This window comes from Nomascus leucogenys, chromosome 1a (genome assembly GCF_006542625.1).
Source record: "Nomascus leucogenys isolate Asia chromosome 1a, Asia_NLE_v1, whole genome shotgun sequence".
NCBI classification, from domain to species: domain Eukaryota; kingdom Metazoa; phylum Chordata; class Mammalia; order Primates; family Hylobatidae; genus Nomascus; species Nomascus leucogenys.
Genome location: NC_044381.1, coordinates 80,519,053 through 80,762,542, shown reverse-complemented (window position 1 = coordinate 80,762,542; position 243,490 = coordinate 80,519,053). Strand labels below are relative to the sequence as shown.

General features: G+C 41.9%; 2 protein-coding genes, 1 long non-coding RNA gene, 2 other non-coding genes and 5 pseudogenes across 8 annotated transcripts; 4 read left to right on the top strand and 6 right to left on the bottom strand.

The window, feature by feature from the left end:
- Positions 1-75,889: 75,889 nt before the first annotated feature.
- Positions 75,890-83,563, bottom strand: LOC100591765 (annotated as a pseudogene).
- Positions 83,410-128,991, top strand: SGPP1 (sphingosine-1-phosphate phosphatase 1). Its single transcript, XM_030811972.1, has 3 exons — positions 83,410-84,245; positions 114,620-114,709; positions 126,547-128,991. The coding sequence occupies exons 1-3, from the start codon at positions 83,562-83,564 to the stop codon at positions 127,096-127,098; spliced, it is 1,326 nt and encodes a 441-aa protein (XP_030667832.1). The 5' UTR covers positions 83,410-83,561; the 3' UTR covers positions 127,099-128,991.
- A 27,460-nt stretch (positions 128,992-156,451) lies between these two features.
- LOC115836180 lies at positions 156,452-156,525 on the bottom strand (annotated as a pseudogene).
- Positions 156,526-166,656: 10,131 nt separating this feature from the next.
- LOC115836147 lies at positions 166,657-166,864 on the top strand. Its single transcript, XR_004031144.1, has one exon. It is a non-coding gene; the product is annotated as a small nucleolar RNA U3 (small nucleolar RNA).
- On the bottom strand, positions 166,666-168,860 carry LOC115834801. The gene is made up of 2 exons (XR_004029767.1): positions 168,824-168,860; positions 166,666-166,824 (listed from the first exon to the last, which is right to left on the bottom strand). It is a non-coding gene; the product is annotated as an uncharacterized LOC115834801 (long non-coding RNA).
- A 7,603-nt stretch (positions 168,861-176,463) lies between these two features.
- Positions 176,464-242,664, top strand: WDR89 (WD repeat domain 89). Of its 4 annotated transcripts, none has more exons than XM_030811928.1 (4): positions 176,464-176,629; positions 193,396-193,501; positions 220,110-221,333; positions 241,787-242,664. In XM_030811928.1, the coding sequence occupies exon 3, from the start codon at positions 220,141-220,143 to the stop codon at positions 221,308-221,310; it is 1,170 nt and encodes a 389-aa protein (XP_030667788.1). In that variant the 5' UTR covers positions 176,464-176,629; positions 193,396-193,501; positions 220,110-220,140; the 3' UTR covers positions 221,311-221,333; positions 241,787-242,664. The 4 variants fall into 4 exon arrangements, with proteins under 4 accessions (XP_030667788.1, XP_030667796.1, XP_003267838.1 ...); XM_030811936.1 differs by lacking the exon at positions 241,787-242,664 and adding an exon at positions 224,242-224,415; XM_003267790.4 differs by lacking the exon at positions 241,787-242,664 and having other exon boundaries at positions 176,465-176,629; positions 220,110-221,642.
- On the bottom strand, positions 187,660-187,763 carry LOC115836029. Its single transcript, XR_004031033.1, has one exon. It is a non-coding gene; the product is annotated as a U6 spliceosomal RNA (small nuclear RNA).
- Positions 200,211-200,309, bottom strand: LOC115836026 (annotated as a pseudogene).
- On the bottom strand, positions 217,986-218,734 carry LOC100594830 (annotated as a pseudogene).
- LOC100593457 lies at positions 224,918-226,332 on the top strand (annotated as a pseudogene).
- Positions 242,665-243,490: the final 826 nt, after the last annotated feature.

Sequence of the window (243,490 nt, the reverse complement as noted above, 5' to 3'; positions counted from 1 at the left end):
GTTTTGCCATTTTGGCCAGGCTGGTCTTGAACTCCTGACCTTAGGTGATCCACCCATCTCGGCCTCCCAAAGTGCTGGTATTACAGGTGTGAGCCACTGCGCCCAGCCTAGTTATGCATTTTTTAAAATCTCACTCTGTTGCCCAGGCTGGAGTGCAATGGCACAGTCACAGCTCACTGTAGACTTGACCCCTGGAGCTCAAGTAGAGCTTGAGCCTCCTGCCTCAGCCTCCCAAGTAGCTGGGACTACAGATGCACACTACCATGCCCGGCTAACTTTGGTATTTTTTGTAGAGATGGGGTTTGATCATGTTGCCCAGGCTGATCTGTAACTTCTGAGCTCAAGTGATCTGCCTGCCTTGGCCTCACAAGGTGTTGGGATTACAGGCATGAGTCACTGCACTCTTCTCTCTTTTAGTTATTTTTAAATGGACAATTAAATTAATTTTTTACCATAATCACCCTGTTGTGGTAGCAAATAGTAGGTCTTATTTACTCTTTCTATTTTTTTGTATCCACTAACCATTAACCTGGGCCAGGTGTGGTGGCTCATGCCTGTAATCTCAGCACTTTGGGAAGCCAAGGAGGGAGTATTGCTTGAGCCCAGGAATTTGAGACCAGCCTGGACAACACAGGGAGACTCTGTTTCTACGAAGAATAAAAAACATTAGCTGGCTATGGTGACAAGCATCTGTAGTACCAGCTACTGGGTAGGCTGAGGTGGGAGGATTGCTTGAGTCTGGTATGTTGAAGCTGCATTGAGTTGAGATAGGGCCATTGCACTCTAGCCTGGGTGACAGAGTGAGAACCTGTCTGAGAAAAAAAAAAATGTTCTTTCCGTGCGGTGTTTTTATCTGGTCTTGATAACAGTATAATACTGGCAAAGAATGTTTTAGGGAGTGTTCCCTCCTCTTCTATTTTTTGAGAGTTTGTGAAGTATAGGTGTTAATTCTTCTTCAAAGATTTGGTAGACTTGGGCTGGGTGTGGTGGCTCACACTTGTAATCCCAGCACTTTGGGAGGCTGAGGTGGGTGAATCACCTGAGGTCAGGAGTTCGAGACCAGCCTGGCCAACATGATGAAAACCTGTCTCTACTAAAAATACAAATGCGCTGGGCATGGTGGTGCATGTGTGTAGTCCCAGCTACTTGGGAGGCTGAGACAGGAGAATCACTTGAACCTGGGAGGTGGAGGTGGCAGTGAGCCAAGATTGCACCACTGCACTCCAGCCTGGACCACAAAAATGAAACTCCATCTCAAAAAAAAAAAAAAGATTTGGTAGACTTCAGCTGAGAAGTCAAGTGGGCCTGGATTTTCAATTATGAGAAGATTTCTTTTTTTTTTTTTTTTTGCAGAGACAGGATCTTGCTCTGCCTCCCTGGCTGGAGTGCACTAGCATGGTCATAGCTCACTGCAACCTCAAACTGCTAGGCCCAAGGGATCTTCCTGCCTCAGCCTCCTAAGTAGCTGGGACTATGGGTGCATGCCACCATGTCCAGCTAATTTTTAAAAATTTTATAGAGATGGGGTCTCACTACGTTGCCCAGGCTGGTCTCAAACTCCTGGCATCAAGTGATCCCTCTGCTTTGGCCTCTCAATGTTCTAGGATTACAGGTGTGAGCCACTGTACCCAGCCCTTTCTTCTTTTTAAATATAGGTGTCTACTGTTATAAATTTCAAATTAAGCACTGCTCTGTGCGTGTGTTGGAATGTTTTCAAAGCTCCAGCCCTGTGCCTTAGCCTTCACTTCCTGCTTATGCAGAACCCTCAAGGTTCATTTTAGACATGAGCAGAGCATTGCACTTGCACATGGCCTTTTAGGTTTCCAGTAAAATGTTTAACCTTTGCAAAGTTTCACATGAACATCTCATTCCACAGTTTTCCTTTTTAATTGTTTTTTGGTGGGTAACAAGGTGGGTCACCTTGTTAGCTCTAACTGGTATCACTGCCTCAGGCATCTGCAGTGTTAAATGATTGCCACTGATTGTTTTCAACAAATGCCCTAGGGATAAAGCTAGTCACACATAGTGAGCCTACTCAGGTCAAATAAAGACAGGCCTTGGGAATGGAGATTTTCAGGGAGCTGCAACAGGTTAAATAGTGACAATTCTCTGGGGATAAAAGTTAAGCCTACCCTGAAACTAAAGAGCGTAGAATGGAAACAGTGTAAGTTAAAAGCTACAAAACTCACTGTTCTTTCTGATATTCAGCAGGGGTTTTTTTGGTTTGTTTTTTGCTTTTTTTTGTTTTTGCTTTGTTTTGTTTTGAGACAGAGTCTCCCTCTGTCACCCAGGCTGGAGTGAAGTGGTGTGATCTTGGCTCACAGCAACCTCTGCCTCCCAGGTTCAAGCAACTCTCCTGCCTCAGCCTCCCAAGTAGCTGGGAATACAGGCATGTGCCACAATGCCCAGCTAATTTTTGGATTTTTAGTAGAGACAGGGTTTCACCATGTTGGCCAGGCTGGTCTTGAGCTCCTGACCTCAAGTGAATGCACCTGCCTCAGCCTCCCAAAGTGCTGGGATTACAGGCATGAGCCACTGTGCCCAGTCCAGCAGTTTTTCTTGAATAAATGCTTCTAAGATAGTGCAAGCTTTTGGTTAATTTCTAATGTTTTGAACAATTTGATTTGGACAATTTTTAGACAAGTTCCTTTTATGAATGAACAGATTTACACAGGTCCTTACTCCATTATTATTATTATTATTATTTTTCAAGATGGAGTCTTGCTCTGTCGCCTAGGCTGGAGTGCAGTGGCACGATCTCGGCTCACTGCAACCTCTGCCTCCCAGGTTCAAGTGAGTCTCCTGCCTCAGCCTCCCGAGTAGCTGGGACTACAGGCGTGCACCACCATGCCCAGCTAATTTTTTTTTTTTTAATAGAGATGGGATTTCACCATGTTGGCCAGGCTGGTCTCGAACTCCTAACCTCAAGTGATCCATCCACCGCAACCTCCCAAAACGCTGGGATTACAGGCATGAGCCACTGTGCCCAGCCTCAATTAATCCATTATTCTAGAAGTGCTTCTACACAAGTACATTTTGAAGTTTCCTTATTTATATAGGATGTTTGGGGTGCATATTTTATTATTGATTTCACACTTAACTGCAGTTTGCTTATGTACCAAATTTTAAATCGTAGAAGCTAGATTAGTAACTTGAAAAGAAGCAGGTGAAATTAACTTTAATAGATCCAAAATGTTATTTCAGGCTGTAATTGGTATAAAAATTATTGGGAAGATTTTTTATAATATTGTCTTTGAAATGTAGTAAGCTTTTATATTTTTATGTTTTACTGAGTTTACCTGGTATACAATAAACCGTATATAATATAAAGTATACAATTTAATACGTTTTATATATCCATGAAACCACATCAGTACAATCAAGTAATGAAAATATCCTATATTTACCTCAAAAGTTCTCCTGGCCAGGTGCAGTGGCTCACGCCTGTAATCCCAGCATTTTGGGAGGCTGAGGTGGGTGTATCACCTGAGGTTAGAAGTTCGAAACCACCCTGGCCAACATGGTGAAACCCCGTCTCTACTAAAAATACAAAAAATTAGCTGGGTGTGGTGGTGCTCGCCTGTAATGCCAGCTGCTCAGAAGGCCGAGGCATGAGAATCACTTGAACCCAGGAGGCAGAGGTTGCAGTAAGAGGAGACTGTGCTGCTGCACTACAGCCTGGGCGACAGAGTGAGACTCCATCTCAGAAAAAAAGAAAAAAAGTTCTTCTGTGCTCCTTTGCAATTCCCCGCCTAGCTCATCCATCCCAAAACAAGCACTGATTTCTTTTCTGAAATAATTTCCTTTCTGGATATAACTGCTTTATCAGATATGTGATTAGCAAGTACATTTCCCAGTGTCTGGCTAGTCTTTTCATTCCTTAGCAGTGTTTTTTGAAGAGAAAGAGTTCTAAATTTTTTGAAAAAATCAAATTTTAAAAATTCTCTGTATGAATTGTTTATATCATATGTAAGAACTATGCCTAGTCCAAGACTACAATATTTTTCCTATGTTTTCTTCTAAATGTTTATAGTTTTAGGTTTAAATTTATGTCTCTGATCCATTCTTAATTAATGTTTGTACATGGCACCAAGTATGCATTGCAAGTGTTTTTTTGCACATGGATATTCAATTTTTCTAGCTCCATTTGTTAAAAAGACACTGACTTGTACTTGACCTTTTGTTCACAATCAAGTGACCATATGTGTATGGGTTTATTTCTACTTGCCCTATTTGCCTATATTGATGCTGTCTATAATCACATTATCTTGACTTCCATGAATTTGCAATAAATCTTAAGTCAGATAGTATCAGTTCTCCAACTTTGCTCTTTTTCAGAGTCATTTTCGCTAATCTAGGTTATTTGCATTTCCATATAAATGTTATGTCTTCAGTTATTTAGATCTTTTTTTGGCTCATGATTTTACAATGAAAAAATAAATTAAAAAAAGACTTTTAATTCCTTTTATCAATGTTTTGTAGTATTTTACTAGATATGTCTTGAAAATCTTTTACCAGAATATTCCCTAAGCATTTTATATGTTTTGATGTATTTTTAAAATATATTATTGTAACTGGATTTCTAATTGAAGTTTTTGATTGTTTATTACTAGCATAAAGAAATAAAACTGGGGCCGGGCGCAGTGGCTCACGCCTGTAATCCCAGCACTTTGGGAGGCCGAGGCCGGCGGATCACGAAGTCAGGAGATTGAGACCATCCTGGCTAACATGGTGAAACCCCGTCTCTACTAAAAATACAAAAAATTAGCCGGGCATGGTGGCGGGTGCCTGTAGCCCCAGCTGCTTGGGAGGCTGAGGCAGGAGAATGGCGTGAACCTGGGAGGCAGAGCTTGCAGTGAGCTGAGATCGAGCCACTGCACTCCAGCCTGGGCGACAGAGCAAGACTCCGTCTCAAAAAAAAAAAAAGAAAGAAAAAAAAATTTATGAGAATAGATATCTTTGCCTTGTTCCTATACTTAGGGAAAAACCTTTAATCTTTTACTATTCATGATATTATCTGTATGTTTTATGTAGCTGCTTTATATCACATTGAGAAAATCCATTTTATTTCTAATTCACTGACATACATTTGCTTATTTATATATTTCGAGACAGGGTCTTGTTCTGTTGCCCAGCTGGAGTGCAGGGGAGCAATCATAGCTCACCGCAGCCTTTAACTCCTGGCCTCAAAGGATCCTCCCACCTCAGCCTCTCGAGTAGCTGGGACTACAGACTTGTGTCACCATGCCCAACTAATTTTTTTTTTTTTTTTGAGACGGAGTCTTGATGGAGTCTCACTCTGTCACCAGGCTGGAGTGTAGTGGTGCAATCTCAGCTCACTGCAACCTCCACATCCCAGGTTCAAACAATTCTCCTGCCTCAGACTCCCGAGTAGCTGGGACTACAGGCACGTGCCACCATGTCCAGCTAATTTTTGTATTTTTAGTAGAGACAGGGTTTTACCATGTTGGCCAAGATCTCCTGACCTTGTGATGTGCCCATTTCGGCCTCCCAAAGTGCTGGGATTACAGGCGTGAGCCACTTTGCCTGGCCTAATTTTTATTTATTTGTTTTTATTTATTTATTTTTTTTGAGAAAGGGTCTCACTTGGTAGCCCAGGCTGCAGTGCAGTGGTGCTATCATGGCTCACTGTAGCCTCAGCCTTTTGGCTCTAGTGATCCTCCCACCTTAGCCTCTCAACTAGCTGGGACCACAGGTATGCACCACCATGCTCGACTAATGTTTTAATTTGTTTCTAGAGACAGGGTCTCCCTGTGTTGCCCAAGCTGGTCTTGAACTCCTGGGCTCAAGCAATCCTCCTGCCTTGGCCTCCCAAAGTGCTGGGATCATAGACATGAGCCACCACGCCTGGCCTGACATTTGTTTTAGGTCTGAAATGGATATTGGACTTTGTTATATGCTTTTTCTGCATGTATTGAGAGATTACCATACAGTTTTTCTTTTTTAGTCTTGTTAATATGTTACATTGGTTTATTGATTATAATTTAAAGGATACCTCAACTTGAACTAGCTTCATTTTAAGTGCTCAGTATCTCATGCAAGATGAGGCTGGAAAAAGAAGTGGGTGGAGAATGATGACCTACGTCTTTTTTTGTTTGTTTGTTTTTGTTTTTTATGTTTTTTGAGACAGGGTCTGGCTCTGTCACCCAGGCTGGAGTACAGTGGAGTGATCACGGGTTACTGCAACCTCTGCCTCCCAGGCTCAAGCTATCCTCCCATCACAGCCTCCTGAGTAGCCAGGACTACAGGCACATGCCACCACGCCCAGCTAATTTTTTGTGTGTGTTTTTTTGTAGAGACAGGATTTTTCCACGTTGCCCAGGTTGGTCTCCAAACTCCTGAGCTCAAGCAATCCACCTGTCTCGGACTCCTAAAGTGCTGGGATTACAAGCATGAGTCACCTCACCCAGCTGACCTGTGTTGTATGGACATAGGAACAATCAGGAACCAGAGTCTAAGGCTTTGCAAGAGAACTGGGATGGTCTGGAATTGTCGAATCCAAGGGCAGAAAGAAAAGGCAGGATCTGAAATAAAGAATCATCAAGTCAGGCATGGTGGTGTGCACTTGTAGTCCCAGCTATTCAGGAGGCTGAGGCAGCAGGGTTGCTTGAGGTCAGGAGTTCAAGGCTGAAGTACACTATGATCATGCCTGTGATTAGCCTAGCCAATATAGCAAGACCCTGTTTCTTAAAATAATAATAAAGAATAGCCAGGCATGGTAGTGAGTCACTTGTGGTCTCAGCTACCCAGGACGCTGAGACAGGAGGATCTCTTGAGCTCAGGAGTTCAAGGCTGCAGTGAGCTATGATCATGCCACTGTACTCTAGCCTGAGTGATATAGCAAGATCTCATCTCTAAAAATAAAAATAAAAATAAAAAAGACCTGTTTGTTCAGATTTTTCTCTGTCACACTTCATCTTCAGAGAGAAGAATATTCCTTCCCTAAAGCTACAGAAAAGACACCTCTTATATGAGGGTCTTATGACCAGCTTCAGGGGGAGGTCAGAAAATTCTTCCTAGATTTTATGACCTGCTTCAGGGAAGAAGGGTGGGAGGAGGGTGAGAGTGACCTTTCTGCTCCTGCTGTTATTCAGTATACCAAGGTAGCATATTTTGGGTAGCATGTCTTAAACCCCAGCATTCCCTCTTATGACACTTCTCCAAGAAATTTCACAGTCAAAAGCTGAGTTGATAGATTGTTCCATAATCCATTGAACTAGTCTCTCAGTTTGGGGAATAGTTCAGTCCACTTAAATGACTCTGTCCATTTGAATGTGGCAGGTGGACTCCCACCAAAATTAGGCCTCTACATGGTAATAATAATAATTTAGGCCAAGCATAGTGGCTCATGCCTGTAATCCCAGCACTTTAGGAGGCCGAGGCAGGCGTATCATGAGGTCAGGAGACCAAGACTATCCTGGCCAACATGGTGAAACCCCGTATCTACTAAAAATACAAAAATTAGCTGGGCGTGGTGGCACCTGCCTGTAATCCCAGCTACTCGGGAGTCTGAGGCAGAATTGCTGGAACCCAGGAGACAGAGGTTGCAGTGAGCCGAAATTGCACCACTGCACTTCAGCCTTGACAGAGCAAGACTCCATATCAAAATAAAAAAAAAATTTAATAAGAACATTTCTATGGAAACAAAAGAAAAACAAAGGTTAATGGTTGGACAAATTATAAAATCAGTTTCTGAGTCTGGAGAGCAGCCAGTGGAGATTTATAGATTCGAGGCTCGAAGCATATCTTGTAATTTGAGTGTTGTAGTGGTATGGTAGTGAATTTTCTGAGCGGCCCATACAGCATTAGGCATGAAGGTTGTCCGTACCTGAGTTGTTATGGTGATGTCTCTAAAGTTTGTATCAAGTTTTCCACCTTTAACTTGCAGAGCTTTGGGAAAAGGGCGGTGTGATGGTTAATACTGAGTGTCAACCTGATTGGATTGAAGGATGCAAAGTATTGATCCTGGGTGTGTCTGTGAGGGTGTTGCCAAAGGAGATTAACATTGGAGTCAGTGGGCTGTGAAAGGCAGACTCACTCTTAATCTGGGTGGGTACCATCTAATCAGCTGGCAGCACAACTAGCATATAAAGCAGGCAGAAAAACATGAAAACACTAAACTGGCCTGGTCTCCCAGCCTGTATCTTTCTTTCATGCTGGATACTTCCTGCCCTCAAACATTGTACTTCAAGGTCTTCAGCTTTGGAACTCGGACTGGCTTCCTTGCTCCTCAGCTTGCAGACGGCCTATTATGGGATCTTGTGATCCTGTGAGTTAAATACACCTTAATAAACTCCCATATATATATATATATATTTATATATATATATATTTTTTTTTTTTTTTTTTTTTTTTTTTTTTTTTTTTTTTTTTTTTTTTTTTTTTTTTTTTTTTTTTATATATATATATAGAGAGAGAGATAGATATATATAAGGATATATATATTATATATGGATATATATAAGTATATTTTATATATATGGATATGTATATGGATATATATATAATATATATATCCTATTAGTTCTTTCTCTCTAGAGAACCCTAATATGGGCAGTTTTTTGTTTTGTTTTGTTTTGTTCTGTTCTGTTTTTTGGTTTGTTTGTTTTTGTTTTTTTTTTTTTTTTGAGACGGAGTCTTGCTCTGTCGCCCAGACTGGAGTGTAGTGGCATAATCTCAGCTCACTGCAACCTCTGCTGCCTGGGTTCAAGTGATTCTCCTGCCTCAGCCTCCCGAGTAGCTGGGATTACAGGTGCCTGCCACCGTGCCTGGCTAATTTTTTTAGTTTGTTGTTGTTGTTGTTGTTTTTGAGACAGAGTCTCGCTCTGTTGCCCAGGCTGGAGTGCAGTGGTGTGATCTCGGCTTACTGCAACCTCAGCCTCCTGGGTTCAAGCAATTCTTCTGCCTCAGCCTCCTGAGTAGTTGGGACTACTACAGGTGCGTGCCACCACACCTGGCTAATATTTTTTGTATTTTTAGTAGAGGTGGGGTTTCACCATATTGGCCAGGCTGGTCTCAAACTCCTGACCTCATGATCCACCTGCCTTGGCCTCCCAAAGTACTGAGATTACAGGCATGAGCCACCACACCCGGTCTAATATTTTTTTAGTAGAGACGGGGTTTCACCATCTTGTCCAGGCTGGTCTTGAGCTCCTGACCTTGTGATCCACACCCCTGGGCCTCCCAAAGTGTTGGGATTACAGGCGTGAGCCACCGTGCCCGGCCAATACAGGCAGTTATTGTTCTTAGTGATTTCAAGTCACAAGGGTGGAAAATTGGACATGTTTGTTTGGAGAATCATAGCTAGACATTGGAGGAAAGTAGATTAATTCAGGTTTACACATCCAATTTACAAGTAGATAATAAAACCTCAAAGGCAATGAACAGGGCTAGTATTTGATATCCACATGCACTATAGTTTTCTACTGAAACACAATTTTTCTCTCTACATTCACTCTCATTTCTGCCAAAGACAATCACAATAAGACTAATTTCTTTCCAAAATAATTCTAGTCTCATTAAACTTGCTTGATTGTTTACATAAGTGCAGCAAGAATAGTGATTGATTATATAGGCTTTCCTTAGGTCTGCTTTGTTGAGACTCTAAAAATTTTACACTTTTAAAAACCTCTGAAGGCTAGGAAGCCAAGCAAATGGCTGGCCATCAGAATTTGACTGCAGTACTTATATATTTGGGTGAATTCCTCTCTTCTTGAGGTCCCCAAAGTATCTCTAGTTTCCTGGGCCTACCAGGAAGTGACCATTTTTACTCACCTCTAAGGCCGGAAACCATTTAAAGCCATGTATCAGGCTGGTTTTTCTTTTTTTAATTTTTTTTAAATTTACATTAAGTTCCAGGATACATGTGCAGAATGTGCAGGTTTGTTACATAGGTATCCATGTGCCATGATGGTTTGCTGCACCTAGAGGCTAGTTTTTCTAAGTGGCTTTATAAGCATTAGTTCCTTAAAGTCAACTGTTGCGGGAAGTCAGGGATCTCAAATGGAGGGACCGGCTGGAGCCGCGGCAGAGGAACATAAATTGTGAAAATTTCATGGACATTTATCAGTTCCCAAAATTAATACTTTTATAATTTCTTACACCTGTCTTTACTGCAATCCCTGAACATAAATTGTGAAGATTTCATTTTTTTTTTTTTGAGGCAGAGTCTCGCTGTCGCCCAGGCTGGAGTGCAGTGGTGCAATCTCGGCTCACTGCAGGCTCCGCCCCCCGGGGTTCACGCCATTCTCCTGCCTCAGCCTCCCGAGTAGCTGGGACTACAGGCGCCCGCCATCTCGCCCGGCTAATTTTTTGTATTTTTAGTAGAGACGGGGTTTCACTGTGTTAGCCAGGATGGTCTCAATCGCCTGACCTTGTGATCCACCCGCCTCTGCCTCCCAAAGTGCTGGGATTACAGGCGTGAGCCACTGCGCCCGGCCAAAGATTTCATTTTAATATGGACATTTATCAGTTCCCAAAATTAATACTTTTATAATTTATTATGCTTGTCTTTAATCTCTTAATCCTGTTATCTTCATAAGCCGAGAATGTACGTCACCTCAGGACCACTATTGTGTTAAACTGTACAAATTGATTGTAAAACGTGTGTTTGAACAATATGAAATCAGTGCACCTTGAAAAAGAACAGAATAACTGATTTTCAGGGCAAAAGGGAAGACAACCATAAGGTCTGACTGCCTGCAGGGTCGGGCAGAATACAGCCATATTTTTCTTCTTGAAGAGAGCCTATAAATGGATGTGCAAGTAGAGAAGATATCACTGAATTCTTTTCCTAGCAAGGAGTATTAATAATTAAGACCCTGGGAAAGGAATGCATTCCTGGGGGAAGGTCTATAAACAGCCGCTCTGGGAGTGTCTGTCTTATGAGGTTGAGATAAGGACTGAAATACACCCTGGTCTCCTGCAGTACCCTCAGGCTTATTAGGGAAGAAACCCCACCCTGATAAATTTGAGGTCAGACTGGTTCTCTGCTCTCGAACCCTGTTTTCTGTTGTTTAAGATGTTTATCAAGACAATACATGCACAGCTGAACATAGACCCTCATCAGGAGTTTTTGATTTCGCCCTTTGCCTTGTGATCTTGCTTTGCCCTTTGACTTGTGATCTTTATTGGCCTTAGAAGCATATGATCTTTGTTCTCCTTTTTGCCCTTTGACGCATGTGATCTTTGTGACCTACTCCCTGTTAGTACACCCCCTCCCCTTTTAAAATCCTTAATAAAACCTGCTGGTTTTGCGGCTCAGGGGGACATCATGGTCCTACTGATATGTGATGTCACCCCCGGAAGCCCAGCTGTAAAATTCCTCTCTTTGTACTCTTTCTATTTCTCAGCTGGCCAATGCTTAGGGAAAATAGAAAGAACCTACATTGAAATATTGGGGGTGGGTTCCCCCAATAGTCAACTTTAGTTCTTTAAAACTGGTCATATCTGAAAATATAATATTCCAGTCAAGGCCAGGTGCAGTGGCTCATTCCTGTAATTCCAGCACTTTGGGAGGCCAAGGCTGGAGGATTACTTGAGCCTAGGAATTTGAGAACAGCCTGGGCAATGCGGCAAAACACCATCTCTACAAAAGAAGAACACAGAAAAAATTTAGCCGGGCATGGTGATGCACACCTGTGGGCCAGCTACTCAGGAGGCTTAGGCAGAGGGATCACTTGAGCCCAGGTTGTCAAGGCTGCAGTGAGCAAAGATCACACCACTGCACTCCAGCCTGGGTGACAGAGCAAGACCCTGAATCAAAAAAAAAAATAATAATATAGTCAAAGCCTTGGTAAGATAACTAATGTTTCCAATTTTGTCTTGTTACAAGGAGAACAGATTCTTATTAAACTCATGCAAGTAAGTATATTGCCATGAAAATAAGAATATTCACTATGGGCCAGGCATGGTGGCTCACGTCTGTAATCCCAGCACTTTGGGAGGCCGAGGTGGGCGGATCACGAGGTCAGGAGATCAAGACCATTCTGTCTAACACGGTGAAACCCCATCTCTACTAAAAATACCAAAAAATTAGCTGGGGGTGGTGGCGGACAACTGTAGTCCCAGCTACTCAGGAGGCTGAGGCAGGAGAATCGCTTGAACCCGGGAGGCAGAGGTTGCAGTGAGCCGAGATTGTGCCACTGCACTCTAGCATGGGTGACAGAGCAAGACTCTGTCTTAAATTAAAAAAGGATACTCATTAATACTTTCTGAATTCTGGAGGGATCAGTCAGAGAGAAAAGCAAGTATTTCAATTCAAGGGTGGGATGGGGGTGAGGGATAATAAAGCTACACACTGGGCATGGTACACTGTTCAGGTGATGGGTGCACCAAAATCTCAGAAATCACCACAGAAGAACTTACCTGTGTAACCAAACACCACTTGTTCCCAAAAACTATTGAATTAAAAAAAAAATAGCCTGGAGTGGTGGTTCATGCCTGTAGTCCTAGCTACTCAGAAGGCTGAGGCTTGTGGATCCATTGAGCCCAGGAGGTGGAGGCCATGATCCTGCCACTGCACTCCAGCCTGGAAAACAGAGTGAGACCTTGTTCAAAAAAAAAAAAAAAAAAAAAGTAAGGAAAAACCTTTCACAACCACTTACCAAGAGCAGACCAACTCTCTAAGAAAACTTTGTCATTGCACAGAGAGAGAAAACCAATTTCTAGTTTTGTACAAGTGTACTATTAATAACAAAGCTGATTTTAATAAATCCTTATAAGTAAATCCATCTAATCTCAGACAGCTTTGACCACACAAGATATCCTTTTCCAAGACTCCTTTTCTGCAAACCTTACATAATTTTTATAATGTATTCAGTTTTTGTCCTTTACTTTCCTTTTTCATTCTGAAACAACCTGTCATTCTACTTTAGTACGGAACTACTTTTTTTTTTTTTTTGAGACAGGGTCTTGTTCTGTCATCCAGGCTGAAATGTAGTGGCACGATCACAGCTTACTGCAACCTTTACTTCCTGTGCTCAATCTATCTACCTGCTTCAGCCTTCTGAGTAGCTAGCTGGGACTATGGGCACATGCCACCATGCCCAGCTAATCTTTACTTTTTTATTTTTTGGTATTTTTTGTAAAGACTGCATTTCACCATGTTGCCCAGGCTGGTCTTGGATCCTGGGCTCAAGCAATTGCCCACCTCGGACTCCCAAAGTGCTGGGATTACAGGCATGAGCCACTGTGCCTGGCCCAGAGTTACATTAAAAAGAAAAATGTGGTTGGGCATCAGTGGCTCACACCTGTAATCCTAGCAGTTTGAGAGGCCAAGGCAAGAGGATCACTTGAGGCCAGGAGTTTGGAACCAGCCTGGGCAACATAGCGATATGTTCTCTCTATTCTTTTTTGAAAAATAAAAAAAAAAATTTAAGTTTAAAAAGAAAAAATAGGACTGATAGATCACTAGTTAGACTAATAAAAAAAAGAGAGAAGATCCAAATAAACACAGAAATGACAATGGAGACATTAACATTTTCCCTGCGAAAAACAAAAAAACTTTCAGGAACAGCCAGATTTGTTAAATTTTAAAAAAAGAAATACAAAAAGCCCTCAAAAACTATTATGAACGACTTTGCACACAAACTAGAAAACCTAGAAGAAATGGATACATTCCTTGAAACATACAATTTCCCAAGATTGAACTAGGAAGAAACTGAAACCCTTAACAAACCAACAAAGAAGAGCTGGTACCTATCCTACTGAAACTATCCCAAAAAAGAGAGGGGGGGACTCCTCTCTAACTCATTCTTTGAGACCAGCATCATTCTGATACCAAAACTTGGCAGAGACACAGCAAAAAAAGAAAACTTTAGGCCAAAATCACTGATGAACATAGTTGCAAAAATCCTCAACAAAATACTAGCAAACTGAATCCAGCAGCACATCAAAAAGTTAATCCACCATAATCAAGTAGGCTTTATTCCTGAAATGCAAAGTTGTTTCAACATACAGAAATCAACAGATGTAATTTGTGACGTAAACAGAACTAAATACGAAAACCACACGGTCATCTCAACAGACACAGAAAAGGTTTTCAATAAAATTCAATGTCTTTTCATGTTAAAAATCCTCAACGAACTTGGCATTAGAGGAACATACATCAAAATAATAAGAGCCATCTACGACAAACCCACAGCCAACATCATACTGAACTGGCAAAAGCTGGAAGCATTCCCCTTGAGAACTGGAACAAGCAAAAGATGCCCACTCTCATCATCCTATTCAGCATAGTACTGGAAGTCCTAGAGAGAGCAATTAGACAAGAGAAAGAAATAAAAGGTATCCAAATAGGAAGAGAGGAAGTCAAACTATTTCTCTTCACAGATGATATGATTTTATACTTAGAAAACCCCATGGCCTCTGCCCAAAAGTTTCTAGATCTGATCAACAACTTCAACAAAGTTTCAGGATACAAAATCAATGTACAAAAATCAGTAGCATTTCTATATACAAACAACGTCCAAGCTGAGAGCCAAATCAATAATGCAATCCCATTCACAATAGCCACACAGACATGTACAAAATACCTAGGAATACAGCTAACTGGGCAGTGAAAGATCTCTACAATGAGAATTACAAAACACTGCTGAAAGAAATCAGAGGCGACACAAACAAGTGAAAAAAATATTCCATGCTCATGGATAGGAAGAATCAATATTGTTAAAGTGGTCATACTGCCCAAAGTAATTTACAGATTCAATGCTATTGCTATCAAACTACCAGATTTTTCACAGAACTAGAAAACCTATTCTAAAATTCAAAAAAGAACACAAATAGCCAAAGCAATTCTAAGCAAAAAGAAGAAACCAGAGGCATCACACTACACAACTTCAAAGTATCCTACAAGGCTAGTATGGTATCGGTACAAAAAGAGACACACAGACCAATGAAACAGGTTTGAGAACCCAGAAATAAAGCTGCACACCTACAGTCATCTGATCTTTGACGAAGTTGACAAGAACAAGCAACAGGAAAAGGACTCCTTATTCAATAAATGGTGCAGGGATAACTGGCTAGCCTTATACAGAAGATTGAACCTGGATCCCTTCCTTTTATCATACACAAAAATCAACTCAAGATAGATTAAAGGCTTAAATGTAAAACCATTCAAAGTAATGGCAAAACCACAATTACTTCTGCACCAACCTAATGAAACTATAAAAACCCTAGAAGAAAACCTAGGAAGGCCAGGCACAGTGGCTCACCCTTGTAATCCCAGCACTTTGGGAGGCCAAGGCCGGCAGATCACCTGAGGTTGAGAGTTCGAGATCAGCCTGATCAACATGGAGAAATGCCCATCTCTACTAAAAATACAAAGTTAGCTGGGCATGGTGGCACATGCCTGTAACCACAGCTATTCAGGAGGCTGAGGCAGGAGAATTGCTTGCACCCGGGAGGCAAAGTTTGTGGTGAGCCAAGATCACGCCATTGCACTCCAGCCTGGGCAACAAGAGCGAAATTTCGTCTCAAAAAAAAAAAAGAGAAAAGAAAAGAAAACCTAGGAAATACCATTCTGGATATAGGTCATGGCAGATTTCAAGACAAAGACTCCAAAAGCAATTGCAATAGAAACAGAAATGGACAAATGGGACTTAATTAAACTAAAGAGCTTCTGCACAGCAAAAGAAACTATCAACAGAGTAAAGGGACAACCTACAGAATGGGAGAAAAATGCAAACCATGCATCTGACAAAGTTCTAATATCCAGAACCTATAGGGAACTTAATTCAAAAAACAAAAGCCAAATTAAACTGATTTAAAAATCGGTGTATTAGTTCATTCTCACACTGCTGTAAAGAACTACCTGAAACTGGGTAATTTATGAAGAAAAGAGGTTTAATTGACTCACAGTTCCACAGGCTGTACAGGAAGCATGGCTGGGATGCCTCAGGAAACTTATAATCATGGCAGAAGGTGAATGGGAAGCAAGAACAAGTTACCATGGCGGAGCAGGAGACAGAGAGTGAAGGGGGAAGTGCTACACATTTTCAAACAACTTGATCTTGTGAGAACTTACTCACCATCATGAAAACAGCAAGGAGGAAATCTGCCCTGATGATCGAATTACCTCCTACCAGATCTCTCCCTCAACACAAAGGATTACGATTCAACATGAGATTTTGGTAGGGACATAGAACCAAACCATATCATTCCACTCATGGCCTCTTCCAAATATCATGTTCTTCTCACATTTTAAAACATAATCATGCCTTCCCAACAGTCAACCAAAGCCTTAGCTAATTTTATCATTAACTCAAAAGTACAAGTCCAATGTCTCATCTGAGATAAGACAAGTTCTTTCAGCCTATGAGCCTATAAAGTCAAAAACAAGTTTGTGGCCGGACGCAGTGGCTCATGCCTGTAATCCCAGAACTTGGGGAGGCTGAGGCGAGCAGATCACCTGAGATCAGGAGTTCAAGACAAGCCTGGCCAACATAGTGAAACCCTATCTCTACTAAAAATACAAAAATTAGCTGGATGTGGTGTTACATGCCTGTAATCCCAGCTACTCAGGAGGCTGAGGCAGGAGAATCGCTTGAACCCGAGACGCAGAGGTTGCAGTGAGCCAAGATCGCGCCACGTCACTCCAGCCTGGGCGACAGAACAAAACCCCATCTCAAAAAAACCAAACCAAAACAAAACAAGTTTGTTACTTCTTAGATACAGTGGAGGTACAGGCATTGGGTAAATGCATCTGTTCTGAAAGAGAGAGATTGACCAAAACAAAGGCATGACAGGCCCCATGCAAGTCTGAAGCTCAGCAGAGCTGTTATTAAATTTTAAAGCTCCAAAATAATCTCCTACGACTCCAAACAGGGAAAGACTCACTTCCAGGGCATGCTGATGCAGAGTGGGCTCACAAAGCCTTGGGCAGCTCCTCCCCTCTGGCTCTGCAGGGTAAAGCCCCTGCAGCTGCTTTCATAGGTTAAAATTGAGTGCTTGTGGCTTTTCTAGGTGCACAGTGGAAGCTGTCAGTGAATCTACCATTCTGAGGTCTAGAGGATGGTGGCTCTCTTCACACAACTCCACTAGGCAATGCCCCAGTGGGGACACTGTGGGAGCTACAACCCCACCTTTCCCATCCACACTGCCCTAGCAGAGGTTCTCCATGCGGGCTCTGCCCCTCCAGCAGACTCCTGTCTGGACATCCAGGCATTTCCATACATTCTCTGAAATCTAGGCGGAGGCTTCCAAATCTCAGCTCTTGCCTTCTGTGCACCCACAGGCCCAACACTACATGGAAGCATGGCTGGGAGGCCTCAGGAAATTTATTAATCATGGTGCAAGGCAACGGGGAAGCAAGCACATCTTACCATGGTGGAGCAGGAGAGAAAGAGTGAAGGGAGAAGTGCTACATACTCTCAAACAACCAGATCTCGTGAGAACTCACTTATCGTCATGAGAACAGCAAGGGGGAAATCTGCCTGTGCGATCCAATCACCTCCCATCAGGTACTTCCTCCAACACAGGGGATTACAATTCAACATGAGATTTTGGTGGGAACACAGATCCAAACCATATTAATGGGCAAAGAACATGACCAGACACTTCTCAAAAGAAGACATACACATGGCCAACAAGCATAAGAAAAAATGCTCATCATCACTGATCGTTAGATAAATGCAAATTGGCTGGGCATGGTGGCTCACACCTGTAATCCAGCACTTCGGGAGGCTGAGGTGGGAGGATCACTTGAACCCAGGAGTTCAAGACCAGCCTGGGCAAGATAGTGAGACCCCATCTCTAAAAGACAAAAACAAAAATAAGAAATGCAAGTCAAAACCACAAAGAGATACCACCAGTCAGAATGGCTATTATTAAAAAGTCAAAAAATAACAGATGCTGATGAGATTGCAGAGAAAAGGGAACACTGATTCACTGCTAGTGGGAATGTAAGTTAGCTTAACCACTGTGGAAAGTAGTTTGGAGATTTCTCAAAGAACTTAAAGCAGAACTACCAGCTGGATGCAGTGGCTCACACTTGTAATCCCATCACTTTGGGAGGCTGAAGTGGGAGAATCATTTGAGGCCAGGAGTTGGAGAGAAGCCTGGGTAACATACTAAGACTCCATCTCTACAGACATAAAAAATTAGCCAGGCATGTGGCATGCGTCTGTGGTCCCAGCTGTTGGGGAAGCTCAGGTAGAGGATCCCTTGAGCCTGGGAGGTTGAGCCTGCAGTGAGCTATGATCGTGCCACTGTACTCTAGCCTGGGCAACAGAGCAAGACCCTGTCTCAGAAAAAAACAAAGAACAAAACAATAAAAAAAAATGAGGCTGGGCACAGTGGCTCATGCCTGTAATCCCAGCACTTTGGCAGGCTGAGGCGGGCGGATCACGAGGTCAGGAGATCGAGACCATCCTGGCTAACATGGTGAAACCCCGTCTCTACTAAAAATACAAAAAATCAGCCGGGCGTGGTGGCGGGTGCCAGTAGTTCCAGCTACTTGGGAGGCTGAGGCAGGAGAATGGCGTGAACCTGGGAGGCGGAGCTTGCAGTAAGCCAAGATTGCACCACTGCACTCCAGCCTGGGCAATAGAGAGAGACTCCATCTCAAAAAAAATAATAATAATAAAGAAAGAAAAAACCCCAGAACTATCATTTGACCCAGCAATCCTATTACTGTGTAAATACCCAAAGGAATATAAATTATTCTATCATAAAGACACATGCACGTGTATGTTCATCACAGCACTATCAAAATAGCAAAGACATGAAATCAACCTAATGCCTATTGATGGTCACTGGATAAAGAAAACATGGCAGATATACACCATGGAATACTACACAGCCATAAAAAAGAATGAAATAATGGTCTTTGCAGCAACATGGACAGAGCTGGAGGCCATTATTCTAAACGAATTAATACAGGAACAGAAAACCAAATACTGCAAGTTCTCACTTATAAGTGGGAGCTAAACACTGAGTACACATGGACACAAAGAATGGAACAATAGACAAGGGGGCCTACTTGAAGGTGAAAGGTGGGAGGAAGGTGAGGATGGAGAAGCTATCTATCAGGAACTATGCTTATTACCTGGGTAATGAAATAATTTATAAACCAAACCCCTGTGACACGCAATTTACCCATGTAACAAACCTGCACATGTATCCCTTGAACCTAAAATAAAATTTGGAAGCAAAAAAAATTTTCAATGGAAACAAAGAAAGAGGGTGTGGGAAAGCCTGATTATGAGGAGGTGATCAGGAAAAGCATGGTAAATCAGGGTCATGTTTGTTATGCAGATTTACATTGGTGCCTTCTCCGTTGATAAGAGTCTGTAGTGACTTAGAGTCATCTTTCTCTTTCTGGTATAAAGTGGGAGGAGAGACATGCTTACAAATGGAGACATGCTTGTGAATGGAAATTTCCTCTATAGATGTAAATTTTTCTTAGAAAAGTGTGACTTCTGGGCCTTCATGGAGAAATACATAAAAAAGAAAGAAAAGTGTAACTTCTAGGCCTTCAAGGAGAAATAAATAAATACATAAGAAAGAAAAGTATGACTTCTGCTCTTGTTTTCTAAGCTTCTCCTGTAGTTGCAGTCTCTCAAAATAATGAGCTCAAAATAATCCTTATGCCAAAGTCTTCTGCCATTTTTCAATATGCCAAGGTGACATATTTTGGGGTAGCATGTCCTGAACCCCATCACCTTGAAACTCCCTCAACGTACAATAAAATAAGTATGCATTATTTTCACTTTATTCTAACTTCATGTTAAATTAAGTTTAGCCTAAAACTACCTTCTTACATATTTTAAGCTCAGCTTAAAGATTTCTCTGTACACAGTGAACTGTAACTGAACTGGATGTGTAAACAGACTAATCTACTCTTGTGCCAATCACAGAGTTTTGGCTAGTCACAGACAGCTAACTGTTCAAACCATGTTCAAATAAGGCAAACACCAAGCTGTAACCAATCCAGCTGTTTCTATACCTCACGTTTTTCTGTACCTCATTTTCCTTTTTCTGTCCATAAATATTATCTGGCCATGTGGCAGCCCTGAAGTTGCCCTGAACCTATTCGGTTCAGAGACCTGACCAATACTCCAATCATTCTTTGCTCAGTTAAACTCTGTTAAATTTAATTTTCTACAGTTTTTCTTTTAACATTCATCACACAGCTAGAGCTAATTCACTCCCATTGAAAAACCTAGCCCCAGATCAGGACCGGAGACCAATCTTGTCCTTTGTTGTGAGGAATTGAAGGCAATATAATTCAGTAGCTCAGGTGACACTTTAGCTGCTAGTCTGGCTTTGCCCTTTTCTTTCAGGACTTGGGTTACTCTGCTTTATTCTCACTATTAATGGTAACCCCGCAGTTCAAAGTACCTAAATCTCAGGTCCTGTTTTCAGACCTGTCGTACATTGACTGTCTGCTTGCCTAAACAGCTCTCTCAACAATGCCTTCACTCGTATTTCTTTTCTCTGTCTATGCTATACACACGGTGGAAAGGTGTCAAATGTTAAATTCTGTTTTTCTTATGTATTTAGAACTATTCAGCTTTTAAATTTCTTCTTTCATCAGTCTTAGTAATTTTTAAAATCAAGTAATTTGTCCTTCTGATCTAATTGTCACATTTTATTGGGATGCAGTTATTCATAATATTTTATTTTTTAAAGGCATGTAGGATATATAGTGTGAAAATAAAATTTAGAAGCTGCTGGAACTCCAAAAACACTTCAAGACTTGAGAGAGACATGGCCGATCCGAGTCAGGTGGCATGTAGTTGTAACTTCTGCTTCTTATAGATTAGGCCAGGTGTGGTGCTCACTCCTGTAATCCCAGCATTTTGGGAGGCCGAGGTGGGCGGACCACCCGAGGTCAGGAGTTCAAGACTAGCCTGGCCAACATGGTGAAACCCTGTCTCTAATAAAAATACAAAAATTAATGGGGCATGATCATGGGCACCTGTAATCCCAGCTACTCGGGAAGCTGAGGCAGCAGAATCGCTTGAACCTGGGAGGTAGAGGTTGCAGTGAGCCGAGATCGTGCCATTGCACTCCAGTCTGGGCAACAGCATGAGACTCTGTCTCAATAAAATAAAATAATATTATATTATAGATTGAGTCTCTTTCTCATGCTTCTTGTTCTGTAAATGACTAGGAAAGACCAGAGACCAGACAACTTCCCCTTCGAATCAATGACCTTCGTCATAGGTTAACCGCCTCCTTTATTGTCCTGTACCTAATTCAGAACAGATGGCACAAAAGACCCCATGACTGTTTCATCTTCTGCGTGGAATGTTAAACATACTTTTCTTGAAAGAAAAAGACCACTTCGATCAATCAAATTATTGTAACTATGCATTAACCCTTACATAAAAGATGTTGAAATTCTATTAAGCTTCCCTAAAACTTGTCTATATAAATAACCCCAAACTTCTACACTTTGGAACAGTGTCTTCCATTATTTGGAATCTGTGCTTCCCGGATGTCTATTCTCAAACTCTACATTTAATCATATTTTCTGAATCTTGTTATTTAAAGTTGACAATATCAATGTTCACTTTTTATTTCAGTTATTGATAATTTTTGCTTTTGAGAAAGAAAAGTGGCTCAGCATAGTCTAAGGAATGTGAAATATTCAAAGTTTATCAGGCCCACAGAGACATGAACACCAGGCTTCAATCATATCCCCTGCAGCCATGCCTGGAAGTAATTGTTTTATTTCCCTAAAATGTTACCACAAATGGTACAATGTAACCCCAACTTATTATGTTCATGTTCCTGGGTTTCCTGATACAAGAACAATATCATAAGCCAATCAATAGCTTACTTATTTTAGGGAACCAATGTTAATTCTTGGTAAACACTTTAGGGACTGCCCTCTAACTTCTCTTTTTTCCTGTATAAACCCACTCGTAACTGCTGCTAATTGAAGCATATATTCAGGGTAACTTTAATCTCGGATTCTCTGGCTGTAGTCCTCAACGTTAGCCAAAATAAACTCTCTAGTTATATTAATTTTGGCTTCAGTTTCTTTAAAAAAAAAAATACATGGAGACTCAGATAACTGCTGATTAATCTTTTTTTTTTCTTTCTTTGTCTTTTCTTTTTTTTTTTTTCTTTTGAGTCAAGGTCTCACCCGATCAGCCAGGCTGGAGGGCAGTGGCGTGATCTCTGCTTACTGCAGCCTTGAGCTCCTGGGCTCAAGCCACCCTCCCACCTAAGCCACCATCCCACCTCAGCCACCCGAGTAGCTGGGACTACAGGTGCATGCCACCGTGGCTAATTATTATTATAATTTTTTGTAAAGACAGGGCCCATATGTTGCCCAGACTAACCTTTGATTTTTAATATTATATTGAAAGCTATATTTTCCCTCTGAGGGAAATATTTGACAAATTTTGTTATGTTATATTTTTGTCACGTTTCATCCAAAATAGTTTAAAATTTCCACTGTGTTTTCTTTTTTAATCTACCTGTTTTTTGAATGTATTTTGCTCAATTTCCAAACATTTGGGGATTTTTGATTCATCTAATTTCTCCTCAAAACAGTTTGGTAATCTACATGGTGCAAGTTAGCAAAGATCAGAACTATGACTATTATCTTTCCCTTGTTTGTTGGTAAAAGCATGAATAGCTTTTTTTTTTTTTTTGATGGAGTCTTGCTCTGTCACCCAGGCTGGAGTTCAGTGGCGTGATCTTGATTCACTGCAACCTCTGCCTCCCGGGTTCAAGCGATTCTCCTGCCTCAGCCTCCCAAGTAGCTGGGATTACAGGTGCACACCACCACACTCAGCTAATTTTTGTATTTTTAGTAGAGATGGGGTTGGCCAGGATGGTCTCGATCTCCTGACCTTGTGATCTGCACACCTCGGCCTCCCAAAGTACTGGGATTACAGGGGTAAGCCACCACACCTGGCCAAATAGCCTTTTTTTTTTTTAAATGCTTTATATTTAGATGAATTAAATTTTTTTCAGTCTTTTATTGCTTTTGTCTTTCATATATTGTTTAAAAAGACCTTCTTAAGGAGAATAAATTAAGGTTAACCTAAATTTAAAATAGAATTATCGGCTGAGTGCAGTGGCTCACACCTGTAATCCCAGCACTTTGGGAGGCAGAGGCCGGCAGATTACCTGAGGTCAGGAGTTCGAGACCATCCTGGCCAACATGGTGAAACCCCGCCTCTACTAAGAATTCACAAGTTAGCCAGGTGTGGTGGTGTGTGCCTGTAATCCCAGCTACTTGGGAGGCTGAGGCAGGAGAATCACTTGAACACGAGAGGCCGAGGTAGCAGTGAGCCGAGATTATGCTACTGCATTGCAGCCTGGGTGACAGAGCAAGACTACATCTCAAATAATAATAATAGTAACAACAACATAGAATTATCCTTTCCTTCTATTTCTAGGGTATTATTTCTTTATACTTATAAAAACTTAAATGTTTTTAAGTTTTTATATGTAGATGAATTAAAATTTTTCAGTCTTTTATTGCTTTTGCCTTTAATGTATTGTTTAAAAAGACCTTCTTAAGACGAATAAATTAAGGTTAACCTAAATTTTAAATAGAATTATCCTTTTCTTCTATTTCTAGGGTTTTATTTCTTTATACTACTTTTTTTTTTTTTTTTTTTTGAGTTGGAGTTTCACTGTTGTTGCCCAGGTTGGAGTGCAATGGCGCGATCTCACCACAACCTCTGCCTCCCGGGTTCAAGTGATTCTTCTGGCTCAGCCTCCTGAGTAGCTGGGATTACAGGCATGTGCCACCATGCCCAGCTAATTTTGTATTTTTAGTGGAGATGGGGTTTCTCCATGTTGGTCAGGCTGGTCTCGAACTCCCAACATCAGGTGATCCGCCTGCCTCAGCCTCCCAAAGTGCTGGGATTACAGGCGGAGCCACCGCGCCCAGCTTATCTTTTTTTTAAATTTTATATCTCCGTAAGTTATTGGGGTACAGGTGGTATTTGGTTACACGAGTAAGTTCTTTGGTGGAGATTTGTGAGAATCTGGTGCACCCGTCACCCGAGCAGTATACACTGCACCATATTTGTTGTCTTTTTTATGAGTAGCCTTTTGACTCTGCATTAAGAAACACTTTCTGCTCTCTGTGTAGTATGTGTCATATCTGGCAGGCACTCTGCAAGAATCCCACTGTGCTCCCATCTGTTATACTTCCATATAACTTCAGACATAGAGCTCAAAAACAATTTTCTAAAGAGATTTTTGTTTCTATTTTGTTAATAAATACAACAAGAAAAAGAATATGCTTACTTATCTTCATAATTCCTTGAATAGAGAAATGTTTAACATTATCATTTATTTTTTAACTTTTTAGGTTTGGGGGTCCCTGTGAAGGTTTGTTACATAGGTAAACTCATGCCATGGGGGTTTGTTATACAGACTGTTTCATCACTCAGGTATTAAGCCCAGTACCCAATGCTTATCTTTTCTGCTCCTCTCCCTCCTCCAAGATTCCACCCTCAAGTAGACCATAGTGTCTGTTTCTTTCTTTGTGTTCATAAGTTTTCATCATTTAGCTCCCACTTACAAGAGAGAAAATGTGGTATTTGGTTTTCTGTTCCTGCATTAGTTTGCTAGGGATAATGGCCTCCAGCTCCATCCATGTTCCAGCAAAATACATGATCTTGTTCTTTTTTATGGCTACAAAACATTCTAGTTTTTGAACTGAAATATTATTATGGCTGGGTGCAGTGGCTCATGCTATAATCCCAGCACTTTCAGAGGCCAAGGTGGGCTGATCAGTTGAGGTCTGGAGTTTGAGACTAGCCTGGCAGACATGGTGAAACCTAGTCTCTACTAAAATACAAAACTAGAGAGAAATCCCATCTGTACTAAAAATACAAAAGATCCCAGCTCTTTGGGAGTCTCACACCTGTGATCCCACCACTTTGGGTGGCAGATGCCTGTAATCCCAGCTACTCAGGAGGCTGAGGCTGAAGAATCACTTGAATGTGGGAGGCAGAGGTTGCAGTGAACTGAAATTGCACCACTGTACTCCAGCCTAGGCAACAGAAGGAGACTCTCTCTCAAAAAAAAAAAAAAAAAAAAAAACCAAAAAACCTATTATTATACTTTTTGTAAGAAAATCAGAGACGAATTGCCTTTCATCCTCAGAAGAAAGCTTGTCCTAGGATGGAAACACAACACAGGTCACAAAGTTAAAGGACTCACCAAAAGAACCTCAAATGAACAGGCTAACAGGAAAATTAAGAGTTTTTTTGTTTGTTTGTTTGTTTTTTAACTAGAGTGCTTATTTTAAAATTGTCATTCTCGAGGAGACTTTGGATGCTTCTAGATCTTCTTGCCAAATCTTCAATTCTGTACAACAAATTCCTTCCTGATGTCCCATCGAAGGAAATTATCTGAGGATAAGATCAGTTTGGATCATCTGGCAATATCTTCTATTAGAGCGAAAGAAAGAAAGATGCCATCCCAGGGCTAAAAGAATTTAACTTTCATACTATAAAAGTGAAAGTTCATTTTTCAAGTGCGACACTGACATCTACTGGAAGAAATACTTGAGTAATTTACCAAATAAACGAAACATTTTTGTTTCTGTCAATTAGAAAAACAAAAAGTCTTTTTTGTTTGTTTGTTTGTTTTTGAGACGGAGTCTCTATCGCGCAGGCTGGAGTGCAGTGGCTCACTGCCAGCTCTGCCTCCCGGGTTCATGCCATTCTCCTGCCTCAGCCTCCAGGGTAGCTGGGACCACAGGCTGGAGTGCAGTGGCTCACTGCCAGCTCCGCCTCGCGGGTTCACGCCGTTCTCCTGCCTCAGCCTCCAGGGTAGCTGGGACTACAGGTGCCCGCCACCACGCCTGGCTAAATTTTTTTGTTTTGTTTTGTTTTGTTTTGTTTTGTTTTTTTAGTAGAGACGGGGTTTCACTGTGTGAAACCAGGATGCCCAGGATGGTCTCGATCTCCTGACCTCATGATCCACTTGCCTCGGCCTCCCAAAGTGCTGGGATTACAGGTGTGAGCCATCGCACCCAGCCAAAAAAAAAAAAAAAATAAGTTTTAAAACATTTGTCGGTAGGGTGCTGTGGCTCATGCCTGTAATCCCAGCACTTTGAGAGGCTTAGGCGGGCAGATCACTTGAGGTCAGGAGTTCAAGATCAGCCTGGCCAACATGGCAAAACCCCGTCTCTACTAAAAGTACAAAAATTAGCCAGGCATGGTGGTGCGTGCCTGTAATCCCAGCTATTCGGGAGGCTGAGACAGAAGAATTGCTTGAACCTGGGAGGTGGAGGTTGCAGTGAGCAGAGATTGCGCCACTGCACTCCAGGCTGGATGAGAGAGCGAGAGTCTGTCTCATAAAAACAAAACAAAACAAAGCACATTTGTCCTTTAAGTGTTTGTTTCCTAAATACACGTCAGTGCCATTGATATAAAAGGTTTCCAACATTTATATTTAGAAAATGTTCTTGGTGACTTGTGTGAGCAGGACCCTGGGACCCATGAAGAGTTGTTCAGCAGGATATCAGGTCATCTCTGGCATCCACAGAACTCATTTGGACAAGTGAACAAGGCCTGTTCCTACCCAACTTTTTTCCCTCCATTAGAACTCTCATGAATTATTTTGACAGCAGCCATACAGACTATGGGTGTTGCTCTAATCATACCCCTTAAACATGCTTGGCGATAATATTGAAATAATATCTCTTAGACCCCAGGGTAGAGTCCAGAGAATAGGAGAAGATTATTAAAGTAAGGTTTTTAGGCCAGGCACAGTGGCTCATGCTTGTAATCTCAGCACTTTGGGAGGCCAAGGCAGGTGGATCACTTGAGGTCAGGAGTTTGAGATTAGCCTGGCCAACATGGTGAAACCCCGTGTCTACTAAAAATACAAAAATTAACCAGGTATGGTGGTACATGCCTGTAGTCCTAGCTACTCGAGAGGCTGAGGCAGGAGGGTTGCTTGAGCCCAGGAGGTGGAGGTTTTAGTGAGCTGAGACCACACCACTGCATTCCAGCCTGGCAGACAGGAGAGAAACACTGTCTCAAAAAAAAAAAAAAAAAGTTAAGGTTTCTAGATAAGATGTATGCAAGAAAGCTAGATGCAGAGGGTCACACCTGTAATTCTTGCACTTTGGGAGGACAGGGTGGGAAGATTGTTTGAGTTCAGGAGTTTGAGAAGATCCTGGGTAACATAGTGAGACCTTATCTCTAGTTGAAAAAACAAAAAAAACAAAAAAAACAGCTGAGCGTGGTGGTGTGCACCCATAGTCACAGATACTTAGGAGGCTGAGATGGGATGACTGCTTGAGCCCAGGAGATGGAGTCTGCAGTGAGCTATGATCCTACCACTGCACTTTATCCTGGGTGACAGAGCAAGACTTTGCCTCAAAAAATATATATGCAAGAAAAAGAGGTGTTTAATATGCTAACCTAGATCAAATAAAACAAATATATTGAATATATCTAGCCACTGAATAAGTTCTGAATTGTTCTTTGTTCTTTTTCAAGTTTAGTTTTGCTAAGAAGTCCTAGCAAATTGCCCTGCCCCTCTGTGGAAGACACGACTGGTTCTAATGTTTAAAAGAATCCTGATGGCTAGAAAAATCTCTCACTTCTTCAGTGTCTACTATGAGCAAGGTATTGTGCTAAGATTTTGCATGCATTAATTCATACTGTGTTTCATACATACAATCCCGATGTGTAGAAATTATTACATCTGGCTGGGCATGGTGTAATAAAAATCTCTACTAAAGATTTTTTGTATCTTTAGTAGAGACGGGGTTTCACCATATTGGCCACGCTGGTCTCCAACTCCTGACCTCGTGATCTGCCTGCCTCGGCCTCCCAAAGTACCTATTTCTTTTTTTAAATGGGTCTTGCTATGTTGCCCAGGCTGGAGCATAATGCCAATTTACAGCTGTAATCATAGTGCTCTGCAGCCTTGAAATCTGAGTTATATCTTTTCTAAGGCACATTATCTTTTCTGTATATATATTGCCTCCTGCCATACAACTAGAAGAAAAAAACAAAGGCAAGCTATTCTTCCTTATTTGTGTCAAGAAGACTGATAAAGCATTTTTATTATTTTCTTAAAACTGGAAAACATATCTTCCCATGCTTTGTACTGCCAAATTTAATACATTATATATTTTCAACTTCAGGAGAGATTCTGAATGATTCTTCTTTATCAAACCTTTTAAAATCTCATCAGAACAAAAATGTTTTTTTGAGGCAGAGTCTTGCTCTGTCGCCCAGGCTGGAGTGCAGTGGCGAGATCTCGGCTCACTGCAACTTCTGCTTCCCCAGTTCAAGCAATTCTCCTGCCTCAGCCTCCCGAGTAACTGGGAACAGGCGTGTGCCACCATGCCCAGCTAATATTTGTATTTTTAGTAGAGATGGGGTTTCACCGTGTTGACCAGGCTGGTCTCAAATTCTTGACCTTGTGATCCGCCTGCAGTGGCCTCCCAAAGTGCTCAGATTACAGGTGTGAGCAACTGTGCCTGGCCAAATATCATCAAAATTTGATTTATATTAGCAGAGAGGTAAGAGAATGGCCACTGGAACCAAATGCCTGGATTTGAATCCTGGCTTGCTATTATTAGCTGCACAATCTTGGACAAATTTTAACATTTACTAAAATGTTTAGAACATTTCCATCATTCTAACAATTTCCCCTGTACTCATTTATGGTTAATCCCCACCCCTCTCCTCACCCTAGACTGCCACAGATCTGCTTTCTGTTTCTATAAATTTGCCTTTTCTAAACATTTAATGTAATGGAATTATAAAATAAGTAGTCTTTCTGTTTGATTTCTTCCACAGAGCATGAGGTGTTTGAGGTTCATCCACATGGTATTAATAGTTTGTTCTCTTTAATTGTATTCTGTAGATATGCAGTATTGTATTACCCATTCACCGTCGGATGGATTTTTGGGTTGTTCCACTTCTTGGCTATTATGAATCACACTGCTCTGAACATTCACATTGCTGGGCACAGTGGCTCATGCTTGTAATCTCAGCACTTTGGGAGGCTGAAGTGAGAGGATTACTTAAGCCCAGGAGTTTGAGACACCCTGGGCAACAAAGTGAGACCCCCCATCTGTATTAGTCAGGGTTCTCTAGAGAGACAGAACAGGGTGTGTATGTATGTGTATATATGTATATATATAAAGGGGAGTTTATTAAGTATTAACTCACACGACCACAAGGTCCCACAATAGGCCATCTGCAAGCTGAGGAGCAAGGAAGCCAGTCTGAGTCCCAAAACGGAAGAACCTGGAGTCTGATGTTTGAGGGCAGGAAACATCTACCACAGGAGAAAGATGTTGGCTGGGAGGCGAGGCCAGTCTAGGCTTTTCACATTTTTCTGCCTGCTTTATATTCTAGCCACACTGGCAGCTGATTAGATGGTGCCCACCCAGATTAAGGGTGGGTCTGCCTTCCCCAGCCTACTGAGTCAAATGTTAATCTCCTTTGGCAACACCCTCACAGACGCACCCAGGATCAATACTTTGCATCCTTCAATCCAATCAAGTTGACACTCAGTATTAACCATCACACCATCTTTGCAAAAAAATAAAATAAATAAAAATTAGGCAGGTGTGGTGGCACATGGTTGTGATTCCAGCTACTCGGGAGGCTGAGGTAGGAGGATCACCTGAACCTGGGAGGCAGAGTGAGACCCTGTCACAAACAAATAAAAAACATTCACATACAAGTCTTTGTGTAGGCAGATGTTTTCAGTTCTCTTGGGTAGTATCTAGGAGTAGAATTATTGGGTCATATGATAAACTTACATTTAACTTTTTAAGTAACTGCCAAATTGTTTTCCAAAATGGCTGTTCCATTTTACATTCCACCAGCAATGTATGGGTTCCCTTTCTTTATATTCTCACTTATACTTGGTATGTGCTGTCTCTTTGATCATAGCACATTTCAGTGAGTGTGTAGTTATATTTTTATTGTAGTTGTAATTTGCATTTCTCTAATAGTTCATGATATTAATTGAGCACATTTTCATGAGTTTATTAAACATTTATATATTTTCTTTAGTGAAATGTCTATTCTATTCATTTTATAGCTGATTGTTTATATTCTTTTTAATGAGTTGTAAGATTTTCTGTGTAGTTGTTATTTCTGTTTTTGAGAATAGGATATTTAAAGTTTCTATAACATGGCTGGGCACGGTGGCTCACGCCTTTAATCCTAGCACTTTAGGAGGCCGAGGCAGGCAGATCACGAGGCCAGGAGTTTAAGACCAGCCTGGCCAACATGGTGAAACCCTGTCTCTACTAAAAATATAAAAATTAGCCAGGCGTGGTGGCACGTGCCTGTAATCCCAGCTACTCAGGAGGCGGAGGTTCCAGTGAGCCAAGATCACACCATTGCACTCCAGCCTGGGGGACAAGAATGAAACTCCATCTCAAAAAAAAAAAAAAAAAAAAAGTAAAAATAAAGTTTCCATAACAACAACAAAAATAAATAAAGTTTCCAGTTATTGTTGAATTGTATTTCTCCCTTAAATTCTGTCAAGTTTTGCTTCATATATTTGGGGCTCTGTTGTTAGAAGGATATATGTTTATAACTTTTTTTCCAAGCAAATCTGTATCCAGCTTTATTAAAGATACTTTCCACAAACAACCCTGGTACCATGGTATTTCAGGCAGGACATGTGCAGATAATTGTTAACAATATACAACAACTTTCTTTTTTTGCTTTTCTTTTTTTTTTTTTTAAAGACAGTGTCTCATTCTGTTGCCCAGGCTGGAGTGCAGTGGCATGATCATGGCTCACTGCAGCTTTGAACTCCTGGCTCAAGTGATCCTCCCAACCTCAGCCTCTCAAGTAGCTGAGACAGCAGGCATGTGCCACCATGCCTGCCTAATTTTTTAATTTTTTAATAGAGGCGGGGGCCTCATTTTGTTGCCCAGGCTGGTCTTGAATTCCTGGGCTCAAACGATCCTCCTGCTCTGGCCTCTGGAAGCCCTGGGATTATAGGCGTGAGCCAACTGTGCCCAGCCCAACAACTTTCAAACTCCCCTCTTCAATGGACTACCCAAATCAGAAAGCCCCTAAAAAACTCAATGAAGTCTTTGTTTGATGCTCTGAATAGGGAAAGTTTAGAGAGTTGACATTTCATGTTTAGCATGTTGCTTGAAAACTTTTCAAGAGCCGACTCGACTTTCAAGAAGTAAAATGAAAATGGCAGAATTTATCTGAAGATTCATAATGTAGAAATGGAACTGCTGCTCTTTTGAGGTGCACCTTTTCAGTGGCATCACTGGAAAGTTCAGATTGCCTGACACACAGGTAATCAATTATTGGAGGTCAGGTCTCAAAAGGTGTCTGGGCTTAAGGGAGTTAAGTCTGTTCAGAAGGTGGAAAAGGAGAAGCGGACATAAAGATGAATTTGTTTTTCCATACCTCAAGACATTTGTGCCAAGGCGGCTATGTGTGTCAACATCAGGAAATTCCTTCTCCTGGGAGCCAAGAGGAAGTCTCTCAGATCTAAAAGAGAAAGCTGTTTTGCCCACATCAATCCAGCTTTGGGGACATAATGTGCCTCTTCTCCCAAAAACAACAATGAAGTGTTCTGTATGCTAATAATATAGCTTTAAAAAAAGTATGACAATATTCTGCATTTTTGTGAAACTTGACAAAAAATAATATTTCAGGCTAGTGCAGTGGCTCAGCCTGTAATCCAGCACTTGGGAGGTGGAGGTGAGAGGATCTCTTGAGCCCAGGAGTTCAAGACCAGCCTGGGCAACATAGTGAGACCCCATCTCTACAAAAAATAAAAAATTATCTGGGCATGGTAGCACGCACTTGTAGTCCTAGCTACCTGGGAGGCTGAGGTGGGACAATCAGGTGATCACGATCCCTTGAGCCTGGGAGGTTGAGGCTGTGGTGAGCTGTGATTGTGCCACTCATCCAACCTGGGCGAGAGCAAGACCCTGTCTCAAACAAACAAACAAATAAATAAATAAATAAAATGTCCCTCTCTTTTGTAGTAACTTCTAAAAAAAACTTAAAGTCTATTTTATCTGATATAAATATAGTCATTCCAGCTTTTTTTTTTTTTTTTTTTTTGGAGACAGAGTCTTGCTCTGTCACCGAGGCTGGAGTGCAGTGGCACAATGTCAGCTCACTGCAACCTCCACCTCCTGGGTTCAAGTGATTCTTATGCCTCAGTGTCCCGAGTAGCTGGGACTACAGGTGCACATCACCACCCAGCCTAATGTTTTGTATTTTTAGTAGAGACGGGGTTTCGCCATGTTCATCATGTTGGCCAAGCTTGTCTCAAACTCCTGACCCCAAGTGATCCGCCTGTCTCAGCATCCTAAAGTGCTGGGATTACAGGTGACTCCAGCTCTTATGGTGATTTTTTCCATAATTTTACATTTACATTATATCTTTGAATCTAAAGTGTATCTCTTATGGACAGCATGTAATTGAACCGTATTTATTTATCTGATAATCTCTGCTTTTAATTGGAGTGTTTAATTCTTGTTCATTTAATGTAATTACTCGTATGGTTGGATTTACGCCTGTCATTTTCCTATTTGTTTCTATTGTGTTTCATGTCATTTTTGTTCCTCTATTCCAATGTTACTGCCTTCTTTTGCATTAAACAAATATTTTCCAATGTATTCTTTTAATTCCTTTGTTCATTTTTAAGATTTGTTTTTGTTTTTGTTTTTGTTTTTTTGAGACGGAGTCTCACTCTGTCACCCAGGCTGGAGTGCAGTGGCGCGATCTCGGCTCACTGCAAGCTCCATCTCCCGGGTTCACACTATTCTCCTGCCTCAGCCTCCTGAGTAGCTGGGACTACAGGCACCCGCCACCATGCCCGGCTAATTTTTTTGTATTTTTTAGTAGAGACGGGGTTTCACCATGTTAGCCAGGATGGTCTCCATCTCCTGACCTCGTGATCCTCCCACCTCAGCCTCCTAAAGTGCTGGGATTACAGGCATGAGCCACTGCGCCCAGCCTTAAGTTTTTATTTGAGTAATTTTCTTACCATTTGCTATAGGGATTGCAGTATGCTTCTTTATCACAGTTACTTCAGGCTAATACTAACTAGTTCTGGTAAAAATATAGCAAATTTGCTATGATATACTTCCATTTTCTCATCTCTCCTAAAATAAAGAGACAAATTGAGATATTTATTGGCATAAAATGTAATAGGGAAGTGACAGAAGAGACAACAAGCACCGGATCATAAAGGACTTTATATACCATGCTAAGTCAATGGAGGAGGGGGTTGACAGGACAGTAAATTATTTTAAATTATAAGGAAATATTGTTATATTTGCATTTCAGTTAGATCTCTCTAACAGTAATGAGGAGGATCAATTTCAAGAAGGCGGGATTGGACCAATCAGAATCTCTCTGGCTGGACACTGTGGCTCATGCCTGTAATCCTAACATTTTGGGAGGCCGAGGCAGGCAGATCACCTGAGGTCAGGAGTTCAAGACCAGCCTGGCCAACATGGTGAAACCTGACTTTACTAAAAATACAAAAACTAGCTGGGTGTGGTGGCAGGCATTTGTAATCCCAGCTACTCGGGAGGCTGAGGCATGAGAATCACTTGAACCTGGGAGGCAGAGTTTGCAGTGAGCCCAGATCATGCCACTACACTCCAGCCTGGGCGACAGAGCAAGACACTGCCTCAAAAAAAAAAAAAAATTCTTCTCATAGCTATAATCTTCAGACATAGGAATCAGGGGTAGTTATTATTTCTGTTCTGTACCATGTTTCTAGACATGATTTTCTCCTGTCTCTAGACAGGAGAGTTTGCAAAGAACCCAGTGAGAATGAAGTTTCCATTAGGAGGAAAATAAGTGGCATAATAAAGTTATTATATCTTTGTGTTGTTCTTTGAAAAATTGTGGCAATTCTTTCTGCACAGAGCCAGACACCTCTTCAAAATGCTGAATAATATTCAATAGAACTGTGTGATCCTTCTACTGACCTTTCATTAATCCGACAGCCTCTCCTATTCACACCGCTCTGTCATCACTCATTGATAAGAAACTACTGTATACCTTGGAAATGCTCCTCTACACGGTGTTCTTTAGTTTCTCTCAAACTTTGCCACAAAATGGAGACAGCTGTATTGTTTTTTCTGATTACAAAAGTAAAAGATATTCTTTATGGAAAAAAACAGTAATGGAAGTCAGAAATGTACATGGTGGAGGGGTAAACTTTGAGCACACAACAAACTCAGATATACAAAACACATAGCACTCCTTTTTTCTTTCTTTTTCTTTCTTTCCTTCCTTCCTTCTTTACTTCCTTCTTTTCTTCTTTCCTTCCTTTTTCTTTTTTTGAGACAGGGTCTTGCTCTGTCACCCAGGCTGCATTGCAGTGGTACAATCACAGGTCCCTGTAGCTTCCTCCGCCTCCCCAGCCTCAGGTGATCCCCCCACCTGAACCTCCTGAGTAGCTGGGACTACAGGTGCATGCCACCATACCCAGCTGTTTTGTAATTTTTTTGTAGGGATGGGGGTTTTGCCATGTTGCCCATGGCTGGTCTCAAACTCCTGGGCTCAATTAATCGGCCCACCTTGGGCTCCCAAATTGCTGAGCAATTTCCGGCCAATCCCTTAATTTATACAACTGACTTAAACTTCCTCTTGAGCTTTCATTCTACAGAGGGTGGAAGTGGAATAGGAATGTAATGCTGCCAATTAAAGGTATCTCAGTTTCTTTCTGGTTCAACGTCTCATTTCAGGTGAATGTATTCAGGCAGTCCTCCAGGATCCACTCCTGAATTTTCAAACTCTCCTACAATTTTTTCATCTCTACACTCACTTTCTATATTCCCAATCTGTCTTTGGTGAGGTCTCCTTAGTTTAGGTTCTACTTACTCTTCTTTTTTTTTTTTTTTTTTTGAGACGAGTCTCACTCTGTCGCCCGTGCAGTGGCACGATCTCGGCTCATTGCAACCTCCACTTCCCTGGTTCAAGCGATTCTCCTGCCTTGGCCTCCCGAGTAGCTGGGATTACAGGCACGTGCCACCAACCTGGCTAATTTTTGTATTTTTAGTAGAGACAGGATTTCACCTTGTTGATAAGGCTAGTCTTGAACTTCTGACCTCAGGTGATCTGCCCGCCTCGGCCTCCCGAAGTGGTAGGATGGCAGGTCTGAGCCACTGCGCCCAGCCAGATTCTACTTCTGATAAATCAAATACAAGATGGGAAATGGGAATATTTTCAGGCATGCAAAGAATGAAAAAGCAAACAAAATGAAACAAAATTCCTTTGTACCTTTATTGGGAATTTACTAGAGATATGTTCCTCTGAAACAAAAATATAACCAAAAAATGAAAATGACATAGGACACAGGAAACAGGAGATCTAGGATAAGCACCAGGATGATAGTGAAGGGAGACCCCCAGTTGACAGTTATCACCAGGCACTGAGAGCAAACTCGTTCAGTTGGAGCAGATCATAGGCAACAAGAGGGATTTCTTTACATGATGAAACCAGTGAAATATTTGATGCATCAGAACCTCTTGAAAGGAGATTTAGACAAACTGGCAGAGTTTGGGGTAATGAAAACTAAGAAAATTAACATAATGTTCTCTAGTTTTATCCATGTTGCTGCAAATAACAGAAATCCATTCTTTCTTATAGCTAAATAATATTCCATTGTGTAGATATACACCACATTTTCTTTATCTGTTGATGGACACTTGGGTTGACTACACATCTTGGCTACTGTGAATAGTGCTGCAATAAACATGGGAGTGCAGATATCTCTTTGATACACTGATTTCCTTTCTTTTGGGTATATACGCAGCAGTGGAATTGCTGGATCATATGCTAGTTCTATTTTTAGTTTTGGGGGAAACTCCATATTGTTTTACATAGTGGCTGTACTAATTTACATTCCTCATCAGTGTACGAGCATTATGTTGAATGAAATAAGCCAGGCAGTGGGGAGGTGAGGCTGGGGCTGCATGCTCCGGGGAGCCGGCGGGACCCCGGGACAGGCAGGAACCCCCCTCCTTCTGAGTTAAGGCGGGAGCTTCCTGGGTGCCTCTGTAGCCGTCCGAACTGTGCCTGTAGACCTGGGCCTCCTGCTCCATGGAGCAGGCAGGAGCCCCGCTCTCCTGGACAGGCTGCAGCCACCCAAGTTGTGGCTGCAGATCCGAGCCTCCCCGTGCTCCTGTGGGGGCCGGGAGCAGGCAGGATCCCTGCCCTGCCCTCCTGGGTGCAGCTGCAGCTGCCTGATCCAATGCTGCAGACCCAGGCCTCCTGCTCCAAGGAGCCGGTGATAAGCAGAAGCTCTGCCCCTTCTGAGTTGGCAGGGCGGGAACTCCCTGGTGCAGCTGCAGCTGCCCTCCCAGGTGCAGGACCCAGGCAGCTGTCTCTGCAGTCGGCACTCTTGGGGACCCTGGAAGGCTTCCTCAACCCTGTCCCAGCAGGCTTGGGGGATTCTTCTCCTTCCACCTGGCCTCTCTCCTCTCCCACAGCACGGCTCCAATATCAGAGCAGGAGTTGGGGATGAGCAGGGATGCTGTCACAGTCCAGCCGGGTGTGCTCAAGCTCAAGGCAGTGCTGATACGCCAGCCCTCTGCCACCTCTGCTGCCTCCGGAATTTGGGCACGCACGAGTGTGAGAGGGGAAGCCAAGGGGGTGATAAGAGTGGAAGCCAAGTAGGGGCTGAGGGCAGCTTGGCGCTGGCCTGCAGGAGCCCCTTGATGAGAACAGCCTGGGTGCCACGGATGCTGGTGGCACAGTGGGAGGCAGACAGACTACTGGGCAAAGGGAGCAGTCCCCGTAAGACCCCACCTTCAGGGCAGGGAGGGCCTGAAGGCTGCAGGTCAGGTGCCAGTCCCTGTGGGTCCGAGTGGGCACTTGTGGTGCCTTTTCCAGCCAGCCCATGGCTGCCTATGGACCCAGACCACTTTGTCCTCTCCGAGGTCCATAAAAGCCCCCGACTCAGCCAGAGCAGGGCAGAGGATGGAGAGACCATGGGACTACAGTTGTAGAGAGGAGCCACCCACTCCAGGGCCTGCTGGGACAACCTGGCTACAGAGAGGAGCTGCCCACTGCAGGTCTCCTCTGAGCTGTTCTAACACTCGATGAAGTTCCTCTTCATCTTGCTCACCCTCCACTTGTCTGCATACCTCATTCTTCCTGGATGCAGGATAAGAACTCAGGCAAAGGCATCACCGGCCACAGAGGTTTCTGGCCAGAAGAGTGACAACACATGTTTTCACTCCTATGTGAAACTAACTCCTATGTGGGAACTAAAAAAATTTATTTCATGGAGGTATAGAGTTGATTGGGGTTACCAGAGACTGGAAAGAGTTGTGGGGAGGTGGGGAAGAAGATGAGTCAGTTAATGGGTACAAAAATTTTGTTACATAGAAGGAATAAGATCTAGTTTTCAATAGCCCAATGAGGTGACTATAGTTAACAATAATTAATCATATATTTCAAATTAGCTAGAAGAGAAGATTTGGAATGTTGCCAACACAAAGAAATGATAAATATTTGAGATTGTCGATATCCCAATTACCCAGCTTTGATCATCATATATTGTATGCATGTATGTATACCCGAGATCAAAAATAACAGAAAGAAAGAAAAAAAGAAGGCTGGGCACAGTAGCTCATGCCTGTAATCCTAGCACTTTGGGAGGCCAAGGCAGGTAGATTGCTTGAGCCCAGGAGTTCAAGACCAAGCTGGGCAACATGGTGAAACCCTGTCTCTACAAAAAATACAAAAGTTAGACAGGCATGGTGGCACATGCCTGTAGTCCCACTACTTGGAAGGCTGAGGTGGGAGGATCACTTGAGCCCAGGATGTCTAGGCTGCAGTGAGCCATGTTTGCACCACTGCACTCCAGCCTGGGTAACAGAGTGAGACCCGGTCTAAAAAAATTTTTTTAAAAAGAGAGAAAAAGCACAATTATTAAATCTAGGCAAAATAAAGATTTATCCAGGATAAGAAGATAATCATAGTATATACTACTTCTCTCAGCTATGAATAATGTTTACATAGTCATAATTATGTACTTAATATTGGTGAAGGAAAAGCAAATAGAGTTGGGTCCTCATCTGCAATAGGAAACCAACAGATAGTTTACAAAACTGAAGACCCAAGAAATAACAATTAAGCATGTTGTTTAAAGACATGGCAGTAAACATCAAAACTATCAGTTATAAATGATGAAAGCAGTTATGTCTGAAGAGAAGGGAAAATAATGGGTGGAAGAAAGGAAGGGCAGTGCTGTTTTTCCTTTTTCTTTTTTTTTTTTCTTTTTGAGACAATCTCACTCTATCACCCAGACTGGAGTGCAGTGGCATGATCACTGCTGACTGCAGCCTAGACCTCTTGGGCTCAAGTGACCCTCCTGCCTCAGCCTCCTGAGTAGCTGGGACCACAGGCTCATGCCACCATGACTGGCTAATTTTTTTTTTTTTTTTTTTGAGACAGTCTTGCTGTGTTGCCCAGGCTGGAGTGCAGTGGTGTGATCACAGTTCACTGCAAACTCCACCGCCTGGGTTCAAGACATTCTCCTGCCTCAGCCTTCCTAGTAGCTGGGGTTACAGGCACACACCACCATGCCCGGCTAATTTTTTTATTTTTAGTAGACACGGGATTCTCCATGTTGGCCAGGCTGGTCTTGAACTCCTGACCTCAGGTGATCTACCCATCTTAGCCTCCCAAAGTGCTGGGATTACAGGCATGAGCCACTGCACCCGGCCACCCAGCTAATTTTTAAATTTTGGTTGTATAGATGGGGTCTGGCTATGATGCCCAGGCTGGTCTTGAACTCCTGGCTCGATTGGTCTTCTTGCCTTGGCCTCCCAAAATGCTGGACCTATAGGCGTGAGCCACCATGCCTGTGCTGTTTTTCTTAACAAAACTTGTTGAATCACTTGAGTCTTTAAACCAAGTGTGTGTATAATGTCAATAATGATTTAAAAAATGCTTCACTAAAGCTTCATATTTCTTTGGTTTTATGAGACATAGCCACATATCAAAAGATAGTACAGAATCTTGTACATTTTGTGGACAGATATTCACACTTGTCACACATGGTCCTTTTTTGGATCATGCCAATTCCTTCAAGTAATTCATCCCTAGAAGCAGGTAAATAGGCCATAATTACTTCAACAACAGGTTTGAAATTGTAACTGGGAGTTAATCCTAATAGATTCTGGATATGAAGTTTGCCGGGTGTTTTTTTGTTTGTTTGTTTGTTTTGTTTTGTTTTTGAGATGGGGTCTCACTCTGTCACCCAGACTGGAGTGCAGTGGCGCAATCATGGTTCACTGCAGCCTCGACTTCCCAGGTTCCAGCAATCCTCCCACCTCAGCCTCCCAAGTAGCTAGGACCACAGGTGTGCACCACCTACCTAACTACATTTTGTATTTTTGGTAGAGACGGGGTTTTGCCATGTTTCTCAGGCTGGTCTCGAACTCCTGAGCTCAGGTGATCTTCCCGCCTTGACCTCCCAAAGTGCTGGGATTACAGGTGTGAGCCACCGTTCCCGGCCTGAAGTGTGCCAATTCCGATTAAGGGTGAAAGTAAGGTGGCATATATTTTCCCAACTCTTCAATATTTCCAAAACAAAAATAAAACATTTGAGGATAGTGAACAGTGGGACTTATCAATACAAGAGGGTTTGTTTTCCTTAAGAATGAGGATCACCACTTCAAACTTAACACAAAGAGCTTGTGTTTTTCCTACATTCACAAATATAACACCCCTCAGCCCCCCAAAAACTATAACAGTCCACCACTGAATTTAGTAGATGTACACACATAAACAAACACATATGTGTGCAGGTACACTTATACATATGATATATAGGTGGTGCAAATAACTTTTAAAACTATACTTATTTATTTATATATTTTTATTTTTATAGAGACAGGGTCTCTGTTTCCCAGGCTGGTCTCGAACTCCTGGGTATAAGTGATACTCCTGCCTCGGCCTCCCAAAATGCTGGGATTGCAGGCGTGAGCCACTTCACTCAGCCTAAACTATTTTTATATAATTACAAATTTATAGCTGGGCTCCATGGCTCATGCCTGTAATCCCAGCACTTTGGGAGGCCCAGGCGGGAAGATTACTTGAGCCCAGGACTTTAAGACCAGTCTGGACAACATAGAGAGACCCCGTCTCTACAAACAAACGTTGTTTGTTTGTTTTTGAGATGGAGTCTCACTCTGTTGCCCAGGCTGGAGCTCAGTGGCACGATCTCGGCTCACTGCAACCTCTGCCTCCCAGGTTCAAGAGATTTTCCTGCCTCAGCCTCCTGACCAGCTGGGACTATAGGCGTGCACCACCATGCCCAACTAATTTTTGTATTTTTATTTAGTAGAGACAGGGTTTCACCATATTGGACACGCTGGTCTCGAACTCCTGACCTCGTGATCCACCCGCCTCAGCCTCCCAAAGTGCTGGGATTACAGGCATGAGCCACCGTGCCTGGCCCAAAAAATTACAAATTTACCAAAAAAACTTGCAAGAATAGTATAAGGAATTCCTATCTACCCACTAGACCCACAAATGGTTTCTGTCTTGCACCACTTGCTTCATCATTCTCTATGATGCACATTTATTTGTATGCATGCATGCACATATATGTACATATATATTTTTTTAACCACTTAAAGTTAAGTTGTTACCAGGTATAGAGGGCAACTGTGTTCTTTACCCCTTGATACATTTGCGTGTATTTTCTAAATACAAGGACATTCTCTTATATAACCAGTACAATGACCTAAATCAGAAAGTTTAGCATTGATACCATACTATTGAATCTACAGTCCCTGTTCAAATTTCATAAATTGTTCAAATAGAGTCCTCCACAGCTATTTCTTTTCTCCTTGTCCAGGATCCAAGCCAGGGTTACATATTTACACTTAGTTGTAATTAGTCTTTGATCTCTCTTTTTCTTTTCTGGCAGTTATAAAGGCAATCTTTGGTCTCTTTTAGTCTGGAACTGCTCCTCTGGCCAGATATTTTGTGGACTGTTATTCAATTTGGACGGGTCTTATGTTTCATCATAATTAGATTTAGGTTATGCATTTTTGGCAGGAATACCACAAAAGTGATACTATATCTGTTTAGTCCGTTTTAACACTGCTATAAAGAAGTGCCCGAGACCGTGGTGACGCACGCCTGTAGTCCTGTAGTCCTTCAGGAGGCTGAAGCAGGAGAATTCCTTGAACTCGGGAGGCAGACGTTGCAGTGAGCCGAGATCGCACCACTGCACTCCGGCCTGGGCAACAGAGAGCAAGACTCGGTCTCGGAAAAAAAAAAAAAAGAAGAAGTACCCGAGACTGGGTAATTTATAAAGGGATTGACTCACAGTTTCCCATGGCTGCAGATACCTCAGAAAACTTACAATCATGGCGGAAGGCAAAGGGAAAGCAAGATATCCTCTTCACAAAGCCGCAAGAAGGAGAATTAGCGCAGGAGGAACTACCAAACACTTATAAAACCATCAGATCTCGTGAGAACTCATTTACTGTCATGAGAATAGCATGGGAGACCTGCTCCCATGATTCGATTACCTCCACCTGGTCTCTCCCTTGACACATGAGGATTATGGGGATTACAATTCAAGATGAGATTTTGAGTGGTGACACAGCCAAACCATATCGATATCCTTCTTAGAACATTGTATCAGGAGGCATATGTCAGATTGTCCCAATATTGCTAATGTTAACTATAATCACCAGGTGAAGATGGCCACCAGACTTCTCCATTTTAAAATTAATATTTTATAATATTAATTAATTAATACTCGATATCAATTAAACAAAATTTAATTATTTCAATTTAATTTAAAAAATTGATTTTATATATTTGTAATTTTAATATTAAGTAATTCGTGGGGAAGTACTTTTATACTATGTGAATATTCTGTCATGTTTTACCCACTAGTTTTGGCATCTGCTAATAATATTTCACTTTACCATTTCTTCTACATTTTGCAGTTGGCATTCTCTTACTAGTAAAGTTTTCTCTTCTTATTTATTTATTCATTAATTCTTATCAATATGGGCTCATGGAATCTTATTTTATTCAATGGGTAATACTCCATTTCTATCATTATTTATTTTGATGATCAAATTGTCCGGAATTTGCCGGGTAAGAGACTTTCAAGTTAGATCCTTTGTCCCTTTTGATGTGTTCCAATCATTCTTTTTTTTTTTTTTTGAGACGGAGTTTCACTCTTGTTGGCAGGCTGGTGTACAATGGCGTGATCTCAGCTCACTGCAACCTGTGCCTCCTGGGTTCAAGTGATTCTCCAGCCTCAACCTCCTGAGTAGCTGGGATTACAGCCCCATGCAATCATGCCCAGCTAATTTTTGTATTTTTAACAGGGTTTCACCATTTTAGCCAAGCTGGTCTCGAAGTCCTGACCTCAGGTGATTCGCCCACTTCGGCCTCCCAAAGTGCTGGGATTACAGGCGTAAGCCACTGCACCCGGTGTCCACAAATCTTAAGGGTATCATTTAACAACTAAATATACCCATTGAACCTCCAGATAAACATTCCCATCACCCCAGAAAGCTCTTTCATACTTCTTTCTCAGTTGATCCCTATCCCAATGCCATCCACAAACTCTGTCCTGATTTTTTCACTACAGATAAGTGTTCCCTGTTCTAGAACAACATGCAAATTAAGCATACATTATGTATTCTTTTTTTTGTCTAGCTTCTTTGATTCAATGTAACTAGATTCAGGCAAGTTGATGTAGGTTTCAGTAGTTTGTTCATTTTTTTAAATACTTCTCAAACAGTTTTATATTTTAGTTATGAAGGTCAGTTACCAGAGCCAGACTTGTTCTTAACAAGCAGAATTTTTATGTCCATTCAGAGTCCCTTACAATTTTCTCAGCCTATTCACTTGCAGAGAGTAGAAACTGTATAGTTTTTTCCTATTTATTTATTTAGAGACGGGGTCTTGCTCTGTTGCCCAGGCTGGAGTACAGTGGCATGACCTTGGCTCACCACAATCTCTACCTCCCTAGTTCAAGCAATTCTCCTGGCTCAGCTTCCCAAGCAGCTGGGATTACAGGCACCTGCCACCACGCCCAGCTAAGTTTTGTATTTTTAGTAGAGACAGGGTTTCGCCATGTTTGCCAGGCTGGTCTTGAACTCCTGACCTCAAATGGTCTGCCCGCTTCAGCCTCCCAAAGTGCTGGGATTACAGGCATGAGCCACCATGCCTGGCCCCTTTTTATTACTGAGTAGTATTCCGTTGTATAAATATAGTACAGTTTGTTTTGTAGTGTTCAGGGTGGAAGTCTTGCACAGTTTTTGTGAGATTTATTCCTAAGTATTTTTATGATATTGTAAATAGAATTGTTTTCATTTCATTTTCCAGTTGTATTTCCAATGTCATTGATTTTAAAATATTGACCATGTGTCCTATGATCTTGGGATTATTAGTTCTAGAGTTGTTGTATAGATTCCTGGATTTCCAAAATTAATGATCATGATATGTGTGAACACTGAAAGTTTTCCTTATTCGTTTCCCATCTGTATTCCGTTTATTTATTTTATTATTTTTATTTATTTATTTTTTGAGACGGAGTCTTGCTGTCTTACTGCAAACTCCGCCCATCCCCCCACCCCTGCTCACCCCACCCCCTGCTCACCCCACCCCAGTTCAAGCGATTCTCCTGCCTCAGCCTCCTGAGTGGCTGGGATTACAGGCACGTGGCACCACCTGTGGCTAATTTTGTATTTGCAATAGAGATGGGGTTTTGCCATGTTGGCCAGGTTGTTCTTGAACTCCTGACCTCAAGTGATCCACTCACCTCAGCCTCCCAAAGTGCTGGGATTACACGTGTGGGCCGCTGTTTCTGGTTCCTTTTATTTATTTACTTTTTTGCATTCGCTAAGATTTCCAATACAATGTTGAGTTGAAATGTTGAGAGGGAACATCTTGGCTTGTTCCTGATCTTACAAAAAATAATTCAATGTTTTACTAATTGTGTGAGGTTAGCTCTAAGATTTTTGCAGCTGATCCTCATTTTCTAGCCTTTTTTTTTTTTTTTTTTTTTTTTAAGACCAGTCAAGCGCAGTAGTGAGAAGGGGAACAGAGTATTTTCCTAGCTTCTTAAAGTGGAAATTTAGATTACTGATTTTATTTATTTATTTATTTGAGACAGAGTTTTGCTCTTGTTGCCCAGGTTGTCGTGTAATGGCTTGATCTCAGCTCACTGCAACCTTCGCCTCCCAGGTTCAAGCAATGCTCCTGCCTTAGCCTCCCGAGTAGCTGGGATTACAGGCACGTGCCACCACACCAGGCTGCTTTTTTTTTTTTTTTTTTTTTTTTTTTTTTTTTGTATTTTTAGTAGAAATGGGATTTCATCATGTTTGCCAGGCTGATCTCGAACTCTTGACCTCAGGTGATCCACCCACCTAGACCTCTCAATGTGCTAGGATTACAGGAGTGAGCCCCTGCATCCAGCCTGTTGATGAATTTCTTTCTTTCTTTCCCTCCCGGCTTTATTGAGGTGACATTGACAAATTAAAATTGTATGTGTTTATAGGCTGGACACAGTGGCTCATGCCTGTAATCCCAACACTTTAGGAGACTGAGGCAGGAGGATCACTAAGGCCAGGAGTTCAACACTAGCCTGGGCCACATGGTGAGAGAGACCCCATTCCAAAAAAATAATAATGGGCCAGGTGCGGTGGCTCAAACCTGTAATTTTGGCACTTTGGAAGGCCAATGTGGGTGGGTTACTCGAGGCCAGCAGTTTGAGATCAGCCTGCGCAACATAGTGAAACCCTGTCTCTACAAAAATGACAAAAATTAGCTTGGCATGGTGGTGCACGTCTGTAGTCCCAGCTCCTCAGGAGTCTGATGTGGGAGATCACTTAAACCCAGGAAGCTGAAGCTGCAGTGAGCTATAATCATGCCACGGCACTACAGGCTGGGTGACAGAGCAAGACCCGGTCTCAGGAAAAATTTTAAGAATAATAAATAAATAAAATAATAAAATTAAAAGTTTTACATATTTATGGTGTACAACATCATGTTTTCACATGTGCATATAGTGTTAAATGAATACCACAATCAAGCTAATTAGCATGTATTCATCCATTTTCACACTGCTGTAAAGACAAACCCAAGACTGGGTCATTTATTTAAAAAAAGAGGTTTAATTGACCCACAGTTCCGCAAGGCTGGGGAGGTCTCAGGAAACTTACAATGGCAGAGGAAGGGGAAGCAGGCACATCTTACAACGGGGCAGGTGAGAGAGCGTGAGCAACAGCAGGGAAAACTGCCTTATAAACCCACCAGATCTTGTGAGAACTCACTCACTATCAGGAGAACAGGATGCGGGGAAATGCCCCCATGATCCAATCACCACCCACCAGCCTCCTCCTTCAACACCTGGGGATTACAATACAAGATGAGATTTGGGTGGTGACATAAAGCCTAACCATATCATATCATATATCCATTGCCTCGCATAGTTACCGTTTTTTCATGTGTGGTTAGAACATTCAAGATCTGCTCTTGGTCAGGCGTGGTGACTCATGCCTGTAATCCCAGCACTTGGGAGGCTGAGATGGGAGGATCAATTGAGGCCAGGAGTTTGAGACCAGCCTGAGCAACATAGCAAGACCCTGCCTCTACCAAAAATTTAAAAACTAGCCAGGCATGATGGCCTGCACCTGTTGTCCTAGCTACTTGGGAGGCTGAGGCTGGAGGATCCCTTAGGCCCAGGAGTTCCAGGTTACAGTGAGCTATGACTGAGCCACTGCACTCCAGCCTGGGTGACAGAGGGAGACCCTGTCTTTAAAAAATGTATTATTATTGTATGTGGGAAGGTTGATCCAATACAAACTACTCCACTATTACAGAACTGTAACATGGAAAATTTTAAATTATAATAATTATCTTCTGTGAGTCTTCAAAGCTGAAGTTCTCAGACTGGTTACATACACCAATTTGTTTTTGTTTTGTTTTGTTAGAGGCAGGGTCTTGCTCTGTCACCTAGGCTGCTCACTGCAGCCTTGAACTCCTGAGCACAAGCAATCCTCCCACCTCAGCCTCCCAAAGTTATGGGATTACAGACATGAGGCACTGCACCTGGCCCATATACCAGTTTGTATGAGAAGTGTAAGTAGAAGATATTAACCATATTTGGACATATTTCCATTCATAATAATTTATTTTCTGGGAATGGAATAGAAAATATGGTTTCCCACTGTTCTTGCTCTGAATTGCAAGACTGTCCTCTGTTTTGACAAAGTATTCTCTCATAGCAGTCAAGGGCAAATTCTTTCAGCTGTGAGTCATCTTACTCATCAAAGCCTCATAATATAGCTTACTGATTTTCCCCATTTGTTAGATAAAGAATTTCCTACCTCCTCCCAGACAGTAGTTTTATATGTTGGGCTGCTGTATGTAATTTTGTTTAAAGGTAGTGCACCACTGTTTTTTAAAAACAATTGTAAATCCTAGTTTAGAAAATCTCTGGGAGTCTCTAAAGTTAAATAACAATGTATTTTAGTTTGTTTGCCTATAGAGGAATGGTGAATGTGTACAAAAATAATCTTTGGCTTAGAAATTTCCAGTTCTGGCTGGACATGGTGGCTCACACCTGTAATCCCAAGCACTTTGGGAAGCCAAGGTGGGCAGATCACTTGAGGTCAGGAGTTTGAGACCAGCCTGGCCAAGATGGTGAAACCCCATCTCTACGAAAAATACAAAAATTAGCTGGGTGGTGGTGGCACGCACTTGTAGTCTCAGCTACCTGGGAGGCTGAGGCAGGAGAATCACTTGAACCCAGGAAGCAGAGGTTGCAGTGAGCTGAGATCATACCACTGCACTCCAGCCTGGGCAACAGAGTGAGACTCTGTCTCAAAAAAAAAAAAGAAAGAAAGAAAAAAAGAAATTCCCAGTCTTGGGTGATCTTCAAAGCCCTGTCCACTTGACAGCAGGTGGGATCATTTGTCAGTAAAATACTCCTCCGATTTCTTTCTATTTGAATTCATCCAAGGATCTATAATGCAAAACTCTCTTACTATTTTTGACATAAATATTATTATTCTGTACTATTTAATATTTCCATTATGGTAGTAAAACTAAAAGACAAAGAGATTTGTGCTGAGAAATGTGTGCTATTCACAGCAGATGTTACTTAAGTTCAAAGGCACGTGTGCAGCTGCATTGGACTAAGACCCTCTCAATAGTCCAAAGCTATAATTGTGTGAACCTCCTAGAATCAGACATATTTGCAAAAGATTGTCATTGCTTAAGGGTTCATGCAATAATTTATCTGATTTGTTGCAAGTTTCAGACTTGCCATCATCTGGACCTTCCTGTTCATCAGAGCGGTAGGAATTTTCATTTTAATTGTGACATGGAACTCACTAATCATCTGCTACCATGGTAATCAATAGGAGTAAATATTCTAATAAACATTCACTTAAAGTCTCCAGTGAATTAAGATGCTATTTAAATGAAAAACAACACACTGATATAGGTCAGTGTGTTGCCTCCTCCTTGGTGTGCTTGCTAATTTACCAGATGCACTGTGAATTCTTCTAATGGTAAAGGAAAAGTGCTAAGGGCTCTTTTTAATGTGTTAACTGAGAAGAAGCCTAGTTTTTTTTAGCCCATTAACAAAAGCTATTACTATATCTCCTCTAAAATACTGGCAGATCAGCCAAGGCAACATAGTGGGACCCCATGTCTACAAAAAAAAAAAAAAAAAAGCCAGGTGTGGTGGCACGCACCTGTAGTCCCAGCTACTTTCAGAGGCTGAGGTGGGAGGATCACTTGAGGCAAGGAGGTTGAGGCTGCAGTGAGCCATGGTGGCATCACTACATTCCAGCCTGCATAACAGAGTGAGACCCTGTCTCAAAAAATAATAATAAATAAAATAGGTCTGGCATAGTGGCTCACGCCTGTAATCCCAACACTTTGGGAGGCTGAGGCAGGTGGATCACCTGATGACAGGAGTTCAAGACCAGCTTGGCCAACATGGCAAAACACAGTCTCTACTAAAAATACAAAAATTAGCTGGGCACTGTGGCAGGCACCTGTAATCCCAGATACTTGGAATGCTGAGGCAGGATAATCACTTGAACCTGGGAGGCAGGGGTTGCAGTGAGCTGAGATCACACCACTGCATTCCACCCTGGGCAAAAGAGTGAGACTCCATCTCAAAAAATAAGTAAATAAAGGCCAAGCGTGGTGGCTCGTGTCTGTAATCCCAGCATTTTGGGAGGCCGAGGCAGTGGATCACCCAAGGTCAGGAGTTCGAGTCCAACCAGACCAACATGGCGAAACCCCATCTCTACTAAAAATACAAAATTAGCTGGGCATGGTGGCAGGCGCCTGTAATCCCAGCTACTTGGGAGGTTGAGGCAGGAGAATCACTTGAACCCAGGAGGTGGAGGTTGCAGAGAGCCAAGATCATGCCATTGCACTCCAGCTTGGGCAACAAGAGCAAAACTCCATCTCAAAATAATAAATAAATAAATAAAATAAAATAAAAATACCGGCAGATTGCCCTTCCTACACTGTAAGCTTCTTGGAGACACAGATCATGTCATATTATTAGTGCTGTAATTCTGTCAGTGCCTAACATGCTGCCTTGTATTTCATTAAATGGCTTAAACTGTTGTTTAAACTATGCAATTTATGGCATTTTGTTATAGAATATGAAGACAATTATTAATACAATAATTTAAATTCTACCTACCAAATTATAGCTATTTTATTTATTAAAACCTCTGTTTAGCCAGGTGTAGTAATGCACATCTGTAGTCCCAGCTACGTGGGAGGCTGAAGCAGGAGGATTGCTTGATCCTGGGATGTCGGGGCTGCAGTGAGCCGTGATCACGCCACTGCACTACATCCTGGGTGACAGAGCAAGACCCTGTCTCAAAAAAGAAGAAAACTTCTCTCTTGTCTTCAGTTTTCTTTTTTTGTTTCTTTTTTTCTTTTTCTTTTTTTTTTTTTTTTGAGACGGAGTCTCACTCTGTCACCCAGGCTGGAGTGCAGTGGCTCGATCTTGGCTCATTGCAGCCTCCACCTCCCGGGTTCAAGCAATTCTCTTGCCACAGCCTCCCAAGTAGCTGGGATTACAGGCACCCACCACTACATCTGGCTAATTTTTGTATCTTTAGTAGACATGGGGTTTCACCATGTTGGCCAGGCTCGTCTCAAACTCCTGACCTCAGGTGCTCCGCCCGCCTTGGCCTCCCAAAGTGCTGGGATTACAGGTGTGAGCCACTGCACCTGGCCAATGTTTTGTATTTTTAGTAGAGATGGGATTTTACCATGTTGGCCAGGCTGGTCTCGGCCTCCTGACCTCGTGATCTGACCGCCTTGGCCTCCCAAAGTGCCGGGATTACAGTCTTGAGCCACCGCGCCCAGCCTCTTGTCTTCAGTTTTCTAAACTGTACAATGAGGGAAATGTCTTCTAGTGACACTTGAAAATCCATGAAATGCCTTACAAATGCAGAGATTAATAATTTTATTATAGGTGTAAAAGTCCTATGAGAGGTCAGGATTGCTAAATATATAATCATATTTCAAACAAGATGTGATTAGCTCAAACAAGAGATTATTCTGTCAGAAGGATAATCACAGATCATCAGAGGCAAATGCATTGGTATCTGCACTTTTCATGTAAAACTGAAGTCTGTTGCTTTAGACATGACAATCTTGCTCATAATAAACATATTAAAAATAGCTTATTTTTGCAGGGCATGTTGGTGCATGCCTGTAGTCCCAGTTACTCAGGAGGCTGAGGCAGGAAGATTGTTTGAAGCCAGGAGTTTCAGTCCATAGCATGGTATTATTGCACTTGTAAATAATCAGTATATTCTAGCACGGGCAGCATCTCTAAAAAAAGTAAAAACGAACAAACAAAAAACTTATTTTAAAAATAGGCTTTAAAAAATATAGCATATTGGCCAGGAGCAGTGGCTCACACCTGTAATCCCAGCACTTTAGGAGGGTGAGGTGGGTGGACTGCTTGAGCCCAGGAGTTTGAGACTAGCCTGGGCAACATGGCAAGACCCCTGTCTCTACAAAATATACAAAAATTCTCAGGGTATGGTCGTGTGCACCTGTGGTACCAGCTACTTAGGGGCCTGAGGTGGGAGGATTGCTTGAGCCCGGGTGGTTGAGACTGCAGTGAGCCATAACTGAGCCACTGCAGTCCAGCCTGGGTGACAGAGTGAGACCTTGTCTAAAAAAAATTTTTTTTAAGCAATAAAATAAATAGCATTTAAATGAATTTATAATAACAAATAAAATGGAGTTTAAACAGTAAAATTTATTATATGAATAATAAACAATAATAAAATAGAAAATAACTTCTTTTAAAATGTAATATAGGCTGGGCGCGGTGGCTCACACCTGTAATCCCAGCACTTTGGGAGGCTGAGGCGTGCAGATCATCTGAGGTCAGGAGTTCGAGACCAGCCTGGCTAAAATGGTGAAACCCTGTTTTACTAAAAATACAAAAAATTAGCCAGGTGTGGTGGTGCACACCTGTAATCCCAGCTACTCAGGAGGCTGAGGCAGGAGGATCACTTGAACCTGGGAGGTGGAGGTTGCAGTGAGTACAGATCGCTTCATTGCACTACGGCTTGGGCAACAAGAGCAAAACTCCGTCTCCAAAAAAAAAAAAAAAAAAAAAATATAGCTTAGATTTTGTTTCGTTTTGTTTTGTTTTTGAGACAGAGTCTTGCTCTGCCGCCCAGGCTAGAGTACAGTGGAATGGTCTCGGCTCCCTGCAACCTCCGTCTCCCAGGTTCAAGTGATTCTCCTGCCTCAGCCTCCAGAATAGCTGGGATTACAGGTGCACACCACTGCACTCAGATAATTTTTGTATTTTTTAGTGGAGATGGGGTTTCACCGTGTTGGCCAGGCTGGTCTCAAACTCCTGCTCAAGTGATCCATCCACCTTTGCCTCCCAAAATGCTGGGATTACAGGTGTGAGTCACTGCGCCTGACTTATAGCTTAGATTTCTTAAAAGTAAAAGATGTATTGCTAATAGGTAGCTTGATGGAGATAAGAAGTACTGTTTGCTGAGGTTTTTTGTTTGTTTGTTTTTTTGTTTTTGAGATGGGGTCTCATTCTGCCACCCAGGCTGGAGTACAGTGGCATGACCACAGCTCACTGCAGCCTCAACCTCCTGGCCTCAAGCAATCCTCCCACCTCAGCCCCCCAAGTAGCTGGTACCACAGGTGCACACCACCACACCCTGCTAATTTTTGTATTTTTTGTAGAGACAGGGTTTCGCCATGCTGCCCACACTTGGTCTCAGATGCCTGGGCTCAAGGGATACGTGCGTCTTGGCCTCCCAAAGTGCTGGCATTACAGCATGAGCCACTGCAGCCAGCTTGTCTTTGACCTTTACATAATGGAATCATACTCTATATATTTTTCTGTGATAGTTTTTTCCCCATTTAGCATTTTTGAGGTTCTCATCCATATTCGTGTCTACAGCTATAGTTTACCCATTTCCACTGCTGTATAGTGTTTCAGTTTTAGTTTTTGTTTTGTTTTTGTTTTTTTTTTTTTGAGACAGAGTCTCACTCTGTCACCCAGGCTGAAGTGCAGTGGCTTGATCTCGGCTCACTGCAACCTCTGCCTCTTGGGTTCAAGTGATTCTCATGCCTCAGCCTCTTGAGTAGCTGGGATTACAGGCACACACCACCACACCCAGCTAATTTTCATATCTTTTTAGTAGAGACGGGGTTTCACCCTGTTGGCCAGCTGGTCTCGAACTCCTGACCTCAGGTGATCCACCTGCCTCAGCCTACCAAAATACTGGGATTACAGGCGTGAGCCACCGTGCCCGGCCTGTGTTTCGTGTTTTTAATACACTACAGTTTTATCCTTCTATGACCTTTCCAGGTTTTGCTATTATGAACACTTTAGCCAAGAAATTCCCGCATACATCTGTTGGTGTTTGTGGCAAATTTTCTCTAAGGTAAATACTTAGGGGTGAAATTGCTGAATTAGAAATGACATTTTCAATTTTTAAGACAATACCAAATTTTTATCCAAAGTCATTAGCAAAATTTCAGTCACATCAAGAGTGTATAAGGGTTTCTGTGACTCTTTCCTCACCAACATCAAAAATTGACTGATTTTAGGTTGGTCATGAGGACTTATCCCTGTAATCCCAGCATTTTGGGAGGCCCAGGCAGGAGGAACACTTGAGGCCAGGAGTTGAAGACCAACCTGGGCAATATAGTGAGACCCTGTCTCTCTATTTTTTTTAAATTGACTTCTGTAAGCCAGTGTTGATGAATTTAAAAATTTTTTTTATTGAAAAATGTTTGGTTGGGCACAGTGGCTCACACAGTGGATATGGGGTCTTGCTCTGTCACCCAGGCTGGAGTGCAGTGGCACAATCACAGCTCACTGCAGGCTCAATCTCCTGAGCTCAAATGATCCTCCCACCTCAGCCTCCTGAATAGCCGGGACCACAGGCATGTGCCACCCCTTTTTTTTTATTTCTGTAGAAACAGTGTCTCACTATATTGCCCAGGCTGGTCCCAAACTCCCTGGCTCAAGTGGTCCTCCTGCTTTAGCCTCCCAAAGTGCTGGGATTACAGACATAAGCCACTGTGCCCAGCCATCATTTTATACGTATTTGAATATTTGTGACTTGTTAGCTAAAAAACTATTCAATGAAGCTTCCATCCACAGGAATTTACAAGAAGTTCTCCAAAATACTCAGTTATCACTGAGGACTAATGGGCCACCAGAGGGAGCCCAAAGAGGTCGATGAATGTGGCATAATAGCATTCAAGTCCACACAGGATAGGGGAATTTAGCTTTACTTAACATTTTTATGGGTATTTTTCACTATTGCTTACATCAAGATCTTGGAGTTTTAATGTATTTTTGCAGTGTGTCACATCTTTCCCCTGGTATTTCATTATTTTAATTTTGTTTTTCCATATGACTATGTACAATAAGACATCATGAGATGAAATAGCTAGTTCAATATTATACATAAGCCTGGGCAACATGATAAGACCTTGTCTCTACAAAAGATAAAAATAAAAAATAATTAGCCAGGCATGATGGCACACACCTGTGGTCCCAGCTACTTGGGAGGCTGAGGCAGGAGGATTGCTTGTCCCCAGAGGTCAAGGCTGCAGTGAGCTGTGATTGTGCCACTGCACTCCAGTCAGGACAACAGAGCAAGACCCCATCTCAAATATATATATGTTGCCCCTAGAATTTTTTTTTAGACAGGATCTGGCTCTGTTGCCCAGGCTAGAGTGCAGTGACACAATCTTGGCTCACTGCAACCTCCACCTCCTGGGCTTAAGTGATCCTCCCACCTCAGCCTCCTGAGTAGCTGGGACCACAGGTGCATGCCACCACACTCAGCTGATTTTTCTTTTTCTTTCTTTTTTTTTTTTTTTTAGAGACAGGGTTTCACCTTGTTGCCCAGGTGAGTCTTGAACTCCTGAGCTCAACAATCTGCCTGCCTTGGCCTCCCAAAGTGCTGGGATTACAGGCATGAGCCAACATGCCTGGCCTACCCCTATAATATTTAATGGCCTTCCTGATTCTCTATTCTTAGATTGTTCCCCAGGCACCACAGTCTTGACCTATCTCTAGATGCTGGAACCAATTCTGAAAGTGGAAGTTTACTTCATCAGCTCTGGTTACTTCCTACAAGTTAAGCTTGTTTTATTCTAATCTTTTTTAAAACATTTTTTTAGAGATGAGATCTCACTGTACTGCCCAGGCTGGTCTCAAACTCCTGGGTTCAAGCCATCCTCGTGCCCTGGCTTCCCAAAGTGCTGGGCTTAAAGGTGTAAGCCACCATGCTCAACCTGCCCTCTTCTAATCTTATTGGGTAGACCTAGTAATAGGATTCTGCCACCTCCTAAATCCTTGTTGCAATTAATATGTCTTGTGTTTTGTTCTTCATTGTCTAGGTGCCTGTCTGAAAACCAGTTCCCCTATGACTGTGATCTCCAAGTGATCAAAGTCCTGTCCTGGACGCCAGACTAGTGATATGCACCTTGTACCTTGCTCCTCAAGGCACCAACAACTAGGAATCCAGAGCAACTTTCTTAGCTGGAGGTTTAGTTTGTTTGTTTGTTTTATCCACACTGCTTTCTGGGACAGGGGCTAATCCTACAATATGGACAGGCTATAGGCCAAGACCTTTGGCTGCTTCTTTCTTTGTCCTGGCTGCTAAGAGTCTGAAAAACAATTTTATGTTTGATTGCTGTAGCTTTTCTTTAGCAGCAACTGAGCAAAAAAGTTTCCTGATACATTTTCATCTATTTATTGAACTAATGAGGCTCTATGCTATGCACTTTGGAATATGGCAATATATAAGATTGACAAAGCCCTTACCGTTAAGAGTTTATAGTCTATCGGGGGTTTAAGGCATCAAACAAGTTTTAACTTGGTAAGTACTACAAAAGGGAATGACCCAAAGGAGGCTTACAACATGAAGGCTTAACCTCAGCTGATTGACATTTTTTACTGGATTTTTGCCTTTAATTGTGGGGTGGTTTGTCACTCGTTTGGTTGTTATATTATAGTTTAATTTTACTTCAAGTCAACTCAAATTCTTTCAGTTGTAGGCAGAGATGTGTTTGTGCATGTAATCATACAATTTTTTTTTTTTTGAGACATGGTCTCACTTCATCACCCAGGCTGGAGTGCAGTGGCATGATCATGGCTACTGCAGTCTCGACCTCCTGGGCTTAAGCGATCCCACCTCAGCCTCCCAAGTAGCTGAGACTACAGAGATGCCACCAAAGCCCAGCTGATTTTTTGTATTTTTTGTTAAGACGGGGTTTCACCATGCTGCCTAGGCTGGTCCTGAACTCCTGTGCTCAGACAATCTGCCCACCTTGACTTCCCAAAGTGCTGGGATTACAGGCGTGAGCTACTGTGCCCAGCTTACACAATGGCTTTCATATACCCCTCCTCTCACAAACAAATTTGAAATGATGTATCATGGGGGATATTCATTGCAATTTCTGAGATGAGTTTTCATTAATTCAAGTAGTGGCTTAACAAATGGACACTAATCATTACAGAAGCTGATTCAATACAAAAAGATAGAATATGAGGGTGAGAGTGCAAACCCTTAGGCCATTTAGAATGCAGGGAGAAGAAAGGAAAGATTACTTGCATACAGGGGCCAGGCAGTAACATACATGACTGAACCAGGTAAGGCTGGGACATGGTGGACTGGAGAGGGTTCAAGTGACTGCTATGTAGGAATCAGGGCCCAGTGTGGCCACAGCATCCCAATCTATAAGAGAAGCTAGAATTTCAATTTTTATATGAAATTCTCTATTTTTAATGTCAAATAATTTATATGATTGTGCATAAGATGAGATACATGCACAATTTTAAAAAAACTAAGAAAAATTTAAAAAATTAAAAATTGGCTGGGTGCGGTGGCTCATGCCTGCAATCCCAGCACTTTGGGAGGCTGAGGTGGGTGGATTACTTGAGGTCAGGAGTTCAAGACCAGCCTAGCCAACATGGTGAAACCCCATCCCTCCTAAAAAAAAATACAAAAATTAACTGGGCATGTTGGCTGGCACCTGAAATCCCAGCTACTTGGGAGGCTAAGGCAGGAGAATTGCTTGAACCGGGAGATGGAGATTGCAGTGAGCTGAGATTGCGCCACTGCACTCCAGCCTGGGCGACAGAGCCAGACTCCATCTCAAAAAAAAGAAAAAAGATTAAAAAAAAAAATAGATTGTGCAAGCTGAACAAAACACCCCTGCCATTTTGGCATATTTAATTTATTTTCTTATTTTTATTTTTTATTTTATTGACTGCTTGATAAGGTGTATTTAATTTAGAGTCTAAATTTTATGATGACTTTCTAATCATGGACTCACCAACTTCTGCCCACTGCATCTTGTTTCCTCTGGTGTTTTACTCATCCCTGTCTCCTCTGTACTACCTACCTTCAATCCCAACCCCATTCACTGGCTTCCAGTATCATTAAGTGATTCCGCTAACAAAGAAGGAGATCTAAGGCCTTTTGTCCGTCTCTCCCCAGAGAGGTTTTCTTTAGAGGGAAGGAGAGTGAGTGGGAGAGGTGAAATACAAGGTTTTCTTTCCCTCCCCTGAAGTGGTCTACAGACTGAAAAGTTTAAACAACATTGTCCCAGAATTTCCTTCCTATCTGGAGAACAGTACACCTAGAAGAATAATTAATGGAGCTCTTTGCCACTGCTAAACTTGCACTTCTGGAATCTTGTCACATTGCACAGCTCCCTGCCACTGGATAACTGTATATGGTACAATACTTAACCACACAACAACAAAGAAACTGCTCCCCAGTTGACACCAGCTGTTCCAGGAGCTTTTTTAGTATCACAGGGATGATGCTTTATTTTCAGACAACCAAGTATTCAAAATTTAGCATTATACATTCTCCTGGAAAAAGAATTCCACTATTGGCTGGGCGCAGTGGCTCATGCCTGTAATCCCAGCACTTTGGGAGGCTGAGGCGGGCGGATCACTTGAGGTCAGGAGTTCAAGACCAGCCTGGCCAACATGGTGAAACCCTGTCTCTACTAAAAATACAAAAAATTAGCCAGGTGTGGTGGCAGGCACCTGTAATCCCACCTACTCGGGAGGCTGAGGCAGGAGAATCGCCTGAGCCCGGGAGGCAGAGGTTGCAGTGAGCCGAGATTATGCCACTGCACTCCAGCCTGGACGACAGAGCAAGACTCTCTAAAAAAAAAAAAAAAATCCACTCTTAAGAGATTTTTACCCATGCAAGAGTAGTTAGCTGGTACCAATGGCAGATATATATGTTTACTTATTTATTGAGACAGGGTCTTGCTCTGTCACCCAGGTGGCAGTGCAGTGGCACAATCATGGTTCACTGCAGCCTCCACCTCTTGGCTCAAGCAATCCTCCTGCCTTAGCCTCTCGAGTAGCTGGGACTATAGGCATGCACCAACACACCTGGCCAGGGCAGATATAATTTTTTTTTAAATAGATTATTTATTGAAGATGCAAAATGAAACTTAATGTTTTGCAGCAATCCTATGTAAGTCCAGATATGGTCAGAAGACATTATTTTTCAAATCCTCTCTTTTCATTAGTCTTAAATCAACTCAACCATTATTACTAGAGTTTCATATTTCTTGTTGTTTTTTAAAAGTCGATGACATATGGGCTGGGTGTGGTGGCTCACGCCTGTAATCCCAGCATTCTGAGAGGCCAAGGCAGGTGGATCACGAGGTCAGGAGATCGAGACAATCCTGGTTAACACAGTGAAACCCTGTCTCTACTAAAAAATACAAAAACAAAATTAGCTGCGTGTGGTGGTGGGCACCTGTAGTCTCAGCTACTTGGGAGGCTGAGGTGGGAGAATGGTGTGAGCCCAGGAGGCAGAGCTTGCAGTGAGCCGAGGTCACGCCACTGCACTCCAGCCTGGGTGAGAGTGAGGCTCCATCTCAAAAAAACAAAACAAAAAAAAAAGTCTATCACATATGAGTATGAATTTGAGAAATCTTAGCAAAAAGCAAAAAAGATAGAATAGTGTATATGCCTCTTCTCTAGCTACTTGTTTTCAGATCCATCCCTTGCCCTTCTGCTACTCTGCTCTTTATCACAAGAAACTATTTTCCCCAAACTCCCTTGCCCTTGACCTACCCCTGGGCTTAGTCATGGTGAAAAGTTAGAGGATGGAAGGAAGAGGAAAGGTGGGATTTCTCCCCCTCTCTCCTGTACCCTTAGAACGGCCCCTTCCCCAGGGGCTCCTGCTCCTCCTTGACCCCCTGGCTGCAGCTCCTGAGGATGATGACACGTAGGGGTGGTCGTGGCTTTGTGCTGATGTTAACTCTGAGTTGCTTCACTGTCCACTTTGTTTTGTTTTGTTTTGTTTTAAGACAAGGTCTCACTCTGTTGCCCACTCTGGAATGCAGTGGCACAATCACAGCTCACTGCAACCTCGATCTCTCCAGCTCAAGCAGTCTGCCCACCTCAGCCTCCCAAGCAACTGGGGCCACAGGTGTGCGCCACCACACCCAGCTAATTTTTAAATTTTTTGGACATAGAGAGGGGAACATCACACATTGGGGCCTGTTGTGGGGTGGGGGACAAAGGGAAGGAGAGCATTAGGACAAATACCTAATGCATGCAGTGCTTAAAACCTAGATGACAGGTTGATGGGTGCAGCCAACCACCATGGCATATGTATACCTATGTAACAAACCTGCACGTTCTGCACATGTATCCCAGAACTTAAACTAAAATAAAATTAAAAAAAAGAGTCAAAAGAACAGATTTTTTTTTTTTTAGAGATAGTGGGGGGGTCCCACTATGTTGCCCAGCCTGGTCTCGAACTCCTGGGCCCAAGCAGTCCTCCCACCATGGCCTCTCAAAGTGCTGGGATTATAGTCACGAGCCATTGCACCTGGCCCTCACTGTCCACTTTGAACTTCTTAGCCTCAGCTGTTCATCCTTCGTGTAAACAATTTCCTGAACTAGTTTCTTTCTTTTAAACAGTGGCTTCTATTTTTCTGACTGGACTTTCACGGATACAAACAGTGGGGCTCTTTGCAAAACACTCTTCTAAGCTTTCAGGTATATGTCATTAATCCAGTCTGTAGACTCACATGTATGTCAGTTTTATCTGTGACCAGACATTCCCAGATTAAGTCATATTTTCTACTTATGCCTAACAGCTAGCCCCCGAATTTTAATTCTCCTGGTCTGATGCCAATGAATTCCATTTTACAAATTTGTTTTGAGTTATCTATATTGCCTTCCTTTTAAAATTTCTTGGGAAGACAAAAGTTTAGAACTCACTTGTAAATTAAAATATGATTCAGGGCCAGGTGCGGTGGTTCACACCTGTAATCCTAGCACTTTGGAAGGCAGAGACAGGAGGATCGCTTCAGGTGAACCCTTGAGGGGAGACCAGCCTGGGCAACATAGGGCAAGTCTCCATCTCTACAAAAAATAAAAAATAAATTAGCTGGGCATGAAGGCATGCGCTCTTGTGGTTCCAGCTACTTAGGAGGCAGAGGTGGGAGAATTACTTGAGCCTGGGAGTTTGAGGCTGTCCTGAGCTATAATCATGCCATTGCACTCCTGACTGGGGGACAGAGCAAGACCTTGTCTTTTTTTAGGTCTTGCTATGTTGCCCAGGCTGGGCTTGAACTCCTGGTATCAAGCAATCCTCCCGCTTCAGCCTCCCAAAGTGCTGAGATTACAGGCCTGAGCCATCATGATGGCTGGCCTTTTTATTATTATTTTTTATAGAGACAGGGTCTCGCCATGTTACCCAGGCTAGTCTCAAACCCCTGGCCCCAAGCAATCCTCCTGCCTTGGCTTTCCAAAGTCCTGAGATTACAAGTCTGACCCACCAAACCAGGCAGAGACTCTGTCTCTTGAAAAAAAATAAAAAATAAACAAAATAAGTAAAATATGATTCAGGAGTTAAAATGTGCTTTATTTTGCTTCTAAAAACCATGGGCATTACTTCTTTACAGGAGGCTTCCAGGAGGAAAACTCTTTTAAGGCTTTAAAAACTTTTTTGTTGGCCAGGCGTGGTGGCTCATGCCTGTAATCCCAGCACTTTGGGAGGCCGAGGCAGGTGGATCACCTGAGGTCAGGAGTTTGAGACCAGCCTGACCAATATGGTGAAACCCTGTCTCTACTAAAAATACAAAAATTAGCCAGGTGTGGTGGTGGGCGCCTGTAGTCCCAACTACTGGAGAGGCTGAGACAGGAGAACTGCTTGAACCTGGGAGGCAGAGGTTGCAGTGAGCCAAGATTGTGCCGTAGCACTCCAGGCTGGGCCACAGGTGAGACGCTGTCTCAAAACAAAACAAAACAAAACAAATCAAAACAAAAAACTTGTTTTAAATCATGTTCTCTTTTAATTTCAAATTAGAAAAAGTAAAGAATTATAGCATAATACATCCTCATATAATCTTTGCCTGGATTCACCATTTGTTAGCATTCTACAAATTTGCATTTTTTTTCTCTCTCTCTTTCTGAACCATTTGAAAGTAAGTTGCAGGCGTCATGACATTTCACCACTAAATAGTTCAGCATGTATGTCCTAAGAACAAGAACATTCTCCTGGCCATGCGTGGTAGCTCACACCTGTAATCCCAGCACTTTGGGAGCTAAGGTGGGTGGATTGTTTGAGCCCAGGAGTTTGAGACCAGCCTGGGAAACATAGCGAGACCCTGTCTCAATTTATTAAAAAAAAAAAAAAAAAAGAAAAAATTACCCTACGTAATCACAATACCATATTTATGGCCAAGGCATTTAATGATTCAGTCCATTCTAGTTTCCTGAATTGTCCAAAAAAAAAAAAAAAGTTCTTGATAGTTTTTTCTTTTCTTTTTGTCCCAATAAACTTTTTTTTTTTTTTTTTGAGATATAGTTTCACTCCTGTTGCCCAGGCTGGAGTGCAATGGCATGTTCTCAGCTCACTGCAACCTTTGCCTCCCGGGTTCAAGCTATTCTCCTGCCTCAGCCTCCCAAGTAATTGGGATTACAGGCATGCATCACCATGCCCGGCTAATTTTTTGTGTTTTTAGTAGAGATGGGGTTTCTCCACGTTGGTCAAGGCTGGTCTCAAACTCCCAGCCTCAGGTGATTCGCCCGCCTCGGCCTCCCAAAAGTGCTGGGATTACAGGCGTGAGCCACCGCGCCTGGCCACTTTAACTTGCTTTCTATAGGAATCTTCTATTGTAGGATCATGTTTTTCAACAAAAATTCATTGAACAAATTGTACAGTCAAAGCAGACTTTCCAACGCCTCCTGAGTCAAGAATGACTAGCTTATATTCACGCATGATGCAAACTTGTCAAAACCTATTACCTCTCACGCTGTCACTGGGTTCCCGCAGCCAGTGTCGTCCTGTGCCGCTCCCCCCAGGGGTCGCTACTCTGGTCACCATGACGGTCCTGCAGCTGCCGCCGCCGCCTGGGGTGGTTTACACGCCTGACCCTGGGAGAGGTTTGGCAGTGTCCTGAACACTTTCACCGTAGCAGATACTGATGGAATTCATGACGTGCTATCCCAAAATACAACACCTTGGCATTTGAGAAGATAGCAGGAGGAGGAGGGTCATTCTCATCTTTCCCCTTTTTTCTCCAGAAGCAGGTCATAAAGCCAAAAAGGACGTTTCTGCCTTTCTCTGAAGCAGGTCATAAGTCCCTCACTAGAGAAGTACCCTCCCTATACCTGAAGAAAAGGAACATCCTTATCTATAAAGACACAGGAACTCAGAGAAGAATCTGAACAAACAGGACTTGCAAAATGCCCTCCAGCTTCTTGCCATTAGACCGTACCTCCTTTTTCCTGCCATACTTCCCCATAACTATCCACTTCTTCATCAGATCTAGCATAAAAACATTTCTGTTTAACTGTTGCTTCGGTTCTTCATTTCCTTATGAAGGCTCCGCATCACGTAAAACTTATATTAAATAAATGTGTATGCTTTTCTCTTGTTAATCTATTTTTTGTTACGGGGTCTCAGTCATGAACCTCAGATGGGAAGGAAAATAGTTCTTTCACCCTGCAGTACCGTGGATCAAAAAGAAAAAAAAAAACACATAGTCTCAGTCATGTTTTATTTGTTTTTGTTTGTTTGTTTGTTTTGAGATGGAGTTTTGCTCTTGTCCCCCAGGCTGGAGTGCAATGGGGCGATCTTGTCTCACTGCAACCTCTGCCTCCCAGGTTCAAGCGATTCTCCTGCCTCAGCCTCCCAAGTAGCTGGGATTACAGGCGCCCACCACCACACCCAGCTAATTTTTGTATTTTTAGTAGAGACAGGGTTGCACCATGTTGGCCAGGCTGATCTCTAGTTCCTGACCTCAGGTGATCTACCCACCTCAGCCTCCCAAAGTGCTATGATTACAGGCGTGAGCCATGGTGCCCTGCCTCAGTCACATTTTATTTGAAAGGAACAATTATATCATAATGCTTTTCAAAAATAGAGGTACAAGGCCGGGCGTGGTGGCTCACGCCTGTAATCCCAGCACTTCAGGAGGCTGAGGAGGGTGGATCAGGGGGTCAGGAGATCGAGACTATCCTGGTCAACATGGTGAAATCCCGTCTCTACTAAAAATACAAAAATTAGCTGGGCGTGGTGGTGCACGCCTATAGTCCCAGCTACTTGGGAGGCTGAGGCAGGAGAATCACTTGAATCCAGGAGGCGGAGGTTGCGGTGAGCTGAGATCATGCTGCTGCACTCCATCCTGGCAGAAAAGTGAGGCTCTGTCTCAAAATAAATAAATAAATAAATAAATAAATAAATAAATAAATAAATAAATAGAAAAATAGAGGTACAGGCCTGGCACAGTGGCTCATGCCTGTAATCCCAGCACTTTAGGAGGCCAAGGCAGATGGATCGCTTGAGGTGAGGAGTTCGAGACCAGCCTGGGCAACATGGCGAAACCCCGTCTCTACAAAAACTACCAAAAAATTAGCCAGGCATGGTGGCACACTCCTGTGGTCCTAGCTACTCAGGAAGCTAAGGTGGGAGGATCACCTGAGGTTTCAATGAGCTGGTATCATGCCACTGCACTCCAGCCTGGGCAACAGAGAAAGACTCTGTCTCAAAAAAAAAAAAATACAATATGCTATGAGGAAGCATAGGAGGGAAATTACAGGGTAGCCTCAAAAGTTTCACATCAGAAGTAATATTTGTGCTGAGTCTTAAAAAACAAGTAGAAGTGTGTCAATCCTATCTCTAACTTTCAATCTCTAAAAGAGAAGCAAAATGCAAAAACAAATCTCTATTGCAGATGGAGATTCAGAACTTTGTAAAAAAAAAATTTTCAGTTTATTACCTCCTTGATCTTTTCTACTTAGGATATTGACCTAACACTGAGTGGCTTAGTAAATATAAATTTAATACTTGATAAGCCTTACTCATTAATATTTTCTTGTGTCGGTGAACAAGGTTACTTTTCTTCAGGAACATTAGATTTTCTTCCCCCTGTGTGTGGCTCAATATTAATTTCCCGTCCCCTTATCTGTGTGCCTGCCAAAAATGGAAACTACAGAGATTGGAAATACATTCTGAGCTCCTGCGTGAATTTCCTGAATTATTTCTTTATTTCTGAGGAAGTATCTCCAAGAAGGTGAAGAGAAGCAGCCAAAAATTATTTTAATTCAAACCAGCAGTGGTTGTCTTTGTACAGTGACAGCTTCCTAGATCACATGGTAACGTAAGTCTTAGACATGCTCTGTCCTCGCTCTGCCCACATCCTCTGCTTCATGGACTGTGCCTGACAGTTTCATTTTTGCTTTCAACCATTCCTACAAAATTCTAGAAACATGATTTCAAGCAGGGGATGACAAATTTTGAACCTGACTAGTAGATAAATCCAATCCTCAAAAAAATGAATGCAAAGTGTAGCACAAAGGCATGCAAAAATTTGATTCTTACTTTTTCTGCTATTTACTCTCAAATCTTTTTTTTTAAATAATGGAAATACAACATGTAAACAATTTTTTATTTTTTTTAGACAGAGTCTTACTCTGTCACCCAGGCTGGAGTGCAGTGGCGTGATCTTGGCTCACTGCAACCTCTGCCTTCTGGATTCAAGCGATTATCCTGCCTCAGCCTCCCGAGTAGCTGGGACTACTAGTGTGTGCCACCACACTTGGCTAACTTTTGTATTTTTAGTAAGATGGGGTTTCACCATGTTGGCCAGGCTGGTCTCGAACTCCTGACCAGCCTTGGCCTCCCAAAGTGGTGGGATTGCAGGCATGAGCCACCGTGCCCGGCCTGCACGTAAATAAATGTAAAATATTCTTTTTTTTTTTTTTTTTTTGAGACTGAGTCTCACTTTGTTGCCCAGGCTGGAGTACAGTGGCACAGTCTTGGCTCACTGCAACCTCCGTGTCCTGAATTCAAGTGATTCTCCTGCCTCAGCCTCCCCAGTAGCTGGGATTACAGGTGCCCATCACCACGCCTGGCCAATTTTTTGTATTTGTAGTAGAGACGGGGTTTCACCATGTTGGCCAGGCTGGTCTTGAACTCCTGACCTCGTAATTTGCCCACCTCGGCCTCCCAAAGTGCTGAGATTACAGGCGTGAGCCACCATGCCCAGCCTAAAATATTCTTAAAAAAAAACAAAAATCTGTATTCACTTGCTCGCTTCAGCAGCACATATGCTAAAATTAAAAAAAAAAAAAATCTAGACATACAGATTTTTTGGAGGCAAGATCTCACTCTGTCACCCAGGCTAGAGTGCAGTGATGCAATCATAGCTCGCTGCAACCTCAAACTCCTGGGCTCAAGGGATCTTCCCACCTCAGCCTCCTGAGTAGCTGCGAATAAAGGCACACATCACCATGCCAAGGTCACACCACTGCACTCCAGCCTGGGTGACAGAGGGAGACTCCGTCTCAAAAGAAAAAAAAGCCTCTTTATATTTTTATTTCATTCTTAAAAATGTCTATATATTGCATAATGTATGTTATATATTAATACAGTAATATACATATACAATGTATAAATAAATAACATGCAAAAAAAGTTTGAATGCCACTCATTTAAAGTTGGTACCCTTTGATTTCATATGTTTTGTTCATATTTTGAGAGGTCTGTAGGATAAATTTTCAAAGGGAATAAACTGAAATGCATAGCTAGATATAAGTTGTTTAATTATTGCATTTGAAATGTTGATCTTTGCAATACTCATTATATACTAAAAATCAAGTTAAAATAAAGTCTCGTTTATTTTTATGGATTGTAAAAATAATTAAGAGAATTTGAAAATGGCATAAATATAAAATGAAGGCAAAATATCATGGGACTGCCAGGCATGGTGGCTCACACTTGTAATGCCAGCACTTTGCAAGGGCGAGGCAGGCGGATCACTTGAGCTTGGGGGTTCGAGACCAGCCTGGGCAACCCCATCTCTACAAAAAATACAAATATTAGTTGGACATGGTGGAATGTGCCTGTGGTCCCAGCTACTTAGGGGGCTGAGGTGGGAGGATCTCTTGAGCCTGGGAGGTCAAGGCTGCAGTGAGCTGTAATCAAAACACTGTACTGTAGCCTGGGTGACAGAGCCAGATTCTGTCTAAAAAAAAAAAAAAAAAAAAAAGCGAGACAACTGTTATCATTTTATGTATCTTCTTCTAGTCATTTTTTGTTGTTGTTTTTTGCCAAAGGATCCTTTTTCCAGAAGGTCTGAAGACACAATGAATAAAACCATGGAGTCACTACAACCATATCATTTCCAACAGTGCCCTCAAGCTGTTGTCTAGAATTTCTTTTTTTTTTTTTTTTTTTTTTTGAGACGGAGTCTCGCTCTGTTGCCCAGGCTGGAGTGCAGTGGTGCAATCTCGGCTCACTGCAAGCTCCGCCTCCCGGGTTCACGCCATTCTCTTGCCTCAGCCTCTCCGAGTAGCTGGGACTACAGGCGCCCGCCACAACGCCTGGCTAATTTTTTTTGTATTTTTAGTAGAGATGGGGTTTCACCGTGGTCTCGATCTCCTGACCTCATGATCCACCCGCCTCGGCCTCCCAAAGTGCTGGGATTACAAGCGTGAGCCACCGCGCCTGGCCTAGAATTTCTATTTATAGAAAAAAAGTTAGCCTTCCTGTGTAAGCAACAGAAAGAAGGATACGTCAAAAGCCAGGTAGGGGTGTAGAGTAGGGAAAGGCTGGAATTATAACCTAAACTAAACCAACAAAGTCAGTAAAAGAAAATAAAAGAAAACATCCAAAACAAAGAGGTGCTATCAATAGCAGTCACTGAAAAAACATGTCAGACAAAATAATCAGCTTATGCTATAAAGAATAAAAGAGACCCAAAGCATTCTTTGAAACATGAAACAACTATTTTCACTACTCTAATCCTTTAATCCATGTATTCCTTTCTTTGGTCATTTGCCCTAAATTACTGAAAACAAATACTTGACAAAAGACAGCTAACTAAAGTGAATTAATCCTTTTTAGCTTTAGGTTAAACTAAGAGGAGGCTAGTACATTTAACAGCATTTAGTGGACAAATCTTTAAATAGGTTTAGGGTTCAATTAATATCTGAGCCTAATTATTATTATTATTATTATTATTTTTAAGGTGGAGTCTCACTCTGTTGCCCAGGCTGGAATGCAGTGGTGCAATCTCGGCTCACTGCCACCTCCTCCTCCCGGATTCAAGCAATTCCCTTGCCTCAGCCTCCCGAGTAGCTGGGCCTACAGGCGTGTGCCACCATGCCTGACTAATTTTTGTATTTTTAGTAGAGACGGGGTTTCACCATGTTGGTCAGCCTGGTCTCAAACTCCTGACATCAGGTCATCCACTCGCCTTGGCCTCCCAAAGTGCTGGGATTACGGGCATGAGCCACCGCGCCCAACCTCCTCATTATTTTTCATATTCATGAGGATACAATCTTACTCCAGTAAAAGTTAAGTTCTCTGAACAAGCATGACTAAAAAAGTGTTTCTTTTAATCCACCAGCAGTAAAACTCACTGTTCAGACACATGACTAAAATTTTTATCCTTTATAAAATTTCCAGCATTTCCAATGTTTGTATATTCCAACAATATCCAAAATTTTCCAATTTATAATGTTCAATAAATGTGAAATACTATTAGAAAATCTTTAAAATTATGGCTTACTTTCCCTCGAATGTAACTGTATATATAACAAAAAGGATAAAAGTAAAAGGAGGTCTTCACTTGCCAAGGTTCTTTGTTAACTGCATCAGGAATGTTTTTAATAACTCTTTTAATAATAGACTCAGGATGGTAAGAATATTGCAATAGTAGCTGGTACCTTTAACTGTGTATCTATTTAAATTTACTGGCCAAAAAATGTGTAAATGTAACATAATACAGACTTTAAGCCATACTTCTCAAATTAAAAGCACTTATCTAACTCAATGCAGAATGTTATCACACAGGTTCCACACCCATGCACACCAACTAGAAACAGTATTCATTCTTAAGTGTGGCAAGGAAATTTTTAAATTTTTATGTTTACTTTCATAATATCCCTTTTTTCACCTTTTTTCTTTTTCACAAAAATGTCATGAGAGATACCGTGCAACAATAATTAGGGAATCCAACCTAAAGTCCCTGTGGGTTGTAAGTTTTTAAAACTTCAAAATTATGGTCATCTATGTATTTCATTGGGTGTCTCCTTTTTTTTTTTTTTCTGAGGCAGAGTCTCACTCTGTTGCCTGGGCTAGAGTGCAGTGGTGTGATCTTGGCTCACTGCAACCTCCACCTCCCAGGTTCAAGTGATTCTCTTGCCTCAGCCTCCTGAGTAGCTAGCATTACAGGTGCCCACCACCACGCCTGGCTAATTGTTTTTTGTATTTTTAGTAGAGGCGGGGTTTCACCATGTTGAACAGGCCGATCTCAAACTCCTGACCTCAAGTGAGATCCACGTGCCTCGGCCTCCCAAAGAGCTAGAATTACAGGCGTGAGTCACCGCGCCTAGCCCACAGGTTGTCTCTTTATGTATTATGTACTTCATAACTGCTAAATTAAAATTCCAACTTCAGGTAAAATTATCTAGCTGTCATCCATGCATTTTCCTTCATTCCATATCTTTAATAGGTATGATATCTTGTAAATTTTAAAACTGTACCCATTGTGTTATCGATTTAGTAGAATGTGGTTATCAATCTTAATTGATTAAACCCACTTTTTTTATTGTCACCATACTGAGTTCATGAATCACTTAAAGATTATAATGTTACCTTTATATATCTATGTTCAGGTGAACATCACACATATTGCATAATAATAATTTACCATTCCAAAATTTTCTAAATTAAGTAATTTTATTTATTTTTATTTTATTTTTGAGATGGGTATCTTGCTATGTGGTCCAGGCTGGAGTGCAGTGGCTATTCACAGGCACAATTATTGTGCACTACAGCCTTGAACACCTAGACTCAGGAGATCCTCTTACCTCAACCTCATGAGTAGCTTGGACTACAGGTTCATGCCACCATGCTCACAAATATATACATATACATATATATATATATATATATATATATATTTTTTTTTTTTTTTTTTAAAGACAGAGTCTCACTCTGTCACCCAGGCTGGAGTGCAATGGCATGATCTCAGCTCACTGCAACCTCTGCTTCCTGGGTTCAAGTGATTCTCCTGCCTCAGCCTCCCAAGTAGCTGGGATCACAAGCATGTGCCACCATACCTGGCCAATTTTTGTATTTTTAGTAGAGATGGGGTTTTGCCCTGTTGGCCAGGCTAAGCCACCGCGCCTGGCCCATTTTGTTTTTTAAGACAAGTGATCCCATATTGATTCTAACAACTTCAACACTATGTTCACTCCATCTCCTTTTCTGTGTCTTGAATGGTTTGCTTCCAAAATTTCCCCCTCTGGGCCGGGCACCGTAGCTCATACCTGTAATCCCAGCACTTTGGGAGGTGGAGGAGGGTAGATTGCTTGAGATCAGGAGTTCGAGACCAGCCTGGCCAACATGGTGAAACCCTGTTTTTACTAAAATACAAAAATTAGCTGGGCATGGTGGTGAGTGCCTGTAATCTCAGCTAACAGGGAGGCTGAGGCAAGATAATTGCTTGAACCCAGGAGGTGAAGGTTGCAGTGAGCCAAGATCGTGCCACTGCACTCCAGCCTGGGCGACAGAGTGAGACTCTGTCTCAAAAAACAACAACAACAACCAAAACCCCAAATTTCCCCCCTTTGAATTTCTATTCAACACAAATGCTATTTCTTCCCTGTTTGGGAAATAATCTCTTTGATTATTCTATTATTATTCCCCTGATACTGTGGCTGTACTTCCATTAAAGCTTTTTTCTTTCTCTCTCTTTTTTTTTTCTTTTTTTGAGACAAGGTCTCACTATGTTGCTCAGGCTGGTCTCAAACTCCTGGGCTCAAGCAATCCTCCCACCTCAGCCTCCCAAAGTGCTGGGATTACAGGCATGAGCCACTGAACCTGGCCCATTCCCTTAAAGTTTTAACACAATTGTTTTTCATTACAGTATGCTGTATATATTTTTAATCTGCCCTTCTGATTATGAGCTTCTTGAGGGCAAGACAGTGTCTTATTCCTCTCTGTATCTTCTCTAGCCCTTACCCTAATACCTTGTATTTGACAAGCATTCAATATTTGTTCTTTTCATTTAAATGAATGGAAAACAATTTCCTTTTTGGCCTCACGTAACATTTTGTGTAACGTATGTTTATTATATCTAAACTAAATATAATGTGAAAGTTCAAGACGCAGAAGTCAGTTGAATGTTGTTTGCTGTAAGGCAGAAGATGGAATTTCCTAAAATAATGGTTACAAGTGAATAGAAAATATTGAACAGGTACTCTTAAGAGTTCTCGGGAGTTGGCCAAGCTTGGTGACCCATGCCTGCAATCCTAGCACTTTGGGAGGCCAATGTTGATAGATCACTTGAACCCAAGAGTTTGAGACCAGCCTGGGCAGCATAGTGAGACCCTGTCTATTTTTATAAAATTGTAAGGGCTGGGCATGGTGGCTCACGCCTGTAATCCCAGCACTTTGGGTGGCCGAGGCGGGTGGACCACAAGGTCAGGAGATCAAGACCATCCTGGCTAACATGGTAAAACCCTGTCTCTACTAAAAATACAAAAAAGTAGTTGGGCATGATGGGGGGTGCCTGTAGTCCCAGCTACTCAGGAGGCTGAGGCAGGAGAATCCCTTCAACCTGGGAGGTGGAGGTAGCAGTGAGCCGAGATCGCACCACTGCACTCCAGCCTGGGTGACAGAGCGAGACTTCATCTCAAAAAAAAAAAAAAGAAAGAAAAAAAATATATATATATTTAAAGAAAGAGTTCTTGGGAGTCAACATAGCAGAGTATATATAAGTATGGACTCTAGTTTCTGAGTTCTGGCTCTACTAGCTACTAGATGACCTTGAATATATTCTTTAATGTTCCTATACCTCAAATTTTCATATGTGGGGTGAGGATAGAAATAATATCTACCATATAGTTGTGAGGATTAAGTTGGTTACTCTCTGCAAGGCACATCAGATAGTACATGTCACATAAATACCAATAAAGTTACCTTCGTTATTAAAATTGGCTATCCAAAAAGAGAAAGCTTCATTTTCTTGTTGTTTTCTGGTGATCATTTAAGTGAGATAATTCCAAAGAATTGATTACCAAACAGCTACTGAACATACTGGTTTGACCAGAACCTGTGACATCTCTAGGATCATCAGATCTCCTCAAAGATTCATATAAGGACCAGTGAAGAGCTGTCCTGGGAAAGAGCAATGTCAAATAATCAGGTTCAAACAAGTTTTAATCATCCTTCAGGCTTCAATATCTTTGTAGGGGAGTTGTATGAGAATGGACTTCTAAAGTTTATTCACTGATATTTATTCAATAAACATTTCTGGGCCGGGCGTGGTGGCTCCTGCCTGTAATCCCAGCACTTTGGGAGGCCGAGGCAGGCACATCATCTGAGGTCGGGAGTTCAAGATCAGCCTGACAAACATGGAGAAACCCTGTCTCTACTAAAAATACAAAATTAGCCAGGTGTGGTAGTGCATGCCTGTAATCCCAGGTACTTGGGATGGTGAGGCAGGAGAATCTCTTGAACCTGGGAGGCGGAGGTTGCAGTGAGCCGAGATGGCGCCATTGCACTCCAGCCTGGGCAACAAGAGTGAAACTCCATCTGAAAAAAAAAACAAAAAAAATTTCTGGGTTAGAAATATGGAAATCAAGGACACAGTTCCTCTCTTTGACTAATTCATGAGCTAAAATAGAAGACAGTCCTGAAGGACTCACCCAGGTGAGAAATGGTAGGAAGTGAGTTCAAGACAGAGAAATCACAGCCATAAAAAAGAATGAAGTAATGTCCTTTGAGGCAACACGGATGCAGCTGGAGGCCATTACCTAAGCAAATTAACACAGAAAAACACAAACACTGCATGTTCTCACTTATAAGTAGGAGCTAAACTTTGAGTACATGTGGACATAAAGATGGAAACAACAGACACTGGGGACTCCAAAAGGCGAAGAGGAAGGACTGAAAACTAATAAGTGCTATGCTCACTACCTGGGTGATGGGATCAATTGTACCCCAAATCTCAGCATCATGCAGTTTAGTATACCCATGTAACAAATCTGAACATCTACCCTCCAAATTATACATATGTATATATATATATATATATATATATATATACATACACACACACATACATATACAGAGAAATAGTCTGAACACACAGAGCATGGAATATTCAGGGAACTTAATTTCAGAATAGTTGAACGTCGGGTGAGAATAACTGGATACAGCACAGTAGCAAGAAAGGCAGGCAGGAGCAGGATGATGAAGACCTCGCATGTAAGGCCTGGTTAGCACCTGGCTTCCCTCAGCTTGCATACCTCATGGCTTCGGTCAGGAAAACAAAAAGCACAAAAATCCAGGTGAAAGCCCGGCACTGTTGTGTGCACTTGTCACCCAGCTACTCAGGAGGCCTAGGCAGAAGGATTGCTTGGGTCCAGGAGTTTGAGGCTTCAGTCCCTGTGATTGGCCTATGAATAGCCACTGCACTCTGGCCTGGGCAACAAGGCAAAACCTTGTATATACATATTTAAAAGTGAGGTGGGTAGCCAAACAGCCTCTGTGAAATCAATGTTCTTTGTAAATGAGACCCCAAGTACCTGCTGTTCCTCAGGTATCTTGAGAAACCTAAATTTAGTCCTTCATGAATGCCAAAAAAAAAAAAAAAGTCAGAATTTCATCTTTAAGGTGAGGGGAAACATGGAAGGGTATTAAGCAGGGTAGAACTGTGAGCAAGTTTGCTTTTCAGAAAGCAGTTTTGAAAGCAGTGTGGGAAAGAGATTTGAGGGGTGACAAACAGAGGCAGAGGTATGGAGAAGAGAACGCATTCTGTCTGGAGATGTTGAGCTTGAGGTAGTGGTGGACATTTGAATGGTTAAGATGTTAAGATCATAGTAAGACATCAGATTCAGTACTTCAAATACAGTTTCCAAGGTATATTCTGTTCTTAGCATACTCTCAGTCCAATTTCCTACAACTACTATGATTATATGTGTGTGGTTGTTAATTCACATTATAGTCTAAGAAGTTTTAACATAGATAATGTCATTTTAGCCTTTTTCCATAATCCTACAAGGCAGAGAGGACAGTTATTCTCCCCATTTTGCAGTGAGGAGTTATATAATATAATACCTCTGAGACTGTACATGATTTATTTGCCTAAGATCATAGAGGAATGGGGTGCAGTGGCACGCTCTCAGCTCACTGCAGCCTCTGTCTCCTGGGTTCAAGTGATTCTCCTGCCTCAGCCTCAGTAGCTGTGATTATAGGTGTGAGCCACCATGTCTGGCTACAAACCTAGCTTTTCTGATTCAAGATAGTGTTTGCTCCATAACAGTGTACTATATACACTTGTAGTATAACCCATCAGTGTCTGTTTTGCTCCCAGCACTATATTAGTAAAAACTTTTAAAAAATTAGAAGATCAGGTCGGGCCCCTGCCTCTGAGAAATAGCAGTATTGGCCAGGCACCATGGCTTACACCTGTAATTCCAGTACTTTGGGAGGCTAAGGCCAGTGGATCACCTGAGACAGGAGTTTGAGACCAGCCTAGGCAACATGGTGAAACCCTGTCTCTACCAAAAAACACAAAAAATCAGCCAGGAGTGGTGGCGGGTGCCTGTGGTCTCAGCTACTTGGGAGGGTGAGGTGGGAGGATCACTTGAACTTGGGAGGCAGAGGTTGCAGTGGACCGAGATAGCACCACTGCACTCCAGCCTGGGTGACAGAGTGAGAGAGACCCCGTCACACACACACACACACACACACACACACACACACACACACACACACACACAGCAGTATTGTTTTTTGACAACACTGTACACTGACAATCAGATCTGGCTTCTGGTTCTAATTCTGCCTCTAACCACTTGTGTGATTATATTTTATTAGAAAATAACAGAAACTCAGCTGGGCACCATGGCTCACGCCTGTAATCCCAGCACTTTGGGAAGCCAAGGCGGGCCGATCACCTGAGGTCGGGAGTTCGAGACTAGCCTGACCAACATGGAGAAACCCCGTCTCTACTAAAAATATAAAATTAGCTGGGCATGGTGGCGCATGCCTGTAATCCCAGCTACTCGGGGGGCTGAGGCAGGAGAATTGCTTGAGCCCTGGAGGTGGAGGTTGTGGTGAGCCGAGATCACGCCATTGTACTCCAGCCTGGGCAACAGACCAAGATTCCGTCTCAAAAAAAAGAAAAAAAAAAGAAAAGAAAAGAACAGAAACTCAACTCAAACAAATCTAAATTGAAAGGGGGATTTATTGGTTCATGAAATCCAAGGAAGGATTGAACAATCAGCTGTCAAGAAAGGCAGGGCTGCCAGCACAGCAGCTCACGCCTATAATCCCAGCACTATGGGAGGCCGAGGCGGGCGGATCACCTAAGGTCAGGAGTTCGAGACCAGCCCGGCCAACATGGAGAAACCCCATCTCTACTAAAAACACAAAAATTAGCCAGGCAAGGTTTTGGCCACCTGTAATCCCAGCTACTGGGGAGGCTGAGGCAGGAGAATCACTTGAACCCATGAGGTGGAGGTTGCAGTGAGCCGAGATCACACTACTACACTCCAGCCTAGGAAACAGAGTCAGATTCCATCTCAAAAAGGCAGGGCTAGCCTGGGCATGGTGGCTCATGTCTGTCATTCCAGCACCTGAGGAGGCTGAGGTGGGAAGGCTGTAATTCCAGCACTTGCCCAGGAGTTTGAGACCAGCTTGGGCAATATGATGAAACCCCATCTCTATGAAAAATACAAAACTTAGCTGGGTATGGTGGTGCGTGCCTAATGGGAGGATCCATTGAGCCTGGAATGTTGGTGCTACAGTGAGCCATGATCAAGCCACTACACTCCAGCCTGGGTGACAGAGCGAGACCCTGTCTCAAAAACAAAACAAAACAAAAAACAAACAAACAAAAGGCAGGGCTGCAGAGGTGAAACAAGGGGCTCAAACCTTGTTAGGAGTCTTTCCAAGTCTTGTTTTTGTTGTTTTTGGTATGGCAGTTTCACTTTCTCTCACCACTAACCAGCTTTCTCTAAAGGTAGGACATATGTCTACTATGTTTCTAAGTTTAGACTTAAAAGGTTTAACCATTGGAGAGAAACCACCCCAATCTCTCACTGTCTGAAAGTACAAAAATCTCAGGGAACCCACTCCGTGGCCCAGCAGAGGATGGGAACCCAATCTGTGGTTACCAGAAGAATGCATTCCAGAGAATTCTAGCAAGATCATCACAGGTGCCAGTTTTCTTCAGTATTATATGAAAGATATAAATCTTAATTACGGGGGATGATATAGTTAGGTGGGATAGAAAGCCATTGTTCCAGGTAGAGGAAAGGAGCCTTGAGTTAGTGATGTAGATAGTCTATGAATGAAAAGACAAGTGACTGGAGGACAAGGCTGGGTCCTTGTTACCATAGGAAATAAGCATGAATTGCTAGGGTAGGAAGTGATTATGATGGACCGAAAAGCTAAACATAGAATTTGTTCTATTTGAAGCAGCCATTATAGATTTCTTGTACAGATTCAACTATGACTTCTGAAATCTCACTTTATAACAAAGAAATCTTGAATCACTTCCTAGAATACTCCTTCCTTGTCTTAATTGAACTTGGGTTAGGGTAGCAGTGGGAATGAAGAATGGGTGAGAGAATTCAGAGAAGGAAAGCTAAAAACACAACACCCAGTCTAATCTGGACCCTAGAAGAAGGATAGCACTCTCAAAGACTATTTGACACAAGCTTCTTGAAAGCAGGAGCTATGTCTTATTAACATTGCATCTCCAAGAACGTAGCACAGTCAGCAAATACCACATAATAAACTGAGTGACTCTCATAAAATGAGGAAATTAAGAAGATGGCCTCTAAGCCCCTTCCAGCTCCACAAATCTTTGAGTCGATTTCTCATCTCGATCTTAAAAGTCATGAATGTCCTCAAATATCTACACACAAAAATGATAGGTTGTTTAAAAGGTTAAGATGGGTCGTGTTTGGTGGCTCACACCTGTAATTCCACCACTTTGGGAGGCAGAGGCCAGTGGATGGCTTGAGCTCAGAAGATGGAGACCAGCCTGGGTAACATGGTGAAACCCCGTCTCTATAAAAATAAATAAACAAATATACAAATAAAACAAAAAATATGCAAAAGGGCTGTAAATTCTAGTTTACTTACAAAAACAGGTATTCAAGAATATAAACACATTTTATAAATGATTTTCACCAAGGACTAAAGTTTATTAAAAGTTTACATTCTTCAGGAAATTTAATTAACTAGAATATTCCATTCTCTTTTTTGCAGGATGGCCAGGGGAGCTTTCTGGTAAGCACCATAAAGTCTGATGGGCAAATTCTAAAAGAGTTGTAGCACTTAGAATATTCCATTCTGATTGAGAATTTACTCTAGTATATTCATTATTATAAACATCAAAATATTAGGGGCAAATCAACACCTACCAAGATGTCTACATGGTGAATGTGCAGATGTGATTGGAGATTTCAAGACCTGAACTTAAAAAAAAAATCTTTTGAACCAGTAAGACATCTATATTTCCAATCGTTGTTGGGGGGAAAAAAGGCATCAATCAGATTTTTTTCACTGTTATAATAACTTTAATTTATCTTGGCTTTTACAGAAGTCTATGAATGATTTTTAAAAAGCACCTCCATACCCCATACCGCGTTTCTCTGATAGTTCTTAAAGTAGGCAATGAGTATGTCAACAGCTTGAGCATCAGTGTCTTGCAAGGATTTCAGACCAACCAACCACTCTTCAAACAACTTGGCAGCTTTTTTATCTTGTTTTTAATACAACAGTATATCCACTCTAATGGCAAACCTGTCCAGCCACATCTCCACAACACGCTTTGCAAAATCAGTGATTAGCAAATTAGTTAGCTTTGGCATGGAGCTGTGCTTGCTTGCCAGTGACAGCCTGGAAGTGGGTTTTGTTACTGGCAACAGAACATCTAGAATGACAAGTTTCGCACTGTAGGAAATAGAGTCGCGTGTCCTTCTGCAGGATTGTGTCTGGTGATTGGCATGTGTGACAAGTGACATATTCCTTGATATATCTCCTCAAGACATTTTCTCTATTTCTGTTGGAATCTTTTTTTGATTACAAGTTGATTATTACCATCTATAGAACCACTTGTACCCAATTCAGCCAACGAAAATGCAAGATGTTTGGGCTGACCATGTAATAGTTAACAGGTATCTGTAAAGCTGACAAAAGAAGTTTTCTGCCGGGCGTGGTGGCTCAGGCCTGTAATCCCAGCACTTTGGGAGGCCGAGGCGGGCAGATCACGAGGGCAGGAGATCAAGACCATCCTGGCTAACACGATGAAACCCTGTCTCTACTAAAAATACAAAAAATTAGCCGGGCGTAGTGGCGGGCGCCTGCAGTCCCAGCTACTTGGGAGGCTGAGGCAGGAGAAGGGCGTGAACCCGGGAGGCGGAGCTTGCAGTGAGCCGAGATTGCGCCACTGCACTCCAGCCTGGGTGACAGAGCGAGACTCCGTCTCAAAAAAAAAAAAAAAAAAAAAAAAAAAAAAAAGTTTTCTTGGTTCCTACTTGTACGACCTGTGGAGGTTTCACGACAAATTTCCTTTTCTCCCCAGCAACCATATCTAGATTCTTTTCCCTCATGATGTAGAACACTCGATTCAGCAGCTCCTCATATGTGTAGTCTCTTTCTTTTTTTTTTTTGAGACGGAGTCTCGCTCTGTCACCCAGGCTGGATGTGTAGTCTCTTTCTGAGCCTGCCCGAGCAGGGCCTGATTACTGAATGAGACACCATCATGATTTTTGCTGTCTTCATCTTCTAGAGCTTCATCTTTCTCTAGTATTTGATCCTCATCTGGGAACTTGATCTTCTTCTTTTTCTACTTTTTATTGCCAAGCATAATGTCAAGGTCATCCTCTGGTTCAATTGATTCTCCAACATTACTTTCAATCTGAAGATCCTTTACACCTTCTTCAGCTTCATCAATATCAAATATCTTTTTAGTTTTTTTCTTCTTTTTCTTTTGATTAACGAAGTTCAAGTCATCTAGATCATCAGAAGCATATTTTTTCCTACTGTCCTCTTCATCAGCTTCCAAGTCTTTGTCGTCAGTTGGCTCTGGCTCCACTTCTTTTGTTTCTTTTGTTCTAGAATTTTACCTTGGGAGACGGTGATTCAAACGTTGAGGCATAAAAACCTTAGAAGACAGAAAACTCATTAACCATTAATGATAAAATTTTATTAATATACATCACACATTTTATTTACATTTGTGCTATCACAGAGATTTTTGAGAATTCAGAAGAAATCCTATTTTTGAGAAATATAATAAAACTAATCAAAGATACAGGATAAAATCATTAGGTGTATATATAAGGAATTTAATTAACATAGGTTTAATTTTTCAAAAATAAAATATTCATAATGAATATTTATTGATGCCCATAATGTACTGTTACTGATATCAACATATCACAAATATTCTAGTAATAGCCGAGTGCCATGGCTTGCACCTGTAATCCCAGCTACTTGGGAGGGTGAGGCAGGAGGATTGCTTGAGGCCAGGAGTTGAAGACCAGCCTGGGCAACATAGTGAGACCTGGTCCCTAAAAAAATAAAAATAAAAAAATTCTATAATGGGCCGGGCATGGTAGCTCATGCCTGTAATCCCAACACTTTGGGAGGCCAAGGTGGGTGGATCATGAGGTCAGGAGATCAAGACCATCCTGGCCAACACAGTGAAACCCCATCTGTACTAAAAATACAAAAATTAGCTGGGTGTGATGGCGCATGCCTGTAATCCCAGCCACTTGGGAAGCTGAGGCAGGAGAATCGGTTGAACCCAGGAGGCGGAGATTGCAGTGAGCCGAGATCGCACCACTGCACTCCAACCTGGTGACAGAGCAAGACTCTGTCTCAAAGAAAAAAAAAATTCTATAATATTAACAATTTATGGCAAATAGTTTGCAATATACATTTTATCATTTAACAATAAAAAATTAAATTAGGTTCCAGATAGGCAAAAGAAAACAAGTTAATGACAATAAATATTCAGTTTAAAATGAATATTATAATTTTAAGTAAAATAGTTGTGAACATAAATTACTTAGAATGTATATTTCTAAAGATAAAGTTCTTTGACCTCATTGTAAAACTAGCTGAACCAGTGATTTATCTCAACCCAATATAAAGTACAAACTTAATTTGCCTATGGAGGGTAAAATGTCCAAGGCTAAGACTGCATATTGTTTCCTTACTACTTTTATGAAAGTTCCATTAGAAATGACAGCAATATTTTACCTTTATAGAACATCTATGTCAAAAAATATTTTACTAATGTATAAAATTAAACTCAGGGCTGGGCCAGGTGGCTCACACCTATAATCCCAGTACTTTGGGAGGCCGAGGTGGGTGGATCATGAGGTCAGGAGTTCAAGACCAGCCTGGCCAACATGGCGAAACCCCGTCTCTACTAAAAATACAAAAATTAGCCAGGCGTGGTGGCACATGCCTGTAATCCCAGCTACTCCAGAGGCTGAGGCAGGAGAATTGCTTGAACCCAGGAGGTAGAGGTTGCAGTGAGCCGAGATCACGCCACTGCACTCCAGCCTGGGTGAAAGAGCAAGACTCCATCTCAAATAAAAATAAAAATAAAAATAAAGTCAAGCACAGAGAAGGATATAAGAAAATCAACATGTTAATTATGAAGCATGGATATGACACAGTTCTCATATCATAGGATATCTTTATTTGGCTTTGCAGGAAAGACACTGAATCATACCCAGGTAGTATATCCCTACTTGGCAGCAATATTTTTTCTTCAAAAAAATGTTTATTCACATTCTGAGATAATGCAGAAAATAAACAAAAATTTAAAAAATTAAAATTATATGCTTTGTGATAAAAATACTTGCCATAGAATGTTTATATTTGAATCTTTTAATATAGTTAATTTTTTTGTTTTCACTTTTTTCTTCTTCTTAGAGGCAGGGTCTCACCACATTGACCAGGCTGGTCTTGACCTCCTGGCCTCAAGCAATCCTCCTGCCTTGGCCTCCCCAAATTTTGGGATTACAGGCATAACCCATGGTGCCTGGCCTATAGCTAAACTTCTATTAAATTTTAAGATATTCTATTAGGAAAATTTCAGAGGGAATGTGGATAGAAACCACCAAAACTACTATTCTTTATACCATGGCTCTTTGATATGTAGGTAAGACCTTGTCCCTCTCATTAACAATGATTTATTGCACCAGTGTCAGCTCCTTCAAGTTTTGTCAGCTTGTATTATTTTTCCTGTTTAGTGCAGTTATAGGTCAAATTTCCATTTCTCCATCACCTTTGTTCCCACTACTGTTAAAGGGGATATTGCATTCTGACAAAATATACCAGCGCTAAAGGACTTATAATGCAGCCATGGGATATAATGATCACCTCTACTTTGTTTTACATACTTTCCTCTGCCATCTCTGGGATAAACAGACCCTAGAATAGGAAATTCCTCAGATGAATCTGAATAATTCCCTTGTAAACAAATTATTTTGACAGAAAAGCACGTACACAATCCCTCAGCCTGACGCTCTTCTCCCCTTCTCTCTATAAACCAAGATGCTCCTTGTCTTCAAATGCCAATGAATCATCTGTTTCACAGAACCATTCATAGAGAATCCAATGCCACCTCTCTTACTCCACAGAGTGATTACTTTATGTCTCATTTTCCAGAGCTGTTTAGTATACCTGGCTTTACACCTTCTTTGAATATATTTGTATCCTTTTCTCATGTTTTCTTTTCTTCATTACATTGCTAATGCTTCAATATTAGATACAAGGGTTGGCCGGGCTCAGTGGCTCATGCCTGTAATCCCAGCACTTTGGGAGGCCGAGGCAGGCAGATCACGAGGTCAAGAGATTGAGAGCATCCTGGCTAATAAAGTGAAACCCTGTCTCTACTGCAAATACAAAAAATTAGCTGGGTGTGGTGGCGGGCGCCTGTAGTCCCAGCTACTCAAGAGGCTGAGGCAGGAGAATCACTTGAACCCAGGAGGCAGAGGTTGCAGTGAGCTGAGATCACACCACCATGCTCCAGCCTGGTGACAGAGCAAGACTCCGTCTCAAAAAAGAAAAAAAAAAGAAATTAGACACAAGTTTGTTCTAACCAGGAACGGACTAATATTTGCCTGCAGTCCTATGAATTCAAATGAAACATTTTAATTTTTTCCTAGTTCCAAAATCTCATTCAAATCTATCCCCTCCCTTCCAACCCCCCAGAACCAAGGTCCTAGTTCAGGCTCTCATTGTTTCTCACCTGATGACTGCAATAATCTTCTAATTATTTACCTAGCCTTCACTCTCTGACCTCTGACAATCGTCTTTGATTTCTTTCCCAGTTGTCTTTCTAAAACACAGTTCTGATGGTGTCACTCTCTAGCCTAAAAGCCTTCCATGGCTCCCACTGCCTACAAAATTAAATCCCTTTGGTATTCAAGGATTTACAATGTAATCCTATCCTCCCTTTGTAATCCCATTTCCAATCACCCTTGCTACTCTATGCTATATGCTATTGTTTTGTTTTGTTTTTTCATTTTTTAATTTTTACTGTTTGAGACAAGGTCTTACTCTGCTGCTCAGGCTGGAGTGCAGTGGTACAATCATAGCTCACTGTAACCTCTACCTCCTGGGATCAAGCAATCTTCCCACCTCAACCTTAAAAGTAGCTAGGGCTACAGGCATGTGCCATCACACTCAGCTAATATTTTTTTTTTTTTTTTTTTTTTTTTTTTTTTTTTTTTTTTTTTTTTTTTTTTTTTTTTTTTTTTTTTTTTTTTTTTTTTTTTTTTTTTTTTTTTTTTTTTAATATTTTTATTTTTCTTTATTTTTGAGACTGAGTCTAGCTCTATTGCCCAGGCTGGAGTGCAGAGGCACAATCTTGGCTCACGCAACTGCCACCTTCAAGCAATTCTCCTGCCTCAGCCTCCCATGTAGCTGGGATTACAGGAGCCTGCCACCATGCCTGGCTAATTTTTGTATTTTTAGTAGAAATGAGGTTTCACTATGTTGGCCAGGCTGGTCTCAAATTCCTGACCTCAAGTGATCCACCAGCCTTGGCCTCCCAAAGTGCTGGGATGACAGGCATGAGCCACTGCACCAGGCCCCCAACTAATTTTTTAGAAAATATTTTTGTAGAGACAGGGTCTTGCCATGTTGCCTAGGCTGGTGTCACACTACTGACCTCAAGTGATCCTCCCACCTCAGGTTCCCAAAGTGCTGGGATCAAAGGAGTGAGCCACTGCACCTGGTCTCTATGGACTATTGTTTACCAAATACATTTTTGCATATCCCTATCTTCCTTCACTTTCTCTTCCTAAAATGGGCTTCTTCACCTATTCATATTTTGCTCTGTAAAACAATCCAGCTCTATAGGATCACCTCCTAACACGTTTCTTCCTGTTCCTAGTCAAACTTGTCCTCCTTTCTGAGGCATGCTGTTTATGTCTGTTTTACACTTGCCATGTGCTCTATACTCTAGAAGTAGTCCTGTCTTTATTTCCCCTGAACTGTGAACAACTTGAGAGCATGGGTGATGATTTATTCCTCTTTCTATGGCCACAGCCCAGCAAGTGGAGTGGGAGGAGGAGAGTACCTGTCCCTGGGAAATGAAAATATTTCTTTGTGTTTTTGTTTTTTTTTTTTTTTTTTGAGATAGGGTCTCACTCTGTTACCCAGGCTGGAATGCAATGGCACAATCAGGGCTCACCGCAGCCTTGACCTCCCGGGCTCAAACAATCCTCCCGCCTCAGTCCCCCAGTTATCTGGGACTACAGGTGTGGGCCACCATGCCTGGTTAATTTTCTTTTTTTTTTTTTTTTTTGAGACAGAGTTTCACTCTTGTTGCCCAGGCTGGAGTGCAATGGCATGATCTCGGCTCACTGCAACTTCTGCCTCCCTGGTTCAAGCAATTCTCCTGCCTCAGCCTCCCGAGTAGCTGGGATTACAGGCATGCGCCACCCCACCCGGCTAATTTTGTATTTTCAGTAGAAATGGGGTTTCTCCATGTGGGTCAGGCCAGTCTTGAACTCCCAACCTCAGGTGATCCGCCCGCCTCGGCCTCCCAAAGTGTTGGGATTACAGGCGTGAGCCACTGCGCCCAGCCCTGCCCAGCTAATTTTGTTCATTTTTTGTAGAGGTGGGATCTCCCTATGTTGCCCAGGCTGTTGTCAAACTCCTGGACTCAAGCCATCCTCCCTCCTCGACCTCCCAAAGTGCTGGGATTATAAGCATGAACTACCACGCCTGAAGGAAAATATTTCTATTGTTTTAAGGGCATGGGACAATTTCAAGCCTGTTTCTTGGAAGTAGTTCACATTCTTTAATTACAGACATCCACCTGATCATGGCCGGGTGTGGTGTCTCACGCCTGTAAACACAGCACTTTGAGAGGCCAAGGCAGGAGAATCACTTCAGCCCAGAGTTGGAGACCAGCCTGGGCAATACAGCGAGACCCTGTCTCATCTCTCTCTCTCTAGGTATATATAAAAGACATTCACCTGACCTGAGGAGTTCAGAGACCTTATAAACTGCTCTAGCTAGAAGTCAAGTTGGTAACTTGTGAGACAGGGAAGTTAAGCGTCTAAATTAACGTTATCAAACTCAAAAATCTATATACTGCATTCATTCTCTACATTTATTCTGTGCAAGCCCTCTAGGTATTAGAATCTATGAAAGGAAATTTTACACTTAAGAACACCTGTGTTCCCTTAACATATACCAAAATATTTGATAAATGACACAGTATTTTGAATTTGTAGGTGGCTGGGTTTTCTTTTGCAGACCACAGCTGTTAATATCACCTGGCCCTGTCTTGGGATCTACATGTAGTCTTGTCACCATTGGTCAATTGGCACATGGTTTTCCGAACATCAGTCGCCTGGGACAGCTCTGTAATTACTTGTTAATTACTTGAGTCGAATGATTCCGAACTCATGGTGGTTGCTTCGCCTTCATTGATCATTCACCATTTGGTTCTGTGCCAGCAGGATGTCCGGCTGCTTGGTCACAGGCATTGCTCAAGCTGGCACCAGGATCGTGGCCTCTTCAAGTCAACTTCTGGCTGAGGGAATCCGGCGACACTAGCCCGCGGGGAAGAAGGGCTGAAGGCGGAGCAGGGGGACACCCCGCGTCCCACCAGACGAACGCCGCGACGCCTGCTGGTGGGTATTACCCGGGACCTCAAAACGGCCGCCCGCCGATCCTCAGCGCCAAGCCGCCGCCGGATGCGCTCGGGGCGGACCCGCGCGGCCCGGCCCCTCAGGGAGCCCGGGTGGGGGCGGGGCGGGGCGGGGCGGGGCGCGGCGCGCGCGCGGTGGCCGCCGGCGGCGGCGGGGCGCGCGCGGCGAGGGAGGGGCGCGCGCGGGGCGGGGGCGCGCGGCCTGTGGCGCCGTCACCCGGCAGACTCCGGAGGGTAGAGCGCTGTGCGGGTTCGGCTGCCGCTGGCCAGGAGCGCGGGGACAGTTCGGGGCTACGCCGGGGGCCGGCCCGCCTTCCCGGGGGTTCCGTTATCATGTCGCTGAGGCAGCGCCTGGCCCAGCTGGTTGGCCGTCTGCAGGACCCGCAGAAAGTGGCCCGTTTCCAGCGGCTGTGCGGGGTGGAAGCGCCGCCGCGCCGCTCAGCACACCCGAGGGAGGATGAGAAGGCGGAGGCGCCTCTCGCCGGAGACCCTCGACTGCGAGGGCGGCAGCCAGGGGCGCCCGGAGGCCCCCAGCCGCCCGGGAGCGACCGCAATCAGTGCCTGGCCAAGCCGGACGGCGGCGGCGCCCCCAACGGCGTGCTGAACGGGCTGGCGGCCGAGCTGGGCCCGGCCTCGCCGCGGTGCGCGGGCACCCTGCGCCGCAACTCGCTGACGGGCGAGGAGGGCCAGCTGGCCCGCGTGAGCAACTGGCCGCTCTACTGCCTGTTCTGCTTCGGCACGGAGCTGGGCAACGAACTCTTCTACATCCTGTTCTTCCCCTTCTGGATCTGGAACCTGGACCCTCTGGTGGGCCGGAGGCTCGTGGTCATCTGGGTGCTGGTCATGTACCTGGGCCAGTGCACCAAGGACATCATCCGCTGGCCGCGGCCCGCCTCGCCGCCCGTGGTCAAGTTGGAGGTCTTCTACAACTCCGAGTACAGCATGCCCTCCACCCATGCCATGTCCGGCACCGCCATCCCCATTTCTATGGTCCTCCTCACCTATGGCCGCTGGCAGGTAAGGTTCCCTCTCTTCCTGTTCAGCCTGGGGGAGTTCAAAGAACTCGGAGTTCTGTTTGCTCTCTGCATTTATTTTAATTCGACCGTTCCCTTCCAAAGCCTCTCTTTCCACAGGTTTTCACAATACTCGCAAACAGGCCCTTTCTGGGTTTTGAAAAATTAAGTGATTGGGGGAAACTAGATACTTAGCCATTGAATTCTATTTTAATATTAAATTCCAATTTAATGCCTTTCTTAGGACCCAAAGGACACACTTTTCCTAGAGTAATACATTGTCATTGGGCTTTGGTTGAGTTTTTTAAACGGCTTTAGTTCTTGCAGTGCACAGTGGAAGTGAATTTTTAAAATAATCGCTGTGTAAAATAAACTAAGACCCAGTTTCACCGTAATATATGGTGCCTTCCCTAAAACTGTTTCAGAAAGAGGTAAAGTCATTAGCTTTACCGTGAGACAGTGTTTACAAAACCTTAGTGTAATTCCAAAACAAACATGCTAGTTCCAAGCAATGAAGTAATCGATTTTCATCAAAATTCCCTTTATGGAAGTTAATGGAGTACAGTGTGAGTTCTGTTTTTAAGGGGTGTGGTTGCTACTTTGCTGATAAAGTTTAATTATCTTCTGGATCACTGATCTGTAGTATCTAACAGTTGTTGAGCTACAGCTGTAATACTATAGTGTTATTGCCTCATTAACTCTAAAAATGCATGGTTTAAAAGTTATTCTTAAAGATAGGGCTCTTGATCAGACTAGTGGGTTTATAAAAATGGCAAATATGACAGCAGGGTCAGCCTGACAATCAGGAAAAGTTTTTGTTTTTTTTTTTTAACCCTCTCTGAAAACTGCCAAGGGAAGAGTTTTTAATGGTAATCGTTTTTATTTTGCTTACTTCTTTTGGCCTTCCAATGTTTATCTGTCTTTGAATTGTAAGATTTGTTAATCCTGCAGACCAGTCCCTTATTTTAAGAATAAAGTGCATAATTATGGAGACTTTAAGGAAACAAACTTCCTCTGTTTTTTCCCCCTTTACTTCACAAAATCATCTTACATTGAGAAATACACATTCTGTGTAAAACTCCATTATGATAAGCTTACTTATCCCACATTAAATTTCAGTGTAGATAAAATTTTGTCCCCATGGATACTTCTGTGTAGTGCATCTCTCTTACAGTACATGGAAAATATGCATTGTGCATAGTAAGAATGGCAGAATTAGGAGGAAAGAGTACCATGGGAGGTTTTTTTCTGTTTAACCAAAGGAGCTATACGGTGGTGTTCAGATTGTGAAGCAGTGCTACCTGTTTTGCGTAATAGATAAATATCTCGAAGTTTTCATTTAATCTAAATATTTCCGAATTTAAGATTTTCAGTGAGCTGTGTTTGGCCTGGTGATGTTAGCTGATGATGTTTCTCTTATTTTCATGAGACTTTTAGGATTCTGTAACAATAGAGCCTTTTATGATGCCTTCTCAGTGAGTAGCTATTTTGTATGCTATTAGTATTAGCAGTCAAAGTAAGGGAAAATAGCTATTTTTGCTCTTTATTTGTTCTGGACACATACTAACTGGAAGTCTGAAAACAGTACTGCTGAATTGTTTATGGGATATTGATATTCTAACATTTCAGGGTTATTTGAATTATCAGAATAAGCTTAGATTTAGTTTTTAAACAACCTAGTATATTTAATTCAAAGTTTAAGAAATTTGCGTATCATAGAATTTTAGACTTTGAAGTAGACCGGATGTTAGAAATCACCTAGTTTCAAACTGTCATTTTACAGATGTGCAAACTGACCAGTTACATTAAAATTAATCTTGTAATGCTTTAAATGTCTTATTTTACGTTTTTTCACTCTAAATTTGCATAATTTTTTGGCTAGCTGTTCTGAAAGAAAGCCTCCTGACGGTGTCTCGCTCTGTTGCCCAGGCTGGAGTGCAGTGGCGCAGTCTCGGCTCACTGCAACCTCCGCCTCCCAGGTTCAAGCAATTCTCTGCCTCAGCCTCCCGAGTAGCTGGGATTACAGGCGCCCACCACCACACCAGCTAATTTTTTAAGGATTTTTAGTAGAGACGTGGTTTCACCGCCTTGGCCAGGCTGGTCTTGAACTCCTGACCTCAGGTGATCCACCCACCTCGGCCTCCCAAAGTGCTGGGATTATAGGCGTGAGCTGCCTGGCCTAAGCCTCCTTTATATGAAAGTTCTGTGTTTATAAATGTTTGACTGTAATAATCCAGTACAAAAAACAAGATGGCTTTTTAACCTTTTTCCTTTTATTTTTTTTCTCTAAGAGTCGGGGTCTCACTATATTGCCTAGGCTGGTCTCGAACTCCTGGGCTCAAGTTATCCTCCCTCCTTGGCCTCCCAAGTGCCAGCTTTTCCTTTTCCTTTTCCTTTTTTTTTTTTTTTTTTTTAAGACAGTCTCGCTTTGTTGCCCAGGCTGGAGTGCAGTGGTGCAATCTCGGCTCACTGCAAGCTCCGCCTCCCGGGTTCCCGCCATTCTCCTGTCTCAGCCTCCCTAGTAGCTGGGACTACAGGCGCCCTCCACTATGCCCGGCTAATTTTTTTGTATTTTTTAGTAGAGACGGGGTTTCACTGTGTTAGCCAGGATGGTCTCGATTTTCTGACCTTGTGATCCCCCTACCTCGGCCTCCCAGAGTGCTGGCATTACAGGCGTGAGCCACCGCGCCCGGCCTCCTTTTCCTTTTTTTTTTTTTTTTTTTTTTTTTTTTTAAAGATCCTTGTTATCTATTGAAAACAAAAGTACCTTCCTTTGCTTCAGTTGTTTGGGTCCTCTACTCTGTGAATTAGTATTGTACTGCATTGGAGGCTTATATAGAAAGCCTTTCCCCTAGAAACTGGGGGAAGAATTAAATAATGAAAGCCTGGTGTTTTTCTAATAAGTTTTGGTTGGCAGTCTTGCCCATCTGCTGTGCCTCAGCTGTTTATCTGGGACAGGTATGGTTACTTATATATGCCTAGAGTGCTGAAACATCTCTTGAAACTGAGTTCTATACCATTCCTTTGTCTTGGCTTTACTACTTCACTACTACCTACTACTTAATATTTCTGCCCTCATTGAAATTTGCTCAAGATTCACCACCCAGAGCATTTTAAATTAATCCTTTCTGTTTTATTATTCCTCACTTACACTTAAAATGACAGTATATGGCCAGGTATAGTGGTTCACTCCTGTAATCCTAGCACTTTGGGAGGCTGAGGCAGAAGGATCCCTTGAGCCCAGGAGTTGGAGACCAGCCTGGGCAATATAGCGAGACCCTGTCTCTGCGAAAAAAAAATAAAAAATCAGCTGGGCATGGTGGCACATGCCTGTAGTTCTAGCTATTAGGGAGGCTGAGGTGGGAGCATCACTTGAGCCTGGGAGGTTGAGGCTGCAATGAGCTGTGATTGCACCACTGCACTCCAGCCTGGATGACAGGGCAAGACCCTATCTCAAAAAAAAAAGACAGTGTACAAACTCGGGGGTTGTTTAAAAATGCAGATTTCTACATTTCCCAGGGTAAGTTTCCCAGAGATTCTGACCCATTAGATAAGTGAGGAGTTACTTGTATTTCTTCAAGATTGCTGTCTCAGCTTCTTTGAAATTCCAGTCTTTGAATTTTTTTTTTTTTTTTTTGAGACGAAATCTCTCTTTGTCGCCCAGGCTGGAGTAAGGTGCTGTGATCTTGTCTCACTGCAAACTCTGCCTCCCCGGTTCAAGCGATTCTCCTGCCTCAGCCTCCTCAGTAGCTAGGACTACAGGCGCACACCACCACCCCCGGCTAATGTTTGTATTTTTAGTAGAGACGGGGTTTCACCATGTTGGCCAGGATGGTCTCGATCTCTTGACCTCGTGATCCACTCCCCTCAGCCTCCCAAAGTGCTGGGATTACAGACGTGAGTCACTGCACCCCGCCTGAATTTTTTTAAGGTACATTATAAGACAAAGGAGAGATTGGAATAGTATAGCTCCAAGTAGTTACTTAGAGTTTTGTATATATATTTTATGGTGATGGAGGATAGAAAATGTTATGACCTTTTCCCAAGGATTAAATAACTTGAGATCCATTGCCTAGGATAATGATTATTGCTCTCATATTATTCATTGGAATTTTTTGTAGCCTGAATTGGAAAAAAAATTAAGAAATAAGGAGCATCTGATATAAAGACAATAAATAGTCCTTTGAAGAATAAGATAAACAATATGACATTCCTTTTCCATTTATGTTTGCATGTTCTTTTCAAAAATAAAATTTCTTAATTTTTAAAGCTGTTTGACTTGAATTAACTTAATTTTTTTTTTTTTTTTTTGAGACAGAGTCTTGCTCTTTCGCCCAGGCCAGAGTACAGTGGCGCGATCTTGGCTCACTGCAAGCTCCGCCTCCCGGGTTCACGCCATTCTCCTGCCTCAGCCTCCCGAGTAGCTGGGACTACAGGCGCCCGCCACCGCGCCTGGCTAATTTTTTGTATTTTTAGTAGAGACGGGGTTTCACTGTGTTAGCCAGGATGGTCTCGATCTCCTGGCCTCGTGATCCGCCCCCTCCCAAAGTGCTGGGATTACAGGCGTGAGCCACCATGCCCGGCCTGAATTAATTTAATTTTTAAATAAGATGGAATGTAATCAGTTTTAACTGTATACTTTATTTAATTATAAGGTTTTAGATTAATTTCATTTTTAAAAAATCAGTCTTTTTTTTTTCTTGAGACAGGGTCTGACTCTGTCTCTCAGACTGGAGTGCAGTGGCACGATTCCGGCTCAGTGCAGCTTCGACCTCCCAGGCTTAAGCGATCCTCCCACCTCAGCCTCCCAAGTAGCTGGGACCACAGGCACACACTACCATCAGCTAATTTTGTTTGTTTGTTTGTTATAGAGACGGGGTTTTGCCATGTTGCTTAGGCTGGTCTCAAACTCCTGGGCTCAAGTGATCCTCCCACCTCGGCCTCCCAAAGTGCTGGTATTACAGGCATCAGCCACCTTGCCCTGCTAAAAATTAGCTGTAGCACTTACTTTATAGACAACTCATTGCCAACTAGTCTTTCATTTTATGTGCTTTTACTACTTTTTTTATAATAAATTATTATATTTTATAATATATTAATAATGTTATAACATTGTTAATATTTTTTTATTTTTATTTTTATTTTTTTTGAGATGGAGTCTTACTCTGTTGCCCAGGCTGGAGTGCAGTGGTATGATATTGGCTCACTGCAACCTCTGCCTCCTGGGTTCAAGCAATTCTCTCCTGCTTCAGCCTCCTGAGTAGCTGGGATTACAGGCACGCACCACCACGCCCGGCTAATTTTTTTGTATTTTTTTTTTTTTTTTCAGTAGAGGCAGGGTTTCACCATGTTGGTCAGGCTAGCCTCAAACTCCTGACCTTGTGATCTGCCCACCTCAGACTCCTAAAGTGTTGGGATTACAGGCATGAGCCACCGCGCCCAGCTGTTAATATCTCTTGAATATTTTTAAGCACTTACTATGAATCAGACATTGTTTGAAATGTCTTTTATCTCATTTACTCTTCTATAATATCCCAATGTTCCTATTATTAGCATGGGTTTACAGATGAGGAAACGGAGGTTCAGGGAGGTTATATTATATAACCTAAGCAAAGTAACCTAGCCAGTAAGTGGCAGGGGCTCAGACTGACTCAGCAGCTTATATAGAAAATTCATTTTAAATCACACTTTGTGTGTGATTTCTAAGGTATGCTTGCAGTAATATTATTTTTGAAATATATGATTGTATTCTTAAAATACAAGAATAGCTTTTATATACCTTGAGAAGATAATTTGTGTTTGCGTATGTACATACATACGCAACATCCACAAATATTAATACATATTAAACATGTATTAAGATGTTGACTGAAATCAAATGCTGATTTGTCACCTAATATAAATAAAAAATTTGATAAACATAGTAAGATCTTTGGAAAAGAAAGACACATAAGAATATTCTGTCAAAATGTGGTTTACTGTAAATAATAGAAGAAGGTATCTGTGAGGTCATGAAAAGATAAATGGAAGAAAGGCAAAAAGTAAGAGTTACAAAAGGAGGTCACAATAAAGACTGAGGAGGCTGCAAGATCCAAGAAAAATCGATCACTATGGTAATTCTGGAAAGAAACACAGTTTATTAAAAAATTGAATTGGTTTGCCTCTTTTTTACGGAGCATGATACTTGTGTTTGAAATTCACGTTTTCCTGAGTTTATAAGTGCTTATTACTAATTCCTTTTTTTTTTTTGGATACAGAGTCTAGTTCTTGTCACCAGGCTGGAGTGCAGTGGCATGATTGTGGCTCAGTACAACCTCCGCCTCCCGTGTTCAAGTGATTCTTCTACCTCAGCCTCCTGGATAGCTGGGATGACAGGTGTGTGCCACCACACCCGGCTAATTTTTGTATTTTTTTTGAGATGGAGTCTTGCTCTGTTGCCCAGCCTGGAGTGCAGTGGCACGATCTTGGCTCACCCACCACCATGCCTGTCTCTACTAAAAATACAGAAATTAGGCTGTGTGCTGTGGCTCACGCCTGTAATCCCAGCACTTTTGAAGGCCAAGGTGTACGGATCACCTGAGGTCAGGAATTCAAGACCAGCCTGACCAATATGGTGAAACCCCATCTCTATTAAAAATACAAAAATTAGCCGGGTGTGGTGGCAGGTGCCTGTAGTCCCAAATACTCGGGAGGCTGAGACAGGAGAATTGCTTGAACCCGGGAGGCAGAGGTTGCTTGAACCCTGCTGACAGAGCGAGACTCCGTCTCAAAAAAAGAAACATGAAGAGAAGAGTACATTTCTTTCTCTGTCCCACAGCTTCTAGGGTCTTTTTTTCTAAAGGATTCAGTGTTAGACATTTCTTGTTTAGCTTCCCAGAAGTAGTCTACTTTTGCAGACATACATTTATATAGTTGTTTGTTTGTTTTGAGACAGAGTTTTGTTCCTGTTGCCCAGGCTGGAGTGCAGTGCAATGGCACGACCTTGGCTCACCGCAACCTCCGGCTCCCAGGTTCAAGTGATTCTCCTGCCTCAGCCTCCCAACTAGCTGGGATTACAGGTGCCCACCATCACGCCCGGCTAATTTTTTTAATTTTTAGTAGAAATGGGATTTCAGCATGTTGGCCAGGCTGGTCTTGAACTCTTGACCTCAGATGATCCACCCGCCTCGGCCTCCCAAAGTGCTGGGATTACAGGCATGAGCCACCACACCCGGCCTTATTATAGTTTATTATTCATACACAAGGTAACATACTATACTGTTCTGGATCTTGCTTTTATCACTTAGTAATATATTGCAAATACCTTCCTTCCTCTCTCTCCCTCTCTTTCTTCCTTGCTTCCATCCATCCATCTTCTTTTCCTTTTTCTCTTTCCTTCCCATCCTTCCTTCCTTTCTATTTCTTCTTTCTTTCTTACCATTTTTTTTACATAGGTTTCACCGTGTTGCCCAGGTTGGTCTCAATCTCCTGGGCTCAAATGATCCTCCTGCCTCAGCCTCCCGAATAGCTGGGATTACCGGCACCTACCACCATGCCCAGCTAATTTTTTTTTTTTTTTTGTATTTTCAGTAGAGATGAGGTTTCACTGTATTGGACAGGCTGGTCTCGAATTCCTGACCTTTGGTGATCCGCCTGCCACTGCCTTCCAAAGTTTTGGGATTACAGGCGTGAGCCACCATGCCTGGCCTTCTTTTTTTTTTTTTTAAGTCCAACAGTTAATGAATACTAATTATGTGTCTATGATTTTTAAAAATGCCTTACATAAATTAATTCTATATATATATAGAGAGAGAGGGAGAGAGGCAAACAGGAGAGAGAAAACGCTATTTTTTTTTCACATTTGCATGTTGTTCCAATATATTAATATGACATAATTTAATAAGTTGACTATTTCTATACACTTATTTATTTATTTATTTTCCCAGAGCTCCCCTCAAGAAATATTCCAATACCTTTAGTTTTCCAATCGTTTGCTAGTATAATGACACAGTGACTGTTTATTGGAAGACATTACTATGTCAAAGAATATAGGCATTAAATTTTAACCGATAATGTAAAATTGCCTGTCATAAAGATTGTACTAATTTACATTCCTCCTGGAAATGTATGAGAGTATCTGGTTTCCTATGCTCTCACTGTTGCAGTGTGTTATCAAATTTATTGATCTTCCTCAAAATAATTTTTCTTAAATTTTTTTAAAAATAATTTTTATGTGGCCAGGCATGGTGGCTCACGCCTGTAATCATAGCACTTTGGGAGGCTAAGGTGGGTGGATCACCTGAGGTCAGACATGGAGAAGCCCTGTCTCTACTAAAAATACAAAAATTAGCCAGGTGTGGTGGCAAGCACCTGTAATCCCAGCTACTCGGGAGCTGAGGCAGGAGAATCACTTGAACCTGGGAGGCGTAGGTTGCAGTGAGCCAAGATCATGCCACTGCACTCCAGCTTGGATGACAGGAGCGAAACTCCATCCCAAAAAAAAAAAAAGATGTATATATGTATATATATATACATATACACACACATATATACATGAATTTTCACTATCCTAATTTTACAGATGACAAAGTAATTTTAACATTGTATTTAATTTGAATTAGTCTTACCAGTAAAGTTGAAGAACTTTCCATAGGTTTATTGACCACTTATGTTTCCTTTTCTGTGAGCTGTCTATTCAAAGCATTTATTTTTTTCGCTTAGATTATTGGTATTTTACTTACTGATCTTTACAGATTTTTAATTTTTTTTTCCTATGGGTACCTAGTAGGCATATATTTATAGGGTACATGTTGATTTTTAAAAACTATCTTTTTTTAGTGGTTGCTTCACCTTAAAATAGTATTACACTAGTTCAAGTATAGCATCAGAACCTTGCAACAGTATATTTCCACTTATCCCCGCCCCCCCTTTGTCATGCATTTGTATCTACATATGTCCTAAGGCTCACAATTCATCGTTATTATTTTTGTATAAAGTTGCAATATATGATATAGAATGTCCTAATACGGTTTTGGGACTGGTATAATTTTTCTCCTACCTAAAGAACCTCTTTTCACATTTTTTCTACTATAGATCTGCTGGTGATAACATTTCCTTAGCTCTTTTATTTGAAAAATATATTGAATTAATTTTGGAAAAATATTTTCATGAGATACAGAATTCCAAAAATAAAGATACAGAATTCAGAATTCTAGGTTGATAGTTTTGTTTTTTCTCTTGGCACTTCTTTTTTTTTTTTTTTTTTTGAGATGGAGTCTTGTGCTGTTCCCCAGGATGGCATACAGTGGCCGGATCTTGGCTCACTGCAACCTCCACCTCCTGGGTTCAAGCAGTTCTCCTGCCTCAGCCTCCCAAGTAGCTGGGACTACAGGCGAGCACCAACATGCCTGGCTAATTTTTTTGTAATTTTACTAGAGATAGGGTTTCACCATGTTGGCCAGGCAGGTCTCAAACTTCTAACCTCAAGTAATCTGCCTGCCTCAGCCTCCCAAAGTGTTGGGATTACAGTTGTAAACCACTGTGCCCGGCCACTTTTGGCACTTTTAGTACTATGTTGTACCATTGCCTTCTGGCTTGCATGGTTTTTGACAAAATATCTGCTGAAATTCTTATTTGTGATCCCCAGTACTTAATATGTATTTTTTATCCTGGCTGGTTTTAAAATTTTCTTTTTCCCTAGTTTTGAGCAATTTAAAAATGATGTGCCTTAACATGCTTTTTTCTTTATTTTTCTTCTGCTTTGAGGTCATTGAGCTCGAATCCATGGGTTTGTAGTTTTCATTATATTTGGCAGATCTTCAGCATTATTTTTAGAATTTTTTTCTTCTCCCTTCCCCACTTCCATTCTCTCCTTTGGAAATTCCAGTTTCAGTACGGGTGTGGTGGCTCATGCCTGTAATCCCAGCACTTTGGGAGGCTGAGGCTGGCAGATCACGAGGTCAGGAGATCGAGACCATTCTGGCTAACACGGTGAAACCCCGGCTCTACTAAAAATACAAAAAAATTAGCCAGGCATGATGGCGGTGCCTGTAGTCCCAGCTACTCGGGAGGCTGAGGTGGGAGAATGGCGTGAACCTGGGAGGCGGAGCTTGCAGTGAGCCGATAACGGATATTGCGCCACAGCACTCCAGCCTGGGCGACAGAGTGAGACTCCGTCTCAAAAAAAAAAAAAAGAGAAGGTCCAATTTCATGTATTTTAAACTGTTCATTCACAGGTCCCTGAAGCTGTATTCTTATTTATTTATTTTTTAAGCATTTTTGCTTTCCCTGCTTCCTTTTTTAAAGTTTTTTGTTGCTATGGCTTTAAGTTCACTTACCTGTTCTTTTGCAATCTCTAATTTTCTGGTAATTTTATCAAGTAGGATAGGGTATAATTTCAGATTCTGTGTAGTTTGTATCTAGAAATTGCATTTGGGTCTTTTAAAAAATCTTCAATTTCTCAGCTCATTATATTTCTATATTCTTAAGTTCAGAAGATTTTTAAAAATTACAATTGGGTCCTGGGCACAGTGGTTCACGCCTGTAATCCCAGCATTTTGGGAGGCCAAGGCAGGCGGATCACCTGAGGTCAGGAGTTTGAGACCAGCCTGGCCAACATGGTGCAACCCTGTCTCTACTAAAAATACAAAAATTAGCTGGGTGTGGTGGTGGGTGCCTGTAATCCCAGCTACTTGGGAGGCTGAGGCAGGAGAATTGCTTGAACCCAGGAGGCAGAGGTTGCTGTGAGCTGAGATTGTGCCACTGCACTCCAGCCTGGGTGACAGCGTGAGACTCTATCTCAAAAAAAAAAAAAAAATTATTGGTACAGAGACTCACTGTCACCCAGGCTGGGGTGCAATTGTGAGATCTTAAACCCAAGAGCCTCGAACTCTTGGGTTTAAGGGAATCTCTTGCCTCAGCATCCAGAGTAGCTAGGACTGCAGGTGTGTGCCACTATGCCTGGCTAATTTTTTTAATTTTTTAATTTTATATTTTTAATTTTTTTGTTTTTTTGAGATGGAGTCTTGCTCTGTTGCCCAGGCTAGAGTGCAGAGGTGCGATATTGGCTCACTGCAACCTCCATCCCCCGGATTCAAGCGATTCTCCTGCCTCAGCCTCCCAAGTACCTGGGATTACAGGCGCTTGCCACCGCACCCAGGTAATTTTTGTATTTTTAGTAGAGATGGGGTTTCACCATGTTGGCCAGGCTGGTCTTCAACTCCTGGTCTCATGCTATCCTCTCATCCCTGTTTCCCAAAGTGCTGGGATTACAGTACCTTGCCCAGCGAATTTATAAGATGTTTTATAGCAATCTTAAGGTATTTATCTTCTAATTCCATCATCTTTGTCATCTTTGTGTGTTTCTATTATTTCTCCTGATTATAGATCATATTTTCCTAATTCCTTGCTTGGTAATTTTTATAGAGTTTTGGATTTTGTTGTATTTCTTTACATAGTCTTGGACTTTGTTCTGGTGTGCAGTTAAATTACTTGTCAGTTTAAATCCTTCTAGGTTTGATAGGATGGTCCAGAATAATCGTAGGCTAAGGCTAATTTAGCCTCACTACTTACATGATAACCTTCTAACCATTCTACCCAATTCCCTCTTCACTGCTTGATGGGAAAGCAATTGCAAGCTTATATGAGCTTTGGGAATTGTTTGGCCTGCTCCTCTCCAGTAGTTTTTTCTACAGTCTGGTGGATTTCTCCCCATGCATGCACAAATTAGTACTCAGCCAGCAACTTCATGAGTTCCCTCTACATATCTCCAGGGCTCAGTCTCTGAGATTTGTCACTCCAATACTCTGTCCTGCAAATTACAGCCTCTTTGGTCTCTGAGGATACAAGTCTTTCTCCCCTTAACTCAGAGAAACTGCTGGACTCAGTTTTGATTCTTCCTCCTGTGCTACAGCCTGGAAACTGCCTCTAGCAGCAGGATAATGCAATCACAGGGCTCATTTGTTTCCCTTTTCTCATGGATCTGAGTTTCACAAGAGTGAAACTCCAGCTCAAAAAAAAGGGAGATTTATTCGAGCAACATATAAACACACAACAGAATGCTTCATAAGTCACTTTAAACAATAAAATAGACAATAACGTACATATTTTTATAAGCATACTCAGGTATACTAATGACAGTTGCACAGGTACAACAGTTATGAGCAGATGAACTGTATTCATAAAGATGAAGGTCATTGGCTGGGCGCAGTGACTTACACCTGTAACCCCAGCACTTTGGGAAGCCGAGGTGGGCTGATCACCTGAGGTCAGGAGTTCGAGACCAGCCTGGCCAACATGGTGAAACCCTGTCTCTACTAAAAATACAAAAAATTAGCTGGGCATGGTGGCAGGCGCCTGTAATCCCAACTACTCGAGAGGCTGAGGCGGAGAATCAGTTGAACTCGGGAGGCGGTGGTTGCAGTGAGCCAAGATCACACCATTGCACTCCAGCCTGAGCAAAAAGAGCGACACTCCATCTCAAAAAAAAAAAAAAAAAGGAGGTCTGCCAGGAGCAGTGGCTCATGCCTGTAATCCCAGCACTTTGGTAGGCTGAGGCAGGAGGATTGCTTGAGCTCAGGATACCAGCCTGGGCAACATGGTGAAACTCCATCACTACAAAAAATACAGAAAGTTAGCCAGGCGTGGTGGTGTGTGCCTGTGGTCCCAGCTACTCTGGAGGCTAAGGTGGGGAAAATCACCTGAGGCTGCAGTGAGCTGTAACGACATCACTATACTCCAGCTTGGGCAACTCAGTGAGACCCTGTCTCAAAAAAAAAAAAAAAAATAGAAGGAGGTCAAGGCTGGGCATGGTGGCACATGCCTGTAATCCCAGCACTTTGGAAAGCCAAAGCAGGAGGATCACTTGAGGCCAGGAGTTTGAGACCAGCCTGGGCAACAAATCAAGACCCTTTCTCTACACAAAATTTAAAAATTAGCCACGTGTGGTGGTATGTACTTGTAGTCCCAGACACTTGGGAAGCTGAGGTGGGAAGATCACTTGAGCCCAGGAGTTGGAGGCTGCAGCAAACTATGATCATGCCACTGTGTCTTAGCCTGGGAGATAGAACGAGACTCTGTCAGTAAAAAGTGAAAATTAAAAAAAATAAAGAGTTAAAAAAGTGAAGTACAAACATTTATCACTATGGCTGGTAATTGTGTGCACTCCACTTTATTAACTATGGTCATCTGAAATACCATGATAGACAATCTGAGCCTTTTGATGAGATCCATCAGAAACCACATGGGCCAGCTACCACATGTGCAGTCACCCAAAAAGTCAAGATCTCAAGAAATTTTATCTTTCACAAATGCAGATGTACATCACTTCATTTATTAAGTTTCTACATTTTTACCTTGAGAACCAGGGAAGCTGATGGTGTAACTCCCAGTCCAAGGCTGAAAGCCTCAAGATCTGGGTGGTTGCTGGCGTAAGTATGTGCTGGAATCCCAAGGCTGGTGAGCCTGGAGTTCTAACATCCAAGGCAGCAGAAGAAAAGTCTGTCCCAGCTCCCAAAGAATCCAGTTCACCTTCTGGATATGTTCTCTCTGGGCCTCCTGCGGATTAGATGGTGCATGCCAACATTGAGGGCAGATCTTTCCCATCTAGTCCACTCTGACTCATACACTAATCTCCTCTGGAAACATGCTCACAGACACACCCAAAATGATGCTTTACCAGATTTCTAGATATTTCTTAATCCAGTCAAGCTGACACCTAAAATTAAGTCCACAAATTCAAACCTTGTCAACTTCACACCCATATATATAAACTATACACAATTTCCATGTAAAGACAATAGCAAGAAAATACTTCACCTAACATGATACAGCTACCCCATATACAACCAAAAATGTGCTAAATTTCTTCCCTGGAATTTGGCCTTCAAATTCCAGGATTTTAATATTTTGGGTTTGTAATTTTCAGGATTTTAGATATTAGAGATTTTAGACTTTAGAGATTTTGATTTTTTGGGATTTCAACATTCAGGATTGTGTCTTTTGGGATTATGACTGACACCAGCTCTGACATAGACTGTTTAGGCCACAGAGCCTAAATAGTTGCTGTCAGGCTCTTTATAAAAGCTTCGCCAGTCCCTGACTTAGTGTCAATGGCAGTAGAGAGAAATGGGTGAATTTGGTAGATATTAAGAGGTAGAAATGACAAAACATGGTGACTAATTGGATATATCAGTAAGAAGGAAAAAAAGTATTGTTCTGAGGTTTCCTGCTTGGCAAGCTGAGAAGTAGTAGTTTGGTTTGTAGAAACAGCAAATAATGAAAGTGGGTCAGATTTGGAGAAAGTGGCAACGGCATGGAGATGACTTCAGTTTTAGGTATTTCGAGTTTGAAGTGTCTGTAAGTCATCTGGAGCTGTCCAGGAGATGGTTCTATACATGAAGATCAGGACCAGTTTCTTGTCATCAGCATATAGGTGCAAAATGCGGTGATGAGAGTGGATAATATTGCCCTGAAAGGGTACACACAGAAGAAGAGAGGGTCTGCTGGGCACAGTGGCGCATGTCTGTAATCCCAGAACTTTGGGAGGCTGAGAAGGGTGGATTGCTTTAGCCCAGGAGCTTGAGACCAGCTTGGGCAACATGGTGAAACGCCATTTTTTTTTTTTTTTTTTTTTTTGAGACAGAGTTTTGCTCTTGTTGCCCAGGCTGGAGTGCAATGGCACGATCTGGGCTCACTGCAACCTCCGCCTCCCGGGTTCAAGCGATTGTTCTGCCTCAGCCTCCTGAGTGGCTAGAATTACAGGTGCCTGCCACCACACCTGACTAATTTTTTGTATTTTTAGTAGAGATGGGGTTTCACCATATTGGCCAGGCTAGCCTCGAACTCCTGACCTCAAGTGATCCACCCACCTCAGCCTCCCAAAGTTCTGGGATTACAGGCATGAGCCACCGCGCCCAGCCGAAACCCCATTCTCTATGAAAAATACCACAAAAATTAGCTAGGCATGGGTGCTGTGTGCCTGTAGTCCCAACTACTTGGAAGGCTGAGGTGGGGGAAACACCCGAGCCTGGGAAGTTGAAACTACAGTGAGCCATGATCATGCTACTGTACTTCAGCCTGGGGGACGGAATGAGATCTTTTCTCAAAACAAATAGCAGAGGGTCTAGGAAAAGAATCTTTAAAGATATCAATATTCGAAGAATGGATAGAGTAAAAAGAACCTGAAACAGTCTGGATGTGGTGGCTCACGCATGTAATCCTAGCACTTTGGGAGGCCGAGGCGGGAGGATTGCTGGAGCCCAGGAGTTCGAGACCAGCCTGGGCAACATAGTGAGACCTGGGTGCTACAAAAAAAAAAAAAAAAAAAGTTAGCCAGGTGTTGCGGCTCATGCCTGTAGTCCTAGCTGCTAAAGAGGCTGAGACGGGAGGATCCCTTAAGCCCAGGAGATCAAGGCTGCAGTGAGCTTTGAAGGCACCACAGCACTCCAGCCTGGGCATCAGTGTGAGACCTTGTCTCAAAGAAAACAGAAGAAAACCTGTAACAGAATATGAAAAATAGCAGTTTGAGAGGTAAGAATATATCTTAGGGATAGTCTATGTGTGTGGTGGGGGTTCTAGTAAAAAACTTAATTGGACTGCCTTAAGCAAAAAGAGGAAATTTATTTGAAGGTTAGAAGGGGCATCTCATGGAAGCCAAGGGTAAGAAAGAGCTGTTGGACCTTCTGAGGGATTGGAGCCAGACTCTGGACCCCTATCAGAACTAAAGGCCCACTCTCAATCTTTGTTTCTTAGGGTTGCATGGTCTCTTATTTCTGCTGCTTTCTTGTCTCTGTTTTCATACACAGATGTCTGCCTCACTCATAGTTTTAGTTTTATAAGTTCAAGCACACAGTAGAGACTCTCTTTCTGACTTTATTTGCAGCTACTTTTAGAAAAAAGAATCTGATTGGCTCAGCACAGCCAATGGTTTTGCTTCCCTAGGGCCAAGTGTCCATTCCTGATCCAAGTAGCTGTGGTCAAGGGAGCAGGATCACAGGAGATGAGCATGTCTCCAGGGCCACACTGCTGGGTCCAAGTGGGGGAAGTTTTCAGAAGAGAGGGGTGTAGATTGGACAGTATCATAAAATGATGTAGTACAGAGGGAAGCCAGAAGTGAAAGTAAGAGAGAGGGTGTTTCTAGAAAAGAAAAGTAGTTAACATTGTTACTCTGCTAAGAGAACAAGCAAGATAAGTACTGAAATTTATAGAAGACTTAGAAAATAAATTTTAAAAAAAGAAAAAGCTAATGTTAATTTTTTATTTCCTTACAATTTGAAAATAGTTGGGACCATATTATATGTGGAGTTTATTCTTTTTATTTAATATTATATGTGATTATTAATTTTATGTATCAGTTTATTTGAGTAAAGGTACTCAGATTTTTTTTTTCTTGAGATGGAGTCTTGCTCTGTTGCCCAGGCTGGAGTGCAATGGTGTGATCTTGGCTCGCTGCAACCTCCGCCTCCCAGGTTCAAGCGATTCTCCTGCCTCAGCCTCCCCAGTAGCTGGGATTACAGGTGCCTACTACCACGCCTAGCTAAGTTTTATATTTTTAGTAGAGATGTGGTTTCGCCATGTTGGCCAGGCTGGTCTGGAACTCCTGACCTCAAGTAATCCGCCTACCTTGGCCTTGCTGGGATTACAGGCCTTGACCACCAAGGCCAGCCAAAGTACTCAGCTTTTTGATCAAAAATGATCAAAACATCTAGATGTTTTTCTGAAAGTAGTTTTTAGACAAGTTTAACATTTAAATCAATGGACTTTGAGTAAAGCAGATTATCCTCCATAATGTGAGTAGGTCTTAGCCAATTAAATGAAGGCCTTAAGAGAAGAAAGACTGACCTCCCCCAAAGAAGAGTGAATTCTGCCAACAGAATGGTTTCAGACTTGAGCTACACATTAACTCTTCCCGGGGTCTTCAGCCTGTTGGCCTGCCCTGCAGATTTTAGACTTGCCAGCCTCTACAACTGCATGACCAATCCTTAAAATAAACTTTTCTTTGTATATGTAGATACACATATCCCATTGGTTCTGTTTCTCTGGAGAACCCTGAGTAATACATTATGTAAAGAATTTTCCCACCAATCTAAATCCTTAGAAAACAATCTTAATGGCCAGGTGCAGTGGCTCACGCCTGTAACCTCAGCACTTTGGGAGACTGAGGTGGGCAGATCACCGGAGGTCAGGAGTTCAAGACCAGCCTGGCCAACATGGCGATACCCTGTCTCTACTAAAAATACAGAAAATTAGCTGGGTGTGGTGGCGGACGCCTGTAATCCCAGCTACTCGGGAGGCTGAGGCAGGAGAATCGCTTGAACCCGGGAGGCAGAGGTTGCAGTGAGGCAAGATCACGCCATTGCACTCCACCCTGGGCAACAAGAGCGAAACTCTGTCTCAAAAAAAAAAAAAAAAAAAAAGAAAGAAAATCTTAATGAAATTTTAAAAATATTCCTATGAAATAGTTTTTATACTGTAGGGTTATGATTATTATAGGTCTTAGTATCCCCATTTATAGATGAGGAAACTGAGATGTAAAGAGATTATGTGGCTAGCCCTAGCCCATGGTCCTACAACTGAAGAAGTAGCTTTTGGGGTGTCTGCCTAGTTTATAACTCTCTAAAAGCTCTCTTACCTATAGGGAAGCTGTATTTTCTTTACATGATCTCGTCCCTTAGGATTTGAGAACAGGTACAGAGTCTGGGCTGGTTTTCTCAATGAGGAAGTAAATTCAGAAGCCTTTGTCATGTGGACTGAAATGCAGAGAAGCTGGTCTGTAGAAAAAGAAAAATGAAGCGGAAATATAGAAAGAAAAGATGGTCCTGTGACTGTTGTGTTTATAGTTGTGGTTTCTTCTGCAAGCTTAGCCTCATTCCACCTTAGGGTTCTGCGAGACGCTGTCTATCCTTTTAATACATCTCCTTTTTTTCTTCTTAAAATAATCCAAATTGGTTTCTGTTATTTACATGTTTGGAGTTCCAATATAATGCATGAAGTAAATGGCGATAGGTCTGTATAGCTCTATAAACTCATATTTTTAGCTACTTCATTATAACCAATAAATTTGATTTATAATTATTGTATGTTATCAATAATTTTATAACAAACATTTAAAAATATGAATCCTTACCCACATTTCTATGTCCTTAGTATAAAATTCTAGGATTGCAGGGTCAATATATATGAACATTTAGAGCTCTTCTGTGTATTGACAAAATGCTTTCCAGAAGGGTTGTATCAGTTTTCATTACACTAGTAATGTATGAGAACAAGGCATGTCTATCTTTAATGTGCCATTATTGTCATCTGTTTACATGTACACTATTCATTCCTAGAATTGAACAGAAATTGTTTCCTCTGCCTGCCTCCCATATTTAAGTTACTCTGAAAAATTTAAATTGTATTAAAGACAGTTTTTATAATAGTTTTAATTGCAAGTGATTTTATTGACTTAATTTACTACCTTCAATGAATGTAAATGGAACATGCCAAAATATACAAAATAATTCTTATTATGTATAATAATGAGAAAAGTATATCAGAAAGAAAAAAGCTGTTTGGTAGAATAACTGAAGGAAACGTTTAGATAAATTTTCTTGTGATCAAGGATGTGCAGTGAAAAGATTAGATAGTGGTATGAAATTAAAAACATCTAGGATGTCATGTGATCTGTTTTGGGTTTGGTACATTTTTACATTTTTATGTATTTGAAAATAATGTGAAGGACTTGTAATTTTTACTTTCTACTCTATAAGATCTAAAGATTTAATTTCAGTAAAAACATTAGAGGAAATACATAAATGCCACAGATACAGCTGAACATTCTTTATGAAAACGAAAACAGAAGCTAGGAAACCCCTGCCAAATTTAAAATTGTTACCCATTTGTGTAATGATAAACGTGTACAGTAAGAAGCAATGATAAATTGGAAAAGGAATTAGAATAGGTCACTAGAATCACTAGAATATAATACTAAATGTTACTTAGCATCCATAGGTCTGTTCTTTAACTGTAAAGAGAGAGGGATAGAATTAATAGCTTTTTTTTTTTTTTTTTTTTGAGACAGAGTCTCGCTCTTGTTGCCCAGGCTGGAGTGCAAAGGCATAGTTTCAGCTCACTGCAACCTCTGCCGCCTGGGTTCAAGCGATTCTCCTGCCTCAGCCTCCCGAGTAGGTGGGATTACAGGCCCCCACCACCATACCTGGTTAATTTTGTGTTTTTAGTAGAGATGGAGTTTCACTATGTTGGCCAAGCTGGTCACGAACTCCTGACCTCAGGTGATCCACCCACCTTGGCCTCCCAAAGTACTGGGATTATAGGTGTGACCTACCATGCCCAGCCAGAATTAATATCTTTAAGATCTCTTCTATCTCTAATTAAATGAAATTTTTATTTAGCCTTCAAAGAAAAACTTAAAAAATATTTGAGTGATACTCTACTTGATCCTAAGGATAAAAGAAATTAAACAACACACTTTGAACAACTTTATATATGAAGGGCAGCATAGTGTAGTAGTTAAGAGCTCAAACTCAGGAATCAGACTTCCTGTGCTTGAATCACAGATCCATAACCTGATAGCTGGTTGACTTTGGGCAAAAATTTGACCCCGCTGTGCCTCAGTTTCATCTATAAAATGAGGTGAATTAGAATAGCTACCCCATATGGTTGTTCTGATGATTACATGGGTTAATATTTGTAAAGCTCTTAGAATAGCACCTGGTATGTAGTAAATTGTATGTCAAATAAAAATTATTAACCTCTCAGTAAATAATCCATATTCATTTCTCCTAATGTCTGCCTACAATTGAATTTTGGCTTAAAAAAAAAAGTCTAGGCAAATTAACGGTCAGAAATAAAGGATTGCTGGCTGGGCACAGTGGCTCATGCCTGTAATCCCAGCACTTTGAGAGGCCGAGGCTAGCAGATCATCTGAGGTCAGGAGTTTGAGACAAGCCTGGCCAATATGGTGAAACCCCATCTCTACTAAAAATCCAAAAAAAAAAAAAAAAAAAAAAAATTGCCGGGTGTGGTGGTGGGCACCTGTAATCCCAGCTACTTGGGAGGCTGAGGCTGCAGTAAGCCGAGATGGGGCATTGCACTCCAGCCTGGGAGACAAGAGTGAAACTCCATCTCAAAAAAAAAAGAATTGCTGCTGTAGCCAGTGAGTACCAAGAAAAAAAGAAAGATTGGGTTAGGTAGGAATAGAAAAGAAGTGGAGAGAGTGGAGGATGATACCACAAATATGTATCAGAAACAAGAGAAAGGTCAGTTAGATTGCTATGACTGAGGAATGGGGGAAGAGATAGTCCCCCTAGTTCTGACTTTTTATAAAATAGAAGCTAAGCTCTTACAGAATTGCTAAATTTACTAATGTGGAAAAGACAGAATTTGAGTTTGCCATTGTAATGCGTTTTGCATTTTGAAAATTATTGTACTTAATGAGCCTACCACACTCACTTTTTCCTGAGTGCTGAGGCAGCTGTACAACTATTGTCACCACTGACTAGATTTGTTCTCAACCCTGGAGGTTTGAATAGGGATTTAAAAAAAAAATCTGCACAGAATCCACACAAGACACTGGAGAAGTTTTCTGGAGCCTCGAAGCAGATGAGGCTGGATTATCCAATATATAAAAAAATACTTAATAAGGGCTTGGTGCAGTGGCTCACACCTGTAATCTCAGCACTTTGGGAGGCCGAGGTAGGTGGATCACCTGAGGTTGGCAGTTCAAGACCAGCCTGACCAGCAGAAGAATTGCTTGAACCCGGGAGGCTGAGGTTGCAGTGAGCCGAGATCGCGCCATTGCACTCCAGCCTGGGCAACAAGAGAGAAACTCCATCTCAAAAAAAAAAAAAAAAAAAAAAAAAAAAAAAAAAAAAAATCAGTAGATAATGAAGAAGTACTAATGACTTGGAAACTGCCTGGAAGTCTATATTTATTGGTTTCTGGAGAGGCAATCAGGAATTTCTTCCTCATCATCTGGAGTGCTGGGGCCTGCCTGCAGCTCTGACGTGTTACAAGCTATAACATGTAGCCCTACTCTTTCTTCACAGATCCTTTCCTTAATAGGAACTGGAACATGGATCCTGTTTTCTTAATGTAAGATTATATCAACTAGTATGGTAGTAAATAGCACTTCCCTTACTGTGGTTTTTGATATAAAATATATTTTTAATTATAATGTGTATATGGTGAGTTAAGTTGCTAAATTGATTCTTTGTAACTTAAGAATTCAAAAGAGAAACACTAATAACACTGACATTAGATGTGAATAGGTCAAAACCATAGATTGAGAATGTTTTAAATTATATTTTTCTCATTTAATGTGTACATTAAATGATTATATATGGGTCAGTTGTTTTTTTGTTTTGTTTTGTTTTGTTTTTTGAGACAGAGTCTTACTTTGTCGCCCAGACTGGAGTGCAGTGGCATGATCTCACTCATTGCAACCTCTGCCTCCCAGGTTCAAGTGATTCTCCCACCTCAGCCTCCCGAGTAGCTGGGACTACAGGCGCATGCCACCAGGTCCAGCTAATTTTTGTATTTTTAGTAGAGACAAGGTTTCACCACATTGGCCAGGCTGGTCTCAAACTCCTGACCTCAGGTGATCCACCCATCTCAGCCTCCCAAAGTGCTGGGATTCTGTTTCTTAAGTTTACTCAAAAGGATTTTCAGATTGCAATTTATTATGGTGGATTTCACAGATGCTTTTAGAACTAAGAGTTAACATAGCCCATGTTTGAGGCCAGGAACTGAATGATACTATGGCCTTTGGCACATGTTTTCATGAATATAATATGGTAAGACTGGTGCCTGAAGGCTTATGTTTACTTCATTCAACAAGTATTAATTGACTGCCCACTATGTGCCATACACATATTGTAGTAATACAGGCAGGAGAGAATTGCTGGTGGCTTACAGCAGGTAATAATGGTAGAGGTAGAAGTGGTCACATTCTGGATATGTTTATTTTTGTTTTTGCTTGTTTGTTTTTTAACTTGAGGTAAAACTTACATAAAATTAATAATTTTGAAGTGAATAATTCAGCTCTAGTACATTTACAGTGTCGTACAGCCGTTGTTTCTGTCTAGTTCCAAAACACTTTCATCACTCCAAAAGGAACCCTCTACCCATTAAGCATTTGCTCCCCGTTTCTCTCTCCCCCTTACTTCTGGCAACCATCCATGTTGTGGCTCTATAGGTTTACCTATTTTGGATATTTCATATAAATGAAATTGTATAATATGTGACCTTTGGTGTCTGGCTTCATTCACTTAACATAATGTTTTTAAAGTTTATCCATGTTGTAGCATGCATCAGTAGCTTCATTCCTTTTGTGTTGACTACTATTCCATTGTTTGTATATACCACAAATAATTTACCCATTCATCTGTTGATGAACACTTGGGCTATGCCCGCGTTTTGGTTATTGTGAATAGTACTGGCATGAACATATGTATAAATGTATTTGTTTGAGTACTGGTTTTCATTTCTTTGGGGGATATAGTTAAAAGTGGAAATGTGTAGGTCATACGGTAATTCTGTGTTTAACTTTTTGAGGAACTGCTAAACTGCTTTTCATAGCAGCTGCATCATTTTACATCCCAACAGCAATGTACAAAGCTTCCAGTTTCCCCACATACTCACCAATACTTGTTACTTTCCTGTCTTTTTTCTTTCTGTTAATTATTATAGCTATCCTAGTGGAGTATGAAGTTGTATCTCACTGTGTTTTTGATTTTCATTTCCTATTTTTTGCGATGGGGTTTCACTTTGTCACCCAGGCTGGAACGCAATGGCATGATCTCGGCTCATGGCAACCTTTACCTCCCAGGCTCAAGTGATCCACCTACCTCAGCCTCCCAAGTACCTGGGACCACAAGTGTGTGCCACGACGCCTGGCTAATTTTTGTATTTTTGTTAGAGATGGGGTTTCGCCATGTTGCCCAGGCTCATCTCAAACTCCTGGGCTCAAGCAATCTGCCCACCTCGGCCCCGCAAAGTGCTGGGATTACAAGTGTGAGCCACCATGCCAGGCGAGCATATTTTCATGTGCTTGTTGGCCATTTGTATATCTTCTTTGGAGAAATGTCTATTCAAGTTCTTTGCCCATTTTTCAATTGTGTTGTCTTTTTGTTTTTGAGTTGTAAGAGTTCTTTACAAATTCTGCATACTAGATCCTTGTTAAATATATCATTTGCAAATATTTTCTCCCATTTAGTAAACTGTCTTTTCACTTTCTTGATAATTTCCTTTGATGTACATGAGTGTTTTGTTTTGTTTTTTGTTTTTTTGTTTTTTGAGATGGCGTCTCGCTCTGTCGCCCAGGCTGGAGTGCAGTGGCGCGATCTCTGCTCACTGCAAGCTCCGCCTCCCGGGTTCACGCTGTTCTCCTGAGTGGCTGGGACTACAGGCGCCCGCCACCTCGCCTGGCTAATTTTTTGTATTTTTAGTAGAGACGGGGTTTCACCGTGTTAGCCAAGATGGTCTCGATATCCTGACCTCGTGATCCACCTGCCTTGGCTTCCCAAAGTGCTGAGATTACAGGCGTGAGCCACCGCGCCTGGCCTGTTTTTTTTTTTTTTTTTTTTTTTTTTTTTTTTTTTTTAGATGGACTCTCGCCCTGTCACCCGCGCTGGAGTGCAATGGCACGATCTCGGCTCACTGCAAACCCCGCCTCCCGGGTTCAAGCGAGTCTTCCACCTCAGCCTCCCAAGTAGCTGGGACTACAGGCACACATCACTACGCATGGCTAATTTTTTGTATTTTTCGTAGAGACAAGGTTTCACCATGTTGGCCAGGCTGGTCTCAAATTCCTGACCTCAAGTGATCTTCCCGCCTAGGCTTCCCAAAGTGCTGAGATTACAGGCCTGAGCCACCACACCCGGCCGAGTTGTAAGTTTTGATGAAATTCCAGTTTACCTATGTTTTTCTTTTGTTACACGTTTTTGGTGTCATAGTTAAGAATCTGTTGCCTAATCCAGAGTCATAAAGATTTATCCCTGTGTTTTCTTTTAAAAAATTTTTTTTAGATTTTCTTTCTTTATTGAGACAGGGTCTTACTGTGTTGTCCAGGCTGGTCCTGAACACCTGGGCTCAAGTGATCCTTCTGCCTTGGCCTCCCAAAGTGCTGGAATTACAGGTGTGAGTCACCACACCCGACCCCTATGTTTTCTTCTGAAAGTTTTTAGCTCTTATATTTAAGTTGTTGACCCATTTTGAGTGTATATATGGTATGAGATAAGAGTCCAACTTCATCATTTTGCATGTAGATATTCAGACGTCCTAGCACTATTTGTTAAAGAGACTATTCTTTACCTATTTAATGGTCTTGGCATTCTTATTGAAAATCAGTTAACCATACATATATGGGTTTAGTTTGGGGCCCACAATTCTATTTCACTGGTCTATATGTCTGACCTTATGTCAGTACCACACTGTTTTGAATACTGTAGTAAATTTTGAAATCGGAAAATGTGAGTCCTTCCACATTGTTCTTCTTTTTTAGTATTGTTTTGGCTCTTCAGGACCTTTTGCAATTCCATATAAATTTGAGGATCAGCTTTTCAGTATCTGCAAAAATGCAATTAGAACTTTGACAGAAGGGCTGGGCATGGTGGCTTAGGCCTGTAATTCCAGTGCTTTGGGAGGCTAAAATGGGGGGATCACTTGAGCCCAGGAGTTTGAGACCAGCCTGGGCAACATAGTGAGACCCCCATCTCTATAAAACATTAAAAAATTAGCAGGGCATGGTGTTGCACACCTGTAGTCCCAGCTACATGGGAGGCTGCATCAGGAGGATCACATGAGTCCAGGAGTTGGAGGCTATGGTGAACTATGATTGAGCAACTGCTAGATGCACTCCAGCCTGGGTGATAAAGCGAGACTCCACTCCCCACCCACCGCCAAAAAAAAAAAACAAACTTCAATAGGGATTACATTGACTATAGATCACTTTAGATAATAGTGCCATCTTAACATATTAAGTTTTAATGTATTAAGTCTTCTAATCCATAAACGTGGGATGTCTTTTCATTAATTAGGTCTTTTTTTTTTTTTTTTTTTTTTTTTGAGATGGAGTCTCTCTCACTCTGTCGCCAGGCTGGAGTGCAGGGGTGCAATCTCAGCTCACTGCAACCTCTGCCTCCCGGGTTCAAGCAATTCTGTTGCCTCAGCCTCCCAAGTAACTGGGACTAGCGCACGCCACCACGCCCAGCTAATTTTTGTATTTTTAGTAGAGACAGGGTTTCACCATGTTGGCCAGGATGGTCTCGATCTCTTGACCTTGTGATCAGCCCGCCTCAGTCTCCCAAAGTGCTGGGATTATAGGCATGAGCCACTGCACCTGGCCTTAGTTAGGTCTTTAATTTCTTTCAGTAAAGTTTTATAGTGTTCAATGGACAAACCTTTCACTTCCTTAGTTAAATTTATTCCTAGGTATAGGTATTTTATTCTTTAGGATGCTATTGAAAATGGAATTATTTTTCTTACTTTCATTTTAGGATTTTTTTTGATTGCTGGTATATAGAAACAGCTGATTTGTGAGTGTTGATCTTATACCCTGAATTCATTTATTAATTCTAATATGTTTTCTTCATGGATTATTTGGGATTTTCTATCTTTAGGATCACTTCATCTGTGAATAGGGATGTAGTAGCCCCCCTCATCAACAGAGGATATGTTCCATGACCCCCAGTGGGTGCCTAAAACTGTGGATAGTACTCAACCCTATATATACTGTTTTTTTCCTGTACATAAGTATCTATGATAAAGTTTAATTTATAAATTAGGCACAGTAAAAAAAAAAAATATCACTTTATCTAATTTGTTATTTCCTTTAGTCATTAAGATCTGTAGTCTTTTTTGTCTGCTTACTGATGAAATTCTTTTTTACTTTGACACTTAGAAGTTCAGAATTCTGTTATTCAGTGGGGAGTAAATATGAAAGTCATCATGTAGTCAGAACTGGATCAAGCGTTCCCCCCAATTTTTTTTTTTTTTTTTTTTTTTTTTTTTTTTTTTAGACAGAGTCTCACTTCGTCACCCAGGCTGGAGTGCAGTGGCGCGATCTTGGCTCACTGCAACCTCTGCCTCCCAGGTTCAAGCGATTCTCATGCCTCAGCCTCCCAAATAGCTTAGACTACAGGTGCGTGCCACTACACCTGGCTAATTTTTGTATTTTTAGTGGAGACGAGGTTTCATCCTGTTGGCCAGGCTGGTCTCGAACTTCTGATCTCAAGTGATCTGCCTGCCTCGACCTTCCAAAGTGCTGCTGGGATTACAGGCATGAGCCACCGTGCTTGGCCCCAAAATGTTTTTTTTTCCATAAAAAAATCTAGAGAACATATCATAAAGGTAGAGACTAATGACCAAAAAAAGTCAGTCAATAAAAATGACTTATTTTGTTTTCTTTAGTCACCTCATCCCAGTGAAATCTGAAGGTGCCATGGAGCAGAGAAAAGGAAAGCCTCATAGCTTCTTTAGCCTCTGCATCTGGCTTGATAACATTCCAACTCTCCTTTGTAAACACCGTGGACATAGTAAAGTTGAATAAATGTGGGTTAAGTCATACTTGGTTTCATTGCTCCTATTTAAAATCTCTACCCTTCCCCTCCCTACCTTCAGCCCTAGCTTCTGAGACTCTATAGGTGATTTTTTCTTCAGTGTGTTGTGTATAAAGAACTCTTATCAGTAATTTTGTACATTTTTACTTCCTTATAGGGTCCAAGTTAAAAAAGAGAAGGAAGCGCAGAAAGAGTTTTTTTAAGTTGACTTTTTGTTTTTACTTCTTTGGTTCTGTTTTTTTTTTTTTTTTTTTTTTTTTTGCTGTCAACAGCTTTTTAGAAATTAGACTTTAAAGGTTTTCAAAGACTTTAAAGGTCAAGTCCCTGCTGTAGAGACAGACACCACTGTTACCTCTCACCTAGATTATACCAACAGCCTCCTAACTGTCTCCCTGTTTTTGCCTTACTCTCTTAAAATTTAATCTCTGCATAGCAGCTTTACTCAAAACCCTGCAGTGGCTCCCCATTTGATTCACAATAGAAGCCAGATTTCTTATGGTGGCCTCCCAGGCTGTACTTGATCTGGCCCCCTATTACCTCCCTAACCTCTTCTACTTGCTCTCTCTACTATGGCCACAGCTAGCCTCCTTGCCAGTCATACTTGGTGATCAGAAACTTTGCTCGCTGATTCGCCTGCCTAGTATATGCTATTCCCACAGATAATCTGCTTGGCAAGTATACTCACCTCACCTCCATTCCCTCTTGCCTCAAATCTCAACTTCTCAATAAAACCTATGCTGACTATCTTCTATTTAATACTGTAACCTGCCCCATTTACACTCTGAAACTCATGACCCTATTTTTATTTCTGTTTTAATTAAGATAGACTTGTTTATACTGTGGCAATGACTTAATCCCCAAATTGCAATGACTTAACACAATAAAATCTTGTATCTTGGCCAGGAGTGGTGGCTCATGCCTCTCATCTCAGTACTGTGGGAGGCCAAGGCGGGCGAATTGCTTGAGCCCGGGAATTTAAGACCAGTTATGGGCAACATGGCGAGACCCTGTCTCTGCAAAATATTAAAAAAAAAAAAATCAGCTGGATGTGGTGGCACACCTCTAGTCCCAGCTACTCTGGAGGCTGAGGTAGGAGGGTCGCTTGAGTCTGAGAAGTGGAGGTTGCAGTGAGCTGAGATCATGCCACTGCACTCCAGCCTGGGCAACAGAGCAAGACCCTATCTCAAAAAAAAAAAATCTTGTTACAAATCCATTATGCGTTAGCAAACAGCTTTGTCCACTTTGACCCTCAAGGACCTAGGCTGATGGAAGCTTGCCCGTCTTGTGATGCATCTCAACATGTAGTTTCCCAGGGTCACATCTATAGGAAAGAGAGAGTTCAGGCCAGGCGCGGTGGCTCACGCTTATAATCCCAGCACTTTGGGAGGCCGAGGCGGGCAGATCATGAGGTCAGGAGATCAAGACCATGGTGAAACCCCGTCTCTACTAAAAAATACAAAAAAATTAGCCGGGCGTGGTGGCAGGCGCCTGTAGTCCCAGCTACTCGGAGAGGCTGAGGCAGGAGAATGGCGTGAACCCGGGAGGCGGAGCTTGCAGTGAGCCGAGATTGCGCCACTGCACTCCAGCCTGGGCGACAGAGCGAGAAGATTCCGTCTCAAAAAAAAAAAAAAAAAAAAAAAAAGAGTTCAAAGGAAGATTGAAAGTGGCATAAGTCACTTTTTTCCCCAGCTCACTGGCCAAAATTAGTTGCATGACCCTAATGTAAGTGAATCCAAAATGTAGGAGGAGCACAAGGAATATTAATGAGCATTACTATTTCTTCAACACATGTTCTCTTTTTATTTTCTCCATGCTACCTATCAGGTTTTATTATATGATTTATATATTTTATATAACTTATACATATTCACATATCATATCATTTGCATGCTTTTGTGTTTACTATTTAGTGCCTCCTCTAGCAAGAATAGGAACTTATACTCCCAGAAAAGAATATAATTATTCTCCCAAGGAATATTTAGAATGTGAAATTAGTAGAACTTGATTGTTCATTGAATACAACGGCTAAGGAAAGAATTAAGGATAATTCATGTTTCTCATTTGGATTACATGGTTTTTGGTGTTTCCAAATGAAATAGGGAATATCAGAGGAGGAACAAGTGTGGGTGATAGGATGATGAGTTTGGTTTGAGGTATAGTGGGTTTACTGCCATAGGGACCTCAAGGTGGAGATATGTGCAGAGTTGGATATATGGTTCTTAAACCCAGGGAAATGGGTAGGTCTTCAGCATGCCTAGTAGTAGTTAAAAAATAAGAAAAGGGGCCAGGTGCATTGGCTCACTGCACCTGTAATCTCAGCACTTTGCCAGGCCAAGGTGTGTGGATCGCTTGAACTCAGGAGTTTGAGATACCCATCTGTAGTCCTAGCTGCTTGGGAGGCTGAGGCAGGAGGATCACTTGAGCCTGGGAGGTTGAGGCTGCAGTGAGCCGTGATTGTGCTGCCGCACGTCAGCCTTGGTGACACAGTGTAAGACCCTGTCTCAAAAAAAAAAAAAAAAGGAAAAGGTAAGACTGTCACTAGCTACTAAGGACAGAATCCTTCTTTATACTAATGTTTAAAGAATAAAAAGAGGAAGATACGCTCTTGTGTGGGAAATGCAGCAAAAAATAAATGTTGAAAGGGGAACCAGGAGAGTATGAAGCTATGACTATCAAGGGTATTTAGAGTTTCAAGGAGAAAGTGAGGGACCATGTTAAATGTAGTAGATATGTAAAAAAAAAAAAAAAAAAAAAAAAACCAAAAAACAACAACAAAAAACAACTGTGCCTGTAGTTCCAGCTACTCAGGAGGCTAAGGCAGGAGGATCACTTGGGCCCAGGGGTTCAAGATGATAGTACGTGATTATCACACCTGGGAATAGCCTCAGTACTCCAGCCTGAGCAACATAGTGAGACCCTGTCTCTCTAAAAAACAGAACAAAACAAACCACCAAAAAACAATTTCGTACTAAATATTTTCTACTCTTCTTACAAGCTTACTTAAGTCCTTGCTCCTTTATTTCAACCCAGCTTCCCTAACCACCTTGGCTTCAATTTCATTAAGAAATTTGAAGTCATCAGGCATAAACAGCCCCAAATGTGCCCTCCCTTCTTCCCTTTACAAACTTACCACCATGCCCATCCATCCTTTCCTCTTTCTCTCCAATCTCAGGACATTCACAGCCAACTCTTCCACTAGTGCCATCGATACCAAGAATTGTCTACACTTTCTGTTTATGCTTTTTCCCTTTTATGATTTCTGCTCCTAATATTCCACGAAAAGTTTTCTCAGTAAGGGGACCATTTGAAATTTTAGTCGATGGGGTGAAAGTGAAAAATTAAGTACAAAGTGTTGAATACTGAATGCAAGGTAGGGGAATAGCAATATAAATTGCAGATAGCAGTCACTGATGAAGTGAGAGGGAGATAATGCCAATCCTCCTCCCCAGACAACTGAAGACATTTACATGGACTAGATTCAGGTACTATTCCAGAGGCCCTTTCATTTTGGTGGCCATATTAAAAGTATGTCTCTTACCTGTCCTCCTCCTCCTATACCATGCCAGTGATGGAATCTTCATTGTAGAAGCAGAAATGAACCAGTTCCCACAATAAAGAATATAGACAAATGAGATTTCATTCATTTGCTCATTTGTGGAAAAGTATTTCTTGAATGTCTGCCATGTGCCATACTCAGGGTTAGGTGCTGGGAATATAATGGGGAGTAAAAACACAAATTTCTGTTTTAGTGGACTTTATAGAATAGTGATTTGATTTGTCTTTTGTTTGTTTATATCTAACTTAAATTTGTTTAACTAATTTTACTTTTTTTCCCCTTTAGTATCCTCTTATATATGGACTGATTCTTATTCCCTGCTGGTGTTGTCTAGTTTGCCTAAGTAGAATTTACATGGGAATGCACTCCATTCTGGTAAGGAAAATGTTGTCTTCTTAATACTTTATTTTTTATGACATTGACAGGAAATTTTATAATTTTTAATCATTTGCAAACTTACCTGAAGCCTAAATGAGAAAATATTGTAAGTCGTCTTTGTTTTGCTAAAATATCAACATGATGGTTTATGAAGTGTTAATGTAGTAGTCACATTTTTCATAGAAACAGTTTCCAGCAATCACAATAGCCAAGTATTATAATCAAGATAACGTTTCTTCCTCCTTCCAGTCTCACTTTTATTTTCCTTTGCAGTCTTTTCTGTGTCTCTCTTATCACTGAGTCAAAACCAGCAATGTGACTACAGAAACCAAGGAGAGCTCCTAAGTATTGTTGAAGAACTAGTGACTAGAAACTATGTGAACTTAAACTTTCCAGGTGCCATTTGTGTTTATATTAAACTCTACTTTTCTTCTCTTTCCCTTCAGTATGTTAGGACTCACAGTGGACATTGTGTTTTGCGAATGCAATTCGGTTCCCAAAGCAGCAGCACAGGGACCCTGTACTATTTGCAGCCACACCCATTCACTTTCCCTCCTCGCTATCCCTTTTGACACCCCCTTAGCTCTGGCCTGCAACATATCTTGACCAGATTACTGTGATAGTGTCTTAATTAGTAGCCAACTTCCAGTTTGACACTGCTGTACCAGTATTCAGTCTGTTTAGTAGACTTTCCAAAACACAAATACGATGCCATACTGAATTATTAGGTTTCCTCCAATGCAAAGGGTTTCTTACCTCCATAACTTTACAAATGCTGTAACATTTACTTGGAATGCCCTTTTCACTTTCTTTAACTTAACTATCCCATTCATTCTTCAAGACTCACTATAGATACTCTTAACCCCTCAAAGCCTTATTACCTTCTCCATCTTCTCTTTCTCAAGACTTGTGAGGTGACCCTTCCCCACTTATCCTAAATTGCAATTGCTTTTTTCCTTATCTGTCAAGGATACTAGACTCCAAGTTCCTTGAGAACAGCAACTGTGTGTTTTAACTCTACCTTTAGCATCCAACAAGGTGTCTCATGAGGCATCTATGAATGAATTGTGTATTATGGAAATAAAGGATCAGAAAAAAAGGTGGAAGAATTCATGGAATTCTAGTTTCTAATGGGTCATATCAGTTTTTTTCTTGCCCTTAACAACTTAACATTTTTAGAATTTTTTCTCATATTATTTCATTCTCTTATTTCTTAGTTATAGAAATGTTGGTTTCTATCTCAAATTTCTTGCTTCCAGCACCTGCTCCTTCACAGATAAATTTCCAGAAGTCCCAAACACTATTTTATTTTGTTGGGAGGCAGGGTGTGCTGTAATTTTGGGGTTGGCCATTGTTTCTAGGTTTTTTAAAATTTTAATTTTAGATTCAAGGGGTACATAAGCAGATTTGTTTGCAAAGGTATATTGTGTGATGCCAAGATTTGGGCATCTATTGATCCTATGACCCAGGTGGTGAACGTAGTATCCAGTAGGAAGTTTTTCAGCCCTTTCCTTCCCCTCTCTCTCTCTTCTCTCCTTTTGGAGTCCCTACCAAACACTTTTTTTTCTTTTTGAGACAGAGTCTTGCTCTGTTGTCCAGGCTGGAGGGCAGTGGCGCAATCTTGGCTCACTGCAGCTTCTGCCTCCCAGGTTCAAGTGATTCTTGTGCCTCAACCTCCTTAGTAGCTGGGATTACAGACACGTACCACCACACCCGGCTAATTTTTGTATTTTTAGTAGAGACAGGGTTTCACCATGTTGGCTGGTCTCAGACTCCTGACCTCAGGTAATCCACTTGCCTTGGCCTCCCAAAGTGCTGGGATTACAGATGTGAGCCACTGCACCCAGCCCTAAACACTATTTTAATAAACAAATTATTTGTGTTTGACTTTTTATAATTGTATTTAATATGAATTGTGAATTTACATACAATTCTTTCTGACTAATCTCTCCTAATTTTGTAATCAGATTAAGTATCATATTTTTATGCAAAATCAAATACTTGTTACAAGAAAATGTTTTCTATCTTCTGTGTGTTTTTAGAATTATTCTGTTCCACCCCTAAAAGTTAGCATCACTACTTCTAAAAAACCTACCAAATGGTTATGCATCTTTAGTGATAAAAAGTGAATTCCTGGTATTTCTTGGAGAAAAAGATATTAGATAATATCCCTTGACTCATTATCATCATACAAGGAAGAAAAAGAACCTATGTGATTACATTGAATATGTAATCTCAAAGATACTGCTTTTGTTTGTTTGTTTGTTTTCGAGATGGAGTTTTGCTCTGTCACCCAGGCTGAAGTGCAGAGGCGTGATCTCAGCTCACTGCAACTTCCGCCTCCTGGATTCAAGGGATTCTTCCAAGTAGCTGAGATTACAGGTGCATGCCACCATGCCCTGATAATTTTTGTGTTTGTAATAGAAACAGGGTTTCACCATGTTGGCCAGGCTGGTCTTGAACTCCTGACCTCAGGTGATCCACCTCAGCCTCCCAAAGTGCTGGGATTACAGGTGTGAGCCACCATGCCTGGCTGATACTGTTCTTTTTAAAAAATGAAATATTTAGTTGGGTTAGTCAAATATCCAGGATGGACAACATCTGTTCTTTTTTGTTTGTTTGCTTTTTTAGAGGCAAGGTCTTGCTCTGTCACCCAGGCTGGAGTGTGATGGTGCAAACATAGCTCACTGCAATCTCAAATTCCTGGGCTCAAAGAGTCCTCCCACCTTACCCTCCCGGGTGTCTAGGACTACAAACATGCATCACCATGCCCAGCTAATTTTTACATTTTTTGTAGAGATAAGGTCTAGCTATGCTGCCCAGGCTGGTACCAAACTCCTGGTTCAAGTGATCTTTCCACCTCAACCTCTTAAGGTGCTGGGATTACAGATGTGAGCCACTATGTCCAGCCTAACACTAAGAGTTTTAACAATGGTTATTGTTAGGTAAAAACTGCCTGTTATTGTTTATCTATAATTTTTACTTTTTCTGTAGTGAGCGTGTATTAAATGTGTATTTTAATGAAAGAAGATAGATACTTCAAAAGTCATCCCTAAATCATGGCTTTTATAATCAAAAACAATGTATTATAACAATACATTTTGTTGTCAGAAACTCTGTTGTCATCATTGTCATATTTAAACTGGAACCAGGACACCTGAAATATATTATAGTTAAAATAAAAACAAAAAAGCCATTATGAGATAGGAGACCTGAATTTCAGTCTCAGCAAATCACTAGCCTCTCTATGTTTGATCACTATAAATGAAAAAGAATTTCAAATTTAATACGTAATAAATCTTCATTAAATGTATGGTATTTAATATCATCTACCATAAATTGATGATAACGTGGAGTATTCCATTTAGATGTGTAATTAACAACTTTTGGGGTATAAGAGTTATTTATAATAATAAATAGCTAAAAGTATTTGCTAAATTTCCTTTTAGGAAATTTGCTACTTTGAACTCTTTGTTACCTTTAACATTAATTGTTCTTTATTGCATACTTTGTGCTCTAACACTTAAAACCACTTAGTTACACATTTTAATGTTATCCATTATATTGAAATCAAAATGATAGCCAACATGGTTATGTCGTAAATTTGAATGTTTCTTTTTCTGATTCTACTGGATAGAAGTTCAATATACCCTATCTAGGGAAATATAAACAATTTAAAAACTCAAACAGAAAAGGAAGCAGATTTGTCTAGTTTCGTAGCAATCTAAGTTTTGTTTTGTTTTTTTTCCTGGTCAGACAAGGTGTGGAACAATCTAGGTTTAATACTCGTGGAGCTATACACAAAAAGTAGAGGACAACAAATACTGGATTTTTTATGTCAATTGATACATGAGAAGTTATTATTTTAATTCTTAAAGAGATCAAACATAACAATTTAAAGATATTTAATGAATTTTTTCTTTTTTTTCTTTTTGTGAGACAGGGTCTTCTTCTGTTACCCAGGCTGGAGTGCAGTGGCGTAATCTCTGCTCACTGCAACCTTTGCGTCCTGGGCTCAAGCGATCCTCCCACCTCAGCCTCCCAAGTAGCTGGGACCACCATGCCCTGCTGATTTTTGTATTTTTTCTTTTTGTAAGAGACAGGGTTTGGCCATTTTGCCCAGGCTGCTTTCGAACTCCTGAGCTCAAGCGATCCACTCGCCCTGACCTCTCAGTGTGCTGGGATTACAGGCATGAGCCACTGTGCCTGGCCAGTTTTTTCATTTTTTAAGGTACTATAAAAGAAACATTTTACAGTATTGAACATATGCTTATATCTATTATGAAAAAATACATAATTTAAAAAAATATCTGGCTGGGCACAGCAGCCCACGCCTATAATCCCAACAATTTGCAAGGCCAAGGAGGGAGGAGTTCACAACCAACCTGGGCAATGTAGGGAGACTTCGTCTCTATAAAAAATTAAAAAATAAGTTGATCATGGTGGCTTGTACATGTAGTCCCAGCTACTCACGAGGTCAAGGTGGGAGGATTGCTTGAGCCAGAAAGATTGAGGCTGCAATAAGCTGTGATTTTGCCACTGTACTCCAGCCTGGGCAACAGAGCAAGATCCTATCTAAAAATGAAAATAAAAATAATTAATAAAAATCTAACTTCAGAGCTGTTAACCCTTCCTTTCACTTAACCTTAGAGTAAATATGTATGGCTTTATATAAAGAACTTATCAGTTGTCATTTTGTCTGAAACATCTGACTTGATGTAAATTCTATGTGAAAAGTACAAAGTTTAGAATATTTTTACTTTAGCATATAACATGAAATTCTAAATCACTCATGAAATTTAAGATGAAAAATAAAGCAGCAGCTTTTATTTTTGTAGCCAAAATCCTATGGGTATTTACCAAGACTTGTGCCTTTAATTATAAGGTAGGGAAGTAAGGGTAAGATAGCAAACAAAGGGAATATAACCTCATAAGGTGAAATTATTTTGGCAATTTGTGCTCTGAAATATGAAGAATTGGCCAGGTGCAGTGGCTCACGCCTGTAATCCCAACACTTTGGGAAGCCAAGGCAGGTGGATCACTTGAGCCCAGGATATCTGGATCAGCCTGGGCAACATGGCAAAACCCCATCTTTATAAAAAAAAAAAAGTACAAAAAGTTAGCCAGGTGTGGTGGTGTGCGCCTGTGGTCCCAGCTACTTGGGAGGTGGGAGGATTGCTTGAGCCCAGGAAGTCGAGGCTGTGGTGAGCCATGATCTTCCCTCCAGCCTAGGCCATGGCCATAGAGTGAGATCCTCTCTCAAAAAAAGAAATATGAAGAATAGAGGTTTGACAGTCACATCATTTGAGATCTCCTTATCCAAATGCATGGTCAGAATTTGAGTCACTTGTGGAATCTTTGAGTAACTGAAATAAAATGCAGTTGATCAGAATTCTTTGGTAATTTTTAGTATGTATCAGTGAGTTTTCTCGGAAGACATCCTGTTCAAAAAACAAAAAAAAATGTTGAGCCTGGGTGTGGTGGGTAATGCCTATAATTCCAACACTTTGGGAAGCTGAGGTGGGGTGGATCACTTGAGCCAAGGAGTTCAAGACCAGCCTGGGCAACATGGAAAAAGTCTGTCTCTACAAAAAAATACAAAATATTAGCCAGGCCTGGTGGCTTGCGCCTGTAGACCCAGCTACTTGGGAAGCTGATACGGGGAGGATCAATTGAGCCCAGGGGGTTGAGGCTGCAGTGAGCTATGACCACGCCACTACACTACAGGCTGAATGACACCGCAAGACCTGTCTCAAAAAAAAAAAAAAAAGTTGAACATTTAGTTTCTCTTCACTCCCAACATTTAATTTCTGATTCTCAAAATGTTAATTTTTGTAACAACCGTGTCAAGTACCTTCGATGTAAGAGGTTAAATAAGCAGCTGTGTGACCTTACTCCAGTTTTCATTGTTTAAAAACTGGTTGATTAAGGTAATCATAAATTTCCATCAAATTTGCACACTTTTGAAAGGGAAAAAGGTGCTTTTAATACCTGTCCTGGGGACAAGAGCAAAATGGGACTCTTCAAGGCAAGCTGTTTCATGTTGGTTGTTACGGTTAAATGTGACAATAATTGTAAAGTATCGAAGCAGTGTTTTTAGTGCAGGAAGTTATTATTCTCCAAAAATGTCTTAGGCCTGGTTCAATAAATTATATATTATCTGCTTCTCTTATAGAGCTCTTGTCAGGTAGAATTATGTAGTCAATGTGATGAGTCTAAAGAATACCCTGTCTTTTTCTTTCTTCCTTTCTTTTCTTTTTTCCTTCTCTTTTTGTTTTTTTATTTTTATTTTTAAAGAATTACCTTAACTGTCTTAATTTAACTAACCAAACATTTATTTCCTGCTTACTTATTTTTCATGCACTGAAAATATATGTATAAATAAGGTAAAGTCTTTGCCTTTGAGTAGTCACAGTCTAAATATGCAGTATGTAATAAACAGTGTAGTGCAATTGTTTTCAAGCAGGGATGTACATTAGAATCACTGGGGAGATTTTTTAAAAATACTGATGCCGTACCCCCACTTCAGTTCAATCATAATCTCTGAATATTGTCCCAGGCATCAGTATTTTTATCAAGTTCTCCACTTGATTTTAATCTACAGCAAGGGTTATGAACTTTTGGTTTCCTGGAGAAACAGATAAGCAAAGAATGAAAAACAGTCATAGCAGGTATGTGGAGGATGCAGTGGAATCAAAGAAGAGAAAATTTCTTATTACAGGGTAGGAGAAGAAAGTTTATGGAGGAGGTAGATGCCTGAGGAGAGTCTCAAAGAATATATAATAGTTTGCCTGAAATATAGGTAGGAAGGATAATTCTAACACAAGAAGAAATAGTCTATAAATTCATTTTGGGATCTGGCATTAAATGAAACTTAATGATAGACAAAACTCAGTTATGAAATGCTTTATATGTTCTTCTAAGAGTTGGAATGAACACATGATATTTATTGCCTTAGTTGACACTTTCTTAAACATTTTGTTAATTGATCACCTCTCAGCCTTTTGGCCAAGATCAAGCGTAAACATTTTGTTAATTGATTGTGTAATATCTTTCCTTGACCTGTTATAAAAGGAATCACTTATTTAAATAAAGAGAATACAATTATAATTTTAAGCAACTTTACTTACTATTGTAGAATAGGAGACTATCAGCCAAAATATGTTTTATATCTAAGTAAAATTTTTAAAATGTTTTTCATGGCTGGGCATAGTGGCTCACACCTGTAACCCCAGCACTTTGGGAGGCCAAGGTGGACAGATTACCTGAGGTCAGGAGTTCGACACCACCCTGCCCAACATGATGAAACCCTGTCTCTACTAAAAATACGAAAATTAGCTGAGTGTGGTTGGTGGCGCACACCTGTAACCCCAGCTACTTGGGAGGCTGAGACTGGAGAATTGCTTGAAGCCAGAAGGTAGAGGTTGCAGTGAGCTTAGATGGTGCCACTGCACTCCAGCCCAGGGAACAGAGTGAGACTCAGTCTCATATAAATAAATAAATAAATAAATATATAAATAAAATATTTTCTTATATCTATAATGTAGTACATCATTTAAAGAGAGGAAAGATATTCATTTACAAGTAATTTGGTAGATTCTGCTAGACAAAACAAATTCATGTGAAGGATTTGTTTATTCATTCATTCATCCATCCAAAAAATATTTGAGGTTGAACAAAACATAGCCTATTTCCCCCACCATTTTATAGTTGAATGTTCAACTGTATTCTCTTTCATAATTATCTGTATCTTCTTCTCCAGCTGTTCTTATATTCCAAAGTATTCTAATTTGGAGTTATATCTCTTTTAGAACAATGGCTTCAAGCACTGCAACTGTGGACCCTGTCATTTCATAACACAATTTTTATTGCATAGAAAAGGAGTAGCGCAGCTGGGCACAGTGGCTCACACCTGTAATCTCATCACTGTGGGAGGCCAAGGCAGGTGGATTGCTTGAGCTCAGAAGTTGGAAACCAGCCTCGGCAACATGGCAAAACCTGGTCTACAAAAAATACAAAAATTAGCCTAGCCGGGCATGGTGATGCACGCTTGTAGTCCCAGTTACTCAGGAGGCTGAAGTGGGGAGGACAACTTGAGATGGAGGTTGCAGTGAGCTAAGATTGTGCCACCAAAGTCCAGCCTGGGTGACAGACCCTGTCTCAAAAAACAAAAAACAGGGAAGCATTCAAGTTCAACCATAATCAATTAACTAATCCAAAACCCAAAAACAACTTAAATGACCATAAGTGGGAAAACTGATAAATTGTATTACATGATTGTGAAAGTGAATGACCGATAACTACATATAATATAATGAATGAATCTTTTTTTTTTTTTTTGAGACGGAGTCTCGCTCTGTCCCCCAGGCTGGAGTGCAGTGGCGCAATCTCGGCTCACTGCAAGCTCTGCCTCCCGGGTTCACGCCATGCCATTCTCCTGCCTCAGCCTCTCCGAGTAGCTGGGACTACAGGCGCCCGCCACCACGCCCGGCTAATTTTTTGTATTTTTTTTTTTTGTAGAGACGGGGTTTCACCGTGGTTCGATCTCCTGACCTCGTGATCCACCCACCTCGGCCTCCCAAAGTGCTGGGATTACAAGCGTGAGCTACCGCGCCCGGCCAATGAATGAATCTTAATGTTAAGTGTAAAAAGCAGTTCACAGGAGACAGCTATAACATTTTTTTTTTTTTTTTTGAGACAGAGTCTTGCTCTGTCACCCAGGCTAGAGTGCAGTGGCGTGATTTCAGCTCACTGCAACCTCCACCTCCGGGGTTCTAAGTGATTCTCCCGCCTCAGCTTCCAGAGCAGCTGGGATTACAGGCATGTGCCACCACACCCTGCTAATTTTGTATTTTTAATAGAGATGGGGTTTCACCATGTTGGCCAGGCTGGTCTCGAACTCCTGACCTCAGGTGATCCTCCCACCTTGGCCTCCCAAAGTGCTGGGATTACAGGCATGAGCCACCACACCCGGGCCAAACTAGATAATATTTTGCTTGAAAATACGTGGTAAAACGATTTGAAAAAATAGGTATTTATGGCCAGGCCCAGTGGCTCATGCCTGTAATCCTAGCTCTTTGGGAGGCCAAGGTAGGTGGATCACTTGAGCCCAGGAGTTCAAGACCAGTCTGGGCAACCTGGTGTGAAACCTGGTATCTACAAACAAAACAAAACAAACAAAAAATCCCAGGTATTTATTAAGCCAAAATTCATGCTTGCAAATTGCCTCCAGGGAGGAATGCAGAGTGATAGGTTGAGAAACAGCACAATAGTAGATTTGACAATTCTTGTAATATTATAGTTCTTTTGTTGGGAAGTGATTTCATAGATATGAATTTTATAGTTTCATATACACTCTACATGTATTTTGCTATGTATCAAATCCTATGTAATAAAAAATTTTAAGACAAAAACATCAAGCAACTAGTCTGTTGCTTAACTGTATTGAATATTGTTAAGAAAAGACCTGGCCAGGCACGGTGGCTCACGCCTGTAATCCCAGCACTTTGGGAGACTGAGGCGGGCCAATCACGAGGTCAGGAGATAGAGACCATCCTGGCTAACACGGTGAAACCCCGTCTCTACTAAAAATACAAAAAATTAGCCGGGCATGGTGGCGGGCGCCTGTAGTCCCAGCTACTCGAGAGGCTGAGGCAGGAGAATGGCGTCAACCCAGGAGGCGGAGGTTGCAGTGAGCCGAGATCACACCACTGCACTCCAGCCTGGGCAACAGAGCGAGACTCCATCTCAAAAAAAAAAAAAAAAAAAGGAAATGACGATTGTTTTTGAAGACCACTAGTATCCATGAAAAAGTGGTTTCAGTGTAGTGGTGAGTTTAGAGAAAAATCGGAGGTGAGGAAGTAGAGACAGTGAATATAAACATTGATAAGTTTTTCAGTAATAGTAGATCATAGGGTTTTGTTTTGTTATAAGGTAGAAATATGGAACATTTTTGTATGTTGTCAGGAATGATTCAAAAAGTTATTTAATAGCTTCATTTCTTCAAGTAAACCATCTTCTATCAAGTCTACACAATTGCTCCTGCCTAAAACTAGGAACCATCTTTGATTCCTCTCTTTCTTCTTGCTCTTTCTCACATTCAATCCATCATCAAGTTACAGTTGTCAATTCTTTTTTTTTTATTTTTTTTTTTTTTTTTGAGATGGAGTCTCATTCTGTCACCCAGGCTGGAGTGCAATGGCGCCATCTCAGCTCACTGCAACCTCCGCCTCCCGGGTTCAGGCAATTCTCCTGCCTCAGCCTCCCGAGTAGCTGGGATTACAAATATGTGCCACCATGCCTGGCTAATTTTTGTACGTATGTATGTATTTATTTATTTATTTTTGAGTTGGAGTTTCACTCTTGTTGCCCAGGCTGGAGTGCAATGGTGTGATCTCGACTCACCACAACCTCTGCCTCCCAAGTTCAAGCGATTCTCCTGTCTCAGCATCCCGAGTAGTCGGGATTATCGGTGTGCACCACCACACACAGCTAATTTTCTTTTGTATTTCTAGTAGAGACGGGTTTTCATCATGTTGGCCAGGCTGGTCTTGAACTCTTGACCTCAGGTGATCCACCCGCCTCGGCCTCCGAAAGTGCTGGGATTACAGGTGTGAGCCACTGCACCCAGCCTCACTTTTTATTCTTAAGAGACGAAGTCTCACTATGTTGCCCAGTCTGGTCTCCAACTCCTGGGCTCAAGCAGTTTCTACAAAGTGTTGGGATTATAGGCATGAGCCACTGCACCCAAGCTCCTATCACTTTTGAAATAAAATCTCCTCTCTTACCTAGCCTACAAAAGCCTTTGCACTTGATATTCCCTCTACCTGGAACACATTTCCTCTGCCTCTAAATATAGGCTCCCTTTAGAATCAGATCTGTGCTCAAGTGTCACCACCCTCAGACAGGCTTCCTTAATCAATCAGTACTCTAATCGGGTCCTTCATCATACTATTCTATTGTCCTGTTCTAGTTTCTTCATAAGATTCATAACAATCTGAAATCGTAATATTTATCTGCTTTCTTATGTGGTTATCAACAGTCTTCCTCTGTTATTCAGGCTGGAGTGCAATGGCATGATCTTGGCTCACTGCAATCTCCACTTCCTGGGTTCAAGCGATTCTTATGCCTCCATCCCCAAGTAGCTGGGACCACAGGCTGGAGCCACCATACCTGGCTAATTTTTGCATTTTTAGTAGAGACAGGGATTCACTATGTTACCCAGGCTGGTCTTGAACTCCTGGCCTCAAGTGAACCACCCACCTCAGCCTCCCAAAGGGATGGGATTACAGGCATGAGCTACCTTGCCCAGCCACATTCTTGTCATTTTTTAAAGCAATGTGCCCTCAACCCCTAAAATAGGGGTTGGTACTCATAAATATTTGTTCAATGAATGAATGAATGAATGAATGAATGAATGAATGAGAAAAGAAAATTACCTAGGATGTATATCCTGTGTGGTCATGGAGATAATTACATACATAAACATATGAAAATGAAAACCATTTCTTTGAATAATAAGTGTACTTTTCCCCAGAAATCAAAACTACACAATTTTAGCATAGTTTGTTGTTCAGAATTTGAATATAAATTTGTGGATATTATATATATAGTTAATTTATAAAAGGGTAGAATTATGAAAATATAAACCTTTTATTATTAATACAGTTTTTAGTGCCTCTTATATGGTCAGTTAAGAAAGTTTACTTTGAGAATTTGACAACTTTAAAAAATTTATATATATTCAACATTTGAAATGTCAAATATAAGTTATTTTTTAAATGCCAAAAATATTCAGTATTATACTAAACAACGATACTTTTATCTTTTCCTAGGATATTATTGCTGGATTCCTATATACCATTTTAATCTTAGCTGTCTTCTATCCATTTGTGGACCTGATTGACAACTTCAACCAAACTCACAAATATGCTCCATTCATCATCATCGGGCTTCATTTAGCTTTAGGGATCTTTTCTTTCACTCTTGACACCTGGAGCACATCCCGAGGAGACACAGCTGAGATACTAGGAAGTGGTGCTGGAATTGCATGTGGATCTCATGTTACTTATAACATGGGTCTAGTATTAGATCCTTCTCTAGATACATTACCTTTAGCTGGGCCCCCCATTACTATGACTCTGTTTGGAAAAGCCATATTGCGGATCCTCATAGGGATGGTATTTGTACTAATAGTCAGAGATGTAATGAAAAAGATCACCATTCCTTTAGCCTGCAAAATCTTCAATATACCGTGTGATGATATTCGAAAAGCAAGACAGCACATGGAAGTTGAACTTCCTTATCGGTATATTACCTATGGAATGGTTGGTTTCTCTATCACATTTTTTGTTCCTTACATATTTTTCTTTATTGGTATCTCTTGATGGAGAAATATTATTTATGATAAGAAAGGAGGGTATCAGTTACTGATACCCAAAAATATATTCCAGGTAAAGCCAGGTCAGAATTAGGCTTTTGCAGGAATTTAACTTAAATAATTATTTAAGTAAATTCATAAGAGTCAGTGCATTTTATCATTGCACATCCAGATACTGTTTTAGGTGAGCTGAGCTATTTCATTACTGAGAAAATGATAAGTATCCATTTAGAATGTTCATGTAATGTTTGGAGAGTTTTGTATTATGGATTCAACTTATATATAATATATATAAGGTACTAATATGCAATTATATATCTGATATATATTATATATAAAATAATATACCTAAGTGTTTTTTTAAACTATGGGAGTGTATTATAAAATCAATAATAATATGCAAACAGTTGTGCCTGTGTATTTGAACTAAATACAGGTATGTTGTTATTAACAGATATATTTAACATTTATTTACTATGGGAGCCATTTCCTAATTGAATTGCATAATTACTAGACCAGAATACATATGCTACTATATGTTGATTTACTGCCTGTTTTTACACTGCCATTACCTTTCATGTTATCCATGATGTTGAACGTGGGAGGCATTTTTAATGGACCAAATTTTTAGAAAAATTAGTTTTTGGATTTTTTTTTAAGTTCTGTATACTGTTTTGAATGTACTTTATTTGCAACTATTTTGGACGTCAGTTTAATAATTCAGGTACTGAATTTTATTGCTTGCTAATTGTGCCTTTCCGTTGCTAAATTAAGAAATGCTATGTATACTGTGATGTAAAAATAAGACATTAACTTTATCTTAAGTTACATATAATCAAGCAAATATTTTAAAAAATGTATGTCAGGGTGACAGGCATAAAAGTAAATTGCCCTTAACTCTTTAGCCTTTATTTAGAAAGAAATGTGGAATGGGCTAAACTTTCTCACCAATTTATTAGAAAGCTAAATGGATAAATACTTCCCTTTTTGTAGATATTTTTCTGTGCATTGTAAGTTATAGGAACAGGATATATTTTTTGTACATTGTCTTGATTGTTTATACTGCAGGTAGGTATTTCCAGTGAATGGAAACGTAGTTGAAATTTATAGATGGGACAATGCACATACTTCATATGTAAACAAAGCATTTTTCTAAATAATTTGGAAAGGATTGGATTTAGCACTGTTAACTTTTAATACCCATTTATTGGCTATTTAAGGTAAATTATAAAACCTAAAATTAGTATCAGTATTTTAGATCCTATTATTTTTTCAACTTTCTATTGTTTTCACAGTGGAAAATTTGCATATAGTATTAAACTATTCTTTTTTCTGTCTGCCTTTATATTTTGAAGTGTGGTTGTACTTATGTTAACATTAAGTGTATTTGTAGAAAGTTTTTCATAAAGAAGATGATTAACTTTCCATATAAATAAATACCAGGTATGAAATTACTGATTTTAGTGCAATATCTGTATGATTATCCAGAGCTATCACTTCAGATGTTTCTATTTTGGGCACCATAACTATTTGAGCTCATATTTTTATAATTCTGATTGAGAATTTAGGGGCATGGTAATTTTTACCAAAACTGAAGCTGGTGATTTTAAGTAAAGCTACTAAATTTACCCTTTACTTATTAGTTAAAAGGAAACCAAGGCATGTAGGAAAATATTGGTACGTTGGAAAATGTGAAAAGAGCTTTACTTTCAAAATGTATGTTTAATCAATTGAATTTTAGGGACCGTTTCCCATAATTTGGGCCTATGCTATCCTGTTGATTTGTATGTCTAGCTTAAAAAGTATTTGAAAATGTTCCATTTCTTTGTGTTTTATTATTTTCTGTCCTATGACAGTTCTATGCTAAATGTATTTTAAAATAAAAGCCAAATTGAAGATTGAAGAAGGTTTTGCTTTGTTTTGTTTGCCTTCCGGGCAATTGTTTCTGTTTTATCTGGTAGAGATTTTAAAAATATGTCTTGGGTTTTCATTCTAGCACATATTTCCTCTGAAGCGTTTTGTCCAAAATCAAAGTGCTGTTTTGGCAATAGAAGACATTGAAGAAATTCTTTGAGGTACAAACTGACTTTGGTTCCATTTATGATTATTTCTAACATTGTACTTTTAGTAAAAAGTTTAATAATATTTCTTTTAAAAAGCTTACGCACAAAAATGTTTCAGTAAAATGTGACTAATGGTATTGTAGGTAGTTTACTGCTTTTCCATGAATGTCAAGGATTAATCATAAAACTAGGAACAGGTACTTTTTCAAGCAGAATAAAACATATGGACATTTTATTTTGTAATTTTAAAATGCCATGATGTGTGAACTGCAAAAACCAGGTCTGCCAGAAACTAATTATATGACCTAATATAAAACAATGCTACTTCAAGATTGACACGATTATTTTTATTTTATTTTGTAGCTTTCTTTACAAGTAGTGTTTACTAAATATATATTTCAAGGACAGCATAAAAATGAATTCAGTGAAATGAATAGAATTTAAAAGCAAATTTTCCCTCACCCTCCCTGTCATTCATTCCCTTAAAGGCAAATTTTAACAGAGCATTCAATAAAGATAAGTAAATACTGAAGTGGTTTTTTAAAATATATAATCACAAAAATTTTTAAAAGCTACTCAAGTGAAGCAGTGGGAGTGGAGAAAGATATGATCACACAATTTTATATGACAAAGACTTTTTATTGGTAAACAATTTTATTCTCGTTAACAAGGAATGTTTATTCTAGATTTAAAACCTAACATGTGGCCAAGTGTGGTGGTTCATGCCTGTAATCCCAGCCGGCCAGTAAAATGTTTAATCTGGACATCAATAAGGATCAGTTTTTAACATTTTACTTTATAGCTGCATTAGATTTTCTGAAGAGGATTTTTGTTGTTTGATAAGGTTTTTTAAGAAAGGGAAGAGGTAGCAGTTTGAGAAAAAGTAATTAGTAGATATTACTGTGCTGGGTATTTTCTCATTATTTGATCAAGTTCTTCCATTCCTTTTGAAATATATATGAAAGTTAAAAAGAAAAAACTTGGCCAGTCGCGGTGGCTCACTCCTGTAATCCAACAGTTTGGGAGGCTGAGGCGGGCGGATCACTTGAGGTCAAGAGTTTGAGACCAGCCTGGCTAACGTGGTGAACTCAGTCTCTACTAAAAAAAAAAAAAAAAAGACAAAAACATTAGCTGAGCATGGTGGCACATGCCTGTAGTCTCAGCTACTCGGGAAGCTGAGATGGGAGGATTGCTTTAACCCAGGAGGTGGAGGTTGCAGTGAGCTGAGATCACACCACTGCACTCCAGTCTGGGTGACAAAGTGAGACTCCATCTCAAAGAAAAAAGAAAAAACTTTTACACTTGAATTCTGGTTGTCGTTATAATAAGTTATACATAGCACAATAAAAATTTTAACATGCTAATTTTGAAGGACTTTTAGAAAGCTCTTCATTTTAAGCCCACCAGATCACTTTATAAGGAAACAAGCCTTCCTTGTGAGACACACAGGAGGGAAAATTCAAAGAAAAATAAACTTTTTAAAAAATAAAAATGTTTAAGGAAATAAATGTGTTTATTTGTTTATTTAGAGATAGGGTCTTGCTTTCTCACGCAGGCTGGGGTGCAATGGCATGATCACTGCTCACTACAGCCTCTACCTCCTGGGCTTAATCCATCCTCCTGCCTCAACCTCCCGAGTAGCTGAGACTACAGGCATGTACCACCATGTCTGGCTAATTTTTCTGTTTTTATAGAGATGGGGCCTCACTATGTTGCCTAGACTGGTCTTGAACTCCTGGGCTGAAGCAGTCCTTCCACCTGAGCCACCCAAAGTGCTGGGATTGTAGGTGAGCCACTGTGCCAGGCTAGAAATGTTAATTCTTAAATCTCAACTAGCTGGCTTTTCCTAATTTGCCCTTCCCTTGCTTCCTTTCTCTCCCAAATATGGGATTCTACATCTGATAGCAGCAGTCTATGAGCAGAATAAAATATACTTTGATAACTATTATACTTTGATAACTATTGTACTGACTGTTCATGCTAAAAACCCTTAGTGATTGTGAAAGCCTTCTTGCCTATAAATATGAAAACCAGATTCTTTCATTGCTCCAGAGCCCTTTAAGAGAGTATTTTTTTTCCCTTTCATCATTTTTAGTTTTGTTGCATTCTCCTTGGATGTCTAGAAAGCTCATTCTCTGGTACAGCAAGCAACAGGGTATGATAATATTTTTGTTTTTTAAGAGTTTTGTTTTCCTGTTTTCTAAAAATTCAATAAATTTTAAATATTTTCTTTTTTGTATGATGACATTTTCTTAGGAGATATAAAATGGATTCTCTTTTTTTAAAAAAAATTCTCACAATAGAAATAAATTATTAGCCCCTCAATATTTGCATGAAAAGTGACAAAATGCTTACTAGATAAGGGTTTTTAAAAAAATTCCTCAGAGTTGAGGTTTATCCTTTGTCCTAAATTAGGAGTCCTCTTAACTGAAATCTATTGTATCTATCAGTGAAATCTATCACTGTATTAGTCCATTCTCATGCTGCTATAAAGAACTGCCCAAGACTGAGTAATTTATAAAGGAAAGAGGTTTAATTGACCCACAGTTCTGCATGGCTGGGGAGGCCTCAGGAAACTTAAAATCATGGCAGAAGGCACCTCTTCACAGGGTGGTAGGATGCAGTAAGAGTGAGTGGCGAGCGAAGTGGGAAGCCCCTTATAAAACCATCAGATCTCATGAGATCTCACTCACTGTCATGAGAAGAGCATGGGGAAATTGCCCCCATGATTCAAGTATCTCTACCTAGTCTTGCCCTTGACTTGTGGGGATTATTACAATTCAAGGTGAGATTTGGGTGGGGATGCAAAGGCAAAGCATATCAATCACAATCTATCTATGTATTATTTACTTTTTACATTTTCTGTCATTATCCCTATGATGTAAGCTTCATGAGGAAGAAGACCTTATGCATCTTTTTACTTCTGGATCCCTGGGACACAGTAGGCATTCAATTAAGATATGTTGAATGAATTACATGATTATTCAGTCCTTAGGCTTCAATATGTGCATTTTTCTGGGGAAAATTTCTACAACATTCATCAGATTCTCAAAGAGATTAATGATCTAAAAATTTTAATATTGCTTAATAGTATAGTCTACCTGTTTTAAAAGTTTAGGTTGTAAATGAATGCTTCCAGTTTAGTAAGGATTTTGTCACTTTTCATGCAAATATTGAAGGGCTAATAATTTAATTCTAGGAAAGTTTTGTATGTAATTACTACAGTATCCCATTGTATGAATGTGATTTGTACTCAAATTAGTTTTAAGATTTTATTTTTTTAAACTTGAAATCAAATCTGAAAAGAAAATATTCTGTATATACAGGGATATAACTTTTATTTTCTAGTAATAAATGTGTTCCTGAGAATATTATTTTGTACAATTGATCTTTAATTTTTCATAAAACCAACTACATTTAAAAATTTTAAGTGATGTTTATAATTAAAATTTAGATTAAATATATTCAGAGCTTAAATATCAAGTGTTTTTTTTTACTTCAATGAAGTGAAAGGCTACCCTGGTCTCCAAAGGTCTCCAGGCCCAAATTCAGAGGATCAGTGGGGTTGGTGACAATAAGATGGATTACAATTTTCCTATTTAAGGGTTTTTCTCCTTTTTCATCTGGGTTAATTTAAGGGGAAGCATTCACCAAACTCATTTTAATGCACAGTATTTTTGCTCATTTTTGGTTGATATGGTTTGGATTTGTGTCCCTACCCAAATCTCATGTCAAATTGTAATTCCAGTGTTGGAGGAGGAGTCTGATGGGAGGTGATTGGATCATAGGAGCAGATATCTTTCTGGCTGTTCTCCTGATAGTGAGTTTTCATAAGGTCTGGTTGTTGGCCGGGCATGTGGCTCAACGCCTGTAGTCCCAGCACTTTGGGAGGCTGAGGTAGGCAGATCACCTGAGGTCAGGAGTTGAAGACCAGCCTGACCAACCTAGTGAAACCTTGTCTCTACTGAAAATACAAAATTAGCCGGGCATGGTGGTGCATGCCTGTAATCCCAGCTACTTGGGAGGCTGAGGCAGGAGAATCACTCGAACCCGGGAGGTGGAGATGGCAGTGAGCCAAGATTGCACCACTGCACTCCAGCCTGGGCAATAAGAGCGAAGCTCCGTCTCAAAAAAAAAAAAAAAAAAAGATCTCGTTGTCTAAAAGTGTGTGGCACCTCCCCCTTCACCTCTCTTCCTCCTGCTCCAGCTATGTAAGACGTGCCAACTTCCCCTTTACCTTCTGCTATGATTATAAGTTTCCTGAGGGCTCCCCAGCCAGGCCTCCTGTACCACCGGTAGAACTATGAGCCAGTTAAACTCTTTTTTTTTTTTTTTTCTTAAATAAATTACCCAGTCTCCAGTAGGTTTTTTTGTTTTTTCTTTTGAGATGGAGTCTTGCTATCACCCAGGCTGGAGTGCAGTGGCATGATCTTGGCTCACTGCAACCTCTGCCTCCCAAGTTCAAGTGAATCCCCTGCCTCAGCCTCCTGAACAGCTGGAACTACAGGTACACACCACCATTCCCAGCTAATTTTTGTATTTTTAGTAGAGACAGGGTTTCACCACATTGGCCAGGCTGGTCTTGAACTCCTGACCTCAGGAGATCCAACCACCTCAGCCTCCCAAAGTGCTGGAATTACAGGTGTGAGCCACCATGCCCGGCCTCCGGTAGTTTTTAATAGCAGTGCAGGAACAGACTAATACACTGGTTGAAATCTGTGATAACAATCTTAAAAGTAAAAAAACTGAATAATAATCCTGCAACATTTGTTACCATAAAATGTTTTAAATAGCTTTACAAATAAGAATTTTTAAATATTTGCTTCTTAGCAGTATATTCTCAAAATCTTGTTTAAAGTATTCATGAACAAAGGTTGTAAATTTTAAAAATAACAAATTGATTTGGCTGGGCACAGTGGCTCACGCCTGTAATCCCAGCACTTTGGGAGGCTGAGGTGGGCAGATCACAAGATCAGGAGTTCGAGACCAGCCTGGCTAACATGGTGAAACCCCGTCTCTACTAAATATACAAAAATTAGCCAGGCGTGGTGGTGGGCGCCTGTAGTCCCAGCTAGTTGGGAGGCTGAGGCAGGAGAATCGCTTGAACCCAGGAGGCAGAGGTTGCAGTGAGCTGAGATCGTGCCATTGCACTGCAGCCTGGGCGACAAGAGCAAAACTCCATCTCAAAAAAAAAGAAATTGGATGAACCAAAGCATGGAGATGGGAATGTGTTAGACATGTTTGGCAAACAAATAGTAGTTTGTCTGGAGCATCAGGTTACCTACAAGGGAGTAGTAAGTGTAAAGTTGAAAAGCTTGTTAAAATATCCAGTAAACAATAGGTGTGGTGAAGTGTTGTCTTTCTTTGCCAGTAGAAGGGCTGCACTATTACTTAGCTCATGAGTGAAATTACATCTGACTTGAAGGTAATCAAAAGTATTTTTTGATATATATTTCATTATTAAGTGTTTGGTTTTTTGTTTTTTAAAATCTGTGATAACGGAAGACAGTTACATGTTTACTTATTAAGAGGAGAAATGAGGCAATTTTTATATTAATCCTAGATTTTATATGAAAAATCCCAAAGCTGTGAATTTTGGTGACATGGTATCATGACTGCTATAATTGCTGTTATTTAGAAGAGGAGTCCCCTGGAAGTTAGGAGAACTTTGGATGTGAAGCTATACTCCCCTCACCTTCCAAGCCGTCACAAGAAGGTTGTATAACAAATTAATGACTTACCTGGAAACCTACACACAGGCCATGAGGATTGACGTCATTAGGTTAAGAGTCTGCAGACCTAGCTACTTTTATTACAGACCAGGAGTTTACAATGTGTTCTACAAGGAAGACGAGCTTCCAAGATACTCCATCTAGGATTTGCAGGTATGCTCTGGGAATAAAGTTGGTGTTTGTAGGAAAATAGCCTGTTGCATGGCAAGAGTGATACCATCTTGAAGTGAAATCTCCGTAATGACTAATGTTTGACTCTGCATGCCAAAGTGTTCTGCAGCAAATTCTCTAAACAATGCCTGTAACAACCCTCATAAAGATGCTTATCTGACCTCCCCAGTGGTTACAAGTTTCCACAAGAAAGTAACAGCTGCACATGTCTTTATCCTAAAGGCTTTTTTTTGTTTGTTTTCTTTTCTTTTCGTTTCTTTTTTTTTTTTTTTGAGACAGGGTCTTGCTCTGTCGCCAAGGATGGAGTGCAGTGGCATGATCTCGGTTCACTGCAACCTCCACCTTCTAGGTTCAAGCGATCTCATGCCTCAGCCTACTTGAATAGCTGGGATTACAGGCATGTGCCACCACCATGCCTGTCTAATTTTTGTATTTTTAGTAGAGACAGGGTTTCACCATGTTGGCCAGGCTGGTCTCGAACTCTTGACCTCCAGTGATCCGCCCACCTCAGCCTCCCAAAGTGCTGGGATTACAGCCATGAGCCACCGCGCCTGGCCCCCAAGGCTTGGTTTCTAAAGGATAATTTCTGGAGGACGGGTGTGAGGATCCACCATCTTGCAGTTGTCCGAGATATTGCTTATGTTTTCAAATCTCTGTGAAATATTTTCTTTCTGAGAAACTGGATTTGTCAGCCTTATTCTTTGGGCTTTAGGGGTAGGTTTGAATACACCTGCTGCTCACTATGGAACCGTATTCTTGAACTTATTTCTCATCCCACCATACTTAAGGGATCATGAGATTCCCTTTATGCGTTGAGATCAGACCTGACCACACATCTGGCTAATCTCAACTGTTGGTGAAGATTGTGGCATGGGTGTAGGAAGAATGTTTTCTAACAGAATCACGGAGATACGCTGAATATGTTCTGCATCTGTGAGGTAATCCACAATACACCCATAACCACCTACTTTCTTCCTGATTCAGTATTATTCCAGAGAGGCTAATGGCTTCCTCATTAGTTTGTCTATTACCTATAAAAAAAGACATGATGACCACATTGACTTACATTTACCTTATAATTGGCCCACAAACATGTCACTAGCCATTGCCGATCTGTAAAGATAGCCATTCCTTATGTATCAACCTGAAACTCCATTTCAAAGAAACCTTTGGTGATTCTTCCATGAGATAGTTTCCTAAGTAGGGGGGAAAGATTGCAGATTTCTGTCTTTGGGAGGCTTTTGCAAGTCATGTATGTTATACCATATTCTTGCCCTTGCAAGTCTGTCATAAAACAGACTTTAGATTTGTGCTTGCAAACAGTGCCATTTCCCAAATCCTGACATACCACTTTATTGACTTATTGTGAAAATGTTTGCATCGAATTCTATTTTTTGTGAAGATGCTGGTGCCAAACCTGTACTGACTTTCATGTTCCCATTCTGTGTCTTTTTTTTTTTTTTTTCCTAAAAAATACATTGAGGCTGGGTGTGGTGGCTCATACCTGCAATCCCAGCACTTTGGAAGGCCAAGGAGGATGGATCGCTTGAATCCAGGAGTTCAAGGCCAGCCCGGGTGACACAGTGAAAATCTGTCTGTACCAAAAATACAAAAATTAGCCAGACATGGTGGCACATGCCTGTAGTCCCAGCTACTCGGGATACTGAGGAAGTAGAATCCCTTGCGCCCAGGAGGCAGAGTTGCAGTAAGTCCAGATCACACCACTGCACTCCAGCCTGGGTGACAGAAGTGAAAACCTGTCTCAAAAAAAAGTGTTTAACTGAAGTCAGAGGACCAGGATTTTTGTTTTGACTTTGTTTTGTCTTGGACTATAATTGTAAGTTCCTTCAACTAGGTACTAGCACCAGAATGATAAATGGTTTCCTCACAGATAAAATGAAGAGGTAAGACTTGATGTTCTCTAAGAGCCCTTTCACTATTAAAATTTAATAAACTCTGTTAGATCAAGTGTGCAAAAAGAAATGGAGTATTTTTGTTTCTATTAGGATTCTGGAATTTAACAAAAAGAATTTTAATACACCTTCACTGAGGGAATAGAGTTGGGAGAGCATGTCTTGTCACTGAAGCAAACTTCCCCTCTTTTCCTGTCTAAAAAGTTTGTATATACACCCCTCTAAGGAAATTAACAAGTTTCACCAAAGAAAGACAATGAGGTTATTGCTTTAGAAGAGTCATAACTTTTGTTTAAATCACAAGGTTTAAAGTAACTAATAGGTCACTTTACCTAAGTAACCTAATCCAACCTACTATCTAAGTAGTTCTGAGCTGAAGTGGCTCTAAACAGATAGTTCTTTGTTTAAAAAAAAAGTGGGGGAGGGGGAGAGGGACAGATTAGACACCAAAGACCTCAGTAATTCTAGAATTCATTCAACAAATCTTGCCAGCTACAGAGATGGATATGTAAAGGAAAAAGAGAAGAAAATCTCTCCTTTAGAAATCTCATTCAGAACTAAGAAAAGAGAAACTGAAAAAGAATGTAAAACTACCTCATAAAACTCGTGTGAACTTTACAGAATCGTATTTTGGAAAATGAGATCCTCGTAATAAATTTTTAAATTGCAAATCACATTATTCATAAAGGTTTTTAAAAAATAAGCAGAACACTGGGAGGCTGAGGCGGGTGGATCACCTGAGGTAAGGAGTTCGAGACCAGCCTAAACAACATGGTGAAACCCCGTGTCTACTAAAAATACAAAAATTAGCCAGTTGTGGTGGCACATGCCTGTAATCCCAGCTATTCAGGAGGCTGAGGCAGGAGAATTGCTTGAACCTGGGAGACAGAGGTTGGGGTGAGCCGAGATCACACCACTGCACTCCAGCCTGGGCAACAAAGCAAGACTCTGTCTCAAAAAAAAAAAAAAAAAGCAGAACAAAAAATCAGTGCCTTTATTAGAACATTTCTAGAATGTAACAGTGCCTATTGCAGAAAGTCTTTTTTTAATTTCATAAGAAATTCTGCTAGAAAACATGAGGTTATTCTTGAATGTCAGTCAGCTGTTTTCTTATACAGTGAAATTATTTCATGGAAATGAGAAGTTACTTGCTACGAAAAATTACACAAGATATCTATAGATACATTGCTGGGTTTTTTTGGTTTTTTTTTTAATTCAAATGGCAAGAACAGCAAAAATCCTCTTTTTAGTATACCCATTATGGAAAACAGTGTGGAGATATTTAAAAACTAAGAATAGAACTACCATATGATCTGGTAATCTCACTGCTGAATATATATTCTAAGGATTTGAAATCAGTATTTCAAAGAAATATCTGCACTCTCAAGTTTATTGCAGCATTACTTACAGTAGCCTAAGTGTCCATCAATGAATGAGCGGAAAGAAAATTTCAGACAAGAGGAATAAGTGCAAGAGATCTATTTTAACTCATGATGACTATAGTTAATAGCAATATATTATATACTTGGGGAAAAAAAGTCCTCCTTTGCCACTATAATAATTGTATTCTCCTCTCAGAAGTAACTACTGTTGCCAGTTTGGAGTATATATTCTGTGTGTGCGTGTGTTTTTATATATTTACGTATGTTGAAATACATAATTGTGTTATATAAAGTTTAGGTTTTTAAAAATATATTGTACATATTCTGCAAGTCCCCTCCCAACACCCCCACACTCCCCCCACCCTTTTTTTTTTTAATTGATGATATCTCTTGGAGTTCATATAGGATTTCTGTCCTGGAGTTATCTTTATCCTGAAACATCAACTTTTCCCAGTCTACTAAATCACTCCTAACAGCACAGAGCCATGCTCTACTCCCATTCTCTGTTCTCCTCTACTTCTTGTTTTTTTTTTTTTTTTTTTTTTTTCCTGAGATGAAGTCTCCCTCTTGTCACCCAGGCTGGAATGTGGTGGCACAATCTCAGCTCACTGCAACTTCCACCTCCCGGGTTCAGGCAATTCTCGTGCCTCAGTCTCCTTCCCTGGTAGCTGAGGCTACAGGCATGTGCCACCAGGCCCAGCCAATTTTTGTATTTTTAGTAGAGGTGGGATTTCACCATGTAGGCCAGGTTGGTCTCAAACTCATGACCTCAGGTGATCTCCCCCGCTTGGCCTCCCAAAGTGCTAGGATTACAGGTGTGAACCACAGTGCTTGGCCTGGAGATAGTTTGGAGCCTTCACAACACGTTTCATCTCACAGACAAACACCAATCAACTAAGAGCATTTTCCTGCTGGGTTATGCTGTGAAGCCCTAGGAGTGCCACGATCAGTTGATGTCTGCCTAGGGAAAGGGGGAGAGGAGATAGAAGACGACGGAGCCAATGAAAAGGTCCCTAAAATCCACACTGGTAGGGAGAAGAGAGTTTTCAGAACAAAGTGATTGATAAACAATATCAAACACTAGTAGATTCAGGCTGAAGGCAGACATCTTGCATGAGTTTCTGGTTTACCTCTAAGAGAACAATTTCAATGGTGTATGTGGTAGTGGCAGTAGTCAGATTGTAATGAATAAAGGGAAAAAGGAATTAGGGAATGAGATGGTAAGTACGTATCCAAGGTTAAGATTTATGAAATAGGTAGATAATACATGCTACAATGAATTTTATTATATACAGTTTTTTTTAATTCTCATTGAATCTAAGATCAGACTATCTGAATCAAGAAGAATGTAAAACCTAAAGTGAACAATAACTCCCAAATGACTGTAGCACCTGATCTTAAATAATAAATTTTAGTACCATTAATCTTTTTCTTCTATTCATTCATTCATTCATTCGAGATAGGATGTCATTCTGTTGCCCAGACTGGAGTGCAGTGGTGCAATCTCAGCTCACTGCAGCCTCCACCTCAAGCCATCCTCCCATCTCAGCCTCCCAAGTACCTGGGATTACAGGCGCATGCCACCACGGCCAGCTAATTTTTGTATTTTTAGTGGAGACAGTGTTTCACCATGTTGCACAGGCTGCTCTTGAACTCCTGGGCTAAAGCGACCTGCCTGCCTCAGCCCCCCAAGGTGCTGGGATTATAGGCGTGAGCCACTGCACCCAGTCATTAATCTACTTTTTATCTCACATTTGTCAAACAACAAGGATATTAGGGAACCATGGCAAGGGAATTAGCTGAACTACCTGGAGCAGTGATTCTTAATATGCATCATCAGCATCACCTGGGAACTTGTTAGAAATGCAGACTCCTGGGCCCCATCTCAGGCTTACTGAATCAAAAACGTGGAGGCCAAAGACCAAGCAATTTGTTTAACAAGCCTGCTAGGTCATTCAGATGCACACGCAAGTTAATGTCTTGTAACAGCAGTTTCTCATTAAATAAACCACATAGTTATTAAGTTACTAATCCACTTCGTTGGCCTGACCTAGATTCTCTAATGCTAAACCCTTTCTAGTGGTCGGGGTAGACTAACAGTCTTTTAAGGGTATTGAGGACCAGACTGGCCAGCTGTGATCTATTAAAAAACATTTGAGCTGGAAAAAATATCATTTTTTCATGCTGAGGATCTAAAAATTCCCTTTGAAATCAGCAATCCCCACAAGTGAGAGGACCTCCTCTCTCTCTATGACTTGAACTCAGAAGTCTCAGGCATGCAGAGCCAATGCCTAACATGTCAAAACTGCACACAATAGTTTATGACATATTTGTGAGGAACATAGTTTTTGGCTCACTGCCCATTTGCAGCACCTGCCCTGCAAAATAAATAAATAAATAAAAATCTTCTCTTTTTTAAATAAGTTTATTTGTACATCTCTTACATTGCTCCATTACATATTACACTGCATTTCAAACTAATCAGATCCCTTAAAAAGATCCCTTCACCTAGAAAGCATGCTACTTCTTGCTGAGTTCTTCTCCCTTTCAGTCTTGTGACTGTTTAAGGTCTTAAAGTAAGTAAAATCTTGCCTCTTCGTATAATATCAACGCAGGGTCAGAAAACAGGCTATTTAGCCATTATTTACATGTCATAGGGCTGACTTGGCTGAACCTGTGCTCGCTACCCAAGGCCCTCCCTTCTCTGCTGACTGTGATTTGGTCCTTGTAATTTCCACCAGTCAGTCTGTGCTATGGGCATGAAGCTGGAAGTGCCAGCTTTGCATTTGTCAACATTGCATGGGCAAGGGAAGGTCTAAGACCCCACCATTTAGATCAATAATTGTGTGATTTTGTGTTGGTATAACTGGCCAAGATCATTGATTGTTCTTTTTTTTTAAGATAAAAATTGAAAATGCTCTTTAGTAATCAACATTTTATTTATAATGAAAATCGTAGTACTGGTTTAATAAACATCTGCACCATCAGTTTCAAAGCATTTTTTACACCCTTAAGAGTGACATCTTAGTTCCTTCTCCTAAATTTACTTTGTCTTTAGTTTGTCTTGTAACTGTATGACTCTCTAAATGACCCATGCTTAAGAATTATCATGTAACTTTGAAATGGTTGATGGTGTTTATGATTCAGTTTTAAATTTATGTGTTTAACATATTTGTAATTCATTTTTAATTTTCTAATATGTTTTAAATTTATTGCCACCAATAAAAGACAGGTGCATTATTCTTTTTCTTTCCTAAATCCAAATTTTAATTAATGCTGAAAAATCACACATCACTAATGGTAATTAATAATTGTACAATAGCATGAACTACCACGTTTCAAATAATCTTCTAAATGTTTATGAACATTTAAATTGACAGTGTTTTACTGAGGCACTACCAATATAAAACAATAATTTCTCCTTTCTCAAAAATAATCCTTACAAATAATTTGGTTTAAAAGGAGAAAGGCACTTTGGGAAGCTGAGGCTGGCGGATCACTTGAGGTCAGGAGTTCAAGACCAGCCTGGCCAACATGGTGAAACCCCATCTCTACTAAAAAATACAAAAATTAGCCGGGCGTGGTGGCGTGCTTGTATTCCCAGCTACTCAGGAGGCTGAGGCAGGAGAATCACTTGAACCCAGGAGGCGGAGGTTGCAGTAAGCCAAGATCACACCACTGCACTCCAGCCTGGGCGACAGAGTGAGACTCTGTCTCAAAAAAAAAAAAAGACATTTCTGTTGCAGAATAAAACCCCACTAATTCGTGCCATAATAATTATAAAAGTGAACAGCTGGAAAGAAATGCACAACTCTCACGCTATTGGAGCTTAAGATTCCCATGAGGAATCTCATCTGCTCAAGGACTGAGCAGAGGTGAAGAATGTTTTTCCAGGTCTAAAATCAATAGCAAGAGGATGAAGACTTTCCAATTGTTAATTATTAATTACCAGTTCAAACTATAACAGTCTGAAATGTATTACATATTACCAGCTTGGAAATTAACCTTTGTTGCCAGACTTCCACGGTTCTTCTTGCTTGAAAGAAGGCATGACTAATGCTTTATAGGTATTTCCAATATTACCTCCCAAGGCATCATTAGGAATATTGATGGATCTTAACCTACATAACTTGCCTTTTTCAAAGCTCTCAATATATAAATGTTTCACAAATAAATGCCCAATACAAATTCTGTTGATAGAGGTTGGCAGTTTTTAAAAAAGATTGTCCCATTTCTCTATATGATATTTCTAGAATAGGAATCTGATATTTTTATAGAGTCTTCTCAGTAGAATGAAAACTACATTTATTTTTTGAAAAATTAGTAATATGTGTAAGCACAAAAGAGAGGAATAGTAGTTTTCCCCAGAAGAAAAAAAACTAATTTACACATAAAAGTGTATGGATATATAGTTAAATATCAATTAAAATTAACCAAATGCTTTGAAATTAAGTATTTGATTTATTTTTTAATTAGTTGGGTATTAAAAAGGAAGCCCCTTTTGATGGAAGTCTTTTTAAATTTACACATAAATACTTCACAACTTTGTAATTAGACTTTAATTTTCTTTAGACAATGGAGAGTCTAATCTCTCCTTACAGTTGATACCTGAAACAACAAGTCTTTAAGTGGTATTTATTCTGTTCAGAGACCCTGCTCTCAGAGTTTAGAGGCAGTTTTTTTGTAAAGGGGGACTGCAGCAAAGATTTCTGACTGGGTACATGACATTTTCATGTAGCTGTTTTATGTGGCCATTTTGATGTATTAATACTTTAAAACTTTATCATAAATTAATAAAACTTACTCATAGTTAAATAAAAAAATTAAAACAGAACTGAGAGGTAAAAAAGAAAACTAAAATTACCCCCCCCCAAATCAGATAATCTTAATCCTCCCAGGTAACCACTGTTAACCAGTTCTGTAGACCTTTTAAAAATACATAAAGTGACATATATACGTATTATATATGTATATATATGTTAGTGTATATATACATACATGTATATGTGTATGCGTGTGTATATATGTGTATATGTGTGTGTATATATATATATACACACATATATGTCCTTTTAAAAGCTAGTTTAAATAAAAGTGAGATATATATATGGCTCTGTACAGCTTTTCTCACTTAGAAATGTATCTGAAGGATCTACCTAATTTTAATAACTGTATATTATTGTATTCTTTTTGAGACAGTGTCTTGCTGTGTCGCCAGGCTAGAGTGCAGTGGCGCAATCTTGGCTCACTGCAGCCTCTGCCTCCCGGGTTCAAGCGATTCTCCTGCCTCAGCCTCCCAAGTAGCTGGGACTACAGGCATGTGCCACCACGCCTCGCTAATTTTTGTATGTTTAGTAGAGATGGGGTTTCACCATATTGGCCAGAATGGTCTTGATCGCTTGACCTTGTGATCCGCCCGCCTCGGCCTCCCAAAGTGCAGGGATTACAGGCGTGAGCCACTGCACCCAGCCTATTATAGTATTCTTGTTAGACATTTTAGCTAGTTTTCTAGTTGTATATTTAGGACACTGCAAGGGTTTTTTCTTTCTTTTTTTACTCTTTTCTTTTTCTTTCTTTTTTTAAATGATATTGCAAGGTTTTGAAAGTCACAGTGAGCTAAAAAGTCGACCAAATAGAAGTAGAGAGTGGAACAGTGGTAACTAGAGGCTGGGATGGATAGGGGGAAGAGAGGAATAGGGAGAAGTTGGTTAACAGATACAAAATTACAGTTAGGAGGAATAAATTCTAGTGTTCTATAGCACTGTAGAGTGAATATAGTTAAAAATAATTTATTCATATTTTCAAATAGCTAGAAAAGAGGATTTTGAATGTTCTCAACATAAAGATATGGTAAAGGTTTGAGGTGATGCATATACTAATTACCCTGACTTGATTAATATGCACTGTATACTATAAAAATATCACATTGTACCCCATAAATATGTGCAATTCTTATGTGTCAAAGAATATAGATTCTGGGCCAGGTTCAGTGTCTCAAACCTGTAATCTCAACACTTTGGGAGGCTGAGACGGGCAGATTGCTTGAGCCTAGGAATTCAAGATCAGCCTGGGCAACATGGTGAAACCCTACCTTTACAAAAAATTCAAAAAAACAGCTGGGCATGGTGGCCACCCCTGTGGTCCCAGCTACTTAGAAGGCTAAGGTGGGAGGATTGCTTGATCCCAGGATGTTAAGGCTGCCGTGGGCTGAGATCACACCAGTGTACTTTAGCCTGGGTGACAGAGCAAGACCCTGTCTTTCTCTCTCTGTCTCTCTCTCTCTAGAAATACACTAAAAGTTACAGCGACAGAGTGACATCCTTGCATATACATCTTTATGCATTTGTGGGAAATGAAATTGATTAATCAAAGCTTTAGTGGATTTTTTATGTTGATAAATATCATCAAATTGCCCTGTAGATAGATTGTATCAATTTATAGTATCACTAATGGCATATGAGAGGACTTGTTTCTCCATTTTTCTAAAGAAATTGATAATTCAAATTCAGCCTTTTTAAAAATGGCGCTCTTGTTTCCCCAAAACTTGTTGAATAATCCATCTTTTACCCATTGAATTGAAATGTCATCCTTATTATATACTAAATTCCCATATAAATATTAATCTACTTCTGGTCTTTTTATTCAGCTTCATTGATTTATTATCTGGCTACAAAGTGTTTCAAGTAGCTTTATCATATGTTTTAATTTCTAACAAGGCATCTTTTATTTCTCTTTAAGTGTTTTTTTGGGTTATTCTCATGTTTCTAGATAAATTTTTTTTGCCAGCCAGATTTTTTTATTGTGGTAAAATTTATATAGCATAAAATTTACCATCTTCGGCCAGGCGTGATGGCTCACACCTGTAATCCCAGCACTTTGGGAGGCCAAAGCGGGCGGATCACCTGAGGTCAGGAGTTGGAGACCAGCCTAGTCAACATGGAGAAACCCCATCTCTACTAAAAATATAAAAATTAGCCAGGCGTGGTGGTGGGCGCCTGTAATCCCAGCTACTCGGGAGGCTGAGGCAGGGAGAATCGCTTGAACCTAGGAGGCAGAGGTTGCAGTGAGCTGAGATTGCGACATTGCACTCCAGCTTGGGCAACAGAGCGAGACTGTCCAAAAAATAACAAAATAAAAAAATTTACCATCTTGACTATTTTACATATGCTGTTTTGTGGCATTAAGTGCGTTCACATTGTTGTGCAACTATTTGCAACTCTGGAATCTAGATAAATCCTAATACTAACATTTTGTCAAGTTTCAAAAAATACTGCTGTTGGCCAGGGACGGTGGCTCACGTCTGTAATCCTAGCACTTTGGGAGGCTGAGGCGGGCGGATCATTTGAGGTCAGGAGTTCGAAACCAGCCTGGTCAACATGGTGAAACACTGTCTCTACTAAAAATACAAAAAAATTAGCCAGGCATGGTGGTGGGCGCCTGTAATCCCAGCCACATGGAAGACTGAGGCAGGAGAATTGCTTGAACCCAAGAGGCAGAGGTTGCAGTGAGCCGAGATTGCGCCATTGCACTCCAGCCTGGGCCACAGGCAAGATTCTGTCTCAGAAACAAAACAAAACAAAACAAAACGAAACAAAACAAACTGCTGTTGCTATGTTGCTATTCTGATTGTCATTATAATCTATGTACAGATTAATTTACATAGATATAACTTTTACAATACTTTTACAATATTGTCTTTCTATGAAGCACAGTACATATATATATATATATATATATATATATATTTTTTTTTTTTTTTAGATAGAGTTTTGCTCTTGTTGTCCAGGCTGCAGTACAATGGCATGATCTCGGCTCACTGCAACCTCCACCTCCTGGGCCCAAGCGATTCTCCTGCCTCAGCCTCCTGTGTCACTGGAATTATAGGCATGCACCACCATGCCCGGCTGATTTTGCATTTTTAGTAGAGACGGGGTTTCTCCATGTTGACTAGGCTGGTCTCCAACTCCTGACCTCAGGTGATCCGCCTGCCTCGGCCTTCCAAAGTGCTGGGATTACAGGCATATATTTTCCTCTCATTCATTCACTCAAATATTTATTGAGTACTTATTACACCAGGAACTCTGCTAAGCATTAGAGATATAAATGTAACTAAAGTAATGTATCTGTAATCATGGATCTTAAGAAATCCAGACGAGGAGATACAGATTAAGCAAATAATTGCACAAATAGATGTAAAATTGTGAAATGCTAAGAAGGAGAGGTGGTGATATGGTGAGCTTATAATAAGTGATTTTATCTAATTGGGGCGGGGGTGGGGTGTCTGGGCATTCGTCCCTGAAGTAAGAACTGAGCTGACTCTGGGAAAATACACTCAAGTCATCTTAAATAGCCTTCAGTTGGCTCCATACAGGCTCTGCACATTTCTTTGGTTTGTCTCTGGGTATATAATCTTTTTTCTTATAATAACGTAAGAGCTCTTGTATTCATTTTATTTTTAATCTTTTTTTTATTTATGGGGAAGCTACTGATTTTCATATATTATGTATGTAACCAGCTACCTTTAGGATTTTCTTGTTTTTGAGGGAACCCATTCTCTCATTCTCGTACATTTTTGCTTCAGCTAATAAGTTAGAAATACCTGTCAAAACTTCTGCCCTCTTGGAAGTTTGAAGGAGGAAGCTGCTGTCTTCTCCCCACCTCTGTGAGTACAAGAGTGATTTACCTGTTTTTATTTATTTTTTATTTTTTAATATTTTTTGCTCTAGGATATAGATCCTGATGACTTACCTGTTTGGTGAAATGGTGAGAATATGACATCCACTAAGTCATCTTTCTGTATTGAGTGGAATTAATATGTGAAAGGCCAAGGCTCAATGTGGCACTTCTCTTTTGACTCTCTATTATAGTCAGCAAGTAAGGGAGACTCCAAGTACTTTATTTATTAATAACTTTAAAATATTTTGCTACCATTATAAATAGTAATCATTAAAGTTATTAAGAAAGAGTGTCTCACTCTGTCACCCAGGCTGGAATGCAGTGGCATTATCATAGCTCACTGCAACCTTGAACTCTAATGGCCTCAAGTGACCCTCCTGCCTCAACCTCCCAAGCACTGAGATTTCAGGTGTCAGCCACTGTGCCAGCCATCATTAGATTTTTTTTTTAAATCTTGGTTTAATATCATGGAACTAAAGATGCTTGAAGGTCTGGTTTTATTTATTTTGTATTTTTATTTTTTTACATAAGTTTTACAGATCTGCTGAGGAGGTTTGGGTTTACATTCAATTTATTTTAATTCTTGGTTTTAATATCTATCATAGATGAGAAACATAACTGAAAAAGATGCCAAGAATCAAAGAAGTACTAAAAAATCAGGATACTCATTTTTTTAGTCATATACCCTATTTATAGAAAAATTTTTATTGAAATTCCACTAGAAATACCCATCTTCCTTAATATCAGAAGATACTGCCTTTTTAAAAATTTTCTTGAGACAAGGTCTCACTCTGTTGCCCAGGCCGGAGTGCAGTGGCGCCATCATTGCAACCTCACACTCCTGAGCTCAAGCGATCCTCTCACCCAGCTTGCACACCACCATTCCTGGCTAATTACAATTTTTTATTTTTTATTTTTAGTAGAGACGAGGTCTCGTTATGTTGGGCGGGGCTGGTCTCAATCTCCTGGACTCAAGCAATCCTCCCAACTCAGCCTCTCAAAGCCCAGGGATTATGATGGGCATGAGCCACTGCTACCTGGCTTGACAATCTATTTTTATATCTAACAACTGGATTAAAAATCCACTGTAACTTTTCATTAGGAAAATTTCCAAACAGGTTTGACAATTCAGCTTCCAAATTTCAGCATACTATACTTGAATTTTTATAGGTGACGAATATATCATTTTCAACAATAAAATTACAAAATGATAGGAACATTTCCAAATATGTGTTTTCAAATTATACTTGCTTTTAATAAGCAATTAAAAGGTCACAACTACCTTGAAGAAACTGATAAAATGTTCTTTTTTTCTTTTCCTCAAAATATCTACCAACATTGCATACGACCGAGAGCCACTTCTTAGAACAGGAAAGAAAGATCAGGAAATTTGTAAAAGGAAATAGTGTAACTTCACTTTGACAGCTATAAAATACCAGTGAAATTCCCTGTTGTATGAAAAAAATTTTAGATCCATTTTTCAGATCATTAAAAAGTATTGTAAAGAGGCTATGCTGATTTTTTTTTTAAGACCAAGTCTCACTCTGTCACCCAGGCTGGAGTGCAGTGGCACAATCTCTGCTCCCTGCAACCTCTGCCTCCCAGGTTGAAGTGATTCTTGTGCCTCAGCCTCCCAAGTAGCTGGGATTACAGGCACATGCCACCATACGCAGCTAATTTTTCTATTTTTAGTAGAGACGGGTTTTTATCATGTTGGCCAGGCTGGTCTTGAACTCCTGACTGCAAGTGATCCACCCGCCTCGGTCTCCCAAAGCACTGGGATTATTTATAGGCGTGAGCACCGCGCCCGGCCTGTTTTTTTTTTGTTTTTGTTTTTGTTTTTGTTTTTTCATTAAGATACCTCAGAAGTAAGATATCTCAGAATTCTAAACATTTACCATTTAACTTAACTTAGTGAAACTGTGTATAAAGTGTTGCAATGCCTATCACATAATTTGAAATATTACTGAAAAGACTGTAGATATTAGCTTCATATTCTGAATGCATAAATTTTAAATGCTTTGCTAATGGTAATTCTTTATGTTATCCCTAGCTAATATATCTTTTTATTTTTTATTTTTACTTTGAAACAGTTTTGCTCTGTTGCCCAGGCTGGAATTCAGTGGTGTGATCTTGGCTCATGGCAGCCTCCGCCTCCCAGGTTCAAGCGATTCTCGTGCCTCAGCCTCACAAGTAGCCGGGACTACAGGCACACGCCAACACACCCGGCTAATTTTTGTATTTTGAGTAGAGACGGGGTTTTGCCATGTTGGCCAGTCTGGTCTCAAACTCCTCTCCTCAAGTGATTCGCCTGCCTCAGCCTCCCAAAGTGCTGGGATTACAGGTGTGAGCCATCGTGCCTGGACTATTTTATTTTTAAAAAATAAATAGAGACAAGGTCTCAGTATTTTGGCCAGGCTGGTTTCGAACTCTTGAGCTCAGAATATCCTCCTGCCTTGACCTCCCAAAGTGACAGGATTATAGGGATGAGCTACTGTGCCTGGCCTAATATCTCAAATTTTTATAGATGCTAAGACAGATTCATTTGCTAGTAAAGTGGATAGATTGTGGGTAATGATAGGGAGAAAAAATAATAAAAGTAAAACAGAGGCCAGGCATGGTGGCTTACGCCTGTCAACCCAGCACTTTGAAAAGCCGAGGAAAAAAGGATTACTTGAGCCCAGGAGTACTAGAGCAGCTGGGGTAACATTGTGAGACCCCGTCTCTATTTTTTTTTAAAGAAGAAAAAATGAGAAAATGTAAAAAAGAAAGTGGGCCAGGCGCAGTGGCTCACCTCTGTTATCCCAGCACTCTGGGATGCCAAGGCAGGTGGATCACTAGAGGCCAGAAATTCGAGACCAGCCTGGCCAACATAGTGAAACCCAGTCTCTACCAAAAATACAAAAAATTAGCTGGGCGTGGTGGTGCGTGCCTGTAATCCCTGGTACTCAGGAGACTGAGGCACAAGAATCCCTTGACCCTGGGAGGTGGAGGTTGCAATGAGCCGAGATCATGCCAGTGCACACTAGCCCGGGTGACAGAGCAAGACTCCATCTTGAAAAAAAAAAAAAAAGAAAGTGGACAGAAATTTTTATTTCAAATAGTCCTCTTTGTAGTTCTCTTTTAACTGACATCTTGTTAGGTTTTATTAAACTGTCATTTTTATCACACATTTTGGCTGAGAAGAGATTATACCAGAAGTAGGAAAAGAACTAGTTCTGCCATTTTGTTGTTGTTGCTTTTATCTTCATTATTGATCTTTTCAATCCTTGTCTTCTTTGCATGATTGTTTTAAAATCACACACTTGTTTTAGGCTGTGTTCTCAAGAAGCAGAACTTGAGATGCAGATTCCTGTGCCAGTGATTCTTTTGCGAGAGTGATGTCAGCTGAAACCTGTAAGGGAGTGAGAGAAACAGAATAGGACAGAGGAAGAGGCTAGGCGAAGACATGGGTTCAGCTGAAATCCATCTTCAGTTTGATCCCACAAGCAGCTCTGGAGTGTGGATGGCACCATGGACTTGTCTTTTCTTGAGCCAAGGAAGCAAGCTTTAGTATTCCTGTATCATTCAGTCATGGGCTATGGGCTGCCTGGAGTTAGTGCAGGAGGGTGGTGGTAGAGTGTGATGTTCCTGATTAGGTAGCATCCATCATTTATGGTCAGTTCTTCTACACAGAAAGATACAGGTATGAGCTGTTAGCAGCCAAGAGTCACAGAATGTAGGGAATGGGGACAATGACCAGTAAGTAGAAATCTGGGCAGGGAACCAATACCCATTTTTTGAAGTTACTTAAGGCTAAACATTATAATTGGTAAATCTTTTACTTAACCATTGTACAATGTGTCATGCTGAAAATGTACAAACAAGTGAGAGTGACACTTAGGGAATTCTTACTCTTGTCCCTGATACTCCCTACCTGATGTGACCATCAGACCTTCAGACTATGAAGATGCAAATGTCAACCTACACACTAAATATTAGTGTAGTGTAAACACACCTGAGAGCAATAACTGAAGCCTACCCTGAGAATGACCCTGTATGGCAGATGCATCTGAATGTGTGTTCTGAGCTAGGGAATCTGGGAGTGGCCAACCTGGAGATTTTTTCCTTATCAGTGATGAACATCTGAGCCCCTGTCCTGTCCTGTTCATGGCAATGGCAGCCCATCTGGAGCAGCCTCCCCAACAATTCTGGCTGCAGCCGGGAGGCGTGGCTGGGGCTGTGTGTTCCATGGAGCAGGCAGGATCCCCACCCTCCTGGATGCAGCTGCAGCCACCCAAGCTGCAGCTGCAGGCTCAGAAATGCCTGCTCCCGCTGCCTGGCCTCTCCTTACTCCTGGAGCCCAGTCAGATCTTGGCGCAAAGTTGAGGCTGAGCCAAGGTGCTGTTGCAATCCAGCCAGGTGTGTTCATGCTTGGGGCAGTGCTGACACGCCAGCCCCCTGCCACCTTGACCCTCTCCGGACTTTGGGCATGAACAAGCATGGGAGGGAGGCTGAGTGGGGTCTGAGGGCAGCTCAGTGCTGGGCTGCAGGCACCCCTCTGTAAGAGCAGCCTGAGCACCATGAACAGTGGCAGGAGGCAGGCAGGCTCCTGGGTGGAAAGGGGAAGGTCCCTGGTGAAGCCCCACCTTCAAGCTGGGGAAGGCCTGAAGCCTGGGGGCCAGGCTGCCAGCCCTGCAGACCAGAGTGGGAACTTGTGCTTTTTTCTGGGCCTGCCCATGGCTGCCCGTGGACCAATCAGCAAGCACTTCCTTGCTGATAAAAACCCCAGACTCAGCCAGACTCAGGGAGATGACAGGATGACCAGCTATGGAGAGGAGCTACCCACCCCAGGGTCTCCTCTCTGCTGAGAGCTGAACACTTGATGGGACGGGTCTCCTCTGAGCTGTTCTGTTGCTCAGTAAAGCTCCTCTTCGCCTTGCTCACCCTCCACTTGTCCATGTACCTCATTCTTTCTGGACACAGGACGAGAACTCAGGACCTGCTGCATGGCAGGTCTAAAAGAGCTGTAACACTAACAGGGCTGAAACACACTCCTTGCTTGCCACATTGCAGGAGACAAGGAGAGAAGAGCTGTGGCCCTTTGATGAGCTCAGACCTAGGAGCTCAGACCTAGAATCTCCCCAAGCCAGGGCTGTGACATACTCTTTGACACCACATTTCCTGGCATCTCCAAGCTTCTGGGCAGCACCACATTTCCTGGTGCCAGCTGTGGAAGCTACTTGTGGTATGCCTGGTTCAGCTGCAGCCTCGCAGGGAGCCAGTGCCCGTGGTGGTGCCTGGAGCTGCCTGCCCTACTGCAGCCAATGTGCCTGGCTGTTTGCAGTGGCTGGACCCCATGCTCACTTGCTCACACAGTCACCACTCCACTCCACTCACCTCAGAAGGTATGGGATCTTGGCAGGTAGCATGAGCTGAGCACAGCCTGACAGGCTGATTGGGCCCAATGGGCCTGAGCACAACTCAGGCAAAGGCGCCACTGACCACAGAGGTTTCCGGCTGAAAAAGCAACACCCCCAAGGATCCCATAACACTGTGGAACAGGGGCCATACAGGGGATTAAGGCCCTGAGTTTTGAGTTGGATGCAGCTTGCCAAGTGGAGGTTGTTGGAGGGTGTTAGGTGAAAATGCTATATTAATTGCATGCTATTTGCAAATGGTTGTGGTTTTTCTACGCAGCCGGCTGCCACTGGGCCATGTGGTTGTGATGTCCAGTGCACCAGCCCTGGACTACAGGAAGGGGGACATGTTGTCCAACCTGCCACCATTGGATTGTAGGTAAGACAGACACTGGACCATTTCTATAATTGAGGCAATTCCCCTGTCCAGCCTGCTGCCACTGGATTCTCTTCCATGTATGTAATCCCCTAATAAAACCCCAGGTCTTATTTGCTGGCTCTGGGTCTCTCCTTTGGCCTCTTGAACCTGGTGTCTTCCTTACAGAGGTTAATAGGGGTTTGGCACAACAATTAGTAAAATTTAGTTTCCTCTTTTTAGAGTACAAAAAACAATTTAGGCCAGGCATGGTGGTTCACACCTGTAATCCCAGCATTTTGGGAGGTCAAGGCAGGTGGATCACTTGAGCTCAGGAGTTTGAGACTAGCCTGGGCAACATGGTGAAACCCCATCTCTACAAAAAATACAAACATTAGCCAGGCGTGGTGGCATGCACCTGTAATCTCAGCTACTCATGAGGCTGAGGCAGGAGAATCTCTTTCTTTTTTTTTTTTTTTTTTTTTTTTTTTTTTTTGAGACAGAGTCTCGCTCTGTCGCCCAGGCTGGAGTGCAGTGGCGCAATCTCGGCTCACTGCAAGCTCCACCTCCCAGGTTCACGCCATTCTCCTGCCTCAGCCTCCCGAGTAGCTGGGACTACAGGCGCCCGCCACCACGCCCGGCTAATTTTTTGTATTTTTAGTAGAGACGGGGTTTCACTGTGTTAGCCAGGATGGTCTCCATCTCCTGACCTCGTGATCCGCCCGCCTCGGCCTCCCAAAGTGCTGGGATTACAGGCGTGAGCCACTGTGCCCGGCCGAGGCAGGAGAATCTCTTGAGCCGAGATCGCACCATTGCACTCCAGCCTGGGCAAAAAAACAAAAAAACTGACAAGTGTCGTTCCCATTCTATTAGCTCTCATTAGTGTTGGGAATGCAGGGAGTTTTTTTTTTTTTTTTTTGACAAATCCTACTGGAGGATTATATAACTAATTATAGTTTAAAAAAGGGGTTCTCAAAATGTGAACCAAAGACTCCTGGGGGTCTCTAATACTCTTTCAAGGGGTCTGAAAATTCCTCCCTTTTCCTACTCCATGTCTGTATGAGGACAGGTTTGCTTCAAACACTTAAAAAAAAAAATAACAATAGTTTGAAGGCAGAGTCAGATATGAGAATCCAGGTTTCTTCTATATGCCAGACAGGAGATTTGCAAATATATTAAACAGAATAACTCTTTGTTGTACCTATTTTTGTTTTAGAAAATATATTTTTCTTAAAATATTTATGATAACATGTAATGGGCTTAATATCGTTACTCAAAAATGGGTAAATACATCTTTTTAGACTTTGGGGTTTTGTTTGTTTTTTTTTTTTGAGACAGAGTCTTGGTCTGTCGCTCAGGCTGGAGTGCAGTGGCTCAATCTCGGCTCATTGAAACCTCCACCTCATGGGTTCAAGCGATTCTCCTGCCTCAACCTCCCAAGTAGCTGGGACTATAGGCGCGTGCCACCACGCCTGGCTAATTTTTGTATTTTTAGTAGAGACAGGGTTTCACCATGTTGGCTAGGATGGCCTCGATCTCTTGACCTCATGATCTGCCCGTCTTAGCCTCCCAAAGTGCTGGGATTACAGGCATGAGCCACCGCGCCTGGCCAGATTTTTGTTTTAATTTCAAATATTGAAAATATCGATAGATAGACATAATCCACATAAACAAAAGCTCTTTGAGGCCTTCAATAATTTTTAAGAGTATGGAGGGGTCCTGAGACCAAAAAGTTTGAGAGCCACTTGTCTAGAATACTCTTTTCTTCATTCCTATTCTCCCAGCATTCTTGCATTCCATGATAGAGAGCTGTGTACCTGTATTACTCTCTCCTTGAAAAGAGGAACTGTATATTCAGCACAGTACTTAGCAGTGTTTTGCATGTACTAGAGGCTCAATAAATATTTGGTGAATTAAAAACTGAATATTGCTGTTTTCTTCTAAATCTCTTCTTTTCAAATTTATCTTTGTTTAACCCTGCTGCTCTTTATAGGCAGCCATTGACTCTTTTTTCCCTTTCATTGCTAAAACTTAGAAAGACAGTCTTCATTTAGCTCTATGCCAAGTATGGTGGCTAATCCAGTGTGGAGAGTTCAGGAAGGAGGCACGCCAGGAATTCATTTTGCATCCTGCTAACTTACACACTAATGTTCCTCAAGTGTTGATTTTATCATGTTATTTTTGCTCAAGAGCCTACAGAGTCCCTGTTTACTTCAGATATAAACACCTGTGCCTGTGTTCATGCTCATAACTTTATCCCATGTACCAAACTTATCTCCCATTAACTAGCAACACACCTTCTCTGCAGCCAGGCTGACTGCTTCACTAGTCCCCATGCATGTGCTCTTTCCCAAAGATAAACTTTTTGCACTGGCCACTCCTGCCATCTGGCTGTTATCCATCCTTTAACCCCGGTCAGGTCCCGAAGTCTCCATTAAATATTTTTGAATTACCTTTTATTTTTTTGAGACAGAGTCTCACTGTATTGCCTAGCCTGGAGTGCAGTGACACAATCTCGGCTCACTGCAACCTCCGCCTCCCGGGTTCAAGCAATTCTCCTGCCTCAGCATCCCAGCTATCTGGGATTACAGGCACCCACCACCATGGCCGGCTAATTTTTGTATTTTTAGTAGAGACGGGGTTTCACCATGTTGGCCAGGTTGGTCTCAAACTCCTGACCTCAGGTGATCCCCCCACCTCAGTCTCCCAGAGAGCTGGGATTACAGGCGTGAGCCACTGCGCCTGGCCTGGACTTCTTCATTACTTTCTTATAACGCTTCCTGACTGAAATAGAACCAGAGCATAATGGACAAACTGATTGGTGAGCAAGGAAGAAAAAGCCTTTGTTTCTTGGGGGAGGGAGAGGGCAGGACTGGTAAGAGAAAATGTCATGTTGTCCTTCTGTACAGCCACCCACACACAAAACCTCAACCAAACAAACCAGCATTATCATGGGCATGGAGCCATAAACGACAGACAAACTGGGGCAACGTGTTGCTTTTTGCTTTTCCGTAGAAGAGGCCATTGTCTTTGCTTTTATTTCAGCATCAAATCCACTGAAGTGTATTTATTTTTTATGAATCTGTTTCTGCCATTAGATAATTCATTGAGGACCTGATAATGTCTTATTCATGTTTCTATACCCACTAGCACACCATAGGTGCTCAATATATTTCCTTAAAGGAATGTGTGACTGGCATGGGTGAAGCTGGGGAGAAGGCTGTCAGATGAGCTCAGAAGGCAGGCTGAGGCCTGATTTAAGAGAGCGCGATGTGGCGATTTAAGCCTTGTCATGTAGGCAAAAGGGATCAGGGAAGCTAGAAAGGTTTCTTGTTTTTTTTTTTTTTTTGAGATGGAGTCTCGCTCTGACACCAGGCTGGAGTGCAGTGGTGTGATCTCAGCTCACTGCAACCTCTACCTCCCGGGTTCAGGCGCTTCTCCTGCTTCAGCTTCCCGAGTAGCTGGGACTACAGGCTTGTGCCACCATGCCCAGTTAATTTTTGTATTTTTAGTAGAGACGGGGTTTCACCATGTTGGCCAGGATGGTCTCGATCTCTTGACATCGTGATCCGCCCACCTCGGCCTCCCAAAGTGCTGGGATTACAGGCGTGAGCCATTGCACCCGGCCAGTTTTTTTTTTTTTTTATTTTACTTAAAATAATAAAAAAAATTAACTGCTCTACACATTCAGAGAAAATTCTCTAGTAACGAATTATAGAAATGATCCCTGAAAGTACAGTCTAAAGGTTTCTTCTTATTAATAATATTAATTTTTTCCCAAGGCAATACATGTTTACATTTTTAAAAAGACATAATACAGGTTGGGTGCAGTGGCTCACGCCTGTAATCCCAGCACTTTGGGGGATTTGAGGCTGAGGTGGGCGGATCACCAGGTCAGGAGATTGAGACCAGCCTGGCCAACATGGTGAAACCCCATCTCTACTAAAAATACAAAAAAATAGCTGGGCATGGTGGTGGGCGCCTGTAATCCCAGCTACTCGGGAGGCTAAGGCAGGAGAATCGTTTGAACCCAGGAGGCAGAGGTTGCAGTGAGCCAAGATCGCACCATTGCACTCCGGCCTGGGTGACAAGGCGAGACTCGTCTCAAAAAAAAAAAAAAAAAAAAAAAAAGACATAATACTAACAGGCTTTATGAGCACTTCCCTGCTCCACCTGTCTCCAGTTCTTTTGACCAGGCAGCTGTCCTCAAGCTTTCTAGCTTTACCTACCTAAACAGCCATATTTCTAAACAATGTTCTATAGAGGAATTTTTGACTTTGGTAATTTTATTTTGTATTTGTTTATTTTTTGAGACAGAGTCTCACTGTGTCACCCAGGATGGAGTGCAGTGGGGTGATCTCAGCTCACTGCAACATCTGCCTCCGGGGTTCAAGTGATTCTTGTGTCTCAGCCTCCCAAATAGCTGGGATTACAGACGTGCACCACCATGTCTGGCTAACTTTCATATTTTTAGTAGAGATGGGGTTTCACCATGTTGGGCAGGCTGGTTTCAAACTCCTGGCCTCATGTGATCTGCCTGCCTTGGCCTCCCAAAGTGCTGGGATTAAAGACAGGCATGAGCTACCGTGCCCAGCCTGATTTAGTAACTTTAGATATTGACTTCCCATCATAGCAGATGAGGATTTTGTTCTACCATGGCCCATCCTGTTTGTTATTTTGGATGCCTTTTTCGGTCTTCTCTGTGGGCCTAGGATACTGATATTTCACGTTATGTATCTTAGTGGGCACACAGTGGAAACTCACGTTCTTCTGTTCTAGGACATGTTCTTGTATTGTTTCTTTGATAAACGTGTCTGTTTTCTCTCTTCTTTCTGGATGTCATACTAATTGAACCTCCTGAAGTGATCCTTTAAAAAATTTTTTTCGGCCGGGTGCAGTGGCTCACACCTGTAATCCCAGCACTTTGGGAGGCTGAAGCAGACAGATCACGAGATCAAGCAGGAGATCAAGACCATCCTGGCCAACCTGGTGAAACCCAGTCTCTACTAAAACTACAAAAATTAGCTGGGCATGGTGGCATGTGCCTGTAATCCCAGCTACTTGGGAGGCTGAGGCAGGAGAATCGCTTGAACCAGGAAGTCAGAGATTGCAGTGAGCCGAGATTGCGCCACTGCACTCCAGCCTGGGGACAGAGTGAGACTCTGTCTCAAAAAAAAAAATTTTTTTTTCTCCTATTTTATATCTCTGCTTTCCATACTTTCTTTTTTTTCCCCAGACAGGTTCTGGCTCTGTTGCCCAGGCTGGAGTACAATGGCATGATCAGAGTTCACTGCAACCTCAACTTCCTGGGCTCCTGCGATCCACCCACCTCAGTATACCAAAGTGCTAGGATTACAGGTGTGAGCCACTGCAACCGGCCTGTCTTCTATAAATCTACTAAGATCTCTTCTCTCATTTGCTTTGTCCTTCTGGGTTTTTTTGTATTTATTTTTTCCTTTGAGACAGAGTCTCACTCTGTTGCCCAGGCTGGAGTGCAGTGGCGCCATCATGGCTCACTGCAGCCTTGACCTCTTGGGCTCAAGCAATCCTCCTGCTTCAGCCTCCTGAGTAGCTAGGACTACAGGCATGTGCCACCATGTCTAGCTAATTTTTTAATTTTTTGTAAAAACAGTGTCTCATCACGTTGCCAGGCTGGTCTCAAACTCCTTAGGCTCAAGTGATCCTCCCATGTTGGCCTCTCAAAGTATCAGAATTAACAGGTGTGGAACACTGTGCCTGGTCCTTCTGGGTTATTAGCCTTTTAAAAATTCAAAGCCAAGCTGGGAATGGTGGTGTGCACCTGTATTGTAGTCCCAGCTACAGAGGAGGCCCAGGCGGATGGATGACTTGAGACCAGGAGTTTAGCCTGGACAAAACAGTGAGATCCCATCTCAAAAAAAGAAAAAGAAGAGTCAGAGTGAGAGAAAGATGGAGGGGAGGGGAAGGGAAGGGAGGGGAGGGAAAAGGGAAAGGAAGGGAAAGGAGAGAGAGAGAGGGAAGGAAGGAAGGAAGGAAGGCAGGCAGACAGGCAAGTGAGGTTAGGTAACATGGCAAAACCCCATCTCTACTAAAAATACAAAAATTAGCTGGGTGTGGTGTTGCACACCTGTAGTCCCAGCTACTTGAGAGGTAAGGTGGGAGGATCACTTGAGCCCCAAAGGTGGAGTGTGCAGTAAGCCCAGATTGCACCACTGCACTCTAGCCTGGGCAACACAGCGAGACCCTGTCTCAAAAGAAAAAAGAAAATTTTTTATGGTCACCTTAGAAAATGGGAGAAAAGGCCGGGTGCAGTAGCTCACGCCTGTGTTCTCAGCACTTTGGGAAGCCCAGGTGGGCAGATCACAAGGTCAGGAGTTTGAGACCAGCCTGGCCAACATGATGAAACCCTGTCTCTACTAAAAGTACAAAAATTAGCCGGGCATGGTGGCAGACACCTGTAATCCCAGCTACTCAGAAGACTGAGGCAGGAGAATCGCTTGAACCCGGGAGGCAGAGGTTGCAGTGAGCCAAGATCGCACCATTAAACTCCAGCCTGGGTGACAAAACGAGACTCCATCTAAAAAAAAAAAAAGCCGGGTGCGATGGCTCACACCTGTAATCCCAGCACTTTGGGAGGCCGAGGCAGGCAGATCACGAGGTCAAGAGATTGGGACCATCCTGGCCAACACGGTAAAACCGCATCTCTACTAAAAATAAGAAAATTAGCTGGGCCTGGTGGTACTCGCCTGTAGTCCCAGCCACTCAGGAGGCTGGGGCAGAAGTATTGCTTGAACCCGGGAGGCGAAGGCTGCAGTGAGCTGAGATCATGCCACTACACTCCAGTTTGGTGAGAGAGCGAGACTCCGTCTCACAAAAATAAAAAATAATTTAAAATAAATAAATAAGAAAATAGGAGAAAAGCCGGGCCCAGTGGCTTACACCTGTAATCTCAGCACTTTGGGAGGCTGAGTTGGGCAGATCACTTGAGGTCAGGAGTTCCAGACCAGCCTGGCCAACATAGTGAAACCCTGTCTCTACTCCTTGGGAGGCTGAGGCGAAAGAATCACTTGAATCTGAGAGGGAGGTTGCAGTGAGCCAAGATCACGCCCCTGCACTCCAGCCTGGGTGACTGAGTGAGACTCCATCTAAAAAGAAAAAATAAAATGGAAGAAAGAAGTGAGACGCTCTTACGGTACTCCACTATTTAAACCAAAAGTTCATCGTGGGAGAGTTAAGGATTTCGTCTTTTTATTTATGTATTATTTATTTATTTTTATTTATTTATTTATTTTTTGAGACGCAGTCTTTCGTCATCCAGGCTGGAGTGCACGAGTGCGACCTCGGCTCACTGCAACCTCTGCCTCCCAGGTTCAAGCAATTCTCCTGCCTCAGCTTCCTGAGTAGCTTGGACTACAGGCGCACACCACCACGCTCAGCTAATTTTTTTGTATTTTTAGTAGAGGCGGGATTTTACCATGTTGGCCAGGCTGGTCTTGAACTCCTGACATCAAGTGATCCGCCGGATCTTTTAAGGCACTAAAACATTGGTGCCTTAATACAAAGGGCTGGAAGAGGCAGAAAATGGAAGCATGCAAAGTTGGTTTCAAGCTATTGCAAAATCCAAACAAATCATAATGACAGGCTGAATTAGGGTGTTATCCAGAGGGAGAGCAAGAGTGCATGAAAATGCTTTTTCTTCCCCACACAGTGCTATGAATGTGTGACTAAGCGCAGAGGACTAGGTTGAGGGTCAAAAGTGATGTTAAGCCTTTTAGTGTGGTTGACTGGGATGGTGAAGCCACTAACAGAGGGAACACTGAAGTTTTTTTGTGGACTTTGGGACACTTACATTTAGGAGAATCAAAGGGACTGAAAGAGAACTGGGATGGAGGAGAACTAGAGGACAGTGTGGTGTTTCCCAAGACATCCCCTGCTCTTGCTATCCCAGCATCTCCTAGACCTTCCCAAGATCCAGCAACTAAAAGTATAACACTAGTCACAAGAAGGCTAAGGTTGGCCTATGTTCTAATTGGGGGTGATGTGGGGGTAAGATGGGGAGTATATGGGAACACAATCACAAACTAAAGCTTACACACTAACACTTTTTTGGGAAATTCAATGTTAAGGAAGTTGGAGTGGGCAGGAAAGGGAAGTGAGGCAGGAAGGAAGACAGCAAATACAAGAGAGAACATGAAGATGTGATACCAAGCTGGCCATACCTGTGTTAAATATTTTGAATATCCCACCCGGCAGCGTACTTATCATTGCTGAGATTACCTTATATTGTTTTTAATAAAAATAATAGATATTGTCTGTTTGCCCACGAGAAAATAAACTACATGAGGACAGGGACTTTGTTAAATGTTGTCTCTCCAGGACTCAGAATATACCTGGCGCACAATAGGTGATGAAAAACATCTCTTGAATGAATCACGTTAAAGAGAAATATTTTTCTAAATAAAACACATTCCATGTAATGTAGTACTTTATGTTATTTGTGCAGAGTGGTTTCTGTTCCTCATTTTTTATCCTCCAATTTCCAATCATGCCCAGAGGCCTACTTGCACATAAGGAATGAGAACCATAATGATGGTTTCATGTTAGAGTCTTCTACCTGCAGAGCTATCATCTAATACTCGAGGACCCAGCAAGGCTTTGAAATCCTTGCTTTTCCTTATCTTAGCTGATCAAATAGGTAGTTAAGGCATCTGTATGGGGCAAGAGGGAGATTTATCTTCTGCCCTGAGCATTCTCACAGGGGCTGAGGACAAAGGGTATAATTTATCCCGCTTATACTAGGTATATATTTATGATTTTGTTTTTGAAAGAAACAGCTTTCTTTTCACTGTGCATTTTGCTTTCAGAAGTAGTCAAATAAGATTTTTTGTTTGTTTGTTTTAGAGACAGAGTTTCACTCTGTTGCCCAGGCTGGAGTGCAGTGGTGTAGTCCTGCAATCTCTGCTCACTGCAGCCTCCGCCTCCTAGGTTCAAGCGATCATGCCTCAGCTTCCCCAGTAGCTGGGACTACAGGCAAGCGCCACCACACCCAGCTAGTTTTTTGTATTTTTTGTTGAGACTGGGTCTCACCATTTTGCCCAGGATGGTCTCGAACTCCTGACCTCAAGTGATCCGCCCACCATGGCCTCCCAATGTGCTGGGATTATAGGCGCGAGCCGCTGTGCCCAACCCAAATAAGTTTTTTTTTTTTTTTTTTTTTTTTTGACGGAGTCTCGCTGTCGCCAGGCTGAGTGCAGTGGCGATCTCGGCTCACTGCAAGCTCCCTCCTGGTTCACGCTTCTCTGTCGCTCTCGAGTAGCTGGACTCAGGCGCCCCACCCGGCTATTTTTTTTTTTTAGTAGAGATGGGTTTCACCGTCTCGATCCCTGACCTCGTATCCCCCCTCGCCCCCAGTGCTGGATTACAGCGCGAGCCACCGGCCGGCAGTTTTTTTTTTTTTTTTTTTTTTTAGACGGAGTCTCGCCCTGTTGCCCAGGCTGGAGTGCAGTGGCATGATCTTGGCTCACTGCAGCCTCTGCCTCCCAGGTTCAAGTGATTCTACTGCCTCAGCCTTCTGAGTAGCTAGTACTACAGACATGCGGCACCACGACTGGCTAATTTTTGTATTTTTAGTAGAGATAGGGTTTAGCCATGTTGGCCAGGCCAGTCTCGAACTCATGACCTCAGGTGATACACCCACCTTGGCCTCCCAAAGTGCTGGGATCACAGGCGAGAGCCACCATGCCCGGCCAAGTTTTTTATGTATTTTTTTTTTAAGGTAGGAAAAGATTTGTGGGAAAAAAAATTATTACATGCTACAAGCTTAAGTGAGAAATGACTATCAAAAGTAGTAAATTTTGTATTACAAATCAACAACTATCATGTATCAACTTTTGATATTTAAATTCAAAGGTAGGAAAATGTTAATTAGGTGAATATGTTCATGATTGAGACTATAATCTTCTTAATGTTCCTTTTATCATCTACTCTCAAACCTAGGAGTAAATTTCACTTCATTAGCCTCATAGCAATCATCTGTAATCATCTGATTACAAACGTACTCAAGCTGCAGGCTTTCACTGTGACTCTGTATTTTATATCCTTCATCATCAAAACATGTTTTTAAAAATGGGAGAAAACATGGCTTTGTTGCAATGTGTTATTATTACTGCATACATAATACGTTCCTGGCAATCATCAGATCCATCTTTATAATGCTTGGCTGATCTTAGGATATTGTGTTATCTAGCAAAAAAATTTTAACCTAATGCTTAGAAAATTAAATCCAACTTCTTTTTTTTTTTGGCAACGGAGTCCCACTCTGTCGCCCAGGCTGGAGTGCAGTGGCACAATCTTGGCTCACTGCAACCTCCACCTCCTAGGTTCAAGCAATTCTCCTGCCTCAGCCTCAGCCTCCCGAGTAGCTGGGATTACAGGCCTGCGCCATCCGCCAAGCTAATCAACTTTTTCTTGTTTTTCTTTGAGACAGAGTTTTGCTCTTTCGCCCAGGCTGGAGTGAAGTGGCAAGATCTCGGCTCATTGCAAACTCCGCCCCCAAGATTCAAGCAATTCTCCTGCCTCAGCCTCCTGAGTAGCTGGGATTATAGGCACCCACCACCACACCCAGCTAATCTTTGTATTTTTAGTAGAGACGGGGTTTCACTATGTTGGCCAGGCTGCTCTCCAACTCCTGTCCTTAGGTGATCCACCTGCCTCAGCCTCCCAAAGTGCTAGGATTACAGGCGTTAGCCACCCTACCTGGCCAGATCCAACTCTTACTAAATACTTTTCTAGGATATGAGATGAGACAGTCAAATAATATGTAAATCCAAAAACAAGTAGGCAATTAGTAGGGATATTGGTATGATTAGGACTCACTGGTCTCTGAGTCTGAGGCAAAAAGTTCCAGAAGGCCTACAAAAGAAAACAGAAGCCTCTGATATTTCTTTTATAGCTCAGATAGTTTTGTATTATTGTGTCGCATACATCAGTTAGAGATCATATGATAAAAAAAAAAGAAGCCGGGCCATCTCAAAAAAAAAAGAAGAAAAAATCCTAAAAATACCACATTAGTCTGGTAGTCTGTTTTTTTTTTTTTTTTTTTTTTTTTTTTTTTTTTTGAGATGGAGTTTTGCTCTGTTGCCCAGGCTGGAGTGCAGTGGTGCAATCTCAGTTCACTGCAACCTCCACCTCCCAGTTTCAAGCGATTCTTCTGCCTCAGCCTCCTGAGCAGCTGGCATTACAGGTGCGCTACCACACCCAGTTAATTTTTGTATTTTTAGTAGAGACGAGGTTTCGCCATGTTGACCAGGCTGGTCTTGAACTTCTGACTGCAGGTGATCCTCCTGCCTCGGCCTCCCAAAGTGTTGGGATTACAGGCATGAGCTACTGCGCCCGGCCTTGGTAGTCTTATTTCACATAAATTCATATTAACTTCACAATAACTCTCTCTTAAATAATAAATAAAAGAAATCTACATTTCTTTGCCTATAATTTTCTTCTTTTTTGTTTTGAGACAGGATCTGACTCTGTCGCTCAGGCTGGAGTGCAGTGGAGCGATCTGGGCTCACTGCAACCTCCGCCTCCAGGGCCCAAGCAATCCTCCTGCCTCATCCCCCAAGTAGCTGGGAGTAAAGGCGTGAGCCACCACGTCCTGTTAACTTTTGTATTTTTTTGTAGAGATGGGGTTTTACTATGCTGCCTGGGCTGGCCTCAAACTCCTGAGCTCGAGTGATCCATTGGCCTCGGCCTCCCTAAGTGTTATGATTACAGGCGTGAGCCACTGCACCCGGCCTGCCTATAGTTTTCACCTATTGCATTTAAACTTTCTTAATTCTACGTCCTGGCTGGTGTACATTCCTAGTCCTATCAATTTTTCTTTTTTTCAAGGATCATTTTCAACAATTAAAGGGCTCAGCAAACATATCCTTGTTTGGGCTGGGCGCGGTGGCTCACGCCTGTAATCCCAGCGCTTTGGGAGGCCGAGGTGGATGGATCACTTGAGGTCAGGAGTACAAGACCAGCCTGGCCAACATGGCAAAACCGCGTCTCTACTAAAAATACAAAAATCAGTTGGGTGTGGTAGCACACCTGTAATGCCAGCTACTCAGGGGGCTGAGGTAGGAGAATCACTTGAACCTGGGAGGCGGAGGTTGCAGTGAGCCGAGATCGTGCCACTGCACTCCAGCCTGGGCAACAAAAGGAGACTCTGTCTCAAAAAAAAAAAAAAAACAAAGGCCAGGCATGGTGGCTCATTCCTGTAATCCCAGCACTTTGGGAGGCTGACGAAGGTGGATCACCTGAGGTCAGGAGTTTGAGACCAGTCTGACCAATATAATGAAACTCTACTAACAATACAAAAATTAGCTGGGCGTGGTGGCATGCACCTGTAATCCCAGCTACTGGGGAGGCTGAGATAGGAGAATCACTTGAACCTGGGAGGCGGAGGGTGCAGTGAGCCGAGATCATACCATTGCACTCCAGCCTGGGCAACAAGAGTGAAACTGTCTCAAAACAAAAAACAAAAAAAGCCCAACATATCCTTTTTTTGTCATCCTTCCTGTAATCTCACAAAGTAAGGGGTATAGGTAGAGGAAGGGTTGGAACTTCAACTTATAATTCCTGAATGCCTACACTGTGCTATCTTATTTCTATTGTTACTTAATTTTCATAAAATCCCTGAACAGGAGACATTGTCACTTGATGAGTAATTTGGAGTTTAGAGGAAAATAAAATAACTTGCTCAAAATCACATATCTAGCTTTGAGTAATAGTGCTTATTAAAACATCTGCTTTGGGCCTGCTGTGATGGTTCATATCTGTAATCTCACCACCTTGGGAGGCCAAAGAGGGAGGATCGCTTGAGCTCAGGAGTTTGAGACCAACCTAAGCAACATAGTGAGACCTCGTCTCTATTTAAAAAAATGTTTTTTAATTAAAAACAAGTGTTCATGATATCATTTTTTTCTACCTTTTTTCTACTGTTTCCACACTAAAAATGATTGTAAAAGTAAGTAGCCTGACAAACAGAATTAGAATAAAATAGGTGCAAGGAGAGAGCAGAAAAAAAGTGTAATTGGTTGAATTTAGCTTAGCAATAACTTTCTCAGCTCTTAATTTATGTATATTTAGAACCAATCTTGTAGTACATGCTGCAAATCAACTACATATGAATTGGCAAATAGGTATTTTAAAATCTTTTTTTTTTTTTTTTGTCTGAGACGGAGTCTTGCTCTGTCGCCCAGGCTGGGGTGCAGTGGCACAATCTCGGCTCACGGCAACCTCTGCCTCCTGGGTTCAAGGGATTCCTGTGCCTCAGCCTCCTCAGCAGCTGGGACTACGGGTGTGCACCACCAGGCCCAGCTATTTTTTGTATTTTTAGTAGAGACGGGGTTTCACCATGTTGGCCAGGCTGATCTCGAACTCCTGACCTCAAGTGATCTGCCCACCTTGGCCTCTCAAAGTGTTGGGATTAAAGGCGTGAGCCACCTTGCCCAGCACAAAATCTTAATTAAGAAAGAAGTGAACTTGTTTTCACAGAATAAGGATCCCAAGCTGCTCCTTTTGGCCCTGGCCTGACTCAGTGGCTCACTCCTGTAATCCCAGCACTTTGGGAGGCCGAGGCGGGTGGATCACCTGAGGTAGGGAGTTTGAGACCAGCCTGACCAACACGGAGAAACTGTCTCTACTAAAAATACAAAAATTAGCCGGGCGTGGTGGCGCATGCCTGTAATCCCAGCTACTTGGGAGGCTGAGGCAGGAGAATTGCTTGAACCCGGGAGGTGGAGGTTGCAGTGAGTGGAGATCGTGCCATTGCACTCCAGCCTGGGCAACAAGAGCAAAATTCCATCAAAAACAAAACAAAACAAAACAAAAAAACACCACAAAAATCAAGTATCAAGACCATATTTTCAGGGATCATTTCTATAGTTCCTTCATTACTACAGAAGTTTCTCTGAACATGCAGGGCACTGGAAACCATGAGGAAGAGGCACAGCATTCTCTTCGGAGCCTGAAGCCAGCTCTTCTTGCTTCACTGCCATTTGCCCTTCATGATCATTCTCTTCCTGCAGGAGAGTAAGAAAGAAAGGATGCAGTCTGAGTGGTTCCTGTCTAAAAAATAATAAAATAAAATAAAACTATGGTCCTAATTCTTACTTTTTATTTTTTTTGTTGAGACGGAGTCTCTCTCTTGTTGCCCAGGCTGGAGTGCAATGACGTAATCTTGGCTCACTGCAACATCTGCCTCCAGGGTTCAAGTGATTCTCCTGCCTCAGCCTCCCAAGTAGCTAGGATTACAGGCGCCTGCCACCATGCCCAGCTGTTTTGTACTTTTAGTAGAGTCAGGCTTTCACCATGTTGGCCAGGCTGGCCTTGAACTCCTGACCTCAGGTGATCCCACCTTGGCCTCCTAAAGTGCTGGAATTACAGGAGTGAGCCACCACGCCTGGCCTCTAATTCTTAAATAGAAGACCCAGACACTGGTTTGTCAGATAGTCTGGCTTCTTTTTTTCTCCTCTTAACTCCATTTAGTGTAGCTATTTTACTATTTGTTCACTCTTTTAGCTTCAAAGTGGCAGGAAGAAAAAAAAGAAAGTGGCAGGAAGAGAACATACAGCTTAAACCAATCAATTCACCACTTTCAGCAGCTCTGTGAAAAGGTTTTCTGGAGGTGGGTGGCATTTTTGATTAACATAATTATCGGTTTCAGAGCTAGCCCTGCCTCTTCGTCAACTTTCATCTTTCTAAACTAAAAAGGGTAATAGTAAAGTGCATCTTAAAACTGAAGGAATTAAAACAGCACCACCTCTTATCTTTAGAAGAGCAGTTTGGCACACTGACTGGTATAAACCAGCTGGCACCCTTCACAGGATGTTCTCACCACCACCCACCCTCTGGTTTCAAAGGCAGTCTTGTTGACATTTTCGGAAACTCTAGAGCTGGTGGCTTCCAGAAGTACTCCTTACATAGTAGAGGCATGCCTGGATGCCTAGGAGTGGGCCTTACATGTATTGGGAAACCTTCAAGAGGCCCTGGGATTCCAGATTTGGGCAAAGGAATATGGTGCTTAAGATTGGAGCCAGAGACTTCAAAAAGAGAGTATTAGGTCAGGGTCTTAAGGACTAGCCAGTAGAATGAGGTAGACAGTTAGAGAGGCAGGCTGGAATGGAGTTTGAGGGTGAGAGAGCCAGGCTGGAATGGAGTGTGAGGTTAGGGCTGTTCCATTTAATGTATTTTAACAGAGGGGGATTACTGAGCCAAGATTGGACCACTGCATTCCAGCCTGAGCTATGGAGGAAGACCCTGCCACAACAACAAACAAAAAAAAAAAGAGGGGAAAAGAGGATTAGTTTGTACATCTCGTATGCTTATACTGACTCACTCCCACAAATATGACTGTCAACCTAAAGAAATTGAGGCAAAAATTAATATAAGTAGAGTTTATTTAGGTCAAATTTGAGGACTGCAACCTGGGAGACACAGATTCAAGTTGCCTTGAATATATGCTCTGACTAGCAGCATATATTCAGGTGCATTTTAAAAAGTGGGGCAGTTCTTATATTAGTTCATTCAAATAACACAAGCTATTGATTGGCAATACACTGTTCCTTGTATCACAAATTCCAGGAACATGAAGATAATGGTGAGGGTCCTACTCTGCAACTTTAACAATATTTTAGGTAATTTATCAGCTAGTTTGGCAGCTACAGGGAAAGAATAAAATGTCTTTATCATATATATGCATATATATGATACATATATGTATATACGATACATATATGTATATATGATATATATACATATATACATGATATATATATACGTGTATATATATATCGCTGTGTCAAGCCTTGCTCTGTCATCGCTGTGACAGAGCCTCGCTATGACAGAGCCTCACTCTATTGCCCAGGATGGAGTGCAGTGGTGCGATCTTGACTCACTGCAAGCTCCGCCTCCTTGGTTCAAGCGGATTCTCCTGCCTCAGCCGCCTGAATAGCTGGGATTACAGGAATGTGCCACCATGCCCGGCTAATTTTTGTATTTTTAGTAGAGACGGGGTTTTACCACGTTGGTCAGGCTGGTCTCAAAACTCCTGGCCTCGAGTGATCCATGCGCCTCGCCTCCCAAAGTGCTGGGACCATAGGTGTGAGCCGCCACACCCGGACAGAATAAAATATCTTTAAACAGTTGCCCCTGGGTATTGAAACAGCCTTTGCGAAATTACAACTGACGAAATTACACCTGAGGAAATTATGACAGTGAAATAAATCAGACCTAACTGACTCCATCTTGCTTCTAGCCTTTAAGCTGTCCTTGTTCATTCCTGCACGTAGGCCGAGCTAACTTTGGGAAGGAATTCAGTTCATGGTTTGACTATGAAACAAAATTGATGACATGGCCAGGAGCGGTGGCTCACGTCTGTAATCCCAGCACTTTGGGAAGATGAGGCAGGCAGATTACTTGAGGTCAGGAGTTCAAGACTAGCCTGGCCAACATGGTGAAACCCTGTCTCTACTAAAAATACAAAAATTATCTGGGCATGGTGGCAGGCACCTGTAATGCCAGCCGCTCGGGAGGCTGAGACAGGAGAATCACCTGAACCCGGGAGGTGGACATTGCAGTGAGCCGAGATCGCACCACTGCTCTCCAGCCTGAGTGACAGAGAAAGACTCTGTCTCAAAAAATCAAATAAAATAAACTGATAACAGCCCTTTCCCATAAAGACCCCCTTCTTGCCTGGGGACCAGTCTGCCTTTGCAGGACTAACAAATTAGCTATGAGATTAGAAATTACAGGGCCAGGCAGGGTGGCTCACACCTGTAATCTCAGCACTTTGGGAGGCCAAGGCGGGCGGATCATCTGAGGTCGGGAGTTTGAGACCAGCCTGATCAACATGGACAAACCCCGTCTCTACTAAAAATACAAAATTAGCCGGGCTTGGTGGCGGGCACCTGTAATCCCAACTACTCAGGAGGCCGAGGCAGGAGAATTGCTTGAACCCGGGAGCCGGAGGTTGCGGAGAGCTGACATCGTGCCATGCCATTGCACTCCAGCCTGGGCAACAAGAGCAAAACTCCGTCTCAAAAAAAAAAAAAAAAAAAAAAAAAGATTAGAAATTACAGTTTACGGGTCATGCAACCATGCAACCTCCGGCTCCTCTGAACCTCCTCAAATTGCTCCTGGGGATAATATCACTTTTGTAAAACCTAATATCAGTGCTTGAGATATTTTGCAGACCCTGCACTCAGTGGATCAGCTGACACCACCCAGACCCAGACCAGTAATCTGGCTCAACCAGTTCTGCCATCCCACCCAGGAACAGAAGACAGCAAGAAAAACTCACTTCGACCCCCTGTGATTCCATCCCCAACCTGACCAATCAGTACTTCCCCCTTCCTGAGCCCCTACTTGTCGAATTGTGTTTAAAAACTCTGAATGCTCAAGGATACTGATTTGAGTAATAATACTCGTCTCCTACACAGCCGGTTCTATGTGAATTACTCTTTCTCCATGCAGTTCTCCTGTCTTGATAAATCAGCTCTGTCTAGGCAGCGGGGAAGGTGAATCCACTGGGCAGTTACAGTGTGGGTTGGTGTGGCTGGGAGATGACTGAGGTCTCAAAGTCATGTCTCTGTAAGCCTAACAAGTTTTGCATACTTCACATGGCTTAGGTTGCTCTGAGTTGCTTTTCCTTCTCTTTTTTTTTGAGATGGAGTCTTGCTGTTGCCCGGGATGGAGTGCTGTGATCATTAACTCACTGCAGCCTTGAACTCCTGGGCTCAAGTAATGCTCCTGCCTCAGCCTCCCAAAGTGCTGGGATTACAGGCATGAGCAACCGTGTCCAGCCAAAATTCTGCCTTAGACTGCGGCTTCAGCTCATGCCTGAGTTCCAGCCTGCCTTTCCTGATGGCTTGCTCTACCGATTTTAGACTTACCTAGGGAGCTGCCACAACTGTATGTCAACTCCTTGCCAAAAAAACCCTTAATATATGTCTCCTATTGATTTTATTTTCCTGATGGAGCCCCGATACAGTGATTGAGCATGAGAACTTGCAAGTAGTATGACATACAATTTGTTTTTTTTTTTTTTTTTTTTTTTTGAGACGGGGTCTTGCTATGTTGCTCAGGCTGGTCTCGAACTTCTGGGCTCAAGTGATCCTCTTGCTTCAGCTTCCCAAGTAGCTGGGATTACAAGGGTGCACCACTGCACCCAGCTCATTAGTTTATTTAAGTATTGTGTATAATTTGGACTTCATGGCATATTTTAACAATATATATGAGTGTATGTGTGGGTAATTTTTAATGGTAAATAGTTTCTTAATGACTTAAACCCTTAACGCTGCAATTTAAAACCATTTCTTTACCTTTTTTTTCATGGTAGTATCAACCTAAAAGGAAGAAGTTGAGGCAAAAGTAACTTTTGAGGGGGCTAAGGTTGAGGACTGCATTTCAGGGCACTTTCAAGTTGCCTTGAGTGCTCCAGAGAACAAAACAGAGGCTCAAGTTTTTGAAGAAAATAGGATGAATCAGGAGAAGGGACAATTAAAAAACTTGTTCATTAGGAATTCTCATTGGTTTACAGAAATAACATTGGCTAGTGATTGGCTATACACTGTTGAACTACAGGATGCATGGCATTCTATGGCTACTTGGCGGCAGTCTACAGACTGTATAACAAATGGCTTCAAGAGTAATTATTTAGTTCAAGGGAGAGTGAGACAAGAATGCTGTTACATTTCAAATGCCTCCCTGGGCCTGATAATTTAAAGGGGCTTGAATTTTTTTTTTCTTTTGAGACAGAGTCTTGCTCTGTTGCCCAGGCTGGAGTGCAATGGTGCAGTCTTGGCTCACTGCAACCTCTGCCTCCCGGATTCAAGCGATTCTCCTGCCTCAGCCTCCCCAGTAGCTGGGAATACAGGCACCTGCCACCACACCTGGCTAATTTTTGTATTTTTAGTACAGACAAGATTTCACCATGTTGGTCAGGCTGGTCTTGAACTGCTGACCTTGTGATCCACCCACCTCGGCCTCCCAAAGTGCTGGGATTACAGGCGTGAGCCACTGCGCCCAGCCAGGGCTTGCATTCTTCAGATAAAAAGTTGTTTTTTTTTTCCTTAAGTAGCTCTTAAGTGACAAATTAAAGAATAGCATTCAGCCTATTTTTTTTCTGCTTTAGATATAGGAACTCAATTTTTCCTTCATATCAGCAATACATTCTACAAACCAAAGAGTATCTGAGACAAGCCTCATCAATTTAGGAAGTTTATTATGCCAAGGTTAAGGTTGTGCCTCTGGAGGTCCTGAGGACATGTGCCCGAGGTGTTCGGGGCACAGCTTGGTTTTATACATTTTAGGAGACGAGACATCAATTAATATATGTAATGTACATTGGTTCAGTCTGGAAAGGCGGAATAACTTGAAGTAGGGAGGAAGTCCACAAGGAATTTCCTTGTGGCAAATTGTGATGAAGGAGGTAAGCAGTTGTTTTATCCTTGCAGCTATCTCACTGAGGAACAGAATGGGAGGCAAGTTTGCCCCACACAGTTCCCAGCTTGACTTTTCCTTTTGACTTAGTGATTTTGGGGTCCTGAGATTATTTTCTTTTCACAGTTCTAACCACCTGAGCTAACTGGCCAATACCATTCTTTCATATCAGACACTAACTAAAACATTTGTGATTTTTTCTTTGACTTCTCTCCCCACAAGATCTTTTTTTTTTATTTTTTTATTTATTTTTTATTTTTTATTATACTTTAGGGTTTTAGGGTACATGTGCACAATGTGCAGGTTTGTTACATATGTATCCATGTGCCATGTTGATTTCCTGCACCCATTAACTCGTCATTTAGCATTAGGTATATCTCCTAATGCTGTCCCTCCCCCCTCCCCCCACCCCCCCACAAGATCTTTAAACTGCACTTGTCATGTCCTAAATCACTGACCTCCAAATATGGTTTTGATCACATACTTCTCAAAAAAATTTTACCACTTACTCAATACATATATATTTTTACATAAACATTGCAAAAATGGCCAGGCTTGGTGGCTCATGCCTGTAATCCTGGCACTTTGGAGGCTGAGGTAGAAGGATCCACTTGAGGCCAGGAGTTTGAGACCAGCCTGGCCAACATAGTGAGACCCTGCCCCTATTGAAAAAAAAAAAAAAAAAGGGCCAGGCATGGTGGCTCACCTGAGATTGGGACTTCGAGACCAGCCTGATCAACATGGAGAAACTCCATCTCTACTCAAAATACAATTAGCCAGGCGTGGTGGTGAATGCCTGTAATCCCAGCTACTGGGGAGGCTGAGGCAGGAGAATCACTTGAATCCAGGAGGCAGAGGTTGTGGTGAGCCGAGATCGCACCACTGCACTCCAGCCTGGGCAACAACAGCGAAACTCTGTCTCAAAACAAACAAACAAAAAACAAAAAAGATTTTTAAAAAAGCTTATATTGTTATATGTAAAAAATTTAAAAACACAGAAATGTAAAGAAAAATGTTGAGAATAAAAAGGACATACAAATAAGCGTTCTAATAGTCTCTTCCTGCATCTCAAGAGTCGTTTCATTCATCTTACTTTGAGTTTACTTGGTTCTTTTTTTTGTTTAGTTTTGTTTTAGACAGGGTCTCACTCTGTCATCCAGGCTGGAGTGCAGTGTTGAGATGATGATTCATTGTAACCTCTGTCTCCTGGGCTGAAGCAATCCTCCCATCTCAGCCTCCCAAACTGCTGGGATTACAGGTATGCACTACCATACCCAGCCTGAGTTCACTTCTTAAACTATTTCCCAACAGAGCACAAAGATGATTCACAGGTTCACACTGTTAAAGGTAGTAATGGTGCCTGTTTAAATATGTTTTTTAAATTCTCAACATAACTTTTTTTCTTTAAAATAGAACATTTTGGCTGGCTCAGTGGTTCACACCTGTAATGCCAGCACTTTGGGAGGCCAAGGCAGGTGGATCTCTTGAGGCCAGGAGCTCAAGACCAGTCTGGCCAACATAGCAAAACCCAGTCTCTACTGAAAATAGAAAAAATTAGCTGGGCGTGGTGGCACGCGCCTGTAATCCCTGCTATTCTGGAGGCTGAAGCATGACAATCACTTGAACCTGGGAGGTGGAGGTTGCAATGAGCCAAGATTGTGCCACTGCACTCCAGCCTGGGTGACAGAGCGAGACTCTGTCTCAAAAATAAATAAATAAATGAAACATTTTAGAAGCTTCCAAAAGTGCTGAGAGAACACTTAGAATTTAAATCAGCCAAATGTGGCCACAGTTTAGTCACTCAGCTGATCTATCATCCAGCTAAACAGCACTAACCACGGTAGCCTTGATTCAGTTTTTAATGGTGTTTATTCTTAGTTATATGACCTTTAATTAACATGTTAAATGAACTACTGATTTAAAATAAGAGGCAAAAGGAAAACACCATTAAAATGCTAGCTAATGAAAAGCATTAAAAATGTAATTCTGCATTTTTGCCACAGTCATCTTCACCCATCCATACGTTTCACCTACTACATCATATAGAATATTACAAGGATAAATATATCGATGATTGACACCCAATTTCGCTCTTCATTTATTGAGAATAAAAAGGAGTGTGAGCTTGTAATCCCAGCACTTTGGGAAGCCGAGGCAGGAGCCTCATTTGAACTCAGGAGTTCTAGACCAGCCTGGGCAACATAGCGAATCTCTGTCTACACAAAAAACACAGCCAAGCGCGGTGGCTCACGCCTGTAATCCTAGCACTTTGGGAGGCCGAGACACATGGATCACATGAGGCCAGGAGTTTGAGACCAACTTGTCCAACATGGTGAAAGCCTGTCTGTACTAAAAATACAAAAGAGTAGCCGGGCATGGTGGCACGTGCCTGTAGCCCCAGCTACTTGGGAGGCTGAGGCAGGAGAATCTCTTGAACCCGGGAGGCAGAGGTTGCAATGAGCTGAGATTGGGCCACAGCACTCCAGCCTGGGCGACAGAGCGAGACTCCATCTCAAAAGAAAAAAAAATATCTGGGCTTGATGGCGTGTGCCAGTAGTCTCAGCTATTCAGGAGGTTGAGGTGGCAGGCTCACTTGAGCCCAGGACGTCGAGGCTGCAGTGAACCATGATCCCACCTCCTGCCAGTGCACTGTAGCCTGGGTGACAGAGCGAGACCCTGTCTCCAAAACAAAACAAAACAAAGAGCTAAATCTGTAATGTTTCCTTTACAAACAACCTGAAACCTTCTCTAATCATTTAGAAATGACACAAAAATGACAAAAACAATTCGATATTTTAAACAAAAATGAATAATTACAAGCATCAGTAATTAAAGCAGTTTTTGCTTAGCTTTAATTCTGTAAAGTGTAATTTTAATCTAGAAATGTAGAAGTATTATATACATCCCAAATCATGTTTTTTTTTCTTCTACAGTCTAAAGTTTTTATTACATGTAAAATAGGAAAAAAAATTAAAATTTTTCGAAAGCGAAAAGTCTACTCAGGAAGTTTTTGGTATTTATTAATGGTTTTACTTTTGCTAGACACAAAAATGAAATACTGCTAAATTAGCTCACAGAAGAGTTCAGGATTCTATAGAGTCAGGAAAAGCCTGTCCTAAACTGTTTTAATAAAGGCTGCAAATAGACATTATAATACAGACTTTAATAATATACAATGTGTATTCCTCCCGATGGTGGTCTTGCTTGACATTTTAAGCATAGCCCTATTTTCCTGTCAAGACAGCAGCCAGTTCTGCTTCATGTCATAACAACACTTGATTCATGTAAGCAGCTGCTACCCATGCCATCACAGTACACATAATTGCTAAATGTAGGGTTCAAATAATCGTAAGTGGACACTAATATGAAAACCAGACTGTTTTGTTGTAACAGCAAAAGTTTTAGAAACAAATAATTTTAGTATCTACTTAGTAATCATGAACATACAGTATAGAACTAGGCACAGCAGTAAATTGTTGGAAACACTAATTTATTGTTTACGAACATACATGCAGTGTTTACACATTTCTTAAATGTTGTCTTTAATGCTGCTGATAAACGAAAGGATAAAAAGTCCAACAAACCACAATAAATGTCAACGGGTGTTATTAACAATATGGAAGAACTCAGTAGCAACACCCACATTTAAAGCTACAGGACTCGAAAGTTCCGGACTACAAATCCCAGAGTTCCCTAGAGCCGAGGCGGAGCTACCTTCAAACTGATAGCTTTTTCACCCAATGACAGCCAGAGAATTCCTAAACCATTCAGCCCGGCCTGAAGGGCTGCTTTCGTCGCGTGAAAACAATAAGGTATTACGTAGACTTTCTGAACACGAGTGGTAGTTTCAGGGCCTGAGTCTAACTACTAAATTATCTCTCCCCGCATTAGTCTCCAAGTCATCTTAATAACTCTCTAACCAACTCTGGCTCGGTGGAAACTCGAACGTCTAAATGCTGAAACACATAAATCAGGACCAGCGGATGCATCCAGTCGGCCACGAGAAAAGCAGCAGCCGCCTTATTCTTGCCTTTTATTGGCCACGCATCCCACCAATGGGGCCATTAAGCTTCCGCTAACGCAGCGTACGGCGTGGTGGTATGAGCGTTGTACGTACGCTGGGTCTACGAAGGGGCGTTCTGATCTCGTCCAATCGGAAGCTAGCAAGAATTCCCCGCGCCTCTGTGACCCACTTCTTTCGCGTCGCGTCACGACCCACTTCTTTCGCGTCGCGTTACGGCCCACTTCTCTGCAGCCGACCAATCCTCTTGATCTTCTTGTGCTCATTACCCAATCAGAGAGGTCGAGGCGGGGTTCCAGTCGACCGCTGTAATCCGCCGAGCAGCCTGCGTTTTCTCCGGTACAGGTTGAGGGCTCGCTACTAAGGTACATTTTGCTGGGCCAGGCTGGGCGGGGTCCCCGGGATGGGCAGTCCTCTCGACGAGCGGCGACGCCGTGGTTGAGTCTAGAAAGCGAGAGTCGCTGGACAGCTATCGCGGGAGCGCGGAGGGAAGTGGGAGGTCTGGACGGAGCGTGCACGTGTTGGAGGTCTCGCTCCGCGGTCGTGCTGGCCCTGGCCAAAGAACCTTCTGCGGGTCAGGCTGCTGTTGCCGGTGCTGTTCCCAGTACTTCCTCTGGGGTGTTTTTCAGTAAAAGCCAAACGCCCTTGCTCATTTTCAGGGAAAGACCTGTTTCCTCCTGCTCTTCCCTCTCCACGGATACTCTCCCCACCGCCTTCTGGGTTAAGTATAATCCTTTTGTAGGCCAGAAAGCAGATATTCACTTGGGAAGAGACGACCCGTAGTATGGGATGTGGTATGATACCAGCAACTGGTCTATTATATAATTTAAACCACATGGCTATCTAAAGAGGTAGGTACTGTGAGTGTTCTCATTTTCACGGGAAGAGGCAGTGTTAGACATTACTCATTCTTGTGTTTTCTTTAGCTTGTCTCTGACAAATTGTGGCATTCAGCTTCCATGGATGTAAAATTAAAAGATGGTATAATTTGTAAAATGTTGCTCTTGTTTTCTTTTTTTTTTGACATGGAGTCTCAGTCTGTCGCGCAGGCTGGAGTGCGGTGGGGCGATGTCGGCTTACTGCAACTTCTGCCTCCCGGGTTCAGGCGATTCTCCAGCCTCAGCCTCCCGAGTAGCCGGGATTATAGGCCCCTGGCACCACGCCCGGCCAATTTTTGTATTTTTAATAGAGACGGGGTTTCACCATGCTGGTCAGGCCGGTCTCGAACTCCGGACTTCAGGTGATCCACCCGCCTCGGCCTCCCAAAGTGCTGGGATTACAGGCGTGAGCCACCGTGCCCGACCGTTTTCTTTACTAACTTGAAATTATTTAAAAAGTCAATAAAAGCCTGGGTGCGGTGGCTCACGCCGGTAATCCCAGCACTTTGGGAGGCCGAGGCGGGCGGATCACCTGAGGTAGGGAGTTCGAGACCAGCCTGACTAACATGGAGAAACCCCCGTCTCTACTACAAATACAAATATGTGGCGGGCGCCTGTAGTCCCAGCTACTAGGGAGGCTGAGGCAGGAGGATCGCTTGAACCCGGGAGGCGGAGGTTGCAGTGAGCCAAGATCGTGCTGCGGCACTCCAGCTTGGGCGACAGAGTGAGACAACGTCTCAAAAATAAAGAAAAAAAAAGTCAATAAAACACACCGAGAAGTGAATTAATTGATTGTTACCAAGGTAAATGATCTAGAGGAAAGACATCGCAGTAGGCGCCAGTTATTGACCTTTGACTGGACAAGTCAGCATCAGCTTTTTCACCTGTATAATTGAAATACATACCAAACTTGACTGCTTAGAGTTCTGAGGATTAAATAATTTAATAGATACAAAATATGTTACCGATGAAAGCCACGTGACTGTTTCTGCTTTTCAAATTCTTTCTTGTGGAACCTGGACTGCATTGCAACCTATGGCCAAGTAAAACAGTGGTAACTTGCAGTCAAGTACCATTTAAGTGAGAAATCCTCTGAAACGTCTATGGACAGCTTATCTCCTTGCTCAGTATTCAGGAATACTTTCCTGTGAATGCGACTATGTTACTTACCTGGTTTGTATTCTTACCTTAGACTGTTGTAGCTATTGTAAAGCAAAAGTAAAATCAAGCCTGTGTAACTACTTTTTGGGTTCTTCTCTCTCACTTTGTATTATGATCCATGCAGGGTGTTTTTCCAGACGGGAGTGTGGTGGCACAGTCTTAGCTAACAGCAGCCTCGGACTTTGGGCTCAAGTGATCCTCCTGCCTCAGCCTCCCAAGTGGCAGGGATTACACACGAGCCACTGTGCCAAACCCATGAAGTTTTTGAGTTGTACTTTTGTACTAAAGTCATGACTACTTTTTCTGCAGTTGACACTATCTGCTGCAAATACGACTGAAGATGCTACTGCTTTTTTACTTTTTCTCTATGTGCTTTAAAGAACTACATTTTCAATGATTTCTATGTATTTTAGATGTTTTCATTTACTTGGTAGAAAATACAAGAGAATTTTGATAAATCTGAACTGGAATGGTCTTTATGTTAATTCTGTTCAATATTTTAGGGCAGATTATGTACAGATTATCGCCAAACTGTCAGAAGGATGTATTTTGTTCATGTGGCTACGGTAACAAATTACAACAAATTTAGTGACTTCAAATAACACACATTTATTCTTTCTGCCTTTGTTTCTTTCTTTTTTTTTTTCCTTTGGTGAAAAGTACACACTTAAGAAAGGGGAGTGCAGATGTACTCAAGAGAGTCATCTCTTCCTTTTTTTTTTTTGGTAGAGATGAGGTCTCACTATGTTTCCTAGGTGGGTCTCAAACTCCTGGGCTCAAGCAATCCTCCCACCTTGGCCTCCCAAAGTTCTGGCATTACTGGCATGAGCCACCATGCCCAGCCTCATTTATTCCCTTTTAGTTCTGGAGATCAGAAGTATGAAATCAGTTTCACTGAACTAAAGTCAAAGTGTTGCAGGCCCAGTTCCTTCTGGAGGCTCTGAGAGGAAGATCCATTTCCTTACCTTTTTCAGCTTTTACTGGCTGCCTGTCTTCCTTGGCTTGTGGCTCTTTTCTGCATAGCACATCACTCTATCATCATATCACTTTCTCATCTGTAGTCACATCTCCCTCTGCCTCTCTTATGAGGACATTTGTGATTATATTAAGGACCTCCCAGATAATCAAGGATACTATCTCCATCTCAAGATACTTTGTAAAGTCCCTTTTGTCATATAATGAAACAGTCATAGGTTCCAGGAATTAAGACCTATGTATCTTTGAGGGCCAGTGTTCAGCCTGCCACAGGAAGGTATAAAGAGTAAAACATCGTATCCCATAAAGTCTCATAGGGACTATAAGAGAAAAAGAAATTCACAGTAAATGGTTGCTGAGTTAGACTTTCTTATTACTGTGAAAATAACCTAAGTCACCACAGGTTGGAGCTTTGCCAACTTTTCCACTGGAATATCTTTAATAACAAAGGTAAATGAATATTCCTGTGATATTTGGAAACAAAGCCTGAATTAATACTTTAGAAGAGTAAAATTTCTTTGAATTCTAATCTTATAATTTAAAATTTTATGTGACTTTTGCATTCAGTTTTATATGTTCATGGTTAATGCTGTTTTGAATTATATCTGAGCATTGCTGTTCTAGAGAAGAGACTGTTTATTCTGTAGTTTCATTATTATTTTACTTTTAAATTTATTTTTAGAGATGGGGGTCTCACTGTGTTACCTACGCTGGACTCAAACTCTTGGGCTCAACTGATGTTCCCACCTAAGCCTCCTAGCTGGGACTATGGGCATGCAACCCAGTGCCCAGCTAATGTAGCTTCTTGTAATTTTCTTTTTTGAGGGGCAGTGGCTTTTTTAAAAAAATTGTTTTTTGGCCAAGAACGGTGGCTCACGCCTTTAATCCCAGCACTTTGGGAGGCCGAGGCGGGTGGATCACCTGAGGTCAGGAGTTTGAGACCAGCGTGGCTAACATGGCAAAACCCCGTCTCTACTAAAAATACAAAAATTAGCTGGGGATGATGGTGCGCGTCTGTAGTCCCAGCTACTAGGGGGGCCGAAGCAGAAGGATTGCTTGAACCTGGGAGGTGGAAGTTGCAGTGAGCAGAGATCGTGTCACTGCACTCCAGCCTGGGCAACAGAGCAAGACTCTGTTTTGAAAAATAAAAAATTATTTTTCCATAAGTTATTGGGGTACAGGTGGTATTTGGTTATATGAGTAAGTTCTTTAGTAGTGATTTGTGAGATTTTGGTGCACATATCACCTGAGCAGTATACACTGCACCATATATATTTGTAGTCTTTTAATCTCTTGCCCCCCTCACCCAGGCCAAGTCCCCAACGTCCATTGTATCATTCTTATGCCTTTGTGTCCTCATAGCTTAGCTCCCACATATCAGTGAGAACATATGATGTTTGGTTTTCTACTCGTGAGTTACTTCACTTGGAATAATAGTCTCCAGGTTATGGCAAATGCTGTTAATTCATTCCTTTTTATGACTGCGTAGTATTCCGTTATATATATATATACACACACACAAATACATACATACACATGTATATATACATATATACACATATATATACACACACACATATATACACACACACACGCATATGCCCACCACAGTGTCTTTATCCACTCGTTGACTGATGGGCATTTGGATTGGTTCCACAATTATGCAGTTGTGAATTGTGCTGCTATAAACATATGTGTGCAAGTATCTTTTTCAAATAATGACTTCTTTTCCTCTGGGTAGATATACAGTAGTGGGATTGCTGGATCAAATGTTATTTCTGCTTTTTAATTCTTTAGGGAATCTCCACACTGTTTTCCATAGTGGTTGCACTAGTTTACATTCCCACCAGCAGTGCAGAAGTGTTCCCTGTTTACCACATCCACGCCAGCATCTCTTGTTTTTTTATTCTTCAATTATGGCCATTCTTGCAGGAGTGTGGTGGTATCACATTGTGGTTTTGATTTGCATTTCCCTGATCATTAGTGATGTTGAGCATTTTTTCATAGGTTTGTTGGCCATTTGTATATCTTCTTTTGAGAATTGTCTCTTCGTGTCCTTAGCCCACATTGTGATGGGCTTGTTTGTTTTTTTCTTACTGATTTGAGTTCGTTGTAGATTCTGGATATTATTCCTTTGTCAGATGTGTAGATTGTGAAGATTTTCTCCCACTGTGTTGTTGTCTGTTGACTCTGCTGACTATTCTTTTTGCTGTGCAAAAGCTCTTTAGTTTAATTAGGTCCCAGCTATTTATCTTTGTTTTTATTGCATTTGCTTTTGGGTTCTTGGTCGTGAAATCCTTGCCTAAGCCAATGTCTAGAAGGGTTTGTCCAATGTTATCTTCTAGAATTTTTAGTTTCAGGTCTTGGGTTTAAGTCCTTAATCCATCTTGAGTTTATTTTTGAATAAGGTGAGAGATGAGGATCCAGTTTCATTTTTCCTACATGTGGCTAGCCAATTATCCCAGCACCGTTTGTTGAAAAGGGTGTCCTTTCCCCCACTTTATGTTTTTGTTTGCTTTGTCGAAGATCAGTTGGCTGTAAGTATTTGGGCTTATTTCTCTATTCTGTTCCATTGGTCTGTGTGTCTTATTTTTATACCAGTACCATGCTGTTTTGGTGACTATGGCCTTATAGTATAGTTTGAAATCAGTTAGTGTGATGCCTCCAGATTTGTTCTTTTTGCTTAGTCATGCTTTGGCTACGCGGGCTCATTTTTGCTTCCATATGAATTTTAGGATTGTTTTTTCTAGTTCTGTGAAGAATGATGGTGATATTTTGATGGGGATTGCATTGAATTTGTACATTGCTTTTGGCAGCATGGTCATTTTCACAATACTGATTCTACCCATCCATGAACACGGGATGTGTTTCCATTTGTTTGTGTCATCTATGATTTCTTTCAGCAGTGTTTTGTAGTTTTCCTTGTAGGGGTCTTTTGACTCCTTTGTTAGGTATATTCTTTTTTTCTTCTTCTTCTTTCTTTTTTGAGATGGAGTCTTGCCCTGGCTCACTGTAACCTCCACCTCCCGGGTTTGAGCAGTTCTCCTGCCTGAGCCTCCCAAGTAGCTGGGACTACAGGTGTGCACTACCATATCTGGCTGACTTTTTGTATTTTTGAAAGAGATGGGGTTTTACCATGTTGGCCAGGCTGGTCTCGAACTCCTGACCTCAAGTGATCCACCTGCCCTGGCCTCCCAAAGTGCTGGGATTATAGGCTTGAGCCACCACCCAGCCTGTTAGGTTTATTCCTAAGTTTTGTTTGTTTGTTTTTACAGCTATTGTAAAAGGGGTTGAGTTCTTGATTTGATTCTCTGCTTGGTTGCTGTTGATACATAGAAGAACTACTGATTTGTGTACATTAATCTTGTATCCAAAAGTTTTGCTGAAATCTTTTATCAGTTCTAGGAGCTTTCTGGAGGAGTCCTTAGAGTTTTCAAGGTAATTGACCATGTCTTCAGCAAACAGTGACAGTTTGACTTCCTCTTTACTGATTTGGATGCCCTTTATTTCTTTCTGTTGTCTAATTGCTCTGGCTAGGACTTCCAGTAGTATGTTGAGGAGGAATGGTGAGAGTGGGCATCCTTGTCTTGTTCCAGTTCTCAGAGGGAATGCTGTCAGCTTTTTCCCTGTTCAGTATTATGTTGGCTGTGGTTTGTCATAGATGGTTTTTATTACATTAAGGTATGTCCCTTATATGCTGATTTTGCTGAGAGTTTTAATAATAAAGGGATGCTGGATTTTGTCAAATGCTTTTTCTGCATCTATTGAGATGATCATGTGATTTTTGTTGTTCTGTTTATGTGGTGTATCACATTTATTGACATGTGTATGTTAAACCTTCCCTGCATTCCTGGTATGAAACCTACTTGATCATGGAGGATTATCTTCCTGATATGTTGTTGGATTCAGTTAGCTAGTATTTTGTTAAGGATCTTAGCATCTGTGTTCATCAAGGATATCGGTCTGTAGTTTTGTTTTTTGGTTACGTCCTTTCCTGGTTTTGGTATTAGGGTGATGCTGACTTCATAGAATGAATTAGGGAGAATTCCTTTGTTATCTTGTGGAATAGTGTCAAAAGGATTGGTACCAATTCTTTGAATGTCTGGTGGAATTCTGCTGTGAATCCATTGGGTCCTGAACTTTTTTTTTTTTTTTTTGAGATGGAGTCTTGCTCTCTCCAGACTGGAGTGCAGTGGCGTGATCTCGGCTCACTGCAGCCTCTGCCTCCCAGGTTCAAGTGATTCTCCTGCCTCAGCCTCCCCAGTAGCTGGGACTACAGGCATACATCACCATGCCCAGCTAATTTTTTTTTTTTTTTTTGAGACATAGTTTCGTTTTTGTTGCCCAGGCTGCAGTGCAATGGTGCAATCTCGGCTCACCACAACCTCCGCTTCCCAGATTTAAGCGATTCTCCTGCCTCAGCCTTCCCAAGTAGCTGGGATTATAGGCATGCGCCACCATGCCTGGCTAATTTTGTATTTTTAGTAGAGACGGGGTTTCATCATGTTGACCAGGCTGGTCTTGAACTCCTGATCTTAGGTGATCTGTCTGCCTCAGCCTCCGAAAAGTGTTGGGATTACAGGCGTGAGCCACCGCGCTTGGCCTTGTTTTTTCTTTAAGCTATCTATTTCCCTGAATATTTCTCCCTTCACTTCTTTTTTTTTTTGAGAGGGAGTCTCACTCTCACTCTGTTGCCCAGGCTGGAGTGCAGTGGCGCGATCTTGGCTCTCTGCAACCTCTGCCTCCTGGTTCAAGCAGTTCTCCCTGCCTCATCCCCCCGAGTAGCTGGGATTACAGGCACCCACTACCAGGCCCAGCTAATTTTTGTATTTTTAGTAGAGATGGGGTTTCACCATGTTGGTCGGGCTGGTAACGAGCACCTGACGTCAGGTGATCCACTCGCCTTGGGCTCCCAAAGTGCTGGGATTACAGGTGTGAGCCACCGTGCCTGGCCAATTTTTGTGTTTTTAGCAGAGACAGGGTTTCACCATGTTGGCCAAGCTGGTCTGGAACTCCTGGACTGAAGTGATACACCTGTCTTGGCCTCCCAAAGTGTTGGGTTTATAGGTGTGAGCCACTGTGCCCGGCCTGAAATGTAAGTAATTATTAATATGTTAAACATCTTTCTATTTGGAGATTGGAATTATGTCCTGATGATTTTTTACAGTTCTCGTAATTTTAATTTTTGGACCTCCTGCTAGATGGCAGTAGTAATCACTGCTAAGGGCCAGGAAGGCAACTTTTAAAACAGTTTGATAGCTTAAGTCTAATTCTCATGTTTAGTGAAGTTACAACTGACCGTACATGATTTTCAGTTCTTTTTATCCTTCACATCTGATCTACAAAGCACATGTGAACTTTTTAACCTCTTAATATCTGTTTTTTTCCGGATAATTCAATAATTATGCCTTTTGTTTGTTATTTCTCTGATATCAGGGTTTTTTACTGTGTTCAGTAGAGAGGAAATGAGTTTAGAACTTAGTAGATTCTGATCTTCCCACATTATAACACCAAAGTGGTTAAAAGAACTAGTTCTGCTATATTTTTACATGAGTATTATACAGGCTATAAATATTTACGTTTAGGGATTTGTTTTGATTTCTATTTGTTTTGATTTCTATTTCAATGTAGTCCTTTTGAATGGTCTCCTAATTTGGAAAATTAAGTAGTGAATCAACCTCAAAATGCAAAACGAAGTCTGTAGCTGTCGATAAATATTTATAAAATATTGCTTTATTGTCTGAGAGATATGTTTACATGATTATACTATCCAGTGTCAGGAAAAGCCTCATTCTGGCTTAATCTTACTTCATCTACCAATTAACAGTGGAAATTTTAAAAATCATTAATATGTTAAAGTTTCTTTCTGCTTGATGAATTAGGGTAGCATTTGTAGGGGAACATTTGTATTATGAATTCACCTTAGAAGCATCTAGTCAATACACATACATAAGTATATATATACTTACACATATATTTATATATAAAAGGGGTAGAAATCCTGTCAAATACTAGTTTATTCTGCAGGTTATCATTTGACAGTACATACTGCATTTCTTTGACATTCTTTATACTCCCACCTAGTGGTATTTGAGTGCTGCTTTTGTGCCAGGCACCATTCTGAGCACTTAACGTGGTAATTAATTTATGAAACCCTGTAGCGTTGGTATTGCTATCTCCTGTTTAAACTATAGGAAACTGAAACAGACAGCTAGTAAAGCCAGGATTTGCGCTCTGGCAGTCTGACTCTATACCCATTCTCAGCTATCATGCAATACCTGTCTCAGCTTCCTTATCTAAAACATTGTAATAAAAGGACTATCTTTTAGGGTTACTGGGATGGTTCAGTGAAGCAATTCATGTGAAGAGGCTGACACAGTAACCTAGAATGGTAATGATCAGTTAATATTAGCTGTCATTTGGCTACTTTTCTGGTTTTCTTCCCATTCTTTTTTCATTTTTGTCTGTTATAGGATGCTTGGCCTGCTGCTTGCTATCATTCTGTATAATTCATATGTAGCAGGCACATCCAGTTTACTAGTTTGGATTTTTTCTTTTTTGAGACAGAGTCTTGCTCTATCATCCAGGCTGGAGTGCAGTGGTGTGATCACAGCACACTGCAACCCCCACCTCCCAGGTTCAATTGATTCTCCTGTCTTAGCCTCCCTAGTAGCTGAGACTACAGGTTTGTGCCACCATGCCCGGCTAATTTTTGTATTTTTTTAAGTAGAGATGGATTTCACTATGTTGGCCAGGCTGGTCTTGAACTCCTGGCCTCAGGGGATCCACCCACCTCAGCCTCCCAAGGTGCTGGGATAATGGGCTTGAGCCACCATGCCCAACCTACTTTCCTAGTTTTTAATTGCTGCTACTTCCTATAGTCTGATAACAGAATCCTGTACTTTCCCTCTGAGTTGTAGACTGATGTATACAAATGTTTGCTGCACATTTGCCCTTGGCCATCCCCAGAAGTCCTTCAGGCTTATATGAGTAAAACTAAGGGCATTTCATTGTTTTTTCCCCCCTTTTCTTGATTTTTGGATTTTCTTTTTTTTGGGTGGGGGGCAGCAGAGTCTTGCTCTGTTGCCCAGGCTGGAGTGCAGTGGTGCGATCTCGGCTCACTGCACCCTTCACCTCCCAGGTTCAAGCGATTCTCCTGTCTTAGCCTCCCAAGTAGCTGGGATTACAGGCGTGTCCCACCACGCCCAGCTAATTTTTCTATTTTTAGTAGAGACGGGTTTTCGCCATGTTGGCCAGGCTGGTCTCAAACTCCTGGCCTCAGGTGATCTGCCTGCCTAGGCCTCCCAAAATGCTGGGATTACAGGCATGAGCCACCATGCGTGGCCTGGATTCACTTTCTGACTCAACTCCACTTGGTCATCCAACGCAGGAATCAGCGTGGATTCCTTCTCCACCTGCTCCTCCCTCATGCTTCCAAATCGAGTCAGTGCCAAGCTTCCCTAATGTTAACTTCTGAATATTTCTCTGGCCAGGTGTGGTGGCTCACATTTGTAATCCCAGGTATGAGAGGCTGGGAGGTTGAGGCACGAGAATCACTTGAGCTCAGGAGTTCAGGACCAGCCTGAGCAACATAGCAAGACCTCGTCTCTACTAAGAATTTAAAAAAAAAAAAAAAAACTTTTTTTTTTTTTTTTTCCCAGCTATTTGGAAGGCTGAGGTGGCACAATCGCTTGAGCCCGGGAGATTGAGCCTGCAGTGAGTGGCAACTGTACCACTGCGCTCCAGCCTGGGCCACAGAGTAAGACTGTGCAAATAAATAAATAAATTGTCAAACTATAATATAGTATTCATAGTGAATAGAAGCAAAAAAAAGAAAAGAAAAATATTTCTCAAATTTGCCTTTTTTCTCCATTCCTACTGTTGGGAACTCCATTATCTCTTTTAGTTTGATTTTTAGTTGACACATAATGTACATATTTCTGGGGTATAGTGTGATGTTTTGATATACGTATACTTTGTGTAATGATCAAATCAAGTTAATTAGTGTCTCCATCATCTCACATGTTGATCACTTTGTGGTGAGAACATGCAACAGTCCTCTCCTATCTGTTTTGAAATAGACAGTACAGGCTGGGCCCAGTGGTTCCCACCTATAATCCCAGCACTTTGGGAGGCTAAGGCCAGAGGATTTTTAAAGACCAGCTCTGGCAACATAGTGAGACCTTGTGTCTACAAAAAAAAAAAAAAAATTAAAAAAATAGCGGAGGCATGGTGGCATGCACCTGTAGTCCCAGGTACTCAGGAGGCTGGGGTGGGAGGATCAAGGCTGCGATGAGCTGTGTTTGTGCCACTACACTCCACCTTGGACAACAGTGCAGGACCGTGTCTCACACACACACACACAAAAGGACAGTACATTAAAATATATGGAATACTTCATGAATTTTGATGTCATCTGTGTGCAAGGGCCATGCTCATCTCTGTGGCCTTCTGATTTTAGTATGTGTGATGCCAAAGCAAGCACTCCTTATCCTTGTCTGGACTTTTTTTTTTTTTGGAGACAGAGTCTCGCCTTGTTGGCCAGGCTGGAGTGCAATGGCACAATCTTGGCTCACTGCAACCTCCGCCTCCTGGGCTCAAGCAATTCTCCTGCTTCAGCCTCCCAAGTAGCTGGAATTACAGGCGTGTGCCACCACGCCTGGCTAATTTTTGTATTTTTAGTAGAGATGGGGTTTCACCATGTTGGCCAGGCTGGTCTTGAACTCCTGACCTCAGGTGATCTGCCTGCCTCTGCCTCCCAAAGTGCTGTGATTACAGGCATGAGCCACCGCGCCTGGCCTCTTGTCTGGACTTTTTAATGGCCTTTATGGTCTCCCAACCTTCAGCCTTACCTCTCCGTATTTAAATCCATCTTCTACATTGTAAACGTGAGCAATTGTATGTGACTCTGGGTTAGGCGCAGTGGCTCACACCTGTAATCCCAGCACTTTGGGAGGCCGAGGCGAGTGGACCACCTGATGTCAGGAGTTCGAGACCAGCCTGGCCAACATGGCGAAACCTCGTCTCTGCTAAAAATACAAAAATTAGCCGGGCATGGTGGCATATGCCTATAGTCCCAGCTACTTGGGAGGTTGAGGCAGGCTTGAACCTGGGAGGCAGCAGTTGCCGTGAGCCAAGATAGCGCCATTGCACTCCAGCCTGGGTGACAAAGTGAGACTCCATCTCAAGAAAAAAAAATGTGTATATGACTCTGAATATGTAATATTTTTGCTACCAACCCCTTCCAATTCATTTATTTATTCAAATAGTTTAACATAGCTGCTGTAGGTAAAAATAAGATACTGCTTTAGTCATTCCCTGTAACCCACTGAATGTTCTAACTCCTTTCTTACTGAATTGGTTCGGTGAGAAGAAATAAAAAAAATAAAGTTTGATGTTTTAGTTGGGTATACAAGATAGAAAACTCTAAGACCTGCCCTGCTGCTTTCTTCAACGTCATCTCCTTACCCATCCAACATCACACATTATGATCAGCAATACCAGACTTTCTCTTCCCTTGCTTCCAGTACTTTTCATGCCTGTCTTTCCTCATATTCAGCATATTCAAATATTCAGTGACCAGATCATTTTGACAAAGCCTCAGAGCTCATGAGTAACAGACACTGTGGATTGTGGAAGATCCTGAATGCCAAGCCAAGAAAGTAAACTGTTCCTGAGAGAGAAGGGAAGAACCACTGATTGTCAGACTTTGCTACCATTCGTGGAAATTGGGAGCATGGGATGAAGAGAGAAGCTAATGAAGTAAATTTTAGATAATCTGAATTTTAAGTTCTGGCAGCACATGTAGCAGGCATTTAAAAATACTAGAGCTTCAGAAAGAGAAGAAGTTTGGAGTTAAAGATCTGGAAGTGATTACTAAAGACTTTTGATCTGTTATATGCGAAATTAACATTTCAAAATGGAAAGAGACAAATGTTCTACTTAACTCCACTAACGCTTTGAGGGCAGAATCAAGTTCTAGTTATCACTGTCTCTCTAGCACCTAGAAGAGTACCTAACACTGGTGTTTAATTATTAAACATTCTGCTAAGCTTGGGTTGCAGTGGGATTCAAGGAGAAGGGAACCCAAGAAAGTGATAAAGGAAAGAACATTTTAGGACATCACCAGGGATGGAGAGGCAGTATTTGAAACTTTGACTAATAAGAGTTTGTGTAAAGTCCTTACTACAGGCAAACATCCCTTTTTTTTGAGACAGGGTCTCACACTGTCACCCAGGCTGGAGTGTAGGTGCCATCTTGGCTGACTGCAGCCTCAGCCTCCCAGACTCAAGCGATCCTCCCACCTTAGCCTCCCAAGTTGCTGGGACCACAGGCATGCACGTCACCATGCCTGGCTAATTTTTTGTACTTTTGGTAGGGATAGGGTTTCACCATGTTGCCCAGGCTGGTTTCAAACGCCTAGGCTAAGGCAATCCTCCTGCCTTGGCCTCCCCAAGTGCTGGGATCACAGGTGTGAGCCACCGCACCCGGCCAGTGACCTTTCTTTTATTGTTATTTTTTTCTTTTTCTTAAGGTTGACATCAAATTGCTAGGATCACAGCTACTTCTTCAGAGATTTGCATTGCTCACTTTTTAAATTAGGGTGTCTCCCCAAATGTTACATCTCTAGGGTCTGTCCTAGTCATCTTATCTAAAAGATCTTGACCCCATCTTACCTCTCCTCATCACGTTACATACATTAAACTCTGGTTTATTTTTCTTCCTAGAGCTTGCCATTCTTCTTGTTATATATTTATTTCTTTATAGCTGAGTTGAATGATTAATGAATGTTGCAGCCTCAGAATAACAGTCAACTCAGTAAAACTGTTAGAACAAAATTATAGCATTTCTTTGGTCAGCGAAAATTCTCATCAGATATTTTATGAGTAAAGTTATAACTTCTAAAAAAAAAACTAAGTTTTTAAACTATTTTAGATTTTTTTTTGAGACAAGGTCTTGCTCTGTTGCCTGGACTGGAGTGATCATGGCTCACCCGATTGATTGCATAGCCTTGACCTCCCAGGCTTAAGCAATCCTCCCTCCTCAGCCCCCCAAGTAGCTGAGATGACAGGTGCACACCACTGTGTCTGGCTGATTTTTAAACTTTTTGTAGAGAATGGGATCTCACTATGTTGCCTGGGCTGGTCTCAAACTCCTGGGCTCAAGGGATCCTCCCACCTCAGCCTCCCAAGGTGCTGGGCTTACAGGCATGAGCCACTGTACTCAGCCTATTAGAGAAATTTAATCAAAAAAGTTATTAAAATTTCCAGTCAAGTATTGAAATAACTTTCTCTACTCAACCTCCTGGGCTCACGTGATTCTCCTACCTCACCTCTCTGGTAGCTGGGATTGCAGGCATGCGCCACCATACCCAACTGAATTTTTTTTCGTACAGCGGAATTTAATTCAGTGATACTCAGTGATAAGAAGAAATGAGCTTTTAAGCCACTGAAAGACATAGAGGAACTTTATGTGTTTATTCCTTCGTGAAGGAAACCAGAAAAAGCTACTCGCCTTATGATTCTAACTATTTGACATTCTGGAAAAGGCAAAACTAGAGAGACAGTAAAAATCAATGGTTGATAAAGGTTCGGGGTGAGCAGAGGGATGAATAGGCAGAACACAGGATTTTTAGGGTGGTGAAACAGTTCTATAATGGTGGATTCATTACATGTATTTGTCAAAACCCACAGAACTGTACAAAACAAAAAGTGAACCCTAAGGTAAACCATGGAGTTCAATTTTTTAATAAAAGCTACTTAATGTTGTTTTATGTGGCAATACTCTAATTAGACCACTTCCCAATTAATGGATATTCAGGCTGTTAGGTTTTTTTGTTATTACAATTCTATAATAAATATCCTTCCTTACATACGCATATATTTAATTTTGGATAGATGCTTATGGGAGATTGTTGGATTCAAGGAGACACATATTTCTGATTTTATTATATAGTACCAGAATACTTGTCAAAAATTTAACATTTAGAGAGAGAGAGAGTGTGTGTGTATGTGTGTGTGTGCGCGTGTGTGTGTGTGCACGCGTGTGTGTGTGTGCGCGTGTGTGTGTTCAGAGACAAAGTCTCACTCTGTTACCTAAGCTGGAGTACATTGACACAGTCATTGCTTACCACAGCCTGGAACTCCTAGCCTCAAGTGATCCTCTAACCTCAGCTTCCTGAGTGGCTGGGACTACAGGTGCACGCCATCACACCCAGCTAATTTTTGTATTTTTTGTAAGGACGGGGTCTCTTTGTGATACCCAGGGTGGTCTCAGACTCCTGGTCTCAAAGCGATCCTCCTGCCTCGGCCTCCCAAAGTGCTGGGATTACAGGTGTGAGCCTGTAATGTGCCCAGCCTAGAATGTTTACAAATGCCCATTTCCCCACACCCCATCAGCATTGATGTTATCAGTGTTTTTAATTTTTGCCAACCTGATAGGTGAAAATGGCATCTTATTTCCTCAACTGTTAGTAAGACTGACCTTTTTTTTTTTTTTTTTTTTTTTTTTTTTGAGACAGTCTCACTCTGTAGCCCAGGCTGGAATGCAGTGGTGTGATCTTGGCTCACTGCAACCTCTGCCTCCCAGGCTGAAGCCATTCTCATGCCTCTCAGCCTCCTAAGCAGCAGGGATTACAGGTGTGCACCACCACACCTAGCTCATTTTTGTATTTTTAGTAGAGACAGGATTTTGCCATGTTGGCCAGGCTGGTCTCAAACTCTTGAGCTCATGTGATCATGTTCTCCCCACTTTGGCCTCCCAAAGTACTGGGATTACAGGCATTAGCCACCACACCCAGCCAAGATTGAACATCTTTTTATGTTTCTAGTTCATTTGAATTCTCCCTTTTATGACATACTGCTTCTTTTAGCTATTTTATGTTTGGATAAATTTCTTGCATAGTAAAGGTATTAACCCTTAACCCTTTGTGTTATGAAAATTTTCTTCCAATTTCGATTTTCTTTTAACTATATTTTCAATATGTTTTACCTTATTTTAGTTATGTTTTTGTCTAATCAGATCTTTCACTTTTTGCCTTCATGGGTGGGTGTGGTGGCTCACGCCTGTAATCCTAGCACTTTGGGAGGCCGAGCTGGGTGGATCACGAGGTCAGGAGATCGAGACCATCCTGGCCAACATGGTGAAACCTTGTCTCTACTAAAAATACAAAAATTAGCTGGGTATGGCAGCGCATGCCTGTAATCCCAGCTACTCGGGAGGCTGAGGCAGGAGAATCGCTTGAACCCAGGAGGCAGAGGTTGCAGTGAGCTGAGATTGCGCTGCTGCTCTCCAGCCTGGTGACAGAGCTAGACTCTCTCAAAAAAAAAAAAAAAAAAAAGTCCTCTTCTATTCCAAAATTGTATGTTTTGCTTCTTTGTGTTTAAAATGTGATTTTCCACATTTTCTACAATGAGCAGTTAAAATAGCACTAATTATTATTTGTACTTATTTATTAAAATATAACTACTGTAAGGTCTACAAATCTAGAGCTCAGTGAACTTTTACAAACTGAAGACATCTGTGCCACCAACACTCAAATGGGTACCAGCACCCAAGAAACCTCTTGGATGCCCCTTCCCAGTCATTCCCACTGAAGATAACCACCATTCTAATTTCCATCATCATACATTGGTTTTGCCCATGACTTTTTATGTTTCGTTTGCCTTTGGGCATGGGAGATCATGTTTGTTAAAGTGTAATTTACATTCAATAAAATTTAACTTTGTAAGTATGTAGTTTGATGAGTTGACACTTGTATATACCTACACAGTTGTGTAACCAGCACCCTGATTAAGATACAGAATATTTTCATCACCCAAAAAGTTTCCTTGTGCCCCTTAATAATCAATGGCCTCCCCACAACCTCAGCCCCTAACAACCAGTTCCTATCATTTTGCTTTTTCCAGAATGTTATTTAAATGGAATCATACAATATATACTCTTTTATGTTACATGTATCTCTGGTTTCTTTTTTATTGCAGAATCAGATTCCATTATATATGTATGCCACAATTTGATTTTCCATTCAGTAGATGACATATTTCTGGGGGAGGGAGGGTCTTTGTTGTTTATTTTTTTCTGTACTTAAGCTTACCCATATTTCTTTTTTTTTCTAGGTATTTGGTTGTTATAAATAAAATGGTGATGAACATGTGTACAGGTGTTTGTATGGACATAAGTTGTCATTTCTCTTGAGTGGATACCTAAAAGTGGGCTTGCTGGGTAAGTATATATTTAACTTAAACACTGCCAAACACTTTCCAAAGTGGCTATAACATTTTACCATCAATGTATGAAAGTTCCTGTTGCTTTTGCATTTTTGTCAGAACTTGGTATTGTTCGTTCTTTTTAATTGTAGGCATCTTAGCAAATGTGTAATAATAGGTAAGTATTAATATAATTTGCATATCCCTGATAACTAATATTATTGGGCTGCTCGTGCTTATTTGTCATTCTTATATTTTCTTTGGTGAAGTGTCTGTTCAAATATTTTCCCATGTTTTAATTGAATTATTTGTCTTATAATTTGGTTGCAAGAATTCTTTATATATTCTGGATATAGCAACTTTATCAGATTGTGATTTGCAAATGTGATCTCCCAGTCTGTAGTTGGCATTTTCTTTTTTTTTTTTTAATATTTCTTTTTGTTTGTTTTTTGTTGTGTTGTGAGCTTTTTTTTTTTTTTTTTTTTTGGATAGGGTCTCACTCTGTGACCCAGGCTGAAGTGGCAGTGATGCAATGTCGGCTCACTACAAGCTCCACTTCCCGGGCTGAAGTGATCTCTCCATCTCAGCCTCTTGAGTAGCTGGGACTATAGGCATGCGCCACCACACCTGGCTAATTTTTGTATTTTTGATGGAGACGGGGTTTTGCTATGTCACCCAGGCTGGTCTTGTACTCCTGGACTCAAGCCATCCACCCCCCACCGGGCCTCCCAAAATGCTGGGATTATAGGCGTGAGCCACCATGCTTGGCCTGTAGTTTGCGTTTTCTTGACGGTTCAAAAGTAGGTTTTACATTTTAATTAAGTCAAAATTTTCTTTTGTGGTTTGTACTTTTTGTATTTTAAGAGATCTTCGCCTAACCAAAGGTCATAGATTCCCTTTTTTCTCTTATAAGTTTTGTAGTTCTTGCTTTTACATTTAGGTCTATGATCCATTTTGAGTTAATATTCTCTGTTCTGACTTCTTGTTTGTCTCATATTAGTAAACCATTGCAGTTTTCTTTTTATTAATATTTGCATGGTATATCTTTTTTCTGTCCATTTCCTTTTAACCTATCTATGGCTTTATGTTTAAAAGAGTTTCTTTTAGATAGCATATAGTTGGGTCTTGCTTCTGTCTCCCCACCATCCCCATCCTGACAATCTCTCTTTTAAATAAGGTGTCATATTATTTTTATTTAATGTAATTGTTGGTAGGGTTGGATTTTTTTTTTTTTTTTTTAAGACGGAGTCTCACTCTGTCTCCCAGGCTGGAGTGCAGTGGTGTGAGCTCAGCTCACTGCAACCTCTGCCTCCCAGGTTCAAGAGATTCTCCCGCCCCAACCTCCCAAGTAGCTGGGATTACAGGCACATGCCAACACACTTGGCTAATTTTTGTAGTTTTAGTGGAGACAGGGTTTCACCATGTTGGCCAGGCTGGTCTTGGACTCCCGACCTCAAGTGATCCGCCCACTTCAGCCTTCCAAAGTGCTGGGATTACAGGCATGAACCACCATGCCCGGCCAGGTATAGTTGGATTTAAATCTACCTTCTTACTAGTTGTTTTTATATTTTCTGTTTTTCTCATCAGTTCTTTATTTCTTTTTTCATCTTTCTTTTTGATTGGGTGCGTTTTCTCTATGATTGGTTTCTGTTTGTGAATTTGCTGTTTAATTTTTTGTGTGTTTGTTTGAAGTGGTTGGTCTAGGGTTTACTATATGCTTTTTTTTTTTTTTTTTTTTTTTTGAGACCTGGTTTTTCTCTGTCACCCAGACTGGAGTGCAGTAGTGCGATCTGGGTTCACTGCAACCTCTGTCTCCCACGCTCAAGTGATCCTCCCACCTAAGCCTCCTGAGCAGTTGGGACTGCAGGCACCTGCCACTGTGCCTGGCTAATTTTTATATTTTTTGTGGAGATGGAGTTTTTCCATTTTGCCCAGGCTGGTCTCAAACTCCTAGGTCTAAGTGACCCACCCACCTTGGCCACCCAAAGTACTGGGATTACAGGCGTGAGCCACTGTGCCCGACCCATTATATCCTTTTTGACTTGTTAACATCTAGCTTCAAATAATGTGATGCCATTTTATGGTGTAAGAATCTTACAACATTATCCTTCCACTTCCCTCCTCCCATCCTCTCACTATTATTGTCATGCATTTTATTTATTTACTTATTTATTTAGAGATGGAGTCTTGATCTGTTGCCCAGGGTGGAGTGCTGTGAGCTGATCTCAGCTCACTGCAGCCTCTGCCTCCCAGGTACAAGCAATTCTTGTGCCTCAGCCTCCTGAGTAGCTGGGATTACAGGCACCCGCCACCATGCCTGGCTACTTTTGTGATTTTTTTTTTTTCTTTTGAGATGAAGTCTCGCTTTGTTGCCCAGGCTGGAGTACAATGACATGGTCTCGGCTTACTGCAGCCTCCAACCCCTGGGTTCAAGCAGTTCTCCTGTCTCAGCCTCCCAAGTAGCTGGGATTATAGGCATGTGCCACCACGCCCAGCTAATTTTTTTGGAGAGATGGGGTTTCACCATGTTGGCCTGGCTGGTCTCGAACTCCTGACCTCAAGTCATCCACCCACCTCAGCCTCCCAAAGTCCTGGGATTACAGGCATGAGCCACCACGCTCGGCCTGCCTGGCTACTTTTTTTGTATTTTTAGTAGAGAGGTGGTTTCACCATGTTGGCCAGGCTAGTCTTGAACTCCTGACCTCAGGTGATGCACCCACCTCAGCCTTCCAAAGTGCTGGGATTATAGGCATGAGCCACCGCACCCGGCTGATGCATTTTACTTTGGTGTGTCATAAATCCCTTGGTTTGTTATTACTAGTTTTTACTTTAGACAGCAATTATCTTTTAAGGAAAAATTTAAGAGGAAAAAATGTCTTATATTTACCCTCATGTTTACCATTCCCAGTGCTCTTTATTTCTTTGTGTCAATCCAGATTTCAATTTGTTATACTGTTTCTGCCTGAATAACAATTTAACAGCAACAGTTTTGCTGGCAGTGAATCTTCTCATTTTGTGTTTGTCTGATAGTATTTCTTGTTTGTCTTTTTGAAGACTAGTCAAGTGCAGTAGTGAGAAGAGGGGAAGAGTGGAACAGGGAGTTTGACCTGTAACTGACTGAGCAATCAGTTGGGATAACTCACTACCTTTGGACCAGACGGATAGTCTTTCTTTTATACTCTTTTTCAGAAGGCATTTTTACTGGGTACAGAGCTTTGTGTTGGTAGGTTTTTCTATCCTTTTGGTGTTTAAAATTGTCATTCCTTTGTCCTCTGGCTTGCATAGTTTTTGATGCGAAGACTGTAGTAATTCTTTTTTTTGAGACAGAGTCTTGCTCTGCCACCCAGGCTGCAGTGCAATCGCATGATCTCATCTCACTGCAACCTATACCTCCTGGTTTTAGTCGATTCTCATGCCTCAGCCTCCCGAGTAGCTGGGATTACAGGTGCCCGCCACCACACCCAGCTAATTTTTGTATTTTTAGTAGAGATGGGCTTTCACCATGTTGGTCAGGCTGGTCTCGAACTCCTGACCTCAGGTGATCCACCTGCCTCAGCCTCCCAAAGTGCTGCAAAAGGCAGAGGTTGCAGTCAGCCGAGATTGCGAGATTGTGCCAGTGCACCCCAGCCTGGGCGACAGAGTGAGACTCTGTCTCCAATAGTAATAATGCTACTATGAAATTTATGTATAAGTTTTTACATGAACATATGTTTAGCTTTATGAGAAACTGCCAAAGTGTTTTCCACAGAGGCTGCTACATTTTACATTCCCACCAGCGGTATATAAGGGTTCCAGTTTCTTCACATTCTTTTTAAAAAAATGTATTTTTTAATTGACAAATAAAAGTTGTATATATTTATGGTGTACAGCAAGATGTTTTGATATGTGTATACATTGCGGAATGACTAGATCAAGCCAATTAACATACCCACTGCCTTACGTACATTTTTTTGGGTGTGGTGAGAACGTTTAAAATCTACTCTCCTAGCAACTCTTGGCAATTTTTTTTTGTTTTTTGAGATGGAGTCTCGCCGTGTCACCCAGGCTGGAGTGCAGTGGCACAGTCTCAGCTCTCTGCAACCTCCACCTCCCAGGTTCAGGTAATTTTCATGCCTTAGCCTCCTGAGTAGCTGAGACTACAGGCACTCACCACCATGCCCAGCTAATTTTTTTATTTTTATTTTTTATTTTTAGTAGAGATGGGGTTTCACCATATTGGCCAGGTTGGTCTCAAACTCCTGAATTCAAGCAGTCTGCCTGCCTTGGCCTCCCAAAGTGTTGAGATTACAAGCGTGAGCCACTGTACCTGCCCCCTCTTAGCAATTTTCAAGTATATAGTACATTGTTACTAACTGTAGTCACCATATTGTACAGTAGAGCTCTTGAACTTACTCCTCTTTCCAAGTGAAGTTTTATACCCTTTGATCGACATCTCCCCGATTCTCCCTCTTTTCCAGCCCTGATTAACCACCTTTCTACTCTCTGCTTCCATAGGCTTGACTGTTTTAGATTTCACATATAGATATGTATGTTTGTATATATACACACATCTAGATGAGATCATGTGATATTTGGCTTTCTATATCTGGCTTACTTTAGTTTATAATATAATGTCCTGCAAGTTTATCCCTGTTTCACAAATGACAGGATTTTGTTCTTTTTTAAGGCTGAGTAGTATTCCGTTGTGTATATACACAAATGTATACCTCAGTAGCTGGGACGGCAGGTGCACACCACCATGCTCGGCTAATTTTTGTATTTTTACACCACATTTTCTTTATCCATTCATCAACTGATGAGCACTTAGGTTGATTCTATGTCTTGGCTGTTGTGAAAAAATGCTGCAGTGAACCTGGGAGTACAGTTATCTCTTTGACATACTGATTTCAATTTTTTTTTTTTTTTTTGAGGCGGAGTCTCGCTCTGTCATCCAGCCTGGAGTGCAATGGCACGACTTCGGCTCACTGCAGGCTCCACCTCCCAGGTTCAAGTGATTCTCCTGCCTCAGCCTCCTGGGTAGCTTGGATTACAGGCGCGTGCCACCATGCCCAACTAATTTTTGTATTTTTACTAGAGATGGGGTTTCACCATGTTGGCCAGGCTGATCTTAGACTCCTGACCTCAGGTGATCCTCCTGCCTTAGCCTCCCAGAGTGCTGGGATTACAGCCATGAGCCACGGTGCCCAGCCTATTTTTAATTTTTTTAGGAACCTTCATACTGGTTTCCATTTTGGCTGTACTATAGTTTCTTTACATTCTTGCCAATACTTGTTGTTTTCTGTTTTGGGGGGTGCTTAAAAATAACCAATTCATAATTATTTTAGTTTTTTTTGTTTGCTTTTAAGGCTTGTCAAGTGAAGCAGTGGGAGTGTGTAGTTACACTATTAGTAAGTGTATAATATATATCTGAGTGTTCTCTGGGTTTTTTCTGTTTTTTGCCTCATTTCTTGATAACTTGTTGGTATTTCTCTGTCTCTTTAAAATTGCATTCTGTACATCATGTGTAGAAGAATAGTAGAGACTAAGGTAAGTAGTATTTAGCCTTGGAAATGGATACCTGTGCTTCTATCAGACTGTGAGTGTTGGAGTTTGAATAGTCTAGCCTTGTTTGGGTTTTGGTGTTACTATAGTTAACATTAATATACCCAAAACTTCAAATTCCTTCAGCTGTGAGCTGTTACTATCTTGTGCTTAGTGTCAGGCCTGGGATGCCAGAGAGTTTTCTTCTTGTCGCTGCTCCACTCAGTCCCAGCAGGCCCCAACAGGAGGTTTCTCTCCATGCTCTTCCCCACCACCTGCTGACCGTTGCTGCTCTTTCCACAGCGTGAGGCTTGGCAGAAATAGGGAGGCATTTGCTCCATTATTTTAAAAAATACACACACATAAAATATCTCTGTTCTAGACCCACATTTCATTGTTGACTTGACTGGCTAAAAAGACTCCAGGTTAGAGATAATTTTGACCCAGAATTTTCAAGGCATTGTTCCTTTTTTCTCCAAGGGTGGTTGCTATTGAGAAGTCTAATGCTGTTACGATTCTTCAGATTTTTTATGAGACCCCTTTTCTCCATGGACACTTGTAGAATCTTTCCTTTATCCCCAGCATTATGAAATTTCAAGATATATGTGGTTTGGTATGGCTTTCTTTTGCTATCCTTTTTGCTGAACACTCAGGTTTTTTTTCTTTTCTTTTCTATTTTCTTTCTGGACTTTTCATTTTTAGGATGTTTGACTTAGATTGATCAATCCTCTGATTTCATTCTTTCTCTTTCTTCTTCTTCTACTTTAGTTGGGAGTATTCCTTAACCATATCTTTTAGCTCTTCTGTGGATTTTGTATTTCTGCTATCTTATTCTTAATTTCCAAGAATTCTTTCTTGTTATCTGAATGTTCTTCTTTGTTAAAATACACCTACAAGCCAGGCACAGTGCCTCCTGCTTATAATCCCAGCACTTTGGGAGGCTGAGGCGGGTAGATTGCTTGAGTCCAGGAGTTTGAGACCAGCCTGGGCAACATGACAAAACCCCATCTCTTACAGAAATACAAAAATTAGCCAGGCATGGTGGCACATGCCTGTAGTCTCAGCTACTTGGTAGGCTAAGGCCGAAGGATCATTTGATCCTGGGATGCTGACGTTGCAGTGAGCCAAGATTGTGCCATTATACTCCAGCCTGGGTGACAGAGAGTGAGACCCTGTCTCTCTCTAACACACACACACACACCTCTAAAAATATGGAGTTCACACACTGGTATGTCATTCTTGTGCAGGGGTCATGCTAATCTGTATCGTACCAATCTTAGTATATATGCTGCTGAAGCGAGCACCATGATTTTATTTTTAAATGTATGCATCTGAGCATAATCACCACCTAGAATTCTCTTGTTCTGTTTCTCAGTTTATATCTCCCCCCAAAATAAGTAGTATTCTTACTTCTACCATTATAGATTTGTTTTGCCTTTTTTAAAACTTTGTATAGATGAAATCCTGTAGTACCTTTTTGTGTCAGGCATCTAACCAATTCTGAGATTGATCCACATTGTTGCATGTACCAGTTGTATGTTTTTTATTGCTATGTAGAATTCTAGGCCAGGCCCAGTGGCTCATGGTTGCAATACCAGCACTTCGAGAGGCCGAGGTAGGCGGATCACTTGATGCCAGGGGTTTGAGACCAGCCTGGCCAAGATAGTGAAACCCCGTCTCGACTAAAACTACAAAAATTAGCTGGGCGTGGTGGTGGGTGCCTGTAACTCCAGCTATTTGTGAGGCTGAGGCAGGAGTATCGCTTGGACTCGGGAGGTTGCAGTGAGCTGAGATCATTCCACTGCACTCCAGCCTGGGTTACAATGCAAGACTTGGTCTCAAAAAAACAACAAAAAAAGAGAATTCTATTGTGTTAGCATATCACAATTTATCAGTAAGGCCTGTAATTATCAAATCGTCCAGTTAATCATCTTATCTTAAAAGCTTGTGCTTGTAATTAGGCCAGGCACAGTGGCGCATTCCCATAATCACAGCACTTTGGGAGGCTGAGGCGGGTGGATCACCTGAGGTCAGGAGTTCACAACCAGCCTGACTAACATGGTGAAACCCTGTCTCTACTAAATACAAAAAAAAAATAGGCAGGCATGGTGGCGCATGCCTGTAATCCGAGCTACTTGGGAGGCTGAGACAGGAGAATTGCTTGTACCTGGGAGGTGGAGGTTGTAGTGAGCCAAGATCATGCCATTGTGCTCCAGCCTGGGCAACAAGAGCAAAACTCCGTCTCAAAAAAAAGCTTGTATAAAGTACTGATAATATACTAACAACATATTTACCTTACTGCTTAAGCCAGAAACTTAAGAATCATTTGTTTTCGAGACAGGAATCATTTTTGACTGCTCTTCTCACACACCACTTGCGTCTTACCAGAAAATTCTTTCATATTTGTGACCTATATCCAGCCACTTCTGTCATAACTCTTTCTCAGAATTTTGCACAAACCCCTAAACTAACTGCTTATACTCTTGCCCTTTAGTCTGTTCTCCAGGCAGCAGCCCAAGGAACCCATTCTCAGTGTCTCTTACGTGCTCTCAGCCTACAGTGGCTTGCTTTCTCACTTGAGAATAAAATCCAAAGTTCTTACCATGACCAACAGAGCTCTCCTCTGGCTCCAGCTACCTCTTTAACCTCATTTTCTACACCCTTCTTTCTTTTTCTGACTTTAGCTGCACTGGCCCACTTGTCATTTCTCTCTGCCTAGGCAGCTCTTGCTCCATGTAATCCACTCCCTTGCCTCCCTCATTTTGTCCTGGTCTCGGCCCAAATATCACCTCATGGGGGAAGTTTCCTTTAGTGATTGAATAGAAATGGCTTTTTCTGCCTCATTTTTCTTGCCTTACCCTATGTTGTTATTTTTTATAACACTCATCACTATTTTTATTATTATAATTAGTTATTGGACTATATTTCCACCTGTCTCCTTCTATCCTGTCCTGCATGAAGAAAGGGACTTCATGACTGTTCTTTGCTAAATTTGTTATGTTCTAGGCCTGTCATGTCATAACCTTTCCAGAATTGTTTTTTTGTTTGGTTTGGTTTTGGTGTTGAGACAGAGTCTCACTCTGTCACCCAGGCTGGAGTGCAGTGCTGCAATCACAGCTCAACTTGCAGCCGCAACCTCCCTGGGCTCAGGTGCTTCTCCCACCTCGGCATCCCAAGTAGCTGAGACTACCACCACGCCACCACGCCCTGTACATTTAGCTCTAAAATACAAAAATTAGCTAAATTTTGTAGAGACGGAGTTTAGTCACGTTGCCCAAGCTGGTCTCAAACTCCTGGGCTCAAACAATCCACCCACCTCAGGCTCCCAGAGTGCTAGAATTATAGGTGTGAGCCCCTGCACCTGGCCAAGAATTGTTTTTGAATTCTTTTTTTTTTTTTTTTAGAGACAGGGTCTTGCTCTGTCGCCAAGGCTGGAGTGCAGTGGCACTATCTCAGCTCACTGCAACCTCCGCCTCCCAGGTTCAAGTGATTCTTCTGCCTCAGCCTCCTGAGTAGCTGGGAGTACAGACACACACTACCACACCTGGCTAATTTTTGTATTTTTAGTAGAGACAGGGTTTTGCCATGTTGGCCAGGCTGGTCTTGCACTCCTATCCTCGTGATCTGCCTGCCTCGGCCTGCCAAAGTGCTGGGACTACAGGCGTGAGCCACTGGGCCCGGCTGTTTTTGAATTCTTGAGTAGGGTAATTCTTTAGAACTTTTGATCAGATTTAATGTTGTTAGAGCTTATCAGTTTCTAACTATAATGTATACAATATTTAAGTAGCTGGCTCTTAGATAATGTTAACATCATTCTGTAACAGGATATGGTTCTTTTTGTTTTTCCTCATTTTTTTTGCAGTTATTAAAGATAGCATTTGTTTAATTCTTAAAAGCATCTTTTCAAAATTAGAAAATGAAGAAATAGTAAACATGTAGTACCAATTCAAGAATTGGATTATTCCAAATTGCTTCTAACTGTTCCAAATTAAGACATCTGGTGACTTAGGGAAATTTGGTTTCTCTGTTTGGTTAACCAGCTGGTTGTTCTGGAAAGGAAAAAGGCAGTTAATTGTTCTTGTTGAAAGATTCTGGGCATTTGTGGAATTACCGTAAAGGTCATGTGATGTTTGGATGCAACATTTACTTGCAAAACTGGACATCTCAGGATGTTATTGAGGAAAATGTTTTTGTTTTTAAAAAGATGCTTTGAATGTTATATCTGGAACCTGCAGCATAATCTCACACTGCATGAGAAAGTATGTGTCATTTCCTCCCAGTCCTCCCCCTTTTCCTTGGTAACAGATTCCTGTACTTTAAAAATTGTGCTTTTCCTGAGAATTTTAGTGTATTTAATGCATGGGATGCCATATGTTGCTGCAACCACTATCTTGGACGTTTATGTGAATAAGAATACCATATTCAGACTAGCTAAGCAGGATTAATTTACAGAGACAGTCTTAGTCATTAATGAATGTGAAATTTAAAATTAATATATTAGAGTTGTAGCAGATGTCAGTTTAGCATACCTTCCACTAAATATTCAGCAGTTCTTCTGAATTTAAAACAAATGGCTCTTTGGCAAATTGTCTTAGAGCCAATTCTGTGTTAGTTTAAAACATACACATATATTTCTCTAAATTATAAATGTTTTCTGGAAATGATTCTCCTGAAATTAAACCAGTGTATGCTTTTTACCCCAAGGTATTGTTTCCTCTGGGACATACTGGTAATGCATATGTGTGATTGTTCCTATTTTACTCTTCCCTGTTTCTCTGAAATGTTAATAACCAGATTGTTAAGATTCCTCTGTGCAGTTTTGCTTCAAATAAGCTGACATCAGATATGTGTAATATAGCCAGGTGTGGCGACATGTGCCTGTGGTCCCATCTGCTTGGGAGGCTGAGGTAGGTGGGAGAATTGCTTGAGCCAGGGAGGTCAAGGCTGCGGTGAGCTGTGATTGCACCACTGCACTCCAGCCTGGGCCACAGAGTGAGACCCTGTCTCAAAAAAAAAAAAAAAGAAAAAAGAAAAGAAAGGATATGCCTGATAAATATTAAGCTACTTGAATGTCTTGTATAAAGCTTTTGTGGCTGCCAGTAGATTTTTCAGGTTTGCCACTGACCTTGTCACTTTAGACATTAGCAGCTACTGCTTCCATGTGGCTCTGCTAATACTCTCCTTTTAAAAAGATTAATATGCTACATGCTTATATAGAGACAGTATAGTATAGGAATTAATAGCATGGGCTCTGGAATAAGAATGCTTGAATTCAGAAACTAGCTTTACTGCATATTAGCTGTGCTTTTCTCATCAGTAAAATGGATATAATAGTACTTTGGGATTGTTATGAGGTTGTCATCATCATTAAAAGTTTCAGTAGTAGGCTGGGCATGATGGTTCATGCCTATAATCCCAGCGCTTTGGGAGGCCAAAGCAGGAGGATTGCTTACATACAGGGGTTCAAGACCAGCTGGCGCAACATAGTGAGACTCTGTTTGTATAAAAAAAAAAAATGTTTAAAAATTTCAGCAGTGGCCAAGTGCGATGGCTCACACCTGTAATCCCAGCACTTTGGGAGGCCAAGGCGGGTGGATCACAAGGTCATGAGTTCAAGCCCAGCCTGGCCAAGATGTTGAAACCCCATCTCTACTAAAAATACAAAAATTAGCTGGGCGTGGTGGTGGGCACGTGTAATCCTAGCTACTCGGGAGGCTGAGGCAGAGAATTGCTTGAATCCAGGAGGTGGAGGTTGCAGTGAGCCGAGATCGCACCACTGCACTCCAGTCTGGGCAACAGAGAGACACTCTGTCTCAAAAAAAAAAAAAAAAAAAATTTCACCAGTGTAAAAAAGAGTTAGAATCCACAAAAAATAAATAGTATGAAAGAAATTACTAAAATTTAGGTATTTTAATATAAGAGCTTCTGGCTCTTGAAATCACTTTAAGTTTTTTAAAACAATGAATAATGTTAAGAGGTTGGAATCATTGTGTTTTGGAGTTTTTTGGGTTTTTTTCTCACTTGTCCCCTAAGAAGTTACAGGATGCCACCTCTGCAAGCAGATTTGGAGTTTTAAAACTACATGTTTCAGATCTATTCACTGCTGATTGACTGATGCAGCCAAATGTAGGTTTTCCTGGTCAGCAGATTGCCTTTCATCTGGTGATTTGTAGGCTGCGACTCCTTTCATTTTATGGCTATACCATCATGTAGGACCAAGGAGTCTTCTCCATCCAGCCAGCAGATGAGCGAAGAAAAGGTGGAGAAGACGCATTATCTCTTAATCCTATCCTAACTGTGGCATGCATTGCTTCCGCTGGCAAAAACTAGGCACATACTGGGGCTGAAACAGTCCTTGCTGGGGGACCTGGAATCTATCCTTTCATCTGAGATCCCATTGAATGTCCTATACCAAATCCCATTCCAACAAGTCCCAGGTATATTCCACTCTTAACGGGCTGCTTCTCATTTCCCAAACAGCCTGGAGACATTAAAAAATAGCCCTACCAACTCTTCATGCCTTTGCTAAGCTCCTGCAGTAGTAAGTAGGAGTACTTACTACTTTCGAGAGATTTTTTGAGGTTGCCTACCAACTCCCTCAGTTTGCTTCTTTCCAAATTTGGGAGTATTCCTGAGAATTCTTGAAATTTGGCCAGGCACGGTGGCTCATGCTTGTTGGGATTACAACACTTTGGGGCACTTTGGGAGGCCGAGGTGGATGGATCACCTGAGGTCGGAGTTCGAGACTAGCCTGGCCAACATGGCAAAACCCGGTCTCTACAAAAAATACAAAAGTTAGCCGGGCATGGTGGCGCACCCCTGTAATCCCAGCTACTCGGGAGACTGAGGCAGGAGAATCGCTTGAACCTGGGAGGCAGAGGTTGCAGTGAGCCAAGATCGCACCACTACACTCTAGCCTGGGCGACAGAGGAGATGCTGTCTCAAAAAAAAAAAAAAAAAAAAAAAAAAAAAGCTTGAAATTTTATTTTTACCTTTCCTCAGTACTGCTTTGGGGAAGGGGATATTGGCATATGGAAGAAGATTCTGTTGGCTCTGCTATATAATTTCCAGTTTATTATGAAGCTAGATTAGGGACGCGACTAGGGCAGAGATTGTTGGTGGTAGTCCTGATCGGCCTGCTAGAGCCATCTCAGGTCTAGTGATGAGTTTGACCGAAGGGCTTTTCAGTATTGGGACATTCCTAGTGTGTTAGTACCGGAAATATTTTCGTCTAGAACTATAAATATCGATGATATGTTAAAAATTTTTTGTTGGCCAGGCATGGTAGCTCATGTCTGTAATCCCAGCACTTTGGGAGGCCAAGGTGGGTGGATCACTTGAGCTCAGGAGTTTGGGACCAGCCTGGGCAACATGGTGAAACCCCATCTCTACTAAAAATACAAAAAATTAGCCAGACGTGGTGGTGCGCATCTATAATCCCAGCTACTCAGGAGGCTGAGTCAGGAGAGTTGCTTGAACCCAGGAGGCAGCGGTTGCAGTGAGCCGAGATTATGCCACGGTACTCTAGCCTGGGGGACAGAGCCAGACCCTGTCTCAAAAAAAAATTTTTTTTGGGAGGGGGATAATGTTAGGTTTACAGAAAAGTTGCAAAAATAGTACAGAGTTCCTGTAAACCCTTCACCCAGCCTCCCTAATGTTAACATAACCATGGAACATTTGTCAAAACTAAGGAATTAACATTGGGATAATACTATTAACTAGATGACAGACTTTATTTGGATTTCACCAGGTCTTCCATGAATGTCCTTTTACTAGTCCAGGATCTAATCAAGGACACCATATTGAATTTCGTCATCACATCATCATGGTCTCCCCCAATCTGTGATGATTTCTTGGTCTTTCTTTGTTTTTCATGATCTTAAAGCTTTTTTTTTTTTTTTTTTGCGACAGGGCCTTGCTGTGTTGCCCAGGCTGGAGTGCAGTGACGTGATCTTGTCTCACTGCAACCTCTGCCTCCTGGGTTCAAGTGATTCTCATGCCTCAGCCTCCTAAGTACCTGGGACTACAAGTGTGTGCCACCACTCCCTGCTAATTTTTGTATTTTTAGTAGAGATGGGGTTTCACCACGTTGGCCAGGCTGGTCTCAAACTCTTGGCCTCAAGATCTGCCTGTCTCAGCCTCCCCAAGTGCTAGGATTGCAGGCATGAGCCACTGTGTCTGGTCTGATCTTGAAACTTTTGAAGAGTACTGGCCAGGTATTTGTAGAATATCCCTCAAATTGGCCCAGCACTTAGGGAGACCAAGGCGGGTGAATTACAAGGTCAGGAGTTCGAGACCAGCCTGGCCAACATGGTGAAACCCCATCTCTACTAGAAATACAAAAATTAGCCAGGTGTGGTGGTGCGCACCTGTAATCTTAGCTACTCAGGAGGCTAAGGCAAGAGAATTGACTGAACCCAGGAGGTGGAGGTTGCAGTGAGCCGAGTTTGCACCACTGCACTCCAGCCTGGGTGGCAGAGTGAGATTCCCTCTCAAAAAAAAAAAAAAAAAAAAAAAAAAAAAAAAAGAAAAGAATATCCCTCAAATTGGATTAGTTTGAGGGTTTTCTCATGATTAGACCGGAGTTTTCTATTTGGGGAAGAATATAACAGAGGTGAATGAAATGCCTTTCTTATCACATCATACCAGGGGATTCATGATAGGAACATGACATATTGCTGATGATGTTACCCTTGATCAGTTAGTCACAGTGATGTCATCTGAGCTTCTCCGCAATGAGGTTACTATCATTTACCCTTTCTATACTCTGTTCTTTGGATGCAAGTAACTAAGTCCAGCCTACATTCAAGGGGAGGAGAATTCAGCTCTACTTTCTACGGGGGGTATATCTACATATATTATACTTGAGTTCTTCTGTGAGGAAGTTTTGTTCCTTCTCCCTCATTTATTTATTTACTGATTCATTTTTATCAGTATGGACTCATGGATATTTATTTTATTCTTTGGATTGTAATCCAAGAGTTTTTTTTGTTTTGTTTTTGTTTTTAAGACAGAGTCTTACTCTGTCGCCCCGGCCAGAGTGCAGTGGTGTGACTTTGGCTCACTGCAGCCTTCACCTCCCTGGTTCAAGCGATTCTCCTGCCTTAGCCTCCCAAGTAGCTGGGATTACAGGCGTGAGCCACTGCGCTCAGATGAGTATTGTTATTTTGTTGTTAAGATTGTTTTAGATTGGCCAATGGAGTTCTTGGCTCCTATGTCTTTTTGTTTTTCCTTTTAAACTCTTCTTTCTCCAAGGAACTCAAGGGCGTTTTTAATAGTTTAAATCCTAAACATTCTGGTTGGTATCTAAGATAAGAATCTTGGGAGACTTCACTGAGAACCTTGGGCAGTGAAACACAGTCATCTTTTGAAACATACTGAAGTTCATATGCTTTTTTGATTTTGTTTTAGTTTTTGTTTTTGTTTTTTTGAGACAGAGTTTCTCTCTGTCTCCAGGCTGGAGTGCAGTGGCGTGATCTCGGCTCACTGCAACCTCCGCCTCCCGGGTTCAAGCGATTCCCCTGCCTCATTCCCCTGCCTCAGCCTCCCGAGTAGCTGGGACTACAAGCGCACCACCACACCTGGCCAATTTTTTGTATCTTAGTAGAGATGGGGTTTCACCATGTTGGCCAGGATGGCCTAGATCTCCCGACCTCGTGATCTGCCCACCTCAGCCTCCCAAAGCACTGAGATTACAGGCGTGAGCCACCGAGCCACTGCACCCGGCCACCTGTCTTCCTATATTGTAATTGTTTACTTTTCTGTCTCCCAACTTCTTAAAGGCGGCAGGCATGGTCTTCATCCAAATTGCCAGCACTAGGGGTCTTGCTTCTTAAACCTATTTGTATGTGTGTGTGTGTGTGTGTGTGTGTGTGTGTGTGTGTGTGTCTGTGTGCACCACACTGGCTGGTTTTTGTTGAGATACTTCACTGCACTATTTACACTGTACTCCAAATTGACAGTCTCTGAAAATATTAATATTTATAAGAAACTAGTAACATTGCCTGCTGGGACAGGAAAGGGACTTGAGGACAGAGATGTTCTAAGATAGTTTGGGGACCTTTTTAATTTTGAACCATTGACTATGTTATATATTCAAAAATATAAATACATTATTAAAACATACAGAAACTTACTAGACAGATTTTTTTATTTTTATTTATTTATTTATTTATTTTGAGAAAGAGACTTACTCTGTTGCCCAGGCTTGTCTTGAACTCCTGGCTTCAAGTGATCCTCCTGCCTCAGTCTTCCAAAGTGCTGGGATTACAGGCGTAAGTCACCATGCCCAGCCAGATGGAATTCTATATTAAGTTGTTTTTTGTTTGTTTGTTTTGTTTTGTTTTGCTCAGGCTGGAGTGCAGTGGCACAATCTTCAGCTCACTACAACCTCTGCCTCCCAGGTTCAAGTGATTCTTTTGCCTTAGCCTCCCAAGTAGCTGGAATTACAGGCATGCACCACCACGCTCAGCTTATTTTTGTATTCTTAGTAGAGATGGGGTTTCACCATGTTGGCCTGGCTGGTCTCAAACTCCTGACCTCGTGATCCGCCCACCTCAGCCTCCCAAAGTGTTGGGATTACAGATATGAGCCACTGCGCCCGGCCTTGTAATCCCAATACTTTGGGAGGCCAAGGTGGGCAGATCACCTAAGGTCAGGAGTTTGAGACCAGCTTGGCCAACCCATGTGGTGAAACCCTGTCTCTACTCAAAATACAAATATTAGCCAGGCATAGTGGTGGGTGCCTGCTACTTGGGAGGCTGAGGCAGGAGAATCATTTGAACCCGGGAGGCAGAGGCTGCAGTGAGCCAAGATCGCACCACTGCACTTAAGCCTGGGTGAGAGTGAGACTCCATCTCAAAAAAATAAAATAAGATAAATTAGATCATTTCGCTGGTTTGTTTTCTTATTTTGTTGATGTATTTAGAATCAAGGATCCTACCATTATTACTGAGCATAGATTTTTATAGTCTTCTGAGAGTTCCTCTGTGTATCTCATTTTTCCTTTTTATTTTTGAACAAAAACAATAAAGGAGTGAGGGAGAACAAAAGATCAAAGTACCCCTTCCTTTTTTCTTTTTGAGACAGAGTTTTGCTCTGTCGTCCAGGCTGGAGTGCAGTGGTGTGATCTCAGCTCACTGCAACCTCCACATCCCGGGTTCAAGCAATCCTTGTGCCTCAGCCTCCTGAGTAGTACAGGAGTGCGTCACCACACCTGCATAATTTTTCTGTTTTTAATAGAGATGGGGTTTCATCATGTTTGCCAGGCAGGTCTCAAACTCCTGACCTCAAGTGATCTGCCCACCTTGGCCTCCCACAGTGCTGGAATTACAGGCATGAGTCACCCTGCCTAGCCCAAAGTCACCCTTTTTAATATGAATGAAGACCAGGTGCAGTGGCTCACACCTATAATCCCAACACTTTGGGAGGTCAAGGTGGATCACTTGAGCCCAGGAGTTCGAGAGCAGCCTGGGCAACGTAATGAGACCTAGTCTCCAGAAAAAAAAAGTTTAAAAACTGGTCAGATGTGGTGGTGTGTGCCTGTAGTACCAGCTACTTGGGAGGCTAAGCAGGAGGATCACTTGCGCCTGGAAGGCTGAGGCTGCAGTGAGCTGTGATTGTACCACTCCACTCCATCTAGGGCAAAGGGACGAGATCCTATTTCCAAATAAGTTAATTAAATAATGTGAATGAAATTTAACTTTATTTTTTATTTTATTTATTTATTTTTTTTTTGAGAGGAAGTCTTGCTCTTGTCCCCCAAGGTGGAGTGCAATGGCACAGTCTCGGCTGATGGCAACCTCCATCTCCAGGGTCCAAGCGGTTCTCCTGCCTCAGCCTCCCGAGTAGCTGGGATTACAGGCACCTGCCACCACGCCTGGCTAATTTTTTTATACTTTTATTAGAGACAGGGTTTCACCATGTTGACCAGGCTGGTCTTGAACTCCTGACCTTGTGATCTGCCTGCCTCTGCCTCCCAAAGTGCTGGGATTACAAGCATAAGCCACTGTTCCTGGCCCTAGAAATTTGACTTTTTAAAAAATGTTTCTTAAATCTTTATTTATAGGGGCCTCTTACATTAGGTCAGTACTTGGTGATATACCCAAGACTTTATTTGATTATCTCTAATTAGTTAGGGTGGTTCTGGCTGCATTTACAAAAGTTCTGCTGCAAACTGACTTAAATAATCAGAAAATGTTGAAGCTCATAGATATGGTGTAAAAGCCCTGTTCATTAGTTGGCTTGGGACCGCTTTAGAGTTAGTGTTTCATATCTGGGTACTTTCAGTTGGGAAGGGAATGCATGCCCAGATTGCCCAAAATGTAAGGTTTCTGAACTGTTAAAAGGGGTGGGATTACTATAATTGGTTTGAGCTAATCAGGATCTGGCCCTGGAGCTGGGATCAGTCTGGAAATTGTATTGACGCCACATGCAGGAGTGGGGCGTTGGGAAGGAAGAATTTGAAGAGTTTCATCATTCTGTCCATTGGGGTGTTCTTTTCTTTTCTTTTCTTTTTTTTTTTTTTTGAGACAGAGTCTCACTCTTATTGCCCAGGCTGGAGTGCAAATGGCGTGATCTTGGCTCACTGCAACCTCCACCTCCTGGGTTCAAGCGATTCTCCTGCCTCAGCCTCCCAAGTAGCTGGAACTACAGGCATGCACCACCACGCCCAGCAAATTTGTATTTTTAGTAGAGACGGGGTTTCACCATGTTGGCCAGGCTGATCTTGGACTCCTGACCTCAGGTATTCCACCTTCCTTGGCCTCCCTAAGTGCTGGGATTACAGGCATGAGCCACTGCTGCGCCTGGCCTGGGGTTTCTTTTATTTTTCTTTCTTTTTTTTTTTGAGTCAGACTTTCGCTCTTGTTGCCCAGGCTGGGGTGCAATGGCGCCATCTTGGCTCACTGCAACCTCCACCTCCTGGGTTCAAGCGATTCTTCTGCCTCAGCCTCCCAAGTAGCTGGGATTACTGGCATGCGCCACCACACCTAGCTAATTTTGTATTTTTAGTAGAGATGGGGTTTCTCCATGTTGGTCAGGCTGGTCTCGAACTCCCGACCTCAGGTGATCCGCCCGCCTTGGCCTCCCAAAGTGCTGGGATTACAGATGTGAGCCACCATGCCTGGCCTGGGGTTTCTTAATTGCCCTTCAGTAAAATATGTATAACTGACTTCTCCATCCCTGATAAGTTTTGGGGAATATAATTGTGCTGGATAATGCGCCTGTGGAGATTTCTTTTACTGTTCTCCTCTCCATGCAAATTCCATAATAAAAAGTTTTATCCCGCCTGTAATCCCAGCACTTTGGGAGGCTGAGGCGGACAGATCACGAGGTCAGGAGATGAGACCATCCTGGCTAATACGGTGAAACCTCGTCTCTACTAAAAATACAAAAAAATTAGCCGGGCATGGTGGTGGGCACCTGTAGTCCTAGCTACTTGGGAGGCTGAGGCAGGAGAATGGCGTGAATCCGGGAGGCAGAGCTTGCAGTGAATCAAGATGGCGTCACTGCAGTCCAGCCTGGGCAACAGAGCAAGACTCCGTCTCAAAAAATAAAAAAGTTTTAAGAGAAAAGTAGATCACATGAAAAATTAAAAGTAAAGGATGATTGCTTATTGTAACGCTTTTCTGGGTTGTTACATGTTTTTACAATCATACACTGCTTCCTTTCTCTTCTGATACATAGAATTTTACATGTAATCCCTCCTCTAAAGCCTCATGGGCATATCCCTGGATTAAAGTTGACAGCAGTACTTTAATACTTACATAGAAGATCAATAGCTTAACATTGGAATGAACACAGATTCACAGGTTTTGAAGTTATAGCTTGAATTTCAAACCAGAGTCCTCCAATGTGTTCACTTAGCATGGGCAAATTAGTCTGTCCGAGCTTCAATTTCCTTTGTAAAATAGTGATAATAATATCTGCCTCATAGGGTTAAATGATTAGGATTTAAAAACTGGATAGAAGTTTCGAGCACATAGCCTAACATTTGTTGAACTCCAGTTATGATTACAGTCATTCATTGCCTAACAATGAGAAATGGGTCATTAGGCAGTTTCATCCTGGGAACATCATGGAGTATACTGTACTTACCCAACCTAGATAGTATAGCCTACTACATACTTCGGCTGTACGGTATGACCTACACTACACTGTACAGCGTTTTACTCTACTGAATACTGTAAGCAGTTGTAACACAATGGTAAATACTTGTATATCTAAACATAAAAAGGTATAATAAAATTATGGTATAAATGATAACAAATGGTATACCTGTAGAGAGCACTTGCTGTGATACTTTTTCCTCTTTTGTAATAATACTTAGCTTAAAACACAAACACATTGTACAGCTGTACAAAAATATTTTCTTCATATATCCTTATTCCATAAGCCTGTTTCTACTTTAATTTTTATTTTATTATTTTTTAGTTTTACTTTTAAAACTCTTTTGTTAAAAATTAAGACACAGGCCGGGGACAGTGGCTCATACCTGTAATCTCACCACTTTGGGAAGCTGAGGCAGGAAGATTGCTTGAGCCCAGAAGTTTGAGACCAGCTTGGTCAAAATAGTGAGACCCCGTCTCTACCAAAAATACAAAAATTAGCTGGATGTGGTGGCCTGAGTCTGGGAGGTTGAGGCTGCAGTGAGCCATGATGGCGCTACTGCGCTGAGTGATGGAACAAGACTCTGCCTCCAAAAAAAAAAAAAAAAAAGACACACACATTAGCTTAGGCCCTCACACGGTCAGGATCATCAATTTTATGGTCTTCTACTCCATGTCTTGTCCCACTGGAAAGTTTTTAGGAGCAGTAACACATGGAGTTGTCATCTTCTATGAGAACATTGCCTGCTGGAATACCCTTTGAAGGACTTGCCTGAGGCTGTTCACAGTTAACTTCCTTTTAATAAGTAGAGAAAGTACACTCTAAAATAACAATTAAAAGTATAGTCTTGCCGGGCATGGTGGCTCACGCCTGTAATCCCAGCACTTTGGGAGACCGAGGTGGGTGGATCACCTGAGGTCAGGAGTTCGAGATCAGCCTGGCCAACATGGTGAAACCCTGTCTCTACTAAAAACACAAAAATTAGCTGGGCGTTGTGGCATATGCCTGTCATCCCAGCTACTTGGGAGGCTGAGGCAAGAGAATCTCTTGAACCTGGGAGGCAGAGGTCGCAGTGAGCCGAGTTGGTGCCACTGCACTACAGCCTGGGTGACAAAGCGAAACTCCGTCTCAAAAAAAAGTACCATAAACCCATAACATAGTCCTTTATTGTCTTTATGAAGTATTATGTACTGTACATAATTGTATGTACTATACTTTTATATGACTGGCATTGCAATAGGTTTGTTTATACCCGCATCACCACAGACACATGAGTAATGCATTGTGCCATGAATTTGCAGGGACCACAATTAGATGATGGAACTTTCCCAGCTCATATATATATATGTGTGTGTGTGTCTGTGTGTGTGTGTGTATACGTATGTGTGTGTATATATATGTGTGTATGTATATATGTGTGTGTGTGTATATATGTATATATGTGTGTGTATATATGTATAGAGAGAGAGAGGGAAAGAGAGAGCACGTGTCTTGCTCTGTCGCCGAGGCTGGAATGCAGTGGTGCAATCACAGCTCCCTGCAGCCTCAGCCTCCCGGGCTCAAGCATACCCTTGCCTCAGCCTCCCAAGAAGATGGGACTATAGGCATGTGCCACCATGCCTGGCTAATTTTTGTATTTTTTGTGTAGAGATGGGGTTTTGTTATGTTGCTCAGGCTGGTTTCAAACTCCTAGGGTAAAGTGATCTGCCCGCCTTGGCCTCCCAAAGTGCTGGGATTACACACATGGGTTACCACACATGGGCTACCACACCTGGCCTCCATTATAATCTTAACTATCATAAATGTGGTCTATCGTTGACCGCAGCGTCCTTACGTGGTGATTTTAATGTGTGAAAGTTGAATCAGTTAGACATTAATGTATTCAGCAACCACTTATTAACAAATAAGCAAGAAAGAGATAATAAGTTCACCACTAAAACAGGACTTTTTAAAAATTATATTGCGTGAAAAGAGCAAATTGCAAGAAAGATACATATAAATATGGTGCCATTATTCTAAATTCTTAATTATTGGAGTGAAGTTTTACTTGTGTCTGTAATGTTCCATTTTGTTAAACTGAGGCAGATACAGTAAAAAATGTTAATATTTGTTAAGTATAGGTGGTACATGTTTGGGTGTCTGTTATACTTTTTTCTACATAGACCTTTGTACATTTGAAATACTTCATAATTAAACATTTTAAATTTTGTTTGTCAGTTTTTTTTTTTTTTTTTGAGACAGGGTCTTGCCCTGTTGTCCTGGCTGGAGTGCAGTGGCATGATCTTGGCTCATTGCAACCTCCACCTCCTGAGCTCAAGTAATCCTCCCGAGTAGCTGGAACTACAGGCGTGCACTACCACACCCACCTCATTTTTGTATTTTTTTGTAGAGATGGGGTTTAGCCTTGTTGCCCAGACTGGTCTCGAACCCCTGGGCTCAAGCAATCTTTTTTTTTTTTTTTTTTTTTTTGAGACAGAGTTTCGCTCTTTTGCCCAGGCTGGAGTGCAGTGGTGCGATCTCGCTCACTGCAAGCTCCACCTCCCGGGTTCACGCCATTCTCCTGCCTCAGCTTCCTGAGCAGCTGGGACTACAGGTGCCCGCCGCCACGCCCAGCTAATATTTTGTATTTTTAGTAGAGACGGGGTCTCACTGTGTTAGCCAGGATGGTCTCGATCTCCTGACCTCGTGATCTGCCTGCCTTGGCCTCCCAAAGTGCTGGGATTACAGGCGTGAGCCACCGCGCCCGGCCACTGTGCTCAAGCAATCTGCCTGCCCTGGCCTCCCAACATGCCGGGATTACAAGAATGAGCCACTGCACCTGGCCATCATGTTTAATTTTTAAATTAGTGAAACAGGATAAGGATGTGATAGGAAGTGACAGGGGCTTTTTCATGTTCATTGGCAGGGGAGAGACTCTCTCTGGGCAGGTGACATATGCTGAGACCTGAATAACAGGAAAGAGTCACTCATGCAGACATGCAGGGAAAGAATACTCCAGGCAAACAGCTGTTGCTGCAGTCCTGAGGCAGGAGCAAGCCTGGCGTGTTCAAGGTAAGGCCATTTCGTCTGGCGGGAAAACCACAGAACAGTTGTACTGTGCTAGTTACCTCAGCAGCTGTGGAGGTGACTACCCCAGCATTACTGGAAAATGGTCATTTCATGTCTGAATACTTAAGTTGAAGGAAGCACACCATTTTTAGAACTACCTAATGCTTCCACGGAGTTTCTCATGTAGGGCTTACAGACTGATGGGGTCCTATCAGAAGGCTACAGAAGCTGGCTTAAAGGGTCTTAATGGCCAAGTCCAGACACTTTGAGCATCAAAAAGCAACAAAGCAATAGATTATGATACACAGTTTTTAAGAATCATGATTTCCTAGTCAAAGAAACAGAGAAAGGAAAAAAGCTCTTGTTTATAGAAGAATGCCTGCTAAGGTAGAAAGAATGATAGAATTAGAAAAGGACTGTTTTGCAGATTCTAGCATAATCATTGATTTAGGCAAGGACAATCAATAGATCCTGAACTCTTTGGATGCAAGTTGTTGAAGAATAGGATATTCAAAAAATTCCATGACATGAAAAACAGAAGGTTGGAGAGATGCTGTTTTGGTGAAGTATTTAGGAATGGAGTGATACTTTGTCTGCAGCTAACTCTGATCAAAAGGTTCATTTTTAAAAAGCAGTGGTGTGTGTGTGTGTGTGTGTGTGTATAGAGAGAGAAAGCAAATGTGGCAGGAAGTTAACAGTGAACCTAGAAGGTGAACTGTGTGTGTGCATTAGAGCTTTTTGTGTGTGTGCACTTATAAATGTTGAAAATTAATGAGCTGTGATGCCATCTCCAAAGGAAAAAATAAGTAAAAATAAATGTTGAAAATTAAAAGTTGGAGGGAATGCTTATTTCTGTTTTAAACCCAAATCCAGGCCAGGCGCAGTGGCTCACGCCTGTAATCCCAGCACTTTGGGAGGCCCAGGCAGGCGGATCACGAGGTCAGGAGGTCGAGACCATCCTGGCTAACACGGTGAAACCCCATCTCCACTAAAAATACAAAAAAATAAAATAAATTTAAAAAACCTCAAATCCAACTTACTAATATTTTTTGCTGTTTGATGTAATTGTGCTATTTGGAGCTCTCTGATAGATCCAAATTCTCCCTTATATGGTATTAGTGGTATCAGTCATGATGATACTGGTAATTTTTATATTACATCTTTTTTTTTTTTTTTTTTTTGAGATGGAGTTTCACTCTTGTTGCCCAGGCTGGAGTGCAGTGGCGTGATCTCGGCTCACCGCAGCCTCCTCCTCCTGGGTTCAAGTGATTCTCCTGCCTCAGCCTCCTGAGTAGCTGGGATTACAGGCATGTGCCACCCGCCTGGCTAATTTTCTATTTTTAATAGAGACGGGGTTTTTCCATGTTGGTCAGGCTGGTCTTGAATTCCCAACCTCAGGTGATCCGCCCGCCTCGGCCTCCCAAAGTGCTGGGATTACAGGCGTGAGCTACCATGTCCAGCCATCTTTTTTTTTTTTTTTTTTAAGTCAGAATCTCGCTCTGTTTTTCAGGCTGGAGTGCAGTGGCGTGACCTTGGCTCACTGCAACCTCTACCTCAAGCAGTTCTCCTGCCTCAGCCTCCCGAGTAGCTGGATTACAGGTGTGCACCACAACACCCAGCTAATTTTTGTATTTTTAGTAGAGACGGGGTTTTACCATGTTGGCCAGACTGGTCTCGAACTCCTGACCTCAGTGATCCCTGCCTCGGCCTCCAGATGTGTTGGGATTACAGGCATGAGCCACCACGCCCGGCCTATTACATCTATTGTGTATGTACTATGATATGCCAGACATTGTGCAGAACACATGGCATGCATTAGTTAATCCTCCTAACAGTTCTTGAGTTAGTACTCATTTCTCCTTTTAAAGATGAAAAGACAGATGCTTAAGAAGATATCACTAAAGCAACAGAAAAAACATTTCATCTTAAGAATGAAAATGAATTTGTTAGACAGGCTAGAAAGAATATTCATTGATGAGAAAGCACAGTAGAAGAATTTCTTTTTTTCATTAGTTATCACTAGTTTATTATAAAAGAAATATGGAAATTATTTACATGATGAAAGATTTCAGAACTTCAGTGGAATGGGCAGCTTCATGTTGATGCCATTTCAATAGTGACTTATTTCAGTCTACGTACTTTCCAAGAATGTCGCCATCTCTAAATAGGAAATAATCCTCGTCATCTAGAACTACTTTGGTGCCGCCATATTATGGGAGAAGAACTTTATCTCCAACTTTCACACTAACTGGTTGAATCTCTCCACCCTTTCCTTTAGAACCTGATCTAACAGCGACTACTGTTGCTTGCAATACTTTTCCTTGAGATTTTTCTGGAGGCATGATGCCTCCTTTGGTTACAGTTTCAGCAGCACTCCTTTCAACCAATACTCGGTCAAAGAGTGGAAGAAACTTAAACGCTTGTCCTGCCATGACTCCCTCTGCCTCAGACTTGTACTCTGCTCTAGTGTCAAGAATTTATGATAGTGTTACTAGGCATGCATGTTTTTCTGGCCTTGAACTTGTCCTACATACAGCCCACCCTGGAGAGGCAATCTAGTATGGTGGTTTAGAGCACAGTGCGTGAAGCCTGAAGCCAGATTGCCTAGGTTCAAATCCCAGTTCTACCATCGCAAGCTGCTACTGCCTTAGAAGCACTTCTCCGGGATTCTATACTGGGAACCTCTGTTGTATCCGTTTCCTATTGCTGCTATAACAAATTAATGCAAACTGAGTTGTTTGAAATGACATAAGTTTATTATCTTACGGTTCTGGAGGTCTGAAGTCCAAAATGGATGTCACTGGGCTAAAATTAAGATGTCAACAGGGCTGCATTTCCATTTGAAGGCTTAGAGGAAAATCTTTTCTTGCTTTTTAGTTTCCAGAGGCCACCCTCAGCCTCAGTCTTCAAAACCAGCAACATTGTATCTCTCTGTGTCTTTGCCTTTCTTCTATGGGAACCTCTTCGTCTGACTCTTCTGCTTCCCTCTTCCACTTTTAAAGACACTTGTTATCATATTGGGCCAGGGTGATAACAGATAATCTAGGATAATCTCCCTATTTTAAGGTTAGCCTTCAATTAGGCTGATTAGCAACCTTAATTCCGTGTACAACTTCAGTTTTCCTTTGTAACCTAACGTATTCACAGATTCCAGGGATTAAGGCATGAATATTTTTGGGAAACCTTTTTTTTTTTTTTTTTTTTTGCCTACATATCTATGTTTAAATTCTAAAGTTGTGTAAGGCAGCTGAGGCCAGGAGAAGATTATTCCAAAGTGGAGATCCTTGCCAATGCTGAGGATGACTTGAGTAGAACCAGTAATTGGGTTTGAGCTAAAAGGAACTACTGGGTGGCGTATGTACATGTTTTTTATTCTCTTACTAGCATAAAATATATATAGTAAATTCAGCATTTTTTTTTTCCTTTTTGAGGCAGGATCTCACTTTATTCCCCAGGCTGGAGGACAGCGACATGATCATGGATTACTATAGTCTCAACTTCCTGGTCTCAAGCAATCCTCCTACCTCAGCCTCCTGAGTAGCTAGGACTACAGGCATAGGCCACCATGCCCTGCTAATTTATTTTTTGAAGAGATGGGGGGTCTCCCAGTGTTGCTCAGGCTGGTCTCTAATGCCTGGCCTCAAGCAGTCCTCCTACCTCAGCCTCCCAAAGTGCTGAGATTACAGGTGTGAGCCACCACTCCTGGCAGTAAATTCAGTATTAAAGAGTGATTGAATTAGAAGGCAACTGAGCTTTAGTTACATCATAGTAAGGAAATGATTATAGTATTAGAATACATTTCTGTTGATTGATTGATTCATGCCAGCCCTCAGAGGAAAATGTTCTTGATTTAATTGCAATTTTAGAGAAACTTCAAGTTAAATTTTTTTATGTATCTCCGTTGTTAAGCATTAATTTTTATTTTTATTATTATTTTTTTTTTACAGAGTTTTACTACCCTTGGATGCTGCTGTTGATATGGAAAAGATTGAGGAACAATTTGCTAATCTGCACATTGTTAAATGTTCCTCAGGAACCAAAGAGTCCACTTACCTTCTTGGTATAGACACATCAAAGACTGTCCAAGCAGGAAAGGAAAACTTGGTTGCTGTTTTATGTTCTAATGGATCAATCAGAATATATGATAAAGAAAGGTTAAATGTACTACGAGAATTTAGTGGATGTCCTGGACTTCTTAATGGAGTCAGATTTGCAAATTCCTGTGACAGTGTATATTCAGCATGTACTGATGGCACTGTAAAATGTTGGGATGCTCGAGTAGCCAGAGAAAAACCTGTTCAGCTCTTCAAGGGTTACCCTTCCAATATTTTTATCAGTTTTGATATTAATTGTAGTGATCACATTATTTGTGCTGGTACAGAAAAAGTTGATGATGATGCATTGTTGGTGTTTTGGGATGCAAGGATGAATTCTCAGGATTTATCTACAACTAAAACTAAAGACCCACTTGGTGCATATTCAGAGACACATAGTGATGATGTCACTCAAGTACGTTTCCATCCCAGCAATCCCAACATGGTAGTCTCAGGTTCATCTGATGGCCTGGTAAATGTATTTGATATTAATATTGATAATGAGGAGGATGCACTGGTTACAACCTGTAACTCAATTTCATCAGTAAGCTGTATTGGTTGGTCTGGGAAAGGTTATAAGCAGATTTACTGCATGACACATGATGAAGGATTTTACTGGTGGGATCTTAATCATCTGGATACTGATGAACCAGTTACACGTTTGAACATCCAGGATGTCAGAGAAGCAGTTAACATGAAAGAAGATGCTTTGGACTATTTGATTGGTGGCCTATATCATGAAAAGACAGACACATTGCATGTTATTGGAGGAACAAACAAAGGAAGGATTCATTTGATGAACTGCAGCATGTCAGGACTGACCCACGTGACTAGCCTTCAGGGAGGGCATGCTGCTACAGTCCGTTCTTTCTGTTGGAATGTGCAAGATGATTCTTTGTTGACTGGAGGAGAAGATGCACAGTTGTTACTTTGGAAACCTGGAGCTATAGAGAAGACCTTTACAAAGAAAGAGAGCATGAAAATAGCGTCCTCTGTGCACCAACGAGTACGAGTTCATAGTAATGATTCTTATAAAAGAAGGAAAAAGCAGTGATAATGCATTTGGCACTTTGGTAGGTTTTATAGTTTCAAATAGTCCTTCTTGTTTACTACCCATGGTAACATGTTTAAAGCTTTATGTAAAAACAAGCCAGTTAGCAAACAGTCCTGGAAAAATATGGTGAGAATGGTTTAATTCCGGTCTTCACATATTCTAAAAAATTTTAAAGCCTCTAAATATAAAATCAGTGAGTTGAAAGTAAAATTTCTCATATAAAGAACCCATCTGTTAATGTAGTAAATGTTGGCTTTAAAGAAATAGCTCTGATAAGGACTTTTTAGAAGGAGATACCTGGTAAAACTTAATAAAACAGGTGGTTGGCTGCATTTTTTAAAGCCCAGTTTTTTACATTTTAAATTGTCTTTATTGGGTATGAAACCAGTTCAGACTATATTCTTCATTTGAGGAGCATCTGTATGTTTAATACACCTAATGTATTATGTTGGAGTATTTAAATGTAAGTATTTTAATGAGTAAATAGAATTAAACTTTTTTAGAAATAAAATGATAGGCATCTATGTAAAATGAGAAAAATATGTTTAGTAAATATTTGCATCTTTAATATTGTTAGTAAGTAGTAAACAGGTGTTTTGCTGATTGCAAGGAAGTTATCTTGGTAAATTGAGACTCAAAGTGAAATACAAAAATGAAAATATTTATAACAGGACTCAACTTGGAGAAATTCCTATTCTTCCTGTTGTCCAAACCATAAATCTGAGGATAACCTCGACTTTTCTCTTCCCTCTTCTCTTAACCAGTTTTTCACCAAGTCCTGTGCCATGTCACCTCCTAACATCTGTCAGCTATCCTTTTGCCTTTACCTCACCACTATTACCCTAGAGAAGACTTTCATTATTTCTCACCTGGGATTACCAGTTCAATCTCTAATCTGCTTCAGTTCATCCTTCTTGCTACTTCTAGGCTAAACATCAAAAACAGATCTGGCTGGGCGCGGTGGCTCACGCCTGTAATCCCAGCACTTTGGGAGGCCGAGGCGGGTGGATCAAGAGGTCAGGAGATCGAGACCACGGTGAAACCCCGTCTCTACTAAAAATACAAAAAATTAGCTAGGCGTGGTGGCGGGTGCCTGTAGTCCCAGCTACTCGGGAGGCTGAGGCAGGAGAATGGCGTGAACCCGGGAGGTGGAGGTTGCAGTGAGCTGAGTTCATGCCACTGCACTCCAGCCTGGGCGACAGCGAGACTCCGTCTCAAAAACAACAACAACAACAACAACAACAAAAAACAGATCTGGTAGGGGCGGGGAAATGAGGGGGAAGAAACAAAAACATGTGATGATGCCTCATGCTGCTTAAAATCTTCAATACATTGATGTTTTGGTGGAGGACTACATAAGCGTTAAAAATTGTGTTTTTCAGAATCTTTAAAATATGAGATAGTGCTATGTAGTGAATAAAAAAATTAGTTTGAAAGATATGTGGAGAAATCGCATTCATAAAACAATTGGGAGTGAAACTATCAAAACAATAGGGCTTTTTAAAATTAAAAATATTTAAAATTCAAAAGTAATTAATAGTGTTGGAAGATGCGGGTGAGAAAATATTCCTGAAAGTAGAACTGAAAGAGACAAAGAGAAAATATGAAAGCCAACGAAGATAAATATAGGGGTCTAAAACCAGACTAACAGTTTTAGAAAGTGAAAAAAGTTAAAAAAGAAATGGGGGCAGTGGGTTATTAGAAACAACATAAATGGCTGGTATAGTTTGTCTGTGTCCTCACCCAAATCTCATCTCGAATTGTAATCCCCATAATCCCCACGTGTCTAGGGAGAGACCTGGTGGGAGGTGATTGGATCATGGGGTCGGTTTCCCCTATGCTATTCTTCTGATAGTGGGTGAGTTCTCACAAGATCTGATGGTTTTAAAAAGGGCTCTGCCCCTTTAACTCCTCACTCTTTCTCCTGAAGCCTTGTGAAGAAGGTGCTTTGCTTCCCCTTTGCCTTCCCCCATGATTGTAAGTTTCTTGAGGCCTCCCTGGCCATGCTGAACTCTGAGTCAGTTAAACACTCTTTCCTTTATAAATTACCCAGTCTTGAGCAGTTCTTTATAGAGTGTGAAAATGGACTAATACAGTGGCTATTCGAGAACTTCAATCTTTAGATTGAAAGGCACAGCAGAGTGTCAAGTGTAATGAATGAAAAAGATCTACATCAAGGCATAGCACTGTGAAGTTTCAGAACCCCTAGAGTAAATAGAAAATCCTGCAAGTGTCCAGAAAAAAAAAAAAAATCACTTAGGAACAGATTTACAGTTGTGTTAGACTTCTCATTAGCAAATATGGATGACAAAAGATGGTGGAGCAATGCCTTCAGAGTTCTGAGGACAGATTCCTACCTGTTTGAATTTACAGCTCTCCAAACTCATGCAGCAAATAGATGATAAATTTTTTGAGATATCCCTTGTCAAATGAATATTTCCCAGTTGTTCTCTGAACCTCAGGACCAAATTGATATAGCTAACAAAGTATCCATTTGTAACCAAACTCTCATTGGCTAAACCCAGGAAAAGTAATTCTGTGACCAGTCAGGCTGTCTTCACGTGTGAAGTTAAAAACATTGCAGGTTGGCTGGGTGCGGTGGCTTATGCCTGTAATCCCAGCACTTTGGGAGGCCGAGGCAGGCGGATTACCTGAGGTCAGGAGTTCAAGACCAGCCTGGCCAACATGGTGAAACCCCGTCTCTACTAAAAATACAAAAATTAGCCGAGCGTGGCACACACCTGAAATCCCAGCTACTTGGGAGGCTGAGGCAGGAGAATTGCTTGAGCCTGGGAGACAGAGGTTGCAGTGAGCCAAGATCGTGCCACTGCACTCCAGCCTGGCTCACAGAGCGAGACTCTATCTCAAAAAAAAAAAATTGCAGGCTTACAAAATCTCAAACTTTACTCTCCATGCCATTTTTTTTCAAAGGCTGCTGAAGGATATACTCCACAGAAATTAAGGAAGTAAATCGAGGAAGAGCAGAGATAGCAAAAATCAAGGAGCCAACCCAGCATTGTGGCAAGATAACAGCTTTGCAGCACTGTAGAGTATTCAGTCCAGACTGGAGCAGGACAGAAGATACCAGGAGGGAGTTGTCCAGGGAGAAAATTGAACTTATAGGTTAGCCAATGCATTTGACCATGTGGAGAACAGTGTAAATAGTATAAGTGTAAGAACTCACCAACCCATAGAATACTAACCCATAGAATGAGAGAAAATGTTGGCAAATCATAGATAAGGAACTTGTGTCCAGAACATATGGAGAAATCTTACAACTCAGTATTGAAAAGACAACCCAATTTTTAAATTGATCAAAGGATCTGGATAGACATTTCTCCAAAGAAGATATACAAATGGCCAGTATGCACATGCAGAGATACTCAATATCATTAGCAGAGAATTGCAAACCAAAACACTTTACATCCATTAGGATGGTTATAATATTAATAAAAATTGTGTCTTCTGAAGATCTGGAGAAATTAGAACCTTTATACACTGCTGGTGGGAATGTAAAATGGTGGAGCTGCTTTGGAAAACAGTCTAGAAGTTCCTCGGGCAATTGGACAGTTGCCATTTGACCCGGCAGTTCCACTCCCAGGTATATGCCCAGAAGAATTGAAAACATATGTCCACACAAGTACTTGTACATGAGTGTTCATAGTAACATTCATACTAGCCAAAAGGTGGAAACAATCCCAAGTGTTCATCAGTAGATGAATGGATAAACAATGTGGGCAGTGCGCACGGCTTTCAGGCAGGCAGGTGCGCTCTGGCGAGGTAGGAGCAATGTGGGCTGGAAACGCCTGGCGCGCCGCGCTCTCTGAGGTGCCCTGCGGCCGCAGCGCGCAGTCAGTGCTGGCCCAGCTGCGCGGCATTCTGGAGCGGGAGCCGGAAGGGATCCACAGAGCTGGCACCTGGAAGAGTGAGCGGGTCATCACCTCCCGTCAGGAGCCGCACATCCATGTGGACGGCGTCTCCGGAGGAATCAACTTATGTGCCAACAACTACCTGGGCCTCAGCAGCCACCCCGAAGTGATTCAGGCAGGTCTGCAGGCTCTTTGGAGCTGGCCTTAGCTCGGTCCGCTTCATCCGTGGAACCCAAAGCATCCACAAGAATCTAGAAGCAAAAATAGCCCGCTTCCACCAGCGGGAGGATGCCATCCTCTATCCCAGCTGTTGTGACGCCAACACCGGCCTCTTTGAGGCCCTGCTGACACCTGAGGACGCAGTCCTGTCGGACGAGCTGAACTATGCCTCCATCATCCACAGCATCTGCCTGTGCAAGGCCCACAAGTACCACTATCGCCACCTGGACGTGGCCGACCTAGAAGCCAAGCTGCAGGAGGCCCAGAAGCATTGGCTGTGCCTGGTGGCCACCGATGGGGCCTTTTCCATGGATGGTGACATCGTGCCCCCGCAGATCTGCCACCTCGCCTCTAGATATGGCGCCCTGGTCTTTGTGGATGAATGCCATGCCACTGGCTTCCTGGGACTCACAGTACAGGGCACAGATGAGCTGCTGGGCGTGATGGGCCAGGTCACCATCATCAGCTCCACCCTGGGGAAGGCCCTGCGGGGAGCATCAGGGGGCTACACAACAGGGCCTGGGCCCCTGGTGTCCCTGCTGCCGCCCAGCCTTACCTCTTCTCCAACAGTCTGCCACCTGCTGTTGGCTGCGCCTCCAAGGCCCTAGATCTGCTCATGGAGAGCAACACCATCGTCCAGTCTATGGCTGCCAAGACCCAGTGGTTCTGTAGTATGATAGAAGCTGCTGGATTCACTGTCTCAGGAGCCAGTCACCCCATCCACCCTGTGATGCTGGGTGATGCCCAGCTGACCTCACATGGCAGATGACATGCTGAAGAGAGGCATCTTTGTCATTGGATTCAGCTACCTGTGGTCTCCAAGGGCAAGGCCCAGATCTGGGTACAGATCTCAGCATTACACAGTGAGGAAGACATTGACTGCCACGTGGAGGCCATTGTGGAAGTGGGGCGGCTGTACAGGGCACTGCCCTGAGCTCTGCGTAGGGACAAGCAGAGCCAAGGTCCACCTACTGCCAGAGGGTCAAAGGAGGTTTTTGATCAGCCCAGACCAGAGGCTCTGAGCCCTGAACCAAGTCCCAGAGCTGGGCTGGGATGTGGCCTGTGCTGAGGGCTGTGAGAATGTGAAACAACAGTATGAAAATTGGCTGTGAAAAAACAGAACAAAACAAACAATGTGGTATATCCATTCAGTGGAATATTATTCAGCTATAAATTTTTGTTTTTTGTTTTGTTTTTTGTGAGACAGTCTCACTCTGTCACCCATTCTGGAGTGCAGTGGTGCAATCTCGGCTCACTGCAACCTCTGCCTCCCAGGTTCAAGTGATTCTCCTACCTCAGGCTCCAAGTAGCTGGGATTACAGGTGCCAGCCACCACGCCTGGCTAAGTTTTGTATTTTTAGTATAGATGGGGTCTCACCATGTTGGCCAAGCTGCTCTCAAACTCCTGACCTCAAATGATCCACCCGCCTCGACCTCCCAAAGGGCTGAGATTACAGGCATGAGTCACCACACCCGGCCCCAAAATACTGATACTAATACATGCTACAAATTGGATGAATCCTGAAAACATGCTAAGTAAAGGCCACAAAAGACCATATATTGAACCATTCCCTTTATATGAAATGGCCAAAATAGTGAAATCTATAGGGAAAGAACATGTGTCAGAGGTTACCTTGGGCTGGGAGGAGGGGGAAGGATGGGATGATTGGTGGGTGACAGCTAAAGGGTTTGAGATTTCTTTGGGGGGTACTAAAAGTGACTGATGATAGTTATACAACTATGAATACACTAGCAACCATTGAATTGCACATTTTAAATACATGAATTGTATAGTATGTGAATTCTATCTCAGTAAAAGCTGTTACCAAAAACAAAAAAATTACCAAATAGGAAACAAAAGCCAGGGAAGCTATCTTAATAACTTATAAGGCTGATGTAATGTTGATCCCAAACCAGATAAAAATGAAAATAGTTCCATTTTGCTCATCAATATGTATTCACATTACTTTAATGGACAAAGGGAAAAAAAATCAAGATTATCTTTTTTTTTTTTTTGAGACCGAGTTTCACTGTTTTTGCTCAGGTTGGAGGGCAATGGTGCAATCTCGGCTCACGGCAACCTCTGCCTCCCAGGTTCATGCAATTCTCCTGCCTCAGCCTCCTGAGTAACTGGGATTACAGGCACCCACCACCATGCCCAGCTAATTTTTTTGTATTGTTAGTAGAGACAGGGTTTCACCATGTCGGCCAGGCTGATCTCGAACTCCTGACCTCAGGTGATCCGCCCACCTTGGCCTCCCAAAGTGCTGGGATTACAGGCGTGAGCCACCTCACCCAGCCAAGATTTTCTTAATTGATAACGGAAAGACATGGGAAAGCTTCACAACTATTTATGAAAAATATAAACATCAAGTTAGCAATACAATACGTGTTTGTGTGTGTGTTTGTGTATGTGTATGTGTGTGTGACAGGGTCTCGCTCTGTTGCCCAGACTGGAGTGCAGTGGTGCAATCTCGGCTCACTGCAACCTCTACCTCCCAGGTTCAAGCAATTCTCCTGCCTCAGTCTCCTGAGTAGCTGGGACTACAGGTGTGCACCACTACGCCTGGCTAAGTTAGCAATACAGTACTTAAACCTGGTGAAAGTTTATATAATAAAAACCTACAGTAGGGACCGGGTGTGCTGGCTCACACCTGTAATCCCAGCACTTTAGAAGGCTGAGGCAGGCAGAGTGCTTCAGCCCAGGAATTTGAGACCAGCCTAGGCAACATGGCAAAATCCCATCACTACAAAAATTAAAAATAGATATACAAAAAGTTAGCCAGAGTGGTGGCATGTTCCTGTAGTCCCAGTTACTTGGGAGGCTCAGGTGGGAGGCTACAGTGAGCCATGATCTCACCACTGCACTCCAGCCTAGGTGACAGAGTGAGACTGTGTCTCAAAACAAAAACCAAAACCTACAGTAAACATTATATATAGTGGAGAAATGTTGGATTAAATGCATTCCTTTTGAGACCACAACTCACTGGGGAGGCTTATAGTAGTATGGATCCTAATTAATACTATAAGGAAAGAAAAACAACTACAGCATGTGAGGATTAGAAGAGAAAACAAAACCTCTCCTTTGCAAATGATACCGACCTAAAAAATTCAACAATCAACAAACTATTCTGACTCCTAAGAGATTCGGCAAGGTCACCAGTAAAAATAAGATCAGCCAATGAAAATCCAAAGCATATCATTTCACAATAGGTATAAAAATGTAAAATATCAAGGAATTAACCAAGGTTACACAAGGTCTATTTGAAGAAAGCTTTAAAACTCTAATGAAGACATAGAAAATAACCTAAGGAACATTCTGTGCTTCCAATGAGATGATAATCTTATAAAAGTGAACATTCTAAATTTAATGTGAAAAAGCAGATTACATTAATCCCAATAAAAATTCCATTTGGATTTTTTGACGAACTCAAGCTTACTTTAAAATTTGTATGGAAGGGCCGGGCATAGTGGCTCATGCCTATGATCCCAGCAGTTTGGAAGGCCGAGGCTGGCGGATCACCTGAGGTCAGGAGGTGAAGACCAGCCTGACTAACATGGCGAAACCCTGTTTCTACTAAAAATACAAAAATTAGCCGGGCGTGGTGGCACATGCCCGTAATCCCAGCTACTCAGGAAGCTGAGGCAGGAGAATCGCTTGCACCCAGGAGGCGAGGATTGCAGTGAGCCAAGATCGCTCTATTGCACTCCAGCCTGGGCGACAAGAGCGAAACTCCATCCCCCCCAAAAAAGATGATTTTCCCTACCAGATACTAAGACATTCTACAAAATCATAGTAGTAAAAACTGTGACATGGCCTAAGAATAATGCAAATGAACAGAGTCCAGAGACGACCCATGGATATATGGCAATTTAATATTTACAAAGATGACACCATGAAAAAGGAAGAGTTTTTATTAGATGGTGTTGAGCATACTGGCTTGCTAGAGAAAAATGAAACTAAATTCCTTCTCTTTTTTCTTTCTCTTTTCATTTTTTTTTTTTTTTTTGAGATGGAGTTTCGTTCTTTCACCCAGGCTGGAGTGAAGTGGTATGACCTCGGCTCACTGCAACCTCCGTCCCCACTGGGTTCAAGCAATTCTCCTGCCTCAGCCTCCCGAATAGCTGGGATTATAGGTGCCTGCCACCACGCCCAGCTAATTTTTGTTTTTCTTGTTTTCGTTTCTGTATTTTGAGACAGAAATTTGCTATTGTTGCCCAGGCTGGAGTGCAATGTTGCAGTCTCGGCTCACTGCAACCTCTGCCTCCTGGGTTCAAGCGAGTCTCCTGCCTCAGCCTCCCGAGTAGCTGGGATTGCAGGTGCCTGCCACCGTGCCCAGCTAATTTTTGTATTTTTAGTAGAGATGGGGTTTCACCATGTTGGTCAGGCTGGTCTTGAACTCCTGACCTCAGGTGATCCACCCACCTCAGGCTCCCAAAGTGCTGGGATTACAGGCGTAAGTCACCGCACCTGGCCTAATTTTTGTATTTTTAGTAGAGATGGGGTTTTGCCATGTTGGCCAGGCTTGTCTCAAACTCCTGATCTCAAATGATCCACCCGCTTCAGCCTCCCAAAATGCTAGGATTACAGGCATGAGCCAGTGTGCCCAGCCGAAGTTAGATCCCCTCATAACACAAAGCTATACTCCAGATATATTAAATGGCAAAAGGTTAAAACTATAATAGAAGAAAGTGTTGGAGAGGCTGTGTGTGGTGGCTCATGCCTATAATTCCTGCACTTTGGGAGGCCAAGGTGGGCGGATTGCTTGAGTTCAAGACCAGCCTGGGCAACATGTTAAAACCGCATCTCTACAAAAAATACAAAAATTAGCCGGACATAGTGGTGTGTGTCTGTAGTCCCAGCTACTCAGGAGGCTGGGGTGGGAGAATTGCTTAACTCCAGGGTGTTGAGGCTGTGGTGAGCCATGATTGAGCCACTGCAAGCCAGCCTGGGCAATAAAGCGAGACCCTGTCTCAAAAGATAAAATAAGGAAATGAAAATTTTTAAATGGCCACTTTGTACTATTTAGAGTTACAAAAATTGTAAAATTGAATGACACCAAATGTTGGAGGCATGTGGGCCTGCAGAAACCCTCTTGCACCACTGATGAAAGTGTAAACAGCCGGGCGCGGTGGCTCACGCCTGTAATCCCAGCACTTTGGGAGGCCAAGGTGGGCTGATCACAAGGTCAGGAGTTCGAGACCAGCCTGGCCAATATGGTGAAACAGTCTTTACTTGAAAAATACAAAAATTAGCTGGGTGTGGTGACGGGCACCTGTAATCCCAGCTACTCGGGAGGCTGAGGCAGGAGAATCGCTTGAACCCAGGAGGCGGAGCTTGCAGTGAGCCGAGATCGCACCACTGCACTCCAGCCTGGGTGACAGAGCGAGACTCCGTCTCAAAAAAAAAAAAAAAAGTGTAAATGGATGCACCTATTCTGGAGAGCAAGAACATACCTAAGTGTTCATGTACTCTCTGACCTAGCAATTGCACTGCTTGGTGTAGTATCCCAAAGAGATTTTCATAAAGGTCCATTATTGGGAATTATTTTTGACATCATGGGTTCGGAGACAACCTGGATATCTAAACCTGGAGACAGGTAAAAATGTGGTGAACGTACACAATGAAGTAACAATAGTTAAAAACCACAGACAAGATGTACACTTAGCCATATGGCTCAATCATAAAAAATAGTACCCAGTGAAAGCAGTGAGAATGCATGTGTGGGGAAAACCATTTATATTAATTAAAATATTACAACTAACAATTCACTTTATGCAAGAACTCATAACAATTTTATAAACACCATAGAATGGTTACCTGGCATAGGGGAGAAAGGAATGGGAGTGGGTATAGAAATAAAAGGGAGAGAGTTGGGCGGATCGTTTGAGGTTGGGAGTTCAAGACCAGCCTGGCCAGCGTGATGAAACCCCGTCTCTACTAAAAATACAAAAATTAGCCAGGCGTGGTGGCACACACCTGTAATCCCAGCTACTCAGGAGGTTGAGGCAGGAGAATCGCTTGAATCTGGGAGGCGGAGGTTGCAGTGAGCCGAGATGGTGCCACTGCACTCCAGCCTTGGCAAAAGAGTTAGACACTGTCTCAAAAAGATAGAAAGAAGGGAAGGGTCGGCTGGGCGTGGTGGCTCACGCTTGTAATCCCCGCACTTTGGGAGGCCGAGGCGGGCGGATCACGAGGTCAGGAGATCCAGACCACGGTGAAACCCCGTCTCTACTAAAAATACAAAAAAATTAGCTGGGCGTGGTGGCAGGTGCCTGTAGTCCCAGCTACGCGGAGAGGCTGAGGCAGGAGAATGGCGTGAACCCAGGAGGCGGAGCTTGCAGTGAGCCAAGATCGCGCCACTGCACTCCAGCCTGGGCGACAGAGCAAGACTCCGTCTCAAGAAAAAAAAAAAAAAAAAAGAAGGGAAGGGGAGGGGAGGGGGAAAGAGAAAGAAAGAAAAAGAAAGAAAAAGGAAAGAGAAAGAAAGGAAAGAAAGGAAAAAAGAAGGAAGGAAAGAAAGAAAGAAAAGAGAAAAAAGAGAGAAAGAAAGAAAGAGAAAGAAGAAGGAGGAAGGAAGGAAGGAAGAAAAAAGGAAAAAGGGAGGAAGACGGAGAAAGAGAAGAAATTTGAAAAGAAAGTCACTTTGAATGGATATTGGTGTGTTTGGGAGCTAGTAATAGGCATACAGAAAACATACAAATGTGGCCAGACTAAGTGGCTCACTTCTGTAATCCCACCACTTTGGGAGGCTGAAATAGGAGGATCACTTGAGTTCAGGAGTTCATGACCGGCCTGGGCAATATAGTGAGACCCTATTCCTACATAAAATTTTAAAATTCCGGCAAGACACGGTGGCTCATGCCTGTAATCCCAGCACTGTGGGGGGCTGAGGCAGGTGGATCACCTGAGGTCAGGAGTTTGAGACCAGCCTGCCCAACATGGCGAAAGCCCATCTACTAAAAATACAAAAATTAGTTTGGTGTGGTGGCAGGCACCTGTAATCCCGGCTACTCAGAAGGCTGAGGTAGGAGAATCACTTGAACCTGGGAGGTGGAGGTTGCAGTGAGCCAAGATTGCACCGTTGCACTCCAGCCTGGGCAACAGAGTGAGACTCCATCTCAAAAAAACAACAAAAAAATTACCTCACATAAATTCAGAAGTAGGACATTTCCAGGATTGGTTGTGAGCAAGAATCCAAATTCGTACCTTTTTTCTTTCTGGGGAGATGGGGTCTCACTGTGTTGCCCAGGCTGGTCTTCAACTCCTGGGCCTGGGAGATCTTCCCACTTCAGCTTTCCAAGTAGCTGGGACTACAGATGACTGCCACCCCACCCAGCTCTCCATTTTTTTGTTCTGCAAATCTTCAGCTTGTCAGCTAGTTACCTTCAAGTTCACAAGATGACTGTAACAGTGCCAGTGATCATGTCCACATTCAACAACATCCAGTGGAAGAGGGTCTGTTTCTTTGCCTATGATTCTCTTTTTTTTTTTAGACAGAGTCTCATTCTGTTGCACAGGCTGGGGTACAGTGGCACAGTCAGCTCACTGCAGCCTCGGACTCCTGGGCTTAAGTGATCCTCCTGCTTCAGCCTCCCAAAGTGTTGGTTTACAGGTGTGAGCCAATGTGCCCGACCAGGAGAAAATCTTGTACCTCTTGTGAACTCACCGATCTCAGGTGATCCGCCTGCCTCGGCCTCCCAAAGTGCTGAGATTACAAGCGTGAGCCACCACGCCCGGCCGGTTTTGTCTTTTTACATGCCTATTTTGTATTGAATGTCAGACATGGTGTGTGTATGTGTGCACACACATGTGGCCCAGATGATATTATTTTTCCCCAAAGATGATTCCTCCTTTAATGATTTTTCTTTAATTAATTTCACATTTTTTAGAGATGAGCTATTGCTATGTTGCTCAGGCTGAAGTGCAGTGGTTATTACAGGTGCAATTGTAGCACACTACAACCTTGAACTCCAGGCCTCAAGCGATCCTCCAATCTCAGCCTCCTGAGTAGCTGGGACTATAGGCTTGCACCACGTGCCCAGCCCCTTCATGAATAATTTTAATACAATCAGTTAAAGGCTTACATAATCATTGTAATTCCTAGAATATCAAATATCAGACCTACAGCACTGGAGTAGGTAGTTGTTAAGTTCTTAAGAGCTTCTCCTGAATTTGTGGTAAATCTCACAGACTTCTATGAAATCATAATCTGTAGCAGCATAAAAAATAGTTCTCTAGAAGCTCAATTAGAAGCTGTCTTAAAATTCATATATGCCCAGTTATCTGCCTTTACTTGTCTTTACATAATAATGTCCTCATTTATTTTTTATTTATTTATTTATTTTTTGAGATGGAGTTTCGCTCTTATTGTCCAGGCTGGAGTACAATGGCGCGATCTTGGCTCAACGCAACCTCCGCCTCCCAGGTTCGAGCTATTCTCCTGCCTCAGCCTCCCGAGTAGCTAGGATTACAGGCATGCACCACCATGCTGGGCTAATTTTTTTTTGTATTTTTAGTGGAGACGAGGTTTCTCCATGTTGGTCAGGCTGATCCCGAGCTCCCAACCTTAGGCGATCCGTCTGCCTCGGCCTCCCTAAGTGCTGGGATTACAGGCGTGAGCCACTGCACCCGGTCTATAATAGCCTCATTTCTTTTTGATCTTTCAATACTCACATGAATGCCTCTTATTAGTAGATGTGCCAGACTAAACTGGATAGGAAAGAGGATTCTGAGAAATGCAGTTCCTAGATTCTCTGCAATGCAGAGAAACCCTTAAAATGGGGGTGTTTGTGATGCCAAGTTGACAACAAACAATTCAGCTTAAAAAAGGCATTTGATCCAGTGTCAGATTTGGGGCTACAAACTTTTCTTCAGCATTTTCATCACAGAAATCATCTCAAATAAAATTTAGCAGTAAAACACAAAGCAAACAAAACAACTACAGCCTGATGATCTGTTAGTGTAATTCAGCTAGAATACCAGATTCCAAACCAAAACGCTGTTATTTGAATTATTATTATTATTATTTTGAGACGGAGTCTCGCTCTGTTGCCCAGGCTGGAGTGCCGTGGTGCGATCTCAGCTCACTGCAACCTCTGCCTCCTGGGTTCAAGCAATTCTTCTGCCTCAGCCTCCCGAGTAGCTGGGACTACAGCTGGGACTACAGGCGCGCGCCACCACGCCCAGCTAATTTTTTTTTTTTTTTGTATTTTTAGTAGAGACGGGGTTTCATCACGTTGGCCAGGCTGGTCTCGAACTCCTGACTTTGTGATTCGCCGGCCTTGGCCTTCCAAAGTGCTGGGATTACAGGCGTGAGCCACTGCGCCTGGCCTCAATTATTTTTAGTGCAATTTTCTCTTGAAATACTTAGGAGCAGCGCTTGACTCATGCCTGTAATCCTAGTACTTTGGAAGGCCTAGGCGGGTGGATTGCTTGAGATCAGGAGTTCGAGACTAGCCTTGGCAACATATTGAAACCATCTCTACAAAAAATACAAAAATTATCTGGGCATGGTGATGTCTGCCTGTAAATGGTGTCACTGCACTCCAGCCTGAATGACAGAATAAAACACTGTCTTAAAAGGAGGAAGGAAGGAAGGAACGAAGGAAGGAAGGAACGAAGGAAGGAAGGAAGGAAATACTTGGTTTTCGTTTTCTTTGTAATCCAGCTGGTAAGAGGCAGTCGAAAGCAAATATGTATGTAATATGTATTTATTTCTTTTTTTTTTTTTTTGAGACAGAGTCTCACTCTGTCGCCCAGGCTGGAGTGCAGTGGTGCGATCTTGGCTCGCTGCAAGCTCCGCCTCCCAGGTTTACACCATTCTCCTGCCTCAGCTTCCCAGGTAGCTGGGATTACAAGCACCCGCCACTACGCCCGGCTAATTTTTTGTATGTTTTTTAGTAGAGACGGGGTTTCACCGTGTTAGCCAGGATGGTCTCGATCTCCTGAGCTCGTGTTCTGCCCGCCTCGGCCTCCCAAAGTGCTGGGATTACAGGCATGAGCCACCGCGCCCAGCCTATTTATTTCATTTCTTATTTCTCTATGTTTTCATGTGGACCAGTCTGCTAGTACAATAATGGTGAAATAACAGTGGACCAACTAACATTTATACTGTTACTTTCAGTAACTTATTGGGGAAGTCACCTAATAAAGTTGGATGAATATGTTACTGCTTTAGAGCAATGGCTGGACTTCCAGATATTGTTTGTTTTTTTTTTTTTTTTTTGGTTTTGAGACAATGTCTCTCCCTGTCACCCAGGCTGGAGTGCAGCAGTGTGATCACAGTACTCTGCAGCCTCAACCTCCCAGGTCAAGTGATCCAACCACCTCAGTCTCTTGAGTAGCTGAACCACCACTACACCTGGCAAGTTTTTTTGTTTTTTGTAGAGATGGGGTCTCACTATATTTCCCAGGCTAGTCATCTCAAACTCCTGAGCTCAAGCAATGTGCCTGCTCTGGCCTTCCAAAGTGGTGGAATCACATGTTTGATCCACTGCACCCAGCCCTGAACTTCAAGTTTTTTAAAGGAAGGTAGGGTTTTCCAGTGATCAGATCTTTTTTTTTTTTTTTGAGACAGAGTCTCGCTCTGTCACCTAGGCTGGAGTGCAGTGGCACAATCTTGGCTCACTGCAATCCGCACCTGCCAGGTTCAAGCAATTCTCCTGCCTCGACCTCCCCAGTAGCTGGGACTACAAGCACATACCACCATGCCCAGCTAATTTTTTGTATTATTAGTAGAGATGGGGTTTCACCATGCTGGGCAGACTGGTCTCGAACTCCTGACCTTGTGATCCGCCCACCTCAGCCTCCCAAAGTGCTGGGATTACAGGCATAAGCCACCGCGCCCGGCCTTTTATTTATTTATTTTTTCTTTCTGAGACGGAGTCTTGCTCTGTTGTCCAGGCTGGAGTCCAGTGGCACGATCTCAGCTCACTGCAACCTCTACCTCCCTGGTTCAAGTGATTCTCCTGCATCAGCCTCCCAAGTAGCTGGGACTACAGGTGCATGCTGCCATGCCTGGCTAATTTTTGTAATTTTAGTAGAGACGGAATTTCATCATGTTGGTCAGGCTGGTCTCGAACTCTTGACCTCATGATATGCCTGCCTCCACCTCCCAAGGTGCTGGGATTACAGGCATGAGCCACTGTGCCCGGCCGTGATCAGATCTTTAAAGAGAAAACAAATTAATAGTATAGACTCATAAAAGTAGTATCAGAGAAGAAAAAAAGAGGCAGGTTTTAAGTAAATAAAAATAGCAACAAATACAAAAACAACAAATAATACTTAGGTGCCACTGTCCAATAGAATATGCAATCTAACAATTTCCACAGCTCAAGATCATGTTATCTTTGTTTTTGCTTTTGGGACAGGATCTGGCTCTGTCACCCAGGCTGGAGTGCAGTGGCATGATCTCAGCTGCCTGCAACCTCTGCCTCCTGGGCTTAAGCCATCCTACCACCTTAGCCTCCCAAGTAGCTGGGGCTACAGGTGTGCGCCACCACACCAGGCTAATTTTTGTGCATATATATATGTGTGTATATATATATATGTGTGTATATATATATGTGTGTGTATATATGTGTATATATATGTATATATATGTGTATATATATATGTGTGTGTATATATATATATATATATGTATAGAGAGAGAGAGAGAGAGAGAGAGAGAGAGAGAGAGATGGGGCGCCTCCCAAAGTGCTGGGATTACAGGCGTGAGCCACTGTGCCCCGCCAATATAACGTTATCTACATCAGAGTTACCTTTAATTCTTGCTATTTTGTAGATCTTGTTTTCAGCTTCTTTCTGAATTTTCTCACTTAGAGAGCAAGGGAGCAGTGATGCGCAGGTGTGTATACAGAAATACAGGCTCACTAATTAGGCAAGGACATGAGTTGTTGGGGCCACTTGAGAGCAGTTGGGGAAAGAGTTTGAGGCTCAGTGGTAATTGTGGTGGTAGTTGGACTAATGCAGCCTGACCAACATGGAGAAAGCCCATCTCTACTAAAAATACAAAATTAGTTGGGCATGGTGGCACATGCCTGTAATCCCAGCTACTCGGGAGGCTGAGGCAGGAGAATCACTTGAACCCGGGAGGCGGAGGTTGCAGTGAGCCGAGATCGTGCCATTGCACTCCAGCCTGGGCAACAAGAGCAAAACTCCATCTAAAAAAAAAAAAAAAAAAAAAGGACAAAACCATAGACTGATAATCTAGAGGGAAAAAACATACAATAAAAGGAGATCCAGATATTAGCATTTGCAGAAAAGGGCTTAAAATAATAATTTAGGAACTTCCTGAATGAAAAAAATTTTTTTAAATAGTTACTGATATATGAAACATTTAAAAAGATGAAAAGGTGGATAATTTCAACAGTAACATTAACATATCTTCAAACAGACATTCTGTCACTAAGTTAACTCAATGGATGAATTTAACATCTAATCAGATGCAGCAGAAGACTAAGACAGGTCAATTAAAAATATTCAGAAAAGGCCGGGCACGGTGGCTCACGTCTGTAATCCCAGCACTTTGAGAGGTCAAGGCGGGTGGATCACGAGGTCAGGAGTTCAAGACCAGCCTGGCCAAGATGGTGAAACCCCGTCTCTACTGAAAACACAAAAATTAGCCGGGCGTGGTGGCAGATGCCTGTAATCCCAGCTACTCGGGAGGCTGAGGCAGGAGAATTGCTTGAACCCGAGAGGCAGAGTTTGCAGTGAGTCGAGATGGTGCCACTGTGCTCCAGCCTGGGTGACAGAGCAAGACACCGTCTCAAAAAACAAACAAAAACCAGAAAAGAAATACAGCCATGCATCACTTAATGATGGGAATACATTTTGAGAAATGCATTGTTAGGCAATTTTGTTGTGAGAACATGATAGAGTATACTTACACCACCTAGATGGTATAGCTTACTGCACACCTAGGCTATATGGTATATCCAGTTGCTCCTAGGCTGCAAACCTGCACAGCATGTTACTGCACTGAATACTGTAGGCAACTGTAACACAATAGTATCTGTGTATCTACACATATAGAAGGGGCCGGCCATGGTGGCTCATGCCTGTAATCCCAGCACTTTGGGAGGCTGAGGCAGGCGGATCACCTGAGGTCAGGAGTTTTAGACCGGCCTGGCCAATATGGTGAAACCCCATCTCTACCGAAAATACAAAAATTAGCCAGGCATGGTGGCAGGCGCCTGTAATCCCAGCTACTTGGAAGGCTGAGGCAAGAGAATCACTTGAACTCGGGAGGCGGAGGTTGCAGTGAGCTGAGATCGCACCACTGCATACAGAAGGTGCAGTAAAAATACCCATTATGATCTTATGGGACTTCCATCATATATGTGATCTGTCATTGAAATGTCATTATGTGGCACATGACCGCAGAAGCATGGTATGTGTAAACCTTCCTAGCTTTTTGGAAAGCTTTGCTTTTAGGAGACAGTATTTGAACTGAGACCTGAAAGGTAAGGAGTTAAAAAGTTGAAGGCAGCACATTCTTGGCAGAGGAAACAGCAAGAATACAAACCTGAGGTAGAATTTAAAAGACTTGGATATATTCATGGAAGATGATACATTGTAACCATTCCCACCCTCATTTTTCTTTGAGAGGCTAAACAATATTAGCAAATAAGCTACAATTTTTTATTTTTTATTTTTGTTGTTGAGACAGTCTTGATCTGTCGCCCAGGCTAGAGTACAGTGGCATGATCCCAGTTCACTGTAGCCTTAAATTCCTAGGCTCAAGCGATCCTCCTGCCTCAGCCTCCTGAGCAGCTAGGACTACAGGAGCATACCACCATGCTGGCTACTCTTTTTTATTTTTAGTTTTTGTAGGGACAGGGTCTCTGTGTATTGTCCAGGCTGGTCTCAAACTCCTAGTCTCAAGTGATGCTCCAGCCTCAGCTTCCGCAATGGTAGGATTACAGGTGTGTGAGCCACCACACCCTGTCTGATACTGCATTATTGTCTAAGGAGCCCCTGCCTTTGAAGTCATTCTCCATTACACCACCCTGATTATTTCCTTCCTAGCAATGATCACAGTCTATACTTTTGCTTACTTGGTTAATACCTGTCTCACTTGCTAAAATGATTGGGTCCTTGAGGGCAATGATCTTGTCCACTGTTCATTACTGTATGCGTTAGCCAATGCTCGACACTAATGAATACTTGTAGGGTGACTGAATCTTACAGAATATATTCTTTCAGATTTGAAGTTAATTAGCAGATTGAACAGCAAGAATAGTTTGTATATTTGTATTTGCTGTACACTAGAAGAAACTGTCCCTCTAAATTAAATAGTATAATATTGGAGAGAGGGGCCAAAGGAGAAACAAAGTCAAGTGTTAGCAGTTAAACTTTTTTTTTTTTTTTTGAGACAGAGTCTCACTCTGTCACCTGGGCTGGAGTGCAGTGGCTCGATCTCGGCTCACTGCAACCTCTGCCTCCCGGGTTCAAGCGATTCTCCTGCCTCAGCCTCCCGAGTAGCTGGGATTACAGGCACCTGCCACTATGCCCAGCTAATTCTTTGTATTTTTAGCAGAGACGGGGTTTCATCATATTGGCCAGGCTGGTCTTGAACTCCTGACCTCGTGATTCGCCTGCCTCGACCTCCCAAAGTGCTGAGATTACAGGCTTGAGCCACCATGCCCGGCCAGCAGTTAAACTTGATAAAGTAACCTGATGCCCTGATGTGGAGAAAGTAGGACAGATGGAAAAGTGAAGAAGCTGGAGCTGATGCCCCAATGCCCCACCATGCCATGATATGGCCAGACATGACAGTGGGAAAGCCAATTTATAGAGAAATCCATCGTTATCACCATGCCTTCCTTTTGAATCATGCTTTAGTGTTGGCAATCCTGCACACACATCATTGCATTTAACCCTTGCAAAACTCTTTGCAGTAGGAGGCATGATCTTCATTTTACCAGTGAGGACACGGAGGTTTAGAGGTTAAATGTAAGCCCGAGGTCACACAGCTAGGAATTAGCAGTGCCAGATCTGCAACCCTGACCTTCTAAGTGACTCCACTTCACCACCCTTTCTACCATACCCACAGCTGCTTCCGTATTAACTATGTTGACTTTTCTTTCTTTTTTTTTTTTTTTTTTTTTTGAGATGGAGTTTTGCTCTTGTTGCACAGGCTGGAGTGCAGTGACGCGATCTCGGCTCACTGCAGCCTCCATCTCCTGGGTTTAAGTGATTCTCCTGCCTCAGCCTCCCGAGTGGCTGGGATTACAGGCATGTGCCACCATGCCCAGCTAATTTTGTATTTTTAGTAGAGGTGGGGTTTCTCCATGTTGGTCGGGCTGGTCTCGAACTCTGATCTCAGGTGATCCACCTGCCTTGGCCTCCCAAAGTGCTGGGATTACAGGCATGAGCCACTGCGCACGGCCTGACTTTTCTTAAGAGACAGCGTCTTGTTATGTTGCCCAAGCTGGCTTTGAACTCTTGGGCTCAAGCAATCCACTTGCCTCAGTCTCCTGAGCATGTTAACTTTCATTTTTGTGTGTGTATGTGACAAGGTCTTGCTATATTGCCCAGGCTGATCATGAACTCCAGGCTTCAAGTAATCTTCCTGAATAGCTGGGATAACAGGCTCTAGCCACTCTACTGGAGTTAAAGTATTTAAAAAAAATTTTTTTTAATTGTGGGTCGGGCATGGTGGCTCACGCCTGTAATCCCAGCACTTTGGGAGGCTGAGGCGGGCAGATCACTTGAGGCCAGGAGTTCAAGACCAGCCTGACCAACATAATGAAACATTTATCTACTAAAAATACAAAAATTAGCCCCAGGTGTAGTGGCATGTGCCTGTAATCCTGGCTACTTGGGAGGCTGCGGCGGGAGAACGGCTTGAACCCAAGAGGCGGAGGTTGCGGTGAGCCAAGATTGCGCCACTGCACTCAGGCCTGGCCAACAGAGTGAGACTCTGTCTTAAAAAAAAAAAAAAAAAAAAGAAAAAGAAAAAGAAAAAAAAATTGTGGCAAACACATGTAATATAAAATTCACTCACTTAACCATTTTTTAAGTGTAGAACTAAGTAATGTTAACTGTATTCACATTGTTGTGTAACAGATCTCAGGAACTTTTTCATCCTGCAAAACTGAAACTCTGTACCCATCAAACAACTCCTTATTTCCCCTTCCGCCAGCGCCAGGGAACCATCACTCTACTTTCTGTGTCCATGATTTCGACTCTAGATATTTCACATAAGTGGAATCCTACAGAATCTGTCCTTTTATAACTGGCTTATTCATTCAGCATAATATTTGCAAGGCTCCTCCATGTTGTAGCACGTGGCAGGATGTCCTTCTGTTTCTAAGGCTGAATAATATTCCATTGTACGTATATGCCACATTCTCTCTAACTTTTCATGTGTTCACAGACATTTGGGCTCCTTCTACCTCTTGCCAATTGGGAGTAACACTGCAGTGAACATGGGTGTACAAATATCTCGTCAAGATCCTGCTTTCAGTTCTTTTGGATATATACTCAGAAGTGGAATTGCTGGATCATATGGTAATTCTATTTTTAGTTTTTTGAAGAATCATGTTAACTTTTAAACAAATAGCCCCATTCTCAGGGACTATAGTGCAATATGTGAAGAGGTGGCATATTGCCTTCCCTCTAATTAAATTGAAAATAGCAATCATGCTCATATATAACCATTAAAATATGTTTAAACTTCTTACTTAAGATGCATCAGTTACACTGTTGGCAACTGTAGATGCTTTCATTTCCTCCCAGTCTCAGTCAACAAGCTGTTCTTTACTTTTAACAATGCCCTCCCCCAATATCAGGGTCACTAGAGCAGAAGATTCCTGATGGAAGGACCTGTGTTGTTCAGTACTGTGCCCCAAGTAACTAGCACAGTAGCTGGCATGGAATAAGCACTCAAAAAGAATGGATACATGAACCAGTGAGTGCATGAATAAGATCATGTTGCTAGGAATAGTGTAAAAAATTGAACTTAGCCCCAGGAGTGAGAGAAAAGTACCTCTTGTTCCAGCAAGCAGGAAGTGGAACACAGATGGCAAAGAGACATTTGATGACATGAATTTTGCCGGAATGATGATACCAACCCTAGGATGAATTCAGAGTAAAGCCCTGATGATCACACAGGATCACACCAGCCATGAAGATTTGAGGAGTTGGGAAACCCATGGAATGCTAATGATAAAGTCCTTTCAGATTAATGGGATTGCGCCCTAGGAAGAAAAACCCAAGGGAGTGCTAATAGTGCAGGACCTGCTTCCCCTTCTCTTCTGCCACACAGCATGGACTCTGGGGTTTGGGTGGGTGGGGCCAGGAGCATTGGAAGCAAAAGCATTGTCACACCAAGTGGAAGATTCCCTGCTGGCTAGCTTGCTGCACACGAGCCTCACTGAAGCCCTCTGATGGGGACTGGAGTGTGAAGTAAAGAGGGGATTCATTCAACACACCAAGAGTAGTTATCATCTCACAAAGGAAGCAAGCTCTCCTGCTAAAGGCTGCTGTCTTTACATCTTTGCACTTGATACATAATCTTAGGAAATGAACTGGAGAAAATGGGATTACACTGTATCAATAGAAATTAAACTTAGAACAAAAATTGCATAATTTATAAAGGGTATATAGGCCCTGGAACAAATTGTTCAGTGGAAATGATGCTGTCACATATCTGAAGCATTAATGAATCGTAAGTTCACTTCCATTCAAATGAGATGAAATTCAAGAGAAAAATACCTTTTAATAGGCATATCCCCCCAAAGGGATAAAAGACAAGTTTGGGCTGCTTAGTGATTACATGAAATAGTTTCTTATTCCCTTAGTCAAGAGTTTAAATTTCACTAACAAATCAATACAGGGAATAGTGGAATCTTTTATTTATTGCTTTATAGAGGAGTCAACTTGGCTTAATAGAAAACTCACTAAACTTGGGCTCAGAAGATCTGCATTCAGATATTAGTATTGCCTGGACCACATTAGCCTTTTAGAATGATCAGTTTCCATCACACACACTGCCAACAGTGTGAGACAAATCTGACCATGTTTCTCCCCAACATAAAATTCTTCATGGGGGTAATTTTATGCCTATAGGGCAAATTCT

Excerpts from the sequence above, each read along its gene's own strand:
- SGPP1 (XM_030811972.1), top strand. The coding sequence starts at position 83,562 with ATGTCGCTGAGGCAGCGCCTGGCCCAGCTGGTTGGCCGTCTGCAGGAC. Across the intron at positions 84,246-114,619 it reads TCACCTATGGCCGCTGGCAG|TATCCTCTTATATATGGACT; the intron begins GTAAGGTTCCCT and ends TTTCCCCTTTAG. Across the intron at positions 114,710-126,546 it reads TGGGAATGCACTCCATTCTG|GATATTATTGCTGGATTCCT; the intron begins GTAAGGAAAATG and ends ATCTTTTCCTAG.
- WDR89 (XM_030811928.1), top strand. The coding sequence starts at position 220,141 with ATGGAAAAGATTGAGGAACAATTTGCTAATCTGCACATTGTTAAATGT.